The sequence below is a fragment of the Mixophyes fleayi genome, chromosome 10, assembly GCF_038048845.1.
Source record: "Mixophyes fleayi isolate aMixFle1 chromosome 10, aMixFle1.hap1, whole genome shotgun sequence".
Taxonomy (NCBI): domain Eukaryota; kingdom Metazoa; phylum Chordata; class Amphibia; order Anura; family Limnodynastidae; genus Mixophyes; species Mixophyes fleayi.
In genome coordinates, this window is record NC_134411.1 from 24,867,494 (window position 1) to 25,149,795 (window position 282,302).

The 282,302-nt window shown below is 42.2% G+C and overlaps 9 protein-coding genes across 16 annotated transcripts; 6 read left to right on the forward strand and 3 right to left on the reverse strand.

Moving 5' to 3' along the window:
* The first annotated feature begins 1,888 nt into the window (after nucleotides 1-1,888).
* Nucleotides 1,889-20,154, forward strand: LOC142103434 (CUB and zona pellucida-like domain-containing protein 1). The gene is made up of 7 exons (XM_075187490.1): nucleotides 1,889-2,040; nucleotides 3,749-3,801; nucleotides 6,752-6,921; nucleotides 8,792-9,183; nucleotides 9,758-9,854; nucleotides 17,724-17,916; nucleotides 18,958-20,154. Exons 1-7 carry the CDS (start codon nucleotides 1,961-1,963, stop codon nucleotides 19,101-19,103), a joined length of 1,131 nt encoding a protein of 376 aa, XP_075043591.1. The 5' UTR covers nucleotides 1,889-1,960; the 3' UTR covers nucleotides 19,104-20,154.
* A 2,396-nt stretch (nucleotides 20,155-22,550) lies between these two features.
* Nucleotides 22,551-62,737, forward strand: NUP160 (nucleoporin 160). Its single transcript, XM_075188079.1, has 36 exons — nucleotides 22,551-22,727; nucleotides 27,841-27,949; nucleotides 29,756-29,966; nucleotides 30,639-30,861; nucleotides 30,944-31,019; nucleotides 31,915-32,029; nucleotides 32,168-32,326; nucleotides 34,013-34,090; nucleotides 34,212-34,315; nucleotides 34,741-34,825; nucleotides 35,108-35,176; nucleotides 35,572-35,655; nucleotides 36,318-36,488; nucleotides 36,827-36,926; nucleotides 38,180-38,345; nucleotides 38,631-38,749; nucleotides 40,536-40,696; nucleotides 40,777-40,910; nucleotides 41,592-41,662; nucleotides 41,783-41,936; nucleotides 44,307-44,376; nucleotides 44,592-44,690; nucleotides 45,388-45,507; nucleotides 45,938-46,033; nucleotides 46,111-46,205; nucleotides 46,527-46,623; nucleotides 46,714-46,819; nucleotides 48,883-49,043; nucleotides 49,924-49,984; nucleotides 50,062-50,172; nucleotides 50,332-50,455; nucleotides 50,612-50,713; nucleotides 51,571-51,712; nucleotides 51,841-51,966; nucleotides 52,046-52,150; nucleotides 62,517-62,737. Exons 1-36 carry the CDS (start codon nucleotides 22,631-22,633, stop codon nucleotides 62,604-62,606), a joined length of 4,191 nt encoding a protein of 1,396 aa, XP_075044180.1. The 5' UTR covers nucleotides 22,551-22,630; the 3' UTR covers nucleotides 62,607-62,737.
* Nucleotides 62,738-67,369: 4,632 nt separating this feature from the next.
* On the forward strand, nucleotides 67,370-97,017 carry FNBP4 (formin binding protein 4). Of its 2 annotated transcripts, none has more exons than XM_075188081.1 (17): nucleotides 67,370-67,536; nucleotides 86,876-86,962; nucleotides 87,051-87,187; nucleotides 88,043-88,235; nucleotides 88,403-88,550; nucleotides 88,629-88,749; nucleotides 88,965-89,288; nucleotides 89,927-90,119; nucleotides 90,231-90,346; nucleotides 90,839-90,943; nucleotides 91,033-91,166; nucleotides 92,070-92,257; nucleotides 92,441-92,730; nucleotides 93,552-93,672; nucleotides 93,754-94,010; nucleotides 94,486-94,643; nucleotides 95,882-97,017. In XM_075188081.1, exons 1-17 carry the CDS (start codon nucleotides 67,431-67,433, stop codon nucleotides 95,970-95,972), a joined length of 2,769 nt encoding a protein of 922 aa, XP_075044182.1. In that variant the 5' UTR covers nucleotides 67,370-67,430; the 3' UTR covers nucleotides 95,973-97,017. The 2 variants fall into 2 exon arrangements, with proteins under 2 accessions (XP_075044182.1, XP_075044183.1); XM_075188082.1 differs by having other exon boundaries at nucleotides 86,879-86,962.
* On the reverse strand, nucleotides 96,596-136,537 carry AGBL2 (AGBL carboxypeptidase 2). Its single transcript, XM_075188080.1, has 22 exons — nucleotides 136,355-136,537; nucleotides 135,706-135,775; nucleotides 131,236-131,299; nucleotides 129,394-129,519; nucleotides 127,839-128,027; nucleotides 126,195-126,302; nucleotides 124,511-124,661; nucleotides 123,050-123,832; nucleotides 119,625-119,784; nucleotides 117,248-117,374; nucleotides 116,516-116,616; nucleotides 116,182-116,312; nucleotides 113,254-113,320; nucleotides 110,096-110,194; nucleotides 109,156-109,242; nucleotides 106,948-107,014; nucleotides 106,785-106,871; nucleotides 106,466-106,690; nucleotides 105,675-105,723; nucleotides 103,656-103,786; nucleotides 103,345-103,469; nucleotides 96,596-97,336 (listed from the first exon to the last, which is right to left on the reverse strand). The coding sequence occupies exons 2-22, from the start codon at nucleotides 135,739-135,741 to the stop codon at nucleotides 97,322-97,324; spliced, it is 2,928 nt and encodes a 975-aa protein (XP_075044181.1). The 5' UTR covers nucleotides 135,742-135,775; nucleotides 136,355-136,537; the 3' UTR covers nucleotides 96,596-97,321.
* MTCH2 (mitochondrial carrier 2) lies at nucleotides 136,477-166,491 on the forward strand. 2 transcript variants are annotated; one of them, XM_075188083.1, is made up of 13 exons: nucleotides 136,477-136,598; nucleotides 145,744-145,828; nucleotides 152,032-152,138; nucleotides 153,513-153,539; nucleotides 154,129-154,185; nucleotides 157,602-157,659; nucleotides 160,635-160,686; nucleotides 160,812-160,871; nucleotides 161,901-161,994; nucleotides 162,068-162,109; nucleotides 163,681-163,748; nucleotides 163,828-163,903; nucleotides 166,257-166,491. In XM_075188083.1, the coding sequence occupies exons 1-13, from the start codon at nucleotides 136,512-136,514 to the stop codon at nucleotides 166,341-166,343; spliced, it is 900 nt and encodes a 299-aa protein (XP_075044184.1). In that variant the 5' UTR covers nucleotides 136,477-136,511; the 3' UTR covers nucleotides 166,344-166,491. The 2 variants fall into 2 exon arrangements, with proteins under 2 accessions (XP_075044184.1, XP_075044185.1); XM_075188084.1 differs by having other exon boundaries at nucleotides 136,495-136,576.
* Nucleotides 166,492-178,948: 12,457 nt separating this feature from the next.
* Nucleotides 178,949-200,985, forward strand: C1QTNF4 (C1q and TNF related 4). 4 transcript variants are annotated; one of them, XM_075188089.1, is made up of 2 exons: nucleotides 178,949-178,968; nucleotides 197,245-200,985. In XM_075188089.1, the coding sequence occupies exon 2, from the start codon at nucleotides 197,250-197,252 to the stop codon at nucleotides 198,357-198,359; it is 1,110 nt and encodes a 369-aa protein (XP_075044190.1). In that variant the 5' UTR covers nucleotides 178,949-178,968; nucleotides 197,245-197,249; the 3' UTR covers nucleotides 198,360-200,985. The 4 variants fall into 4 exon arrangements, with proteins under 4 accessions (XP_075044190.1, XP_075044188.1, XP_075044189.1 ...); XM_075188087.1 differs by lacking the exon at nucleotides 178,949-178,968 and adding an exon at nucleotides 187,668-187,775; XM_075188088.1 differs by lacking the exon at nucleotides 178,949-178,968 and adding an exon at nucleotides 187,842-187,975.
* A 3,527-nt stretch (nucleotides 200,986-204,512) lies between these two features.
* On the reverse strand, nucleotides 204,513-215,091 carry NDUFS3 (NADH:ubiquinone oxidoreductase core subunit S3). The gene is made up of 7 exons (XM_075188093.1): nucleotides 214,980-215,091; nucleotides 211,944-212,003; nucleotides 210,776-210,873; nucleotides 208,870-209,019; nucleotides 208,183-208,308; nucleotides 206,304-206,423; nucleotides 204,513-204,761 (listed from the first exon to the last, which is right to left on the reverse strand). The coding sequence occupies exons 1-7, from the start codon at nucleotides 215,023-215,025 to the stop codon at nucleotides 204,594-204,596; spliced, it is 768 nt and encodes a 255-aa protein (XP_075044194.1). The 5' UTR covers nucleotides 215,026-215,091; the 3' UTR covers nucleotides 204,513-204,593.
* KBTBD4 (kelch repeat and BTB domain containing 4) lies at nucleotides 215,064-222,889 on the forward strand. 3 transcript variants are annotated; one of them, XM_075188091.1, is made up of 4 exons: nucleotides 215,064-215,134; nucleotides 217,910-218,542; nucleotides 220,625-220,731; nucleotides 221,703-222,889. In XM_075188091.1, exons 2-4 carry the CDS (start codon nucleotides 217,939-217,941, stop codon nucleotides 222,561-222,563), a joined length of 1,572 nt encoding a protein of 523 aa, XP_075044192.1. In that variant the 5' UTR covers nucleotides 215,064-215,134; nucleotides 217,910-217,938; the 3' UTR covers nucleotides 222,564-222,889. The 3 variants fall into 3 exon arrangements, with proteins under 3 accessions (XP_075044192.1, XP_075044191.1, XP_075044193.1); XM_075188090.1 differs by having other exon boundaries at nucleotides 215,118-215,154; XM_075188092.1 differs by lacking the exon at nucleotides 215,064-215,134 and adding an exon at nucleotides 215,171-215,184.
* A 9,573-nt stretch (nucleotides 222,890-232,462) lies between these two features.
* PTPMT1 (protein tyrosine phosphatase mitochondrial 1) lies at nucleotides 232,463-241,660 on the reverse strand. The gene is made up of 4 exons (XM_075188094.1): nucleotides 241,434-241,660; nucleotides 239,932-240,012; nucleotides 235,322-235,513; nucleotides 232,463-233,791 (listed from the first exon to the last, which is right to left on the reverse strand). Exons 1-4 carry the CDS (start codon nucleotides 241,584-241,586, stop codon nucleotides 233,648-233,650), a joined length of 570 nt encoding a protein of 189 aa, XP_075044195.1. The 5' UTR covers nucleotides 241,587-241,660; the 3' UTR covers nucleotides 232,463-233,647.
* Between the last annotated feature and the right edge of the window lie 40,642 nt (nucleotides 241,661-282,302).

Genomic DNA, 282,302 nt, shown 5'->3' on the forward strand with positions numbered 1-282,302 from the left:
TTTGGTGGGCCGCAGACCCGCAGTCCTAGGTCTGGTTCCCTCATCTGCCTCAAAATACAACAGCATCTGCTTTGTACTAAGTAACAACAACTGCTTTGGTAAAGTTTACCTTCAAGGGATAAATGTATGAAAATATTCTATGAAGATGGGATTAGGAAAACACAAGATTAGGAAGACACATGAAAGAACCCTTTGACTCCACATATTATCCTAGCAATTTACATTTTATAGGTGAATATTGGGATACCATGGCCTGCAAAACTGAGCATCTTGGCAATTCCACATAGACAAAAAATAACCACCCCAATTCAGTACACTTGAATCACAAACAGTAATGTTCTATCAGCAACAATCCCTACAGTGACACCTGCAGGCAATAACAATGAACTGCACTTTTTAAATCTTTATCCAGAATTTCGAATGATGCAGCTTCCAATAATCTTTACACCATTATTTTAATGCTCAGAAATATGCTTTGTGATGTTGTCTTCAGTAGGCTTCACTGTAAATAATACTCATCTGTGTTTTCTTTTTATTTTCTGAAGTTACCAACACAGCTCCCTCCTGCACATTCGGAGACTATAGACCAAAATTTATTTCACCCACTCCATTTCAAGGGGCAAGACTGTTGACTAGTGTTGAAAGCGTATTCAAGCTCCATCTCTCAGCACAGGCAGTGTATCAAAGGTAGATCCTTCGAATCATCATTCAAATCTTTAGAGACACTCAGTGGGTGCTGCTTGCATTCAGACTTCTCCTGGATAACGTGGGAGAAATGTTCACTGACGGCAACATTAGGCAGGGTCATGTTACGATTTATAGGGCAAGGTGCTTGTGACCGCCGCAAAATTTTCCTGGTGGGTTTGTGTGTTGGTGATGTGTGCTTAGCCTAGTGGGTGTGACCACACTGTCCAATAGGAAGCTGCAAGGTCAGATAATCTAAAGTATGAGCAGGCCATTTGTCACAAGAGAGATAGCAAAAAGCTTGCAACTTCTTATTGGTCTGCATGGACACACCTCTGCCCAACTTTGCTGCCAACATCTAGTGGCAGGGGGCAATGATATTTTTTAGTCTGTGAGGAAAAGAAGTCATGCATCAAGATGTTTATGGTAAAGGGGGAGATCACGGTACCTCCCTGCCAAACTCCAGGAGGTATATTTACTAAACTGCATTTATGTCAGTCAGGTAGAGCCTGACTGACGTAAATCAAGATAGGGCAGCATGATGGTAGAAAATAATCATAACCAGTATAAAAATTCAGATCTGATGGCCACATCTTATGTCAAAGGCACTAACAGAAGGCCAATTGGATCCTTATACCCTGATAATTTAATCATCATCAGCTATTTATATAGCGCCACTAATTCCGCAGCGCTGTACAGAGAACATACTCACATCGGTCCCTGCCCCATTGGAGCTTACAGTCTAAATTCCCTAACATACACACACACACAGAGAGACTAAGGTCAATTTAATAGCAGCCAATTAACCTACTAGTATGTTTTTGGAGTGTGGGAGGAAACTGGAGCACCCGGAGGAAACCCACGCAAATACGGGGAGGACATATAAACTCCACACAGATAAGGCCATGGTCGGGAATTGAACTCATGACATCAGTGCCGTGAGGCAGAAATGCTAACCACTGAGCCACTGTGCTGCTCAGAATGCAAATTTAATACATCCAGTAGCAAAAATCATTTGTAAATTAACTGTTTCACCAAGTTCTAAAATTTTCCATTGGACATTGTCAAGAACTAGCATCTTTAAACTCTTAAAATACAAATTTGCTTATGTTAGAAAAAAAAGAATTAGGGGACACAGAGATAGGGTATAGATGGGAAATGTAACTATCTTTTATTTTATTTTTTATCATTTTGTAGCATAACTGATTTCAGTGTCAGTGGTCCCTCCGGCATAACCAAATCATTAACCTCCGGATCTAAATCCAACAAAATAAGTATGACAGTAGAATGGACACCAGGAGAAAATGACATAGGAGACCATGTACCTTTCTGTTTCGTAGCAGAAACCTCCAACGGGTCAGTATTATGGTGACAGCTGTCCTTTATATGTGATTATCAATGCTTGGTTTTTTTCCACACTCAGAATTGTGTCTCTGTTTATCACACTCACTGATATAACAGATCATGTGATACAGGCCAACCAATCAGAATTTATTTACCTGTTCCAATCGGTCTTTTGTATGTCTATCAGATTTATATTACTGGCACCCTATACCAGTGTTGGCTAACCTGTGACACTCCAGGGGGTAAATGTATTAATGTCCGGATTCTTCAACTCCGGCGTGTTCAGCGTCTTCGGCGATTAAATTTAAAGCGGCGCTGCATTGTAAAGAGAAGTTTCCCTTTACAATGCAGCGCCGCTTTAAATTTAATCGCCGAAGACGCTGAACACGCCGGAGTTGAAGAATCCGGACATTAATACATTTACCTCCAGGTGTTGTGAAACTAGAAGTCCCAGCATACCCTTCCAGCAATAAGCTACTATATATTGGCAAAGCATGGTGGGACTTGTAGTTTCACAACACCTGAAGTGTCAGAGGTGAGCCAACACTGCCCTATACCCTAGCCCGGTGATTCCCAAACTGTGCACCACAACTCCTTGGGGTGCTTCGGCGATCTCACAGGGGTGCTGCGTCCGGGGCCAGTGGTAAGCAAGGCTTGCTTGGTAAATATTTTGGCTTAGGGGTTCTTTGAAAAAATGATGGAGACCCTAAGGGTGTCTTCGAAATGAGAACGTTTCGAACCCACTACTCTAGCCCATCCACTAGCTACATCTCATTAACACAGGCTTTATACACTTCTTGGGCAAAGTGTATTTGTTTCACATTCCCTCCTTTACTTTCTCTTTGATCATGAAAGATAGCACAAACTTTCACATATTGTTCAGGAAAGTGGTCACTCTCAGGCATAGGCCAATAGTGCCATATTTCAGGTGTCACACGGAGGGGGCAGCTGTTTTGCTTAATGGAAGACAATAATACAAAAACTGGATACAGTAGCACAACGCAGCTCATTCAGTAGAATAGTTTACAGAATAAAACTATAACATTGATGTTTGAAGACTACAAATCTCATTCTACCATAAACAAAGTATCATTGCGGACATATTTATATACAATACAGCCAATCACAGGACAGTGCTTAATGTCATCTGACCATCACATCATCATGTTAGATTACTTAACCCGGTGTTTCCCAAACCCAATCCACAGGAAACCCTAACACAGTGCATGTTTTCCATATCTCCTTGCTGGAGCACAGGTGTATTCATTACTGACTGATACATTGTAACAGATACATAGGTGGTATAATTATGTCACTTGTTACCTGGAAAACATGTACTGTTAGGGGTCCTGAGGACTGGGGTTGGGAAACACTAACGTAACCCATTCCTAGCAAAATCAAATTAATGATACTTAAATGATTGAAGGTTAGTTATAAAGCATAAAACGGCCATGGCGAAGCATAAAATCAGTTTAGATCCTGCTAAAGCGCACAGGTTTATGGGGATGGAGGGCACCGTTTGAGCAGAAGTTTGCACAGGCCAATTACTAAGCACCCATTTGCAAGATAAAAGACATTGTTTAATCAAAATGAAGAACTGGAGAGCGCGCATCCAGTACCCCTATAAATGAACTTGTAGTTTATAAGTTTAGCATTGTCTTTCAAGTCTTACTATGCACAATCTGTTTGTTGTATAACATTGTGTGTGATACTCTCATAGGTACCAGTCAGAAATGCGTTGTGTCATTGTAGTGGTTGGACCCAGCAAATTAGGTATGTTACATCCCATCAACTGTAACCTCATTAGGAATTAAACCATTGTATTAGCATTCTGAAAATGTATTCACATACAAAGTAATCCTTCATTCCAGTGCAAAATTAAGGGCCACCTGGGCCTGTAGTTGCAAGTGATTAAGTGCCGCCGAATATAGGTGGGAAATCTGTTTCGGTCTATGCAGATATTATAAATGGTTAAGCCAGCTCCACATTTAGTTGTTTTGGAAAAGAAAATCAGTTCATTCATATATGATTTTCGCCACAGTAGCAATAAACCAAAGGGGGTAGGAGAGGACCCCTTAGGGGTGTAGACTTATAAACACCGGCTGGATACAAGCGGAACATTAAAGGTTAATCTCCAGTAACAGAACAGCCAATGTGTTTTTATAGCTCTGTAATCCACCGTGCTCCAATTCCCTGGGGAAAGTGGTTGGTAAAAATTGAGAGATATTGTAAAATCATTTTATTGAAGCTAAGCATAAACCATATTTCGCAATTTACTTAAGCTGAAAACTTTTAAATTAGCTAAATGGTGGAAACAGGAAGTCTGAGAAGGAGTCATTTCTATGCCAGAGGTCTAAAATGACTACGCCCATCGCGTTTCACCTTGTAGCTCCATCAGGCTTCCATCAGCAATGTTCACACCTAAACGCGCCAGTTCCTCCCGGCTTGGTAATATTCACTGAGTCCCAACTGTGGTGATCATTACAAGGAGAGCTCGGTAAACATTAGATAGTGATGTAAATATGGGTAAAATGGACAATTCTAGCTGGCAAATAATATAAGTAAATGTATTTAATATATAAACAGTAAAATGTAAACAAAATATACAAATTATCATCAATAAATATGACAAAAAAATGTGAAAACTCTTCGTGGTACTCTAATATGCTAAAATTCATTCAAAATTTATTTCAATACAATGTTTACAAGAAGTTCCTAGATACCTAATAATGGTATAAAGTCAGAGCTAGATACATAAATCAACTCTGATACTCCCATATTTTGGAGTCTGTTGGAATAGAAATGTTCAGCCCAATACCTAGGATTGTAAAATGTTCATAATCCAGGTACTCACACTGTCCACGGCATAGAACTGTAGTCTCTCCCCCATTAGTAGAGTCCGCATTTAATGTGCCCTTGTGGTGATGTGGTCCATACAGGTGTAGCCTACACTCCTTTCCTGCTACGGGTACCCATATAGGTCAAAAAAGTGATCTGTGCTAAGAGTGCTGTCTCCGAGCTGGAGAGAGAGTGAGATAATACATTTGATGTATTCTGTCTCCTATATACTTCCTGGGGACATAGTGAAGGGTATCAACATTGGTATTATCATTCCCTCAATGATACCGCACAATGTTTTATTCCCTTTATTCCCTTGAACATAGGGGCTGCTTCCTCAAGTAAAACAGCCTTATACTCTATGTACTATTCCCAAGGTGGGGCAATAAGTTACTTTGATGTGAGGTGCACTATGTATATGATAAAATTTAGACTCTTTTATTGGTATATATTAAAAAGAAAAAGGTTTATTCCAGTCATATAGACACATGTAATTATTAGCCAGCGAAATAAAACTAAAAGGAAAAGGAAATGTTTGTTAAAATGTCAACTACCATAGAATGTGTAGAATTTATCGTAGGTGGGTCATTCCACATCAAATCAACACAGGGTTTCAAAGTGACCATTTCAGATTGTAATGAAATCTGGTATAATAAATGCTGTCATGGGTGTAAAGAAAACCCCCAAATCTAAGGCTGATATGTGCACTGGTTTTGAAGTTTTAAAATTGCATTTGTAGCTGACCTGATTGAGCAAGAGAGTTAGGCAAGGTCTCATTTTAAACCTCTTTTTATGGGCTTTCATATAACATATAACACAGCATTATGCTTCAATAAAAATTACAAAATGTAACATTTTCAAATTCAAAATTTTGATTTTCTCAAAAAGCCATATTTGTAAATTTTTGAAAAACCACTCAAAAATTGTTCTTACTGTTGTTAATAAATTTCCAAAGTTTTACTTTGGGATCATGATGGGATCATCTGCTACAAGAGCTTTCATTTTGAACTGTTTGTTAAAATAATGACAATGAGAACTATCTAGGCCTGTTGTTTACTTTTATCTTCATAAACAATACCTTTGATGTATATTAGGTACAATGTCACATTATGTTAATACTGAAATATTTAAAACATTTGTAATAATTTCATATCTTTCACATATTATAAGAAAGTTTACTATAGATCATTCCCCATCATGCCTTCAGGACCGCACTTGCCATAAAATGCGCCGATATGCCCTCAGATCCCACGTTTACCAAAATTTCCCCACATGCAACCACCTCCTTACTTGCCACTCACACAACCCCATAAGCCACCCCACTCAGACCTCACCCATGCACTGGCGGATCCAGAGGGGGGCGATAGCAGCAATCTTCATACCATTAAATTGTGGTGGAGAGGTCCGATCATCTGGGGAAAGGGGAGTGGCCAACCAGGACCAACCAATCAGAGTGAAGGAGAGGCGCTGTTATGCAAATTTACCACACACCCCCCCCCCCCTAAAAAAAAAGTCTAGGTCTGCCCATGCTTCTCACACCTCCCCACATACCCCCACTCACTGGCTAACTTACAGCCTAAAAATGGCTTTCCCGCTCTGATGAGCTGCGTGAATTCACTGTGCTGTACAGCGGAGGCCACATGGCACAAAAGCTGGCTGCTCCTGTTCAGACTTATTTCCTGCTTGATGAAATAAATCAGAGAATAAGTCAGTGTAAGAGCACAGCCACCACCACACTAGATCCTCGTGAATTGGTTGGCTGTGTATTGTCTTAGACAAAAATACTGCTGCTTCCACTGTTGGTAGCTGTCAGTTCTTTATACCTGGTCAATGACAGGATACTCAGACAGCATTATTTGTCAATACTGTTTCCTTTCCTGTGCAGCAAACACCAGCTTGACATGCCATGAGAACACCATGACTTTAATCATCGAAAAGTCATCTGAAATTGCTGGAATCAACTTCCGCCTGAATGATCCTGAGTGTCTGGTTACCTCAAATGGTACCCATCATATAGCAAGTGTCGGATACAACTCCTGCGGGACAGAGATGAAGGTAACGTAAAAGACTTACATTATTCAGCATGTCTACAGTATAATGTAAAATATAAAAATGTTTAATGTACCTTGATCCCCTCAATATGCCATACCAATTTCATGTGGCTGTAAGGTTAGGGAACGTCCTGGGAAATATACAAGTGGAGGTGTTTCAAAGGTCATAACCTATGGAAATCTTTCCTCCTGATGGCTGGATATCTACAGCGACTTACAGGCAATCTAAGCTGCACAGATATTTTATTTATGCAGACAATTTATTACTGTCATTTATTTCCTCCTTGATTCATGTCTTCGGAACATCCCTTTAACTACTGTGAAATTGGACAGTGTGTAATGTTCAATCCTGTAATCAGCTGATAGTGTACAACCCGATGATATCACTATATCTTTTTGTTTCTCTAATGCATGACCAATGCAGAGACTGAATAAACATGGACTCTCCTTGTTTAAGATGTAAAAGGGAACTTAAAGCAAAAAGTTATGTGAAGCTTGAAATAATAATTTAAAAAATGACTGTTTTATTAACACCTGAATCCATTTTTTAAGCTTTTCCACCAATGAATAGGGTTTTTGAATAATGCTTTAATTAAGGCATGCCAAATCAATATGTGGTTCCCCAGCTGTTGAAAGTAAAGGCTGGCAGGGCATGCTGGGAGTTGTAGTTTCACAACAGCTAGAGAGCCGCAAATTACTTACCTCTGATTTATTGTATGTCAGTTGTTGTTATAAGAAAGAATTGAAAAGCTTTAACTTACTAAAATGTAACAAATAAAAATTGGGCATTTGTGATAATATAGTATATAAGTTGCTTTATTTCACTCATTCACAATCCACGAGCTGCACAAGGCCGAAAGGCCATTGTTTGCAGCACACAGGAAGGAGGACAGATTTTTAAAAAAATTTCCAACCATTGAGGTTGGAATCACCTCATAGGCAGGTCAAAGGATAGGAAATAAGTCAGGCAGGCAGCAAGGTTGTCAAGGAATTGACAAAGTGGACCTGAGGGTCAATAAATGACAGCAACATGATGGCAGAGAGGAGAAAACTGACGGATAGTGTGGATTTTAAAGGAAGAGAAAGAGGGGGGGTCCTGGGGGTATGACTTGGATGGTAGGGAAAATGTAGACTGCTGTGGGAGTCCCCGATACTAGAGAGCCACAGACAGGCCCGGCGCTCCCATTAGGCAAGGTTAGGCAGTTGCCTAGGGCGTCGGTCTCTGGAGGGCGCCACAGAATGAAAATTACTTTAAAACTGTGCGGAGACCGCTGACCTTTCACGGCCGCCGCACAGCATTCATATAAATCCACGGGGAGGGGGGAAGAGGCTATTGCTCACCACCGCCGCCTCTCTGCTCTGTCTCCTCCCCTCCACTCACTGACTGTCGGGCCGTGACATCATCATCACGGCCCGACAGTGTCAGTGAGTGGAGGGGAGCAGACGAAGCAGAGAGGCGGCGTGTTGGGGCAAGGTAAGGAAAGACGGGGAGGAGGGAGGAGGGCGCCGATTTTCAAAGTGTTCCTGCGGAGGTGGGGGGGGGCGTGGCGCCGATTTTTGCGCGGGGGGGGCGCCGATTTTGACAAAGTGCCTAGGGCGCCATGGACCCTAGCACTGGCCCTGGCCACAGAGATGTTGTGCAGAGGAGGTAAGCCAAGTTTCTGAAATGAGAAGGAGGTTGAGGAGTATCACTCAAATACAATTTTTAGAATTTATAGTGCCAATTAAGTTTTTTCGGAGTCATTTTTTTTTAAAGGTTAATCCCTACAAAGTCAGCCCTAATGTATTGCAGAATGCATAGCATGAAAACAACAGTGATATGTTATATGTAACCGCTTAAAAATAACTCCCTTTATTTTTCATTTTTTTGGCAGGAAACAGAGCATGATATTGTATTTATAAACCAGGTCAGCTCCTTCGTCGCCGCTAATGTCATTACCAGGAAACAGGGAATTGCAATTCCCTTTAATTGCTCCTTCCCAAAAAAGAGCAGGTTATCTGCTTCGTTCCGTGCCCATAAATCAGATTATGTGTTCGCAGAGGCCGGGTTTGGCAATTTCAGCTACAAATTCCAGTTCTATACAGACGATCGGTTTCTAGAGGTAGAAACACAGTATCCTGTGGAAGTCACATTACGGGAATTACTCCACATGGAGATTCAAGTGGCTTCTTCTGTGCCCAACGTCCAGTTATTTGTTGAGTCCTGCAGGGCCACACCACATGATGATCCCAATGATCCGGTGTTCTACGACATCATCGAAAATGGGTAAATGTATTCAATTAGTTTTCTACCAGAGATATATTATCTCTCTCTCTCTCTCTCTCTCTCTCTCTATATATATATATATATATATATATTACTTTTATCTTTTTATTACAAAAAACCACTTGAATTTTGCAGCAGTTCTGAGCTGGCAACGATCAATCCTGATCCCATACTTATAGTGCACCTCCAATGGAAGTTCAAGCTTCAGACTCCAATGTAATAAAGGACATTCTTATCTCCCTTCAATGATGAATAATTTAAGCAATATAAGAGTCTAAACCAAGAAGTATTTTCTGAGAAAAACATAAAAAATGTATTTAATGCAAAGGGTGGTAGTAAAGTGTTAGGATCTTGGACTATGAAGTGACGGTTACACGTTTGCACAATGCGTCTTGTCAGATTATTCTGCCTTCCGCATCTCTAGTTTGCGGCTTCATCTCCCAAGAGCAGAGAGTAGGTGTGAGCCTTGATATGTGCTGGACGGACCATCTAAGCAACACGGTACAAGGTCCAATGCAATTTTCATTATTATATGAATTCTGGGATTGTGTTAGTTACATTATTCATGTTGCAGGTGCACAAATGATGATACTTTTGTGGTTTATCCTGGAACAAGTACACAGTACAGATTCGCAATGGAGACATTTGCATTTATTGGAAGCTATGAAGAAGTGAGTACATTTCAATTTGTGGGATTTAGTTGATACATGTAAATCTCAGGATTCACTGATTATCTACCTGTATATAAGTATTGTTCTGCATGTCTTAAATGCCCTACGACATCATGCAACAACACAGATGCCTTCTTATATGCACAACCTTCATACTTCCCTGATTGATTAAATATCTCATCCCACATAGCCTTGCTGTAATGGATCTTGATCATACTTACACACATCTTGCACCTATACTGAAGTAGTGATAATCACTCAGCCCATCATCCTGTGCCCTGTAATCACTAAGCATTTTTCCAAACACACATATGGGTATTCCCTTACAAACAGTGACACTGTCCACAAACAGACTTCAATGCTTGTATTGTACCAAAGTGTTTGTTACGATTTTGATGCCTTAGTCAGTATTAGCACAGGCTTACCTAGGGCGCGGAGTCTAACGGCCTTCCGGTCTTCACCAAGAACCACCGCAAGGTAGTGTGGGCTTAGCTGCCGAAGAACCGCAGGTCGCGGCCCCCAGATTAGCCTACTGACATAAGGGAGAAAGTTCTAAGTGATGGCAGGCAGACAAGAAAATAGACAATGCGGTGCAAGTACAGGCACTAACCGTTAATTCCAGGCGTAGTAGGTCTGGAACAGTAACCGGTAGATGCACGGAGGCAATGGGTGCGTGGCAGGATCCAGAGAATAGTTGGTAACACAGCCGGGTCGGTACACAGAAGGTATCAGGTATACGGTGCCAGAGGGAGATCCAGAGAATAGTTGGTAACACAGCCGGGTCGGTACACAGAAGGTATCAGGTATACGGTGCCAGAGGAAGATCCAGAGAATAGTTGGTAACACAGCCGAGTCGGTACACAGAAGGTATCAGGTATGCGGTGCCAGAGGGAGATCCAGAGAATAGTTGGTAACACAGCCGAGTCGGTACACAGAAGATAGTCCAGTTGCGTAGTGCCAGGGATAAGCCAAAGAATAGTCAGGTCACAGCCAGGTAGGTACACAGGAGTAGGAGGAATAGAGGGGTTAACAGGGAGCAGGTTCACAGGAGTCAGGACACAGGAACTGTAGCCAGGAACAGGAAACACATTGCTCTGACACAGGCAGCGTGTCAGAGCAGGGGAGATATAGGAGTTTGAATTCCCCGCCCAGGAGTCACATGATCAGCAGCAGAGAGAACCCGGAAGTGCGGCAGCGCTAACAGAAGAAGCGCTGAAGAGATGGACACCGCTGTCAGCTCCCACTGACAGCGCAGCGGAACGGGAACAAGGTAAGTTCCTAACAGTACCCCCCCCTTCAGGGGTGGCCTCCGGACAACCTATAAGGCTTTAGAGGGAACTTGGTATGGAATTTCTTCAACAAACTCGGAGCATGAAGGTCTCGTGCAGGAATCCAAGAACGCTCTTCAGGACCGTAACCTTTCCAGTCAACCAGGAACTGCAAGGAACCTCTGGAAATCCGAGAATCTAGAATCTCCTTCACCTCAAATTCCTGATCTGGTGCAGAAATAGCAGCAGGAGGTCTTCTTGAAGAGAAGAATTTGTTAACAACAAGTGGTTTGAGAAGGGAAATGTGGAAGACATTGGGAATCCTCAAGGTAGGGGGTAATTTTAATCTAAAGGCCACCGGATTAATGACCTCAATGATCTTGAAGGGACCGATAAATCGGGGAGCGAATTTCCTAGAAGGAACCAACAAGCGAAGATTCTTTGTAGACAACCACACTTTGTCACCAGGAGTAAGTAGTGGAAACGGTCTTCTTCTTTTGTCAAATGCTTTTTTACTGATGGCAGAGGTGTGAAGTAATTTGCGTTTGATAAGATCCCACCTAGACGAGAAGTCCGATAGAAGGGAATCCACTGCAGGAACCCCAGAAGCGGTTAACTCTTTGAAGGGTGGAACTTTAGGATGAAATCCCTGAAGAGCAAAAAAGGGAGAAATGGAGGTAGAGTCATGTGAATTATTATTGTGGGCGAATTCTGCCCAAGGTAATAAATCAACCCAATCATCATGTTTAGCTGAAATGAAACATCTGAGGAATTTCTCCAATTCTTGATTCGTCCTTTCCGTGAGACCATTACTTTGCGGATGATATGCAGAAGAGAAATTTAACTTAATTCCACAAAGACGAGAAAAGGCCCTCCAAAATCTTGCCACGAACTGAGTTCCTCGATCAGAAACGATAATATCTGGACAGCCATGTAGGCGGAAAATTTCTTTAATGAAGAGTTGAGCCAGAATAGGAGCAGAAGAGAGACCTTTTAATGCCACAAAATGAGCGGCTCGGGAAAGGCGATCGGTGACCACCCACACTACTGAGAACCCTCTGGAGGAGGGTAAATCTGTGATAAAATCCATGGAGAGATGACTCCAAGGTCGATCCGGAATTGGCAGAGGCTGCAGCAGACCGTATGGAGCTTGACGAGGAACTTTATTCTGAGCGCAAGTGGAACACGCCGTCACAAACTGTCGAACGTCCGAACGGATAGCCGGCCACCAATAACTACGGGAGATAAATTCCAAGGTCTTCTTTATACCGGCATGACCAGAAAAACGGGAGGCATGAGCCCATTTAAGGAGTTTAGTTTGGAGATGTGGAGGAACCAAAGTCTTCCCGTGAGGAATGATCACCCGAGTAGGAGTAGTAGCCAAAATACATTCTGGATCTAGAATAGACCTAACACTCTCTTCTTCGGTATCCATAGAATCAAAGGAACGAGAGAGAGCATCAGCCTTCATGTTCTTGGACCCTGGTCTGAAGGTAATGATCATATTGAATCGTGAAAAAAATAAAGACCATCTGGCCTGACGGGGATTGAGGCAGGATGCAGTTTGTAGATAAAGCAGGTTCTTGTGATCCGTAAAAATAGTAACAGGAAATCTGGCTCCCTCCAAATGATGTCTCCAGGCCTCCAAGGCCAATTTGATAGCAAGTAGTTCTCTGTCTCCAATGCCGTAGTTTTTTTCGGTGGATGAGAATTTACGAGAAAAGAAGCCACAGGGAGAAAACTTTCCAGTAGAATTCTTCTGAGACAAAATAGCTCCTACTCCAGTGGAGGATGCGTCAACTTCGAGAAAAAAGGGGAAGGAAGAATCTGGCTGTTGAAGAATAGGTGCCGATATGAAGGCTTCTTTAAGATACTTCAAGGCCTCTACCGCCTCTGGTGGCCAGGTCTTAGCGTTGGCAGATTTCTTGGTCAGGGAAGTGATGGGTGCAATAACAGACGAAAACCCTTTGATAAAGTGGCGGTAATAATTAGAGAACCCAATAAAACGCTGGATGGCCTTAAGTCCAACCGGTTGGGGCCAATCAGAAATTGCCTTTAATTTCTCAGGGTCCATACGTAATCCGGAGCCAGAAACCACGTGACCAAGAAAAGGAAGATGCGTTTTTTCAAAGACACACTTGTCCACATTACAGTACAGATGATGCGACCGAAGGCGTTGAAGAATCAAGGAGACATGATGGCGATGAGTAATAATATCAGGTGAAAAAATAAGAATATCGTCTAGGTAGATGACAACAAATTGATACAGGAAATCCTGAAAAACTTCGTTAATGAAATTTTGAAAAACCGCAGGAGCGTTACAAAGTCCAAATGGCATGACAAGATACTCAAAATGCCCATCGTGCGTATTGAACGCCGTCTTTCATTAATCCCCTTGTTTAATACGGATAAGGTTGTAGGCCCCTTTCAAATCCAGTTTAGAAAAAATTGAAGCTCCCTTGATCCTATCAAAGAGTTCAGAGATTAATGGTAAGGGGTACCTATTCTTTTTCGTTATGGCGTTGAGGCCACGGTAGTCTATGCAAGGACGCAATCCGCCGTCCTTCTTTTTTACGAAAAAGAACCCTGCTCCTGCTGGTGACGAGGATTTCCGGATAAAACCCCTGTTTAAATTCTCCTTAATATATAGGGACATGGCCTCTGATTCGGGTAGAGATAATGGAAATACCCGTCCTCTAGGTGGTATCTTATCCGGCAACAATTCAATGGAGCAATCCCAAGGTCTATGAGGGGGTAACTTGGAAGCCTCCTTTTCACAAAAGACATCAGAAAACGAATGATATTGAGGAGGAATACCGGAGGGTGTTGGAAGACAGCCCATAGCGGGTCTATGAATCCTGGGAAGACATCGGGAATGACACTCTGAACCCCATGCAAGAACTTCCGGTTTCTGCCAATCTAAAGTGGGGGAGTGAAGTCTGAGCCAAGGTAGGCCTAAGATCAACGGGTTGATAGCCTTTGGAATGACTAAGAAGGAGATTTCCTCAGTGTGTAAGGCTCCAATGCGTAGAGACATGTTGACAGTTCTGTTCTTAATGGATCCTCCAATGATACGACTGCCATCTATAGCTGTAATGGCAATAGGTGGATCTAAGGGTTGCCTAGGCAATGATAACCGCTCTACAATGTCAGCTCGTAAAAAGTTCCCCGCTGCACCGGAGTCAATAAGCGCTGGAAGAGACAATTGTTTATCAGTATATTGCAGAATAACTTGGATAGAAAAACTAGAATCCATAGGAGAGAGAATGTTCATACCTAACTTAGTCTCTCCGTCATCAGTTAGGTCCGATCGTTTCCCGGGCGCTTCCCACATTGACTCAGGACATGACCGGGTTCCCCGCAATAAAGGCATAAACGATTCTTGAACCGCCTCTCTCTTTCCTCCTGGGATAAACGTGCTCTTCCCAACTGCATAGGCTCTTCCTCCGGTGTAATAGGACTTTGGAAGCGAGGAGCCAAACGGAAAGTAGATCGACGGGAACCCTCTCTCTCCTGAGTGCGTTCACGGAAATGTATATCAATCTGGTTACAGAGAGAGATCAAAGCATCCAGGGTAGTGGGTAACTCTCGGGCTGCTAGCTCATCCTTAATACGATCGGACAAGCCTTGCCAAAATGTGGCCACTAAAGCTTCATTGTTCCAACGAAGTTCGGCTGCCATAGTGCGAAATTGAAGGGCATACTGGCCCAGAGTAAGGGTACCCTGGCGCAGACGGAGGAGTCCAGAAGCTGCACTGGAGACTCGTCCGGGTTCATCAAAGATGCGTCTGAAGGTTTCCAAGAAAGTGGCACAATTATGGAGAATGGGGTCATCATGTTCCCAGAGAGGAGAAGCCCAGGCAAGCGCTTGACCAGACAATAAGGAAATAATATAAGCGACTTTAGTTTTCTGTGTGGGAAAGTTTCCGGGCAAAAGTTCGAATTGAATAGCACACTGGTTCAAGAAGCCTCGGCATTCCTTAGGATCCCCATTGAACTTGGGTGGGTTAGGTATGCGGAGTTGAGAGGTGGTGGGAGCAGATACAGCTGAACCGCTTGGAGCGGGGGCAGGCTGTGGGGCCAGAGCAGGTGGAGGATTAGGAGCTGCCACCTGAGCTGCTTGGAGCGTATCCAACCTGTTAGACAGAGTCTGCAGAATCTGTAATAACTGTTCTTGATTTTTCCCCTGTTCCTCAACCTGAGCCGCTAAGTTATCCAGAAGTACTCTCGCAGTGGGATTCCCTGTCGCTTCCATCAGTTAGATAAGGGGTCAGAGCAAACTGTTACGATTTTGATGCCTTAGTCAGTATTAGCACAGGCTTACCTAGGGTGCGGAGTCTAACGGCCTTCCGGTCTTCACCAAGAACCACCGCAAGGTAGTGTGGGCTTAGCTGCCGAAGAACCGCAGGTCGCGGCCCCCAGATTAGCCTACTGACGTAAGGGAGAAAGTTCTAAGTGATGGCAGGCAGACAAGAAAATAGACAATGCGGTGCAAGTACAGGCACTAACCGTTAATTCCAGGCGTAGTAGGTCTGGAACAGTAACCGGTAGATGCACAGAGGCAATGGGTGCGTGGCAGGATCCAGAGAATAGTTGGTAACACAGCCGGGTCGGTACACAGAAGGTATCAGGTATACGGTGCCAGAGGGAGATCCAGAGAATAGTTGGTAACACAGCCGGGTCGGTACACAGAAGGTATCAGGTATACGGTGCCAGAGGGAGATCCAGAGAATAGTTGGTAACACAGCCGAGTCGGTACACAGAAGGTATCAGGTATGCGGTGCCAGAGGGAGATCCAGAGAATAGTTGGTAACACAGCCGAGTCGGTACACAGAAGATAGTCCAGTTGCGTAGTGCCAGGGATAAGCCAAAGAATAGTCAGGTCACAGCCAGGTAGGTACACAGGAGTAGGAGGAATAGAGGGGTTAACAGGGAGCAGGTTCACAGGAGTCAGGACACAGGAACTGTAGCCAGGAACAGGAAACACATTGCTCTGACACAGGCAGCGTGTCAGAGCAGGGGAGATATAAGAGTTTGAATTCCCCGCCCAGGAGTCACATGATCAGCAGCAGAGAGAACCCGGAAGTGCGGCAGCGCTAACAGAAGAAGAGCTGAAGAGATGGACACCGCTGTCAGCTCCCACTGACAGCGCAGCGGAACGGGAACAAGGTAAGTTCCTAACAGTGTTTATATTAACAATGAGATTCTTCTCCCACTGACTTCTGTAACTGCATTTATATATGTAACTGGAGAACAAATCTTTAGCCTTTTTAATGTTAGTAGGTTAAATATGAGTTGTTTGTATGAGGTGATTCTATGTAGTCCCTTTATAAATAAAAGATAATATTATTTTTATCATTGTTTATTTATGAGGTGTCACAAAGGGTCCGCAGAGCTGTACATTGAGGGTACAATAAAACAATGCAAGGCAAAAACAGTGCACAACAAAAAAGGCAAAACTGTAGAGTACACAGTAAATGAATAGCTAAGCCATCAGTGCTTGGCGGCAGGGCCGGATTAAGGGAATGGAGGCCCCTGGGCTAAGGGGGCCTCCATTCCCCCGTGAGGCCCCCAATGTGAGCCGCCCGCCGCTCCCCCTGTGAGGCCCCCCCCCCCCCAAGCACTTACCTGTCAGTGTAGTCCTCCTTCCGTGGCGCGCTGTAAGCTCCTTACTGAGGAGATCTCGCGAGAGTTTGTAAGCAAATTACTGAGCGGCGCTGAGGATGGAGGACTGCACTGACAGTGCTCAGCAGCATTGATCAGGATGGAGGCGCCCCCGCCCCCGGACCGATCAATAATGCTGCTGAGGACTTTGAAGGGCCCCCTGGATGCCCGAGGCCCCTGGGCTATAGCCCAGTTAGCCCTAGGGTTAATCCGGCCCCTCCTTGGCGGGAAGAGCCCTTTTGACTAGAGGTGGGGTAGCAAATGATCACTATGTGGGTATGTAACTAGGAGTGTTGCACAGGGTCAGGGTCACTTGTTGAGGATAGAAGGGAAGACACAGGTGAGTTGGAGGCATTAGGTAGTGAGAGGAGGAGGACACGAGAAAAGAGGACCCTGCTTGTTGGAGCCTACAAACGAGGGGGAGAGATAGACAAGTAGGGCACAGAAGGAATAGGATAGTGTGAAGAGACACATATTATAAAGTCAGTCATTGGGGCCTGGTTATCGAGTGCATATGAATTGATGGATGATATGCGATTGCAAAAGGCGCTTGTTGTCTCTGATATATATGAGCTATAAGGCCAAGGAACCTGTTCTCAAAAAATATACATCAGCTGTTTCGGAGCTATGGATATCTATTTTTCATCTCTGTCATACAAGGAATAAAATGTCAAAGTCTGTTCCTCTCAGGGTAACAGGAAAGAGGAATATGGTTGAATCTGTGCTTTGTATTAATTTAGGATCACACACACTAGGTAGGACAAAAGTGAAAAAAAACATCAAGGTGTATCTATCGCTAACCCAAAAAGACTACTGAGATTTTAAACTGCACAATGCTGTTTCCATTTATATATATATATATATATATATATATATATATATATATGTTAACGATAATAATAATAATAATAATAATAATAATGTTCTTGCACCATCAGGTTTATATAAGTTGCACCGTAATCCTGTGTAAGACGGGGGACTCAAATACTCGTTGCAACCAAGGATGTGTAAGAAAATCATTGGCAGACTCTGATAAGCAGAGACACAGGAGATCATTAGTGTCTGAGACTCAGCAACACTTCATCTCCCAGGGTCCTCTGAGAATGAAGAGACAATCTCCCAGTAATGCAGGTGAGGACATTCCCCAAATATCAATATATGGTCATTTATAAATAAAAATGTTCTATATATCTCCAGTCTCAGGGGTAATATTATGGAAAGATGAAGGGTAGCGCATACGTAGATAGGTGAGGATAAAGTGGATAGTGGAAGGGGGTTTATGAACAGGTGGATTTGTCCAGTCAGTACAAACGTGTTACCTTTATAATTTTGCAGATAGAGGGGACACAGCCAGGCACCCATAATCTCCCTGAATGTTTAAATACTCCACTATAGTGGTCCTGTTTTCATCCGTTTATCTAGTTTCATTGCTTCACTTTTTTTTCCTTTTTATATGCTTATTTTTTCTTATGTACATGTCTAAAGTAGATATTAAGATGTTAATGTGTAATAATAATTAAATTTGCCCCATCTCTACCTGCTCCCCAGACCCTCCTGTTAATCCTACTCATGGCAGACAATCCTTTCACAACAGTGGTAACATTCCAGCATGTTATAAGTGGGTAGGAGGTGATATGATGTCATTTAGTGGCAGCGCCAGATACAAATATATGGACAGAGCAGAAAACCTCTACGCTTATTTATTGTTTATTGATACAGTGCCAATATATTACACAGCACATATTTATCAATCACAACAGTCCCTGCCCCACTGGAGTTTACAGTCTAAATTCCCTAACACACAAGAAGACACACTAGGGTCCATTTTAGTCAGCAGTCAATTAACCTATCATGTATGTCCTTGGTGTGTGAAAGAGAACTCCCACATAAACACGGGGAGAACAGACAAACCCCACACAGATAAAGCCATGGTCGGGAATTAAACTCATGGTCGGGAATAAACCTCAGTGCTGTGAGGCAGAAGTGCTAACCACTGAGCCACCGTGCTGCCATGAAAGCATCTCTGTCATATATCTATTCCCCTGTACTATACACAATTCAGTTTGAGGATGAGGTTCGTACGGGTGATTGAGGTTGAAGTGCCTTAAAATTAGGACCATGATATCCCTGCACTGTATATTCTCATTTCTCTTATCTTTCTTCCAAATATAGAAGAAGCCACCTCTCTAAATATGAATACTCTGGTGATTGCGCTATCAGGAGTGGTCATCGTTGCACTGATCGCAGTAACAGTACAGATGTATATGAAGAAAGCCAGGACCATGGATTATAAGAGGCTCGAAACACAAGACTTCTGATTTTATGGCAACATAAGAACCCTAACTTCAATTTCAATCTAATACAGATAAATAAGGAATCATTAATGTTATTCACAGCCAAACATTTGACTGAGCATCATGGGTATAACGATTGGTCTTACTGTATCTGAAAAACTTTGAGCTAAGTTTTAGTAGCATTTTGTTACCAGCATATAGACATGGATGAACGTATGTGAATCACTTTTAACAATTCAAGTTATCATTATTGAAATGTATCCTGTTTGCTACATCTAAACATCTTAGCAAAGAAGAAACATTCATGATACATTGTATTATTGGCTGCTTATACAAATAATACAAGGTTTTAAGGTAGTGTGGCTCTAAACAAGAGAAGGACAAACTCATTTAGAATTTAGGAGCCTGACAGACAAATCTAGAAGCCAAGAGGATCCCTAATGAAGCCAGGGAAGATATGTATCCATTGGAACTTAAGTGACAACACTCATATTTTTAGGCACATTGGCCATGTGACTCCTGGTATTTGTCTAACACTACTTTAAATTACAGTATAGAGTAACTTTGGGTACGCTGTGCCCAGGGGAGGGCTGGTTAACTTCAACCTAAGGGGGCGAGACTCAGCTCAGCAGCCTATTAGAAATGTTTTAAAGGAAAATAAATCCATGTAGCCCAGTGACCCAGCCCAAGGTACCCCACTATGGGACTGGCCTGAGGGACCCCTCAGCCCAGCCAGCTCCTGACTGTGCCTATATCCATGGGGTAATTTATGTCACATAATATTACAGGTTTTAGGATTGGGATTTGATGGTCATCCTAGTTTTCTCAAGTTTAAAGTAAACCTCCAGGCAAGAAAAAATGAACTCTGGTAATCCAATGCCCAGGAGAATCTCTCCGTGGCATAGGTGTAGGCTGCACATAGGCTACAGTAAATATTATAAACACAGCTGATTGGACAGCTGTCACGGCTTGTCCAATCAGTTGAAGTGACATCTGTTGATTCCGCCTGTGCACATTTACACTTCTCCTTGTTTGTCAGATATTTGACCCATATGGTTTTGCTACGGTAACTGAATAATATTTAAAATATTCACACATTTTAGTCTGGTCAATGAATCACATTTAAACCCAGACTGATCATTTACTTTTCTTTTACTAATTATGTTTAATAAAGTGCAATGAAATGGCATTTTTGAAGTACGTGTTATTTAGTTTGATAGAACTTTACTTGTGAAAAACAAAAAAAATACAAAGTATTCTCTCAAGCTCTAAAACTAACTATGGGACTGTGACTTCTTATCTTTCAAAATTAAATTAAATAAATTATCTAGGACTACAGGATTTGATACACAAGGTCAGACACATGTCTGAAATTAAATACACAGGCACCCAAGGGTGGTACAACAGAATGGATAAATTACAAGCTCAAAAAGAAGAAATGTGCCTGTAATTTATCCTCAGTGACCAAAAGTAACACAACAATATATTTACTTAATACATTTAAAAAAATCAACACAATAAATGGTAAAAAAAACAACAACTCATCATTATGGCGAGAAAAATTATTGGACCTTTAATGCATGATTTCAGCAAAGCCTTGAAAGAAAAATGGAAAATGAATGTCCCATCCAGTCCATTTAAAAATAAATAAATAAGTAAAAATAAATGTAGAATCATGAGAATGATATTCACAAATTGGTGGTTGCTACATCATGATGGAATGTTATAACCCTAAATGTATTACAGCATGAATCAGTTGTAACTCTACCAACACAACTGATATTAATGTTATAACAAATAATATAATAAACAATGACAGAAGGGAAGGGAAGGTTTCTATTAGCAAGGCAAGGAAAGGGTGGTATGAGGGTAGTGGGAAGCTCATTGGGACACCTATCATCTTGTATAACAGTAAACAGTGGGACAAGCTAAGGTTATGACTTATCTTGAACAAGGTATGATTTGTTAACACAACATGACATTCTTAGGTTTAGTATAGAAGAAAAAGTTTTTCAATTATTAACTAAATAAAATGCAAATAAATTACAATAGTGCAAATCGTAGTTGATTCCATAAAATTACAGTATGTTAGGCACTGGGCTGTAATGGGAAGCCTAACGAAACAGCCAGGTAATCTCCCGATTTTATGATGCCATGCACACAATCACAGCCTTTTTGGCATTGCTAAAACCTCCAAAGAGGGACTTCTTGTATTTTCTAATGGTAATTTTTCGTCAAATTTATCAGCACAAATGTCGGATCCTGTGGAACAACATAATTTAAAATAACTTTAGTAAATCTGAATAATTCCTTACCAAAAGGTTCTAATTATGAGCACAGCCACCAAATGTGTAAGTAGCTACCTATTGCATGGTTACATCTTCAACACACACCAGTAGTCCCTGGGTACATTTTGTGTAGTAGGCTTGGATGCCTTAACCAGCGTGCCAAGATCTTGAATTGTATCTTTACTACTGAAGCACTTATTGAACATCTGTGTGTAATATTAAAGATTTTCTATCAATCCTCTTCTCTAATATCTCTGTTCCAAGTTCCTATCTCATGTCTTTGTGAAGTGGGGTAGGGAGCCAAACACATTTTCTACAATTAGTTATAAAGCGTGGAAATTGTGTGGGTGGGGGCACAAATGGCTTCAAACAAGGTCAGTTCTCTTTAGGCTACTTTGACTTGTTTGAAGGAGTTAAAATAGCGGCAAATCTGTAATATTCACAGATATACCTGTACGAGGGAGTTCCCATTTTGTTTGAATCTCAGAAAATGGACGGAAGACCACTGAACTGACCAGATAGCCCATGGGGTAGGCGACCCCTGCCAAAGTCTAAACATGAAATGCTGGAAGACAAGTCCCAAGGTACAAATAGGTGTTGGCCAGATTTTATGTTAACTTAACAGGGATATTTGTGAGGTTAAAGATCTCAACTATTTCCAGCATGTTAAAGTAGTTGATATCAGATGATGGATTGGAGGTAGGCTTGGTAATCATAGTGCCTTTCATACAATAGGACTAATCAAGCCATCTAGTGGGAATATTTATTGGTAGAGTCTGCAATAGATAGAATTTTTTTTATTGAAGAACTTCAGACATGTACATAATAAGAAGCATTTGTAATCAAAGGATTTCCACACATAGATTTAATTTAAAAGCAACTATTGGTGAAATAAAGAGGTTCCTGGCAGAGAAACTACAAGTCTGTCTCGGCCGTTCTTTCATAAGTGATATTGTCCGGAATTGTATACCAGCACTCAGCATGGCCGACTCGGAATCCCACCTTATAATCAAACAACCCAGTGTCCGGGAGTGTACAGTATTCCAGCACTAAACATGGCCGATGGAATCCGACCTCATGGTCAAACACTCCAGTGGTCGGGAGTGTATATTATGCCAGCACTAAACATGGCCGACTCGGAATCAACGTCATGAGGAAACTCCTCAGCGTTCTTTTCACCACTGTCATTTTCAAGTGAAACATTGGGCGGCAAGTTCCTATGTTCCGCCCACCGCCAAGCAGCGCGCCTCCCGGACGGGGAACATGGCGGCCTCTGTAGTTCTGGAACGGAGCTTTACGGAACTAAGCGGAGCCGAGAGGGAAATTAGAAGGAATGTCCGGGATCTCACACTTAGCCCTGGTATGAGCTGTCACCGATGGCCTGGCATTGTCCTGGTCCATCAGGGTTATTGGGAGGCTGAACTTGGCCTGTGTGCACTCAGCACTGCTAACTCCTTACAGCTACAATGTGGCATGCTTAGCCCCCTGTGTAAGGCACAGTGTGGCATGCTTAGCCCCCTGTGTAAGGCACAGTGTGGCATGCTTAGCCCCCTGTGTAAGGCACAGTGTGGCATGCTTAGACCCCTGTGTAAGGCACAGTGTGGCATGCTTAGCCCCCTGTGTAAGGCACAGTGTACTCTGCTAAGCTGGGGGTGCTTAGCAGAGTACACCTAGGGCACCTGTAGCTAAAGTGTGCCCACTGCTAATCCCCCCATACATACACACGTACCCCCTGTAGCCGCAGGGTGCCCTTTTTGGTCTCATCTGTGTGCATGTTGAAATGCAAATAAAATGCATATTGCATTATGAAACATTTCTTTTGTGACAAAATGCATCTGGCAAAAGCATGCAAAAAAGCTATGTTACTGCATATTATTGATAGCATTTGTTTTAAAATGTGCTGCAGAATGTGAGTTTTCAACTGTATTAATGATTAAATGGAACATGGAGCATTATTAAAAACAATTCAATGCATTTGTAATGCAGGATGAACGCATGTAAACTAATGTGAAAATAAAAATCATTGCACCAAATGACATAAAAATGTATTTTGTCAAACGTGCATTGTTTTTGGAATTTTAGTGCCCTTGTTTGTATAGCCATACTCCAGCTGTGGTCCTTGTTGGTAACAGTGATTTTTCTTGCCCTGTGATGGAGATTCTGCATAATCCTATATACTTCAAATGACTGCATTTTGCACCTTGTTTGTGTGCCCATTTTTATAGACAGATACTGCACCCATTTTATTACTAGTTATTTAAATAGCACAATTACATTATGCAGTTCTGTACAGAGAATATGTAATCATTCACATCTGCCCCTGACCCTTTGGACCTATGATGCACTGAAGGGTTAAAGCAGTGTTTCTAACAACTGAATTAGTAGAAAAAAATAATACAAAAGGATAATTAGTACTATTTTTTTTTTTTTATAGCAGTTTGAGTCAATGTAAAATAATCAAATGTATAGTATACACTGTTGTGAGCTGCGCTGTATCATATTGAAAAATTGACCTCAGTGTACACAGTTCTTTTATGCTGTCTAGTAATTTAAATTATATGCGCCTGTTAATAGGAGGTGATCCTGACATATCTCAAAATGCTGTGGCATATTTGGTGACCATAATAAAAATTTCTTGTATATTAAAGTGGTACTTTGAAAATGTGAGCTAAAACAAATATGACGCTAATCTGGTGAATTGTGCTTTATTATTGTTGTGGCTCATTAAGTTAAGGCTACTCCTAGGGTAACTAGCGACCTAAAACCTGTATCTGTATCACTCAAGTCAGTATCCGTATTGCCTCTTAAGAATTTAATTTAAACAATTTAAATACGTTTCTGGAATCCCCACGGCCCTCAAGCTTTCCGTAAGCTGCATACGTCCGCTCATAATCTCTTAGCTGTCTCTGATTTAGAGGCGTCTTCTGTGGAAGAAGTAGTATTTGAAGACTCTTGACTCCTCTCAGATTGTGGACTTAGAGGAATCTTGTAGGGGTCAGGGAGTGGAGGATTTGGTCCTAGCCGTACGTTAGGCCTTGGATTTATTAGACTTGGGCAATACTAAAGTGCCTGAACCCGGGTTATTCAAGCGATAGAAGAAGCAGGTAGTCTGCTTCTCTCCTTCCGCTGAGCTGACTGAACCTGAAACAGAAAAATTGTGATACTGCGCCGGTTTCCTAGCCTCTATCCTTTTACAGGTGGCTGGAGCAAGTGCCTAAGCTGGATACACCAGTCGCACGTTTGGCTCGAAATACCACTCTTCCTGTACCTGGCTCGGGTTCACTTAATGATGACCCCAACCTAAGGTAGAGAGCTTCTTGAAGTCCATTTATGTGGCAGCAGGTACTTCACTTTGGCCCATTTTCTCTTCCGCTTGGGTGGTTAGGGTGATGGAGACCTGGTCGGACTGGCTTGCAGAGGGTCTGCAGATTTCTGAATTGCTTCCTCTGTCACTACATATGAAGGAAGCCTCAGGGTACCCCTATGAGGCAGGTCAGAATGCAGCCTCCATTTCTTCCTATGTGTCGGCATCAGCCATTGCAGCCAGGAGGACTCTGGTTGTCTTCCGGGGATGCTGACGCAGAATAAAAGTCCATTGAATCTCTTCCTTATGCAGGTCCTGTTCTTTTTGGTTTGGAGCTGGATGTCATTATATGCCAAGCTACGTGAGGTAAGAGAATCTTTCTTCCCTGTTAATATTCACAAACCAAAAGGACCTCGTTTTGCATCCTTTCGTCAGCCCTTTCAAGGTGACTCTACCACCCGTGGGCAGTGGACACCTGCTGTTGTTCCGGGACCAATGGGCGGCTTCCTCAAGATCAGTGGATCACGGGGGATCATGCAACCATTTCTTCTCCCCCACATTTCAACACAACAAAGTGAAAAGGTTGGCTACGCTTCTTTCCATGGGTTTTATTTGCCAGGTCCCAGCGGGTTCTGTTCAAACCAATACCTGGTTCCCAAGCTGGATGGCTCCTTTCGCCCGATTCACAACCTGAAGGCCCTAAAATCTATATCTCCAGGTGGACAGGTTTCACATGGAGTCCTTGGGGTCCGTGATCAACGGGTTGGAACCCAATGAGTTCCTTGCCTCCATCGATGTCCACAATGCTTATCTCCATGTGCGTATCTGAAGGGACATCAGTCACTGCTCAGATTTGCAGTGGGGGACTCCCATCTTCATTTCAGGGCATTTCTGTTTGGCCTTTCCACGGCACAATAGGTCTTTACAAAGATCATGGCTGCACGGTTACATTTCTTGGGAGTGTGCATTGTTCCCTATCTGGACAACTTGCTCATAAAGACGGACTGAGATCAGAACCTTTGGCTCCATCTCTCGCTGGCAATACGAGTTGTGGAACAGCACGGCTGGATCCTGAACTTACAAAAGTCCCAGATGGTTCCCTGTCAGCGGATGGTATTCCTCTGCCTTATTTTGGATGCCAGGTCACAGAAGGTTCTTTCTCCGGGCAACAAGGTGCGATCTCTTCAGGCCATGGTGAGGATGGTCTTGGGAGTGAGTCGTCATCCTCCTCTGTATGAAGATGATGGGCAAGATCGTCTCCACCTTCAAAATGCTGCCGTACGGTCTGTTCCATTCTTGGGCATTTCAGTGGACCTCTTGTCCAAATGGTCAGGATCTCATCTCCAATTGTCTTCCAAGACACGCGTCTCTCCGTTGGTGGTTAGTGGATGATCAATTGATACTAGTCACCATGGATGCCAGTCTTCTGGGATGGGGAACGGTAGTTCTTCACCACTGCCTCCAGGGTCTCTGGTCAGCTCAGGATGTGTCTCTCCCAATAAACATCTTGGAGCTCTGAGCTTATACTGCTAGCACTTCAGTCAGACAATATGGTGTATATCCATTGTCAAGGAGTGCCAGAGCTATGAAAAGGGCTGCCTGGATTTTGTCCTGGGCGGAACAGTTAGATTTGGCGATATCGGCAGTTTTTATCCCTGGTGTGGAAAATTGGGAGGCCAACTACCTCAACAGACACAGCATGCTGCCAGGGGAGTGCTGTCTGCATCCGGAGGTGTTTCGATGGTTGGTCAAGAAGTGGGGTCTTTCTGTTGTTTACCTAATGGCGTTTCACCACAATCGCCCGGTTTCCAGGTTCTGCTTCAGGACCAAGGACCCCTTGGCATGTGCAGTGGATGTTATGACCATGCCGTGGGAGTTCCATTTGGGTTACCTGTTCTCTCCCATCTGCGTTTGGGGAATGATTGCGGTGATCCTGATTGCCTCCAATTGGCCCCATCAGTCCCGGTGCGCAGAAGTCCTGTGCATGGCAGTGGGTTCGGGATGTCGTCTTCCTCCTCACTAACGACCTCCTGCTTAAGGGTCCATTTTGACACCAGGACCTTCCTTGGTTCGCTTTAACGGCGTGGCTGAGGCCAGCCTCTGGGGTTCCTGGGTAGTAGATACCATGCTGAGGGCCATGTTGATGCGTAGGTCCGCCATACAGCGGCTTTTTCGTCTCTCCCTTTTCCTAGCTTTCTTGCAGGATGGCTTGGATGTGGGTCTTAGCGCTTTGAAGGTGGAGGTACCAGCCCATTCAATTTCCGGAAGCAGCTAGTGGGATTTCTAGCAGTGCAGACTTTCTTTCAGGGGATTCTGCCCCCTTAAGTGCCACCCTTGACACCTGAACTTTGTTCTTGCGGTCCTTCTGATTTCTTCCTTCGAACCGTTGGAGTCAGCTGAGCTCAGGTTCCTGACTTGGAAGGTGACCTTTCTCCTCACCATTGCTTCTGCAAGGAGAGTTTCAGGCCGGTAGATAACGTCCACCATAAAGCAGGTTTATGTTGGTGTCGCTGCGCATTCCACCCTCTCTCGGGGGGTGGGGGCTCTAAGGCTGCGCACAGCTCTGTCCACACTTTTACCCGTTCTTATAATTTTAATGTTTTTGCGTCTCCTGACGCTAGGTTTTGCCAGGTAGACACAGCGTTTCCTCCCTTAGGGGGCTGATTTAGAATGTCCCCATGGTAGCAGTGTCCCTCAGATTGGATGAAAGAGGAATTTTATACTTAAAATAAATTTGTTTCTCATTCCATCTGGGGGACATTGGGCTTTTCCATTCAACTGAGGAGCTACAGGGGTTGCAGAGGGGAGGAGTTCTGTAGAAAGTAACATTAAGCAAATGTTTAACTATTTAAGTGGCTAACTCACGGGTTTCCTCATACAACCCTGATGTAAGTGTCCCCCAGATGGAATCGGAGAAACTGATTTATTGGAAGTACAAAAATCCTCCTATTATAGCTTGTTTTTTACTGTTGAGAGAGATATATATATAATTATATATATATATATATATATATATATATATATATATATATATATATATATATAATTATATATATATATATATATATAAATTTTAATACAACTCTGCTACTAATATGTATAACTGAGCTTACTGTTGTGCACCTTGTGTAATTTGCCATCTATAATGGCGGCTAAATTCTAATTGTAGGTGTCAAGCCTGTGGTTGGTGGCCCAAAATATAGTGACAGCGCTGGGGGTTATTACTACCAAGAAAGCAGCAGTCTTGTGTCTGCAACAAGGAATCGGTTCTTACGTTGGTGAGTGACACTAATTGGTAACTTTGTTACAATAACTAGATTATTATGCTTTATTTCTTTTCAGTTCTCCATGTTCTTGCTTTATTTTCTTTTAATGCACCCTTAAAAGTGTTGACCTATTGGCAGCCTGAAGGCCAAAATTTATTTGATAGCCTATCTGCTAAATTCAGGGTATAAAGCAGTGGGTGCGATCACCTGCATTAATATTTCTTTATTACGACACCAACATGTTATGTTTTGATCAGCCGAAGTAGTTTGTAATTATTGAATTAAAGCTTGTGTATTCTCACCCAGTGGCTAGCGTAACCAGTCAGTCACTCATTGCCCTGTTGCATAGGCTCCTGCTGTTCTATCATATTTACCCAATTGACACATTTAAATCTGCCTTCTGTTTAGTGGGTGCTTAACCAATTCACACAGATCTATGTTCTGCCATTCAGCGTTTATTGAGCGCTCACTTCTGCCCTCCTGGTTGGAGCAGGACTGTTACTGGTAGATCGGTGTTGAGTTCATTTGCCACTATTATTATTTTTTTATTCACTTTCTGGCAGATCACCCACTGCACATAGTGTTAATCTGGTGCCTGCGCACAGCATCCCATGATATCTTCTATGTCACATGGAGACTCCAGTGACAACATCACCAGGTTCTTACTGTACACGATGAGCTTATAAAACTTAATAGCTCTCTCCACATTGCACCGGCTGTAAACCACATGTTTTACATACTTTAGTACAAGCTTAATTGTCGTTAACATGTAAACTTCAGTGTTCTCCCCAGAATATGTTACCAGCCAGGGGGGCATTAAGAAGTAGCCGAGTGGGGACTGCCTGTTTTTTCATGTAGCACACAAATATCAACTTTAAATTTCAGTGTACAAATAAGCTATCAAGTATTTGTGTGCTACATTAAAAAACAGTCAGTATTTAACTTATGTGCAAAACAGAATACTAATTTGCACCCCTTGCATTGTAACATGGTTTTGTCCAGGAGACTGAAATAAGAAGTTTCTTAAGTTAAGATCCTTAATGAATCAGGCCCAATGTTATTAATTATTCCCAACACTTATATTATTCATAAGGACCTTGGAAGTTATTGCCTGCTTGCTGGACACAATGCTGTGCTTACATGGTGATTATTATAATAGGACCATGGTTTTTCCTATTATAATAAAGACTCCAAGAGCCGGGTGGGAAGTAACAGCAGCTGGATGGAGCACCCAGTAAATAGGTCCTGGGGAGAACACTGAACTTACCTTATTAGGTGCTTCAATATGACCTGAACCCAAGCAGATGTGTCTCAGGATCTCCGTTGGACTCGCTACAAATGCGACTTCATGGAGCAGGTGACGGCGTTCAACATCTTGTTCATGATGAATAGATCTGAAACCAGACAAACCAGCTGAGATTTTGGAGGTTGCTACGCTTTCAGGCAATGTTGCCCATTGTTATTGCTAAGAGCCAGTGCATAAGGAATATTGATGTGTTGTTGCTGGTTCCTAGAGGATTGATAGGCTGCAATCTGATGGATCTTTATTCAGCCAATAAAATGTTCATAGTTGACGTGTACATTTCAAAAATGTTTTTTGTTGTATTCATGGTTTACCTGCAAATGGAGTTACATGACCACAAGTTCTCTTCAACTGTTGTGTACACCAAATGCCTTTATAATAACACAGCTGCTGTGTCTGTAGCAAGAGACATTGCTAAAACTACTTTTGTTTAAGTTTTATTGTATGAAGAATTTCCATCTAGCAATTAAAGTGTTTCTGCCTTTTGTTCTTTCTGTTTCTCTCTCTCTCTCCAGGACTTCATCCGCTGACACATTGGAATTGGTGGAAGAGTCTTTGGACATCAATCTCCTAAATAATGCCATTCGCCTCAAAATCCTCAACTGCTCCCTTTTACCGGGTGGGGTCCATGTGTGTGAGACGCAGAGTAACGTGATCATCCTGATCCTAACAAATCAGACTGTTCACAGACTAATCCTGCCCCATCCTTCACGCTTGTACAGAAGTGTACGTATTCTGTTCTATATGGCACTGGGGGATCAGATTATGTCACCTGTGTATTTCTGGGAGGTCTGTCCCCCACTCCAAAAAGATTTGATGTGGGCTGTTATCCCAAAACTGCATTGTCCAAGTCGCTTGTTCTATAGTATACTTGTCACCACTTGCCTACCTTAGCCATGGGCAAAGAAAGCCTGTAGGTCCCTCACGGCCCTCATTTGGGTACTCTCATCACGAGAGACGTGAATCCGCGGCTCCCTACATTTGTAACCTAGTAAGTTAAATCAAAGGAAACTGAAAGAAACGTAATACACTTAGCCCAATTTGAGTAAACTTTTTTAATGCAAAAATTGGGAGTTTGGCAATTGGCTGGAAAATAAGAAAAGCATGAGCTCATGTAGTTGCCCATTGGTTAGCTGAATGAACACCATTGTATTCATTAAATCCTCTACTTCTCTCAAAAATAAATAGGGTCTGTAAAATAGAATGATGCCCCTCACTTTTTCTGTAGAGTACACCCTTCACTAGGAACCTTGGAAATGTCAATGCTTTCCAGGCTGTAAGATGATGAATATTGGTTCAGCCTACGGAAATGGCTACCTCCGTTGAGTGTACGCGACGGGAACACTATTACATTGACGAATGAATATTGATGTCTTCCCATTGGAATTTTATTTTTAGGAGATCATCACAGACAGCCAGATGCAATCCATCTTTACGGACATTGGGAAGATGAACTACAGAGACCCGTCTAACAGCTACGTCATCCCGTCGTTGCCCGGTCGTGCCCAGAACTCTAGCGCCTCCGCGGCCTGGCTCAGCAGTGAAGGAGAGGCACTCTTTGCTATACCCTCTAGTTCTGGTGGCATCCTGGTTGTCACAATGCCTCCTTATGACGTTGACGGTAATGTAGCTTGGCATACCATGGCGGTGGTGATATCTTGTGGGTTGTAGCTATACATTAATAATATGATTGTTTTCCACAGGGGTGGTGACTATTGTGGAGATGAAGGAAACCCGAGCTATGCAGATGTTAACTGGTTGGATACCCACCGCTATCCGGTTAGTATTAACCGTGTTTCTAACCTGCAAACTTATGGTGCAAAATCAGCTACAACATATCTCTTCTCATTGTTATTTAAAAAAAAAAAAAAAAAAAAGATTGCTCAAAAAATTGAGCAATAGCTTTCAATGTATACTTAAAAACCCCCCACTACATTTCATAGTTTAGTTGTTTTTCTCTTCTGTATCCTATTTGCTTCTTAAATGATGTTGTTCATGTTGAATAGTGACTATAAGGAAAATCCTGATGGCTGTTTTCTATATTCTCCATCAAATTTGATCACTGTGCTGTTCTGGAATCTTACTCCTGTCTCTGGATCTGTGTGCACAATAACACATTCATAAGATTCTTTTTCTGGATTTTACTTAATCCTAAGGAGTTGTGCGTTTGTCTGAATCCATAATGGGCCACCAAACCTAAAATAAAAGTTTGCTTACATACGAGAAACTAATAACTACCACAAATCTATATGTAATGGTTTGGGATTTTTTTGATAGTTCACACAGCAGATTTGATGTTTGTGATCCTACTGAAGTTAGTTAGTTTGCTCATTATTTTCACAATATGTCCACTTCTGGTTTAGGCTTATATGTAATTGTAAAGCACAGGACAAACGTGTTCGCACTTCCAAGAGCTTTACATGAGAGAGAAGAGTGATAATTTAGGTTCTTTCTGCTTAATTTAACATAAAAGCTAAGGTTTGGGTTCCTTTCTGATGTTCAGCTGATATTGCGCATAGTATATTCTATTGGCAGAACATTTAAAGTTTAAATGTTCTGCCAATAGAATATACTAAGCATACTGCTGTTCGTTTAAATTTTAAACGAACAGCAGTGTTGTACATAAAATGTACTGCATTGTCCATGGTTCACTAACTGTTTTTCATATCCGTAGAGGGGACCAGGGCCTGCCCTATCACCCCGTGAGTCTGGCCGTTCACTGCCTTAAACATGACGCTTTCCTGTTCGCATTGTGTCAGGATCACAAACTCCGCATGTGGTCCTACAAGGTAACCGCTCATTGTAGCCAACATCCAATTTATAAATGTAATGCGTCTATTCCTTGGTTTGCTCTGTTGATGAGCTTTGTCGTAGATAAGGTTAAAGTTTCTCACAAGTAACAATGATATTAATCTCCCGAATTCCAGGATCAAATGTGCCTCATGGTATCGGATATGCTGCAGTTTGTGCCCGTAAGTAAGGATCTGCGTCAGACCCCGGGGATTGGCCACAAATTGAGGCTTGCACACTCTGCGTCAATAGGACTTTACCTTGGAGTGTATTTGCACACACCCAGACAAGGACAGGTACAAATGTCTTCCTTTTTATTTATTTTAATATTCATGGCTGCTATTGAACGCTGCCACTGGTTGTTTTGCTTATGCGGTATATCTAGTATATTGTGGCATGATAATAAGAGGGTGGAAATGTATAACAGGGAAATTGATGCCAGTCAGCACTTTAGTCCCTGTTTTGGTTGAATATATGGTGGGTGCCCAGTCTAACATTCATATTGTGCACGTTAATTTGCATGCAATAACAATGGCCAGACTGTAGTCCTGGAAGATGTGCACTATAATTGTGAATCATTTGTGTGACTGTTTAGTGCTCTGAACTGACAGCAGCTGATACCTGCTACTTTATTACAGAGATGTTTAAACGCAGGTCACATACAGGCCTGATGGATGGGTGGCATACATGGCTGCTCTGTGTTCTGATATTTGCTAGTAAAAAAATGTAACTTGTAATGCTGATTTTCAGATGAAACTAGTATACACTAATGTGGGACCCATAAGGTTTTATGGTTTGAGCAAGCTACGGCACTGACGAAAGTATTGTCTCCTTAAGAGCTGAGTGTTTCAAAATAAGAACATTCACTATATAAAATCCTGTATAAATCCTTCAAAATACTTGGCTAGTTGCAGCAGTAGTTTAATTTTATCACCGGAGTTGGGAATAGTGTCTGTCGCCTAGGACACTATTCTGTGAACCCAGTATTTATGAGAATGTAACTTATCGATTTATTAGACACTAGTACCTCGTTAAAATTAATTATGAGGTGGCTCATTTGTTTCACTGGTACCGTGTGAATTGATAGACTGTGTTGTATTTGGTTATTGGCTGGGGCTGCAGATTGGCAGCCTTCCCCGTATATGGGCTTGTTCTTTGTCCCATTGGGATCACTTCAGCGCAGCGTAGTCTGAAAACATTTGCACTTTACTGCAAAGGGGGTATAGTGTTTTCACATGAATCAACAAATTCTATAGAGTAAATGCCTCAGCCCTGGCTGATGATGGAAGTTGTTAGTGATTGGCGTTCATCCCTCTTATACTCGATTGTTGGGACATCCCCATCGCTTGATAAAAGGAGAACTTGTACCTTACTGTAAAATCTATTTCTTCAAAGCATATAAAGGGGGACGCAAAACCTGCAAATGCCTTTTCTGTGTCTGGGTTCCCTAGTATCCCTGGCTAGCTGTGAGCTTAGGGAGGTGATCGTTCATCAACATCATCATCATCACCATTTATTTATATAGCGCCACTGATTCCGCAGCGCTGTACAGAGAACTCATTCACATCAGTCCCTGCCCCATTGGGGCTTAGTCTAAATTTCCTAACACAAAGACAGAGAGAGACTAGGGTAAATTTTTATAGCAGCCAATTAACCTACCAGTATGTTTTTGGGGTGTGGGAGGAAACCCACGCAAACACGGGGAGAACATACAAACTCCACACAGTCATGGTCGGGAATTGAACTCATGACCCCAGTGCTGTAAGGCAGAAGTGCTAACCACTGAGCCACCGAGCTGCCCCAGTTTTTCAGTTTGTAGTGCCCCGCCTGCTACTGGTGGATACACTTACCTCATTGTGTCTGTTACTCTACTGTAGATGTTTTTGAGAAATAGATTGTACGTGCACAATCCTTTCTTCCATGTAAATGGTTTGTTATGCGAATAACTGACTTGATGTCACCGTCCATGTGTCTCCTTGCAGTTCTGTCTCTTCCAGCTGGTTACTGCGGAAAGAAATCGGTACAGTTTGGATCATATCTCCTCCATATTTACAAATCAGGTCAGGAGATACATTTATACAATGTATATTATTTGTCTGTGTCCCGTATGCCTTGCTTATCAAAACAACAAAAAACAAATTACATGGATATAATTTTTTTTCTCTTTCCATTTCTTTTTAGGAGACTTTGGTGGACTTCACATTCACACTGACAACCACCGATATTTGGGCTTTGTGGCTCGATGCGGAAAACCAAACAGTTGCGAAACACATTAATTTTGAACAGTGAGTGGACCTATATGTTCTTCCCTCGCATTCGGGTCATTTTGTATTGCATTCAGTTTAAACCTCTTTTTGTGTGTGGTTTTTGTTTTTTTTCCTTTATTCATTTATCTGTACTCTTTTCAAATTGTTTTACTGTTGAAGATTAAACAAGTATTTAATTGTTTCTTATTGGCTTGTACTTGCCCCCCTGCAACCTTTATTCCATGCATTCAATAATGTTACTGAGTAATTGTGTTAAACCCCTCCCCCCCCCCCCCCCCCCAAATAAAAAGTTTCAAATTATCATTTTCCCTAGCTCCTTTAATATTTATTATTGTATTTACCTTCTGAAATACAAATGATCCATTGTTATACTTGCAAGTACAATATGTGCAGATAAAGCAATGGATAGAATGTATTACCAGCTACTGATCGTTGTATTTCAGTAACCAAGCTGGCCAGTGGAACCAAGTTTTCATCAGTCCTTTGCCAGACGAAGAGCTAAACATTGGAGATGAGCAAGATCCGAGGGTTTGTAACCAATGGTTTATTTACATTGCATTTATTGTCACTATCTGTTTGTGTTGGAGCAATTTGGCAACTAAAATCTATATCTTACACTGATGAGATCTAATAAGGCATGTATGATGGTTTTGCATGGTTTCTATACATTAAAGATGATCCTGTATGAGAAGTGACGTGGCAAATGGCAACAGAGTGTTGTAGAAATTGATTACATAAGTGTCTGGGAATTAGTGGTTGCTCTTTTTGTCCTTGTTTTTTTCCAATGTATTGCTGTGTGTGTCATGGCAGGAAACTTACCTGGAGAGCTTGTTTGCCCCCGGACGGTTCACTGTAGCTGCTCTACATAAAGCCTTACAGGTAAATAGAACACCCTTACCTTTTAAAGGAGTTTTATTATGATAGTTTTATTATCTTTATAAATAAAATGTTCTAAATTCGATTTAAATTAACTTTTTTTTTCTTTATTTAAAAACACCTAAATAGTGATTATATTCTGTCTTCATTACTGTTAGTCTGTAAATGTCGTTTGTTGTGATTGCAGTTGGTTGATGAATCTCCATAGACAACAGAGAAAATGATGGCCTCTGCAGTTAAAAAATTATGTATTTTATGTTGTGTCTAGATTTCTACCAAGTACCCTCTGCTATTTTAATGTGTTTGCCTGGTACACCATATGTGTGTTTCTGTGTTATGTGTTTTATATGATGTTGGCTTTAAGGGTTTCTCGCAATATTGAATTTGTCTTTCAAAAGATTTATCAAAGGGGCACTGGAAAACTGACGGATCTCTCCTGGGAGGAAATGAAGAGAGAGGTCACTGTAACTGTGGAAAATGAGGTGAGATGCCGTACTGTAAGCATGGGGAATCATGTTGGAAATAAAGATTTCCTTTGTTTATACACTAAAAGTAACATAAGCTGGGTGCACATCTATGCAATTATCCTGTATCTCATACGATTCACAACCGTTTGGTCAGATATTGCAAGAGTGTGTACGCTCCCACGATCGTGTCTTATCGTACCAAAACATCTGTTGGGTTTTCTAAACATCCTCAAAATCACGATCAACGATGGCATGAAGTCAGGAAAATATAGAAGCGTGTACGTACTAATGACCAGCAGTGTAGGCAGATCTCCATAGAGATTAGAGTCACAAGCTTTTCAGCCGATGGTTATGAAGAGCACAGACCTGAAGGTAAATCTTGTAGGTGTGTACACATGAGTCGTCATGCTCATCGGTACTTTCAGTCTTTGGTGAAATGAATTGCATCTGAAGGAAGATTACATAGGTGTATACCCAGCTTTCATAGTCACCCTTTCATTCTCACAAAGACAACTTGACTGCCTTTTAAAGTATTAAATAATGATGTATGATGACTTTATTTGAACTCCGTGTTCTATTAGTGTAAATCAGGCTCCTCCCTCTTATTATATTACTGTCGAATACAAGCAGCAGGAGTAAATCATGTGATTAACGGACCCTCTTGCCTTTCTCTGTAGCTGCACAGCCATGTCACGCAGTATGAGATGTCTCAGGAGGAATTCCGCCAGCTACAAGTGGAATACTGGTCTAAATTCTACACCTGCTGCTTGCAGTACCAGGAGGAGCTGTCCCGTCCCTTGGCACTGGTCGTGCACCCTTATACCAGTATGATCTGTCTGCTTAGAAAGGTGAGTATTGTTTTGAACTGAAATGCAACCCCAAGTTGTTCATATTGGGTGTTTTTTCTGAGGATAACCCCCCCCCCCTTCCCCCCCTCTCCCCGAGGGGGGTTTATTCCAATCCTCTCCGTGTGCTTCTTTAGCGACCTGTAAAGGCTTCAGTCAGTACCGCCTGAGGGGCTCTGCACGGCTTCAGCCTGTACCGCCTGAGGGGCTCTATACGGCTTCAGCCTGTACCGCCTGAGGGGCACTACATGGCAAGAATAGTGGAGAATCTGGAATATGTGATTTGATGAACAATTCTAATTAAAGCAATTTTTTTAACTGTTTTTTATTCTCCCATTCAGGGTTTTCTCTCTTTCTTGGCCCCTTGTTCTTTGATGGATCATTTGTATCTTTTACCAGCAGAGCACTTACTTACCGAGGATGAAAGTGTCATCTCAGATGGTGAGATAATTGTCTTCATCATAACAGTGTCTTGATCATATTGACGGTAGACTGACTGTAGATTATATATAGCTGAGACCTATCTATGTATTCCGTTGTTGCCATATATTGTGTAGACCAGAAGTGTTCCATGTAGATCCACAACTAAGAATGGTGAAATTTGGGTGGTTTAATTGGTCCAAATCCTTAGTTAGTGGTCCAACCTACCATGTGTGGCCAAAGTTAATTTGATTGTCAGAATCCGATGATTTTCTTTCTCTGACTTATCAGGGTGTGAAGACTCGGTGCACTAAGGTCTTCTTCCAGGTAAAACGCAAGATCTGGGAATCCTCCCAGTAATGGAACTCCTATTGTTTTTGTGCTAAGAGGTCCCACAGATGTTCTTTTGCCTCTGACAAGTGGCTCGAAAGCTTCATCCCCCCCCCCCCATCCCCTGGGTTTGCTCTTTCACCAGCTGTAGGTGCTACCTGGGTTGTTAAGATGATCTTCAAGTGGGCAGCAATTACTAAAAGGGGCGCGCGGTGCACAGCTGGATGCAGTTGGCGTCCTATATCCTGGATATGTTGTTTTACAACGGGGCGGACTTGGACTCCATCAGATTAGCGTATACCTAAACATCACTATCTGAGAATTTTGATGCCTCCATTGTTTTGCTTTGCACAGCGCTCGCTTTCAGTTTTGAGCAATGTCCTCCAACCTGTCAGCTCCAGGGGTCTCCAGTAAGGTTATAGCTGCCATAGTGGTACATCTGCACCTCCAGGACTGCCAGGGCAATCGGGATTGTCCCCATACCTATAACTGTGGAGGCCTAGTCCAGGGGCTGGCCCTAGTTGTTGGTCCTCCATGGTCCAGACGACTAAAGTCCTGATCGTGGTGCTGAGGTGGTTCACCTGAGACACACCGGATTGTACTATGGCTCAGTCACAAACTCATAATCTGTGTAAGAGTCATATCTGTTTTGTAGCATTTCCAGGATGTTTAAAAATAGTCCATATATGTATTGCTGTAATCATGCTTATTAATTACTTTAATTATCCTTATTCTTTATGAATTACAATAATAAATTCCGATGGAACAGCGCCTGTTCTGGCCAAGTGAAAGAAAACCGCCAAAATACTTTCCTTTCACAAACAGTATTTCTCAGATAAGAGAGCACTTCCTTTATTCGGCTGTAAAATCTTGCCAAAGCGTATTTTTATCTTTATCTTTTAATAGTATTTTATTATAACGTATGTTTTATTGTTGTTGTGCAGATGTGGATCTTGCTAGTGACACAATCTTTCTGATCCATTGCTTACGTGTGATTGGAGATTATATAACTATGGACATGGCGTACTCGATGGAGTCTGCATGCTGCCACCAGGAACCCCCAGAGAGAATTGCCAAACAGATCTTGGAAGAATTGATTGCCAATGACGTGTAAGTGACCTTTTATGTTTATTTACAAAGGATTGACAGGAAGCCTCTGTCAATGAAAGTATTATGGGGAAGAGAAGTCTAACAGTGCTCATTGTCCTGAATGGTGAACTTCGCAATTGGACTTACTAGTACAACTAGGTAAAGTTCTATAACAAGATTATTTATGCATCCATCAATACTCTTTGTATATTAATATATAATGCAAATATTAAAGGAGAATTCGGGTTAGACACCCTTGAATTTAAAGTTAATCCGTTTTTCTTTTTCATCGTATGCTCTTTATAGGGATAATGTCTTGGAGGACATTCACAATAAACTTTACAACATCAGGAACCCCACCCAGGCCATTGGGAATTTGCTGCGAGAGATGGATTATGAGACGACTTCCACGGATATAGATCTTGGTTAGTTTTATCATTTTAAGCATTTTTTAAAAAAACCTGTGAAAGTTGGTGTACAGATTAATGGCTCTAAACATCACCTGCAGTGGTATATAAGAATCGGGTTATGGCTGTTCCTTATTGGTTCAGTCTACAGCGTTCAACCTTCTGTTTAGTGTTTGAGAGCGCTGGATGACCTCATGTTTGGAACATTCTGGGACATGTTCATGTTGCAAAAATCCACAGACTAGTACGGTAACTTATCCGCGGCTTTTCGGCTTGTGAAATTTTGCTTCTGATTGGTTGCCTCTCATTGCAGCATTTTTTTATTTTTTTCTATTTTTTTTAGTTGGTTACCTATGCAAAATGTGTCCAAAAGTGATTCTAGAGTAGGTTGCATTGGGTAGTATGCAGATTTATAATCTGACATGTTATACGTAGCAGAAATGTGCCATATCCCCATAGCAATGAATCCGACATTGGCTCTCATGCATTTAGCTTGTACTGTTGCATTCAGAGCTGTTGTCAGATTGATTGTTGACCTTTCCCTTATACACACAGAATAGGAGGTAATCATCAGGGATTAGCACTGCTAATGAATGCCAGCTTTGTAGACTGCTGCTTTGGTGTCCTCCTTTCTCCCTCAGTATCATTGGGAAACGCAGATGATTGGATCCATATCCCAACATTGGTCTGCCCGTTCCTGTTGAGGTTGTTTTTTGTTTTTTTTTGGCTAGTGGTCCTGTGGCCTTGTTTGCCTAGCCATTGTGGTACTGCTTTCTTGTGGTGTCTGGCATTTTTTTTTGCTGACACAGAATGTTTGATTCTCAGGACTCTGGGGCCCCCTAAGTTCTCGACCGTGATGGTGAACAGCTAAGTCTGCATTAGATGCCAGACCAAGCTGCTGTCGGACCTATTAGGACATGACCCAGCCCTGGTCACAGCCTGTTTTTTTTTTTGTTTTTTTTTTAAGTGTGCATTTGCCTGCGCAGAAGCCATGGCAAGCCAGTAGCATGGCGGCTTCAGTCTACTTCTGCGGATCCGACCCAGGCAAGAAGCTGAAAAGTCTGATCTGTCTGTGGTCATAGTGAAGGAGAAATTAGTGACTCCCACATTGGGAGGTGAACCCCCTTTTTTTTTCTGACTGACAGCTGAGTGTGAGGTCTCTTTCTTTTTAATTCACTTTGCTTTTATGCAAAAAGATCTTGTTTGAACTGAACCTCTGAAAGACCTTTTTTAGATGGTGTGTACCAGGGAACTATTAGTGTGTGTTGCAGAATAGAGTAGCACTGTAGCATCTTGCTCTTGAACACCTTCACCAAAACTCTCCAGGGTAAGTGTCCTGACTTGTGTAGACCATGTCTTCTGCAGGCAAGTGCTGCTGACTACTGCATTAATAGCGCTCCCATGTTATGAGCGTTAGGATATTTTAGTCACCTGTATCCCGTATGATGCTGATAGAGAAATTATGATCTTGTACTTGGATTAAATCTGTTTTTTTTTCAAAGGCTATTTGATGGAATTGGGGAGCTATAATGAGGGGCCTTTTTCTAGTAACTCCTTTCATTGTTGATGGGCTTCAATACATACTAACGTGGCTAGTGGTAAACTGAGGGGTGACTGAGTTGGAGGAGGAGATTTTTAGTAGGTGCCCTCCATCCTCTGTCCTTGATAAAAGTGGATTTTACTTCAAGTATAACTTTTTGTTTTGTTTTCATTGTTCTTATGTACTTATATTTTTCTCTGACAGTTTACATCTATTCCTCATGTAATTTGGAGACTGATGTAAAAATTAATATATTTTAACCAGGTCAACCTCTAAATGTGCAAATGAACCTTTCCAATCTATACGGCAGCGCCACAGCAGCTAGTATAGTATGTCAGGCCGTCTGCAAAATCTCTGCTACGCGGTTCTTGATTTGCCGGGACTTACTCATCCTTCAGCAGCTCCTGCTAAGAGTGGGAGATAGGGTAAGCACAATAAGCTACGTGTAAAGGTTTACAAGGGTTTCTGGTTGGACTGAATTGACCTTGTGTACTTTCTCCCATAGGCCTTTGCAGTAAGTGGACAACTGCTACAGTCACAGCAAGAGCTCATACCCCGCACCTGTCATATGCTTCTGTCCTACTATGTGATTCGCTGGGGGGGACAGTGTTTGGCTTCTGCTGTTCCTCTCGATACATTGTGAGTTTCTGATCTTGATCAATTTGGTGTGCCGCTGTGTTTAAAGTGGGTTTCCGCATTCCGATTACTTTATTGGCTTGTTGACTTTATCTCTCTACCTTCCTATCATGCTGTTTATGTCCGTATTGTATTTTGTTGGCCAGGGCTATGACACACAGCTGCTTCCTGGGTACATATGTATACAATGCAGGCATGTGTCCTAATTCTGGGCAGTAGGAGTAATAAAGTATACCTGTTTATAGAAGTACCAAAATGCACGGTGGCAAGTGAGAAACACTAAGTAATTGGTAGAAGTGGCTAATTGGCAATCATGATATTAAATATTTACTACCCTCTAGGAACATTTAAAGGGCTAATTTGCAAGTTTCCTTTATATAGAAAGCTACTAATAATACCAAATATATAATTACAATATTCTGTGTCTTTAGATACTTAAAGTGTATGACGTTTTCTTGATCTTTCCTGTACAGCTAAGAGCAAACTGTTCTCCTTTTACCTATTTTGGAAGAGTCATTGTGTCTTACAGACGGGGTCAAATGTTCTCTGTATCCCCCATGAACTATTTTCTATGCTGGTTCTGGTTCACAGAGCTGACTAATGGGAAGTAGATGGTTTAGATGTGACGTGCTACCTACAATGTGATGTACTAGTGTCTATTACGCTAACTCTCCTTCTTTACAGAGAATCCAATCTCCAGCATCTATCTGTCTTGGAGTTGTCCAATTCACAATTCGCACCAGTACAGAAATACAGTAAGTATTAATCTCAAACGGGGGCTGTTCCCGTGGCCACCATCCCTATGGTATAATATTGGTTACATTTTAAATGTTTTTTGTTTTTTCTTACTAGTTTTAAATATTTATTTTGTGCAGCTTCTGCACCGCAGACAATTGTGGAGTTATTCTTCCAAGATGTGGTGAGGAAACGCTTGTCGCAGATCTTTGCTCGGTCAGATGATACGCAGACGCATAATCTGAACTGGACCCACCTGATCACAGACATCACTACGTACCTGCTCCAGTACCTGTATCCTTCATAGTGCAGCTGCTTTATATTAACGATATATATGTGAGGCCCTACCTAAATAATGTTGTTTGTTGTCACTTAATATTGCAATATCTTCAAACTTGTTTATCTAGAAACAAAGGTATAATGTGGGAAATTTATCTTTGAGACCTGGGGCTCCCAGACGCGTTGTGATCTTCGGCTCTTCTTCCTATGTCCCCGTGACTTTAGTGGTAAAAGGCTCAATGTAGAGAGCAAATGTTTGGGTAAGGGAGGGCGTCCCTGCGTGTTGTTGGGGTAGAGGAGGGCGTCCCTGTGTCTTGTCATTACCCAATCTGAAGATGCTGAAGCTCAAACAACTTGTCATAACCACAGCTGTATGCGGAAAAGGCGTTGGGACGTATTTCCTGCCCTTTTATGCTTCACACACACAGAGTACGGTCTTTTAGGGGAACTTTTCCAAGTTTTGTATTTTAATTGTTTGTGGTTATAACAAATGGTTTCAACTTGAGTTCCTCAGATCAGAGTGAAATGGTTACAATGGAAGATTCAATTTATTGATGGTAGTGGATGAGGTTTATCGTCCTTCTGGTATTAGATAGAATCTTGTCTGGTGAGGACAAAACCCATTTGGTCTGTGTCAATCGTGTGTTAAAAGAGAATTCAGTCTGTTAACTATCATCTTTAGTATATAGCTTAATATCTGCATTGTAGAGAGAGATTGTCCTGTAACTAATTTGTGGGGCGCTTGTAGGATTCCGGAATCACAATATCGCTAGAGCAGTGATTCTCAAACCCAGTATTTAGGGACCCCTAACAGTGCTGGTTTTCCAGATCACAAGGGACATAATTATACTACCTGTAGATCTTTCAAAATGTGTCCGTAATGAATACACCTGTGCTCCAGCAAAGAGATGTGGTAAACATGCACTTTTAGGGGTCCCTGAGGACTGGGTTAGGGAAACGCTGCTCTAGAGAAAATCAAATCTGGGTGGAATTTCCCTAATGTCTTTAAAATGTTGTACCAGGAGTAGGATTAGATGCTGGGAGGAAGATTTATAACCTGTCACAAAGAAGCTGTCAGAGAATTTGATGTTTTTTGCGATTTAATTGCATCTTTAATTTCTACTTCTGTAATATCTTGGTTAAGTTTCTGAATTGAAGCCTCACTGCAGCTTAAACAGATTTCATAAGGGAAAATAATGAAGTAGGTCCTATGTAACAAGATTAGTGGCAGATTCATCTTTATGTATGGTATATAATGTATAATCCTTGAATGTATCGTATATTATACTCTGATTATAGACCATTTTAATCTTACAGCTGTGAAAGCCTATGTTCAGTCTGTTTGCCAAAAGAGTGTCTGCTTTGTTACTTTTTATCCTAATGCTTTCGATTTAACTGAGTTAAATAATGCATGGTGTTCCCCTCCGAGTTTAATTAGCGGCTTCTGCACCCTTTCTGGTTGGGACTGTTCATGGGATTGCTCTATCTTCAGTGTCTGTGACAGCATATTAATTGCTGCTTTCTGTGACTTTCCATTCACTTTAAAGGTTAATGGATATGTCCTGAGGCTGTCATGCTCCTCAGACAGAAGGTGCTTACAGCCCATCCTGCTACCTTTTGTTTGTGGAGTTAGGCCAGAGTTGTTTTGTTTTCTGTTCTTCCATCTATATGCCCCCCAAGTGGGGGCAAAATGATTTGCCCATCATTATATTTTACACTAACAATTCACATGATGATTTTAAAGTCATTTTTAGTATATTTATGGGATGGTGGTTTACGGCCAACATGTGTCCATTCAATTTGAAAAGAGAATAGTCTGAGCTCTCATCCTCCCTCCTCTATGGTCGTCTTGGCCAGCAGCAAGGGCAATCTTACGTTTTTGTTTTTTTAATCCTTTACTTTGTTGCAGCGCTCTTCAAAAGATTTTACCCCATAATGCTGTAGCGCAGCCGATAAACTGAAACGCTTGTCTCCTTATTCACTGTTGCTGCGGTCACAGAATCCGATAGTTAATTTCTCAAACCTGGAATCGGGTAGTGAAATTGGCAATTTACTAACAATCCAAGTGCTGCATTTTTTACCCACTCCTTGTCCCTAGTGTGCTTTATATCCAGAACACGATTGATACTCAGTTTAAAGCTCCCTGATTAGCTCCCTGTTATTAGCTGCACTCAGGTAATTGTGAGGAATACGATTAAACATTTGCATGGCTTGCATATGATGTGTAAGGGAAGGGGTTGTCAAAAACTGGAGAACACACATTAAATGTTGTGTTTTGACCGTTGGGCGCCAGAAACATTAACACGAATGTCTGGAATGTATCTTGTTAATTGGGAAATATGATTTAAAAAAAAAATCTGCTCCTTAACCTTTGTAAACCACTAGTTGGCCTAGTAATCCTGGCTTCCTCTTTCCGGAGTGTCTGATGAGAAGTTGCCAATATACTCAGCTACAGGTAGGATTAATACATGCTGCTTAATGATCCCTGTTTTTTCTTAGCCTCTCTGCTATATTGGTAAAGGACACCTAAAGGGATTGTCCACTTTTGTATCACTGCTTTTTAATCCGTTCTGTCCACTCTTCCCTCCCCTGACTTGGAGAGCTAGCTGGCTATTATATGGAGAAGAATCATTTTTGTAATCATAGTTGCACTTTCCCTACTTTTCCCAGGAGTATGTACGTCTTCTGCAGCCGTGGTGTCAAGTCAACTTTGGTTCTTGTCATTTCATGCTGGGACAGTGTTATCTGGTCACTGGAGAGGGGCACAAGGTGAGATGTGTTTAATATTTACTTCAAATGTAAAACAATTTAATTTTTTTTACTTTACCCTGACTCTGCACTAGTTACTATATAAACAACTAATTGTAACAAACATGATCATCTCACAAGTTTTCTAGAGTGCAATGGACAGCTAGGATTGAGTTCTAATTCTGGTTCCCTGTGTAACACAGTACAGATACATTACAATGTTAGGCTACCTTTTGGTCTCCAGTTAGCTGCATATGTTGGATCTTAATCTGCAAAATTTCTCAAATTTAATAAATTATTTATACTAAAAGTTTGTTTAAAACAAGTTGGGCAGCACGGTGGCTTAGTGGTTAGCACTTCTGCCTCTCAGCACTGGTGTCATGAGTTCAATTCCCAACCATGGCCTTATCTGTGAGGAGTTTGTATGTTCTCCCCATGTTTGCGTGGGTTTCTTCCAGGTGCTCCGGTTTCCTCCCACACTCCAAAAATATACTGGTAGGTTAATTGACTACTATCAAATTGACCCTAGTCTGTGTGTGTGTGTTAGGGAATTTAGACTGTAAGCTACAGTGGGGCAGGGACTGATGTGGGTTCTCTGTACAGCGCTGCGGAATTAGTGGCGCTATATAAATAAATGATGATGAAGTTGTAATATTATTCTTTATAAACAGTCATGTTGCAGGACTTGTGTATCAATTTTTTTCTACCTTTTCTCTAGGCTCTTGAATGCTTCTGCCATGCGGCCTGTGAGGTGGAGCGAGAAGACTTCCTGGAGAAGCTGATTCGTGTAGAAGACGGGGACCCTCCTTCCTCCGCTCGTCTTCAGTATTACAACAGAGTAAAACGCGTCATGTTATTTTATTGCATGGGCTGGTGAGAACATGAGCCAGCCAGAGTTCTACCATCTTATTGTTTAGCCAGAGGGTGGCGCTGTTCTGTTGCAGCTCATGTGTGGCATCCCTTACTCTGCCTATTTATAAACAACTAGGTGCGTAATGAGGCTGTGTCATACAAGACGTTTCCAGAAATGGAGAATGAGTGCAGTTTACTTACCAACAGATTTCCTTACCTAAATTAAAGGGATCCTTTTCCTCTGTGTTGGGGATACTGCTAAAGTAATGCTCCATGTCTTGCCACATCTTGACTGCCCTCTTATAATTTGTTTTCACCCCAGCATACTAACTATTGGCCATAAATCTGGTAGTTTGTGCATTTGGTTTGGACAGTTCTCTGTGGGCTATTAACCTATTGGCTCCGTTTGACTCCAGGTGTTGCGTCTCCTAGAAGATGTGGGGTTGCCGGAATTGGTCATTCAGTTATCCACCTTGGCGATTACGGAGGCTGCTGACGACTGGAGAAGTCAGGTAAGAGCTGGCCTCTCGTCCTTCTCTCCACTTATTTTGCTGTATAACTGCTGATGTAACAGAAAACCTTTCTTCAGGCGGCTCTGAGGACCCGTATCTTCAAACATCATTTGGACTTGGGACACAACAGCCAAGCATATGATGCACTGACACAGATTCCCGATCACGGCAGGTAAGATGTTATGCCCCCGAAAAGATCTTCATTGATGGCTGCAACAATGATCCCGTATGGTGACTTCTGCACATCACAAGTTTATAGTAAAGTAACAAGGCATATCATGGACACAGATGCTGAGGCTGTTTAACCAATATCACCAGTGACACCTACTGGTTAGAAGAAGGTACTGTAAAAAGGAGCAGATTAGCTCTTTAGGAAGTCTCATTGCAACAGGGTGACAAGTCACACACCCTTGCTGTTATCACTAGTAATTAATTTTCAACATTATCATAGTCCTTTTCTTTTAAGGCGACTGAATGTGCTTTCATCTTGTAGGCAACTGGACTGCTTGCGTCAGCTGGTGGTAATTCTGTGTGAACGCTCTCAGCTTCAAGACCTTGTACATTTTCCCTATGTCAATCTGCACAACGAGGTATCGTACTGACTAGAACACTCAGTGTTGCGCTGTAAGCTGATCCCTGCTTGTAATTAAGATTGTCCGCAATTGTTGCGTTTTCCTCAGGTCGTTGGTATCATTGAATCTCGAGCTCGCGCTGTCGATCTGATGACCCACAATTACTATGAACTCCTGTACGCTTTCCATATCTACCGCCACAACTACCGTAAAGGTATATCCTACTTTTATTTTGAATGTGGTATTCGCACTTGTATCCCCAACAAAGGCCCAATTCTAAAATATTTTAACTATCACGATAACAGTTGTGGCTTTTAGCCAAATTCTTGGCGCTAGTCTTATTTAGAAAATAATGATCACAAGTTCTCGAAAACTGTGTCCAAGATAAAGGGCCTTGTAAAAAAACAATTATAGGGCAAGCCAATAATTAATGTATATAACATCTCACAATGGCTAGCGCTACATGAAAGTACCAGAAGGCCCTTGGACTTGATTTATGGCTGCTTCTGGTTTTTCCGAGCGTGGGAATGACAATACAGGAGTAGCATCCGTGTAACTTTAGCGGCCAAAATGTTTCCGCTTTTGATGCGGTTTTCTTAGGATCAGCATTAAACAACGTTCATGTGGTACCATGTATTGAACTATTAATATATGCAATTGCAGAGATTAAAAAAAAAAAAGTGAAAAACAAAACCACAATACACTTGAATTGGTTGCAGCAAAAACATATTACAGGAGTATTGCAACATTACAATGTTAAATACAATCTGTAATATAAATGTCTAGTGGCGTGTGTTAGTCTGTCTGTGTGTGTAAAAAATAAAACCAAGCTGCAGCGCCACCTGCTGGGCGGAGTTATACACTGACCTACTAAATTCTTAGTGTGTGTGGGGAAAAAAATTCAGAAAGGGCTGAAATTTGGTATACTAAGATGTTTTTAATTTGTTAATTTAATTTGTTAATTGTTAAAAGTGTTTATAAAGATTTAAAAAAATATATATATATATTTCTTGAAGGAGAAGTGACAGTTGGGAGTGGTTGGTGGTTGCTGGGGGTGACAGTGGGGAGTGGTTGGTGGTTGCCGGGGGTGACAGTGGGGAGTGGTTGGTGGTTGCCGGGGGTGACAGTGGGGAGTGGTTGGTGGTTGAGGCCTGGGCTATGGCCCAAATGCATGACAAGAACCTTTTTAACACCTTAAGTAGCTTGATTTGACTAGAATGCATGAGTATCATGCACGGGTTAACTTGTTTGATATATTTGTAGATATAACGTAATCAAAAAGAAACAAGTATATGTGTAATTTAAGTGAGAAATGTAAAGTGTTTTGTGACAGTCATTGTGCCGTGATAAATGTCCACAATCAGCTTCTTAATGAATCTTTTGTGCCAATCATCACTTGTCCCCTGAGATCAGACTGATTATACACGAGGGAACATGTCTGATTTATGTTCTATACAATGCGTTGATATTAATTATAAAAAGACAATTGTTCTTTTAAGAGAAAATTAATATCCAATGGATGACCAAGGTAGATGCATAGTTTAAACTGTCTGGTTTGAACTTCAGTAACTTTGTCAGCCGCAGTAATGTGCGCCTGTGCGCACTTCTGGGTGTTACGGTAAGGAAATTAGTGATGATATAATTTTCTTAACTTCCTGCAAGCCTTCGACACAACTTCATTAATAAAATAATTTCCTCCTTAAGGTTGGAAAAATTAAATTTAAATGTAGACTAATGCATTGCCCGAGATCTACAAAGTAACCCTGGTCTGGTGATAAAAGGGTGGAATAGTATACAGGACCCGGCAGATCATGTGACAGAATGTGATCACATTTTAAATGACCAACAGTATTATAAGCACTTTCTTTACGAATAAATTATGGGGTTTTTCACTCAAATGTTTAACATAAGCTTTAAATTTTCATACTTGAACACAAAATTTCCCCTTCACGCATATCAAAATATGTAACCAATCCACTCGGATGCCCAATAATATCGGGCATTTAATAGCCTTACTTACAGCCTGCGTCCGCAGTTGCTCCAGACTGCTTTAGCTGGTGCTGTCCAGTCATTGGTCCAGCCTATAACTTGTAATCTTTACCCATATAAATTAATCCTTGTGTGAATCCTTTTGGCTGATGTTGGTTTGGCCATGTGCGGATGATTGGCACAATTGATCCCCTTTATGGATAATCTGGTGAGCTCACGACCGCTCTTAGTGGAAGTTCTATGATTGTGAATATTATGTATATGTAACCAATCCCATGATGTTTCCAGCTGCCGCCGTGATGTTTGAATATGGAATTCGCCTTGGCAGAGAAGTTCGAACCGTAAGAGGTCTTGAAAAGCAAGTGAACTCTTACCTGGCGTGTCTGAACTGTTTACGCCTCATCCGCCCCGAGTACGCCTGGATAGTGCAGCCAGCGACAGGAGCTGTGGTACTGCTTTATTTCTTTTGTTCTATGTTCTGTTCTTCGGTACTGTGTACATTGCACTCTTACGGTGTGTAGCAGTGAGCCACAATTTCGTGTTTTTCTGTAAACACACATTTCTTCTAAGTTGTGTGCGGAGTATCTTGACAACGTAATAACACTTTGTTTTGTGTTATGCCTACTTTAGCTTTTACCCAACCGTTTATCCAAGATTCAATATGAAATTTTGTATTGAGGAATTAATGAATAATAGCATTCATTATTATTATTATTACCATTTATTTATATAGTGCCACTAATTCCGCAGCGCTGTACTGAGAACTCACTCACATCAGTCCCTGCCCCATTGGGGCTTAGTCTAAATTCCCTAATATACACACACACACAGACAGAGACACAGACTAGGGTCATTTTTTTAGCAGCCAATTAACCTACCAGTATGTTTTTGGAGTTATCTATATAGCGCCACTTATTCTGCAGTGCTGTACAGAGAAAGCATATAGTGTGGGTTCCCGTTGGTACTAGGGAAAAAAATAGAGGCACTGAAGGACTTTTCCTTTAGATCATTGAAGGGTCTCTTTACATGAGGGGAACCCCCAGAATCCTGTGCGGGTACAGATCTTTCTTTCCTGTTTGTGGGAAGTTAATGCGCACAGTGTAAGGGAATAAGAAATCTTGCAGGCCTCTAGACTGGGCCTACGGACACTATGGAAATGCTGACTTCTTTGAGCAGATATATGGCTAGCAGGTGAATACGATTGTTTTGATTTCTTGGTATACACGACTTAGAGTTGGGAGTTTATCCTTATCGCCTAGTGTCTCCCGATGTAACACTAGAGGATTTAACAGTAAGTTAATCAAATACCTTTTATTTATTCATTTTTAGTACGAGCGCCCAGGATCATCTCCTAAAAGGAACCATGATGGGGAATCTGCATCTGTTCCAAGTAAGTTTATGCTCCAGACTTTTATAGTCTCTGTTCCATGTTAGAACTCTGCTAACTCCCAGCTGTGTGTTTAACAGGAAGTAGTCAGATTGACATTCTGGAGCTGCAGGACTTGGAGAAGGAATATATTCTGGCTCAAACGCGGCTGATCTTGGCCAAGCATGATAAAAATGCTACAGCAGTAGCCGGTAAGAGAATTGGTACACACTGAATTTGTTTGCTGGGACTTGTAGTTCCACTGCAGCTAGAGAGTGTTTTAAAGACCCACTTGCTTAGTTAGGATTGTAAAAATTGTTTGTTTCCATGGTTCAAAATATCATTGTATACGTGATCCCCGTGTCTTGCAGGGAGTGCAGCCGCCGAGGAGATGGTCTCTCTCTTGGTGCAGGCTGGCTTGTTTGATGCAGCCATTTTACTCTGTCAAACCTTCAAACTTTGCCTCATACCTGTGTTTGAGGGTCTGGCTTACAAGTAAGTTTCATCAAAATAACACTTGTTTTCCTGGATGCCGCCTGTTCAGACAGCACGTGACCTGTGTGGTTTTGTGGCTATGCTTGTTTTGGTTCTTTTAAGATGTTGCATGCTGTTCAGTGTTTGTGCCTAATGCAATTCTGTTTTTGCTGCCAGATGCATCAAATTACAGAACGGTGGAGACGTCGCACAGGCCGAGGCTTGGAGATGGCTGGCCGCCAATCAGCTGTCGTCTGTGGTCATCGCCAAGGAGTCATGGTATGGTCGTGGGGTCACGTTTTATAGAGAAATCTAGTCAGCAACCACACTCTTGGGCAGGCAAAGAGACCGTGACTGAATATATTCACACAGTGTATGTGCCGTGTGGGAAAATAACAAAGATATAAAGACTAGATATCGATCACATGAAGGGATTTAAGGCTTACAAACTAGGTTATTGAGTATTAAATTACGGGAGTTTGACATGAAGATGAACAAATGCCCTTCCATTATCTGTTCCAGTACTGGTTAGTTGGTGCTCATAGCATTACGTATGTACTGTATCGCTGTTGATGAGATTATGCCTATTCAGTGGGACCCGGTGACGTTACTGAGATACCGAGATGGCTTAACCAATATCCATGATTATGTCGGTGATGTCACAGGTTCCTGGAGATCCGATAGGCTGCATTTTCTGAGTATTGCTTTTGCCCACATAATGACTGGCTGAGTGGTGTATAGTGCTGCTCTTGTCTAAATCTTACTGAAATCATAATACATGTCGCTTCTTCTGAGTTAAAATGACAAGTTATCCAATAGAACAGGGTTCCCCAGTGGCCATGATACTTGCTTGGCTTGACCAAGTTTTAACATTTCAATAATATTGTATTTATTTTTGCTCAAATCAATGTTATTTGGAAAGCAAATTATAGGGAAAAAAATATAATGTTCTTAACATTTTACTCTTTTAGAACAACTTAGATTAATGTTAAAATAGAAGTTAAGGGTTTTCAGTTATAGTAGTCACTATTGGTTCCCAGTGAATCAAGCTTAGGACCTTGGTCTTCAGAGGTTCAAGTTGTTACAGATCTGATGTATAGAGGCAAGTGAGTTATTGGCTTGGCTTTTATCCCTAGTGCCACAGATGAAGCGTGGAGGCTGATGACTTCCTATCTGGAAACGCATAAGACTCAGAACTGTCTGTATCATCGCTGTATCATTGACAAGCTGCTGTCACACGGAGTCCCTCTGCCCAACTGGTTAATAAACAGTTATAAGGTTTGTGTCCTCACACTGGCTGCTCACAGAGCACGGCTGACGGACGCTGTAAGGGTCCTACAAAGATTAGCAGTTCCACTTGTTTCTATCGGGGATCTGCTTTGTTTAATGCTTGTTCCGCTCTCCAGGCAGTGGACGCAGCAGAATTACTCCGCCTTTATTTGAAGTATGATCTCCTGGAAGAGGCAGCAGAGCTTGTTTTGGAGTATGTAGATGCCATTTTGGGGAAAGGTCACCAGTATTTTGGGATAGAGGTGAGTGTGAATCAGAGCTGTGTTGTCAACGTTCTAATATTGTTGCTATGAACCCAACGATACATTTCTGTTTCTCTAGTTACCGCTCTCTGCTGTATCTCCACTGGTTTGGCTTCCCTATTCTGCTATTGATCATCTACTACAGGCATTGGAAGAAAACAATAACAGTCGGCACAACAGAGATGTAAGTAATAATTACTGTATTCTGTGCAGACGAGGGATTTTTTAAATCAAATCATGGGGTTTGAAGTGTAATTCAGGGAAACTACTATATTGTGATGTTAGGTTGCATGCATGTGGTGAAGTTCCTCTTCTTGGAGGCTCTGAGTATTCGCAGAGCTGCATAAAGTCTGTTTGGGGATTTTTTTTAGAATTTTGCACAGAAATCATGGCAGGTAAGTGGCCAGCCCTAGGAGCCGCCTCCTCCCATCACCCTTCAGTATATTATTGTGTTTTTGTGGGGGGGCTTCTGTAATGTTGGTTGGTAGTGCCTGTCATTCCACAAGAGACAGAAACTTGATTCCTAGGATAATGGATTCAAATACAAGGGTTACAAGTCTTGGGCTTTAGTGGTCAACAGTTACGTCTGCACCAAATGTCATGGCACTTGAGATCTGTTGGTCAGTTCTGTTCAGCCCAGAGATCGACCAAGAGAAGTACTTAAGCAGACTCCTGAGCACCAGCTAGCCAGTTTCAATGCACAGTATATTGCTTCCTGAGTGAACCCGCAGTGAGTGCTAGCACAGCAGGTCTGCAGGAGCCGGCCAGGGTTAGATAATTGACACAATTTTTATCAGATGTCTCCAAGGTGGCCAAAAGGCTCTTCCTCCCCAAGCCTGCTAAATGTGAGTTGCCTATTTTGTCCCTGGAGAGACGGCTAGAAGAGGACGGCTATTCTGTCATCCCTGGAAGAATGAGTCGTGTGCCAAGGAATGAACAGCTCCAGCTGTGCACAATGTTATTCCTCTACTTATGGATTTGGTGGATACCCTGATCTGTGGTGATAGCCCTAAAGGTCCAAGATCCAGAGGACATGGATCAATCATCCCAATTTTTACCTCAAGAAAACACATTAGCCAACTTTTGTCCCTTTAATCACCTGCTTGTCATGGTGGAATGAGAGTAGTCCCAATCAAGTGGCTTCATCCCGCACAACTTTTCTAGCCCATATCTTCACAGGAGGAAACGCATCTTAGGTTAAAGGCCATAGTGGTGGTTGCCCTGGTTTCCCCACTGTCACTATTCCTGGATGCAGAGTTCTTTTAAGGATCTTATGGACAAACATCTTGACGGCCTCATCATGGTTTTTGCTTTTCCACTGGCGTTCATTTTCGACTGGGTGACTAAGTTGATCTACTTTTTATTGTAACTTCCACGAATGCAGAAGCTGAATCCAGGGCTTTATGGCTCAAGGCCTGGGTGACTGACATTATTTCGAAGAAGTCACCTTTGCTTCTTCTCAAAAGCTTTTTCACCCAGAGTAACTATTATGAATATAGCCTTTCTTCTACAAAATAGGTTCAAACAGTAGCTTTTGCATTGTGCTTAGCTTTTTCGTAGCCAGGTATAATGGTCATCCTGGGACCAGCTGGCGAAGTGTCCACTGGTTTCTTGGGTCGGGAGGGGGGAATCCCAAGGAAAGTCAGGCTTCCTGGGCAGATGAGATCAAAACCTTTGAATGTAAGGAAGCACCAGTCCTCGGCTCCATCTGTTAGACATAGCTCCCCTATGTATCCATGTTATCTAGTGGTGAACTGAAGGGTGACTGAGGGGTGCTTAGGGTGGAGGTTCCTAATTCTTAGTGCTCTGCTTCTAGGACTGGGGCCTAGCCCCATCATCTGTGTATGAATGTATATAGATAGATGGAGATAGATAGATATCCCTTGCAAATGCCCTCTTGAAGCATTCACAAAATACCTACAGAGTGTTAGGAACCCCTCCAGCTGGCACAACACAACCCGGAGTCTACTCTGCCAGTCAGGTGTTCACTGGAGCCCCTGATGGTGGGGACAGACTGGGCTGCAGACTGACAGAGGGTCGTGAAGTGTGTACCGGCTGGGGAGAACCCAGGCAAGAAGAGTCAGGTCCACGCAGAGGTCAAAGGCCGGCAGCAGGTAACAGTAATGATGAACAAGCTGAGGTCAGAGGTCACAGGCAAAGTAGCAGAACGGGTAAACAAGCCAAGGATCAGGGTCACAGGAAACACAAGCGAAGTCCAATACGAAGCCAAGGGTCATACACGGGAAGTCAAACGTAGATACAGGATACAGGAACTGGAACAAGCAGGTCAGCAGACTGGAGCACAGAAGCTATAACCGGCAATGAGGCAGCAGACCTCATTGCCTTAAATACCCAGCTGAACCAATCACAGGTTGAACACACTCCTGCAGGTTAATAGAGCAGTCACTAATAGAGCCAATCAGGGCTTGTCCCTGGCCTGCACAGTTGCAGGCTAATGCCTGTAATTGCCTCCTATGATCTGCCCCTATTTAATTAGCCCACAGGCTGTAGAATCGCTGCGCCCGGCTTCCTCCTATTGCCGGGACGCAGCTCTGAAGCGTCTGCTTGTTGCCCCGGCAACGGCCGGGTTATGGCCGGAAATGACGTCCCGGTCGCCATGGCGACGGCCGGGACGCGGGTGAGTGAGTCGCGGCGGCTGGGCACTGCCGCGTCTCGTAACAGTACCCCCCCCTTGAGGAGGGGTCGAGGGACCCCGACATCCTGGTTTCCTAGGGAATTTTTTTAAGAACTCCTTCAGTTTCTTTGGGGCATGGAGTTGTCTCCGCGGAACCCAAGATCGCTCTTCTAATCCGCGATTCCTCCATTGTATAAGGAAATGCACCTGTCCTTGAACATTTTTAGAATCAAGGACCTTTTGAATCACGAATTTTTGTGGCCCACTGGGACCTCTCCCAGGCACACTTGAAGACTGGGCTTGACCAGGATAAAGCACTGGCTTCAATAGAGAACAATGAAAGGTGTTTGGAATTCTTAACGAGCCTGGAATTTTTAACCTAAATGCGACGGAGTTCACCTGCTTGATGATAAGGAACGGCCCGATGAACTTAGGGCCCAATTTCTTGCAAGGTTGTCTGAGCCTGATATTTTTTGTAGACAGCCAGACTTTCTGGCCAACCTTAAGGGAGCAGGGGGTACGGTGTCGGTCCGAATTTTTTTTTGCAATAAGTGAGGCATGTTTTAAAGATGAATGTACTTTCTTCCAGACAACTCTGAGATCCCTGGCAGTGGAACGGATCTCCTGGATACCAACGGACTGGAGTGAATACAAAGAGTTAGATCTGGGGTGGAAACCATAATTGCAAAAGAACGGAGAGGTTTTCGTGGATGAGTGACAGGAGTTGTTACAGGCAAATTCTGCCCAGGGCAACAAGGAGGACCAGTTGTCATGGAACTCTGATATGTAGCATCGCAAGAACTTCTCCAAGGACTGGTTAACCCTTTCAGTCTGCCCATTTGACTGAGGGTGGTATGCAGATGATAAACTGACCTTGATTCCCAGGAGGGTACAGAATGATCTCCAGAACTGCGCTATGAACTGGGAACCCCGATCGGAGACGATGTCTGTAGGGAGTCCATGGAGAAACCTTCTGAGGAGATTAGATAACCGAGGAAGGATACCTTCTGGACCTCGAACTCGCATTTCTCGAGTTTCGCGTAGAGGTGATGTTCCCGTAATTTCTGTAGGATTTGTCTGACATGACCCTGGTGCGCAGACAACGATTTTGAATATATGAGGATGTCATCAAGGTAAACAACAACAAAGTGTCCCAGGAACTCACGTAACACCTCATTAATCAAATCCTGAAATACGGCAGGAGCATTACTCAGGCCAAACGGCATGACCAGGTATTCGTAATGGCCCGAGAGCGTGTTGAACGCCGTCTTCCACTCATCACCTGCTCTAATACGTATGAGATTATAGGCTCCACGAAGATCAATTTTTGTGAAGATAGTGGCTCCTCTTAATTGATCAAAAAGAACGGAGATGAGGGGAAGGGGGTAGGTGTTCTTAACCGTAATAAGGTTCAGCCCTCGATAGTCGATACAGGGTCTGAGTCCACCGTCCTTCTTGGGTACAAAGAAACACCCTGCTCCTACTGGGGACTTGGATGGCCTGATGAAGCCCTTCTCCAAGTTTTCGTCAATATACTCCTGCATGGATTTGGTCTCTGGACCGGAGAGAGGATACAAGCGTCCCTTGGGTAATTTAGAGCCCGGAATGAGCTCAATGGCACAGTCGAAATTGCGGTGCGGTGGTAGTGTGTCAGCAGCCTTTTTGGAGAAAACATCCCAGTAGTCATGATACTGAGAAGGGAGCTGCTCCGGAATAGACTGAATAATACGTAGAGGTAGTGTCAAGCAAGACTGTGTACAATGGGGGCTCCACTGGACAATTTCTCCTTTTGCCCAATCCATGACGGGGTTATGGCAGGATAGCCAAGGGTGGCCCAGAATTAAAGGAACCGATGGACATTCGATAAGACGTAAGACTATGGATTCCGAATGGAGAGCGCCAACGTTCAACTGTAGTGGTGGGGTCTCCCAAGTAATCTTGCCTCCTGGCAACGGACTACCATCTAAGCCACATACCGTAATGGCAGATTGGAGTTTAATCCGCGGAATCCCAGCAGAGCGGGCAAACTCGATGTCAAGGAAGTTGCCAGCAGCTCCACTGTCAATGAAGGCTGATAGTTTCGTAGAACGAGCACTGAACGTGAGCTGTGCAGGGACCAATAGTGCATTTTTCTGGGAGACAATTTGTAGACCTAAGTGAACTCTCCCCTCGTTCCTTAGGCATGCTCGTTTCCCGACTTGTTTGGGCAAGAACGGGAGAAGTGGCCTCTTGCGCCACAATATAAACATAAGCCTTGTGACCGTCTCCTGTCTCTCTCCTCAGAGGAAAGACGGTATGCTCCCAATTGCATTGGTTCCTCACCATCCTGGGAGATAGGAACGAAGGCGGATGGAGGTGATGACGTTTCCTTTTCAGTTTTCCGCTCTTTATATCTCCTGTCAATTTTAATGGAGAGGTGCATCAGATCCTCCAGAGAGCTAGGAGACGGGTATTGCACTAGCGAATCTTTAATCTGTTCAGATAAGCCGACACGGAACTGACTACGTAAGGCAGGGTCGTTCCATCCACTGTCAGGTGACCATCTACGGAATTCCGCGCAGTATTCTTCTGCCGACCGTCTGCCTTGTTTCAAGGACCGTAGGTGAGCTTCCGCGGAGGCCACTCGATCCGGGTCATCGTACAGTAAACCCAATGCCTCAAAGAAGGAGTCTACGGACTGCATGGCCGGACTGGTCTGTGGCAAAGAAAACGCCCAAGACTGGGGGTCACCCTGTAAAAGGGAAATAATAATCCCAACTCGTTGCTGCTCTGAACCGGAGGAGCGGGGTCTCATCCGAAAATAGAGCTTGCAGCTCTCCCTGAAGTTCCGAAACAAGGTTCTATTTCCGGAGAACCGATCCGGTAAATTCATTTTGGGCTCACAGATGGGATCTGGAGGAGATTGTGAAGCTTTTGTGGCTTCTTCTTGAACAGACATACGCTCAGCCAATCCCTGCATCATCTGATACAAAGACTCAACATGGCCTGCTAGGGTTTGTGCCGGAGACGGTGTGGATCCACTTGCATCCATCCTAATCTTGTCTCCGTGAGTGGGCCGGTTATAATGTTAGGAACCCCTCCAGCTGGCACAACACAACCCGGAGTCTACTCTGCCAGTCAGGTGTTCACTGGAGCCCCTGATGGTGGGGACAGACTGGGCTGCAGACTGACAGAGGGTCGTGAAGTGTGTACCGGCTGGGGAGAACCCAGGCAAGAAGAGTCAGGTCCACGCAGAGGTCAAAGGCCGGCAGCAGGTAACAGTAATGATGAACAAGCTGAGGTCAGAGGTCACAGGCAAAGTAGCAGAACGGGTAAACAAGCCAAGGATCAGGGTCACAGGAAACACAAGCGAAGTCTAATACGAAGCCAAGGGTCATACACGGGAAGTCAAACGTAGATACAGGATACAGGAACTGGAACAAGCAGGTCAGCAGACTGGAGCACAGAAGCTATAACCGGCAATGAGGCAGCAGACCTCATTGCCTTAAATACCCAGCTGAACCAATCACAGGTTGAACACACTCCTGCAGGTTAATAGAGCAGTCACTAATAGAGCCAATCAGGGCTTGTCCCTGGCCTGCACAGTTGCAGGCTAATGCCTGTAATTGCCTCCTATGATCTGCCCCTATTTAATTAGCCCACAGGCTGTAGAATCGCTGCGCCCGGCTTCCTCCTATTGCCGGGACGCAGCTCTGAAGCGTCTGCTTGTTGCCCCGGCAACGGCCGGGTTATGGCCGGAAATGACGTCCCGGTCGCCATGGCGACGGCCGGGACGCGGGTGAGTGAGTCGCGGCGGCTGGGCACTGCCGCGGCTCGTAACAGTACCCCCCCCTTGAGGAGGGGTCGAGGGACCCCGACATCCTGGTTTCCTAGGGAATTTTTTGAAGAACTCCTTCAGTTTCTTTGGGGCATGGAGTTGTCTCCGCGGAACCCAAGATCGCTCTTCTAATCCGCGATTCCTCCATTGTATAAGGAAATGCACCTGTCCTTGAACATTTTTAGAATCAAGGACCTTTTGAATCACGAATTTTTGTGGCCCACTGGGACCTCTCCCAGGCACACTTGAAGACTGGGCTTGACCAGGATAAAGCACTGGCTTCAATAGAGAACAATGAAAGGTGTTTGGAATTCTTAACGAGCCTGGAATTTTTAACCTAAATGCGACGGAGTTCACCTGCTTGATGATAAGGAACGGCCCGATGAACTTAGGGCCCAATTTCTTGCAAGGTTGTCTGAGCCTGATATTTTTTGTAGACAGCCAGACTTTCTGGCCAACCTTAAGGGAGCAGGGGGTACGGTGTCGGTCCGAATTTTTTTTTGCAATAAGTGAGGCATGTTTTAAAGATGAATGTACTTTCTTCCAGACAACTCTGAGATCCCTGGCAGTGGAACGGATCTCCTGGATACCAACGGACTGGAGTGAATACAAAGAGTTAGATCTGGGGTGGAAACCATAATTGCAAAAGAACGGAGAGGTTTTCGTGGATGAGTGACAGGAGTTGTTACAGGCAAATTCTGCCCAGGGCAACAAGGAGGACCAGTTGTCATGGAACTCTGATATGTAGCATCGCAAGAACTTCTCCAAGGACTGGTTAACCCTTTCAGTCTGCCCATTTGACTGAGGGTGGTATGCAGATGATAAACTGACCTTGATTCCCAGGAGGGTACAGAATGATCTCCAGAACTGCGCTATGAACTGGGAACCCCGATCGGAGACGATGTCTGTAGGGAGTCCATGGAGAAACCTTCTGAGGAGATTAGATAACCGAGGAAGGATACCTTCTGGACCTCGAACTCGCATTTCTCGAGTTTCGCGTAGAGGTGATGTTCCCGTAATTTCTGTAGGATTTGTCTGACATGACCCTGGTGCGCAGACAACGATTTTGAATATATGAGGATGTCATCAAGGTAAACAACAACAAAGTGTCCCAGGAACTCACGTAACACCTCATTAATCAAATCCTGAAATACGGCAGGAGCATTACTCAGGCCAAACGGCATGACCAGGTATTCGTAATGGCCCGAGAGCGTGTTGAACGCCGTCTTCCACTCATCACCTGCTCTAATACGTATGAGATTATAGGCTCCACGAAGATCAATTTTTGTGAAGATAGTGGCTCCTCTTAATTGATCAAAAAGAACGGAGATGAGGGGAAGGGGGTAGGTGTTCTTAACCGTAATAAGGTTCAGCCCTCGATAGTCGATACAGGGTCTGAGTCCACCGTCCTTCTTGGGTACAAAGAAACACCCTGCTCCTACTGGGGACTTGGATGGCCTGATGAAGCCCTTCTCCAAGTTTTCGTCAATATACTCCTGCATGGATTTGGTCTCTGGACCGGAGAGAGGATACAAGCGTCCCTTGGGTAATTTAGAGCCCGGAATGAGCTCAATGGCACAGTCGAAATTGCGGTGCGGTGGTAGTGTGTCAGCAGCCTTTTTGGAGAAAACATCCCAGTAGTCATGATACTGAGAAGGGAGCTGCTCCGGAATAGACTGAATAATACGTAGAGGTAGTGTCAAGCAAGACTGTGTACAATGGGGGCTCCACTGGACAATTTCTCCTTTTGCCCAATCCATGACGGGGTTATGGCAGGATAGCCAAGGGTGGCCCAGAATTAAAGGAACCGATGGACATTCGATAAGACGTAAGACTATGGATTCCGAATGGAGAGCGCCAACGTTCAACTGTAGTGGTGGGGTCTCCCAAGTAATCTTGCCTCCTGGCAACGGACTACCATCTAAGCCACATACCGTAATGGCAGATTGGAGTTTAATCCGCGGAATCCCAGCAGAGCGGGCAAACTCGATGTCAAGGAAGTTGCCAGCAGCTCCACTGTCAATGAAGGCTGATAGTTTCGTAGAACGAGCACTGAACGTGAGCTGTGCAGGGACCAATAGTGCATTTTTCTGGGAGACAATTTGTAGACCTAAGTGAACTCTCCCCTCGTTCCTTAGGCATGCTCGTTTCCCGACTTGTTTGGGCAAGAACGGGAGAAGTGGCCTCTTGCGCCACAATATAAACATAAGCCTTGTGACCGTCTCCTGTCTCTCTCCTCAGAGGAAAGACGGTATGCTCCCAATTGCATTGGTTCCTCACCATCCTGGGAGATAGGAACGAAGGCGGATGGAGGTGATGACGTTTCCTTTTCAGTTTTCCGCTCTTTATATCTCCTGTCAATTTTAATGGAGAGGTGCATCAGATCCTCCAGAGAGCTAGGAGACGGGTATTGCACTAGCGAATCTTTAATCTGTTCAGATAAGCCGACACGGAACTGACTACGTAAGGCAGGGTCGTTCCATCCACTGTCAGGTGACCATCTACGGAATTCCGCGCAGTATTCTTCTGCCGACCGTCTGCCTTGTTTCAAGGACCGTAGGTGAGCTTCCGCGGAGGCCACTCGATCCGGGTCATCGTACAGTAAACCCAATGCCTCAAAGAAGGAGTCTACGGACTGCATGGCCGGACTGGTCTGTGGCAAAGAAAACGCCCAAGACTGGGGGTCACCCTGTAGAAGGGAAATAATAATCCCAACTCGTTGCTGCTCTGAACCGGAGGAGCGGGGTCTCATCCGAAAATAGAGCTTGCAGCTCTCCCTGAAGTTCCGAAACAAGGTTTTATTTCTGGAGAACCGATCCGGTAAATTCATTTTGGGCTCACAGATGGGATCTGGAGGAGATTGTGAAGCTTTTGTGGCTTCTTCTTGAACAGACATACGCTCAGCCAATCCCTGCATCATCTGATACAAAGACTCAACATGGCCTGCTAGGGTTTGTGCCGGAGACGGTGTGGATCCACTTGCATCCATCCTAATCTTGTCTCCGTGAGTGGGCCGGTTATAATGTTAGGAACCCCTCCAGCTGGCACAACACAACCCGGAGTCTACTCTGCCAGTCAGGTGTTCACTGGAGCCCCTGATGGTGGGGACAGACTGGGCTGCAGACTGACAGAGGGTCGTGAAGTGTGTACCGGCTGGGGAGAACCCAGGCAAGAAGAGTCAGGTCCACGCAGAGGTCAAAGGCCGGCAGCAGGTAACAGTAATGATGAACAAGCTGAGGTCAGAGGTCACAGGCAAAGTAGCAGAACGGGTAAACAAGCCAAGGATCAGGGTCACAGGAAACACAAGCGAAGTCCAATACGAAGCCAAGGGTCATACACGGGAAGTCAAACGTAGATACAGGATACAGGAACTGGAACAAGCAGGTCAGCAGACTGGAGCACAGAAGCTATAACCGGCAATGAGGCAGCAGACCTCATTGCCTTAAATACCCAGCTGAACCAATCACAGGTTGAACACACTCCTGCAGGTTAATAGAGCAGTCACTAATAGAGCCAATCAGGGCTTGTCCCTGGCCTGCACAGTTGCAGGCTAATGCCTGTAATTGCCTCCTATGATCTGCCCCTATTTAATTAGCCCACAGGCTGTAGAATCGCTGCGCCCGGCTTCCTCCTATTGCCGGGACGCAGCTCTGAAGCGTCTGCTGGTTGCCCCGGCAACGGCCGGGTTATGGCCGGAAATGACGTCCCGGTCGCCATGGCGACGGCCGGGACGCGGGTGAGTGAGTCGCGGCGGCTGGGCACTGCCGCGGCTCGTAACACAGAGAGATGTGTTGCCCAGGGCAAAAATAAATAAACAACTGATGTCTGCACAGCATGAAGCCATTAACCAATGTAGTCACAAATAGATCCAGTAGTGTAAGTATATACAAGCCTACACGTTATTTATCTGAAGGTGACATTTACTTTTTAAGTTGAACGTATCTCTTCAAGAAATTGTCGTCTTTGGTGTATGCAAATTGCAGCACAAAGTATTGTAGATAACTCAAATACATGATTAACAGAAAGTATTGGATGTTTTCCTATTTGTGTGTCTGCAAACTGTCATTTAACGCCGCACCTTGTTTTGTCTCTTAATAGCTACTTGAGAAGCTTCAAGCCAAGCTTGACGAGTACTTTAACAAACTTCAGACCTCCACCACACGCCTGCTGTCCCTTCACAGAAGCTAGCCCCAGTGGTGTATTGGAAATACGACTGCCCAAGATGAAGCCATGTTTGTAACTAAATTTGTAACTCCCAACAGAATACCGCAATCAGTTATTTTTTGTAAAATAAAAATAAAATATTTTCTACAAAGCTCTATTGTGTACACAATTTTTTTTTACAGACAATATCTATTATTGTTGCCTATTGAGTTTTATTTTTAGTTTACATTATACCAAGGCTATGAAAGCAATGATGGGCAAAATTCAGACATTTTAGGCATCACACATTGAACATCATGGTCTCTAAATTGGTGAATTAAGTAGCTATACATGTCCATTTAGAAGGGACGAGTCATCTTTGCAATAGACAGTGGATGTATTTAAATATCTAAGAAGGCTATGTTCAGAGGTGCTTTCAAAATCCGTTTCTCTCCTCTGCTTTGGATGCAGTGCTCTTATTACGCTTTGTGCAATCCAGCATTCGGAAGGAACATGCATTAGAAATGCTGCATTTGCATTAGTTCTCTAGATGGGACAATTTTGAGAATCCCAGCACAGTGCAGTTTATATACCACATTCTCCAGTCTGTCATGTCTCGCCTATCATTTACTAGAGGTGGAAAAGAATATCCATAACTTGGGCTGAGAACTGCCATAAAAGAGCATGGAAATTGTAATGTACAAAAAGGCAATGGATGCATTATACATGGGTTATTTTGTGTGGTAATTAAAGATGCCAAGTCCACCCTATTATTTTTAGCAGCCATTCTGTACGGACATGTTCTGCTGGTGCAGTTCACTGATCTAACTGAATCCTCATCTGTTCACCAACACACTTGCCACTGCTAGACATTGACATCATCAGGCAACATCTTTAGGCCAAAGGAAAAGAATTCCATTTGACAGGGCCCCTACTACTGCCTGGGACAACACCATCTCCACTTCCACCTGAGGCCTAACTCCAGCTTCTGACTGGTGGCTTATTCCTGCAGGAGGTCAGATCCACACCGCTGTTGGACATAGTTCCACAAAGCCATCTAGGCCTCTGTTCCCGACTCCCAACACCAGGAATACCAGGCAAGTGACACCTAGCAAAAGTAAAATTGAGCTGACCACAGCCCTAAAAGGTGTAACCATTGAGATCTGCAGCTCACGCTGACCACAATCTAGGATTCCTGTGTATTTTCATCACCTTTGATTTATTGGAGTAGGCCTATGATGTCTTTGTTCTCAGGTATTGCACTGTAAAGTTGTTGGCGTCCCTGTATGTCCCCCTAAACAAGAATCTCTTCCACAACTTTCCCTACATGCCGCTTCCTCTCCCCCATTGCACTCCCAGGTGGAGGGTGGTGAATGGTTCAGACAGCGGCTATGCTGTTTAGTCGCACCTTTACGGTGTGTACTCCTGTAATGACATAATCTATAGACTGCCGGCTCACCTAAAAAAATCTAATGCTGAGGTGCATCCCTTCACCTGGAGCGAGCTCTGTATAAGAGCAACATATAAGTGGACGTCTATAATAAGTCATCTTGGCGCCTTAAGAAGTTGCTCCTGCTCAGTCCATCTAATTGTCAGGAATGGCATTCTCCCTCAATTCCCCGATCAGGCCCCTCCGTTGTGTGGGAGGCCCACAAGGCTGCAATCAGAGGGAAATGTATTAGTATTGTGGCTAGAAATGAAGAAAGATTGTTAATTTGCAGTTAAAATATATGATTATAACATTAGTTAGTATCAAATTCAATCGCTTCTCACTCAACTTCAGGACTCCAATTAACCAAGATCTCGGGTATCTCTTCCGTTTGGGGCCACCTCAATCTGGTCTTGGCCAACGGTGCTCAAACAGACTATTTTTTAGCAAAGAATCTTGCCCAGAATGCCATTTCCCATATTAAAACTCTGAAGAAATTCTGTTTAAGTCTTTGTTCAAAAAAATCTCTTGATTGGAAACATATGTTCTTTGAATAACTCCTTCATTCCTGTTCATATCCTTTTTCATCAGCTCACACGAAAGGGTTATATAATATAACATGACATAATTAAACCACATCAAATATAAATGATATACTAGTGTGGACTTAGGATTTGCTATGTTAGACTACTTTACGTGTTCTCACTTTGTATGTTTCTACTGTTCTATTTTGAATATAGCTTCAAGGCATCCCCATTGTATACTGTTTGTATCTCATGTTGTTGTTGAAAATAGAGTTAAAAAAAAAAAATATATAAATGATATACTAAAATAAGATAAAACAATGTAAATATTTTCATATTAATAAATTGTCTTCATCCAAAATAAAACATCTTTGACACCTCTCAAATGTTTTTTTAGATCCAGTAGTTCTCGGCTCTCTAAAAAAAACTGCTCATGCAGCTCCATTTCCCCATCAAATGGCAGAGCAGCAAGATTAAGTATCTGGTTATTTTCCTTACCGAGTGGGGTCTCTCTGCCAAGCAAACCATCAGCCCTTATGTGGAACAATATGAATATTTCCTGGATTGACCATATTACCTCCATGAAGCTGAATATATTGCTGAGTCTGCTGTACCTCTTCCAAACATTGCCCATCAAGGGGTCCCTGCCACATTCCTCTTTTAGGTCTCTTCTCCATACAAAAATTGGTTACACAATTTAGCTGGTCCATCAACGTATTGCTCTGGTTGTCACAACCCAGAGGCCTTTCTCAATCCAATCCCATCCAGTCATTTGGTTGTCCATAGTTATTTCGTCCTGCTGTAATAAGACCTATAAGCTTTCCCTGTCTCCTTCTCCTATAATTTCCCTTGTGGTGCAACCTGACCTTAACTCTGGGCCTCTAATCCCAATTGGACCTGATGGGTCTAAATGGGGGATATTCCTAAATGACTGAGATTAGGAATGTGTCCCCAGTTCTCTGATTTAAATGACTGGTCTGGTTTCTCAAAGGGAAGATCCCACCAGTATTTCCAGATAAGCCATTTCTATCAATCCGTCAAAGACTGTATTTCCAATAGGCTGCGCTCCACATTAGAAGATATGTCTCTACAGTCCCTCCTATAAGAGCCTTATTTCACTTCTTTATAACACCCTCCTCCCAACCTCTGCCAGCTAGAACTGCCAACATGAAACTAAATGGGAACTATGTTTTCGCGGACTCGGAGGATCAGTCTAACATATAGGAGGGGATTGTATGAGGAGAGAGTGGTCAAAAGTGTTGAATGCAGTAGAGAGATCCAGGAGAGTTAGAAAAGAATAATCACCTTTAGTTTTAGCTGTGATCAGATCATTGACAACCTTGGTCAGCCCAGTCTCTGTGGAGTGATTGAAGAGGATCCATTAGGTAGTTTGCATAAAGGAAACGTATGAGGCGAGTGTAGGCAATTCTTTCAAGAAGTTTGGAGGGGCATGGGAGCAGAGAGATGCAGCAGTAATTTAACCATGATTTGCACCCACATCTGGTTGGCATGTGGCAGGGCTGAAATGGATTGGTAATGTTGTTTTTGGGATAAAATGCATTGTCATGACAAAGAGGGACATTTAAATTAATTGCAATTCATCTGATTACTCTTCATGACATTCTGGAGTATATGCAAATTACCATAATAAAAACAGGGGCAGCAGACTTTGTGCAAAATATTTGTGTCATTCTCAAAACTTTTAGCCATGACTATGTGCCTCATTCTTTAAAGTTATTACAGCAACATTTTTATAGATCTTTCATTAAAACTAATTGGACAATAGTGGTAAAGAATAAGGCTGGGTACACACTACAGGAAATTTCTCTCGATGCGATATCGTTAGCAATTTTACCAACCACTGAAGTCCCGATCAGCATGCCTACACATTATAGACGTTTGACACGATTTTTACAAAATAAGGCCAACAATCTCCTGTGGGAAGTACACATGGCAGCTTTCTCTAGAAGCTAGGGGCACTCAGCAACTCTACGGGCCATTTACAAATTACAAAAACAGCAGACCCACGATGCTTCTCTATGTGCAAGTTTGCCAGTTTTCCACCAAATGCATTTCCAGGTACCCTCTCAAAGTCTTTAACAACACCTGTTAAATTAACGCTCAGTAGATCGGTTTGGAAAATGCTCTGAAAAAATGCAGTGTGGTAAACCATAAAAGAGGCACATCAAAGTCTAACCTATGACCTCTACAGAATTATTCTTTTGAACTTCTTCTCTAGAACCCCCAACTCCTGAAGTAGTGGCGGATGAATCAAGTCCTTTTAAAATAAATAAATAATAAAATGCTGTACCCCCTCCCACATAGTAGGGAACACTGTTGCAAGTCAGCCCTCCCCACGCTTTAGCTAATATCAACATTTTTGGACCACTTTTGTTTCAGTATATAACTAAACACACTACTAGATCCAATCAAAACCTAACAAAGAACTCCCTCCAAACATTCATCTACACCCATGGGCTGAAGTCACCATCTTAATCCATAGCTCCAGTAAACCCAGTTGTAGTTGTGTAATTATAAGCACATAGCGACAAAAAGAGATGTCTGCGCTGAAATTTTACAGTTTAGTTGCAGGCCTGGCCAACCTGTTTCTCTCCAGGTGTTGTGAAACTACAAATCCCAGCAAACCCTGCCAGCTATGGGCTGGCTATTTATTGGCAAAGCATGCTGGGGGTTGTAGTTTCACCTGGAGAACCACGGCTTAGCCAGGCCTGCTAGCTGTTCTTAACAACCCTTTATGTGGCAGCAGCTGTCTTACAGAGACGTGCGGGGCGGGCCTGGGTGACGTCACGTAACGTCTGCCCTTTCGCAACGGTGCTTTCCCCGTGACGTGGGTGGGCGCTCTAGTAGTGACGTGTTACGTCCGCGCCCTGAGGGTGAGCAGTTCCCTGCGCTCTCATGGGGAAGAAGACGCGGGCGGTGTCGGGCCGGAGGCCTATTCTTCAGCTGTCACCGCCGGGGCCGCGAGCAGCCACTCGGGAGGAGGCCGGCTCTGGCTCGGAGGGTGAGGCCTGGTAGTAGCCGGGGTGTGAGTGGAGGGGAGGCCCCGGGGTAGCTGGGGTGTGAGGGGAGGCCCCGGGGTTGCCGGGGTGTGAGAGGAGGGGAGGCCCCGGGGTTGCCGGGGTTTGAGAGGAGGGGAGGCCCCCGGGGTTGCCGGGGTGTGAGAGGAGGGGAGGGGAGAGGAGGGGAGGGGAGGGGAGGCCCCGGGGTAGCCGGGGCCTGTGCGGGCACATAGGGGGTATAGGCTCTATAATGGGGTTAGATGGTGCCGGCCCTGTCAGGGGGTATTAGTGGGAGATGAATCCTGACATGTTATAGGACACTGATCTGGTTCCCAGTACCCACCATACACTAACCACAGCCAGGCCTAAGCGCAGCTTCTATTGTGTATCACCTTGTACACTCTATTCTTATATTTATTCCTCAGGCCTCATACACACATGTACTGTGCATGTTATACCTTCAGTGTCAGTTGTATTTACTGTCAGTGATTGCTGGACAAGTGTTGATGGGCTTTGTTCAGCTCACACCGTACAGTCATACACACTGTCACTATTTCCTTCATACAGTGAGCCCTGTTTGCTCAACCAGTTGTGTTCATCAAGAGGTGGATATAAATCAGACTTAAAGTACAGGACATGTAAGGAGTGCACCAGTGTGTACAAGCCCTTCATTATCTTGGATAGTAAGCTATTTTGGACAAGGTTAGCTGTCCTTTTGGTTTCATATCCTTGTGTGTAATTTATTTATCTCTTGATCCCCTCAAAGTATAGCGCTGTTTAGCATGTTGGTGCTTTAGAATTAATGGGGAAATAATCATCTAAACACCATAATCTTTGTGTTATGGCTAAATTATTTGCAGAGCTCAAACCAAGTATAGATTAGATAAAGGACATTATTAAAAATAAAAACAATCTACTATTCAGCAAGTAGTTACAGGTACACTAGAGAAGGATAATAGTTGGAGCTGTACTGTTTGGATACCAAAGATAATGTGTATAGTGACTGGCAAAATAGTGGATATTTAATGGGATTAGCAGGTAATCAACATCACTAGTTGGAGCAGTCGGTGCAATTAATTTGTTATTGATAAACAATTCTGTAAAAAAAAGAAATCAATAAACACATTAATAGGATGAATTAGCAACTGATTGCTTGGGTTGTTTTAAATGGCAAAATTAATAATCCTCAGTAGTAGATGCAATGATGGTCTATGAGAAGAGATTAATGTGGATATTAGCATTGACCTGTATCCTGAAATCTAATGCATATAGATCACAGACCACAATAAATATCTAACAAAAATAATAACTGGGACCCCCAATGTTAATTTATTTTATTCTCGTCATTTTCCTCTTCACGTTCTTAAAAAAAAAACAAAAACATATCAATCATTTGTGGAATTTGAGTTTCCCTGCAGGAACATTGTTTACTTTTTCTGATCAGAGTTCATATAATATTTAGGAGAGCATGTTCTAAAATAAATTTATATATATATATATATATATATATATATATATATATATCTATATATATATATCATAAAAAGAGGGAAGATGGCGCCAAATACGGTAGTGTTAGCTGGTACAAATCGTCCAGAGAGTCAATATTACTGTATATAGAGATGCAAGTACAGAGTGTTCATCATGTCAGGCTGGTGAAAGCAGTATCAACCGATTTTCATAATCTCTGAACATATGCCGAAATGAAGACAGAAGGAAGCAGAAAACAACGTTTCAGATGTATCCATGACAATCAGTAGCAAGTGATAGGTGGCAACGTACCAAAAAGATATAAATAAACAGCTTATCTGTATCAGAGGTGCTTGGAAGTAGGCTCCAGTCAGCTTTAAGAAGTCAGGAACAGGTGTGTAGATATCTTATGTGGATATATGATAACTGGATCATCGGCCACAGCACAGTCACTGCTCACAAACTCCACTCATTCGGTGTATTGAGAGAGGAAAAAGCCATATAGTGCAGTACTTATGTACAATAATTTATTCAGCATATATCATAAAAAAACACACTCGCAATGTAAAAAAGGTATAAAAGCTTATCTGTAATCCTGTGGACATAGGGTACTGCTACACATTGTAGATCACTGGGATGTATAGGAAGTAGACACCAATGGGCTCCGCACAGAAGTTCTCAATGGGGTAACTTTTCAGGGACCAGGTAGACAGTAGTTACTCCTCCTGATGAAGTCTATATGAAGAAACGCGTTGAGGCTATTCTCAATTAACTACTCCTGGTATGCGTAAGGCTGTACTGTCTACCTGGTCCCTGAAAAGTTATCCCATTGAGAACTTCTGTGCGGAGCCCATTGGTGTCTACTTCCTATACATCCCAGTGATCTACAATGTACAGAGATTATGAAAATCGGTTGATACTGCTTTCACCAGCCTGACATGAACACTCTGTACTTGCATCTCTATATACAGTAATATTGACTCTCTGGACGATTTGTACCAGCTAACACTACCGTATTTGGCGCCATCTTCCCTCTTTTTATGTTAACGTTGTTTATTCCTTGATCGGAGTACCATCCGAAAATTGAGAGGGAGGCTGCCTTCTCTTATGAAGAAAAGTGTATACCAAAACTGGTTATTCATACTATTATTGACTCACCTATTTCGTGTTTGAGCGCCAGTATTTATTACATTTATTTTTTCATATATATATATATATATATATATATCAATCATTTTCCAGTGCAGGTGTTTTGTGTGTAACTTTCCAAAGTGGTGTTTATGTGTGATTTATGGAAGACATTGGTATGTGGGAGCTCTGGCTAGCATGCTATGGGAACCCTGATTGGTATATTGTGGGGGGGGGGGGTCCTATCTGGTATGTTTGGGCATTGGTATACTGGGGGTATAGACTGGTGTGGGCATGAGTGTACTGCAAGAGCTATGGCTGATATGTGGTGGCACTATTATAATGTTGCTGGTTTATTGAGGGAGCTCAGACTAGTTTGAGGCATTGGTATAAAGTGGAGGTGTGGATACTGGTCCTGGTCTAATTTTGGAGAGTATGTAGACTCTGAAATTTGTTTTGGCAGTGATGCCGGTTGTGTCCACGTGTTTGTGGATGATTTTAGAACATTGTTTCCCAAACTCATTTCTCAGGTACCCCTAGCAGTGCATGTTTTCCATATCTCCTTGCTGGAGCACAGGTGTATTCATTACTGACCGACATATTATAAATATACCACCTGTGGATCTGTTACAATGTGTCAATCGGTAATGACAGCACCTGTGCTCCAATAAGGAGATATGGAAAGCATGCACTGTTAGGGGTACCTGGGAAATGAGTTTGGGAAACACTGTTCTAGAATAATACTGGTATTTTTGGACATATCAGTTGATTAAGTGTTTTATAAGAGTAATTGATGCTTGTATTTTTTGTGTTTTGTTTTTTCTCTTCAACGAAAGTTCAAATATTTTATCCATTCTTTTAACCTGTTTGAAAGAAATAATGCATACAAGGGGATACTTTTTATATATACTGTTTACACCAGCCTGACATGTTGAACACTCTGTATTTATATTTCTGTATACAGTAATACTGACTGTCTGGACGCTCTGTACCAGTTAGCACTACTAGATTAGGCGCCATCATCCCTCTTTCTATATTTACAATATATATATATATATATATATATATATATATATATATATATATATATATATATATATAACACAAATAGATACAAATGGCGCTATGACACTGCACCAGTAGATATTAGAGTCCAATGTCTTGAAATGAGTCCTTCTTATATGACACTTCCCCTGTGCGGGCGGCTGCCAATCCTCTGTACCAAGCGGTGTAGCAGGAATAGATCTAAAAATAAAATAAGAGGAGGCGCACAATAGTGTAGTATGGCGAGTTAATTTGGCCAGGTGAGAAAATTCAAAGAAGGAACCAAACCACCAGGAATGGATAAGACAGAGCTTCCCACCATGTGGATATCCACAGTGTCTAGGGTAAATGTGATTAGTTCATACAATGAAGAGATCACACAGAACCAGATAACAATCAGGAAAATGTGTATATATACAGGTCACACCGATGAAGGTGTATGCGTACCAGAAGCCAGAGAATATATGTCTTATCTGTAGAATTTTCCAATGGACTGTGAGGGTACAGTCAATCTTCAGCCAACCTTGATTGTCCAATAGGTTACCTCAATACACGAAAGGACACAGATGTAGTATCCAAAAAGTTCAAGTTTTATTAAAAAAGTAGTAACTTACACATCCAGAAGCAGATGACAAGCCTATCTGATCAGCGATGGTAGTGTAGCAGCAAATACTCAACGCGTTTCGTCTGTAAAACAGACTTCATCAGGAGCAAACACAAGTATAACTGTCCAAAACAGCATCTCTATATATAGTGCCTAGCGCCATTTTGCGCGTGCGCACTCGAAACCGGAAGAGAGGCCTTTGCGCATGTGCAGAACTCATCTGCCAGCGATTTTATTAGGCACAAATGCATAGTAAAAACATTCTAATGTACGAATGCATTGCCCAGGCAGCATACTGCCAGTCAGATACACAACCGCCTTTAGATGCATAAAGTGCAAATAGTAGACATAATATAAAGAATATACATATAAAAATATAAAAAAATATATTGCGCTACTTCGCGCATGCGCACTAAGAACCGGAAGTGGGGCACATGAACATACTCCGTGACCCAACCACCGGCATCCTCATCTGCGCAACTGCAGAGATTCTGTAAATCAAACTACAGCACATACCAATCATATGGATCACAATCAGCAATAAGCCACATAGCAAACACAGTACATACTACAGACAGCGTTAACACGCTATGTAAACAATAAACATAACATAGGACAAACTATAACTAACCTCATACAATACAGTAGTATAGTGAATATAATAAGCTAGGAGCTAATTAGAAGGTACATATTACACATTAATAGTTAAAAAGTTAACACAGTTAATAAAAGTATAAATAAAGTATAAAAAAATTATTATAAAAAAAATTATTATAAAAAAGGAGCCACTTCAAAGCCTTCATTTAGTCCAAATGGTGACAGCGTATTGAGTGTGTATATCCAATACATCTCACGCTGCGCTAGTTTCTTCCCTAGATCGCCACCTCTAGGACCCTGTACCACATGTTCTATGGCGAGAAATTTGAGATGTTTAGGATCTGATTGGTGTACATCGGAAAAATGTTTAGACACCGAATGGCTTAAAACTTTGTTCTTAATATTTCTAAGATGTTCTTGGATACGCAACTTTAATAGTCGTTTTGTTTTTCCAACGTACCTCAAGCCACAGGAACATTCCAAAAGGTACACCACGGATGTAGAAATACAATTCATAAGACTAGAAATTGTATAACTCTTACTACCATCAGAATTACAAAATTGTTTGTTGTTAATGTTCATATAACGACATACGTTACAATGGTTGCATTTTATACTTCCTTTGCAATCCAAAAAAGTGGTAGAAGGACAACTTCTATTAGTTCGAAGTAAGCTCGGTGCCAACATGTCTTTAAGACTGCGGCACTTTCTGAAAATAATGTTGGGTCCGTCTGATAAAATTTTAGTTAAAACCGGATCTCTCTTAAGGATGCCCCAATGTTTCGTGAATGCTGATCTGATCAAGGTCTCATCCTTATTATAATTAGTAATGAAATTCACCACATCCTTATTAGCTCTATGTTCCTTCTTTTTACCATCTATTAGTGATGATCTATCCACATTATCAATTTTGTTAAGAGCTCCGACAAGGAGGGATTTGGGATACCCTCTTTCCAGAAATCTATCATGATAGATTGCTAATTGCTCCCTACATACCACAGGATCACTGCAATTACGCTTAACCCGATTAAATTGGGAAAACGGAATGTTCGTTTTCCATTTCTTTTGGTGGCAACTCCCAAAATGAAGGTAACTGTTAGCATCAACACTTTTGAAATAGTTTTTTGTGGTGACCCAACCATTTTGTTGGATTAGAATAAGATCTAAGAATTCTACTTGACTAAGATCGTACTTAACTGTGAACTTCAAGTTGTACTCATTATTATCAAGAGTACTTACAAATTCTTCTAATGACTGTGGGGTACCCGCCCAGACCATAACTATATCATCAATATATCTGCGGTACAACTTAATATTGTCCTTGTATTTTTCTGAGAGATAAATATAACGCTCCTCCCATTGGCCCATATAGAGGTTGGCAAAGCTAGGGGCAAAAATAGTCCCCATGGCTGTGCCACAGATCTGAATATAAAATTGGTCCAAGAATTTAAAAAAATTATGGGTCAGGATAAATTCCATAAGGACACAAATAAATTCTTTATGAGCTAGGGTGAGGTTCTCGTCAAGGTCCAGAAAGTGTCTGGCAGCTTCAATGCCCTTCCTATGACCAATGGAGGTATAAAGGGCCTGGACATCGATAGTGACCCAAATATAGTCTGTTTTCCATGGAAAGTCCTTGAATAATTTAAGGACACTGGTGGTGTCTTTCAAATATGCTGGTAACTGTACTACATACTTCTGTAGGAATAAATCTGCATATTCTGAAGCCCTAGAGGTAACTGAGTCAATACCGGCCACTATAGGACGGCCAGGTGGATTTTCAAGGCTTTTATGTATTTTGGGCAAGAAATAGAATATTGGCACCACAGGATAATTCATTATCAGGTATTGGTATTCATCCTTTACTATGATATTGTCATGTAGTGCAGTAGTGAGAATGTCCCTTAACTCAGAGACAAATCCCTCTGTAGGGTCTTTACTCAACTTTCTATAAGAAACTGTATCACTTAAAAGGCGTAAAGCTTCCACCACATATTCGTCCCTATTCATTAAAACTACCCCTCCCCCCTTGTCAGCTTGTTTTATTATCAGATTAGGATTGGTCTGTAGATCCTTCAAAGCCTTGACCTCTTGCGGCTTGAGATTATTAACCCCATACTCCTTGGAGTTATTGGGTTTAGAATGACACAAATCTTCAGTGACCAAAGTCTGAAAAATTTCTATAAAGCTACTCTTGGATTCCAAGGGGTAATATTTGGAGGGTGCTTTAAGGCCTGATTTCGAAGAATTATCATAGTTCGTTAGAACTGCCTGTTCTTTTCTCAAAAAATGCCTTTTTAATGTCAATTTTCTAACGAACTTGTTAATATCAATAAACAATTCAAATTTATTACATTTTTTGGAAGGGGCAAAGGATAAACCCTTCCCCAGAACCGAAATTTCCGATTTCGACAAAACATGTGTGGAAAGATTAAAAATGCCATTACTCTTTAGACTTGCCTCATCAGCTACATGTATCGCCTTTTGTAAGGTTTTGTTGCCCCCTCGCTTTCCTCTTCTTCTAAAAATCTGCGTTTTAGAGGAGATGCTAGCCTGATATTTTCTTGTAATGGATGTTTGGGTCTCTCTCTTACAGCTGGATCTGGGGACAAAAAATCATCCACCTCGCTCTCAACCCTATCCAGGACAGAGAAGCGATTCCTATAAGTATTAACGTCCGTCTGTCTCCTATTGGGAGGATTCCTAGGTGTGCGGACTCTCTTTTTAGATGGAACACTTGTCCATGGTTCAGAGATTTTCATATTCTTATTAGGCTCAGTATTATTTCTATAAGACATATTAGGAAACTTCCTCCAGTTTTTTATTTGATCTTTATTATAATCATTTCGGTCTCTGGCATATTTCCTTTCTTTGACCTTAGCTACCTCCATTTCCACTCTATTAAGCTTTTTTCCAAGAACCTGTTCATTGATCGTAAAATCTTTGTGGTCTTTAAAACCACCCAGAATATTTTCTTTAGCCTGTATCTCAGTTTCTAGAATAAGAGCCATTTTCCTTTTTTCCTGTATGATTAAGAGCATCATTTTTTTGGAACATTCATGGAGTATAGTGTCCCATTCTTTAAGAAAATTTGGATCACTAGAGTTAAATGTGGGGGATTTATTCAATCGTAAACCTCTTGGAACCCTATCCACCTGGATATATTGTTCCAAGCTCTTAATATCCCACCATAGCTTAGTCTCCTTAATAAGGACCTTTTCAAGGTCCCAAAATAAATTATCCAGTTCATTATTGGATTCTACTGGAACTATATTGTCATCAAATATTTTACTCGAAAATTCATTCCTCTGTTTACCTCTATTAACAAAAGACCACATTGTAATTTTAAAAAATAACTGGTAGTATCAGCTGCCTAGTATCTATAACACCAATAACACCAATACAACACAAATAGATACAAATGGCGCTATGACACTGCACCAGTAGATATTAGAGTCCAATGTCTTGAAATGAGTCCTTCTTATATGACACTTCCCCTGTGCGGGCGGCTGCCAATCCTCTGTACCAAGCGGTGTAGCAGGAATAGATCTAAAAATAAAATAAGAGGAGGCGCACAATAGTGTAGTATGGCGAGTTAATTTGGCCAGGTGAGAAAATTCAAAGAAGGAACCAAACCACCAGGAATGGATAAGACAGAGCTTCCCACCATGTGGATATCCACAGTGTCTAGGGTAAATGTGATTAGTTCATACAATGAAGAGATCACACAGAACCAGATAACAATCAGGAAAATGTGTATATATACAGGTCACACCGATGAAGGTATATGCGTACCAGAAGCCAGAGAATATATGTCTTATCTGTAGAATTTTCCAATGGACTGTGAGGGTACAGTCAATCTTCAGCCAACCTTGATTGTCCAATAGGTTACCTCAATACACGAAAGGACACAGATGTAGTATCCAAAAAGTTCAAGTTTTATTAAAAAAGTAGTAACTTACACATCCAGAAGCAGATGACAAGCCTATCTGATCAGCGATGGTAGTGTAGCAGCAAATACTCAACGCGTTTCGTCTGTAAAACAGACTTCATCAGGAGCAAACACAAGTATAACTGTCCAAAACAGCATCTCTATATATAGTGCCTAGCGCCATTTTGCGCGTGCGCACTCGAAACCGGAAGAGAGGCCTTTGCGCATGTGCAGAACTCATCTGCCAGCGATTTTATTAGGCACAAATGCATAGTAAAAACATTCTAATGTACGAATGCATTGCCCAGGCAGCATACTGCCAGTCAGATACACAACCGCCTTTAGATGCATAAAGTGCAAATAGTAGACATAATATAAAGAATATACATATAAAAATATAAAAAAATATATTGCGCTACTTCGCGCATGCGCACTAAGAACCGGAAGTGGGGCACATGAACATACTCCGTGACCCAACCACCGGCATCCTCATCTGCGCAACTGCAGAGATTCTGTAAATCAAACTACAGCACATACCAATCATATGGATCACAATCAGCAATAAGCCACATAGCAAACACAGTACATACTACAGACAGCGTTAACACGCTATGTAAACAATAAACATAACATAGGACAAACTATAACTAACCTCATACAATACAGTAGTATAGTGAATATAATAAGCTAGGAGCTAATTAGAAGGTACATATTACACATTAATAGTTAAAAAGTTAACACAGTTAATAAAAGTATAAATAAAGTATAAAAAAATTATTATAAAAAAAATTATTATAAAAAAGGAGCCACTTCAAAGCCTTCATTTAGTCCAAATGGTGACAGCGTATTGAGTGTGTATATCCAATACATCTCACGCTGCGCTAGTTTCTTCCCTAGATCGCCACCTCTAGGACCCTGTACCACATGTTCTATGGCGAGAAATTTGAGATGTTTAGGATCTGATTGGTGTACATCGGAAAAATGTTTAGACACCGAATGGCTTAAAACTTTGTTCTTAATATTTCTAAGATGTTCTTGGATACGCAACTTTAATAGTCGTTTTGTTTTTCCAACGTACCTCAAGCCACAGGAACATTCCAAAAGGTACACCACGGATGTAGAAATACAATTCATAAGACTAGAAATTGTATAACTCTTACTACCATCAGAATTACAAAATTGTTTGTTGTTAATGTTCATATAACGACATACGTTACAATGGTTGCATTTTATACTTCCTTTGCAATCCAAAAAAGTGGTAGAAGGACAACTTCTATTAGTTCGAAGTAAGCTCGGTGCCAACATGTCTTTAAGACTGCGGCACTTTCTGAAAATAATGTTGGGTCCGTCTGATAAAATTTTAGTTAAAACCGGATCTCTCTTAAGGATGCCCCAATGTTTCGTGAATGCTGATCTGATCAAGGTCTCATCCTTATTATAATTAGTAATGAAATTCACCACATCCTTATTAGCTCTATGTTCCTTCTTTTTACCATCTATTTGACAATATAGTTCCAGTAGAATCCAATAATGAACTGGATAATTTATTTTGGGACCTTGAAAAGGTCCTTATTAAGGAGACTAAGCTATGGTGGGATATTAAGAGCTTGGAACAATATATCCAGGTGGATAGGGTTCCAAGAGGTTTACGATTGAATAAATCCCCCACATTTAACTCTAGTGATCCAAATTTTCTTAAAGAATGGGACACTATACTCCATGAATGTTCCAAAAAAATGATGCTCTTAATCATACAGGAAAAAAGGAAAATGGCTCTTATTCTAGAAACTGAGATACAGGCTAAAGAAAATATTCTGGGTGGTTTTAAAGACCACAAAGATTTTACGATCAATGAACAGGTTCTTGGAAAAAAGCTTAATAGAGTGGAAATGGAGGTAGCTAAGGTCAAAGAAAGGAAATATGCCAGAGACCGAAATGATTATAATAAAGATCAAATAAAAAACTGGAGGAAGTTTCCTAATATGTCTTATAGAAATAATACTGAGCCTAATAAGAATATGAAAATCTCTGAACCATGGACAAGTGTTCCATCTAAAAAGAGAGTCCGCACACCTAGGAATCCTCCCAATAGGAGACAGACGGACGTTAATACTTATAGGAATCGCTTCTCTGTCCTGGATAGGGTTGAGAGCGAGGTGGATGATTTTTTGTCCCCAGATCCAGCTGTAAGAGAGAGACCCAAACATCCATTACAAGAAAATATCAGGCTAGCATCTCCTCTAAAACGCAGATTTTTAGAAGAAGAGGAAAGCGAGGGGGCAACAAAACCTTACAAAAGGCGATACATGTAGCTGATGAGGCAAGTCTAAAGAGTAATGGCATTTTTAATCTTTCCACACATGTTTTGTCGAAATCGGAAATTTCGGTTCTGGGGAAGGGTTTATCCTTTGCCCCTTCCAAAAAATGTAATAAATTTGAATTGTTTATTGATATTAACAAGTTCGTTAGAAAATTGACATTAAAAAGGCATTTTTTGAGAAAAGAACAGGCAGTTCTAACGAACTATGATAATTCTTCGAAATCAGGCCTTAAAGCACCCTCCAAATATTACCCCTTGGAATCCAAGAGTAGCTTTATAGAAATTTTTCAGACTTTGGTCACTGAAGATTTGTGTCATTCTAAACCCAATAACTCCAAGGAGTATGGGGTTAATAATCTCAAGCCGCAAGAGGTCAAGGCTTTGAAGGATCTACAGACCAATCCTAATCTGATAATAAAACAAGCTGACAAGGGGGGAGGGGTAGTTTTAATGAATAGGGACGAATATGTGGTGGAAGCTTTACGCCTTTTAAGTGATACAGTTTCTTATAGAAAGTTGAGTAAAGACCCTACAGAGGGATTTGTCTCTGAGTTAAGGGACATTCTCACTACTGCACTACATGACAATATCATAGTAAAGGATGAATACCAATACCTGATAATGAATTATCCTGTGGTGCCAATATTCTATTTCTTGCCCAAAATACATAAAAGCCTTGAAAATCCACCTGGCCGTCCTATAGTGGCCGGTATTGACTCAGTTACCTCTAGGGCTTCAGAATATGTAGATTTATTCCTACAGAAGTATGTAGTACAGTTACCAGCATATTTGAAAGACACCACCAGTGTCCTTAAATTATTCAAGGACTTTCCATGGAAAACAGACTATATTTGGGTCACTATCGATGTCCAGGCCCTTTATACCTCCATTGGTCATAGGAAGGGCATTGAAGCTGCCAGACACTTTCTGGACCTTGACGAGAACCTCACCCTAGCTCATAAAGAATTTATTTGTGTCCTTATGGAATTTATCCTGACCCATAATTTTTTTAAATTCTTGGACCAATTTTATATTCAGATCTGTGGCACAGCCATGGGGACTATTTTTGCCCCTAGCTTTGCCAACCTCTATATGGGCCAATGGGAGGAGCGTTATATTTATCTCTCAGAAAAATACAAGGACAATATTAAGTTGTACCGCAGATATATTGATGATATAGTTATGGTCTGGGCGGGTACCCCACAGTCATTAGAAGAATTTGTAAGTACTCTTGATAATAATGAGTACAACTTGAAGTTCACAGTTAAGTACGATCTTAGTCAAGTAGAATTCTTAGATCTTATTCTAATCCAACAAAATGGTTGGGTCACCACAAAAAACTATTTCAAAAGTGTTGATGCTAACAGTTACCTTCATTTTGGGAGTTGCCACCAAAAGAAATGGAAAACGAACATTCCGTTTTCCCAATTTAATCGGGTTAAGCGTAATTGCAGTGATCCTGTGGTATGTAGGGAGCAATTAGCAATCTATCATGATAGATTTCTGGAAAGAGGGTATCCCAAATCCCTCCTTGTCGGAGCTCTTAACAAAATTGATAATGTGGATAGATCATCACTAATAGATGGTAAAAAGAAGGAACATAGAGCTAATAAGGATGTGGTGAATTTCATTACTAATTATAATAAGGATGAGACCTTGATCAGATCAGCATTCACGAAACATTGGGGCATCCTTAAGAGAGATCCGGTTTTAACTAAAATTTTATCAGACGGACCCAACATTATTTTCAGAAAGTGCCGCAGTCTTAAAGACATGTTGGCACCGAGCTTACTTCGAACTAATAGAAGTTGTCCTTCTACCACTTTTTTGGATTGCAAAGGAAGTATAAAATGCAACCATTGTAACGTATGTCGTTATATGAACATTAACAACAAACAATTTTGTAATTCTGATGGTAGTAAGAGTTATACAATTTCTAGTCTTATGAATTGTATTTCTACATCCGTGGTGTACCTTTTGGAATGTTCCTGTGGCTTGAGGTACGTTGGAAAAACAAAACGACTATTAAAGTTGCGTATCCAAGAACATCTTAGAAATATTAAGAACAAAGTTTTAAGCCATTCGGTGTCTAAACATTTTTCCGATGTACACCAATCAGATCCTAAACATCTCAAATTTCTCGCCATAGAACATGTGGTACAGGGTCCTAGAGGTGGCGATCTAGGGAAGAAACTAGCGCAGCGTGAGATGTATTGGATATACACACTCAATACGCTGTCACCATTTGGACTAAATGAAGGCTTTGAAGTGGCTCCTTTTTTATAATAATTTTTTTTATAATAATTTTTTTATACTTTATTTATACTTTTATTAACTGTGTTAACTTTTTAACTATTAATGTGTAATATGTACCTTCTAATTAGCTCCTAGCTTATTATATTCACTATACTACTGTATTGTATGAGGTTAGTTATAGTTTGTCCTATGTTATGTTTATTGTTTACATAGCGTGTTAACGCTGTCTGTAGTATGTACTGTGTTTGCTATGTGGCTTATTGCTGATTGTGATCCATATGATTGGTATGTGCTGTAGTTTGATTTACAGAATCTCTGCAGTTGCGCAGATGAGGATGCCGGTGGTTGGGTCACGGAGTATGTTCATGTGCCCCACTTCCGGTTCTTAGTGCGCATGCGCGAAGTAGCGCAATATATTTTTTTATATTTTTATATGTATATTCTTTATATTATGTCTACTATTTGCACTTTATGCATCTAAAGGCGGTTGTGTATCTGACTGGCAGTATGCTGCCTGGGCAATGCATTCGTACATTAGAATGTTTTTACTATGCATTTGTGCCTAATAAAATCGCTGGCAGATGAGTTCTGCACATGCGCAAAGGCCTCTCTTCCGGTTTCGAGTGCGCACGCGCAAAATGGCGCTAGGCACTATATATAGAGATGCTGTTTTGGACAGTTATACTTGTGTTTGCTCCTGATGAAGTCTGTTTTACAGACGAAACGCGTTGAGTATTTGCTGCTACACTACCATCGCTGATCAGATAGGCTTGTCATCTGCTTCTGGATGTGTAAGTTACTACTTTTTTAATAAAACTTGAACTTTTTGGATACTACATCTGTGTCCTTTCGTGTATTGAGGTAACCTATTGGACAATCAAGGTTGGCTGAAGATTGACTGTACCCTCACAGTCCATTGGAAAATTCTACAGATAAGACATATATTCTCTGGCTTCTGGTACGCATATACCTTCATCGGTGTGACCTGTATATATACACATTTTCCTGATTGTTATCTGGTTCTGTGTGATCTCTTCATTGTATGAACTAATCACATTTACCCTAGACACTGTGGATATCCACATGGTGGGAAGCTCTGTCTTATCCATTCCTGGTGGTTTGGTTCCTTCTTTGAATTTTCTCACCTGGCCAAATTAACTCGCCATACTACACTATTGTGCGCCTCCTCTTATTTTATTTTTAGATCTATTCCTGCTACACCGCTTGGTACAGAGGATTGGCAGCCGCCCGCACAGGGGAAGTGTCATATAAGAAGGACTCATTTCAAGACATTGGACTCTAATATCTACTGGTGCAGTGTCATAGCGCCATTTGTATCTATTTGTGTTGTATTGGTGTTATTGGTGTTATAGATACTAGGCAGCTGATACTACCAGTTATTTTTTAAAATTACAATGTGGTCTTTTGTTAATAGAGGTAAACAGAGGAATGAATTTTCGAGTAAAATATTTGATGACAATATAGTTCCAGTAGAATCCAATAATGAACTGGATAATTTATTTTGGGACCTTGAAAAGGTCCTTATTAAGGAGACTAAGCTATGGTGGGATATTAAGAGCTTGGAACAATATATCCAGGTGGATAGGGTTCCAAGAGGTTTACGATTGAATAAATCCCCCACATTTAACTCTAGTGATCCAAATTTTCTTAAAGAATGGGACACTATACTCCATGAATGTTCCAAAAAAATGATGCTCTTAATCATACAGGAAAAAAGGAAAATGGCTCTTATTCTAGAAACTGAGATACAGGCTAAAGAAAATATTCTGGGTGGTTTTAAAGACCACAAAGATTTTACGATCAATGAACAGGTTCTTGGAAAAAAGCTTAATAGAGTGGAAATGGAGGTAGCTAAGGTCAAAGAAAGGAAATATGCCAGAGACCGAAATGATTATAATAAAGATCAAATAAAAAACTGGAGGAAGTTTCCTAATATGTCTTATAGAAATAATACTGAGCCTAATAAGAATATGAAAATCTCTGAACCATGGACAAGTGTTCCATCTAAAAAGAGAGTCCGCACACCTAGGAATCCTCCCAATAGGAGACAGACGGACGTTAATACTTATAGGAATCGCTTCTCTGTCCTGGATAGGGTTGAGAGCGAGGTGGATGATTTTTTGTCCCCAGATCCAGCTGTAAGAGAGAGACCCAAACATCCATTACAAGAAAATATCAGGCTAGCATCTCCTCTAAAACGCAGATTTTTAGAAGAAGAGGAAAGCGAGGGGGCAACAAAACCTTACAAAAGGCGATACATGTAGCTGATGAGGCAAGTCTAAAGAGTAATGGCATTTTTAATCTTTCCACACATGTTTTGTCGAAATCGGAAATTTCGGTTCTGGGGAAGGGTTTATCCTTTGCCCCTTCCAAAAAATGTAATAAATTTGAATTGTTTATTGATATTAACAAGTTCGTTAGAAAATTGACATTAAAAAGGCATTTTTTGAGAAAAGAACAGGCAGTTCTAACGAACTATGATAATTCTTCGAAATCAGGCCTTAAAGCACCCTCCAAATATTACCCCTTGGAATCCAAGAGTAGCTTTATAGAAATTTTTCAGACTTTGGTCACTGAAGATTTGTGTCATTCTAAACCCAATAACTCCAAGGAGTATGGGGTTAATAATCTCAAGCCGCAAGAGGTCAAGGCTTTGAAGGATCTACAGACCAATCCTAATCTGATAATAAAACAAGCTGACAAGGGGGGAGGGGTAGTTTTAATGAATAGGGACGAATATGTGGTGGAAGCTTTACGCCTTTTAAGTGATACAGTTTCTTATAGAAAGTTGAGTAAAGACCCTACAGAGGGATTTGTCTCTGAGTTAAGGGACATTCTCACTACTGCACTACATGACAATATCATAGTAAAGGATGAATACCAATACCTGATAATGAATTATCCTGTGGTGCCAATATTCTATTTCTTGCCCAAAATACATAAAAGCCTTGAAAATCCACCTGGCCGTCCTATAGTGGCCGGTATTGACTCAGTTACCTCTAGGGCTTCAGAATATGTAGATTTATTCCTACAGAAGTATGTAGTACAGTTACCAGCATATTTGAAAGACACCACCAGTGTCCTTAAATTATTCAAGGACTTTCCATGGAAAACAGACTATATTTGGGTCACTATCGATGTCCAGGCCCTTTATACCTCCATTGGTCATAGGAAGGGCATTGAAGCTGCCAGACACTTTCTGGACCTTGACGAGAACCTCACCCTAGCTCATAAAGAATTTATTTGTGTCCTTATGGAATTTATCCTGACCCATAATTTTTTTAAATTCTTGGACCAATTTTATATTCAGATCTGTGGCACAGCCATGGGGACTATTTTTGCCCCTAGCTTTGCCAACCTCTATATGGGCCAATGGGAGGAGCGTTATATTTATCTCTCAGAAAAATACAAGGACAATATTAAGTTGTACCGCAGATATATTGATGATATAGTTATGGTCTGGGCGGGTACCCCACAGTCATTAGAAGAATTTGTAAGTACTCTTGATAATAATGAGTACAACTTGAAGTTCACAGTTAAGTACGATCTTAGTCAAGTAGAATTCTTAGATCTTATTCTAATCCAACAAAATGGTTGGGTCACCACAAAAAACTATTTCAAAAGTGTTGATGCTAACAGTTACCTTCATTTTGGGAGTTGCCACCAAAAGAAATGGAAAACGAACATTCCGTTTTCCCAATTTAATCGGGTTAAGCGTAATTGCAGTGATCCTGTGGTATGTAGGGAGCAATTAGCAATCTATCATGATAGATTTCTGGAAAGAGGGTATCCCAAATCCCTCCTTGTCGGAGCTCTTAACAAAATTGATAATGTGGATAGATCATCACTAATAGATGGTAAAAAGAAGGAACATAGAGCTAATAAGGATGTGGTGAATTTCATTACTAATTATAATAAGGATGAGACCTTGATCAGATCAGCATTCACGAAACATTGGGGCATCCTTAAGAGAGATCCGGTTTTAACTAAAATTTTATCAGACGGACCCAACATTATTTTCAGAAAGTGCCGCAGTCTTAAAGACATGTTGGCACCGAGCTTACTTCGAACTAATAGAAGTTGTCCTTCTACCACTTTTTTGGATTGCAAAGGAAGTATAAAATGCAACCATTGTAACGTATGTCGTTATATGAACATTAACAACAAACAATTTTGTAATTCTGATGGTAGTAAGAGTTATACAATTTCTAGTCTTATGAATTGTATTTCTACATCCGTGGTGTACCTTTTGGAATGTTCCTGTGGCTTGAGGTACGTTGGAAAAACAAAACGACTATTAAAGTTGCGTATCCAAGAACATCTTAGAAATATTAAGAACAAAGTTTTAAGCCATTCGGTGTCTAAACATTTTTCCGATGTACACCAATCAGATCCTAAACATCTCAAATTTCTCGCCATAGAACATGTGGTACAGGGTCCTAGAGGTGGCGATCTAGGGAAGAAACTAGCGCAGCGTGAGATGTATTGGATATACACACTCAATACGCTGTCACCATTTGGACTAAATGAAGGCTTTGAAGTGGCTCCTTTTTTATAATAATTTTTTTTATAATAATTTTTTTATACTTTATTTATACTTTTATTAACTGTGTTAACTTTTTAACTATTAATGTGTAATATGTACCTTCTAATTAGCTCCTAGCTTATTATATTCACTATACTACTGTATTGTATGAGGTTAGTTATAGTTTGTCCTATGTTATGTTTATTGTTTACATAGCGTGTTAACGCTGTCTGTAGTATGTACTGTGTTTGCTATGTGGCTTATTGCTGATTGTGATCCATATGATTGGTATGTGCTGTAGTTTGATTTACAGAATCTCTGCAGTTGCGCAGATGAGGATGCCGGTGGTTGGGTCACGGAGTATGTTCATGTGCCCCACTTCCGGTTCTTAGTGCGCATGCGCGAAGTAGCGCAATATATTTTTTTATATTTTTATATGTATATTCTTTATATTATGTCTACTATTTGCACTTTATGCATCTAAAGGCGGTTGTGTATCTGACTGGCAGTATGCTGCCTGGGCAATGCATTCGTACATTAGAATGTTTTTACTATGCATTTGTGCCTAATAAAATCGCTGGCAGATGAGTTCTGCACATGCGCAAAGGCCTCTCTTCCGGTTTCGAGTGCGCACGCGCAAAATGGCGCTAGGCACTATATATAGAGATGCTGTTTTGGACAGTTATACTTGTGTTTGCTCCTGATGAAGTCTGTTTTACAGACGAAACGCGTTGAGTATTTGCTGCTACACTACCATCGCTGATCAGATAGGCTTGTCATCTGCTTCTGGATGTGTAAGTTACTACTTTTTTAATAAAACTTGAACTTTTTGGATACTACATCTGTGTCCTTTCGTGTATTGAGGTAACCTATTGGACAATCAAGGTTGGCTGAAGATTGACTGTACCCTCACAGTCCATTGGAAAATTCTACAGATAAGACATATATTCTCTGGCTTCTGGTACGCATATACCTTCATCGGTGTGACCTGTATATATACACATTTTCCTGATTGTTATCTGGTTCTGTGTGATCTCTTCATTGTATGAACTAATCACATTTACCCTAGACACTGTGGATATCCACATGGTGGGAAGCTCTGTCTTATCCATTCCTGGTGGTTTGGTTCCTTCTTTGAATTTTCTCACCTGGCCAAATTAACTCGCCATACTACACTATTGTGCGCCTCCTCTTATTTTATTTTTAGATATATATATATATATATATATTTATTTTATTTATTTCTCTGGTAAACAGTGGCCAGTAAAGAAATGCTTTTGAGAACAGCCTTGCCATAGAAAAATAGCTTGTGAGTGAGGGTTGTGATGCTCTACATTTTGCGGAACATTTGAACTTGACAGAAATTAAATGAAAGGCACAATATTTATGTAGCCAGTTCTCCTCTAAGACTTTCATGTATTTATTTATCACCCTTTCTTTCCCAGCAGATGACGTAGATTCCAACAAAGTACCGGCTCCTCCTGCAGCAGGGATGGTCACAGACCTGCAGGCTGCGGTGGTGAAGCCTACAGGTAAGTAGTTAGTGTAACGTGCTGCCTGTCCTGTTGGCTGTGAACCTATGTTTCATATAAACTTTTGATGCCCTTTCTCCTTTCACAGGTGGTCTCTGTTTGCTTGGGGCATACACAGACAGTGATGATGAGGATGGCGACTCGCCTGAGAAACCCGCTACCACACCTGCCACAAAAGCAAATGTTTCTGCAGACATTGACAGTACCTTGGCCAATTTCCTTGCGGTGAGTGCAGGGTTTGCTTAAAAGCTAATGACGCTTCTTACTTCACTTGCTTATTTGAAATCTGACTTTCAGGATATCCAGTGGGTTCTGCGTTCATCCGCAACTGCTCAGCTCACTTCTGTGCGCTCCTGCCGACCAAATCTTTTTGTTTGGTTCTCCAGCGACCAAACTTTGTAGCATTGAGAAGATCATTGGCATGGGAGCAGGATGTCTGTGGACCTGCTGGAGATCCTGTAAACTTTGGGGATGGAGGTTTTCTTAATGATAACTCCGGTTCAAGCACAAATAAATATTACTGTTGGTCTTTTGTGTAATGTTAACGCTGCTCTGCTTCAAGCAGTATAGAACTAATATATAGCTGCTAAGGATGTGTACGTAACTATGTATAATCGTTTCGGTCTAAAATACATCTTTCCTTATATTTTTTCGAGCAGCTAGTCTTTGTATGTGCTGTAATAAAGACAAGGTTACAGGGTCCCAGTAACCAAGTAAAGTGTAGGCAGACACGTAGAATGTGCCTTATTGATTCATTCGGAACTAGTGATGTTACTAAGTTTGGAGACATCTCTGGGATACGAAACACTTGTGCCTCATACTTTAGTAATGTTACTGGTTTCTATTGATTGGCTGCATTCTCATGAATGATTGTTCAGACTGCCAATAGGCTACCTCCAACTGCTAGTACCCTAGTAAGGAAATTAAAAATAGTAACAACTGCTATATCTGGGTGGATTTAATTAAATGTACACATCGCTAGGGTACTGGTTTCTTTTCTCATTCTTTGCATGTATAAGCCAGTAATTTAGAGGGATACTTGGCGTCTGGCGTCTTATAGACATGTTGTTATTTTATTAGGAGATCGATGCCATTACCGCACCTCCCCCGCCAGATGATGAAACTACAGCTGCATCTACCGCTCCTCCGCCAACCCCACCGAGACCAGATCCAAAAGATTCTCATGGTGTGGCTTCTCTTACACACAATGGAGCAGGACTAAATGCTGCAGAGGATTTGTGGCATTACGATACGCAGTGTTCTCTGGCTGGAGGTAAAGATGCTCTGGACCAAACCACTTGGGTATCGGCGTTTTTAGAGACTGTTCAGATGGGTTGATCATGGGTGTAATGTTACGTATGTTGTTTGTCTGGTTTTTTTTTTTGTGATGTTTTGGAGTTTTTTTTTTGATGAATGTTTATATTTGTATGTTGTTTTTAGTTGGAGTGGAGATGGGAGATTGGCAGGAAGTATGGGATGAAAATACTGGCTGTCACTACTACTGGAACACTCAGAGCAATGAAGTCACCTGGGAGCTGCCTCAGTGTCTGGCTTCACAAGTTCAGGGTGCTCAAAGATATGCAAACAGGTGAGGCCGTCTCATCAATGTAGTATGTTATATACTCTATTGCAATATTGATTTTAATGAGCGGTTTTTGATTTCTAGCACCGAGTCTTCTGAGTTATCATCTATGGTTACAACAGAGACTGTTCCAGAGGTGAAGGAAGATACCACCGCAGCCAGTCTCGGCAGCTTAGCACTGCTCGCAAAGAGAGAGCCAAAGAAGGTAAGTCTGCCGCTATTCAACTCTGTAACCATTGCCGTGAGATTTTTACCTTGTGTCCTCATGATTGTAGTGACTAGATCTTTTTTTACACGCTATAGAATTCCGGTTTGTGTGGCTTTCTAATCGAAAAGCCTGTGTACAGTTAATGTTGTATTTCAGGACATGCACAAAGTCTGGGTTTATATTATATGCTACAATGACTATTTTGTTGTTAGGATGTGAATGAAGCAATTCAGGCCCTTTCCAACAAGGAAGAGGAAAAAGTGGGCGTGGCTGCATCGCTATTGGCTCCGCTGTTACCAGAGGCGGTGAAAGAGGAGGAGGAACGCTGGCGGAGGAGAGTCATATGTAAGGAGGACTTGGTGGAAGCTGCCTCCGAGGATGAGGAGGACATGGTGGCTGGCTGTACTGATAGTGAGTTGGCTGCAGACGAACAGGCACCAGATGACTTGTGCAGCACTGTCCAGTCGGGCGAGAGTGAAGAGGAGATAGAGGAGCAGGATACACTGGAGCTGGAGAGGGTGCTGGAGAGAAAGAAAGTAAGTTGATGGCTGTTTTTGTTTTGTGTGTGTTAGATTTTTAAAGAAACAAACTATAACTATACCGAATCACCTTTGACCTATGGTAGGAATATGTCGGTGGTATAAATATACGTCGGGTTGTTTATGTGGACCTGTTGCCTATATACTGTAGACTGAATCAATATTCGTGAGAATGGAGCCCATCTATTGGAGAGATGCCGATGGTGTTGGCCAACTTAGTGAGCAGCGGTGTAACTACCAGGATAAGCAGGGTAGCGGCTACTAGGGAACCCAGGAGGGCCTCATGTTACTGCCACCCATGTTGCTACAGGGCTCTGCTGTGTCCATGTCTTAATGAGCTCCCGGCTGTGTAACCACCAACATAGTAAGCCCCAGGATACCCTGGGTGAGCCGGCATTATAGGGTTCCAAATTTAAATTCTGCTCGGATAAGGGGAACTGCGCAGGAGGTATAGTGTAGAACAGTGGAAGAAGTGTTGAGGTAAGTGAAGGGAGGACAAGGTTATGGGTGTACATCCCTAGATATAGTTATGCCCTCGATAGGCTCTCTACATGGTGTATACTGTAATAACGTCCGGATGACGTGTCACATGTTAAGTGAGAATCAGGGTAGCTCATTGGATTTTCTCCCACCAGGCTGAACTGCGAGCACTAGAGGAGGGAGATGTCAGCATGTCCGGGTCCAGCCCACGCTCTGACTTCAGCCAGACAGACGAAGCTCAGAAACCTAAGCCCATTGCCAGCAAGTGGAAGGTGTTTGTTCCCACGGCCAGCCCCGAATCAACGAGCCGGAGCTCCACCAAAACAGGGAGAGACACGCCCGAGACAGGTGAGCAGCTCTTTCTGGGGCGGCGGCTCTGTATCTGGTTATTTCATATTTAAAACACCAAAATGCTGTAAAATGCTGGAATTTATATCCTGTTTTATTGTCTGTCTTCAGAAATGGGAGCTGAAGCTGCCGAGTGTCCGGTTCCTGCAAAGGAGCCAGAGAGTGAAGACCTGCCGGTGAAACTACTGCCAAAACTTACGGTGGATGAGGAAAATGATGATCTGAAGGTAATGCCAGATGCACCAAATAAAAACCTGTGGTTAATGCCAAGTCACAGCCCAACTCCCAACGGGCAGTCAGGGTCCGACAGTCACAACTGTTGTCACAAAGGAATTCTTCCTGTGTTCTTTATTGCATCTGGCTCTGTTTTCATACAAAACACTGATAACTGTTTTACCCTAATAGATCAGTTATCTACAGCTGTTCTTTTATGTATAGCTATGGGTTGGATGTGCAGGCATCATTGAACCAATGTAACAAGAGTCCCATGTTGCATTGCCAGCTGCAGTAGATAACATAGCTCCGCAGTGTGTTATTGAGCTTGATGCAATGTATATAAAGTGTATTTTACTTTTCATGGCACATAACGTTTCAGATTATAATGTTTATTTATCTGTTATCTTATCCAGAGAGATCTGAATGGACATGACCATGATAGGCAGAGTGTATCTTTTGCTTGGTATGATAATGGAGCTATTTCTGATTTGTGTCCCTAACAGTTTCAGATTGGAGAACTGGCCAACAGTCTGATCAGTAAACTGGAATTTTTGGGCATTAACAGACAGTCTGTGTCCAATTTCCACGTGCTGCTATTTCAAACTGAGGTGAGTGTTTCGGCAGCACTACCTTCTATTGTAGTGTCAATGGCTAATGTTCAGTCAAAATAATATCCTTCCTGTCTTCTCGTTGCCAGACCCGTATCTCAGATTGGCGGGAAGGGGCACTCAGTGGGAGCTACCTGAAACGCAAACTGCAAGACGCATCAGAGCAAATAAAACAATATGAAATTAACGCCACTCCTAAAGGCTGGTCCTGCCACTGGGACAGGTACGAATCTTCCCCAATTTTCACCTTTCACATCTCAAACATGACTTGTGACATCACCACCTGACCTCGTGACCTCATCTGTCTGGAGACTTGAACGCAGCTGCAATTTAGGTTCTGGGTGGGCAGATCCTGGAGCACACTGAGCGCTTGGGCCTGCACATTGGAGAAACTAAGTTTTATATATGTGTATACATAGTATCTATGTAAACAGTTTCCTGATTGGACAGAAAAGTTGGTTAGAACTCACTCAAAGTGCTGAGTGCGCTGTTCTGGGAGGGAGAGGGGGGAAGCGCATGCGAGAGCTGTGTGACCATTTCAGGATTCCTGGATACCTTCATTTCCTGCGTAACATCGGTGAAGTTTCCGCAAGCTTCATGGTGCCAAGTGTCAACGAAGAACAAGAAACTGTCTCCTGACGCAGGTCAGACCGAATTATTTCTTTTTTACATTTGTGTTTATTTTTTTTGTTTGTTTCTGTACTCTCTGCATATTGAAGATCTTTGCTCTCTTATCTTTCAGCTCTCAGAAAATATACACAATTACCTAGTTTGTCCCCATGAGTGGATCTATTAGAGGATGTCATATTTGAGCTTTACATTCCCAGATTGGTGCTTTCATCCGTCCCCCAGCTGTATTAAAGTGTTTAATCCACAGTGACTCTACTAAATGCAATTTATATTGGTCTAGCTTCTAGGGCTTGCCCCTCTGTTCACCAACTTGGTTAAAGCTTCTCTGCAAACAGACACCATCCTCTTGTTAGGATGGCGTTTCCTTTGTGACTTGCAGTTCTCTTGTCGGGTTCTCTCCTGTTGGTTGGATACAGCCACAGTAGAGCAGACCTAATGAGGTGATGATGCCCAGAGGGCGGCGACTTAAAATCTTTCTCTGTTTTTTGTGATTCAGGGATCATAGACGTTATTTCTATGTTAACGAAATATCAGGCGAGTCGCAATGGGAGTTCCCTGATGTGGAGGAGGAAGAGGAGGGGTCGGCACCCCAAAATAAACCTGAAGCAGCCTCTAGAATGGCTGAAAAGGAGAAAGTCGAAGGTGTCCCAGCTCCTCCTCCTGAACCACCAACGCCTCTTCCAGGTAAATGTGACTCAGGGATATATTTACTAAACTGCGGGTTTGAAAAAGTGGAGATGTTGCCTATAGCAACCAATCAGTCTAGCTGTCATTTTGTAGAATGTACTAAATAAATGATAAGTAGAATCTGTTTTTTTCCATAACGTTCTCCCTCAAACCCCTCTCTTCCTCTTTTTCATCTCCCAGAATCCATCTCTACTAAAACTTCAGTTGCTGCTCCTGTTCAAGTGACTCAATACTGGGATTTTATGCAGCCTCCTCTGCCGTTAGAAGTACCTCTTCCACCACCCCCTCCCCCTCCAGAGTCCCCCCCTCCTCCACCTCCTCCTTCCCCTCCACCCCCTCCTCCTCCTCCCATAGACGATGGAGAAATACAAGAGGTCGAAATGGAAGAAGATGATAACGAGGAGCCACCTGTGCCAGGAACAGAAGATATGGTTATAAAGACCCTGAACTGTGAACTTCCAGCCCCCAAGGTGAGGACACACTTGGTGTAATAAGTGTATTCCTGTCTATAGCATCTACTTATGGAAGAAGAGATCTGCTTCAAAAGGTTTTAGCGCTAACCTAGGTCAGAGTAAAAGTGTATAGTAGAAGAGGGAGAGCTTCATCGAATCTGTTGACGCAAGTGTTCAGGATATAGAGATGCTGAACCACCACAGGTGCCTTCGGGTGCTCATAGCAAAAGAGGAAGACCCTTTCTAAACTAGAAACGTAGGTGGTAGCACTGAGCTGCCAGGCAGGTATTGCAGTCAGTCATTCAGAGCAGTACCTGAACCTATTGATACAATGGCAGAAAGTGTGCAATTTGACCACCTTTGTATCTTTGGTGAAATTGCTTACAGAACTGGTCTGTCGGCGATGTGGGCCAAGCGATCAGATTGCACCGCATTGCCACCCTCCTGATGACAAAGTCCTAAAAGGCAGGGCACTTCTAGACAAAATTTAGGCTCCTACTTAAACCCCCACCACCTTCTAATAGTGGGGCCGCAGTTTTTTACGTGCCATCAGCATAGAGAACCTTACTCTGCCAAGTCTGTGTTCTTTTTACTGTACATTAGTCAGGCTTACGGCCTGACAGACAGAATTTGCAAAGTACTGTGGTCTTTCAATTTGCCATTCAGTTCCTTCATTGGATGCTCTGACTGCCTCTCTTGCTCCTCTTGGATTTGTCCAGTTCTCAGGAGTCTAGACGAGGAGGTCCTAAAACACCCAGTGTCTGATGCACTTTTATATTGATGTTGTTACTATGTTCTCTGTATTTAAAGTCCTGCAATAGCTTTTGTTCTTATTTCAGAAAGCAGAACCTGCTGCGCCAGTAAAGGTCTTGAAGAGGAAGACTCCAGATGTCTTCGGAGAGCAGTCGGTTACTATAGGAAGTTGTCCGGTTCTCTACACTCAACAGTCCGTACCAGCAGGTCTGTTGTGTATTTTTTGAAGATGTTTAATGTTTACTAAGAACTTCGACATCTAACATCTCCTATTGTCTGCTTTCTCAGCTCCTTCAATTGCGGCAATGAGTGTACCAACTAATTACATAGGGCTTCCACTCCAAGTTACTACTCCTGTCGTGATGAGCAGTTTGGACTATACCATTCCAAACAGCACTTTGGTACCAGCCATGCCACTTGTGTTACCACACGCATCTCTGCCTGTTCCTACAGTCTTAGAGCAACAGGTTCCATCTTCACAAACTCCGCCACCTCCAAGCAAACTACAACTTACAGAGAAACTAAAAAAGGCCAAAAAACTAAAGGTATTGTCCATTGTCTCATTTTGGAGAACACATGAATATTTAACGAAGTCTGTTAAACAGTGGTCCCGTGATCCTGTTTCATGAATGGGTTGCATTTGGGGTCAGCATCTGGGTATTACCTCTTGTTGGGGGTCACATTACTCAAGCCTAGTAGGACAATGCTTACATGTACTGAACTAGTATTTTACAGGTTTACATCTTTCTATATACAGTCTATCGGGTATCCTCACAGACTTTACTAATACAGTGAGATGGATTGTTTTGAGATAACTTACTGTACCTCTACCACAGGTTGAAAACACCACTATGGACAGGATATATTTCAATACTTATAGAACAGTGTTAAAGTTTGACCCCACCACACAATGTTTTGGTAGGAGGGTTCAGAATTGAGTCTTGCTGATACATTTTTAAGATAACGGTGGAACATTTTGTTTTGTTCATTCCTCTGTTTCCTCCGTTCGTTGCTCTGCAGGTGAAGAAGAATAAAGTGAAGATGCCCTCTCTCGTCCAGAAATGGCAGAACATTCAGAAGGAATTGGACGAGGAGGAGAATTCCAGCTCTAGCGATGAGGATCGTAAGGTTGTCAGCCAGAAACGCATTGATGAATGGAGAATGCAACAGTTATCCAGGTACTCGGACAATCCTGTTGTAATGTGCTTTATAGGATCGCTAGGATGGGAAAATTGAGACCACCCTTAAATCTGTTGACGCTGCAGAAGGGGCCTCCCTGCTTAGCTTCTGCTTGGGACAGTAAGGCAGTGGAGAGGTGGTTGGACCAATTGGTGGACATTCTGGAATCTGATAGGCTCCAGGGATAGCAAATTAGATTTTGGTCTATCTGTGAGGTCTTGGAGTGTCTAAGAGAATCTGCCATTGATATGGGGCCCATTGGGGCTAGAGTTTCAACCTTGGCAGATCATACCCTCTGCCTTCAATCTTGGAGCAGTTGTGCAGAGTTCCAAAAGGACCCAGAGTCTCTTCAATCCTCTTGGGAGATCTTGTACAGTCCCATATTGGGTAGTCCTTTTCCAGGCCGTGAAGTCAAGAGTTCCTTTCTCCCTGTTAATGCTTCTAGGCCTAAGGATCCTAGGTTTTACTCTTTTCGTCCCTATGGGAAGAAAAGGGGGTCGGGCCTCAAATGGTCAGTTCCCCGCTCCCCCATCCATCAAGGATACGTACTTGCATATTCCAATCTGTGAGTGAGGGACACCAGTGTCTTCTCACCGTCCCATCGCTATTTGTCCCGAAGGGTAGGGTCAAAAACAAAGATCATGAAAGTGATGGCAGTCCTTCTCAGATCTAGGGGTCAGTCATCACATACCCGGCAAACCCCTCGTCCCTGCTTCAGGCTCAAGAGATGGCCTATGTTTTAGAAGCTTGCGGTTGGGTCATCAATTACAGGAACAAAGTGACCCCTTCTAACTCTGGCTCCAGGGTGTTTGGACTTAACTAGGCAGCGGATTTTCCCAGCAGACAAACCCTTAACCTCTGGATGAATGGACCATTGCCGGTGGTATTCGAGCAGACTGTGTACAGTTGGGGGCAATCAATGCCGTGGTTGGTCCCAGCCAGCCAATGGGTGTAAAGGGGGTGGGGGCTTTTAGCAATAAATTTAAAGTGCCCAAGTTCTTGTCACTAATATTCTAATGTCCCCTTTGAGAAAAAAGGATTTAACTGAGGAAAAATTTATATGCATTTCATTTTGCTACAAAAAATGCCCAAACATATAAAGCTTGTAGACTAAGAAATAAAAATGGTATTTCCATTTACACTAGTGCATTCCTAGATGTGATATTTGGTTTGCAGCAGATAAGGCCTAGTTGTGTACTGCTGGTGGGTCTAATGGCTTATCGTTCTCTTATTTTAGTGGCATGGCAGAGAAAAATGCAAACTTTGAAGCCCTCCCTGATGACTGGAGAGACAGATTGAAAAGGCGGAAAATGACTTCAAGCACGTGACCGTTTAATATTTTGCACACTTGTATATTACATCACAATTGATACTGTTAAACAAAAAAAAAACACTTCCTCTTTCCTCCATGGTGGTGTCCTTGTGCTCACATTAAGGAGACATTGAGGTTTGTCATATACAGAGGTTCAACGCTACGTGCTGGACGCTGTCACTGGTCTGTTCTTCTAACCAATTGACTTCACATCGGATGCACAGTGGCCTTTTCCTTTTGTACGTGTCCCATTATTTTTGTTCTTGGGTTTTTTTTTATTTCCATTTTATTTATTTTATTACTACCTCCCCACATCCCCACCTCAAGGTACATTCCTTCCTTATAAAGTAGACCTAACCACTCCCACTGTCTTATGTGTTAGAGCTGCAACAGGCCACGGAGTAAGTATAGGATGTTTAAAATAAAAAAAAAGGGGGTGAAGACAACAATCTGAGCCTTCTCCAAGATGTAAAATCTGAGCCTTTTGTCCTCCTGCTGCTTGGACTGTGTTCATGTGGATACAGACCTCTTAATTTTACAGGGATACATCCATGAGTTAGCATTTTAAGGGTGAAATAATAAATTATACCCAATTTCTGGCAACAGCGGGTTTTTTTGTTTTGTTTTTGTTTTGGGGGCTTTTTGTGGGCTGAACCAAACGTGCCTCAGGGATGTTACAATTTCCTGGTGAAATGATGGTTTGCATATTGGTTCAGCTCACAAAATGGCTGCCACCACAGTGTGTAATTGACAAATCTGCTTTAGGTCCTTTTAACAACCACTTTCATCCTTTTTCCACCAGTGGGATGTAGTGAGATTCTCTTAATTGAGGCAGTGCGTTGAAAAGCACCAAATTCCACATTCTCTATTTTCTGTCCTACGCCTTCCTTAATGGCTCAAAAAAATATATATTTTTTTTTTTTTATCTAACTTGTGTACTGAACAGTCCTAAGAACAAACTGGTCGTCATTATGAGGAAGTCGATATTTTAAACTCTTCAATTTTTTCCACTGTTCTCTGTAAATGCTGTAAATATCAATAAAATGCATTTTTACTGACTATTCACGCTGTCCTTTAATATGTAAATATGTATGTTTCGTTGTTTTGTTTTTTAACTCTTGGTAAGGTACACATTCATGATTTGACTGTTCCGATCTGGTGGGTGGGCACATGAACTTTTGTAATGAGAGATCATTTTATTCCAGCGGGATGGATAGCGCTCATGAGACATGAAATTGCTATTTACTGTCAAATTATTATTGGGTCTTCTCCTCCAATCTTCATTGCTGCTGACAGTGTGAAGTCTCTTGTAGATTGACATGCGTAGATTTTGAAAGCATGATTAAATAGATGCCACTCTTGTTCTCACATTGTAGGTTGCTAAAACAAAAAGATAATGTTCCTGATTAATTTACACATTGTATTTTGTAGCTTTAAAATTAAATAATAGCAAGGACACTTACAAATGAAAGCGAAGATGGTCTTATACAAAAGTTAATTCCCATGATGGCAATAGTGAGAGTTGGGTCCACCCACTTGTGTATGGGCAGGATGCAGAATGGGTTATAGAGCTTTTAAACCTGTGTATTCTAGTCCCTTACTTTAAGTGAACAGGTGTAGGAAAAGTTTTATTCCTTCACCACAATTCACGCGAGATTACAAGCTCTAGGAGTTGCGTCATATGAGGTGATAAGCGATTGGCAAGTATGGTACTGTGACAGTTGCAGGCTGTCAGTTTCCTGCTGTCAGGGGCATAGAGCGCAGAGCCCTGTCATGTGAGAGGCCATTAAGGGAGATACCAAGTCCCCCACTAAGACGAAGGGGAGGGGCTTGGATCTCCGCGGCCAGAAGGATAGGTCGAAAGGTGGTTCCGATCAGAGTAGTGACGAGCAATATTCTGAAATCGGTTGGAGACCTGGAGTGAGATCTATGCTGGCTGTGTTAGGAGGAGACTGTTGGGAGAGGCTCCCCCAACACTTGGTACTTTCCGGAGCGGGAAGGATTCACGCCAGTACTCTGCAGTGCACAGTGTATCCTGACAGAGACTGGGGACACTCCGTTAAAGTTCTATGTTCGGCTGTGGCTGACTCTTTCCCTCTTTGACTATCTTTCAGCTAAGTCGCCTGAGGGGGTTTATGATTGTATAACTTTCCATATTTTTTTTTATATAGGAAATTGTTATTCTCAGTTTAAACACTTGGGGATAGATTTACTAAACTGCAGGTTTGGAAAAGTGGAGATGTTGCCTATAGCAACCAATCAGGTTGCCTATAGCTAGAATCTAATTGGTTGCTATAGGCAACATCTCCACTTTTTCAAACTCGCAGTTTAGTAAATATACCCCTTAGAGAAATCTAAGTGGGTAGTTGGACATCTTTGGGACACATAAAACAGAGTTTGTATTTTCTGTTTGTAGGCATGAGCCTGGGACATGCAAGTAATACATTATCTTTCTCTCTGTGTGGTGACTGTGTGTTTGTGTAAAGAAAAAAAAAAATTGTCAATGTGTCTGATAAAGGTAAACGCTAAAGTAAAGTTTTATGCTTGCTCTAAATGTGTTGCCAAACTTCCTGTGGGTCAACAGGACCAGGGGGCTGTGTGCGCGCATTGTGAAGTGGGAGTCGATGGAGCACAGGCACAGGGGGTCTCTGCAATGACTGGAGCCAGCATGGGTTTCCTCGCTGGCAAAGTCTATCTATGTTAGCTCAGCTTATTAACAGACAGACTGAGACTGCGACCATGGCGAGGTTCCAACCCCCTGGATGACCGACCGAACTGATTCCATCCGGAACTTGCTCGCCCTGAGAAAATGATTCAGCCCCTTCAGGTTGAGAATTGTCCAACGATCCAGATGATTCTAAGGGGTCTCTCCCATCTACTACGGCAGATAATGTGACGGTTGATTCGCAGTTTACTAAAGGGGACATGTCTCAGACTACTATTGCCCCTCGACCCGCCCAGGTAGAGCCAGCTTGGTCATCTTTCCTAGGAAAGAGATTGGACCGCTTGAAGAGGTTGTTAGACTCTCCAAGTATGGTAACATCTAGGAACAAGAGACAAATTTACATTTCTCACATTTATTTCTCACAGAACGCAGCTTTATTTCTTCGGCAGTTTCAGCTGTGGCTGTTTCTGCTAGGAGAATTCTCTGGCTTAGGGCCTGAGACGCGGTTGTAGAATCTAAAAAGTTTTTGGAAGCCTTGCCTTTTTCGGGTTCAGTCCTTTTTGGACCTGAGTTGGATACCATGATCAGTCAGGCTACAGGGCGCAGGAGTACTGTCAATGCACCTAGAGGGTGAGCGCCTAGGTTTAGTTCTTTCCGACAGTCCTTTCGGAGTTGCCCGTTTCACAGGAGTAGTAGTACTGCCAGTCCAGGTAGGACCCAGGGTTCCCGGGGACAGGCTGTCTGGGGCAGGGGGTCTTACTCTAAGAGGGGCCCAGCCCACAAAAATTCAGACGAACCCTCTGCATGACGGGGTCTCCCCTCTCCTCCGCCAGTGGGGGAAGAGGGTCGCCTACATTTGTTCCTAGATCAGTGGGCGGCGACCTCTCCAGACAATTGGGTCTTGGGAATTATATCCAGGGGATACATCTTGGATCTTCGAGGACCCTCCGTCAGCGTTATTTTCACACTTCTCTTCTGAGAGATCCGGAAAGAAGACAGGAGATGATCAGTTTGGTCGCCTCTCTTCTTTCCTCGGGAGTGATATGTCAGGTGCCGGAGTCTCAAAAGGAAAAGGATATCTACTCCAACCTCTTTTAGGTTCCAAAACCAGACGGATCGTTCCGGACGATTCTCAACCTGAAGGGGCTGAATCATTTTCTCAGGGCGAGCAAGTTCCGGATAGAATCAATTTGGTCGGTCATCCAGGGGTTGGAACCTCAAGAATTTTTAGCATCTATCGTCATCCGACGCTTATCTTCACATTCCGATTTGGGAGAGACATCAGTCTCTTCTGCGTTTTACAATGGGAAGCTCCCACATCAATTCCGGGCCCTGCTTTTCAGACTTTCAACAAGCCAAGAGTATTCAGAAACATTATTGCTGTAATGGCGGCTCACTTGAGAAATTTTGGGGTAAATATTGTGCCGTACTTAGACGACTTGCTTCTCAAGGCGTCGTCTCGGCTAATCCTAGAACTATAACTGAGACTCACCATTTGGATCTTGGAACAACACGGTTGAATTATAAATTATCCCGACTCTCAGTTCCTTCTCAAAGAATGATACTTCTGGGTCTTCTAATGGACACCAGGCTTCAAAGTTTACCTTCCAGAACCAAAGGCTTGCACGTTAAGGCGAGCCGTAAGAAGGCTCCTGCGTCATTTACGTCCTTCCATTATTTTAAGCATGAAGCTTCAGGGACGCATGGTGTCCAAGTTCGAGACTCTTCCATGTGGTCGGTTCCACTCTGAGACAGTGGTCAGGATCTCCTCTTCACCTCGATACTCAACGTATGAGCCCTTCAGCGGAGGCTCGTCTTTCTCTTCTTTGGTGGTTGGATCTGAGCCACCTGACAGTGAGACGATCCTTTGTCCTTGGTCCTGGACTCTGGTAACTACAGATGCCAGCCTTCAGGGTTGGGGAGCTATAGCTCTCAGTCTCCGTCTATAGGGTCTGTGGACAGGCAGGGACCACCTCCAGCAAATCAACATTCTGGAGCTGAAGGCGATGTGGCCCTTTGGGGAGCGCAGCCTCGATTACAGGGCATACCAGTACGTCTTCAATCAGACAATGCGACTGCAGTTGTATATATAGACCGACTGGGAGGAACAAAGAGTGCGGAGACCATGAAGGTGACAAACCAGATCTTCACCTGGGCCGAAGCCTTTGTTACAGCCATATAGGCAGTGTTCATTTCGGGGGTCGAGAATTGGGAGGTGGATTTCCTAGGCAGACATTCATTTCTTCCAGGGGAGTGGTCCCTTCATCCTCAGGTTTTTCAGAAGTTGGTTCAGAGATGGGGTCGGCCGGATCTGGATTTAATGGCATCCAGGGACTCCCAGGCTTTAGCGGTGGATGTTTTGACAATGGACTGGGACTTCCAACTGGGATATCTCTCTCTGCCGATTCCCATGATTCAACGGGTTTGTCTGGGAAGTATTCTGGTAATCCTGGTGGTTCCAAATTGGCCCAGACATGTTTGGTATGCCAACATTCTACAAATGGAGGATGGCCCGGGTTGGACCCTTCCTCATCGTCCCGACCTGCTAAGTCAGGGGCCGTTTTATCATCAAGATTCTCATTGTTTGGCTTTAATGGCGTGGCTGTTGAGGCCGGCATTTGAAGATCAAAGGGTTTCTCACAAAAGGTTGTGCAAACCATGATTCGAGCGCACAAACCTTCCTCAGCTCGTATATATCACAGGGTGTGGCGAGCTTACGTTAGATAGTGTGAACGGCATTTTTCCAGAGCGGACTTTTTCAAATTATCCTGTCTGTTGGCTTTCCTACAGACAGGTTTGGAAGCAGGACTTCGACCTGCTTTTCTGAAAGTTCAAATTTCTTCTCTATCGACATTTTTCAAAGACTGACAATTATTCCGGACGTTCATATTTTTTTCCACGGAGTGTTATGGGTTCAACTGCCTTATGGTACCACCCATGGCTCCCTGGGATTTGAATTTAGTGCTGGTAGTTCTTCAGAAGGCTCCTTTTGAGCTTTTATATTTGATTTGAGACGTTTAAAATGGAAAGCCGTCTTTTTGCTGGCTCTAGCGTCTGCGCGCAGGGTGTCAAAGTTGGGTGCCTTGTCCTGCAGGGCCCCATATCTATTTTTTCATGAAGACAGTGCTGTACTAAGGACGGTTCCTTCATTATTGCCTAAGGTTGTGTTAGGATTCCACAATAATCAAGATATTGTGGTTCCGGCTTTTAAGGGTGGTTAATCTCCATCTGAGTCGTCTTTTCCTGCATCCTTGGATGTCTTAGGACATTGCGAATTTATGTGGATAGAACATCGTCTTCTACGAAAACGAATTCTCTTTGTTTTATGATTCCCAAAAGAAGGGTTGGCCAGCCTCCAAACAAACCATTGCTCGGTGGATCAAGTCCATGATCAAGCTTGAGCTTGAACAGGCCTGTGCCAGCGAGGATCACTGCTCATTCCATTAGTTCTGTGGGGGCATCTTGGGCCGCGCGTCATGGGACTTCTGCGGATCAACTTCGTCGGGCAGCCACCTGCTCCTCTGTGCATACCTTCACGAAGTTCTATCAGGTTAATGTGTTTGCGTCAGCTGACGCAGGGTTCGGCTGCAGTGCTTTGTGGGCCAGGCTATCGGAGCACTCCCTCCCTTAGAGGGTTGCATTGGTATGTCCCCATTGTAGCAGTGTCCCCTAGAGTGGATGAATGAGAAAAGAGGATTTATGTACTTACGTTAAATCTCTTTCTCTGAATCCATCTGGGGGGACACTGCATTCCCTCCCTTTTGCTCTTCTGCTGTATGGACTTAGTTGATTGCTCTTTTCCTTGGGTAAGTACATAAATCTCCTTTTTCTATACATGGAGCGTGATTCAAACTTTGAAGAATGAATGTAGAAATATAAAAGAAAAATAGTTTGCCTATATCAGTGAAGAGAAGATATATTTTGATGAAGAGGACAAGACTGGCTCATTGTGCAGGGAGTGATGCTTTTTACTACTGGAAGCTGTCCTTTGATTATATGTGAATCTGGGAGGATCTAATGGATAAATAGAGGGAAGAAGCAAAGTCTTGGACGCAACTACAACACTTAAGCATAATATAGAAATTGTGGTGAGATCCCTCAGATAATGCAGGAAGGGAACAAACGAGTTGGAAACTTATCTATCAGGAAGATTTGATAACACCCTATTCAGTACTCTCCAAGGCTTCAGGCAGTGATGAAAAGAATCTAGATGATCTCATGGAACATCGGGTCCTGATATATGTGCTATGCTCTGTGTATGGTCAAGGTCTTTCTACCATATTCCTGGAAGAGCCTCTCAGACCCTTCAAAGCTTTCATAAATGTAAATGCCTGAAACATCGGAAGTTCAAAATTTAAGAAACTTGAAGACGGGAGTGAGAGTAGGTGATCAGTGAGGCGGCGGTCACAGGCAGAGTGGAGGGGGGCGGGCGGGTAGGAGTGTAGGTGGAGATGTAGGGAGGGGAAGATTGCTTAAGAGCTTTAAAGGTGAGGGTGCGTTTACAATGCATAGTCAACGCTACCTGTAAGATTTATAATGCTTATAACGAAAAGTGTATATCTGAAAGCATAACGGTTAACTGAACAAAACAGACGTTACATCTAAGGGTCGTGGAACACTGGCTGTTTGAACGCTAGCACTTTTCCAGTTTTTTTTTTAGAGCATGATAATAAGACAGGTGACTATCACACCCAGTAATGACAGCAAATGTCTCTTACTTTACCTTTGACAATGTTACGATTTCTGGAGAACTTTTGATGAAGGATTCTGATTTCTTTACAGTTGGCAATGGCCTTGCAAAATCTGAAATATCACTCTTTGGTTTCTGCAGGAAGCTATCCAGATAGTCTGCAAACATAAGCACATTTCTTCACTCACGTTGGTTGAGGGAAATCCCAGTGCCAAATCATGGATCCATCAGCTACAAAGATGGAGCGCTGGAAGTTTGCGCTGCACAGTTAATCTAGGACCAGTATTCAGACCAGAAAAATATATATACATGACTTATTACAGCAAGAATTGGACAATGCTTACCGGAAGTCACTAGAGCAATGACTGACTCTTGATGAATTCTACTGGTCCTGCGGATCTTAGGAGCCAATTGTAGATCAATGGTTACAGCAGACGTTTCAAAGGGTTTCTGCTTTTCCACAGTTGATGCAAAGCTAAACAGATTATGTGTATACAATAGTCAATAAAAGGTGAAATGTATTTAATTTAATGAAATGTTCCTTTTCTGCAGTAGACACACACACGGGAAACTGAAATGCTATTATATAAAATGCTGTTTGAAGAGCCATTCTCCAATTTATACAATATCTTGTATTAAAATTACTGTCCAGCTGCTCATCAAATGGGATCAGCTGTAAATCCAAAAACCTAACATATACTCTAACATAAGGCTTCCTGTAGAATGTACTAAATAAATGACAGCTAGAATCTGATTGGTTGCTATAGGCAACACCTCCACTTTTTCAAACCCGCAGTTTAGTGAATATACCCCATGGTCATGTCTACAGTATGCAAAACTCTATCTTCCTCTAAATGAAGATCTTGGCAAAATGTAGATAGGACAAGATCAAATGAATTATTGGGACGAGACAGAAGTGGGATGAAGGATAACCTGATAGGCAGAACCTAACAAACAGAAGCCATGGTCTGCTCAGCAGTGACTACTGCCTGGTTTTCATCTGTTTTTTTCAACACTCTGGGAATAAATACATCATTGACCAGTTTCCCCTGCCGTGCATCAACAGACCTCATCTCGCTGAAGAAAATATTATAAATCAAGTACTTTATAGGTTTAATCTCCCCTTGTCTCCTCCATTGTATTCACGGTAATATAGGGCATGAACAGAAAAAAATGGAAGTAGTGTATATGTATATAGCTTCTCCAGCATCTATTTTTAATATACTTATGTAGTATGCATCTGAACTCCATATACTCAATGCCACTGGTCGATATAGAAATTTAGAAGTGGCGGCATGAAATATGTAATGGAATGTGATGGTTTTACAATGGAGGCAGTAGGAGGAGTGGCGGTATGGCGTACCACTGTATACACCCCCACTTCTACCACTGTATACACACCCACCACTGCTCATTGCTGAACACTGCAAACATTCATTTATTTAGTATGTTTAATGGAGAACATATTGTACTATCACATTTTCCAATAGCTGCTCCTGTTCCGTTTACTCTCTAGCGGTTGTATTTTCATTTCATGCAGCTCAGTAAACAGCCCTGTTCATTTATGTATATGCTCACTAATTAATTATCAGTATTGCTGTATTGGATTTTATGGGTTTATATATGAGGTAGAGTCTATGGCACTGAATGATGCATTGTGGCTGAGGACTGTATAACTAGAGAATCAGTGCCATCTTATGGCCAATCTGTGATGAGCTGAGCTGTAAATAACTGGTATAGTTTAGCAGCAAGCGATATTATGGCCTGGATTTAGAGTAAGTGCATCTAGAAGGTGCAATTTTGCACCGTGACAAATCCAGATTGCTCTGCATTGGGACAAACTTAAAATGTTTGTACATGTTTAGAGTTGGGCGCACCCACCCTCTAAGTCGCAGTGTAAAAATAAATCTGGCCAATATGTGTGAGCTACATGAAAAAGCAGCCAGCATCTTCCCTGCATGTGAGAACAATTGTATTTGCATCCTTTGTATGACAAGATGGTTTATACAGGTGTAAATCTGCACACATTAGCTGGACTTTCTCATACTCAATGATGGGCAACCCGATACACTTTGGGGCCTCATGGTGCTACCCTTCAAAAGGTGGGGCCTTAGAGGGCCGCATGTTGCCCATCACTACTCCAAATGATGCCTTGGTGTGCAACTCACTGTGAACTCTACCCCACCTGTAGTTGTATACAAATGTTCATTATTATTGTACCGTACCCATAGGCAAACCTAGTGCCTGGAAACCCACCTCCAAGCTTTTATTTTATGGTCTTGATCTAAGATGTGGTGTGATTATAGCAGACTGTCTTCCTTTTCAAAGGATGACCATCTTATCATACTTAGTAACTAGCTTACCTATATGACTTTGTCCCCGCTGCAGGAGCCCGGGATGTAAACGACTTTTCTAAATAAATAACAGATGGGGAGATAAAAGTCAGCAATGAATGTGCACTTGGGGGAAAGAAAAAAAAATCTATCAAATATGAAAAAAACCTATCATCATTAATAGAGCGGAATTAAGATTAGAATCCCTAGAGTGGCAAGTTTAATTAGAATTAAGGGGAGTGTTGTGAAGAGTTATATATATATATATATATATATATATACACACACATATACACACATATATATATATATATATACATATACACACACATATACACACATATATATATATATATATACATATACACACACATATATATATATATATATATATATATACATATATATATATATATACATACATATATATATATATATACACACACACACACACACACACACACACACACTTATTTATTTCTCTAATATATACATATATTTATTTATTTATCATATATTTATTTATTTATCATTATATATATATATATATATATATATATATATATATATATATATATGATAAATAAATAAATATATGTATATATTAGAGAAATAAATAAATATGTGTGTGTGTGTGTGTGTGTGTGTGTGTGTGTATATATATATATATATATATATATATATATATATATATATATAAATATGTTTTTCCAGATCAAGACAGAAGAAAAGAAGATTTTATTTTAGATTACAAAAAGTGGTTATCTTTCACAGATTACATTCGATATTGCAAATTGTACATTGTAGAGTTTAGGACAGACCTCGTTTGAGGACATGATCAGCTACGTGGCTTCTGTTATTGTAATCGAGCATGGCATGGAAAGGTGGCAGGTGTTGTTTGATAGGTGAGGAATCTTTGGAGAATTGGGGTAAGTTGGCACGCTGAATGACTGTGATAATGAGAGGGAGACGGTTGCCATTGACAGGATCGCGGGCCTTCACTGTAGCATGCCGAGGACAAACGTGGTCGGCTGTTGAGAAGTCTCCTGTTGGACAAGAATTTGTTTCAGCAGTTACATAACACATCTGTTCCCATACGAGACCACACAGGGACATCGTATACATGGGCACCTAACTCACCAATGAAAGTAGTAGGGAGTCTGTTGATCAGCTGGGTCTTCACGGAAACGGACTCTGGTTTGCGTACATAGGATAGGATGGGTTTTTCTATTAATAGAGGAAAACATAAAAATCTTTATACTACAAAGAGGGAGACGGTGGTGATCTATATATTACCTCTTACCTGCTGTTTGCACTGGAGCCTCCTGAACCACTTCAGTCTGTGACAAGGAACATTCATGGGACTTCACCTGTTATAGATAAATCAATAACTTACAACCAATATACAACAAATATAACAATTTCCATTAGCAGCGCATCAAAATAAATACATCTGTCTGCTCTGTATAAAATATAAAACCCTTTGTGATTGTGCTCACAACAGTATGAAGCATACAACATTAGGGACAAATATAAATCACCTGTCAGAGAATGGACATATTCATGTTCATCACTCATTACAGAAAATAGAGACAAGGAAACCGCTAAATGACCAATAAATCTTAAATGCTCTTTGCTTCTGTCGTGTGCAAGCTAATTTTTAGTCATATAAATCTCAAATATTAATTCCTAGAAATAGTGTGACATGGCTCAGAGGAGCTGTTTAAATCAATGTGTTTTGTTTATGTTAAACTACCCAGAGGGGGCTGGTAGATAATGGTAGCACCTTGTATCATTTATGGCAGGTCGAAAACGTGAAAGCCTTTGAAAATATCTCTTTCAAGACAATGAAATCTAACACATGTTTTATCTTAAGCATTGTGGATGTATTTTCCATATTAAATTACACTTAATAAGTTCAACGAATTCACGTTACAGTTTGGTCAAGACACTACATAATTAAACGAGGAGAACATTTGGTAGTTTATGTTAACTCTGATTAAAGTAAATTGTGCTAGATTAATTCTAGGGAGAACCGAAGGCTTCCTAAATAAGAGTGTCAGCTCTTCATAAAAACAACCTTGGTGGTGGCATAGTTAGTACCGCAAAGCTAGTGTGTGGCATAGACAGGGACGGATTTAATCATTTTAGACAGACCAGGTGGTTGTTTTTTGGTTAACCCTGTGTCACACACATGTCACGCAGGCTCAGGTGAGTGTTGTTCGTGACAGCTTCGTTTGGAAAAAACTAGTGAAAATCTCAAATATATAAAACTGGAATTTACCTAACTGTACAAGACTTCCTTGGTTGATTGGCAGCAGTAGATGTTGTTAACCCAAAGATAATGATGGCCACACGGAGAGATACATAGCATAATGACCTGAATGACTCGATGACACCAGCTTATCTTACTGTAGAGAGCAGTGCAGAGAGTAGGGATAAGCAGACCCGGCCGCAAAAGTCTAGTATGTCTCCATAGACGTGGGTACTGGCTAAGGCCTAGACAGGGACCCAGGGTCATTACCACCGTCAGCTTAGAGGGTAGAGTGTGTATCCACACCTTCAGGAGATGCTTTATAAACACATCTAACCCCACACTCAGGGGCGGATCAAGAAAATAATTTTACTGGGGACGATTTAGTCCCTGCCCCCTTTTTGACAGCTAAGGCTGCCTACGGCTGCACACTATGTGCAGGTCCATTCGGTAGAGGCAGGCAGAGAGAGTGTACTGCCCGGCTGCTCCGATTGTGTTTAGAACACAATCAGAGCAGCCGGGCAGGACTCTCTCCCTGCCTGTCTCTGCCGAACGGACCTGCACATAGTGTGCAGCCGCCGGCAGCAAGCCCCTGCTAGGGGGGGAGGGAAGGCGATTGCCCGGATCACCTGCCCCCCTGGATTCGCCACTGCACACACTGAAACATCCCTTCTTGGCCACCCTGGGGTTAATTGTGGAGTAGTTAATTAATTGGTGCAAAATATGCATCTCCCCTAGGTCATAAAAACCCTTGCCCATTACATCATGGCACAGAAGGACCATCACCTGTTCTAATTAGCAGCTCTATTTTGGGTAGATCTACATCAGAAAGCCCCCTTATCATGGTAACTAAATACCTGGTCCTTTGGGTTTTATAGAGGGGACCCAGAGATGAAGTATCGCAGGACTTCTCCCTAGCTATCATGGTGGCTAGATGAACAAGCTTAACTCAGCTGCTCAATGCATCAGAAGCACACACGTGTATTTTTATGTCGTTTTCGTGTACTGATGCCAGTGCATACTAACTAACATTCACAAGTAGGCACGGGCATCAGTATCCCAAAAATGAACACAATTGGACTTATTTAGTGTTAAGAGCAAATCCAGCTTACATGTGCTAATTTGCACCTGGACAAACTATGTTGTGATGAGAGGGGTGACAGTTTTTTGGGGGAAATACTGCCCCATTATCCCTTTGTCTGAGCTGATTCTCTATATGTGCAGCTACATTCACATCTCAACTCACTGTTCACTCACCTTTAATTTTCTTTTCTCCGTGGTCTCTTTACCAGAACTTTTAGACGCTGTGAATTTGGCTGTTTGGTTAGAAGATTCAGCAATGTCCTAAGAGGATAAAGGTAGAAATATATACAGAGTCCCCATCCATGTAAAACCTCCTCAGCCAGTTTACATTGTGAGTGATCTGACTGTAGACTAGCCTTGGACTACTATGTGCATCCAATCTATTCTCTTCAATATGATTGCACACTGGGAGTACATTTTCTCCGGGACAAACCATGTTACAATGCAACGGGTGAAAATTAGTTTTCTATTTTGCACATAAGTTAAATACTGACTGTTTTTTCATGTAGCACACAAATACTTGATAGCTTATTTGTACACTGAAATTTAAAGTTGATATTTGTGTGCTACATGAAAAACAGACAGTATTTAACTTATGTGCAAACTCATTTTCACCCCTTGCATTTTGACATGGTTTTGTCCAGGAGACTAAAGTAAAAAAGAAATTAATGAATCAGGTCCCTAAATGTTTTTCTCTCTGTTAGGTGAGCCACCTAATATTTGTGTCATACATTTATACTGTGCACAATGCATCCGTGAAAAACCACCTTTTATATTGTGTTCTTGTTATATATAAAATAACTAAATGTGTCAAAATATTAACTAATGTTGCTGGTCCTTTGTAAATGCGATACATCTGGCATTATTCTAAAGGGTGGATTGTTACATAAATGTACTATTGTTCATTATAAGTTAGATCTATTGCTTTGAGTTTGTATTGTAGGTTTTGTTTGTTACTAGGCCATTGCATTTGTATATTTTTACTGTTTGACAGATAGGGACAGTTTTAATTTAAAATAACAAACCAAACTTAAAATACCATATGCCTCAATTCCTTACACCCCTTACTATAGGAAGTGGAAATAGTACAGCAGAATTACTGTAGGCTTCTTACCACGTTGTCACGGGACTTTGGCTTGTGCTTAGAGCTGCGTTTCTGGTACATATGGTTCCTCTCCTTACGTGATCGCAGGCATTTTTTCCTCTTATAAAACTAGTGAACAGGAGAGATTAAACAGGGATTCACTCTTAGTTAATGCAGCAGGTTTGTAATATAGCTGGATCCTGTGATCAGCGGTCAATTCCCCTGAAATTAAAACAATTTCCTCACTACATAGATGACATAACTCAGCAAGAGAGCCCTTGTTGGTCTCACATGATGATGTTTGGTTGTCTCTGAGTGTACCTACAACTGTCGTTATAGCCATAAGTGCTTTTTTTGTAAGGAAAAAGGTGCCGGAACTCACATCACGTAAATCAATCACTGTACACACACCCACACACGTCAGTTGTGTAACGAAACATAACGGTCGCCGCCCGCAGTAAGCTCGCAACGCACGACCACACGACCAATCACAAGCTGAGCAGCGCCACAAGCCGAGCAGTGCCATCACAACCAGCGTGGACGATGTACGCATATATCAGACTCGACACACAAGCAGCCCGCATGCACCGTTGTAATGATTGTGCCGCCGACCTGCTACGCTCGACAGGGTGATTGAAGTCCACGTGCACCAAACATCAAATTATCAAAAGTTACTTTTAAAACTTGGAAAATCCGTTGATAAAAGGTGCCGGAACTCAGTTCCGGTGAGTTCTATAACAAAAAAAATCACTGGCCATAGGTGATTTAAGGGATGTCTGAACTCCCTGTAGCTATAAAGATACAGTGAAACTGGAAAGAAATAACGGTACAGCTGCTGCAAGCGTGGCTTAGGCGGTATACACCCACCCCCTTTTTCCAGTGTTTATTTATTAGACCTATATAGTAATTTTATAAACAATTTAAGGACAAGCTGAATATGCATTGTATTCTATATGTTATTGGAGGTTATATGTTTGTGGTTACATTATAACTTTACTATGCATACATAAAGGCATAATCTGTCATTTTTTTTAGGTTTTTACCATAAACTTGCCTTGCATTTGCTTATTTATTTTTGTTTAAACAATACCTGACAAATATATTTTATATTTTCCATTAGTAAATAACACTTACTGGGTCTTTAGTATACAGCAAAGCAATTAGCCACTCATCTATTTCAGTCTTTATCTGAATTTTGATCTAGACAGTGTGTCGCATTGTTGAAAGTATTAGCTAAATAAAAGATTTAGCCATAAATTGTTAAGCAGAAGACTTCTCTAACATTATGCCATTTTATTATATATCTTTAGCAGAAAATGAAGAAAAGATGAAGGGTGGCTCACACGAAAGACATTTTGTTATAGCTGCTGTTCCTCCTAGTAAAACTGGGGTGCCAAATCAAGGTTTAGTCACATTGCTCCTTTAGGCAGAAATAGCCTTATCTGTGGACCAAGTATTCCAATCTTGCAGTAAATATAGGTGATTGTCTTTACATTTTCACACCAGCTAAATTATATGCTTAAACAGGTTTTCCTTTATATGCTAATATAGCTCATACTTGCCAACCTTTGCATAGTTAAATCCGGGAGATCCCAGGCAGGGGGGCGTGGTTGGAGGGCGGGAGTGGGAGGGGCGAGGTCAATTGCATCATTTTGGCCCCGTCCCCGCAACAAAACGTCATTTTGACACAGGGGCGGGGCCAAAATGACGCGATTCACCGCGAATCGCGTCATTATGGCAAGTAAATTCCAGTATGCGGGATACTTGCCTGCTCTCCCGGGAATCCGGGAGACCTACCCGGATTTCGGGAGTCTTCCGGACATTGCGGGAGAGTTGCAAGTCTGATATAGCTCCTGTTAACTTTGTGCTTTTCAGGAGTTCCAGGAGTTCTCCCGGACTCCCTGGAGAGCAATGCAACCTCCCACAACTGCCCACTTCCCTAGTGAAGTGGGTGGGGGAAGGGCTTAAGATGCGATTCAGAGCTGCCAAATCCTGGTCACTCCCCCACTGTTGTAGGCTGAAAATTACGGCGTTGAGAAGCAGGGGCATGGTTTAATGATGCGATTCACGCACCACCACCCCCGTGGATTCAGAGCAGCGTGATCCCCCCCCTCCAGAATCTCCCAGAGGTAAGATCGAAGATGTTGGTAAGTATGTGTTTAACACTATAGACAATGTTGGAGCAAGCATGGGACACTGCATCACCTGGCCCCATAGCAAAGATTGGGTAGGGCCCCAGCGATTTCCTCCCGGGTCCCCTCAGCTATGCAGATGGGGGTCCTCTTCTGAGCATGCTCAGCTGGCATATTCATTTTTAACATTAACTGTGTTTCTTTGTAATATGTGGCTTCTTACAGAGATATTGGGTACAGCTAGTTTTCTGATGTTTTAGAAAAACAGATTTAGTGCCAGTGATATTGGCTGAATGGACAGAATAAATGGAAACTAAATCCCAGTGAATGACTAAAAACATGTGTTCAGCTACAGGTTTCCTGATCAGATGTGTAGACACATGCCCTGTAACATCTGAAACGTAATGTAAAGGGAAGTGTGTAAATAAACATTGCTGACGCTATGTATATGCTGGATCTGACCTTTTACTAAGGTGTTATGTGTCAAGTACACTGTATGTTACACCCTGGCTGGATTAGCATTCTGTGTATGGTTCCTGTATAAATAAACCTAGTTTCAGAGACCAACATTAAATCTCATTCTAAGGGGTACAGTTACTAAACTACAGATTGAAAAAGTGGAGATGTTGCCTATAGCAACCAATCAGATTCTAGTTATCATTTATTTAGTACATTCTACAAAATGACAGCTAGAACCTGATTGGTTGCTACAGGCAACATCTCCTCTTTTTCAAACCTGCAGTCTAGTAAATATACCCCTGAGCATGTCCTCTACTCCACAATGCTGTCCATTATAAAGTGTGCAGAAGGAGATACCTTGTGTCATCCAATCAATAAATTATGTTCAGAGTCCTAACATAAAAGTGTTCCATATGTTTTTGTCTTGCACGATATTTACTAATGATCCTGCAACATGTCTGTTCCCTAACCAGCCCCAGAAAGAAGTGTTCTTCCGGTAATAGCACTAGCTGGCTGTCATGCTTCAGTAAATCATACGGAATTAGCTGTCAGCTTATAGTGTTTGTGTTGCACCCTTCCCAAATATATAGCACTCACCTTATCTGCCATGTTCAGTAAATGTGCGGGGAGTCCGTCAGATTCAGAGCTATTGGATCCGCTGGTGCTGTGACAATAAGAAATGGATGTTACCATAGACTTCTGATGACCGTGCAGTATTACCATGGTCAGCTCATAGTACAAGCTGGTAAAGTCTATAGAGGCTCAGCAGCCTATAAGAAATATTTTAAAGGCCCACTGCCCCAGTCCAAAGTAGCCGACTATGGGACAGGTCTGAGGAGCAGATGCCCCCCTGCCCAGCTAGCCCCTTCTAGAGGCACACTGTGCATAAGTGTAAATGTCACATCAAGGTCCACCCTCCGACCACTTTAGTGCTACCTCTTTTATTAATGTATATAAACTTTTTTATTTTTTTTTCTCCTACAATACTGCACGACTCTAATGAATCCTAGAAGTTATGGGACAGTGGCCAGGCCTTTATTACTTGTGGCAATGTTATGCGTGAGAAGCTTTTTATTGTATTACCTGGAGCGCTACTCCACCAAAGTACAACATAGAGACACAAAGACTGTCTGGAGCAAAATTCAAGTCCTAGGAACACCCAACTCGACTCCATGTGCAAACTCAGACAGACTTGCATAAAATGAGGCGCACCGCTGATGTGTCACTGCGCTCCAAACATTCTGTGCTCCGTAAATTACCTCCACTGAGTATACTGGGGAGTAACAAACTGTGCAAAGCCCTGAGTACTAAGATCAAGGGCTAGATTTACTAAACTGTGGGTTTGAAAAAAAGTGGAGATGTTGCCTATAGCAACCAATCAGATTCTAGCTGTCATTTTGTATAATGTACTAAATAAATGATAACTAGAATCCGATTGGTTGCTATAGGCAACATCTCCGCTTTTTCAAACCCGCAGTTTAGTAAATCTAGCCCCAAGACTGGTGTGTGCACTGGCAATCTCTACTAACAAAATCACAGTAAGATGGTAAACTAATTTACTAGTCCTGTCACAAGTTCTTTAAGAGATGACAGTCATCAACATTTCTTTGTTCTTGTGTAAAATGAAATATTACTGAACACTTCAATGTATTTCATTAGAAAATGTACTTACTTTTTAAATCTATGAAATGTTTTGTTTTGTTACACCCTTAAGGTAGCAGAATTAGTATTAGCTAACGCTTCTGCTGGTTTTGTGCACAGAGAGGGTCTGGTCTAAGGCTGGGTACACACTACAGAAAATTTCTCCCGATGCGATATCGTTAACAATTTTACCAACGACTGAAAGTCCCAATCAGCAGGCCGAGCCCTGTGTACACACTATACATGATTTACCTTAAGATCTGTGCTCTTCATTTGTTATAACCATTGGCTCTAACTCTATGGAAATCTACCTACACTGCTGGTCCTGAGTGCATACACACTGCAGAATTGTAACAATATCGTTCCATCATCGAACAAGATTTTTAGTCCGGTTTAAAAATCAAATGAAACGATACGATGAGCTTTGGAATAATACCCATTCATCAGTGGAACGTTTAATGCGATATCAGGCTGAACAGTCTGTTATCGTGTGATTGGCCCTACAATCGGATGAAACCCTGTAGTGTGTACCCAGCCTAACACTGATGCACCCACACATGGCACAATCTGGTGGTTCAGCACAAATGTCAAAGACTGCAGCAGTGAACAATATGACGACACACATCGAGGGACAAATTACACAGGTCTGGTTGTTCAGATGAGAACAGTTTGGACCACCAAATTGAAAAATATAACCTATATACCAAAAACACATCTATTGTGATCAGATCAAACTAAATGATCATAATTCACTTAATAGATCATTACCCAGAAAATGAAATGGAATTATATTGTACAACATCAGATTGTGCTTTATGAAACAAGATGACTGACAGCTCTGCCTCAGACAAGTGATTCACACTCTCACCAGCCCACATAGCAATCACCGCTCAGACAAGCTGAACAACCACCGCCTGCTACACTGAACATGGCGTTACTGGTTATATCAGCAACTTTACAAGGAAGATCCATAGTTGTTACCACTATCTGGATGACCGGCCTATGCGCACAATCCTGGTAATCGAGTTTGTGTTCTTGTAGTGATCAGACTTTTTGCAATGTACTGGTAACCATTCATTTATTTGTAAGGCTCCAGACCACTAGCTGAGTCTTGCTTTACAAAAACAACTACAAGCAACCTTCACAAATATTCATAGAAGTTATCAGAACATTTGGGTTGAGGGTTTGATCACGGGGGGATGTTGTTTTACTGCACACTAGACTATTAAAAGACACAGCAGGGACTCTTCCTACAGCTCTGATGAAGCGATTAAGAGGCCACTTTGGCCTCCTCATCCTTGATGAGATGGTTTAGTTGACATGTATATGTCGCTGATGGGAAGGGTTCACGATCAACGACTACCAAGCCACTGTCCCCGATCCCTATCTCCAAAGTCGATTCACCTGAACCTTCTCAAGTTTACATTCTTACTCGCTTCAGTTGGTCAATTAAACTCTTTTTTGTCTCTTCTTTTTTTGAGGATCTATTGTTTCCTCCTTAGACAAGGATTTTGACTGATGTGATTTTACTATTGTGTTCTTTCCCCACTCTGTACCCCTTTTCCCTGTCCCTTTTATGTAACTCTCCCTTATCTTGTTTTCTGTATCCCCATGGTTTAATATATGTCAATAAAAATATTAAAGTTAAAATAAGAAGACCAATTTGTTTATGTTGCCAAAATCAGTGTCTATGTAGGTCCAAATCAATAGCCAATCCAGATCAACATTTGATCAGGATTTATCATTCAGGACTGCTGGAAAATCTGCTCAGCCAATGCTAAGGTCAGGTTATTACTCTTAATTTATGACTATGTGATCCAGTCCATGCAGTTCGAGCATAAAGCAGCTCACAAGAGTTTATAATCTGAAGGGTTCCGTTCTCACCTTGATTCAATATCTGATAATGATATGTCACTCAAATTCACGTCTGAATCAATGTTTCGTCCAAGTTGTTTCAGTTTCTCTCTTATTTCTTCCTGCACTAAAGTCTGGATCTCGGACAAGCAAACCTGGAACTTCAAGAGAAAGGATGTTTAGAGGACAGGTAGAGGTCATTAACACCAGTCACGACACAAACAAGGATCTCCACAGCTAGGTATCTCATAGTAGTGGCTCTCCAGCTGTTATTTACAGACTGCATGAAGACCAAGCTCAACAACATCTGAAAATCAAGGGGCATCTTTTGAAAACCCTTGAAAACTCCTTAAAATGTGCTCACCTTGGTGCTGTCGGGATCACAGAAATCTAGCAGCGTGTCGCAGAAGTGGTGGCCCATCGAGGTGAGGTCACTTGCTGTAAAATGAGTGCCCTTTCTCTCCCCTGCAATATTTTTAGATAAACAAAAACATAAATTCAATGTAAACAAGCACATAATAGGACACTTTGGCAGAGGTGTCTCCTGGCATTTTGATCTGTGTGGGGTTACTGTCTAGGCCCACCAATGCAAAACCAAGATGTAAATGAGGTCCAATGGAGTCGGCCATTTTTTGTAGTTGGACCAATATTTATGAAACCCAGTGACATCACAGAAGTACTTTAATAAGAATAATGACAACAATATATGAGACACTGTTTCCCAGCTAGTTAACAGGTTGCATTATCTTCCTGATTTTACATTAGTCTTCATGTTTACTTCCATGAACATCGCTATGTGCTAAACATAGGAATTTACATCCAGAGGGCATAGAGGGGAGGTAGCAAGCCAGACAAGTTGTTAGAATTTAGTGCCTTACTCCCAGCACAGCGCCCTCTATATCCCATGGTAAGCATTGCCACAAATGGCTGTGCAAGAGAAAGTTGCACTGTAACATAGCCGAGGTTTGGTGGACCACAGGCACATCACAACTGTGTGTACCCAGAAAGGAGTCAGTGATGAGGTACACCCACTGCAATAGACATGCTCATCATAAGGAGGCACTGATGATTAGTATTGGGGGAGAGGAATACCCACCTAGTGTAGAACCACCGAACGTGGACTCCATGGTGTAGCTGTTTCTGATGCCGTGCCTCCACATTACAATCCGACCTGTGCCTTCTTTACTTTTCTGTACTTTAAACTTACAGCCCTTGAAAAAGAACTAAACAAAATGTACACAGTAAATATCATGTCTCTTATGTAGGGTTAAACCTTGTATAGCCAGAGATCAGTTGAATTAATATAGACTAGTGGCAGAGGCAATGGCACGTCTTACACGTGTGCTACAGAAAGTTTAAATAAAATCTGCAGTACCACTCTGGCAATTCAGTGCCCTTTTATTCAAATCATATATTTATCTTGTTATAATGTATGTAGTCTTCTGTAGGCTAGAGCAAGATTCTTATCTACCATACTTGCATGTAGACCAATGGTCAAAGTGGCGTTTTACATGGTGGTATGTCATACCAACATCTCCTTCTGCCTTCATTGTAACACTATCAAATTCCATTCCCTTACATTCCAATTTCCATAACTCCAATTCTAAATTTCCATACAACCACTAAATGTCCACTTTGGCCAATGATGATAGTGTACTCTACCAAACTATTGTAATAAATGGTGACGAGGCTTGAAGTTTGGTGGTGATTAACTGTGATGGTGAGGAGGTTTGGAAATTGCTGGTGATAATCTGTGGTAGTAAAGATGTTTGGAAGTTGGTGGAGATGATCTGTGAGGGTGATGAGGTTTGGGAGTTGGTGGAGATGATCTGTGAGGGTGACGAGGTTTGGGAGATGGTGGTGATGATCTGTGATGGTGATGAGGTTAGAAAATTGGTGGTAATATTCTGTGGTAGTAAAGATATTTGGGAGTTCGTGGTGAAGATCTGTGATGGTGACGAGGTTTGGGAGATGGTGGTGATGATCTGTGATGGTGATGAGGTTTGGGAGATGGTGGTGATGATCTGTGATGGTGATGAGGTTAGAAAATTGGTGGTAATATTCTGTGGTAGTAAAGATATTTGGGAGTTGGTGGAGATGATCTGTGAGGGTGATGAGGTTTGGGAGATGGTGGTGATGATCTGTAATGGTGACGAGGTTTGGGAGATGGTGGTGATGATCTGTGATGGTGATGAGGTTAGAAAATTGGTGGTAATATTCTGTGGTAGTAAAGATATTTGGGAGTTGGTGGAGATGATCTGTGAGGGTGATGAGGTTTGGGAGATGGTGGTGATGATCTGTAATGGTGACGAGGTTTGGGAGATGGTGGTGATGATCTGTGATGGTGATGAGGTTAGAAAATTGGTGGTAATATTCTGTGATAGTAAAGATGTTTGGGACTTGGTGGTAAGGATGTGTGAAGGTGATGATGTTTGGGACTTGGTGATGATCTGTGATGGAGATGATGTTTGTGAGATGCTGATGATGATCTGTGATGGTGATGATGTTTGGGAGATGGTGATGATGATCTGTGATGGTGATGATGTTTGGGAGATGGTGATGATGATCTGTGATGGTGAAGTGGTTTGGGAGATGGTGGTGATGATCTGTGATGGTGATGATGTTTGGGAGATGGTGATGATCTGTGATGGTGATGATGTTTGTGAGATGGTGATGATCTGTGATGGTGATAATGTTTGGGAGATGGTGATGATCTGTGATGGTGATAATGTTTGGGAGATGGTGATGATCTGTGATGATGTTTGGGAGATGGTGGTGATGATCTGTGATGGTGATGATGTTTGGGAGATGGTGGTGATGATATGTGATGGTGATGATGTTTGTGAGATGGTGATGATCTGTGATGATGTTTGGGAGATGGTGGTGATGATCTGTGATGGTGATGATGTTTGGGAGAACATGGTGATGATCTGTGATGGTGATGAGGTTTGGGAGATGGTGGTGATGATCTGTGATGGTGATGAGGTTTGGGAGATGGTGATGATCTGTGATGGTGATGAGGTTTTGGAGATGGTGGTGATGATCTGTGATGGTGATGAGGTTTGGGAGATGGTGGTGATGATCTGTGATGGTGATGAGGTTTGGAAGATGGTGGTGATGATCTGTGATAGTGATGAGGTTTGGAAGTAGATGATAATCAGTGATGGATTAGATACACATACCTGTGATGTTGAGGGGGTTTGAGGTGTGGTATTATTTAAGTCTAATAAGGAAATTAATTAATGGTAATGAGGTTTAGAATTTTGTAGTGATAAACGTTTGTGGTGAGGAGGTTTGGGATGTGGACACAAGGATTATCTAGATTTTTATATTTGTATACTAATGAATGTACATGGAAATATAGAAGAAATATTCAACAAACCTAATGCATCGCCACTTGTTTCATACACTTTATACACAGTACCTGGTTAATCATATTTACTACAATCTGCTATAACATAGGGTTGTGGTACCTTGTCGGGGGCATTTTTGCTTAGCATCATAGGGAAGACTCTTTCATGCAGCCTTGACTGTGGTTGACCCTTGTTGTTGCAGCCGTACATGAACACATTGTTTTTACGGCTGTGACCATGAAAGTCACAGTACAGAAGAATCTCTCGTTCCGCAGAAAGCCTGATGGAAAGAAGTCACAGCATAGGTCAACTAAATGTCACCTGTCATCTCTTTGAACAATGTCTAATCCAAAATAACATTAAAAAAAACTACTTAAACATCTTCCTCTGCAAGCATGTTGGATCGGTAGCTATATCCATGCTAAAACGACAAAGGTTCTGGATGCATGATTGGGCAATACGGGCCTAGGGTGAGGTGTAATCCTTCACTCCAGTTCTGCTCTACATTTCATAAAATGTGTAGGTACTAACTAATGGCACCAACAACAACCTGAAGTGGTGGAAAATGTTGATCCTAAACCAACTTCAATTTTGTTCAATTTTAATAATCCACCGTTGTGTTCTGAGGCATAATGGCGCTTATTATAAATTAGTTCTGAGAATATAAATACCTTCTGCATGATTTAAAGTGGATGGTTCTTAGTAGAGATGCTCACTGACCCCGTGAAGTGGTTTTGGTTTTGGATCTCGGCTAGCTTCGTGTTTTGGTTTTGAATTTGGCAAAAACCACCCTCGTGTTTTGGTTTTGTATTTTTTAGAAAAAATCCTAAAATATTCTAAAATCACATAATTTTGCTCTTTTTTTTGTTCCTACATTCTTATCAACCTCAATAACACCAATTTCAAGTCATTTGCAGTCAATTTTGAGCACCTCACAGGTCACATTATTATTTTCATACATTTTCGGACAAAGACTGCAGTGACCTGGCTGGATGGTAAGCGACAGAGCAATGACATAAACACACGGCAGTTCCTAACACATCTAGGACACATTGGCACACAGCAGTGGCAGAAAAGAAAAATGGGGGTCCAGCCTCCCTCTCACCCCCCGTTATGTTGGATTTTAAAAACGAATCCAAAACTTGCGAGATCCGATGACGTAACAATGAGGTTTTGCCTCGTTTTCAATTCCGAGGGCGCGCAACAGTACCGAGCCGGCTCGTGAGCCGACTCGGAACCCCTAAGTTCGGGTGTGTTCGGTTTTCAAGAAACCGAGCCTGCCCATCTCTAGTTCTTAGGCTCCTCCTAGACCACATTTTTCCGGAAACAGTTTAAGCCTATATATACAAATCAATCAATCTTATTATGTGACACAATTTCAAATTGCTTCACACAGTAACCAGAGCTCTTCACACAGTGACAATTAGTAATCATCACTGAAGTAGATCTGTGATAAGTTTCACAAATCTGAGTGCGTACTTCTTACTGAAATCCAGCCAATCAGGTTTCAGCAGAAAGGAGAACCGTTAGCACTGTCAAATAAATCTCAGTGCTAAGAAATGTAACTGCCTCCTAAATATACTGCCTGACGTGGAACGTTAGGGCGGCAGGTGAAGAGCATATGGTGGAATATGGGGCTATGTAGTGGTATGTGGTACCTCCCATCGTTGGTCTCTCCGGCAGCGGGATGGGGGCATGGCCACACCCCGGGGGCGTACCTAGCACTTTTCAATCACTAGAGTGCCCCGTTCTCACCTTCCCTCCCCTCCAAATCTCTTCATTGCCATGCGCACTGCACCCGTTCAACAATGCTCTGCCATGCAGAACAGCAGTGAACAAAACCTCCCGACTTTCCCACTGATCAGGACAAAGCAGAGCCCTCAAATCTGGACTGTCCCACCAAAATTGGGACAGTTGGGAGGTCTGGCTATGAGGTTATATGATAGGAGCATATTAGGGGACATGAAAAAACAGTCAATATTTAACTTATGTGCAAAATTAAATACTAATTTGCACCCCTTGCATTGTAACATGGTTTTGTCCAGGAGACTTAAATAAGAAGTTTCTTAAGTTAAGATCCTTAATGAATCAGGCTGTTACTGTAGAGTGCAAATGTCTAGGAGTGATAACAGCTCAGCCGAGAAGTAGGACACAGAAGCTCACAGAACTGGAGCGCTGAAGTGCAGAGCATGGAAAAAAAATCACCTATTCTCCGTTGCAGCACTCACTACCGAGTTCCAGTCTCTGGAAGCAACGTCAGTACAACTGTGTTAATAGCTTCAAAGGTTGGGTTTCCATGGCCAGGCGGCTGCAGAAGCCTCAGATCACCATGCGCAATGCCAAACTTTGACTGACATGGTCTAATGCATATGGCCTTCGAATCTGAATGAGCAGGAGCGAGGAATCACGCTTCACCGTCTGGCAGACTGACGGACGAATCTGCTTTTGGCAGATGTCAAGAGAACGATCCTTATCCGAATGTGTACTGCCAACATTTAAAGTTTGATGTAGGAGCGATATTGTCTTGGGGCTGGTTATCATGGTATGGCCGAGGCCTCTTAGTTCCAGTGATGGGAAATCTTAATACTACAGCATACAATAACAGTCTAGAGAATTGTGTGCTTCCAACTTTGTTGCAAAAGTTTGGGGAAGGACCTTTTCTTTTTATACATGGCAATGCCCCCTGTGCACAAATTGAGGTCCGTCAAAAAATAGTTTCAGAGTTTGGTGTGGGTAAAGTCCTGAGCTCAACCCCATCGAACAACTTTGGGATGAATTGGAACAACAACTGAGAGCAGGTCTTATCGCCCAACACCAGTGACCAACCTAACCAATGTTCTCGTGGCTGAATGCATGAGAATACCAGCAACCATTTTTCAAAATCTAGTGGAAAGCTTTTGCGGTAGAGTAGAGGCTATTATAGCAGCAAAAGGTGGACCAACTCCATATTAATGCCCATGGTTTTTGAATAAGATGTTTAACAAGCACATAAAGATGTTATATTCGCGTATCAACACGGTGCCTAAGTGGTTAGCACTTCTGCCTCACAGCACTGGGGTCATGAGTTCAATTCCCGACCATAGCCTTATCTGTGAGGAGTTTGTTGTTCTCCCCGTGTTTGTGTGGGTTTCCTCCCACACTCCAAAAAACATACTGGTAGGTGAATTGGCTGCTAACAAATTGACCCTAGTCTGTATGTCTGTCTGTGTGTGTTTTAGGGAATTTAGACTGTAAGCTCCAATGGGGCAGGGACTGATGTGAGTGAGTTCTTACCATTCAGCGGCCAGGAAATAGTACATGTGAAAGGGTTACGCAAGCACGGCATTAAATACAGGGTTGGGTACGAAATGCTGTCCAGGAAATTGTTGAAATTCAGAATGATGACACCATTTCTACATTCTGACTGTCAACATTATTGTGTCAACATTCCGAATGTCAACATTTTAACTGTCAACATTTCAAGTGTATCCCTTAAATACATAGTGGTTTAATAACATACAGATAAGATGTGCCCTATATATGACCACCATTCAGTAGATCCTCACCTTTTTATCATTGCCCGAGTATACCAAATACAGGGGAAGGACTCTTTCAGCATGCTCCTATAGTTCCTATTCAGGTCTCTCCCAGACAGAGAGCAGCGATAGTTTCCGACAATTACGCCGTCAGGGTTAAGCATTGGAATCACTTTAAAAATAAATGTATCCCTCAGCAGCTGAGCATCGGAAGTGTCGCTCAGGAGGTAGTCCAGGAAGCCTTTCATCATCCAAGAGCCATTGGTCTCTCCCGGGTGCACTCTCGCGGTCACCACCACGACCTTCTTATTGACCGCTGATTCAGGGTTTATCGAGGGGGAGGTGATAGTCAGCGAGTAGACAGTGTTACCCGCCAAACTCCTGCACAAGGCCCGGAGCTTGCAGTACTGGGAGCGTGCAGGGTCACAAGTCCACCTCTGAAGGTCCCTGTGCAGGTCAGTGTAGGTGTACGGATAGCAGTGAGCAAAGTAACAGGTGTCATTGTCATGCGGGAACTCAAAGGTCCATGTCAAGCAATACAAAGTGCCACCTTCCTGAGATCGGGAGCTTCGATAATACTTAATGTCTTTCCCTTCCCTTCTCCATCCTTCTCCACTGAGTACAGCATCATGCTCGGAGTACATGAGAGGCTTCATACCCATATTGTAGAGACTGTTGCTTTTCATCAGGTTAGTGATGGTGAAACGGTAAGGAACCAACTTCTTTGTGTTCTTCACCTGGAAGTAGAACCATTGAGTGTGCTTGCTGGTGTAAAGGTCCGTGCGTAAGGTCAACTCATATTCATACATCCCCCTGGGTAGAGAATACAAGAGACGGCTCAGATAACATACACCACATACTTTAACTAACAATTAGCAACAAAACAAGTATAATGACCATAATGACGTTATTAGAAAATCTAAAAGCATAATAAAATTAGCTTCAACACTTCACAAAACATTTTAGCTAATTTTATCAACCAACTTCTATACAATTTCTCAGCAATTTCCAACACAAAGGCACTAAAAACAAACAAAGGACCTCCATACAGGGGGCATAGAGGAGAGGGAGCAAGCCAGACAAGTTGTTATGTTTTTAGTGCCTTACAAAACACAGCGCCCTCTATACCCCAAGGTGAGCAGTGCACCCCAAATGTATGCAGAGAAATGGATTTTACGGTGATTACAAAAAAATTCTCTTTTGTTCAGTTAGATGCAGCTTTTTATAACACAGCCTCCCAGAAATAATAGATGTGTCTGTATGTAATATCCAGACACCACTGACTGTGGGATATATGCAAGGCTTGGGGTAGCAACAGGAGCAAAATAACCTGTGACACATTATAACTGTTCTGACTAATCTCACAATAAGCGCTTGAAGATATGGACATGTTTATCAGTATTCCGTGTGCATATTAATAGTATTATACAGGAGCAGCTCTCACAGCAGTCAATCTGTAATATTTCTCCACACTCTAATAAGGTTACTCACACTTTGACAACTTTTTGGAGATTACCACTTTCAAATCGGGATTCAAACTGCAAGTCGTTGTTATTCTTTCCATTGACCTTCGTGTACGGCATATTACTGAGACAGCGGCGCCCACCAGTCCGAGAGCCAGTGAAGTAGGACCCCTTGTAAGCTGCAACCAGAATATGTCATTAATGATCTGCTCAATATCTGTTACTGTCAGTGTCACTACTACACTACTCAGTATAACACTACACCGTCCAGCCTATACAAACTACACTACTCAGTATAACACTACACCTTCCAGCCTATCCAAACTACACCACTCAGTATAACACTACACCGTCCAGCCTATCCAAACTATACTACTCAGTATAACACTACACCTTCCAGCCTATCCAAACTACACCACTCAGTATAACACTACACCGTCCAGCCTATACAAACTACACTACTCAGTATAACACTACACCGTCCAGCCTATACAAACTACACTACTCAGTATAACACTACACCGTCCAGCCTATCCAGACTACACTACTCAGTATAACACTACACCTTCCAGCCTATCCAAACTACACTACACAGTATAACACTACACCTTCCAGCCTATCCAAACTATACTACTCAGTATAACACTACACCTTCCAGCCTATCCAAACTACACTACACAGTATAACACTACACCTTTCAGTCTATCCAAACTACACTACTCAGTATAACACTACACCTTTTAGTCTATCCAAACTACACTACTCAGTATAACACTACACCTTTCAGTCTATCCAAACTACACTACACAGTATAACACTACACCTTTCAGTCTATCCAAACTACACTACTCAGTATAACACTACACCTTTCAGTCTATCCAAACTACACTACTCAGTATAACACTACACCTTTCAGTCTATCCAAACTACACTACACAGTATAACACTACACCTTCCAGCCTATCCAAACTACACTACTCAGTATAACACTACACCTTCCAGCCTATCCAAACTACACTACACCTTCCAGCCTATCCAAACTACACTACTCAGTATAACACTACACCTTCCAGCCTATCCAAACTACACTACTCAGTATAACACTACACCTTCCAGCCTATCCAAACTATACTACTCAGTATAACACTACACCTTCCAGCCTATCCAAACTATACTACTCAGTATAACACTACACCTTCTAGTCTATCCAAACTACACTACTCAGTATAACACTACACCTTTCAGTCTATCCAAACTACACTACTCAGTATAACACTACACCTTCCAGCCTATCCAAACTATACTACTCAGTATAACACTACACCTTCCAGCCTATCCAAACTACACTACTCAGTATAACACTACACCTTTCAGTCTATCCAAACTACACTACTCAGTATAACACTACACCTTCCAGCCTATCCAAACTACACTACTCAGTTTAACACTACACCGTCCAGCCTATCCAAACTACACTACTCAGTATAACACTACACCGTCCAGCCTATCCAAACTACACTACTCAGTATAACACTACACCTTTCACTCTATCCATACTATCCTAGCACTAATAGTCTCATACAACCTCTAATACTGTGTCAGTGCCATCCAGTCTATCCACACTACAATACTCTGTACAGTATAACTCACACAGCCGGCCCTCACTACTCTACAGTATCCATTGCCATGACCCATATTATGCATGACATTACCTGGGCTGATTTCATATACCACTTTGCCGTCCCCTTCAAATAAACCTTGTGCCACTGGCTCCCTCCCCGTATGACTGTAGAAGACCTCCGGATGTGGTGGTTCCCATTCTATGTGAGGACACAACATAAAGTTACAAGAATAATGAGCACCTTATCATGGAAATAATCCAGTAGATTGTAATATGTCATCAAAGAGGAACAAAGACAACTTCTCCCCTATGATCTATAATGAAGAGTTGGTTAATCAACCATTAATCTCACATTATTATATGGATTAATTAATAGACCAAACTTCTTCAAAAAATTATTAAATGTAAATGTGAGAAAACAATATAATCAAAAAATATTCCATAACATGTTATATGCTTCATTACCTGACCAGGGAAAAACAATCAACATGTACAAAAAAAAAGGGATCAAAGTATATTAGTTATTTATGAAAATCAATTAAAACTCAAGAACAGAACATCCCTCACAGTATGGACTGATGCTGGGTTTGAGTTTTCAATATATTAACTTAATATAAAATATAGTACAGTGCTCCCTCTTTATAACTTCCTAATGCCAAAAAGACGAGAGAGGGTCCTGTACCAGGGGAGTTAGACAACCTCTTCTCCTTAGCTTAAATCATGGAAATCTTCCCAATTTAAGAGAGAGGGGGTGCTACAGGCTGATGAATAAATTGAAGAAAAAGAAAGATTCCTTTATTACACACAACACTGTGGAGCACTGTTTGCATTAGTTTATGTTTTTTATATTTCACTTTTCATTGATCTATCAATTTTAATCTGACTAATAAAAGTTATATTTTATTTCATTTCTGAATGAGGATATATAATAATGACTGGAGTGCTTATGCCGATTCTCTTTCCTTGACCCAGGTCAAGGAATCTTTCTTTTTTCTTCAACATCCTAATGCCAGCAGATATAATCATTGTAGAAAAGTACATTAGAAATGTATTATATCTATACTATGACACTATTAACCCTTCTCACCATAACACCAGTGTGGCTTAAAGCTGCCATTATGAAGTGAGAGCACCGTAACTCCCCATAGGCAAATATTAAATAGCACCGTACTAATCACATCTAATCAGGAGTTGTAGAAGTGCTATGTACTTTTTAGTACATAGCACTTCTGCCTCACAGCACTGCGGTCATGAGTTAATTTCCTGACCATGGCCTTATCTATGTGGAGTTTGTATGTTCTCCCTGTGTTTGCGTGGGTTTCCTCCAGGTGCTCCAGTTTCCTCCCACAATCCAAAAACATACTAGTTGGTTAATTGGCTGCTATCAAATTGACCCTAGTCTCTCTCGCTGTCTCTGTATGTTAGGGAATTTAGACTGTAAGCTCCAATGGGGCAGGGACTGATGTGTGCAAGTTCTCTGTACAGCACTGCGGAATTAGTGGCGCTATATAATGAGCTACTGATAATGATGATAGCCGATGCTATATAACAAGCCTGGCCAACCTGTGGCTCTCCAGGTGTTGTGAAACTACAAGTCTCAGCATGCTTTGCCAGCACACAGTCAGTTGCGGGCTGGCAAAGCATGCTGGGCCTGGTAGTTTCACAACACCTGGAGAGCCGCAGGTTGGCCAGGCTTGTTATATACCTTCTACGTAAGACATCTCCTCATAGTTACCAATGTGGTTGATCTCTTCAGTAATAACTTCACACTCTGTAGGCCAACGAGGGGGCTGTGGGAGGATGTTCTGCATGGAGATGGAAAACAAATCTCTGGGCTCACTGAGGCGTGGGACGGTCTGTCCCTTTTGGTTATCAAACACGATCTGCCGGCTTTTAAACATGGAGCTCTCCTGCAACAGTGAATCTAACGGAGAGGAAGAAAGAGATTTTATTTTACTACAACTCACCTGACAAATGTATGAGTGGTGCTTAGCTATAGCAGTGTGCTGGGGGAATTTGTCTGTGTTTTTTCCTTTTAGGATAACCCCACCCTTTCATGCACCTGTTATTGCCTATAAACTGATTTGAGCAACTTCCAGTTCTTTATTTGTCTGAGAGGCATGTTGGTGTCAGTAGCTGAGGGGGAGTACTGACATTGGATTGCTATTTGGAGGTCTCTGGGGTACCTCTTTGGTAAGTTAGCTCTCAATTTAAAAACACATATGTATGGCTCAGATATATAGGACTCTCATTGTTTAGAGTAGGACCACCCTATTAGCAAAAGCACCTTGGAGTGGTGGGTGGCTTCAACATACATTTGCAAATGTGTGCAACCGAGACTTTTGCATTTTTATCTACAGTAGAAATAGCAGATCTGTTGCTGGCTATAGCAGTGTGCTGGGGGAATTTGTCTGTGTTTTTTCCTTTTAGGAAAACCCCACCCTTTCATGCACCTGTTATAGCCTATAAATTGATTTGAGCTACTACCAGTTCTTTATATGTAGCATAATGTAAGCAATCTAAAAATACGCCATGAAGGAGATGTCCAGTTTTGACACCATCCCCTCCCCCCCATTCGCAACTTTAGAGAGGGAGGGTGTTGTCCAAAATAGGCATTCCCTTTAAACATTAAAAGCTTATTTAATAAAATGACCCAAAGAGCACACATGTACTGTAACTCATAGTAACCATTCAGATAAAGTGTAATATTATTGAAAGTAAATATAGCTATGGGTCAAAACAATGCAGTAAATTAACCTTAATATTCATTACAAATGTATTTATGGTCCCAACCTAAATACATTCTAATCTAATCATAGACAAACCGAGGGGGGTTTCCTAGTGTCTGGAAACCCCCCCCTCCAAGCCCGGAGCACTGTATAATTGAGGTGGCTAGACCCTGCCCCCGCTTCACACTGCTCTGCTTGAACAGGGAGAGCTGCGTGCACCTAACAGTAGTGAATGCAGCATTGCTCATGTATATTATGGGGATAGGAAGAGTTGGAGAGGCCAAGCACTGTCTAATATTATAGCCACGCCCCCATGCATGCTGGTCACGCCCACTGGTGGCGTGGTGTGAAAACCCCCCTCCACAAATCCTGCATTTGCCCCTGGTAATCACTGCTAAGACTATAAGATGGGTGTTGTGTAAATATAGCTGCCATTACTATTAGGAATATTTTTGGCATCACAGAGTATTCTAAAACTGCAACTTCCAGAGAATAGTGTGCCCCCTGCTGGTGTGCTTATAGAAATACAACAGAACCACACAGCTTGAGTTTAGGACATACAAATGAGCTTCTTCTGGTCTTCCGGAGAGGACGTCTGGTCTGAATTGCTCTCTGAAGTAACATGTCCTTTCCTCCTGTTCCGTCGGGCTGCTCTCAATAAAATGTCTTCTTCTCTTGCGTTATTTTCTGCAGAAATATACACGTATATCTTTATCATTGTTTCTTATATATTTTCTGTTTTATTTCACGCTCTCTGCCAACATATTGTTTTAAGGGAGCCTCACAGCACTGGGGTCACGAGTTCGATTCCCAACCATGGCCTTATCTGTGTGGAGTTTGTATGTTCTCCCCGTGTTTGCGTGGGTTTCCTCTGGGTGCTCCGGTTTCCTCCCACACTCCAAAAACATACTGGTAGGTTAGTTGGCTGCTATCAAAATTGACCCCAGCCGCTCTCTCTCTCTCCATCTCTCTGTCTGTCTGTTAGGGAATTTAGACTGTAAGCTCCAATGGGACAGGGACTGATGTGAATGAGTTCTCTGTACAGCGCTGTGGAATCAGTGGCGCTATATAAATAAATGGAGATGATGATGATGAAAGGAGTCATTCTCAACCTTTTTAGAGTTGTGACACACTGGGCGAGACAAATGTCATGCAATTAATTTTATTGTGACAAACCAAACATGTGGCACTGCGTCAGTGGTTAGCAATGCTTTCTCACAGCGAGTCATGGGTTCTATTCCAACCAGGACAATCTCTGGGCCTGATTCACCAAGGCACTCAGTATTATACGCATTGTGGGCGCAACCCGCACTCAGTATTATAGGCACGTATTTAAGCTTTGCTTACTCACTAATGCATCAAGGCTCAGATCTCTAGGTATGTGCACTGATCATCATCATTATCACCATTTATTTATATAGCGCCACTAATTCCGCAGCGCTGTACAGAGAACTCATTCAAATCAGTCCCTGCCCCATTGGGGCTTACAGTCTAAATTCCCTAACACACACACACACACACACACACACACACACACACTATAGGGTCAATTTGTTAGCAGCCAATTAACCTACCAGTATGTTTTGGAGTGTGGGAGGAAACCCACGCAAACACGGGGAGAACATACAAACTCCTCACAGATAATGCCATGGTCGGGAATTGAACTCATGACCCCAGTGCTGTGAGGCAGAAGTGCTAACCACTTAGCCACCATGAATTCGGTTGCAGGTCTGCTGTGCTCTACAACATAAGACGCTGCAAGATACGTCCAATACCTATGTGCATTATTAAGTTGCACAGAAAAAAATAATAATATTGAATTAATGTCACATGGTAATAAAGTCATTCATGATAAAACAGTCAAAAAAAGTGTTTTGTTTTTGTTTTTTTCATTAAATACATTTATTAGAATGTTATTAATGTCTACAAAACATAAAATACAGTGGACCACACAAACCGCTATAAGGGGCATTTCTGAAAATAATTCCTCAGGTAAGTATAAGTAAATATGGTGTAACCCATAGCAACCAATCAGAATCTAGCTGCAATTTTTCCACTACAGCAAACATTTCACTGATTGTTCTGGTTCACAGCTCCCTTGTTCATAGTCACCTATAAAGCAGTTTCCATAAATACCCCAAAATGGTCCTATATACTCCTAGACTGGAATTCAATTGACCGCGTTACTCGTAAGAATAATGCGGCCCGCGCACTATTACCGTTACCACGGTAATAGTGCGCAATATTACCATTGGTACGCTGATTTCAGCGCTGATTTTTGCTCTCAGAGCCGCAAGCAGGAATCTGCGTTAAAATTACCATACTAACGGTAATAGCGCGAGGGCTGCTTTATTCTCACGAGTAACGCTGTCAATTGAATCCCCCCCTCGTTTGTGCTCTTACCTTTAAAATATCCGTAATATCTCAGGTGACGATTCATGAAGCTTTCATATGGGTCTGTTAGGAACTGGAAAAGATACAAATGTGGAGATGATATGGCCTTGTCAATTGTTATATTGCTTTGTATTTTCATTTATACAAACTATGCTCATGGCTGTAAGGAGGTCTAGCCTTTTCCCATTCAAATTCTGTGCTTCAAACATGTCCGGAACAAAGTAAGAGAACTGGGAGTGAACTTGCTGTATATATCAATGAAGTTGGGAAAATTATATTGACATTTATTGCACAATAGGTGGAGTATGAGACCTGCTGCATATATTAAAATACTTGGGGTGAGGGGCCCATGTCATGAACACCGTCCAAGGCCCAATGTATTTTTAATGATTGTAACAACCTACTTATCCACTTCCTTTCCTGTTGCAGAGTTTCCATTTTCGTTTATTAGCTCCTATGGGAAGTAACCTATATACCACTAATTTCAATGTATATTTATATTTGGTATATAGGTTACTTCCCATAGGAGCTAATAAACGAAAATTTGTTTGTATTATAGTATCCCAAATTTTACACCTCTGTAAAATATGTTCTCACTTTTGTAAGTGCTGAATAACAAAGAGAATAATTTGCAATTTCCAACTAGCACACACTCAAACAGATTATAGTAGACAATGACCTGTATGACAACAAAGCATGTCTCGACATGAATACCAAATGTTTGACTTTTGAATGAACTAAATGGCGGTCATTCAACTGCCCATGTATGTAGCTTCATTGCTGTGAATCATTGTCTTTTCTCATCTCTGTTTGCACTAAGCATACATTTTGTTTCTTTGAAATTGCATCATGCAAACTAGGCATAACTTTGCTGGTAAACCATAAAGCAGCAATCCCATAATTGCCCAATCTCACGGAATGTCCGGGAAACTCACAAATTCTGGGTAGGTCTCCTGGACTCCCGGGAGAGCAGGCAGTTTTCCCGCAACCTGCCCGTTGGGAGCGCCTAAATATGGCAAATTGCTCCATTCTGGCCCAGCCCCTGCAACAAAATGATGATTTTGTCGTGGGGTACAGAAACAAAATTACGCAATTCGACACCACCTCCCCCCCCCCCTCCCCCCTCCGGGAGATCCCAGTGGGCAACAATGGACGGTTGACAACTATGACCAATCCCATGAAAAAATGAGGTGTGTAGCATGAATCACTGTGGTAGGCTATAAGAAGAATCTTAGTATAAACTAATTTTCCTTGGTTTGTTTCTTCAGGCTGCTATTAATGATTTATAATTATGTGCGCTCATGAGAGATTTTAAAAAGGAAATAATTATTTGTACATGGACAGCTTAGAAAAAAACTATAAAATGCCTGTTTAAAAGGTACTAACTTGCTATTTAAAGAAAATAAATATATATTTTAATGTGGGATTGTTGCTTTAACTTAAAGTGGATGCTATATATCCAAAGCAAAACTTTATGCCAAACAACAACAACAACATCCTATTAATTTCATGTCATAACAACTTGTCTTGGCTTCTATATGAAATAAAGCTATTTTTATATACAGCATCCTCATAAGCAGTGTTGCAAGCCTTATAGAATATAGTCATCCTGTTCATACAGATCAATAAAGATACTTTACAGTCAATGAGGAAATGATGACCTTTCACATTAACTGGTATTTTGGTTAATATTTAAATATTGCAAACATTCTAAAACATCAGAGAGGTGCATTTTGTTCTAGGGTACGTTTTAGTTTGCATTTTAGGTGTTGATCATTCACTAAAATACTAAAATCGAACACAAAGTTCAGTTTAAAATATAAAACAACTTTTTTTGAATAGCAGATAGAATACAAACAAATGTAAAAAAAAACCCTTTCATTAAAAATACAACTAAAAATATAGGAAGTTGCATTAAAAACACAAGTAACAAGTATTAAATATGTTATGTATGCATGTGAAAGAGGATTTAGAATTTATATAACAAACCAGGTTATTACTGGTAGGAGATAGATAGATAGATAGTATTGAAGCATGAAGAGGATAGGAAGAATTGTGTATTGGAAGGCACTCAGCGATCTTCTTGTTAAAAATAAAAAACTTATACTTTATTAATATACTTAAAATATACCTCCTAATTGAATAGCGAAATATTTAAGTGACTAAAGTGAATTAAAATAGCAAATTGAATTGCTATGCCCTGCTACTTATTATCAATATATATATAAAGATAATCAGTATATAATAGTCACTCCTATTCTAATTATATTTGACTACCTAAGATACCATTGCAACTGAAAATGTATGCTGTGTGTACTATAGTTATCTTGATTGGAACCAATGGTCATATGATTATAATTGACACAATTTATAAGGTAATGAGCTTATATGTTGACTCAGACCTCTGATGATTATTTGACTGTAAGGAGCATTTTATTATATAAGTATATCCCATATACAATCACATCAATAAACACTCATGTTTATATAAGCTCACACCAAGTTGAGTATTAATATATATTATTATTAAGTAGTATTTCTGGGGCTAAAAGGAACTCTAACTAGTATTGATTAGGTTGTATAATCTAGTAATCCTTTATCCCTGTAATTTACTACTAAACTGCTAACAGACAGGCGCTTGATATGTCTGTAGTTCTCCTACTAATATTGATAGTGCCGTTTGTGCGGTCCTGCATACACACACTTAGTATACTGCTACCAATCAGGCACCTGATATGTCTGTTAGTTCACCTACTAAGTAGCGGTAGTGCCGTTTGGCAATCATACACACACACACATTTAAATTATTAAATAACCCATACAAGGGTGGGTAATAGTTAGGTTAATGCAGGTAGCAAGGAGTGAATGTTTGCAGCAGCAGGGTAAACGCCAACGCGCGTTTCGCTACAAGCTTTTTCAAGGCAACCTTTTTCAAGGTGCCTGATTGGTAGCAGTATACTAAGTGTGTGTATGCAGGACTGCACAAACGGCACTATCAATATTAGTAGGAGAACTACAGACATATCAAGCGCCTGTCTGTTAGCAGTTTAGTAGTAAATTACAGGGATAAAGGATTACTAGATTATACAACCTAATCAATACTAGTTAGAGTTCCTTTTAGCCCCAGAAATACTACTTAATAATAATATATATTAATACTCAACTTGGTGTGAGCTTATATAAACATGAGTGTTTATTGATGTGATTGTATATGGGATATACTTGAGTCAACATATAAGCTCATTACCTTATAAATTGTGTCAATTATAATCATATGACCATTGGTTCCAATCAAGATAACTATAGTACACACAGCATACATTTTCAGTTGCAATGGTATCTTAGGTAGTCAAATATAATTAGAATAGGAGTGACTATTATATACTGATTATCTTTATATATATTGATAATAAGTAGCAGGGCATAGCAATTCAATTTGCTATTTTAATTCACTTTAGTCACTTAAATATTTCGCTATTCAATTAGGAGGTATATTTTAAGTATATTAATAAAGTATAAGTTTTTTATTTTTAACAAGAAGATAGCTGAGTGCCTTCCAATACACAATTCTTCCTATCCTCTTCATGCTTCAATAATAGCTATCTGTGTAATAGTGCACCACCCAGTAAATTATTCCAACATTTATAATTATATTTTGATACTGGAATAGCGATACCTAGTGCAGTGGTACCCTCCTTTTAGTAAATAGATAGATAGATAGATAGATAGATAGATAGATAAGATAAATAGATAGATAGATAGATAAGATAAATAGAGAGATAGATAGAGAGATAGATATATAGATAGAGAGAGAGAGAGAGAGAGATAGATAGATAGATAGATAGATAGATAGATAGATGATAGAGAGAGAGAGCTAGATAGATAGATAGATAATAGAGAGAGAGAGAGATAGATAGATAGATAAATAGATAGATGATAGAGAGAGAGAGCTAGATAGATAGATAGATGATAGATGATAGAGAGAGATAGATAGATAGATAGATAGATAGATAGATAGATAGATAGATAGATAAAGAGATAGATAGATAGATAGATAGATAGATAGATAGATAGATAGATAGATAGATAGAGCTAGATAGATAGATAGATAGATAGATAGAGAGAGAGAGCTAGATAGATAGATAGATAGATAGATAGATAGATAGAGCTAGATAGATAGATAGATAGATAGATAGATAGATAGATAGATGATAGAGAGAGAGAGCTAGATAGATAGATAGATAGATAGATAGATAGATAGATAGATAGATAGATAGAGAGAGAGAGATAGATAGATAAATAGATAGATGATAGAGAGAGAGAGCTAGATAGATAGATAGATGATAGAGATAGATGATAGAGAGAGATAGATAGATAGATAGATAGATAGATAGATAAAGAGATAGATAGATAGATAGATAGATAGATAGATAGATAGATAGATAGATAAGATAGATAGATCAATAGATAAATAGATACCTCTGGTTTCAGGTCTGATTGGAGTGCAGGGCACATGATGGTATGGTATCTGTGTGCAATTTGAAGAAATCTGGGAACACAAATCATCATTTATTAATATAGCGCCAACAATTCTGTGGCACTGTACAGAGAATATCTGTCATTCACATCAGTCCTTGCCCCATTGGAGCTTACAGTCTAAGTTCTCTACCACGCACACAGGCACACAAAGACTATGGGTTATTTTGTCTGTGGCCAATTAACCTGACACACCAATAAAATAATATTAAGCATAATGTAATAATAAAAGTGCCTTGTGGTATATCAGTGTTGGCTAACCTGTGACACTCCAGGTGTTGTGAAACTACAAATCCCAGCATGGTTTGCCAATATATAGCAGCTTATTGCTGGAAGGGTATGCTGGGACTTGTAGTTTCACAACACCTGAAGTGTCACAGGTTAGCAAACACTGTGGAATAGTATAGAATTTAAAGAAGATCTGCACTTAACATACACCTACAAATAACATACACCTACAAATAACATACACCTACATATAACATACACCTACATATATTATCAACTTTTAAATACTAGCTAAAGTAATAATAATAATTAGTAATAATAACAGTGATTACTATCAGCATGTAGATAAGGCTGATGTACATACCTGCAGGCGCCCCTGTCTCACCTGGATCTCAGGCTCCGCCCCCCCACAAACTCTCCCCGTTGCCTGGAGACACGGGTCACGTGCCCACCTCTGCACTTCCGGCCCCGTGACGGTTTCTCCTTGAGTCCGCGACCCGGCTCACGTGACCCTCTCAAAGATGGCGGACACGGCCAGTCAGTTGATGTTGGGCTCCGGCCTGACCGTCGTGTCCCACCCGTTAATGTACGTGAAGATGCTGGTGCAGGTCAGTTTCCCACCCCCGGGGCGGGGCTGGTCGGTGTCACTGAGCCGGAGGGGCAGAGCTGTCAGGTGGGAGGGTGGTGGGCAGTGTGATCACACACATGTCCGGTGCTGTCACCTGTCCCTGGTGTGTGAGGTGGTGTCTGTGGAAGCTGTAGTCCCTGGTTCTGGGCGCTGTACAACGCATAGTACCACTGGTAGTGGCATAGTACCACTTCTGGTCTGTATTCTGTCATACAGAGTGAGATCAGATACTGATAATGACATAGTACAACTTCTAGTCTATATTCTGTCATACAGAGTGAGATCAGATACTGATAATGACATAGTACAACTTCTAGTCTGTATTCTGTCATACAGAGTGAGAACAGATACTGATCACTGCATAGTATCACTTCTAGTCTGTATTCTGTCATACAGGGTGAGATCAGATACTGATAAAGGCATAGTACCACTTCTGGTCTGTATACTGTTATACATACAGGATGAGATCAGATACTGATAAAGGCATAGTACCACTTCTGGTCTGTATACTGTTATACATACAGGATGAGATCAGATACTGATAATGACATAGTACAACTTCTGGTCTGCATTCTGTTATACATACAGGGTGAGATCAGATACTGATAAAGGCATAGTACAACTTCTGTACTGTATTCTGTTATATATACATGGTGAGAACAGCTACTGATTACTGCATAGTATCACTTCTCATCTGTATTCTGGGTACAGTTATACATACAGGGTGAGGGCAGCTACTGATTGTTGCACAGTACCACTCCTAATCTGTATTCTGAATAGAGTTATACTGTTGTGAACAGATACTGATTACTGCATAGTACCACTCCTATTCTGGATACAATTCTACACACATGGTGAGGACAGATACTGATAATGGCATAGTACCACTCCAGGGGCTAAATTTATCAAGCTGTGGTTTTGAAAAAATGGAGATGTTGTCTATAGCAACCAATCAGATTCTAGCTGTCATTTTGTAGCATGCACTACATTCTACAAAATGACAGCTAGAGGTGACACAATGCACGTAGACCGTGTCATAGTTTTGAAAGAAATCTCCGCTCATTTTCCCTCGCTTCCCATATTGGTGCGCAGAAAATGAGCTGTGATTTTTTTACTGTAATAGCTGGCATTGTGCGCATCTGAGCATTGAGGTGATGATCAGCGGCACCTCACCCCAAATTTAATCTGCCTCTATGTTAAGAATTAGTAAAATGAAGGCCTTAGGATCCTATATAGGAGAACTACACAATCAGTTTTAACGATTCAGTTTGTACTTTGGCATCCATCAAAGAGGTTATTTAGGAAGAACAAGACGCCCACTCTGCAGTGCAAATGTATCGTTGGACCTACCATTATTTCTACCGCAGTGTACAGGTGTGCCAGGCAAGATGGGCGCAATTGCGGAGAAGCAGTAAAATTTACATCACAATGAATGTTTTCTCTGTCTTTACAGAGTAGGAGCACTGATGCACCTCTAATTGTGGAGCAGTGAGCAAATGAGATTAGAGTTTACAGAGCAAGATTATTCAAATAAAAAGTTTGGGGAGGGCGCATTGAATGGGAGTCTATTACCGTGCAGAGGGTCGCACTACACAAATCTCCATCCTGGTTCGCACAGGGCTGGTACTTCTATGGGAGTAGGAGAGCTACCAGACCCACAAATGATGAGGCTTTTCCTGACCACCGTTAAGGTTAGGGTAATGAAAAAGACCTAGAGCAGCAACCTCAATGGTTCTAGTATAAAGGACAGTAAGTGGCTGGTTGCTGAAGAAGAGTCCAGGTCATCAGTCGGCAAAAGTGTGCAGATGGGTTGTTTATATTATTCTATATTTTTTATGTAGGTTTTTGTTTGTTTCATTTGCGTTATATCAGATCAAGAAAGGAATTATATTTAGTTACATTTTAATAAAGTGGTGAATGGGTGTTTACAAAAGTTGTGTGTGTTACTTTGATATGTTAGGCAGGGATCCACAGTCCACAAGATTCCCATTGCTTTTCAGTAGGGCAGCATGGTGGCTTAGTGGTTAGCCCTTCTGCCTCACAGCACTGCGGTCATGAGTTCAATTCTCAACCATGGACTTATCTGTGTGGAGTTTGTATGTTCTCCCCGTGTTTACGTGGGTTTCCTCTGGGGGCTTCAGGTTCCGCCCACACTCCAAAAACATACTGGTAGGTTAATTGGCTGCTGACAAAATTAACACTAGTGTGTGTATGTTAAAGAAAGTAGATTATAAGCTCCAATGGGACAGGGACTGATGTGAATGAGTTCTCTGCACATCGCTGTGGAATTAGTGGCGCTATATAAATAAATGATGATGCAGTGCTGGTAATCTCTAGATATTGGAGGAGGACACAGTGTTTATCACTATTCTTTTTCTATTTTTGTTGATTAGTTTATTACAGTATTTCAAATAATGTGAGCTGCACCTTTAATGTGCACTAATTCTAAAATGAAATGAATGTTTATCCAATGTGAAACGAAATTTAAGAATATATTTGTTACTCTCAGGCTGTAAGGGCTTTATAGAACCTCGCTGTCCAACAAGCTATGGTCATATCATTATAGCATTAAACGGTCATGTTGGCCGCACATGCCGATTTGCTCTACTGGAGTGTGGCCCACTCCTTTCATAAAATATCGATCAGGTTACTAAACTAGTAAAGACTGACTAACCAAGTTTATACACATATATATATATATATATATATATATATATATATATATATATATATATATATATATATGTATATATATGTGTGTATATATAGACACAGGCTTTCTGTAAACACTGACACTTTAATGCTGCATTAACATTTTAGTCCGCATAGGAACCCGTTTCTCATGCGTTAACGTGTGCTTCCAGTGCAATAAATTGCATTAGTAAAAACAATCTACATTAAAACATATGAAACGTGATTAGCACAACTAATATGCTACAATCTACATTTGCATGACTGTTTACAGACATCAAACGTGTGAACAAGAGGCACTTTTTATTTGATCTTACTGTCTTCTATAGCAATGTCTTTACTTAAAGATATTGCATAAAGAAAAGATGTTTTCTGCTGAAGGCATAAAAAACGATTTAGAAAGCCTGTATATTTCTCTTGCGTTGAGCTGGGCTCCATTCATATGAATACATAACAGTAACGTGTCTACACTTCAAGAAACAGTGGGATTAGCACTGAATGGAGGTATTTATAAAAACTGTTACATGAGTAGCAGCAGAAAAGGGAGCGTTATCCACTGTCATCTTTTCTAGCAGTTTATAAAATAAAAGCAGTTGTCTGGTTTCTACAGGTAACCCCACCATTTCTACTCCGCTCCCTGTACAATAGATTTTTCTAAATGTCAATTGATCTGCTGTTTTTAAAAATATATGAAATGCGGGTGCGATCTACAGGTGTGAATGACAGCTGGGTGATTTTCCTAGCAGCATTCTTAGTAAAGATTGACTTTTTGTTAGCAGAGCTATTGTAATCTTTGTACTGATTAGCAGAAGCATGGTTATGCACTTTAGGGCGTCCAAGCGTTCTTGTGTTTATAACCTGATAACCAGCCTCTCTGTTTGTTGTGATGCAGCATTGGCTGGATATTCATTACATTACCTAAATTAAGTTTTGGGGCTAGATTTACTAAACTGTGGGTTTGAAAAAGTGGAGATGTTGCCTATAGCAACCAATCAGATTCTAGCAGTCATTTATTTAGTACATTCTGCAAAATGACAGCTAGACTCTGATTGGTTGCTATAGGCAACTTCTCCCCTTTTTCAAACCTGCAGTTTATTAAATATACCTCTTAGTCTCCTTTTCTCATTCAGTTATCTTCCCTGCGATCACAGCTCAGCTTTTATTGTCAATTAAGATGGCAATTTTTCCTTTTTCCCTTTTGATATCTTGTCTTTATGATGTATGTTCTTTGTTTTATTCATAATATTTTCTCAATACTTTTAGTATACAGATATATTATATCCTAACAATAGCAAAACAGAAATTAGCCGTAAGGTGCCGCCGGGCACGGCCTCGATGTCTGACTGTGCACGTTGCTGCCCAATACAATACAGAGTCTCTGCTCGTTTTCTCCTTGCACTCGAGGGCAAAATGTGGACTGTTCGGGAGACACATCGCAATAATATTCCAGTTTTAATTTTGATGTTTTATTTGACCGAGTTGATATGGAGGTATCCTGTATTCTTGAATCATCGGCCAACCTAAGGGTATATTTACTAAACTGCCGGTTTGAAAAAGCAGAGATGTTGCCTATAGCAACCAATCAGATTCTAGTTATCATTTATTTAGTACGTTCTACAAAATAACAGCTAGAAGCTGATTGGTTGCTATAGGCAACATCTCCACTTTTTCAAACTCACAGTATTATTAAATAAACCCACTAGTGTTATGCATCTTATGTCTGTATTGGACGTATCTTCTTACTTTATTTGCTAAACAGAAATTGCAATAATTTCTTGCATATAGCTTAATGGCTGTTTCATTATATGTAACTCATTTAACAGTTGCATTGATCAGGGAAACAAAATGTAGCCATTTATTCAGCGTTCTACAGAGCAGTATATGGCTTTGTAGTTGTGTATGTGCTGTTGACTGTAGGCAGTGGATGAGGAGCGTAGAAGCTGGGTGTGTCATTTACAGATAGGGCAGACAAATCTATGTTGGTGGAGGAGTAGATGCCAATACATGTATGTAGCTGGTAAATCCGGCCTGTCACAGCAATAATTCTATAGGGCTGGGATCAAAAGCCATGCCAGGAGAGTGTTTATGGGTTTATCACTGTCTACAAGCTAATGATTATACAAGAGCTGGATAGGCTGTTGCAGAGTTAAAGTCCAAAAATAGATGGTTAAAGGTGAAGCCTCCTGCAGTCTTTGACACAGGCCCGACATAACACATTGTGACAAGTGAAAGGATGTGTTATGTGACCATAAAAAAAACTACTCTGCATTAACTCAACCATGCAGTATTCCGTTGTGAAATATCTGTTAATGAGTCATATTCACACAAGGCTAATGTGCTTTTTTTTAATTAATATTTAATAAGAATACCCCAGTCCTCTTAACCATGTTTACATGCATTATGTAGAGTCCTTTCCCTTCTATCACCTCTACCCCTTCGCCATCACTGATGAAGTTGGATTGAGAATTCGCCAGAACAGTTGCATTTCAAAGTCCAGCGAGATAACCGTAGGCGTTTGGACTTTGAGTGACGGCGGTGTGGAGCTGTGCAATGGTGCCTCAAGTACTTGGACTGATAAAGGCTCTACTCATAGTCCCTAATTGGAAACATGGCCCTCAGCCTGATTGTCACCAGAGAAGACTCAGGGGAGGGACCTCTGAAATTCAGATGACTTTTTTTAAAACTATTAATCAAACTGGAATTGGCCTGTAAGATAAATGCTGTAATGTCTGTGTCTTTTAAGTGGCACTTTGGATGAGATCATGTTCTAAGCAACCAAAAAGGAGCCAAGTAACGCCCTGATATGTTTATATTAGCAAAGATATTATAAGTTCAGAAATGCAAGGTACAACAATCACTGCCCATTTATTCAGTCACAATCGCCAATTACTTTATTGTTTCTGTACTATTAGTCTTGGTAAAGCTGGTGTCACAGATAATCCAGCATTATTTACAATATAAATGTTTGTGCTGTGTTGTTCATTTTTATTTCCCTTCGGTTTCTTTGGTCTCTGGCATGTTTGTTTCTCAAAGAGCCCTGGGAGGTAGATTAGGCTGGGTACACACTACAGAATTGTCCACCCCATGCGTTATTAACGATATTACCAATGACTTAAAGTGCCGATCAGCGTGCCGATTCATGTGTACACACTTACACAACTTGCCTTCAGATCTGTGATCTTCATCTGTCATAACCATCTGCTGAAAAGATTGTGACTCTGTAAACTCTATGAAGATCTGCCTACACTGCTGATTGTGAGTGCTTACATACTGCAAAATTTGCCTGACATTGATGGCAATCATTTATAGAGATTTTTAGTCCTTTTATAAAATCAAGTAAAACGATATGATGAGCTTTGCAACGATAAAACGTGATCTTGGAGCGTACACACTAATGTGATATCGGACCCAACACTCGATGATTCGCATGATAACCTATAGTGTGTACCCAGCCTTAGACTGATGTAGACACAAAGCAGTGGTTTGCCAACACCTGGTAGTTTTATTTATTCTGTTAATCATCTACATAACACAGCTGATGTTTGCAAAAAAGATTAATATATTTCCTGATCCTTTAATCCAGGCTTACCTAGACATGTAGCAAAGTACAAATAAAAGTGTTGCCTCATTTCATGCAACAAGCAATTGTTAGTTTGTATATTTAACCTTACAAGACAATAATCCTTATAAATCTTATAATTAATTAAGTGCACCCATAGAAAAGGATTCTAAAGTTGAAATGTAACTCTATTCACCCCAGCTACCCTCGTTTCGGTAAGACTCTAATCTCACGCCTGTGCAGAAATCCAGCTCTGATTGAGCGCTGTACACTGCTTGTCTCCCCGCACCTATCCCTTACATGGTAACAAATTTGATGGGTCTGTTTCCATGCATGACACCTGGCTCCAGTACACTGTAATGTGCTCTTTGTGATCACTTTAAAATATGACCCTTAACATTGTATTAGAGAAGCAGGAGACCTGCATGGAAATGACAGTTGCGTTTTTAAAAAACTATTTCACTATGGCCATTGCTGCCTCTGTCCCCAATTAGGTTAACTGATTTCAGTAATGGTTATTTGGCAAAGTATACTTTACAATTACAGTACAATTACAGCTTCATGCACATTATGCTGATGTTTACTCTGTAGTTCTGTACTATACCTATAGATCTCTGATTGTGGTATCATTAAAATAAGTAATGTCACTTTTCTTATAAGACAATGGAGCATATTCAATTGTCCGCGGTTTCCGCTGCGGAAAAACTATTACCGGTATTACGGTAATAGTAAGCCGGATTTCAGCTCGCAGCTCCCTGAGCCGCGAGCTGAAATCCAGCGAAAAAAGTACCGTAATACCGGTATTTACGCGCACTATTACCGTAATGATGGTAATAGTGCGCGTGGCACATAAATTTTGGCTGTAACGCCAACAATTGAATATGCCCCAGTGTGTCCATTATGGTATCAAAATCTTACTACTACTGTTTATTTATACCTGGTTGGCTAAACAGACAACATACATTATTTTGATAAAAATGTTGCATTTGTCTTTTGTTTTTGGACAAATTCTAAATATTGAATCTTTACACTTTTCTGTCATGGTGGAAACTTAACTTCTAATGAAATAAAAAAAAAAAGATTAAAATAATAGTAAAGATAGAATGTAGAGGCACCAGGTTATACAGTGGTACATGGTACACTTTTCTTTATCTGTACTAGGTTTTTATATCCACAGCGGTGACTCTCTGAAATCTTTCCAATTCTCTCTGTCGTTCTTCTTCTTCATCCATCTTTTCTTCCTTCTCCTGTCCGTTTTTATCCATTTGTCCGTGGTGACATCCGTGCTGGTCAGGTTCTGTGTCCAGATCGCGGTCACATTTGGATGGATTTGTGGACAAGTGTCATGGGGACCAAGGCACATTTCCTTTTTGCTGTAGAAGAAATGTTTCTTCTTGGGTCTAACCTTTGTCAGACACTCTGCAAACTGTCTGTCGCACTCACAAGCCATCCTGCCACACACGGTGGGCGACTTGCACTCCGTGTGTGACTGGCCGCACTGAAAATGGTAAAACTGCCACTTAATCTTGCTGTGGCACTGCAGATCGAGCCTCGAATAGCGGTAGCAGCAGTCGTGCTGGAAACAGCATCTGTCCACGTCGTCAACGGCGGTGCCCGAGCCTCCGGTGCCACAATAACAGCCATACAGGTTGATGCCCAACAATGGCACCTTAAGCCGGTTTCTATAACACCACAGGGTCACTACTAAATCCAGCACACCACGTTTTTGGCGCACAAGGGCATCAGTACAATTGCAGATCTGGTACCGGGAATAACATGTATAGACCAAGATGAACAGCACAAGCTTTTTCATTTCCAATTGCTGGCATAAGACAGGATCTTTCTGTAGAAACATAAATAAACGTTCTATTTCTGGCTATATAGAGTGTCTACAAAGTTAACAGGCTCCATATTGCATTGGTTTTCATACTATTTTAGTGTGGGGCTTACAGTACCATTTGTTAACCTCATGTCTTGAGTTAAAGTATTGATATTATTGTACTATAGTCAGATACTAAGTTCCCCTGTGCTGTTAGTAATGTAACACACTCTACCTGTTTGCGTGCAAGGTTCAAGCTTTCCTCCGATTCTTCTGCTGTTCTCTGCTTCCAGCTACTGTAATTTTGTCCTTATAAAATGCAGCGACTAATTATGTGATGGAAAGTAGCATAAAACATCCGGTGGCTTCAACCCATCTGCAACTGAACGCGTTTTGCAGACTTGTAACCCATCTCTATCCAGTATTTTACCCCTTTCTTTCACAATAGACTTTAAATGCAAGTTAAAGTTGTTAATTAGAAGTTTCTTCCTAGGAAAGGGTTACCATAACAGTCTTTGTGGTGTGTGGCAGAGAGCGACTAAATATAACAATTTGCTTTTCGTACCCATCAATTAAATTTATCTTGGCCGGGGTCCCTGTACAGACTTTAATCTAGAATTGCCATGTATAACGATTTGTAAGCATAACTAGCGCGTTTTGTTAAGATGACCCATTTTTGGGGGCACTTATGTTATTAAGCAGTTCCTAGCGTTCAGGAGAACCGTGTGTCTCTTCATGTGCAGTTGATTTTGAACAACTTGCACGCTACTTGATTTGGTGTAGTGAAGCAGAGGCGGTTCTGTGTATCTCCCAGTAGCTGAAACTGCTCTTCATGTATCCTGGTGGTGTTATGTACAGTCAGGGTCTACCTATAACTAACTGATGGCTATTCATGTAACCTGCCCCTTATGGTTGCATGGTCCATCTCTAATGCAGTTTGCACATCTGATTGAAGTGTTATGATAAAATATGTACATAAACTAAACACATTGTTCAGCCTTGGAAGTTGTATTATTGCGTTATTGCATTTATGAACTATACTGCTCTTGGTTTCAGGTGGGACACGAGCCGCTTCCGCCTACTTTAGGAAGAAACCTTTTTGGACGTCAGGTGTACCAGCTCCCTGGCCTTTTTGCATATGGTAGGTGCCCTTAACCAACGTGTTTGTTTTGCTCTTTTTAAATTTAAATCTGTGCAGAATCCCAAGTCTATATATTGTATCCGGAAAGTATCATGTGAAAAGATTTCCTGTAATATAATTAAATGAGACAAGATGCCAGGTGTACGAGGCTGGACTTGCGGACCATGATAAGTGTCCTATAAATCAGTCTCCTCTTTAGATGGTCACTGATTGAAATTGGTCCATAGAGGTGATGGTCATTCAAATACAAATAAATATGCAGTTGTATGTGGGGAGCTTGGAGGTGGCACTTAACAAGTTAATTTAATACTTGCTGACAGACTCCTCCCCTCTGCAACCCCCTCTAGCCTCAGTGTTTGTCGAGTGCCCAAGGAGTTGGGCTTACTGTGGCTACATCTTGCTGATTTTATTTTATTTTCATTCTATTTTCATTTATTTTGCAAACTGTCTATGCTGCACTGCAGCACATACACTGGTTGGGATACTATGCAGAACTGACAGGGGGCTCCTATGCAGAAAACAGCTGCAGCCGACGGAGTTCAGTGAGAGCAGGACGGCTCTTGCTGCCAGCGCTTCATGACTGGTGCTGCCAGCGCTCTCAGGGGCCACTGTCACACCGGAGCCCCTTCCTTGCATAGAGGCCATCAGGTCATTACAGTTAGGGGTACCGGCGCTGCCATTATGGGCAGAGAGCACCGGAACTTGGTAAATGGCGTCCGCCATTTGGATGCATTGTACCAAGTCTCTTCAGAGCATAGGGGGGACTTGAGTATACACTTTTGGTGCCATCTTTGTTACCAAAGAGGTGTAATGGCTGTTGTGCACTTAAACATATTGAAGTAGCATCAAAGGCAGCAGGTACCACTACAGAGCCTTTATGACGAAGGTAGATAAATGCGCTCCCCCATCATGGTAGGCTACATGGACTCTTCCTGAAGCAGGAAGATACACAGGAGATACAGACTTGCTGAGAGGCTCCTTTCTCTGAGACACGATGTGCTAGACCTCTGGAGGGCTAAGTACCTATTTTTTTTCTGTTATTATTATTATTATTATTATTATTATTATAGATATTAACAAACAAAAAAAAGTGAAAAAGTATCGCCTGATGTCCGGCGCTGCCATTAGGCAGAGAGCGTTGCACTGCAAATGCAGGCGGCCATTCCTGATTCAGATTATATCACTCCCCCGCAAATGCGGAGGAGGACTGGGGATCACGTTTTGGCCCACAAAGGAGACATAGGAGTACGGGGCTGACACGGGCTTACTATAGACGCACCACAGAAACAGCCGTATTTTGGCAGATATCACTATAGGTAAGAGAGAAAGCACAGTGAAGCAGCCGGATTAGGTGTTTCTCCGCCACCTGCTACAATACAATGGTGTATTCCTGAAGCGGGAACTGCAGACAGGAAGACGGTTACAAGGCTCCTCTCTCTGTCACTGATGGTCCCTGGCCACTAGGAGGGCTAAGTACTTTCATGGATTTTTTTGCATGTATGTATGTATGTATATCAATGGGTATGTATATATGTCTCTGTGTGTGTGTAAAATATATATACACTAATTATATATAAGTACAGTTCACTATTCTATTCAGCACCTATTTGTGTACATGTGTATAAGTATATGAGATGCTCTGTTTATTAAGTGACAAATGGTATTCCACAGTTAATATACATTTTGCTGTGTACAGTATCCTGCCTAGAGTTAACTTGGATAAGAAGTATACTCTGAAACAGGTATTAAATATTATATCCATGCAAATTGAGATACTGTTTGTGCTGAAAGCAAAGGAACAATATGTATCCTCTATATTTACTCATTTGGCACCTGTTCTGGCTGTGTTGCTTTCCTAAGGTGTGAAAAACACGAGGAACTGGTTTGCTGCAGCAGTTACCCGGTCACAGGAACAATGGCTGCAAAAGAAGCGCCCTGGTAAAAGGATTTACTGGTTATACTGTAAATAATAGTCTCTCTTGTGGACCGAAAGACCTGAGGCTGACTGCGGGGCTTACCCGTGTTAAGTAGGACCAAGAATGTACAGTCAGTAGCGACATGTGTTCAGCTACTTCCCAGGCCGATGAAGATGTAAACTAGTACTGAAGCCTTTTTCCGTTACTGTACTCCCTTCCAAGGGGGAAAAGTACCGGCCCCAAAGTAGATACGGGCCTTTGACCGGCTTGGTCACATAGCATCGGAGGTCCTCCCAGGAGAACCCAATCGCACGGAGGTTAGTGGAGACCTTAAACCATTTGACCTGGTTCTTGGTCTCGCCTACATGGGCGGCGCCATGAACGTAAGTGTCAGGGGTCCACTTGGGCCTGCCCTCGAAACCTGTCCACGCAAGGACTCTTCTAAATCAAAAGATGTATGGAGGATTCTGCTCACAGAATTTGACCTTTATCCTCCGCCGCGTTGAAGTATTGTACCGTGGGTGTCTGGAGTTTAAGACAGACATCTAACCGACATCCCAGCCTAATTCAATGCAGGATCATTAGGGCTTTGGAAACTTAAGCAGACCAGCGGGCAGTGCAGTTACAAGGCACTGCTCCCTATGGCATGCCATTGTCGGAGGTTCAGGCATACAGGTATGCGGAAACGTGGTACGTTCATTACTTGTCCTTAGACGGGGGTAGGACCTTCTGATTGAGGTCCTCCTGTGCCGAAACAGAGTTTGTAGAAATTCCCCAAACCCTATTCAGGTTGGGTCTTATTAGGGCCGGTAGCTGACATACATTATATGTTAGCCCACAGGAGATGAGTGCTCTCCTCCTGTGGTATATTTAAAAAGAAACTCTGGCTCCAAGAGTGACTCTTTTTTGCTGGCCCCTCCGGGGCGGCGAGTCTGACAAAGGTCAGTAGTCCAGAAACAGACCCCTTTCGGCCAGGGCTTATTCATTGGGGGGGCTGATCCTTTCTTCTCATAAGAGGCACCCAGACTCCTATCTTCCAGAGGCTGTCTAGAGCCTTGGCCTGGATCTTTAGTCTAGTACCACACTATTACATGGGATCCCACAAACAGATCAGCAAGGCTTATTTTGCTGGGATCCTATAATATAGGGCAGAGGAGTTATACTTCATCCTCCTTCGGCTTCCCCAGTCAGCTAGGTCGTTGAGTCCCATACTTGCTCTACGAGCCCTCATTCTGTATCTTTTCTTGACCTTTGGGTTAAGATCTACTGTGGTCTTCATTCTTTTCAGTTGACATCTGATTTGCCCTTTTTTTTGGGCTCAGTCTAGGAACGGGACTTGTACAACAGGGAGATGTGTGCCAGCAGTGGATTACACTCCTATATCTAAATGGGTGCCTGAGACGGGACCATCTCGCAACAGACAAGACCTTGGCATTGTGCACATGATACACAGTGATGCGGAGACCAGCCTATGGGACTGGAGAGCAGTGGTCTTTTTAATACAGAGGGGATCGGTATCCGACTTCAGATACCTGATCGTAGAGAATGTTCTACAGATATAAGTTGGACCATAGGGACATGTTACTGCCCCAGCAGGGGCTCGGTCACTTCCTTAAGGGTTCCAGTCCTCCTTCAGTCTGACAATATCATGGTTGTGATATGTGTCAATTGACTGGGTGGGACCAGGACTGCCAGAAGGCATTAAATTGCAGCCTTGGCTCATTGGGTAGATTTCTGTCGCAGCAGTCCCGGCGAGAAAGAAATCTCTCCGCACAGCTTCAGACGCTGTGCCAGCAGTGGAGTCCCTGATTATACACCACAATGTGTCCTGCCAGGGTCACCAGAATCCGGATTCTATTCAGCACCAGGGCTCCTACTGTTGATGTAGCTGTCTGAACCATGCAGGGGAAGTTCCAAATGGGACACCTGTTTCTCCCACTGTGCAGGGTCCCAGAGTCTCCGGGAGGTCTATGAAGGAGGCCCTTCTTAGGATTCTGCTGACTTCAAATTGAACATCGGGCTGCAGTATTCTCCTTGCTGGGTCCAGGGAGAAGGGGATAGTCTGCATCGCTTAGACCTCCTCCCCTTGTTCAAGACCGTTATGGTTGGCTTCTGATGGTTCAGGGGATTTTCATCCACAATAGTGGCCAGGAAACTTGTGGCTACCACAGTATCACAGGGTGCTCAGTACTTCGTAGGGAGGTGAGCAACACAACTTCTTTTTTCCTGTTTCTCACTTTCCGCAGATTATTGCAGGGGGATTTGCTGGTTCAGTTCCTTACTGTTCTGGAGTCAGCTTTTCCTCCTGGACTTGCTCTGTTTATTGCAGAGACCTGGCAATGTGCAAGAGGTGTGGGCCTTTCCCTAAGGGGATCTGCACACAACTCTAAGGTTCCTTCCCCGGCACCAAGGGGTAGCCTAAGACATTAGGTATTCATTCCGTTCCACCTTCATCAAAACCTTGTGTTCAGCTAAAGTGTGGTTGCCACTTGGTAGAGGAGTTCCTTGACCAAGGACCTTGGTGCAGGGTATAAGGCTAGAGGTCCCTTGGGGCTATGCCATATTCTCCATTTTATGTGATGTAAGGGCTGTTTCATACAGTTCCTTCACTCAAAACCAAATAAAGGGTAGAACAATTGGGCTTCATCTTTCATTAGCGCACCCATGGAAGCTGTTCATTTTTTTTATTCAGTCTCTTCACTCAGCCTATGATTATTTTTATTGTTTAAATTGAATCTGGAGGTTCTGGTGCCGGTCTTCGGGATCTGACTGCTTCTTTGGACCTTATCTCAGGGGGTTTTCTTTAACATATAGGGTTCATGCCTCCTCCTCATGTGGTGTGGCCATCCAACATTAGAAGGACTGGTTTCTGCTCGTATGGTTCCATACAGAGATTGGGAAAGGCTGGCTGCTAAGCAGACCATCGCTAGGAGCATTCTGTCCTCCGTCCAACAGGTCTCTCTATCGAGTCGACCTGTGTCAAATTGTCTTGGCGCCAATTCCACCCATTTGTAAGGGTGATCTGGGCTTCACTTAATGGTGTTTTAGCGGATCAACTTGGCTGAGGAGTTATATAGTCCTTTGGCTGTCATTTCACATACGTAACCTAGTTACTGTTGGCCCTATGGCCGCTGGTTTTTGGCCGCAGTGTTACGTGCCGGGCTTTAAGAGCGGTCTCTCCCTTCAAATGGCTGCTTTAGAACATCCCCATGGTATCCGTGTCCCCCAGATAGGATGAAAGAGAAAAAAGGATTTTTATACTTACGGTAAATCCGTTCCTCTGATTCCATCTGGGGGACACTGCATTCCCTCCCTTCTGCTATTTGGTCTACGGTGGTGGTTTCCCCTTACCTTGGGGCTTTTTATATTACACTGAGGCTAGAGGGGGTTGCAGAGGGGAGGAGTCTGTCAGCAAGTATTAATTTAACTCGTTAAGTGCCAACTCCAAGCTCCCCACATACAACCCCAAGGTAGCAGTGTCCCCCAGATGGAATCAGAGAAACGTATTTACCGTAAGTATACAAATCCTCTTATTCCCCAATTTATTTTACACATTTGTATTTGTCTTTCTGCTGTTTGTGAAAATTAAAACTGCTGTTCGCTGCAAGTTAAACACAAGTATGAACAGCGGTTTCAATTTTCACACTTTCTTTTAAATGCAACTTGTTTCATTTAAATACATCAACATATTGCGTCAGAAAGACATTGTGAGCACATTGAGAATCTGTTGAGAGGCATTTATATATTTTATTGCACATGATTTTGGCTTTAGCAAGATGACCACTTCCTGTTTTGACAAATGCATGTTTAAAAAAAAAACAACAAAATGGGTTGAACACCCTTTTAAATGCTTATAGAAGTACAGTTCCTCTATAACGCGTGTTACAATGCCAGTAAATATGGATAAACACATTCCAAACACCAGTTTGTATGTTCCTTTATGATTGAAAAAACAACTTTTACACTTCTCTGTTCCCTGGATTAATAAGGGATTACTGTGTTGCAGAGCATTGCAACATATTTGCAGTTAGTAAAAACTATAAGCACATCGCACTTTTTCTCGGTGAATAGGAAATGGTTTTAGAGGGCTATTGTCTTTTCAAGCTCACTTTATGCATAACAGATAATGTCCAGCATACAAGGGGATATTTAGAAACAACTTGACTATGTCCTTTCCTGCACCCCCAGAAGGCAGCAGATATATCACACAGGGGTAGAGATCAGTCTTGCGTTCATGGTGCCTTGTGCATGCCAATGAGATTTGTACATTTTTTTTTGTATTTGCAGCAAAACACATAATTAGTATTGATGGCAAGATGGGACTTTTCAAGGGCTTGACTCCTCGACTGTGTGCTGGAGCCGTAGGCACTGTGGTGCATGGCAAAGTCTTACAGGTAATAACTATTTACAGTCTTTGAGAGAAAAATTGAACAGTACCTAAAATAAGCAGGACGTGCTGTTTTTTGGCATTGCGAGCATACGTTTTATTGGGGGATATTTATGATTGTTTTACAGATAACTCCATAAAGGTGGTGTTGCCCATAGCAACCAATCGTTTGCTTTCATTTTCTAAACTGTACTAGAATTATGACCATCTGGTTGGTTGCTTTGGTCAGCACCACTGTTTCTTCTAAGGTAGCCGTAGAACCTTTTTCAGAAATCTCCCATACATTTATTGATTTCTAATGTTTTTTTGTTGTTTGTTTTTTTTGAAGGACCGGTAAATGAAAAACAAAATATTTGTTTAAATTCCCCTTTTTTAAAACTTGGTTTCTCTACGTACTGTTCGCCCCATCTTTGGTTTGTCCGTTGTCTATAGACAAGAGCAGTTTTCTCCCCAGAAAATGTTTTCAGCCGGGTAACATTAAGAAGCAGCCGGGTGGGGGTAGTTGTAATACTTTGCAATAATATTGAAAATTATTGGAGGTTAATGCCCACACCTGCCAGGACTGGTCTGACACACTGCTGGCTGTAGTACTCACATAGTGTCTGTTATAACAGGAGAAATAATGGTGTATTCTATTCTAGTAGGACTCCTTGGGCTCCAAGAGCACCCACGAAATAGGTTCTTGGGAGAACACTGAAGAGGGGAAGGGATTAGATATTGTTAGGAATAGGAAAAAAAAATATATGAGCAATTACTTTACATTTTGGTTTACTGCTCCTTTAACGGGCCTCTTATGGGTTTTCTCAGTAATTATTTTTTTTTTCTGTTCGTTAAACATTTATTTGTGGTTGAGAATATTCTGGGTGTACTAAATGCTTTCCCCACGTACTGCAGCACGGTTTGACGACTTGAAAATTTGCACCCTTTATCTGGATTTGTAATTTGTTTAACTTGTGCTAAATACATTATATGAAGCAAGAAGAGTTCATAAAAACTGCGACACACCCAAATGCAGGTAAAAATAGGAAAATTGTGTTGAAATCGGAAAAAATGTGTCCCAATGTCAGACTATTGTGAAAAACACTAGTAAATTCATGTCAGGTTGGTAGGCAAGGTTGTGACAGGGTTTGCAGTGTCTCCTGACATGGATAATCTGGAGTCAAATAATGGCAAAACCGTGTCAAAGGTCACTGCACAGCAGCAGTTTCCGAAAAGGAACGAAAGATCGTTTAAGACTTAAGAAGGTTTTCTGGCTAATTTGTGAAGTCACCCGGTACAGTTCCTGTTAGTGTTTCTATATGTTGTATATGGTGGATACTTTCACGGTTGTGCTTTGGTCTTAACAACTCCTTCTTACACTTTTTTTTTTTTTTCTTCCCAGTGTTACCAGAACCAGAACCAGTTAGAGGTAAGTAGCTGTTGGCTCTAACCATGGACTGTGACACATTCACATTTCATGTTTGCTTGTCTGGCATGGAGAATGGATGAGGTTATGATGCACTTGGGTGGCTGCTGTCTAATACTTTTGTAGACTTGTCGTTGGCTGAAATTGTTGCGTACAAGATTAACGATTAAATAAATCAAAGCACTTTTTTCTAAAGCATCTGTTTTCCGTGCACGGTCTTCGTGTCTTTCCTTGATGTCCGCTAGTTGTATTGCACATTTGACTGCAAGTTTAGACCTGTATCAATAAGGGATCATTGTTACGCTGCTCGGAAAGTGTATCGGAGGTCAGTCAACTCTGGAGACCTCTCGGGGTCCTCCGGTACCAATATGAGCTGTGGGGAGAGCAGAGTATGTGGCTTTGTGGGGTGAGGTGTTGGCACAATGCAAAGGTAGTTTGAAAGCTTTCGATAAAGACTAATCTGGAAAATTAGCAATTTAAAATGCCTGCAATACACTTCAGATAAGTCTCTTTCATGGTCATTGTAAGTCTGGCTGTGGGGTCCTGTGTGTGCTAAATTCATATCTTTGTTTTTTATTTTGTTCCCGTGCAGGAGTTGGGAAGTGATCAGAAAGAAAACAGCAGCTCCCTTGACCACGTTATCAAAGAGGTAAAGACCTAAATACAGGCTCTGTATGTAAATGTCACCTCTGTGTGGGTATGTGATGGGACGCACGCCTTCTGTGTGGGTATGTGATGGGACGCACGCCTTCCCTTCTGTGTGGGTATGTGATGGGGCGCACGCCTTCTGTGTGGGTGTGTGATGGGACGCACGCCTTCTGTGTGGGTGTGTGATGGGACGCACGCCTTCTGTGTGGGTGTGTGATGGGACGCACGCCTTCTGTGTGGGTGTGTGATGGGACGCACGCCTTCTGTGTGGGTGTGTGATGGGACGCACGCCTTCTGTGTGGGTGTGTGATGGGACGCACGCCTTCTGTGTGGGTGTGTGATGGGACGCACGCCTTCTGTGTGGGTGTGTGATGGGACGCACGCCTTCTGTGTGGGTGTGTGATGGGACGCACGCCTTCTGTGTGGGTGTGTGATGGGACGCACGCCTTCTGTGTGGGTTTGTGATGGGACGCACGCCTTCTGTGTGGGTTTGTGATGGGACGCACGCCTTCTGTGTGGGTGTGTGATGGGACGCACGCCTTCTGTGTGGGTTTGTGATGGGACGCACGCCTTCTGTGTGGGTGTGTGATGGGACGCACGCCTTCTGTGTGGGTGTGTGATGGGACGCACGCCTTCTGTGTGGGTGTGTGATGGGACGCACGCCTTCTGTGTGGGTGTGTGATGGGACGCACGCCTTCTGTGTGGGTGTGTGATGGGGCGCACGCCTTCTGTGTGGGTTTGTGATGGGACGCACGCCTTCTGTGTGGGTGTGTGATGGGACGCACGCCTTCTGTGTGGGTGTGTGATGGGGCGCACGCCTTCTGTGTGGGTGTGTGATGGGACGCACGCCTTCTGTGTGGGTGTGTGATGGGACGCACGCCTTCTGTGTGGGTGTGTGATGGGACGAACGCCTTCTGTGTGGGTGTGTGATGGGACGCACGCCTTCTGTGTGGGTGTGTGATGGGACGCACGCCTTCTGTGTGGGTGTGTGATGGGACGCACGCCTTCTGTGTGGGTGTGTGATGGGACGCACGCCTTCTGTGTGGGTGTGTGATGGGACGCACGCCTTCTGTGTGGGTGTGTGATGGGACGCACGCCTTCTGTGTGGGTGTGTGATGGGACGCACGCCTTCTGTGTGGGTGTGTGATGGGACGCACGCCTTCTGTGTGGGTGTGTGATGGGACGCACGCCTTCTGTGTGGGTGTGTGATGGGACGCACGCCTTCCCTTCTGTGTGGGTGTGTGATGGGACGCACGCCTTCTGTGTGGGTGTGTGATGGGACGCACGCCTTCCCTTCTGTGTGGGTGTGTGATGGGACGCACGCCTTCCCTTCTGTGTGGGTGTGTGATGGGACGCACGCCTTCCCTTCTGTGTGGGTGTGTGATGGGGCGCACGCCTTCTGTGTGGGTGTGTGATGGGGCGCACGCCTTCTGTGTGGGTGTGTGATGGGACGCACGCCTTCTGTGTGGGTGTGTGATGGGACGCACGCCTTCTGTGTGGGTGTGTGATGGGACGCACGCCTTCTGTGTGGGTGTGTGATGGGACGCACGCCTTCTGTGTGGGTGTGTGATGGGACGCACGCCTTCTGTGTGGGTGTGTGATGGGACGCACGCCTTCTGTGTGGGTGTGTGATGGGACGCACGCCTTCTGTGTGGGTGTGTGATGGGACGCACGCCTTCTGTGTGGGTGTGTGATGGGACGCACGCCTTCTGTGTGGGTGTGTGATGGGACGCACGCCTTCTGTGTGGGTGTGTGATGGGACGCACGCCTTCTGTGTGGGTGTGTGATGGGACGCACGCCTTCTGTGTGGGTGTGTGATGGGACGCACGCCTTCTGTGTGGGTGTGTGATGGGACGCACGCCTTCTGTGTGGGTGTGTGATGGGACGCACGCCTTCTGTGTGGGTGTGTGATGGGACGCACGCCTTCTGTGTGGGTGTGTGATGGGACGCACGCCTTCTGTGTGGGTGTGTGATGGGACGCACGCCTTCTGTGTGGGTGTGTGATGGGACGCACGCCTTCTGTGTGGGTGTGTGATGGGACGCACGCCTTCTGTGTGGGTGTGTGATGGGACGCACGCCTTCTGTGTGGGTGTGTGATGGGACGCACGCCTTCCCTTCTGTGTGGGTGTGTGATGGGACGCACGCCTTCTGTGTGGGTGTGTGATGGGACGCACGCCTTCTGTGTGGGTGTGTGATGGGACGCACGCCTTCTGTGTGGGTGTGTGATGGGACGCACGCCTTCCCTTCTGTGTGGGTGTGTGATGGGACGCACGCCTTCTGTGTGGGTGTGTGATTGGACGCACGCCTTCTGTGTGGGTGTGTGATGGGGCGCACGCCTTCTGTGTGGGTGTGTGATGGGGCGCACGCCTTCTGTGTGGGTGTGTGATGGGACGCACGCCTTCTGTGTGGGTGTGTGATGGGACGCACGCCTTCCCTTCTGTGTGGGTGTGTGATGGGACGCACGCCTTCCCTTCTGTGTGGGTGTGTGATGGGACGCACGCCTTCCCTTCTGTGTGGGTGAGTGATGGGACGCACGCCTTCCCTTCTGTGTGGGTGTGTGATGGGACGCACGCCTTCCCTTCTGTGTGGGTGTGTGATGGGACGCACGCCTTCTGTGTGGGTGTGTGATGGGACGCACGCCTTCTGTGTGGGTGTGTGATGGGGCGCACGCCTTCTGTGTGGGTGTGTGATGGGGCGCACGCCTTCCCTTCTGTGTGGGTGTGTGATGGGGCGCACGCCTTCCCTTCTGTGTGGGTGTGTGATGGGACGCACGCCTTCCCTTCTGTGTGGGTGTGTGATGGGACGCACGCCTTCCCTTCTGTGTGGGTGTGTGATGGGACGCACGCCTTCCCTTCTGTGTGGGTGTGTGATGGGACGCACGCCTTCCCTTCTGTGTGGGTGTGTGATGGGACGCACGCCTTCCCTTCTGTGTGGGTGTGTGATGGGACGCACGCCTTCCCTTCTGTGTGGGTGTGTGATGGGACGCACGCCTTCCCTTCTGTGTGGGTGTGTGATGGGACGCACGCCTTCCCTTCTGTGTGGGTGTGTGATGGGACGCACGCCTTCCCTTCTGTGTGGGTGTGTGATGGGACGCACGCCTTCCCTTCTGTGTGGGTGTGTGATGGGACGCACGCCTTCCCTTCTGTGTGGGTGTGTGATGGGACGCACGCCTTCCCTTCTGTGTGGGTGTGTGATGGGACGCACGCCTTCCCTTCTGTGTGGGTGTGTGATGGGACGCACGCCTTCCCTTCTGTGTGGGTGTGTGATGGGACGCACGCCTTCCCTTCTGTGTGGGTGTGTGATGGGACGCACGCCTTCTGTTCTCTGTGGGTGTGTGATGGGACGCACGCCTTCTGTTCTCTGAGGGTGTGTGATGGGACGCACGCCTTCTGTTCTCTGAATGTTTCTCTCTTTCAGACCACTCAGGAGATGGTTGCTCGTTCTGCTGCTACCCTCATTACACATCCCTTCCATGGTATGTCCGGTTCTGTCGTATGGACTAGCCACATTGTTTACAATGTACTCCTGAAATAAGGGGATCATTCCTAGTTCTCTCTAGGGCTGCTTTATTGTAAATAAGATTGTAAAATTGGCAACATTTAGGACAGCTGCAGTTAGTGGCTAGAAAGTGAAACACTGATATAATCATGTAAGAGGGAGCTGAGCCCCCACTTGCAGCCAGTAAGACCTGTACGTGCCTGGTCATTGAGCCTATCAATACGGAATTGTGCAAGGGGGATTCAGGACCATTCTTCCACAAGAAAGTCACCTGCTTGATGGTGGTGGGAAATACATGTTCATTATTCCAGAATATCTCATAAATTCTTAGTTGGGTTCCTATTTGGTGACTGAGAAGGCCAAGATATATGGATAACATCATTGTCATGCATATCAAGCGATTGGGTAACCACATACTCTATGGGGGTTTGGTCGTACTGGAAGACAACCCTCCCATCGGGAGAGAAATGCTGTTACACGGTATAAAGCTGATCGCTCAGTACCGTTACGTAGCAATTAGCATTGACTTCGACTTGGAATAAATGCACCCAAACCACACCAGGAAAATGTGCTCCACATGATCCCCACAACCCGTCGCTGTTGTAAGCAAATCCTCCGGGTGTAGAGTTCGTTAGGTCTAAAACACACACGCACTCATCTGTTTGTCGAGAACATGGCGAAGGATCTTTCCTCTGACTAGATCACCTTCCTCCAGTGTTCGGCATTCCATTGCCTGTGCTCTTTGCAATTATTCGCCTGATTTGCCTTGTGCACAGATATCACAATCCTGGAGTATAGGCTTCCTCCCACTGATTCCTTTTGCTGATGATGATTTCTCCTCAGATGCTAATGTCATCTTAGATACCATTGCTCGTGAATCTTTAGCAAGTTGAGCTGTCTTGATCACTGAAACTATAGGCAACCAAAGTAGTCTACTATCTTTATACATGACCATGCCTATATGTTTGCTTAATTTAAACATGCTTGTTTGGAAGCCCCTGCTTTCAGTATGATTGGTGCCCCTAATTTACCAAGATTTGTTTGTCCACAACCTATGCCACTAAGAAAGCACATTTATCTTTGTTCCTGAACCCAGATAAAGAAATAGTGCACTATGGTTTTTAAATATTAGATGAAACAGACCACAGTAGACTACACTGACTAGATACGATTCCATTGTAGAGCATGATAAGGTTACCCGTTGCCTACACAGTGGGGGCAGTCGTATTGTGGACCAGGCCAGTGTTCACTAGGGTCTAGTGACCTCAGAGTCGTGAGGCACAATGTGATGTCCCTAAGTCCTAGTGAGCTCATTACTGTTTGTAGCAGTATCCAGTGTGTGTAGGTGACGGACACCACTTTAAGTGGACTTGTAACAGTAGTTTTAAATGAAATATTTGCCAGTGGTTGGTCTATTGTGGCCATTTCCTTTGATGCCAGTATTTCGAAGTTTCCAGATAAGAGATCCCGTAATTCTGCAGACAATTGTAAACACACATGGAAGAGGTCCCTGTCCCAAGGAGCTTACATTCTAAATTAATAGGAAATAAACAGGTGTTTAAAGTTTCACCTGCATTCCCCACCTGATCTTTTGCTCATCAGCTTCTGCTTTAAAGCCAGCAACGAGTTAATCCAGAGCAGTGGCATAGTCTTAAATATAGACTGAGGAGACGAGAATAGGTTTCTGCAGGTGTTCCTAGACTTGAGTGTACCGGATATCCAGGACAGACACCTAGAATGAAAATAGGATACAGCGAGCTTCCTTTCTATGTCACAAGACGGAATGTTTTTTTTTATATGCTCCATTTACCAGTAACATCTGTTCTCTATAAGTTTTACTTATTTACTTTGACGCAAAGCTGGTGGTCATTAACTTCAACTCTAGGGGGTATATTTACTAAACTGCGTGTTTGAAAAGTGGAGATGTTGCCTATAGCAACCAATCAGATTCTAGTTATTTAGTACATTCTACAAAATGACAGAATCTGGTTGCTATAGGCAACATCTCCACTTTTTTTTTTTTTTAAAACCGGAGTTTAGTAAATATACTCCTAGGACTCTGGGTTTCATTTACAAAGTGGAGAATGTATGAAAACCTGTCTATTTGTGTGTTATGTACACTTTTTGTGTCATCTGTAGACACACACATGGGTTGAAGCAGCAAGGCGGTGTGGATTAGAAAGTGGAGAATGTTTTTGCTCATTGCGATGGGAGGGGGTGACGCACATGGACAGGGTCAAGGAGTTTTTGGGAGAATGCTGATTAGCCACATTAAAGGAGATGCATATTATTTACAAGTGTTCCCATTCTAGCTTGGGTCCGTGGAGACTTCTGGTTTTATACAATCTGCAAAGTGGTGGAAATCCAAACTTGGCCACTAGTTTTACTGGGATGCATTCTGCTCAATCTAAGCTCATATCGTACCAGAAATGCTTTAATATGTGCACATAAACCAATGTAAATATCGGACCAAATGTTAAAGCTGTGACAGTTCAAGGAAAAGTAGCCTCAGTGACTGTTTAAGGTGAAAAAAGAACGCTCGTAATGAAGGTGTTGGTCTAAATGTGGTGTTACAGCACTATGAGGTGACCTTTCTGTCCAGACCACAAGCTACAAAATGTATTTGAAAATATCTACGCAGATGAAGATCAAAAAGCATTTCAATGTAAACAAAAAATATGCAAATCTCATCACATTTTTTTTTTCTCTTATCTTTATGTTCGAGAATGAGAAAATTAAATCTACGAACTAAAAGATGATAAATTCCAGCAATAGCACTGGAAATAGCCTTATGTAGATTTACACAGTGAGCCAGGTGTATATTCCCTATTGATGACTAAGTAATATAACTATCGATACAGGGGTTAGGGAACGCTGGAAGCCTGTATGGTGCTAATGTCTGCGTCCAAATTTCAGGATTGTTCTTAATATTTTTATTGTCTTTATTTGCAGTAATCACACTACGGTGCATGGTCCAGTTTATTGGGAGAGAGACCAAATATAAGTATGTGACCACCCCCCAAATTCTCTATTATTCTCATACCAAGAATTATAGTGTGGTTAGTGTCAAGCAGACAGTAAAGTTTTCCTTTAATCACCTACATGAATTTTTTATTTTTATATTTTCAGCGGTGTGTTCGGGTCGATAGTGACGATATACAAAGAGGAAGGAGTTCTGGGATTTTTTGCGTGAGTTATGATCTAAGCTCTAGATCGGATTTAATTAATATTCTTCTCTTCTTTGTTATTCGTTTGAGTGTTCCCCAGTATGCCTTATTGGGTATTTAAAGATGGCGGCGTGTCGGAATACCATCTTCTTCCAGTGTGCAGTGCCAGGCTCTCGGTGACAGACACCACTTGATTTGTTCCCATCTATCATTTCTTACATAGCGTTCACTTTTAATGCTATGTCTAATGACTTCAGCTCTTCACTGCATTAATAGAGCCCTTATATTAGTGACCTGTTGCCAGTTGGGGTGTCTGTTAGAATTAGGTCACTACTACAAGTGATCTTTTCCTGCTGAGATATGGGAGGGGCATGAATCAGTTCCCTCTACAGGTCTGCACCCCCAAAATAAAAAAAATGTTCCCTTCCGGACCCACACCCAAAAGGACGTCATGAATTCCCCTTAATGTTATGAAATTATGCATGAGCGTCAGACATGGAAAACTGCATGAATGACCCACACCTGATGAGTGCATGTGGTACCAAACCTGTAATATGTCACCAAAATTGTGGCCCACTTACTCCAGCCCTAAGGCTTTGTGCACGTGAATGCTTTGCATTGTGGGGGAGTATAGTATGCCTCTGGTCTCCCTGTGCTCAGGAGAACCATAACTGTTGTATATTGTGTTTCTGTTATACTAATTGTATAGAAATAACTTTATATAGCATTATGTCAGGGTATTTTTATTTCTATTTAACCTTTCCTTAATATAAAGCCAATAAAATGTGAAGATCTTTATTCCAATACAGGAGAAACTACAGAATTCACTTAAACTAAAAATAAAAAATGGTGTTTTCCTGAAATTACAGTAACATACTAATAACACAAATCTATGGAACCAAACCGGTCTGTTATCTGGTTTGTACTCCGTAGGACACACTATGCTGTCACTGATTGCGAAGGTAGAGGGGGAGCGCTGCAATTGACATGCAGGCTGTAGTGAAGCCTTCTCACATTTAATATTTACACTACTCTCCTTTTTTTTGTTTAGTGGTTTAATTCCAAGACTGCTCGGAGACATCATTTCTCTGTGGATATGTAACACGGTGGCTTATTTCATCAACACTTATGCTCTGGAAAATGGGGTATGTCTGTGCGTTCATACATTACTCTCATTCTTCTCTGACCGCTCCATTCTAATCCTTTGTCTCTCTGTAGGCAGTGAGCGAGATGAAAAGCTACTCTCAAGCAGTAACTGGGGTGAGTATCTTTCTACTGTGCCCCTCTATGTCTGCTTTGTGTGTATCCGCTCTCTTCCCTTATATATCTGGGGACTTTCTCTGCTTCTTCTCTGCAGCTGTATAACCTAAAGGAATGTAAAACGAAATAAAGCAAATAATTTACACATTAACTCTTTGTGGCCACAAGCAGCACAAGTTATGGGAGCGCTTAGATAAACGGACACCTTCCGACGGAGGGGGGAAGGGAGTTTACACCTCATCAAGTGCCCAATCTGCTGCATGCACTCTATACCTCATGGTTCCAGTGTCCCCCAATGGATGTAGGAGGAAAGCTGTAATTGGAAGCTGTTCCATGATGTCAAGATTCAGTTATATGGCCAGTTTATTTAAAGGGGTATTCACCGATGGTCCTTCCCAACACAGCTTACGCTGTAAGGCTCCTTCAGACCTGTCCGCTTCCAGTGTCTTTTTTCGTTCGTCAATAAACTCATAAAAAGTTGGAAACAAATATGAGGTGGTGGTGTAGTCCAGTGTTGGCTAACCTGTGACACTCCAGGTGTTGTGAAACTACAAGTCCCAGCATGCTTTGCCAATATATAGCAGCTTATTGCTGGAAGGGTATGCTGGGACTTGTAGTTTCACAACACCTGGAGTGTCACAGGTTAGCCAACACTAGTGTAGTCTAAGATTTTAGAATGCAGCATGCTCTATTTCTCATGACCGAACAAACGCATGCTTACAGTGGTTTTTATTGTTAAAAGCTTATTAAAGATGCTTAGAAAACACATGGGAAAAGGTTGAGAAGCGCAGGACAAAAATCTTTTACAAGACATTTCTTAGTTTTCACAATGAATTTGTATGAACAAGCACCAGTACCCATAATATACTATGTAGAGGAAGTAACAATGGTAGGTACAGCTAGAAGGTTGGTATAAAATAGCGGTTATGGAGGAGACTGGTGGGCTATTCTGAAGAAATGAGTCTTCAGGCAATTTAAAGGTTTTGTGGATTGAGCAGTGTGTGGTGAGGTAGAGAGTTCCCTAGATGGTGTGCAGCCTGGGAGAAGTCTTACAGCTGTGCATGGGGTGAAGCTATGAGACGGGAAGACACTAGGGGCTAGATTTACTAAGCTGCGGGTTTGAAAAAGTGGGGATGTTGCCTATAGCAACCAATCAGATTCTAGCTTTCATTTATTTAGTACTTTCTACAAAATGACAGCTAGAATCTGATTGGTTGCTATAGGCAACATCCCCACTTTTTCAAACCCGCAGCTTGGTAAATATAGCCCCAGAAGGTCACACTAGGACCCGGTTGGCATCTGGAAGACCATTTATGGGCGAGATCAGTAATATGCAGTATATTAGATAGAATTTATGAAGGAACCTTTTCGTAGGACTCCACATGTTGATTTTTGTTCAGACAACTTTGGGAAGACTGTGTAGGTATTGACTGCAGAGAAGCAGTTGAGGCATAATAAGCTCTTATATTGACTTTATCATATTATTACTTTTTCGTGTATATAGTTTATTTCCTGACCTGAGTGTAGTTCCATTGTGCTTCCTAATTTGTGTCTCCTCCTTGTGTCCTCAGTTCCTGGCCAGTATGCTGACGTACCCCTTTGTCCTAGTCTCTAACCTCATGGCTGTGAATAACTGCGGGTGAGTATGTTATACGGGCACTGTCAGTCCACTGCTTGTTCTCTCATTGCCATCTAATAAATATGGTTTTATGTCCTAGGCTGGCTGGGGGTAGCCTTCCCTACGCCCCTGCATATACGTCCTGGACAGACTGCTGGAGGCAGCTCAGCTTAGAGGTATTTATCATGAACCACCCGGGCTTGCAGTATGGATTAGAGATCTATATTTTATCTGTCATTCTCTCCCCTTATTTGAGATTTGATATGAGGTGGATATGCCAGCTCAAAATAGTCATTTATGTTGAATCTTAAAAGAAATATCACATTTTTTAAAACCTGTAATATAGGGGGATGGATACATGTACAGTGTAATGTGTTTTTAGGTGTGTTACATTAGGGTGTCTGCAGGTGCTTAGGAGCGCTCTCTGCACGCTAAAATGAAAGTCCATGTATCCCCAATAACCCCTGTTTGTAGACTTTGTATAGCACAGTGGTTCCTGCTCCCAGCATGCTGCAGGGCAGATGGGAGGTATAAAGCATTATTGCAGCTATAGTTGTGCTCACTGCTGCAACCTAGTGTTTGTCAGCGGTACCACTATGCTGGTGCTACACAATGGCTTTATATTGTAAGGGATTACAATGCAGAAATAACAGCTGTCCCAAGGAAATAAATAACCTCTCGCTGCAAGTGCATTCATTGTATTACAAGTGTAAGCACATTTCCTTTCATGTGAGGGTGCTACAAGGAAACGCTTAGCCTGTTCTTTCTGTACGGCAGCAATTTTTATTGTATTCAGTACAAATTGTGCTTAGTGCAGGAAGAATGATTTCTGCTTATAAGAGTTTAGATATTAGAGAGTATGGAAAAACAAGCCCTAACTCTAAAAAAAAAAAAAAAAAAATAGAGCTTTTAATATAATTTACTGGCGCCAAGCAAAAAGGTGGTATCTGCCATAGCAACCAATCCAAATCGCAAAAGTTTTTTTTTTAATGCAATTTAGAAAACCAGTCATTACATGGTATGGGTGACATGAATCGTGTCATTTCGGAAAGGTAATACCCGGATGTGGGAGACTTGCCAGCTCTCCCGGGAGTCCGTGAGACCGACCCGAATTTCGTGAGTCTCCCGGACATTCCGGGAGAGTTGGCAGGGTATGCTCAACGGCACATTAAGATGCAGCTCTCTGATGTCAGAAGTAATAGCAGATCATATTCAGCCGATGTCTGTCCAGTGACAGGTTATTCAGCACTGACTGACCTCTTAGTGAAGAGACAGAAACTGTTGTCTGGCAGAGGTGATGGAGCTGCCTGGGGTCACTTCTTCATATAGGCTGTGTATCTCTTAGTATCTCAGCATGTACTGAGTGAGGAGCCACTGTGATCCTGTAACTGCGGACACACAATACAGCGAGGGGATACAGGGTCTTATTAAATGAATATTAACTGCCCAGCTATTATACATTCTATGCTGTGCTATTTGTTATTAAGTAAGCCTTTTATAAACAAGTTTTACAATGCTTACAATAGGGACGGACACCCTACTGCAGCACGACTGAAAAACTGTTTTATCTCTGATTTCCATGTGACTCCATTTTTGAACTGCAAAGGTGCTGGAAATGCATTTTGTTGTTCCTGCCCTGAGCAGGACTTCTTTCAGTTCAATGGATAGAGTCCTCTTGCTTAGCACACGCAGAGTGCCTTAAGAGCACACATTTTCATGTTTTATTTCATACATTGAATTGTAGTCCATTCATTAAATTCAATGAAGTCTTATTTAATACAGTAGTGCCTTGGCACTTCCCACTATCGTAATTAAGCTACCACAGACCTCATTTCTCTGTGGCTGAATACAGATGTCCTTTCTGGTGGCTAGTTTCTAGTGTATTTTTCTCTCCCAGTGAATCTTTGAGCCGTTATTGGCCGATAGCAATCCGTTAACTTTTCTACAGTGAACTCATATTGATTGTCAACTAGGGTTCTTTGCAGGACAGGTAACTGAGGTATGTTTGCCACTAATAGCAAAGGCTGATTGTGGCTCCAGGACTGGCTGGGAAAAGTGAATGTACTAACCACTAAGACAGAATGTGTCTGTATTGAGCACTGGGAAAGGGGGACCTGTACTGTGCGCTGTCCACCATGAAAGAGGGGCCTGTACTGTGCGCTGTCCACCATGAAAGAGGGGCCTGTACTGTGCGCTGTCCACCATGAAAGAGGGGCCTGTACTGTGCGCTGTCCACCATGAAAGAGGGGCCTGTACTGTGCGCTGTCCACCATAAAAAAGGGGCCTGTATTTTGCCCTGTCCACCGGGAAAGAAGGGTCTGTATTGTGCACTGTCCACTGGGAACGAGGGGCCTGTATTGTGCACTGTCCACTGGGAACGAGGGGCCTGTATTGTGCACTGTCCACTGGGAAAGAGGGGCCTGTATTGTGCTCTGGATACAGGAGAAATGGGCCCTGCATTTAATGAGGTGTAACGTGACTCTTTATATGAAATGAATTGTTATACTTAATTGTTCTTTTTGTTTTTAGGGAAATACAACTCGGGGAAACAGCCTGTTTTTCCGCAAGGTGCCTGCAGGAAAGAGCTACGTTTATGCACAGAAGAGATTTTATTGAAGTGAAGAGCATCAGGGTCCCTGCCTGCACCTGTCGCTGTTCGATTTCCATGGGGGATTGGGGAGAGTATTTGTTTAATTTGTACACATTTTGTTTACAATTATGTATGATTTTTCATTTTAATAATCATTCATTATTGAGAACTCGAGACTGTGTACAACTTTGTTTTTACATGTCAAATAACACCATCAGTTTCACCATGTCCTCTATTATCTGAAATGTTTTGGCATCTTAAAAAGATGACTTCTACAAGCTAATCCCGTTTGTACAGCATTTTGTAACCGGTACATGGAAAATTGTGTTTTTTGAGAGCTTGACAGACCTTCATATGTTTTAAACTTTTAAGTGCCATAAATGGAAACTTCTTTCCGTAGATCACAAATCCAAATGTAGCACTAAACCTCAAGTAAAGGCTTCTAAAACATTCACAAATATATATATCTGGACAGAACTTAGACTGTCATTTTCATTTCTATTTTTGGAGCAGTGAGGACCAGCTGTATAATACAAGGAGCGGCTGGCTGCAGTGTCTGTCAATGGGTTCACTTACAGGTCTATGTTACAAAAAACCTCCCCTCATAATTCCAACTTTGCATGAAACTTCTTTCGATCTGATTAATCTTTTACCTTATGTATATTTGTGAATGTTGTATTTAAGGTTTAATGAATCATTAAGCAACATGGTTCTCAGCAGGCTCTTATAACGGGTTGGGTACGATTAAACTCTTGTGACTATGCCGACATAGACAAAACCTACAAAAATAATCCGAAAAGCTGCAAAACCGAATGGAAAATAAAAAAAATTTAAAGCGGCAATGTCGGGTTAAGTGTTTAAACACTTAACCTTAGGTGTGCCGACATTGCCGCTTTAAATCTAGTGACGGACGTCACGATGACATCAGCCTGCACTGCCGAACACATCTTCAAGCGGAAACACTTGCTGTCGTCATGCTGATCCAATCGGAGATCTCCAGCGTCGTCTTGAAGGTAAGTCTGCTTATTTTCCATTCGGTTTTGCAGCTTTTCTGATTTTTTTTGTAGGGCTTGTCCGTGTCGGCTTAGTGGTAATCATTTTTATGATTACCACCGCTTATAACAGATTTCCTCGGGCTTCACTTAGACACGACCTAGATTTGCTGCAAGAACCCAGGAGATTTTGTTAGTGCTTCAATCATTTTTATTTTATATTTTTAATATAGTTTTTGAATTTTTTTGGGTGTTAGGAGGGATACAGAGAAGAAAAAAACAAGGTGGAGTAGATTGAAGGAGGGGGAAACCCATTTCAATACAACAGTCTAAGACCATAAATAATTTTGATTTAGCCACCTGTGTACAAGCATGGATGTCCTTTAAAACTTGAAATATTAGGGGTCTTGAGGCCTGGATTTGGGAACCACTGCTGTAAGATCACGAACATGGTTAGGGTACTACACAAATGGCTCTGTCTGACTGGTTGACTTAGAAAACTTGGCTTAGCTTTTTTACACTGGACAAATTGATACTGCCACAAAGTTGATTGTTGGTGGATAATTGTATTTTCATATAGAGTGATGGCGATGATGGGTGAATTGGTGTGACCCACAACTCGTAGAGTATACAGATTTGTGAATCCATTCTCACGTGTCTAATAAATAACACTGACTGGAGCGTCTGGTAAACTACAGTACACAGAATATAAAGAAGGCAATCGTCAACAAATGGCAGTAGAATCATGACACCCCTTGGTCTCTCATTCTTCCTGAGTTGTAGCAGTGATAACCAGACTACTGTACATGTGTGTCGGCTGTTTTTCCTACATAGCGGTCTCAATATTATTGCCTGCCTGATTTACATTTTTATTTATTTTATTTTACACCCTCATTACAGCCCCACTGACTGCCCCATAACACAGTTGTTTCTGTACTTGTCATTAGAATCATCCTAGTTCTAGAAATTCCCAGGAAATTCTGTGATATCAGCCTTTGTGTTAGAATGCTACAGATTCTTTTCAATCCTTGCACTTCACAAGGAATACTCATGTGAGCTGTTCAGTCATTCATGCAGCAAGAAAAACAAAGATATCGGTGAGTTCACAACTACATCTCAGTGCTAATGAACATACTAATAACATCCCAGAAACTGTCACCAATACATGGGCAGATGTAATACTAATCAATCCATTAAAACTTCACCCTATCAAAATCTGACAGTTCTCAATCTGCATCTAATATGAAACAACAAATTTCCAATTTGATTTGACAAGACATTGGTCTAAGCAAATACATCCCAATATTATTATTTGCCCAGTTTACTGGGGCTGTACTTTAATTACTCGAGTTATATAAACACACATGAACTAATTCATTAAGGAAAGTAAAGCCAAAAAAAAGAGTAACTTTGCACCTGGGCAAAACAATGTTGCGCTGGCGGGGAGGTAAATGTAAAAAGTGGGGACAGATTTTGTAGTTTGGGGTAGGGCATGTCCTAGATCTTTAACTTTAACCTTAAACTTTCATTGCACAAATAAAGTTATCAAGTATTTGTGTGCTACATGAAAGTATTTTCCTTCTGTGCAAAATAGTAAACTAATTTGCACCCCTTGCATTGTAACATGGTTTGTCCAGGAGCAAACTTTTTTTTTTTTTTCCCTTTTGTGTTGCCTTGCTCACCTTAATGACTCATGTCCTTAGACCATTCTCTTATAATCCCACCATTACGAGTAAGAAACATTGATACGGAGTAGGATTTTGTATTTAAGAAGAGGTGGATACTTGTACAAGCCTTTGCATTTGTTTTATCCATGTCTGTTCCAGTATGTCCAAGTATTTAAGGTTTTCTCAGTTTGTTAAATACCATCTTAACTTCTAGGTTACTAACATACACACAAAAACTTACATAAATTAAAAATACAAAGTTTTCTTTTGGAGAAAAGCCTGTATTATTGACTCACTCCCTAATGACTCAGTCCTTGCTGCGATAGATGTTCAATCCTTCTATCTATTAAGCTACAAAAAAGTCTTGCTGATTTCTCCTCCTGCAACTAGATCCCTTATGACTTAGCCCACATCTGGAAATATGTTTGACCTTGGTTTATTTTTATTTGAGAACTGGGACAATCAAAAACTGAATGTATCTACTATGGGCTGCTGTGACTCCATATTATGTTCTTGTACATGAAAAAATACTTTTTTGTCCCCTTTTTGTTGTATTGATGACCGCTTCCAAATTAGCAAAGATACTAAGGACATTTGTTAATTTTGCTGAGGATTTAAAATCAACCTGACGAGCCACCTCAATTCTTATTCGAGTGTGATCAGCCTAGGATGACCTTTTTTTATGTTGCAGCTATTTTTAGAATAAAGGATGGACTTGGCTTTATCACTTAAAAAAACAGGAATACATTATAACACACAATCATTTCACCCTAAGCATATTTTCAACAGTACCCCAGATTTTAAACAATAATTCTGATTAAGCATCTGCTTTAACTCAACTAGGATCTATGATTTTGAAATTCAAAGAGAACTATGTCCACTGTTAAATAGAGCTCTTACATTAGATAAACAACAAATCTTGTATACAAACCATACGTCTGGTGGATAGATTGCATGTTTAGTACGTGGTTCACTAACGGCTGGATTATTGCACATAGAGTCAACAAATACTGGAATGTGCTATGCCTTTCGCTACCAGATTTTTTTAAAATTTTTTATTCAAAAGCCCACCCTATCTCAAAGATTTATTGGTGAAAATATACCCCACTCTTTGCTATGCTTGGGCAAAACAGACTTTGGTGGTTGGCGATGTAGCTTCAATAGGGGATGTTTTGTCCATACTGGAAATTGGCTTGTGCCCTCTATCTTTATTTTTGTACATCATTTAAATAATTTTCTTTTGGAGGGGTGGGGGGGGCACTCTCTTAATATTTATAAAAACTAAATTAACGTCTAGGGCAGAATGTTAGTATAGAGGCGCAAAGGTTCACCAATATATTTAAGAACATTACACTTTTAGTATTTATTATAATTGTCTTTAGATAATTTCACATTAACTTAATATTTTGCTGTGATCTAAATAAGAAATTTTATTTATTGGAGTTTTCCCCAAAAACAAATATTTCCTGTTGGGTTTGAAAACAGGTTTGTTTACATTGACACAATCCTTAAATGTGAAATTACACTTTATGGGTAAAACAGTAATAGAGAGGAAAGTAAAATGATTGCAATATCCCGAAGACAATATAAAATACAAACCTAAAAATGATCTTTATTATAATAAGCGGTTTGACAATTTCACTCATAATGTGACTAAATAATTGCAAGATTTCAATGTTAAAAAAAGACAATGTACACAGGACAAAGTAACTAGAGAAAGAAAGGCTATGTGTGTTCTTAATGGTAACTCAAAATATTAATCAAAAGAGGAGATAATGGGGGTTCAGTAGTGGTGCAGAATATTGCAGATTATGAAAATTTAATTTGAAATCAATTTAATAAGAATATTATCAATTCTTCAACATTGGATGATAATCTGATACCATCCATTAAACAAAATATAAGTGGAGTATTCAAGCTGTGACAAAAAGATGGATAAACGCAGATGCACTAGTTTTTTTTTTAACCAATGCTTATCCAATATATTATATTGTCTCTAAAATATATTTAAAAAAAAAATCACACAGACCACCAAGTGGCATATGTTGGATAAACAAATAGAAATATAACTTAAATATTTGGATGGACTTCACAAAACACCTACACTCTTATCAGGACCTGATTTGTGTTCATGCAACATCCATGAGTTAAAGCCGTTCTGTAAGGAGGAATGGGCAGAAATTCCTCCAAGGTGATGTGCAGGTATCAACAATTACCGTGAACCTTTGACTGAAGTCATTGCTGCTCAACGCCAGTTACTGAAAGCACAGGTTTACATACTTTTTCCAACAAAGAAGTTAAATGTTGGATCTTTTTGATAAATGAATGACAAAGGTGTTATTTGATTAATTAGATTTTATTTGATTTATTTATTCAGAAAATTTGAAAGGGTTCACAAACATTCTAAGACATTAAAATGCCATACTTGATGCCATCAATATCGATTTGCCAAGAAAAGAAAGAAACTTTATCATTGAATTAAATTTGTCACTAAATACACTCACAATTCAGAAACTGTCAACAATCATTAAAGTATTTGAATGTTTTATACACAGATAAAAAATTGTGTTTCTTTCACCCCACAACCACACTTTACTTATAAAAGAGGAAAAGTTCTGGTCAACATGCTGATACATGTAAAGAAATCTAATAAAATTTCTTTGATAGACCCTTCTCTTTTTGGTACATTATCTCCTAATTGAACTAGCTTTAAATGAGGAGGATGCACTTATTATCCTAATATTTGGAAAACAAAAATCTAATCATCCACAAAATATAAAATATACTTTTAAGAGCCATATGAATTGCAACACTATGTCAAAAATATACACCCTCTTAGGCTCATGTAATAAAATGTATATAAGTTTGACCAGATAGAATTGTTTTAATAATTCTTAAATTTTAATTGGTCAATAAAGTTGCAGGTAATAGTGCAAGAAACAAGAAGCCAGAGCTTCAAATGTCAAATACATAAAAATGATAATTTATCAAGTACAAAAAGACAATAACAACCAGGACTAGATGGAACGTTTAGCGAAAAATAAGGCGTCAATGAGAGAAAACATTTAAAATAGTCTATGGCTCCACATTTGTTAGAGGAAGGACATGATTATTGATGATGGAAGCCAATTAAGAGCTATTATTTTTATTAACATGTTAGGATTGATTAGAGCAGGTGACTTACAATAGAAATTAGAATGCTGGGAAACAACTTTCATACAACTGAATTCTTTACAACCTAAAGGGATTAATTAACATATAAATTTCAAAACTTGATTATAAAAATTTAATAAACATTTTTACATTTTATTTTTCATTCACTTTTTTCTCTGCTATAAAAATTGGTTTAATATGTCATTCAGCAGTAGAATAGTACTAGTCCCTTTTTATGACCCTGCCACTTTAAGAAACTATATAGGTTTTATCATAAGATGCTCCGAGAAAGGACATGGGAAACGCGTTGGAGTTTGAACAGGAGAAACGGCATCATCTACAATAGGACAGCTAATGATTTTAGTTGTTTAATTTATACTTCATTGTTCTGCTTTATATCCATACAGGCTTTGGAGTCTAATACCCAGGAAAACCTATGACTGGTTACATTTAAATCTAACACTGTCTTGTTTTCATTGCATATACTGTTTAATATAGCAGCACAATGTGGCACTGTGTTCAGTAATTTCCTGTGGGCTAGCAGCGAAGCAGCTGCTTTAATTGGATAACTCCCCCTCTGTTCAATCATGGAACCTTGTGAACTATTCACCTAATCAAACACATCATAGATTCTAGATAAAGCGAACACTGGATATATACTTAAGGATAATGATCGGTCTCTTTCATTCATTCTTTTGAATTGCATTTCACTTTTTGAATACAGCCATGCAGTCTCGTCAGATAGAAGTAACCTAAATTTGAAATAATAATATATTTTTCATTTTAATTCCAAGTCTATAATAATTTTAAAAGCTGGATAAAGTGAATACTGCAAATTCACTGCAGTATATATAATATAGTATACAATCACAATATAATTAGACTTTTAGCCAGTGATTAGTGCTTGAGTGCAATACACGGGTCTCCAGATAATTCAGATGTTGAACATACTTTAGCTTTGATTGGCAGCCTCTGTAAAGCAAAGTAACAGAATAAAAAAAATCAAACACCTAGCCCCCATTCAGGACACTTCCCCACTCCTTGAAATCTCTCTCTGCAGTGAGCAGCTAAACTGTTTAACACTTATGCTTTATTGGCTGAACACACAAATACACAGAAATTGTATTGCTGAGGTTTCCTCCATAGTCAGCCTCTCAGAAAGACAGGTGTCTCCCGAGCATCTGACTTGCAGAATACAGTTCTAACAGGACAGACCCCTTGTCAGTCTCCAACTAGTTCTGCTCTCAGCTTTCCTGCCCCCTGTAGGGCACACCACAGTACTGCCACTGAGCTGTCTCCTTAGCTACTCACTGAGCTGTCTCCTTGGCTCCTCATTGTGCTGTCTCCTTAGCTCCTCCCTGAGCTGTCTCCTTAGCTCCTCCCTGAGCTGTCTCCTTAGCTCCTGCTTGAGCTGTCTCCTTAGCTCCTCACTGAGCTGTCTCCTTAGCTTCTCGCTGAGCTGTCTCCTTAGCTCCTCACTAAGTTGTCTCCTTAGATCCTCACTAAGCTGTCTCCTTAGCTCCTCACTGAGCTGTCTCCTTAGCTACTCACTGAGCTGTTTCCTTAGATACCAACTGAGCTGTCTCCTTAGCTCTTCACTGAGCTATCTTCTTAGACACGCACTGAGCTGTCTCCATGGCTCCTCACTGTGCTGTCTCTTTAGCTCCTCACTGAGCTGTCTCCTTAGCTCCTCCCTGAGCTGTCTCCTTAGGTCCTGCTTGAGCTGTCTCCTTAGCTTCTCACTGAGCTGTCTCCTTAGCTCCTCACTGAGCTGTCTCCTTAGCTCCTGCTTGAGCTGTCTCCTTAGCTCCTGCTTGAGCTGTCTCCTTAGCTCCTCACTGAGCTGTCTCCTTAGCTCCTTACTGAGCTGTCTCCTTCGCTCCTCACTGAGCTGTCTCCTTAGCTCCTTACTGAGCTGTCTCCTTAGCTCCTCACTGAGCTGTCTCCTTAGCTCCTCACTGAGCTGTCTCCTTAGCTCCTCACTGAGCTGTCTCCTTAGCTCCTTACCGAGCAGTCTCCTTAGCTCCTCACCGAGCTGTCTCCTTACATCCTGCCTGAGCTGTCTCCTTAGCTCCTCACTGAGTTGTCTCCTTAGCTCCTCACTGAGCCGTCTCCTTGGCTCCTCACTGAGCTGTTTTCTTAGCTCCTCACTGAGCTGTCTCCTTAGCTCCTCACTGAGCTGTCTCCTTAGCTCCTTACTGAGCTGTCTCTTTAGCTCCTCACCGAACTGTCTCCTTAGCTCCTGCCTGAGCTGTCTCCTTAGCTCATCACTGAGTTGTCTCCTTAGCTCCTCGCTGAGCTGTCTCCTTAGCTCCTCACTGAGCTGTCTCCTTAGCTCCTCGCTGAGCTGTCTCCTTAGCTCCTCATTGAGCTGTCTCCTTAGCTCCTCGCTGAGCTGTCTCCTTAGCTCCTCATTGAGCTGTCTCCTTAGCTCCTCATTGAGCTGTCTCCTTAGCTCCTCATTGAGCTGTCTCCTTAGCTCCTGGCTGAGCTGTCTCCTTAGCTCCTGGCTGAGCTGTCTCCTTAGCTTCTCACTGAGCTGTATCCTTAGCTCCTGCCTGAGCTGTCTCCTTGGCTCCTCAATGAGCTGTCTCCTTAGCTCCTCAATGAGCTGTCTCCTTAGCACCTCACTGAACTGTCTCCTTAGCTCCTCATTGAGCTGTCTCCTTAGCTCCTGGCTGAGCTGTCTCCTTAGCACCTCACTGAGCTGTCTCCTTAGCTCCTCATTGAGCTGTCTCCTTAGCTCCTGGCTGAGCTGTCTCCTTAGCTCCTGGCTGAGTTGTCTCCTTAGCTCCTGGCTGAGCTGTCTCCTTAGCTTCTCACTGAGCTGTCTCCTTAGCTCCTGCCTGAGCTGTCTCCTTAGCTCCTGCCTGAGCTGTCTCCTTAGCTCATGTCTGAGCTGTCTCCTTAGCTCCTCGCTGAGCTGTTTCCTTAGCTCCTGCCTGAGCTGTTTCCTTAGCTCCTGCCTGAGCTGTTTCCTTAGCTCCTGCCTGAGCTGTCTTCTTAGCTCCTCACTGAGCTGTCTCCTTGGCTCTTCACTGAGCTGTCTCCTTGGCTCTTCACTGAGCTGTCTCCTTGGATCCTCACTGAGGTGTCTCCGTAGCTCCTCACTGAGCTGTCTCCGTAGCTCCTCACTGAGCTGTCTCCGTAGCTCCTGTCTGAGCTGTCTCCGTAGCTCCTGTCTGAGCTGTCTCCGTAGCTCCTGTCTGAGCTGTCTCCTTAGCTCCTGTCTGAGCTGTCTCCTTAGCTCCTGTCTGAGCTGTCTCCTTAGCTCCTTACTGAGCTGTCTCCTTAGCTCCTCACTGAGCTGTCTCCTTAGCTCCTCATTGAGCTGTCTCCTTAGCTCCTCATTGAGCTGTCTCCTTAGCTCCTCACCGAGCTGTCTCCGTAGCTCCTCACCAGCGTCGGACTGGCCCACCGGGATACCGGAAAAATCACTGGTAGGCCCCGCTGCCCTACAGCCACACCTCCTTCTAGAAGTGGGCGAAGCCCATCCAGCTCACCTGGGGGTCGATGTCCTCTTCGGCGTCCCAGCTGTCCTCCTCGCCGTCCCCGCTGTCCTCCTCTGCGTTCCTGCTGCTTCAGATGACTGGCTGTCAGTGACAGCCAGTCATCTTTCACATAAGATCGCAGTTGCGATCATGTGACCTGCCCCCTCCTCCTGTCAGCTGACTGTCTGCTCCCTGAAGGACTAAGGACCAGAGAGGCTGCAGCAATGGGTTAGTAGATTTTTTTTTTTTACAGGACTTGCAGCATGAGACAGAATTCTCATATATATATATATATATATATATATATATATATATATATATATATATATATAAAAAATATAAATGTCTAGTGATGTGTGTTAGTCTGTCTGTGTGTGGAAAAAATAAAACCAAGCTGCAGCGCCACCTGCTGGGCGGAGTTATACACTGACCTACTAAATTCTTAGTGTGTGTGGAAAAAAAAAATCAGAAAGGGCTGAAATTTGGTATACTAAGATGTTTTTAATTTGTTAATTTAATTTGTTAATTGTTAAAAGTGTTTATAAAGATTTAAAAAAATATATATATATTTCTTGAAGGAGAAGTGACAGTTGGGAGTGGTTGGTGGTTGCCGGGGGTGACAGTGGGGAGTGGTTGGTGGTTGAGGCCTGGGCTATGGCCCAAATGCATGACAAGAATCTTTTTAACACCTTAAGTAGCTTGATTTGACTAGAATGCATGAGTATCATGCACGGGTTAACTTGTGTATATATATATATATATATATATATATATATATATATATATATATATATGTATATATCTATATATATATATCTATATATATATCTTTCATCTGTGCTCTAGTTACTGGGAGAGCAGAGGCTGACTGCAGAGAGTATATATATATATATATATATATATATATATATATATATATATATATATGTGTGTGTGTGTGAATTGAGAGCTCTATTCCATTGCATATGTGAATTGAAGGGCACTATTGTGGGCATAATATGAATTGGGGACACTATTGCGTGGTATATGTGAATTTCGGGTACTACTGTGGCATAACATTGGGGGCACTACTGTATGGAGTAACATTGTTTGGGGCACTACTGTGTGGTGTAACATTGTTTGGGGGCACTACTGTGTGGCATAATATTGTTTGGGAGCACTACTGTGTGGCATAACATTGGGGGCACTATTGTGTGGAGTAACATTGTTTGGGGGCACTACTGTGTGACATAATATTGTTCTGGGGCACTACTATGTGGCATAGGGGGGCTGCCTATCTATACTAAACTATAGTGAGGGGGGGCTGCCTATGCTAAACTATTATTATTGGGGACTGCCTATGTTAAACTATAGGGAGGGGGTGATGGGACCTTTAGTTTAATGCTGGGGCTGTTTGGAGGGAGGGTAATAGGTTTATTTATTAAATGGGAATACTATTACCGTATTTTCCGCACTATAAGGCGCACCTAAGAGCCTTAAATTTTCTCAAAAAACGGCCGTGCGCCTAATAATCCGGTGCGCCCTATGTGTGCACTGAGTTCCAAAATCTTTTAAAATGTTGTTGTGCGACTTTGGTAAGCGCTCCGCTTTATTGACTGTCGGACCATTTCCGGCTGACACAGGGACGTAATACGTACACTACGTGCGCTGGTTTGTCTAAGGGCCCCCGAAAATGGCACCAGTGAAGAGACATGCCTACGAGGCACAATTCAAACTACAGGCCATCAGTTACACGGTTGTAAATGGGAATAGAGCAGCTGCGAAAGAATTCAACATAAATGAATCTATGGTTCGGAAGTGGAGGAAGCAAAAAAATGAACTGGGCCAAGTTAAGAAGACGAAACAGAGTTTCCGCGGGAACAAAGCGAGGTGGCCACAGTTAGAAGACCAACTTGAGCAATGGATTATTGAACAATGAACAGCCGGGAGAAGCATCTCTACAGTCACCATTCGACTGAAGGCAACAATGATAGCACAAGACATGAAGATCGTACACTTTCAAGGAGGTCCGTCTTGGTGCTTTCGTTTTATGAAAAGGCGTCATCTCTCCATTTGCGCAAGGACTACCGTGGCGCAGCAACTGCCAGCGGATTACAAAGAAAAGCTGGCCATCTTCCGCACCTACTGCAGTAGCAAGATTACCAACAGAAAGATCCAGCCCAACCACATCACCAACATGGACGAGGTCCCCCTCACTTTTGACATCCCCGTGAACCATACTGTGGAGAAAAAGGGGACCAGCACAGTATTGATATGCACCACGGGGCATGAGAAGTCGGCTTTCACTGTTGGTCTTGGTTGCCACGGTAATGGAGAGCAACTACCACCTATGGTCATTTTTAAGAGGAAGACGCTGCCAAAAGAAAAGTTTCCAGCCGGAGTCATCGTTAAGGCCAATCAAAAGGGCTGGATGGACGAGGAGAAAATGAGAGAGTGGCTGAGAGAGGTGTATGTAAAGAGACCGGATTGTTTTTTCAACACATCACCGTCCCTGTTGATCTGCGACTACATGCGCGCCCATCTCACCGCTACTGTGAAAAACCAAGTGAAGCAAACGAATTCGGAGCTTGCCATCATTCCGGGAGGTTTAACAAAAGAACTCCAACCTCTGGACATTGGTGTAAACAGGGGGTTCAAAGTGAAGTTGCGAGCGGCGTGGGAGCGATGGATGACAGACGGTGAACATACCTTTACTAAGACTGGGAGGCAGCGCCGGGCGAGTTACGCCACCATATGTGAATGGATTGTGGATGCCTGGGCTAAGGTATCTGCCTTAATTGTTGTCCGAGCTTTCGCGAAAGCCGGCATCATTGCTGAACAGACACCTGACAACGAGACTGACTCCGACAATGATGAGAGGGAAGTCGGCATGTTTGATGGCGAAATTGCCCAGCTGTTCAATTCAGACACAGAAGATGAGGAGTTTGATGGATTTGTGGGAGAAGATTGATTTAAAAATAATGTGAGTGTATTGTTAATAAAGTTCAACTCACTCACTGTATTGCCTCCGTTACCTTTTTTTTTTGTAGAGTGTAGAATTTTGTATGTTTTAGCATGCGCCTTATAATACGGTGCGCCTTATAGTGCGGAAAATACGGTAGTTTGATGTTGGGGTCGGTTGGAGGGAAATAGATCTATTTATCAAATGTGAGCACTATTACTTTAATGTTGAGGCTGGAGAGAGGCCTAATTATTAAATGTGGGTGCTGTTGATTTAATTACAGGGAAGGTTGTTGTTTCTAAATGTACCCATTATTTTATTCAAATGGGGCCCTCAACATTCCAGGATCCAGACAACCAGCAACTAAAGAAACCAGCAGCCACAGGTGATAAAAGTGACAACAACAGGTAGGACAGTTTGTCAAATGTTCTGAATCTAGCGCAGGCTTGGCTAACCTGTGGTACTCCAGGTGTTGTGAAACTACAAGTCCCAGCATACCCTTCCAGCAATAAGCTGCTATATATTGGCAAAGCATGCTGGGGCTTGTAGTTTCACAACACCTGGAGTGCCACAGGTTAGCCAAGCCTGATTTTTGGTGACTGTTCTGCCCAATCTAAGGGGCAGGTCAAGACTGTATATTCTTTATACACATACTGCATTCTTTATATACTACAGTAAGGTGCTAGCTGTCCTTAGTGGACTGACCACTCCCCCTCTAGTGTCTGGTCCCGCCTCTGTGATGGCTGACCACACCCCCTCTGGTGGGCCCCTAGTGTTGCAGTTCCCCGGTGGGCCCTTCATGCCCCAGTCCGACACTGCTCCTCACTGAGCTGTCTCCTTAGCTCCTGTCTGAGCTGTCTCCTTAGATACTCACTTCATTTTTAATCCTAACCCCTCTTCCACAACTAGACTGGAGTACTCCTTAAGGTGTTTGTGTCCCCGGAATAAATGTTATTTTTCCTTCTCCAATTATGTGCAACCATTATGACCAGAAAACATCAACAAACTTGTGAATGCATGTTATATCATTCTGTTAACTACGTATTTGTCTGCTGAATGTGTCCTCGGTAGACTTCAGATATATATCTAACTATAATTATTTGTACAGCGCTATATATGATGTGTTGGTGTAATATAGGTAAAGGACAATAATTACTGATCAGAAGAACTGGAATGATGAAGCAAACTTATAATAATATCAACCTTATCATATTATAGATTATTATTATCATTATTATAGAACTACCACCCCATCCTCTACACCAACAATATTAAGAATACAGATAGAACACATCATTTTATATATATAAAATCTTCCCATACACCTATTTTCTTTATGCACCTATTGCTAACTGAATGAATGTGCCTGTTTTAGGTTCCAGCAGTGAAGCAATCTTACAGTATTGTTTTTCTTGATCGCTGTGTACCTGTCAAATAAAAAAAAAAACTGTTCTGCTTTATTAGGATTGAGGTTTTCTGTTGCCACAGTAACTTGCAATTTCCATTGCTCAGTTGTTATGAAGCTGCTGTGTGTGTATAATTGTCTTGTGGGGAGTCCGCCTGCGCTCTGGGATCTGGTTGGTCTCTAACCAGCATCCTGTGTTTATCTCTTCTTGTGTCAAATTGTTAGGTCACCAGCTTTGCCTGTAAGTACCCCTACTCCTCCAGGGAACGCAACATTTACAAAGGATTATTTAAAGGTACAACAAGCTGACATGCAAATCCCTCAATCATATAAACTGTAAACATAAACAGTCCATGTTACATAGGCATAAAGTTTTATACAGCCCTAAAATGTACGTTGCTTTACTCATTTGCTAGCAGGACATTGGCCAAATAAAAATCTGTACTTTGGCCATCTCAAGCTGTTAATAAGCATAGCCTTGTTTCATCAGAGCAAGAGTAAATAATTTATAGTTTAGTGGTCCTTTAATAAAGGTTGACTTCCTTTCTTAATTGCTGTAAAAGTAATGTCTACAATGGACCTTTATTTTCATAGTTACACCCTGCGTTCAGTGGCGGTAACTGGCTAATCTCAGTGATGTTGTTGGTACACGTTGCTTTTGGAAGCAACCACGTCCTGTAGAAAACATTGTGAATAGGACGTTCCCCTGCCAGCAGATGATTCACTGGATTTTTTATTGAGATTAAATTGCAGCTGTGATGTCAGGTGCGCGATGAGCTTGGCAGGACATAGTCCTGAGCACAGTTTAAAGGGAAAAGATGATTTCTCCAGGAAATGAACAAACATAATTCAGAGAAACTGGGGCAACAGAATCAAACTATGAAACAAAACATCTAGTAAATAAAAAGAGTGTTAGCCTTGGTACACACTATACAAAACTTCTCCCGAGGCATTATCCTTAACGATTTTACCAACAATTAAAAAAAAATAAAAAAATGTCCCAATCGGCAGCCGATTCATGTGTACACACTAAACACATTTTACAAGATTTACCTTCAGATCTGTGCTCTTCATCTGCCATAACCATCTGCCGAAAAGATCGTGACTTTGAACACTCCATAGAGATCTATGGACACTGCTGGTCCTGAGTGTATACACACTGCAGAATTGGAACGATATCGTTCCATCGTTGAACAAGATTTTTAGTCCAGTTTATATATTATGATCAATATAGATATATACAATAGACATTGTATTTATTATATATATTTATACATAGATTCAACTTCACCCTGTACTTCAATGTTCAATACTATAAGGGAAGATGAAAGGGAGATGTAGGTCCCTGGAGAGAAGTGCAAGCTATGCCCTCCATGGTGCTGGCCACGCCCACACACAGCTGGCCACACCCACACATCACTGGCCACACCTCCGGTAAAATGGCACTTCTCACAATAGACCCTGTGTAATTTTCAGCCCCAGGCCCATGTGGCCCTTAATCTGGCCCTACCTGTGTTGATGAATACTGGTCTAGGTGCACTCTGCTCTATAAGACAACACACTGCAAGTCACGTCCAATACAAATGTGCAATATAACGTCACACAGAAAAAAAAACAATGTCACTTGTTATACTTACTTATGACAAAACATTAATATTTTTTATAAAATACATTTTTTTTCTCTCCATTAAATACATTTATAAGGATGTTATTAATGTCTACTGTAAATCCATTTTTACAGTTGCATCTAATTGCGAACACATTTTTGTAGCATGTGTATGTGACCATCATGACTAGTTATCTGCACTTACACCCGATCTGTAGCTGGTGCAAGTGATATGACAGAAGAACACTGACCTTTGTGATGCCCAAAGCTTGAATCTGACAATGCTGCATGCGCTCAAGCTTGGCTCGCTCTTATTGTACATTGACTACATGCATATGCCCATTTCCCTCCCTGATCAGCCCTGAAATTGTAGTCCGTAGCAGGGTCTTTTGCGCTCAAAGATGTTGCTGCACTCTATGGCATATGGTTTGTTTCTGGGTATGTGCAGAACAATTTTATGCAAAATACAGCACATATTGACATCTACGTTCTTAATGAATCGGGCCCTTTGTGTCTATCTTATAGGGTAATATTTGAAATTCCTCACACAGTAAGTTGTTTTCAGGATTGTATCTTAATTATAACTTTATTGTACCTAACTTAAATATGTGTCTCTCACACCAACTGCCCCAAGTGTGAGGAGGCCCCAAGTGTGAGGAGGCCCCAAGTGTGAGGAGGCCCCAAAGGTCTCTCTTTAACCACTACCACAAACTGCCCTCAGCCACGACTTGTCTATTGGAGAGATGAGCCACACCAAGATCATCATCACTCCATATATCACTTGTCACCTTCCCCCTCCTATAGTCCTTGACATGTACAAACCCCACCACAGAGCACAATGATTTGACACCATTGTTTCAAAGCTCTAAATGTACCTATGTAGAAATATAAGATAATCAGATACCAAAGGCTTTTGCAGTCAGAGAAATAGATGACTCCAGTTGTTGCTGGACTCTCTCCACTGATGGACAAACAGAGGTTTACTGAGTTTGCTGGGACTTGCAGTTCAGAAACATGGCCCATTGCTTATACAAAGTTACTGATTGAAGATTGAGCAAAATGTCTCACACTTTGCTTAAACAAAGAAATGGCTCAGTGGGCTAGTAGCCAGGTTCCTTAGTTACAGTGATAGAGGAGGCTCTGGTTTGAATCCCCTGTCTGGCTTCATTTTAGTATATTGAATGTTGCAGTATAAGTTAGCTCAGTTGACTAGTAGTGAGGTGCCCATGGACAGTCATAGTAGAGGCTCTGCTTTGAATTCTGAGTGGCTTCCTTTTTTAGCACATTTCATGTTGCTACAGGCTTGATGAAGTTATTGAGAAAAGTCTCTCCCTATCCTTAAGAATTGTTCTAGCTTGGTGGCCCAGTAGACCGGAGCTCTGTTTATGGTTTATATCAGGGTTTCACAAACCCAGTCCTCAGGGCTCCCCAACAGTGCAGGTTTTCTGGATCACATCTGACATAATTAGGACCACCTGTGGATCTGTTACAATGTGTCAGTCAGTAATGAATACACCTGTGCTCCAGCAAGGAGATATGAAAAACCTGCACTGTTGGGGAGCCCTGAGGACTGGGTTTGGGAAACCCTGGTTTATATGGATTCCCTTGTTTGAATCCCCAGCCAGGTAGCCAGATTGCTGAGTGTGATGTTGGAGGTACTGGTTTGAATCCCCAGACAGGTAACATTTACAGCTCCATTCATTTTGCTTCAGACCAATTGATGGCATTGATAAAAGTCTCACTGCTCATTACATCATGTACTGTCTCAGTTATTAGCTCAGTTGACTATTAGCCAGATTACTGACTGTGATGGTGGAGGTCCCAGTTCAAATCCCTAGACAGGCTTGATGATCTTCCTATGACATCAAACTGCTCAGAGGTCTTGTTATTGGGTTCTCTCCTGGTAGTGATGAGGTGTTAATTTGTTTTTCTAGCTTTCTTTAATGAACTTGGCTGTTGTGTCTAAAAGTGCAACAGCCAAAGTATGAAAAGACAATTTTTTCTTACATTATTAACTTGCCACTAAACTTCTTTTTTCTCAATATTGATAGGAACACTGTTGTCAGTTGAGCCCTTTACTGCTTGTCCACTAACTTATGTCCTCAATGTGAATAAAGACAGATCATCCTTCAGGTAAGTAGGAAGACTCTTCTCAATGTCCTGGATCAGCCAGGTGCACCACCCAATGTACAAAGGGGGATTTGAACCAGGAACTCAGCCAGGGAATGACAGAACAGCACCTGGCGTCTAGTCATCTGAGCCAACATATGGTGTAAGTAAGTGGGGGAGACTTTTCTAAATGTCTTCAGCAAGCCAGGTGTAAAATCCAAGGTACAAAAGCTACAGTTGTTTGTGGATTTGAACTGAGACCTCAATAATTTCTACAAGCAGAGAACCGGGTTACTAGTCCTCTGAGCCAGCTAAAGCTTATGTAAATGAGCTTTCTCAGTGTCATAATTCATTCTGGTGCATCAGGCAAGGTACTTATAAAGAAGCCTGTCCTGGGGTTCAAACCAGAGGCTCCACCATTAGTTGTGAACAGAGAAGCTGGACACTAGTCTACAGAGCCAGCTTGTTTATTAAGTATGGAGTGGGAAGATTATGCTCAATGTCCTCAACCACCCTGGAGCAAAATCCAAGGTACTAACAGAATGCTGTCTGGGGGAACATAAACCAGGACTTCAACATATCTGTTAATAGAGCACATGGGTACGAGTCCAGTGAACCAACACAGTAGCTTTAGGAGGTAAAACTTTTATAAATGTCGCCAAGCATGTGCAATATCCTAAGTACTAAAATGATACCTGCCTGCAGATTCAAACCTGGGACTAGCCTGGTACAACATTCATGGTAGTAAGAGAGAACACACCTAGGGATTCAGGTAACACGCTCCACCATCACAGCCAAATGAGTACCTTGCTTATAGACATCTCATCATAGCCAGGTGAGTATAGAGAACAAGGGTGTCCCAATTATACGGGACCAGTCGGTACACCAAGAGACAAATTCAACATTTTGAACTCTTTGTCATGTTCCTGAAACAATTAATGAACATTTTTTGCTGTGGCAGGGTGCATTATCCTGCTGAAAGAGGACACTGCCATCAGGTAATACCGTTGCCATGAAGGGGTGTACTTGGTCTGCAACAATGTTTAGGTAGGTGGTACGTGTCACAGTAATATCCACCTGAATGCTAGTTCCCGAGGTTGCCCAGCAGAAGATTGCCCAGAGAATCACACTGCCTCCGCCTGCTTGCCTTCTTCCCATAATGCATCCTGGTGACATCTCTTCCCCAGGTAAACGATGCACACGCACCCGGCCGTCCACATGATTTAAAAGAAAACCTGATTCATCAGACCAGGTCACCTTCTTCTATTGCTCCATGGTCCAGTTCTGGCGCTTACGTGCCAGTTGTAGGCACTTTCAGCAGTAGACAAGGGGCAGCAAGCTGTGATGCACTGGGTGTTCTGACACCTGTTGCTGTACCAACTTCCACCCAGTCCCAGATGGGGGTCAGCAGCACTCAACAGAACAGGTAGGCACAATTTATTTTTTAACAGGGGATATGTGAAAATATAATATACATGTGTGAATGGCCCGTGTGTATTAGCCTAGGGATCAGTTCCTTTTCTTACAACAAAATTACCGACTTTTTCAATGGAGATTATACCCTGGTACCACTGACAGGTAACTGTGTTTGACTATTTGTATTTTGAAGTCTGCTCAGATGTATGAATACTTGAAGAAAGAATAGTTACATATAACAAATCTTATAAATTCCCTTTTGGCCATTTGATGTGTTGAAAGGTATGAACATGACCTACAGCTGATAATCACATTCTCACACATTAACTGCACAGATTGTTTCAATAAAAATCATATTTTGCTTTCTGTATTGTGTGGTAATCTCATGACTGCCCTCTGTAGTGTGTAGTGGTAACAAGGTTGCCCTCTCAATTGTGACGGTGACAAGGTTGCCCTCTGTATTGTGTGGCAGTGAAAAGAGTGCTCTGTATTGTGTGGCGGTCACAAGGATGCTGTGCATTCTATGGTGGTTACAAGGGTGCTGTGTATTGTGTGGCGGTCACAAGGGTGCTGTGTATTGTGTGGCGGTCACAAGGATGCTGTGCATTCTATGGTGGTTACAAGGGTGCTGTGTATTGTGAGGCGGTCACAAGGATGCTGTGCATTCTATGGTGGTTACAAGGGTGCTGTGTATTGTGTGGCGGTCACAAGGGTGCTGTGTGGTCTTCTGCTGTTGTAGCACATCCACTTCAAGGTTGGATGTGCTGTGACTTCAGAGATGCTCTTCTGCACTCCTCATATGGTTAATTGAGTTACTGTCGCCTTCCTGTCAGCTTGAACCAGACTGGCCATTCTGTTCTGACGTCTCTCATTAACAAGGCGTTTCCACCCACAGAACTGCCGCTCTGGTTTTGAGCTCCATTCTCTGTAAACTATAGGGACTATTGTGTGCAGAAATCCCAAGAGATCAGCATTTTCTGAGGTACTGAAACAACCCGTATGGCACCAACAATCATTCCACAGTAAAAGTCACTTAGACGTCACTTAGATCACATTTCTTCTCCATTCTGGTGTTTGGTCTGAACTACGATTGTCATTTTTGACCATGTCTGCTGGGGAGGGCTGGTAAATTTTATCCCGAGGGGCAAGGCTGGACTCAGCAGCCGATTAGGAACATTTTAAAGGAAAAATAATGCCCAGTGACCCAGCCTAAGGTGGCCCACTATCGGACCGGCCCGGGGAGCAGAGGCCCCCCTTATTCTTTAGCAGCCGTTAGACCCCAGGTGAGGTCTAAACCCAGTGAATGGCATTGACACAATGGTGTCCATTGATAAAATGAATCAATGAACATCTGTAATAAGATATACAGCAGAGTTTATCCCTGTATTTTTGTGTCAGTAACCATAATGCAAAACCTAATTGTTCCAAAACTACAGCATATGATTTAAAAACATCACATCCTGAAGAACATCTGGGGGTAAATGTATTAAGTTCTGATTTCTGCAAGTCGCCGGAAATAGGCGACTTTGCAGGGGAAATTTAAAGCTGCGATGGCTTTTAAAGGCATGTTTGCCTTTACAATCTGTTGCCGCTTTAAATTTCCCCTGCAAAGTTGCCTATCATCATCATTTATTTATATAGCACCACTAATTCCGCAGAGCTGTACAGAGAACTCACTCACATCAGTCCCTGCCCCATTGGAGCTTACAGTCTAAATTCCCTAATATAGACACACACTCACACACAGAGAGGGAAAGACTAGGGTCACTATTGAAAGCAGCCAGTTAACCTACCAGTGTGGCAGGAAACCGGAGCACCCGGAGGAAACTCACGCAAACACAGGGAGAACATTCAAACTCCACACAGATAAGACCATGGTCGGGAATCGAACTCATGACCCCACTGCTGTGAGGCAGAAGTGCTAACCACTAAGCCACCGTGCTGTCCCTATTTCTGGCGACTTGCAGAAATCAGAACTTAATACATTACTTAATACGCCCAGATGTCTGTTGGGACAGAAGGTAAATGCAATAGAACACATTTATTAAAGGATCGACCCCATGGGTGAGGGGAGGGGTGCTCGGAGCGCTAGCTAGGGGGGAGGAGCACATTAATACATTATCAGTGGGTGTTAGTGTAGCTTTAAGCATTATTTTAGTGGCAGTCACTTTCTGCTGGTGAAGTAAAATATATCATTTTATTATGTATACTTTCTGTAATTATTATGAATAGTGCAAAAATGTAATTACAACACCCTATTTTAATATGCAATGCTATGAATGAGCACCTATATATTTTGTGCATTCCTATGTTAAAAACAACTAAATTAATGAATGAAGCAGACATGGGTCTGCTGTGTGAATATATTTTAAATTATATGTGTAGTTTACATGCATTCCCTCACTCATAGACTTATTCATATTACTTCCCGCTCTACTACAGTTATCTAAAGCAACATCTTTATTGATTATTTCTTATAAAAAAAAAAACATTCTGAGAAGTCTGCAAACTCAGGCTCATTACTACCTGTCCATGATTTTGTGCTCTGTGCAGACGGACCCCCCTTCACTGCACCCTCTCCCCTCCAGCGCCCCCCTTCACAGCCCTGCACCAAATCCTTCCCTGTGACACCAACTAGAGAGAAGACAGAAGACAAGTGACAGCCAGGAGCAGAACAGGTAGGTGCAGGAGGGAGGGTGCTGGGGGGTACCAGGGATGCAGGAGGGCAGGGGGATTAGCATCAAGGCAGTAGCAGAATAAGATAAGAGGAGGGAGCAGGGATGGCTGTGAGGATGCTGTGTGACTGTATGATTAGTTTCTGCACCTGTCCAGGGAGGAGACCTGTATGAATAGCATCCAACCTTCATCATTGCACCAGGTAATCATCCTCTATACCTAAACCGCAATCTTGCATTTAAAGCTCCGCAGCTTGCTCTGCCTGTCCATCTCCTGTGGCATCACCCATCCTCACTGCACCCTCTAATCTGCCTGGCTCTCTCCTTGATGGAAAGACTCTGGAGAGATGTGGCATTGATTGGCGTCACAATCTATTCACCCCCCCTGTCCGGCTGCTATTCCACATGTCGTCTTTCATTGCAGGCTGACAGCGCAGGCGAGTTACCCCCGGGACACAGAAAACCCGGATGATTTTCCTTTCTACAGAATAATATCATTTTCATAATGAGAAAAGCTGTGTGTGCGCGTATGTGTGGAGATTATACAGAACATTGCAGGATTATTATAGGGAGGTGTAAAAACAAAATGCTTGACACCACAGGGCATGTTTATAGAAGAATTGTATATTGCCAGCGTGTGTGTGTGTGTGTGTGTGTGTGTATCTATACACACACACGGAATTTAGAAGTGGCTGTATGGAAATTGTAAGTGAATGGAATTTGTTAGGTTTACAATGAAAATACTAGGAGTGGCGGTATATCTATATATATATATATCTACACAGACACGCACACAGTAAGACTTTATATATATATATATATATATATATATATATATAGTATAAAGTCTTACTGTGTGCGTGTCTGTGTGTATATATATATATATATATATATATATATATATATATATAGTATAGACACGCACACAGTAAGACTTTATACTATATATATATATATATATATATATATATATATATATATATGACACGCACACAGTAAGACTTTATACTATATATATAATATATATATATATAATATCTGTATGCTGTGCATATATGGGTAAGCAGTGACTGTATATCGTGCATCTGTGTATGCAATGTAACAATTTTTTGATTCATATGTGTGTATAGCAATTGCAATGTGCATATTTGTGTTTCCATCATGTGACAGTACAGTACGTGTTTCTTATCACTCATCCATTTTGGTTTTTTTATTTTTTTTATTTTGTGCATTTGCTATTAATTGGCATCGTAATCAAGCTGAATGTTGGGATCTCAGGTTATTGAGTGCTTCGGGCCCCTTCATTTCCTAACTACAGCCTTGTATATAATACATAACTTAGTTGGTAATCTCTCGCTTGAAATGCGGGGAGAGGTGCAGGAAGAGGGTTTGAGACTTTAAAACGACGAGAAAGCAAAAAAAATCTGAAGAATTTCTGGTTAATTCATGACATGAAGGCATCACTAACAAGCCTTCCCTTGTTAAGTTCGGCCATTAGTTGGCGCTGTGCAGGGTTACAGGAAATAGCTAGGAATTTAGGAAGGTAATGTAGCATCGTGTGATCCTCCATCTAACATGACCTCTTCCAGCCACTACAAAATGCTGGACTCTTAAACTTCCCACTTAATTTACAATTGCAGTTGCATGGGCTGAATTAATTAATACGGTGGGATTTCTTTTTTTTGGGGGGGGGGGGGGGGGGAGGGAAAAAATACCCTTCTTCACATCACAATTGTAAAGTGCTACGGAACACGTTGGCGCTATATAAATAAATGATGATGATGATCACAACAATTTGTTAATTCAGCACGGTAACACTGAAATAGTACATTAAGTGCGAAGTTTGAAAGCAAGACATTTTGCACTGAGCAGAAGGGACCATACTGTAGAGTGGGTTGTGGTAAGGAAATTAGATTGTAAGCTCCTCTGGAGCAGAGACTGTTCTGTCTGAAGTATTGTACAGAGGTGTGGAACATGTTTTATTTCTACTTGTATATATGAGATATAATGCACACTGTTCTTTTGTTATTAGCACTCAGATAACCGTGATATAATAAGACTGTGGGGTATATTTGCTAAACTGTGGGTTTGAAAAAGTGGAGATGTTGCCTGTAGCAACCAATCAGATTCTAGCTATCATTTTGTAGAATGCACTAAATAAATGAAAGGTAGAATCTGATTGGTTGCTATAGGCAACATCTTACATTTTTTACAACATACATTTTTTTTACACAACAAGTTAAATAGCAGATAGTATAATCACAGACATAATTTGACATCTAAAAAAATTAAGCAGCAGTATCCATGTAATGATTTTTCAGTGAATTTAGTTCGCTGAGCAGAGGTTTTACTGCCAGATGCCAAAATTTAATTTATCATTTAGACCTTAATCTTCAGTGTTCATCTGAATCCTAAATTATGCATTCCTAATCTATACATCTAGGTTATATTTTATTTATTACCTGTGCACACACTCACTTTGGAGTGTGGGAGGAAACCTACGCAAACACGAGGAGAACATACAAACTCCATACAGTCATTGAATTGAACCCATGACCCCAGTGCTGTGAGGCAGCATCGCTAACCACTATTTCCCAGTACAATAATTGCTATCTTGCTCGTGCACAGGACAGAGCAGCCATGGATAAGTACTACATCATCATTAACCTGTACGAGGAAAGAACATACTGTAGGCGCAAGTTTGCAGAGTGCAGTAACCATGGTAACCAATCATATCCCTGTTTTGTTTTTTGCCTAGAGCAGAGGTGTGTTCCCCCCCCCTGGGGCTGAGACCTAAGTGGGGTCTCGGAATTTATTTTTGTGGTCCCTCGATTATCAAATTTGCAATACTTTATATCGTGAATAGTCTTTTTTGGAGTCCCAGGACAATAACCACTCTCCCGGTTTAGGCGGGACAGTCCTAATATGAGGGGAATGTCCCGTCGTCCAGAGAATCAGGACTTTTGTCCCATTTCCAGGACAGTTGGGAGATATGTCCAGCTCATGAGTGTCCCTTCAATAAATCGCAGCATTGAAGGGGTGTTTTTAGGGGAGGGCTAGACAGACTACAGTTGGGAGGTGTGCTTAGCGCCCCTCCTGAAAAATAGATTGAGCAGCTGTGATCTAGAATGTACAAGACCAATCAGAGCTAGCTGCTGATTGGTTGCTATGGGTTACTGCAGCCTTGTTAATAAATAAGTCCTTTTGTGTGTCACTTCTCCTGTCACAACGATATGTCTTCATTAGTGCAAGTAGGACAACAGAGATGTTGGCTGTGCTTACTCAACCTAAAAAGAAATGTTAAGACGTGGATTTCCTGCTGCAATTAATCAAAATGACTGCAGATCTCAGTGGGGAAGAACACATGACTGCTGTGTGGAGCTTGTGATCTGATATAGGATCCATGCATGAGCTGCTGATTCTCACACACTAGAGAGGGCTAGGGACAGCCTGGTGGGAGTTAGGCATTGCTTCAGAGCTAAGCTACCTGTAGCGCTCCAACTGCTGTGGAACTACAAGCGCCATCATGCCCTGCCAGACAAAGTTATTCAAACACGTCATGTGTCCGTTTATAATTGGCTGCAATCACATAGTATAACAGAGCGCTCTTTTGTGGGGATTTAGAAAAAAAGATGGGCTCCATATATCTGGTTTGTTCTCTAAGGCTGGGTACACACTACAGGGTTTTTAGCCAATTATTGGGTCAATTATACGATAAACGACCGTTCGGGCCAATATCGCATTAGGGTGTATACTTAAATGATGAACGATGGTCATTCCAAAGTTCCAATCGTCGTTTCATTTGATTGTTCAGCAGAACTATAAATCTCATTCCAATCCTGCAGTGTGTACACACTGACAATCTGGATCTCCATAGAGTTTACAGAATGATGATCTTTTCAGTCGATGGTTATGACAGATCTGAGGGCACAGATCTGAGGGTAAGGCTAGGTACACACTAGAGAATTTTCTGACCAATCTCTTATCTACAACGATCAGGGAAGGACTGGCAAATTCTAGCTCGGTGGGAAAGACCCGACTCTTCAGCTTATTAGGAACATTTTAAAGGAAAAAAAATGCAGATAGCTCAGTGACCCAGCCCAAGGGAGCCCACTATGGGTGCGGCTCAGGGGACCAATGACCCCGTGCCCCCCAGCCCAGCCTCCCCCTGAAGATTGTACCTACGACTGAAGGTCCGTCCGGTCGGGAGATTCATGCATACACACTACACACAATTTACCTTCAGATCTGTGCTCTTCATCTGGTCCTCTAGTCATTTAGAGACTGACAGCACAATATTCATTCATTCATTCCTGTCACACTGATTAACCGCCTTGTTATAGCTATCCACATGTCACAACAAATTTCGTTAGCTACTGTAACTCTGAAATGAAATATTCAGTCTCAGAACAAGCAAACAAATTATTCCATCTACAGCACTCTCTACATTTAGTCACCAGGACATGTTCATTGCCGGCATCGGCTAACAAGATCCTGACTCTGTAAACTCTATGGAGATCGTGATCATGAGTGCATACACACTACATGATTGGCAGGTGATTGGAACAAGATTATTGACCAACCAAATGAAACGACAATCAGCACTTTGGAACGATTGTCGCTCATTGTGTGATTATACACACTAACGCGATATGTGGCCGAGCGGTCGTTTATTGGGTGATTGGCCCGATGATCATCTGAAAAACCTCCAGTACGTACTTAGCTTTAATCTTTTAAAACTTGTATAGTGTGTACACATGAATCGGCATGTCATTGGCACAATCGTTGTAGATAACACATTGGTCTGAAAATTCTGTAGTGTGTACCCAGCCTAATTAGACGGTTAGTATCTGGCAAGATAAATCATGATAGGAACGAACTTTATTTTATATGTCACTTTTCTACACTCCAGTCCTTCCAATATATTGTTGTTTTTTCTCGCATATTGATTCACTCTCTGGAATAAATTAAGTCTATATCGTGTAAAAGACATCTAACAAAAAATAATGGTTTCCACCACTTCAGAGGACAGGCAATAATGTAGTTGTTTTTTGCATCTAGTTGATAACTTTGGGTCGCCCCCTCTAAATGTGTAGCTTTTTTTGAAGTTCATTAGAGTATCTCGTCCCAAAACAAAAAACGTAAGTTTTGCAATTGGGTGCAGAACTGTGGCTAGCTTACATTCAGCAATAAAACACCCCAATCTGCCCCCTCTTGGCATCAGGGGTAGCCTCACTAAAGCAGAAGAACTTGAATTTAAAGACTGAAATGAACTTTTGTGGCATGTAACAGACTACAACTGCTAAGGAAAGGAGTATCCGAATAAATATATACTCCTACTTATTTCATTGGTTTAATTCCCTTTTAAGTAGATTCTTGCTTTTCTGAGATGTTATATGGGCAGGAGATCAAACACTTATAGCATTTAGAATGTTCTTCAAAGAGCTCAAAGAGTAAGAAGATTATCCTTCCAACGTATATTAAGAAAAATCTTAGCTATATGCGCCTGTAAAATACTATTTAGAACATTGAATATACAAACATAAAAAGAAAAAAAATACAGAATAAGGAGTACATTTTAGATATTATTATATAATTACACATAGATGTCTAGTCCGCATTAGGTTACATTTTATTGTATTTTTTTACTTGTTTTAGTTTGAACTTGAATTTACCATCAATATTAAAAACACTATATAACGTAGCCATTTAAGCTCAAACAAGTTCAAATCTTTTCACCTTGCTTGAATTGATCTCAATATTTTTTTATGTCTAAAGTTCAAGAATTTTTTGTCAATTAACAAACTTCACAACCGGTTCGCTGAACCACTTTGAAACCATTTCGAGCATCTTTGCTAACCAGCTTCTACCATAAACATGATACACGTTGGTGCTGTCCCAGGACTGATTGACATTTAGAACACACTATATGTTTCTTCCACTTCCTTTTATGAATGGGAACTTTCACAGTCTGCAAGTAATGACATACTGCCAAGTGGTAACACGGAGGAACCATTGAAATGTGTGACTTAATCTCTTAATAAGTCTGAGGGGCACAGAGAGAATATTCTGCTCTGAATGTCAGGAGAAAGGATGTGTAAGACTATACGGGCTCTGCAATGACTGGAGGGCTGTTTTCTGTACAATCCTAACATATTTTCCTGGCTCCTCTCCTTTGACTGTAAGAAAGAAACTCCAATCCAGTTCGCCTGTTGCCCTCGAGACATTCTACAACCCCCCTCTGGGCTCACTCAGATTTCTGCCACGGCCTGGGACTCACATGGGACGTGATGCCTTTTGATCATAAATCTTCAAATACTGTAACTAAACACATTCATAATCACAATGCAAATGAACGTGTTTAGGAAGAATACTGTGCATTACACTGCTTGGGTCTGGAGTGAGGAGAGGAATAGTCTCCTAATGTCAACTATTGTCTACATAGGCAAGTTGTAGACAATAGTTGACATTAGGAGGGCTTTATTAGCTGCTGTGGAACTACAAGTCCCAGCAGTGATCATGGGAAGTACATAGAAACAATATTGTGGTTAGATTTTGTATATATCCATAATACATGGCTTTATTTGGTTTCCTTCACCTTCACTTCATGGACTTTCTTTTACTATCTTGTTTCCTGGACCACCGGCCTTCCAACTGATTTAGGTGGGACAGGTAGATTCTAAAGGTCTGTTCCGCCCAGTCCAGACATTCCGAACTGAGCGGAACTGTTCGGAGTTATGTCCCTGCATGTACCGGTCACTGGTACATGACAATGCAAGGGTGTATTGAAGGTTGAGGGTTGCCGGGGGTCACATGGTCAAACTGTACCCTGTTTGTAATTTAAGGGGCAGCCTCAGGGTTCAAAGATCTGTTTCTGGAAATGTCTATTATTTTCAGTATTGGGCAGCACAGTGGCTCAGTGGTTAGCACTTCTGCCATACAGCACTGGGGTCATAAGTTCAATTCCCGACCATGGCCTTATCTGTGAGGAGTTTGTATGTTCTCCACATGTTTGCGTGGGTTTCCTCCGGGTGCTCCGGTTTCCTCCCACACTCCAAAAACCTACTGGTAGGTTAATTGTCTGCTAACAAATTGACCCTAGTCTGTGTGTGTGTGTGTTAGGAAATTTAGACTGTAAGCCCCAATGGGGCAGGGACTGATGTGAGTGAGTTCTCTGTACAGCGCTGCGGAACTAGTGGCGCTATATAAATAAATGATGATGATGATGATGAATATTGATAACCTGCGCAGTAGAATTTCTGTTATTTTGTATATAAGATACAGTTCTCACTATCTATTTATATTTTATTCTCTCGGGTCAATAAATTAATATTAAAAGGCGTAGTCCACTTTTAGGCACCTCCCTTAATATAGTTCCCATGACTGTAGAAGTTCGCCCGGCCGGAGGTCTCGATCCGTCCAGAGACATTAACAGAATCGACTGCTGACCTCAGGTTACAGTGAGTGAGGGGTGTGTTGTCCTTTTGCTCACCGCAGGGGTCTGATTATACTAAGGTGGGTTGTTCTAAAGTGGCCAAACCCTGTAATGAAGTGGAATATTTAAAAAGCCAAAAAAACACATTATAATTACATTTATAGAGTATGACTGTGGTGCACTGAGATCAGCTCGGACTGCGCTGAGGGCAACATGCTGAGATGTCCCTGAACCAGCTGGAAACTGTCCTTGTAAATGACATTCCACTGTTGGCATCTCTGTATTCCTACTGCTGATTGTGGTCAGGGTCACTTAGTTTTCTGCCTTTAGTACAGAAATATAATGCCAAAATGTTACATACTAAGTACTAACATAGAAATACTCTCCAGATTCAGGGCTAGAAAGACAATATATAAAAATGTAACAACTGGGTCCACAACGTTCCTGGACGCCAAGGAGCTGGCTGGTTTGAATGTGAGTGAGTTCTCTGTACAGCGCTGCAGAATTAGTGGCGCTATATAAATCACTGATGATGATTATAGAATTTGACAGTACACTTAACCTATGGGTCCATGTACTCTGCCTCTTTCTCTGTGTGTTTTTTTTTTTTTTTTACGTGGGGGTGTTTTTATATATTCCTCACTTTTTAATCATAACAATACCCATTGTTTGTCTAATGCATCAATAATAACAACAAAGATATGGTGATTAAATGTATTTATATAGCGTTAATATATTATGCAGCGCTGTACAGACAATATTTGTAATTCATAATCAGTCCCTGCCCCATTGGAGCTTACAGTCTAAACACACACACGAGCACACACAAGTATGCAATGGAGTGTGGAAACCGGAGCAGACATGAGAAACCCACGAAAAGGCGGAGAGAACATACAAACTCCACACAGATAAGAACATGGTTGGGACTCAAAATCATGATACCAGTCGTGTAAGGCAGCAATGCTAACCACTGAGCCACTGTGCTTCCAATAGATTTAAAATACCAAAAACACAAACACACAAAAAAGGGCAGATTAGATGGATCTGTCCATTCTTTTCTGCCATCAAATGCTGTTAAAGCTCTGTATGCTCATCGACATATGGTAGTAGTATTAGTGATACTTGTGCGCAAAGGTGTCAGAGGACAATTCATAGTAAGTGACGGTCAATAACTAGAAGGTACAACTACGCAAACCAAAAAGATGTCAGTTCCAAAGCAAGGATCATTAGCAGACAGACAGCAAGGCACAAAATAAGAATCCACAAGGGTAAAGGAGATCCAAAGGCAAATGGTCAGGACAGGCAGCAATAATTCAGGCAGTTAGGAAACAAGCAGGATTAAATACAGAAAATAAGATTTTTATACTTACGTCAAATCCCTTTTCTCTTAGTCCATTCAGGGACATCGGATATCTTGGGGTTTAATGCAGATCCAGGTACTTTAAACCTTTAAAAAGCTGTCCATAGCTCCTCCCCCTCTCTAACCGCCCCTGCAAGGATCTGAGAAGTGGTCAGGACAGGATGCAAACATTATCTGCTGAGAAAATGTATGTGTGTGTATGTGTATATATATATATATATATATATATATATATATATATATATATATATATAGTGGATTTAGGTGGTTTGTATTTGGTGTGTATTTATGAATCGTGCTATAAAGTTTTGCACATTTGTGAGTCTGCTCCCAAAATTGATATTATTTATATTATTTTGTCAGGATGTGTTATTTGCTCTTTGTGAGAAGCAATTGGGTAATTGGGTCTTATTGCATGTATTGTGTATTGCTCTACACCATATAGGTATCTTTATAGTTATACTGTGTCCAGCAATACATAAATAGTTCCTGCTTGTATTTGCATTGATAAATGCCTGGTTGAAGCTCAAATTGAAAGCCACTGGTCAATGATAACAAAATAACAAGATATCACACATGTGCTAATATGCAATTGAAATGTTGTGATTTTCTCAATCATGGTTTGTTGTCTTAGAAGAATGAAACATTTCTGTTCATTTTTGTCTTCTTTTATCCAGCCAGAATGTTTGTCCCCAGTATTCCGGCTCTTCTTGGATTGATGGCCCATCTCCTCCTCCTCTATCCGGTGGCTCTGGGGTCAGACTTTCGTTCTGCTTTCTCTGTTGCCCGTACGAGCAGTATGGAGGGAGGCCCTGAAATGGTCATCACGTTTGACAAGGTTTATGTAAATATTGGAGCAGATTTTGACCCCAAAATTGGGATTTTCCGGTGTCGTATCCCTGGCGCTTACTACTTCTCCTTCACCATTGGAAAGTTCCCCAAGAAAAACCTGTCAGTGATGTTGATGAAGAACAAGAATGAGGTCCAGGTGATTGTCTATGACGAACATCACCACAAAGAGAGAAAGGTGGCTAGCCAGAGTGCAATGCTGCAACTCGATTATGGAGACACCGTTTGGCTTCGGCTCCACGGCGACCCAAAATATGCCCTCTACAGCAATGTCGGACCTTACACAACGTTTAACGGCTATTTAATCTACCCAGATACATCCTACTATTTCCAGAGTGGCAGTGACTCCTACTCGCAAAAAAACTCACAAAACGTGATGACATCTAAAGAGGAGTCCTCTGAGCAGAATGAAGTCTACAAAAAGAATACAATGGCCTCTGACCAACCAACGGTAGACACAGATCCTAGGTCGGCTTTCTCGGTTGCTCGAACCCAAAGTCTTGTTGGCACAGAGGACAGGAAAACGCAGCATCAACCGATCACCTTTGACAATGAGTTTGTGAACATTGGAAAAGATTTCAATCTGTCTTCTGGAGAATTTCGGTGCCGCGTGGCCGGAGCTTATTATTTCTCTTTCACCATAGGGAAAATGCCTTCTAAAACCATGTCGGTCAAACTAATGAAGAACCAGAATGAAGTCCAAGCCATGATTTATGATGACAGCCACTCAAAAAAACGAGAGATGCAGAGCCAAAGTTTGATGTTGTCACTGCAACCTGGAGACACGGTGTGGCTCTATAGCTACAGGCATGAAGGCTACGGAGCCTATAGTAATCATGGAAAATACATTACATTCACTGGCTTCCTGGTGTACCCAGAAGCAGCTCCCAAGCAACATATATTGGTAACAAACCAAAAACCGGAAATAATTACAGAGATTTGATGGATGCGGAGACAATACCAAATTTTGACTTGGAGACAAGGCTGGATTTAATAATAGGTGATCTAGGCACATGCCTCTCGGTGCCCTAAAGGCAGAGTCACCATGTGTATGTTCGCTCCACTCACATTACCTCTCACAACACTTGTCTTTGTAGCAATGCTCATTCTGTCATAGTCTGCACCCACTGAAACTAATGGCACTTAGTTTGTCTTCAACTGTTACTGCTGGATTGAGTACAGATGTAGCCAGACTTATCCAAAAGTAATTTCTCTGAAACCATTGGCTGAGCTACATGACTAGGCAGTAAGATGACGAAATCCCTTTTGGGATAACGACGGCTGCATCTCTACCTATGTGTAGGCCCACATAAAATGTAAACTCGGCCTTGTCTGTATATTTCCATCCCTGGGTGATCTATGTTTGCACTCTTCATTTGTGTGTCTGTGAGCATGTTATAAAACAGTGTACCTGTTAATTACTCTGCATGAATGGGGCAATGTACCCTCTTAGTTTCCATAATTCATCCAGACCACATAAGAAAGACATGCAATAGAAGGAGGAACCTCTTGATATATGGTAGAACAGTGTAAGATACACAGACAAGCAATGTCTACACAATATACATGAAATGTAACACAAGGGGTCGAAAAAAAGAATAAAATAGTTTTCTATTACCCATGTCTTTGTTACTTTTAAAATGTCGTTAACAGTGTATTGCAGTGTTTATTAAAATATGTGTGATTTCATTTGCATGTATCCTCTAGGGGGTTTATTTATGACTCTAGCAGTTAATTAAACCTGCTAATGAACGCTGATATCACTGATCAGCAGAATCCAATAGACAGTGTAACGAATGCTGTCACTGATTTCAGTTTACATCTCGTTTGTCGGTGTTGTGACAATGGGAGTTTGACACAGCCTAACACCGCTCAAACTTTTTCTCTCTGCATATGTGAATTTATTACAGCTGCCAATCATAAGTAAATTTAGTCATTGTTGCAGTAAAAATCTGATATCACTGGCAATTGTTATACTGCACCATACATTGTTGTGCACAGCTTACAATCTCTATATCCCCTGCTCTTCCTTAAAATGCAATGTATTTTTGGAGGAAATTTGTTAAAACAACACATGCCAGTAAAACAAATTGTCAGTTAAAAAAAAATATATATATTGGTAGCCCTGATATTTCTTAGTATTATTTACTTATATCGAGCCAATCATATTACGGTCTCTGACCCATTGGCGCTTATAGTCTGAATTCCCTAACATACACACACTAGCGTACATTTTTGACAATTAACCTACCCGTATGTCTTTGTACTGTGGAAACTGCACAAACACAAGGTGAACATACAAACTCCACACGCATAGAGTTCTAGCCCATGATCTCCGGCACTATGAGACACCAATTCTATCCACTGTACCACCATCTTTTTGAACTACCGTATTGCTTGTTTGGTGGAGGTTATATAGAACTTAAAAAAAAAAAAAAAAAAAAGTGTCAAGTGACCACAAATGAAATGAAAACCAAAATAATATATATGTTTACATTCAAGTCACATATGGAATTTAAAGTAATGTTTTGCATAGTATTGGTTTAGACTTAATATAAGTCACCAGTAGGCAAGCTGTCTCTTTCCAGTTGTACAACTATACAAATGCTTGATTTCAGGGGGAAAAAAAAAATTGGCGGCAATTGTGGGAATATAAACTCATTTTTCCTTGCACCCCGAGCAAAAATGATCGGAGATTCCAGCCATCACTTGGGCGCGAAGCGTCTCTGTGGGCATTCCGGAGACACCTCCCGCCGAATCGAATCTCTTACTTTTTCTGTCAAAATCTTTTACTCTGAATAACAAGTTTGGTTGAGTCATAAAATGTTGCTTATCCACCTAGTGGAAGGCGTTATGTACATCTGGTAACAGGGGCAAACACAGGATTTGTAGAGGGGGGTTTCCACACCACGCCACCAGTGGGAGTGACCAGCATGCGTGGGGGCGTGGCTATAATTTTAGACAGTGCTTGGCTGCTCTCCAACTCTTCCTATCCCCATAATATACATGGGCAATGCTGCGTGCACTACTGTTAGGTGCACGTAGCTCTCCCTGTTCAAGCAGAGCCATGTGAAGCAGGGGCAGGGGCAGGGTCCAGCCACCTCAATTATACAGTGCCCCAGGCTTGGAGGGGGGTTTACAGGCACTAGGAACCTCCCCCTCGGTTTGCCTATGGGTAATTAATAATAGTGATCACTCATCTAGTGAATAGTACTCATACATAAGTGCCACTGAGGAGTATGTGCTCTGGCCACACCGTAACTACACTCACGTGCAAGAGGGAAACCACTTTCCTTCGCTGCTGTTGTCATTATATTACCATTCATTCTGCATTCTTTTTTCTAATCTGTGTATGCCCCCTGCATTATCATACATGTTGATGTATTCAATTTATGATTCCACACTTTTAATCCATACATCTATTTTCTCTTAATCACCATGCACTTGTTTTACTCCTTCTGAAGTATCAACCCAATTACAAATCTTTGTACCATATGTAATAAGACCTACCCCCCCTAGTAGGCCACAAGCAATGTAACTTATGAATTCATTAAACAAAACAGGACTCAGGGCGGATCTCTAAGGTCCTTCGGTCAAATCTTTATTCATTCCACTATCTTGGATTCAAAGCCAAATATTTTCAATGTCTGAATTAATTGATTGTGGCATTTCACAGCAGCTGTCTCGCTAAAATCCAAATAAACTATATTCAGCGACCCACGCTGATCTATCATTTTAGTCATGGAGTCAAAAAAACCTCCTCTTGTCTTGGATCTTGTAATTTGTTTAATTTTAGTCGACAACTTTATTTATTAAAGGATCCCATTAGCCTTTTCATCGCTGAGCCTATTCCTACTCTGACAATTTTTGGGCTAGTCTCATTCCAACATTAGTATCAGTAGATTGTTTATTATGCAGTGGCCACAAAAATTATACTTTGTTTTTTCAGACTTTTAGTTATCAGGAAATACCACTAATATGCTTCTACCGCCTGACACGGCAAAGAAAATCTATCCAAGGTGACAAAAAAAAACGTTTTATTTTAATTGAAATGATAAGAAAGTGAACTAAAAGCAAATGTGCGATTTAATTTTTCAAGCAACACCACCAAAGACTGTAGGGTTCTCGTTTTGGCATCAATTCACCTTTTCCAAAACAGCAAAAAGCAGGATTCTACGCATAGTTTTTCTTTTTCATAATAAAATCTGCATTTGAGAATGATCAAGCATTTTCTTGCTGTCTTGAATGAAACGATTCAAATGTGTAGGAATAATGGACCTGATTCATTAAGGAAGGTTAAGCAAACGCAAGTAAGGCAAAACCAAGTTGCATCGGAGGGGGAGGTAAATTTAAAATGTGAAGGCAGATTTATATTTGGGGTAGAGCATGTCCTAGATTAACTTTAAATTTCAGTGTACAAATAAGCTATCAAGTAGGTGCGTGCTACATGAAAAAACAGCCAGTATTTTCCTTATCTGCCAAAAAATAAACTAATTTGCACCCCTTGCACTGCAACATGGTTTAGTCCAGAAAACTTGAGTAAGAAAACGTACTCAATTTTTTGCTTAACTTTCTTTAATGAATCAGGCCCTATACGCACAGCCAATTTTTACAAACAGACAACCTACCGCATCAAATGAACATACCCTTGAAGTATTGAAGCCAGGATGTGGGAGATCTGGGCATTATACCCCAGCCCCCCCACCATCTCTGGAATTCTTTATGCTTTCTGAAGTGTAGGGTGTTATTGTCTGGCAATCAGACAATGAAAGAGGATCTAAAAATCTACGTTTTGGGGAGGGCATTAACATTTGGCTGTTAAAGAGCGGTAGCCACCCTGCTTAAACCCGATTAGGCTGAGAAGCCAAGTGCTGCTTATTCCCCAGTGTGCTACGCTCTGGTTTCAGTCACTGCTGATAGCCAGCTTAGCTAGGGGGTCCAGAAGACCGTCCAGAGTCTGTTGGGAGTGGCGACCAGCGAAGGATCATCTACAGACCATCGATGAAGGGGTTAAACCACAATGCCTTTGCTAACTTCAACACTAATAAATATTCTCCGTTCAGGAGATCTTTTGTGTGAACCTGGAAATCTGTAGACAACGTGGAGTTGCCGCTAACAGGGGCTCAGACACAAAGATGGGGAAGCCCCTCAGCCACAGAGGATGTCATAGTTATTCCCCCAGTGATTATCCTTTGAGATCCGAGGAAACGTGTTATTTACAGACATTGTGGAGCCACCTCCGGCTGAGATAGAGACGGGTCGTGCCTGAGCCACAATCAAGCCCCAGTCGTTAAAACCTCCAATTTGATAGACAGAAGGAGAAACTGTCACCCTGAAGAAAGGGGGGTAGGGACCAAATACTGGATAAATGGCTGTGTCCAGAGACTACAGTGAGATTCGGTGATCTTGAATAACTGGAGGTCAGGACCGGCGTTGAAAGGGTTATGTGTCCCACTGGACCGACAGAAGAATCAGAGGCGATAGCGAGAAACTGCAAAGATGGCATTCTTCTTTATTCATCAGGATTCCATGCGGGTCCTATGGATACGTGTCCCCGTCAAAAATGGGCAACAGTGAAGCAGGAGAGGAGCCTCAGCAGCATGAGAGCAAATCTGGAGGATATGCACCCGGTAGCTACTAATACATCATCATTTATATATATATATATATATATATATATATATATAGCACCACTAATTCCGCAGCGCTGTACAGAGAACTCACTCACATCAGTCCCTGCCCCATTAGAGCTTATAGTCTAAATTCCCTAATATAGACACACACTCACACAGACTATTTTTAATGTTGCACACGCTTCAGCACTCGGCGGTCCTGTTCTATGAGCTTGCGTGGCCTACCGCTACAATAACAGCGCTTACAGTTGACTGGGGCGGCTCTAGCAGCGCAGATTAAACAAACTGACTTGTTGGAAAGGTGACATCTTATGCCAAGGCCATATTAAAAGTCGCTCTTCAGTACAACCCATTCTTTTGCTACTATTTGACTATGGAGATTGCATGGCTATACATTTGATTTCATGCACCTGTTAGCAATGCGGGTGACTGGTCAAACACGCGAATCATAACGGGTGTCCACATACTTTTGGTCTTGCAGTGTACATGTGGAGTTCTTCCTGAAATACTTGGCGAGCACAGATTTATGTGTCTTTAATCCTGGAAAGTTGCAGTTCTATCCCACTTCCAAAAAACATCATCTGAGCTGCAGCAGCTTTAATATGTCATCAATTATTTATATAGCGCCACTAATTCCACAGCGCAGTAAAGAACACACTCACATCAGTCCCTGCCCCCATTGGAGCTTACAGTCTAAATTCCCTAACATACACACACACACACACACACACACACACACACACAGACAAAGAGAGACAAAGGTCAATTTAATAGCAGCCAATTAACCTACTAGTATGTTTTTGGAGTGTGGGAGGAAACCAGAGCACCCGGAAGAAATCCAAGCAAAGGGAGAACATACAAACCCACACAGACAGGGCCATGGTCGGGAATGGAACTCATGTCCCCAGTGCTTTGAGGCAGAAGTGCTAACCACTAAGCCACCGTGCTATGTGGATGTCCAACAACACATATGAGCAGGATTCCACAAGAAAATTAATTTATTTTCTATGTTTAGGATTTGGCATGACTTAACGACAGACTGTGTCCAATGTTGTGCAGCACATAATGCGTGTGCAGGTCTCTGAATTCTCAAGGCAACACTGCCTGGCAACATTGGTGGTCTAGCCGAGCAGCCACACTTAATCATGAGATTGGATGGATGGGTGATATCATGTGTCCCGATACTGATAAATATTCCTACTTGGAACAAATATCTATGTGAATATAAATATATAGCGCCCCTCTTTACAACGCCAGCTTAAAACACGTGCCAAGACTGGTGTTCGTTCCATTATATGTCACCCAATACATTTCCATACATGTTTATGCAGAGCACACCTAATGGTAAGCTACTGTATTTTTCTTAAAGAGAGGCATTAATATTAATCACCATTGTTCAGTTTCAGATCCTTAAGACTTCCCATTAATTATTCTCAGACACATTTGCTGGTACAACCAGACAGTGACGTTTAGGTGTTTATTTTATGTACATAAATAGATTTTACAGGGTGAAAACAAGATCACACACACAGCTTATGTTGCCTCTATTTTGCTTCTCCCTTGGTTTCTCCTGCCTCCAGTTTGGGGCTCTCTTGTTCCTCCCGGTGAGCTGGGAAGACCTCCCACGGGCTGCTCAAATCAAATTTTCGGAATTCCTGCGACAACTGCACTGGCTCCGCCACCACACGTTTAACCTCATCATCGTAGCGCACCTGGGAGACAACCAGACACATAAGTTATCTCCGAGTCACAACTGCATCTGACGCACTCTGTATTTTTCCTATACAGAAGCGACATTTAGAATTAAGTGATTGCAGACATGCAAGTCCAGTGAAGTTGGTGAAATCACACAGTGGGAGGCCAACCTGACATCTAACCTCTCCGCATATTGCGTTCTACTTTGTGGATGTCAAACTCACAGCGTCCCTGGTGTAGAAGAAAGGGGTCACAGCGTTTTGACTCCCATTACACAGGTAATACTTTTCAAAAATATGCTCTGTGCAGGTTTCACCCCCCAGCCCCCATCAGATGAGCATGGGTTAATTAAAAACAATTCCTTCTCTTTCTTTCCCAGAGATTCTGTCCATGATACCCTCTGTTCTCTTCCAGCACCCAGTCCCTCTACCAGGGATCCAACCCAGGACACGCTCTACACCTGCACATCTAAGTAAAGACTAGTTTTTCTGGCACATGACGGTTGGATGTAGCGCACAGACCACTGCTGAGCTCTATCCAAAGCAATGAAAATAAACGTTATGCCAAAATTATGTAAAAGGATTTGGGGGAAGAATACAAAAATAAGATATAAAGATAAAGCATTTCATAACAGGTGCAAGAGAGCATGTCCAAACCCCCAAAATAAAGTTGTCTGAAGGTGCTCTCTGTGATACCTCAGATAAAGGGGTATATTTACTAAACCGCAGGTTTGAAAAAGTGGAGGTGTTTCCTATAGCAACCAATCAGATTCTAGCTGTCATTTTGTAGAAAGTACTAAATAAATAGCCAGCATCTGATTGGTTGCTATAGGCAACATCTCCACTTTTCAAATCCGCAGTTTAGTAAATATACCCCAAAATCTCACCTACATCCTCCTATCCTATATCCTTGCTATATTTACACACACCATTACATGGTCTCTGCTCATTAAACTACAGTAGTTTTGTACAATGTGGACATTGATTTCTAATGTAGCTGTTAATCTCAGGGGGTATAATCTACTGCAAGTAATCACTATGTTTACAATTGTCAAACGGACCATAAGATTACAATCTATAAAAATATGGGCAAATAATGTAGGATCTTATTCCCATATTTACATGGTAGTTGCCATAACACAGGAGTGAGCAATAGAATATGTTTGAAGTGGCCTGTGGTGCCACAAGGGGGCAGCACATGATCTTTGTGGAGAAGCGACAGATCACAGCGGAGTAGAGCGTTCACCCAGCCCAAACAGTATATCTAGTAATTAGGTACAGAATAACAAGCTACGTAGACTGTGCTCATGATCTATCAGGGACGAAGGTGGCCCGTACTCCATACCACTGCCATATTGCTTGCTCACTTAAGGTAAAATAGATTTCAAAATAACAGTGCCCCCTGTAGAAAGATTATGAAAAAGACTTTGGGGAAAAAACTCCAAAAACTATAGAATTCTCTATTCCCATTAACTAGCTCTAACCACAATCGTTTCATAGTAAGAATGTAGTAAGAATTTAGTAAGAATGTTCAGTTTAATATTCCTTAAGGCGACTGACCTCCACGTATCCAGAGAGAGGGAAGTCCTTCCGGAACGGATGCCCCTCAAACCCGTAATCTGTTAGAATTCTTCTCAGATCTGGATGATTAGCGAAAAACACCCCGTACATGTCCCAGACCTAACAAGCAAATCGTCAATCAATCATTAATACAATAAATCAAGTATCTACTTTAATACATATACTGGGACCATCTCTAGAAGGCTCACACGTCTCGCTTTCAAGAGAACTAGACCTGATTTTGAGATGTTGTTAAGCAGCACAAACTGCACTTAGTGATGTTTCAATCCTTGCATGTCAGAACAGAGGTTTACTCAGCAAGCTCTATTAGCATAAAGTATACTAAGAATGTGAAAGGATTATTATCATATAACTTCCAACTCCATTCTTCCCACTTAGAGAGATCAATATAGAAGCGCTCAACCCACAAGAGTTTATAAAGTAAAAAATATCACTCATCAAAAGACTGAAACCCTCTCTGAAACATTTTACTGATCCCAGGTGATTCAAAAGGCTCCTGACATACTACTGGTACCCGGGGGCTGCGAGAACCCACTTCCAGTAATACCAGGAGAGTGTAAAATGCCCGTTCAGTGTATATAGGGCGCAAATCTATGTCCTGATGCCCCAGCACAACAGGACACAGATCTACCATAGGGAAAACAGAAGGGGTCAGGGGTAGAACACTCTATTGTTTCACAGTGAATGTCCATATAACACAGTGGTCAGGGAACAGGGGTAAATTACCCCAAATGGGGTAAACATGAAATTTCTGGGGGTAATGTTGCCGATTCACATGCTGTCAGTTGGATTGTAGACCCCTTTAAATGTGAAATTGCTGTTGTACCAGAAGAGCCTCAAGGGTTGGCAGAGGCACTTCTTGAGCTTTGATGCAATAATGAACACGTATTGCATTTGAAAACAAAGCAGATCTGTCATATTTTTGGATGTCAACAGCTGCAAAGGCATTTAACATTGTACATGAGGAGGCAGTCAAAAAGTTGCTGCCTTTTGCAACAACCTACCTTTGCGAACAAGGATTTTCCACTCTAACGAACATAAAAACAAAGCAGAGAAATTGAATGGACACTGAAGACTGTATCCAAATTGCTCTGACATCAAAATGCCCCAATATTGATGCTCTCGTATCAAAAATGAAGCAACATCATTTCTCCAAAACCTGAAGTTTTGAAGTTGAAGCTTTCAAAGAAATTTTGAATAGATTCAATACAATTTTGAATTCCAATAATTAATATATGATTTCCTTCCTTTCAAATCAAGGGGGTAACGTCAGAGTATCTAAATATATTTGGGGGTAAAAGGTAAAAAAGTTCCCTGACCCCTGATATAACAGGACACTGCATTTTAATACTCTCTATTCACACCTAGTATAATACACAGAACTACATACATGCTTGAGATCTCAACTTATAGTTACAGTGGTGTAAAGTGTACCTGTCACTTACACACAGAGGCGGTCAAGCTGTAGGCTGAACCAATATTGAACCATCAATTCACTAGGAGTCAACCACGCCTCTGTAAGGTCACCTAGTGAATTGATTGGCTGCTGTATCCATAAGATTGGTACAGACTGCAGAATGGCTCTCCCCACTCCATGTTTACTACTGTTGCACTTTAAAAGTGGGAAAGCTTTATTTAGAGCACAATAACTAAAATATATTACCTGTCTATACCCAGTGTTGATTAAAAAGTTTAGCAGTGCTCCTCACAGTGAGTGTAGGAGGAAACACTCAATGATTACATCTGTGTGTAAGAAATACTTACTGAACAGCTGCACTATAATGAACAAACTTGTTCAAAGGTTACGAGACCGAATCATACAAGCCTCAAACAGCTACAATGATAAACGGACGCTCACCTCTCTCTCATACCAGTCTGCAGCTTTGTGGACGGACACAAGCGAGTCAACCGGAGTAAGTTCATCTGAGTAAGTCTTCACGCGGATCCTGGAGTTATAGCGCAAAGACAGCAGGTTGTAAATGATCTGGGGGAAAGAAAAAAGCAGTAAAAAAGAGCTGAAACATTATACTAAAAGTCATACAATGCCCTTGATCTTTACAACATGAGCCATGATTTGCAGAAGCACGATATAAAGGATTCGGAATAGGGCGGAATGCATTCTGAAATATATGCCTTTCCTGTACAAATAACAGATAGAGTCATAACATAACAGAGTCTTAAAGGTGCTCTACCCATATTTTATTTTCTATTTGTATACCTAAAATCTAGATATTAAGTGATTAAAGTATAAAAGTATTCTTGTACGACTTTATCTAATTCCTATGATGCGTGCTAGTAAGTTTGCTTGGAGAGGTCATTATTAAGCATATATGTTGTCTTTTCCTCCCCATAATTCCTTTATCATCTCCCAGAGCTCTCCTGTCAATCATACTGAGCAGTGATAATCTTCTCACCCATATAATAGTTTAAGGGTGTGGTCTAGAACCAAGGGAAAGGAATAACATCATAGGGGTGGGTGGAAAAGTCTGGGCAGCATCAGAAACATGACAGTGAGCATACATAGAGGTGGAACACACACACTTACTTCAAAGCGATTTTCCCTTGTCGGGACGTCAACAGCTGTCAGGTCAGCCAAGGATTTAAACTGAGCATTTGTATGATCACGGAGAAATGTCATGACCGGTATAATGCCGTCTGGATGGATCATAATGTCCAATTCCCCATAGCATGTTACCTATGAAATACATCATGTATCAGATATTGATTACGAAATAAAAGGCAGCAGGAAGAACGTGCTTTACATAAATTAACTCGGGTCCTAGTTTAGTATTGTGAGATGGATCTGTGGAAGGATAAAGAGGCAGAATATATAAGCAGCATGTCAAATGCTTAGATTGCTAACAAAAGGAAAAAAAAATAAAGTGTAAGTAAAGCTATTTGAAATTAATATACATATGATCAAAAGATTGTGTATAACAAAGCTGAAGAATATGCATGAAGTAATTGAAGTGTTTATACTTAACTACATATGTCCATTATATTTTATTTCCTTCCTCTGTATCAGGTTGTCATTTTAATAAAGAGCTATTCTATATGAGCCAGCAGAGTGTGACTGACAGCCTTGCAGACTTGCAAGGTACCATTACACTGTGTGGATTAATACAGGGTCAGTAATGTCACAGCAGCGCAATTTCCTGCAGACTCATTTTGTTAATCTGCAGAAGATCCTATATAGCTCAAGGAATGATTAAAAAAAGTTGCTACACCATTTTTTTTGTTTTTCAGTCGTCACTGCCAATTGGCATAACTGTAGTGCTTCCATTCTGGAGAATCTCACCTTGGCTGGCACTGCTGGTAAAGGCCACTTGCAATGTGTCGATAAAGTTATTGGATGAGTCATGGTAGAAATCCAATCAGTTTTATCGACACTGCACTGTGCAATGTACTTATGGCCACTTATCTAGATTGTCAGTACTGGAAAAGTGACAGATGCCAGCACTGGCAGTGGTGAGCTCCTCGAGAACTTAGGAACACCCCGTGATTTTGCAAATTTGGAGGCAGGAAGTTCACCTGTAAAATAAAATCTTAATGCAAGTAAATCAACAGCATATGACATCAGCTGTAAAGAGCTCACAATCTAATGTATTACTTCTTATAGGATTGAAGCAGGAGGATGCAGTATGTATGCGGTGGTGTGAGCGACCTCTAGTGGTGAGAGGCGTCACAGCAGCGGGGTGAAGACAATGGATGAATTGAAATCTACGGCAGACTGGTATGTAGAGATAACATCACTTAGTACAGAACTAAAACAAGAGGGGTCCCATTTAGGGGATATTCCTGTACAAATTCCATATATGGCTCTCTTTCCTATGCAGTAATGTCTTTTCAAGTTAAGTCTTACAAATATTTATCAACTGATTTTAGCTATTTAAATAAAATATGTTTAATAGGCATAATAACTCGGACCAATCATCCAGTGACAGAGTATACACTTCTATTGTACTGAAAGGATTCACCATTAATTATTTTTATTAATGCTACTCTATTGTACATTTATGAACATTTATTTATGCTATAGATTTCTGTGGATCTGGAAATATTGGAAAAGGCTGATGGAAAAGTGATAAATACAATGACACATTGGGCTAGATTTACTAAGCTGCGGGTTTGAAAAAGTGGGGATGTTGCCTATAGCAACCAATCAGATTCTAGCTGTCATTTTGTAGAAGTTACTAAATAAATGACAGCTAGAATCTGACTGGTTGCTATAGGCAACATCCCCACTTTTTCAAACCCGCAGCTTAGTAAATCTAGCCAATTGGGTTTACTTAAATTATAACAACAGGAATGACAGAAAATCTAATTTTGAATGTACGTGCGGCAAAAGTATGAATAGTACTGTATAATAATACTACTCTATGCATATAGAGGTAACATAATACAAAAAATAGGTGCTATATGCAGATAGGACATTTATATCCTTGATTTACCTGAACCTGCTGAACATATTTGGGCAGAATCTCCGCAACATACTCCCCAAACGCAGAGAGATTTTTCTCCAACGCGATATCTCTTGGACGAACAGTCGCTGAAACCAACAACAAAACCCACAGGAATCAGAAGTAACTCATTCCCTATATTACAGAATAATTAAACATCACATTAATATTTATCGTCACCAAGAACCAACATACGAGACAGGAAATGTGGGTGTATAAAATGCAGTTACACCTACAGCTTGTGATGTCTCATTCTTCAAGACAGAGGACCTTATTGTAATCAATCTCTTGCTCACCTAGGATCTGCCTCAATTTCAAAGTGAATGGGAAAGACCAACTTGTAACCAATCAGGTTGTCAAAATCTTTATATCAGCATAGTGTATTTCAAGAGAGAGGAGTGATATTGTTTGTATAGTGAGAACTGGGCTGCATGTTATAGAGGCAGTATCATGTCGCGAGAATGGAAGCGAGCAGGAAGCCACAGACTGAGATGAGAAGGATCAGGGTCCTCCAACAGCACGGAGTAGTGATGTGAGCCTCTTGTTACACTACTGCAGGAGCACTGTGGTCGAACTTGCCTCTACATGAAAACAAATACTCAACCCGTCTTCATTTTTACTTATTAATATTATAACCATTCACTAAAATGAAATTTCCGACACTCGTCTTGTGTGACGATAGGACTACCAATGTATGGTAGGTAAGCATGTAAAGGTTTATCCATTTCACTTTTTACACAATTATATTCTTACTAACCAATGGTAAAAATTCCTGACAGTTTAGAAATCAATAACCCCTACCTGTCCTCTAGGCACTACAAGGATACTAGGGGGAGGGGGGGGATTTAAATCAGTAGTGAAGACCCCCATGGAGTATTTCAGGATGCAAAAAATCAGCGATGTTTTGGGTACCATAACAGCTGGGAGTGTATTACGGGGGAAATCAATTCAGCACAAGGTCCCTTAGGAGCCTGGCACACATCATGCCAGGCTCCTACGGGACCTCATGCTGACCTGAATCCCCCCCCTAAAAATCCAGAGATGGGACTCGTGTTCTAAATAAAGCATTTTATACTAAAACAGATGTAATCCTGAGGATGGTTCTTATGTGACTTCAGTGCTGCTTATTTCTGCAGATTGAGAAGTAAATGTAACTTACGTTGTGTGTCTGCGGTGGTGCCCTCACACCGTACTTGCGGTGGCACACGGAGAACACAGGCTGCAAGAAAAAGGGTATCTGTTAGTGCCACACACCCACAACAAATACCACTTCATTTCATACCGATACAATATATACACCAAGAAGTGATGTAATAACGTATGTCAATAGTTCAGGTATCTTGTTTTTTATCAGAGCAGTTATAACATAAATCAAGACCGAAATGCGGGCAGATTTGGTATTTGATGTATTATCACTGTAAATCTGTTTATCAATTTATAATACAATTCTAGGCCACTCACACGTGATGCCATGTATGTGAACAGTCAATGAAGGAGGTATGAACATATGTCTATGATCTACTGTATGTACTACGCTGCATTACTCACAATGTATATAGAATAGGATGCTACACTTAGAATGTAGCAACCCTTAAAATGTTTGTAAGCTCACGTTTTAAACATGTCTCTAATTGTTATTGTTCCTGTAAAGTAATTGGAATGAGTTGTACAAACTACATTAAATTATATCTGTAGTATGGACTTTGTTTCACTGTAGCGAGTTACATCTCTGGGTGTAAGGATGGGAATTTTATAAAAGTCAGATGTTAAAACTTTATCAGTCCAGACAAATGGCTTTCTTCCCCCCATATCTTGGGGCAGCACAGTGGCTCAGTGGTTAGCACCTCTGCCTTACAGCACTGGGGTCATGAGTTCAATTCCCAACCATGACCTTATCTGCGAGGAGTTTGTATGTTCTCCCAGTGTTTGCGTGGGTTTCCTCCAGGTGCTCCGGTTTCCTCCCACACTCCAAAAAACATACTAGTAGGTTAATTGGCTGCTACCAAAATTGACCCTAGTTTGTGTGTGTGTGTTAGGAAATTTAGACTGTAAGCCCCAAAGGGGCAGGGACTGATGTGAGTGAGCTCTCTGTACAGCACTGCGGAAGTAGTGGCGCTATATAAACAATTGGTGATGATGATGATACCTTCAAACTTTCCTCCAGTGAAAGGTAAGCTACCCATCAGCTTGATTATAAACCTATTTGAGTTTGTTTTATGAAAACTGGTGGATAGGCCATGGTGAAGAACATGTGCTGTCACTCAAAACTTTGCTTTCATATTCTAAGCGCTAATAGAAAAATGACAGCTAGAGTACAATAAGTTGTTGAGCATTATTTATATCGCTACCTGTACACAAAGCTTTCATAAATATTCCTGTGTGTTTAGCTTGTCATAGACATTTTTAAGCATTGTATCTAATTGGTGTTAATTATTCTTGAAGAATTATGCTGCAACTATAATTCTCTGTTTATTATGATGCACAATGTTTTGAAACAGACCCAGATGCAATATATATTATATATAGGGATTACGTTTCTTGTTTGTAACTGCCAAAATATAAAACAACACTGCGCAGGGATTTTATGGTGTTAAAACCAAAATCATCTGAACTTTGTTTCCTCTGAAAACCATGAAGGAGCCTGCACGTACCTCTCCTCTCTTCTAGCAGCCTGTCCCTTGACATCCTACCCTCTCCCTCCCTAGGATGATGAGAAATTATGTTAATCCCTTACGTGATTGTTTCAAGATTTGTTTAAAATAAAAGCAAGATAAACACCAAATTGTATGGCTTTTTCAGGTATACAAATTTAATTAACACAGACGAACACTGCATAAGGGAGGGAGGGGGGGGGGGGGGTCAAGAAACAAATCTTCCCCCTCCTGTACATCAATATGTCTGTTTGTTCCATCTTACCACTAGTGTTTGACTTGCATTTAGAGGACTGTATTGTAAATGCTAACGCATTTGTTTTGTTTCTTTTTACTTGTGTTTGGGAGGTCAGTGTAGATCACATCACTGACTCCTATGTGTTTGACATTGAATGGATCTGAAAACATATGGGAAACCGCATGCTCCTGAATTTGAGTAGCATTGCAAGTAGATAGAGTGACAGATGTAAACCTGGACACATAATCATACACTTCAGTCGCCATTACATGAACACACTCTTACTGTACTCAGCCTACCACTCACACTCCACTCATTTCGCCTTTCCAGTCATAAGTATAAGAAATCTGCATATGTATGGGTTTGGGACCTTTTCTTATTTGTATATTTATTTTAGGACTGAATCTTGAGTTTAAAAATAATTTGCCTTAAAATAATTTACTGTTTACCAGCTTCAAGCTGTAAACAACGCTATTGATGGACAATACTGATATTATAGAACTATACAGGGCAGCACGGTGGCGTAGTGGTTAGCACTTCTGCCTCACAGCACTGGCGTCATGAGTTCAATTCCAGACCATGGTCTTATCTGTGTGAAGTTTGTATGTTCTCCCTGTGTTTGCGTGGGTTTCCTCCGGGTGTTCCGGTTTCCTCCCACACTCGAAAAACATACTGGTAGGTTAATTTGGCTGCTATCAAAATTGACCCTAGTGTGTGTGTGTGTGTGTGTGTGTGTGTGTTATGGAATTTAGACTGTAAGCTCCAATCGGGCAGGGACTGATGTGAGTAAGTTCTCAGTTCTCTGTACAGAGCTGCGGAATTAGTGGCGCTATAAAAATAAATGATGATGATGATGATGATACAGGTCCCCTGACAAGGTGGGGTAAACTAAGACATGTAGGGAGGAGGCTGGTTACTATATAAAATGTCAGGAGTGGGATCTAGCTGGGGAACCTGTGTTCCAGCAATTGGAGTGGTACCTGTAGTCATATAACAAAGGTAGAAGCTGCCTATACCTGTATTATCACCTCCTCCAGACTCTGACTGGCAGTGCATGCTGGCACTTGTAGTTCTACTAATGACAGCCAGAGAGCCAAAGGTTGTCTACTCTTTGTTGTCAGTGCATGCTGGTACTTGTAGTTCCACTGACAGCCAGAGAGCCAAAGGTTGCCCACTCTTTGCTGTCAGTGCATGCTGGTACTTGTAGTTCCAATAATGACAGCCAGAGAGTCAAAGGCTGTGTACATTTTGCTGTGAGCTCATGCTGGTACTTGTAGTACCACAGCTTCCTATCCTGTATCCTCACCTCTGCGGAGCAGGCCCCGCGCTGCCCGTACTCCAGCCAGCATCATCCCCAGACGGACAGACAAGGGCAAGCAGGCGGCGGTGACGTCACGAGCTGTCTCAGGTCCGACAGCCTAAGAGCTCCGGGTAACTTCCGGTGAGTCAGAGCGAGGGAAGGTGAGTTCCGGCACTAGAGGGTAAGAGGGGAGCGGACAGAACCGGGGGTGGTAAATGTGGGGTGATGGGGGTATGACACGGAGCCCCCCACTAAAGACCTGTCAGAGGGTGTGTCTGCTGTATGGGTGCTCAGGAGGGTGACACAATAATACCCACAATGTATTACATATAACCAGCATGCAGTGTGTGTGTCATCTATCTACCTGTGTATGTGCCCAGATTGTACTGGCTCCATAGGTCACATAACGTCACCAGGCTGCACATCCTATTCACATTGTGGTAATAGTCTGCTTCTGCTTTACCAACTTATTTTCCAGCTTCACTAACCTGGGCTGCATTAGGTGTTTGATGGTAAAATGTTTACTGCATTAAATTTAGCCTGGATTATTGCAATTGGACAGTAAGTGGGGAAAGGAAGCAGACAGTAAAAACAGGTTGGCAGTTATGTCACACAAGTAATGTGTGTGTATATATTGTTATATATATATATATATATTTCATAGACGTTTTGTTACATAATTCAGTACTATATACCCAGTGGTGGAAGTGGGGATGTATACAGTGGTATGCCACACCGCCACTTCTTATACTGCCTCCATAGCAAGACTATCAAATTCCATTCACATATATTCCCGTGAATTTTTCATACTGCCACTTTTAAATTTCCACTTTGACCACTGAATATACCTGTTATTAAAAACGTCATTGCTTTCAATAGATTTTACACTTAGTATACTGTGTCACAACACACTGTATTATATTTCAGAAATGCACACAACACAGAAACAAGTTATCAGTCCTCAAAGTTTTATAGTTGGCACCTAACCTTTTGGGACAGTTTAAACAGATCACCATGTACTATACACATTTCGTTTCCGTCCTAAAAAAATCAATGTGTCTGGACTCTACAATTTTGTCCGTATGTGGGAAGTATCATATCGGCACACTGTATATTAGTATAAAAAATGTATTGCCCTAAAAGTTATTTTGGGTTGGCTGCCTCTTTCAACATGCAAAATTGAAATATGCATTTTAAAATTATAAGTAAGAGGCATCTATTGATGTACGTGAAAGTGAAAACTGGATATTTTATATTGATATACATGAATTCTTCAGTCTTTTGGGGTTAGTCTATAAGCTGATGGTGTTTCTAGTTGGAATACATAACCACTAAAGCTGGGTACACACTACACAGTTTTGATCCAATAATCGGATCAATCAGCCGACATACGACTGCTCGTTCAAAAGTCGGGTCAGTGTGTGCAGTGACACGATGGTCGAAAGTCTGCCCAAATGGACGATTGTCGCCTCATTTGGTTGGTCGTACCGTTTAATATTTTCGTTTCAATCTCGTTTCCGTTGTGTAGTGTGTATAAACTTCCGACCGATCCACAACAGTGAATACGAAATTACAGTCATTGCTCACGACAACATGGCTGTAAAAAGTCGCTAAAGGGACGTCCGCTCTTCCCTTTATCGTCCTAAACAAGGCTAGTGTGTATGCAGTCCATGGACCGAGCGATCGGACCATCGATCGCATGTGAAATCGATCAGCATAAAAAGTTGGTGGAAAATTCTGTGGTGTGTACCCAGCTTAAGTTAGTAACAATGCAGCCCTGTGACAGTGGGGGATACTGTGCTGTGTATACTGAGAGTAAAGAAACAAAGCAAGTGCTTTCTTTCTTTGCATACTGGTGATTTTCTCATACTGGTGATTTGTGCAGCTTTTTTGTAGCTGCAGCTAGCTGGAAATTTGCAGGAGATTAAAAACAGAAGCAATTTTCTCAGTACCTAAAATTCTCGGCATGAAAGAAGCTGATTTATAATATGACAGATTAGAGTCGCTCAGTGTAACACGCTCACAGTGGTGATATTGTACAATGTTTTTAACTGTGCATCATTTCCACCCAGTGTTTTACTCTGTTGAAATGCCGTTTGCAATGTTATATTCCATATAGGTATTGGACGTATCTTGCACTGTCTTGTCTAGTAGAGTACAGCAGACTTTCACCTGTATTCAACTGCGCACGGATCTTGGGATCCGTGCCTTGATGAATTCAGGAGGACACAGAGCTGATTTACGTGCGTTTTAATCCAAGCGCACGTTCCGCTCAGTATGTGAGCCATGATGAATCAGGCCTTGGTGAGTCTCTGTCTTTGGTGTTTTTTCCAGTATGTGAATTGTTCATGCTGGTTGTTATAGGCGAACATTTGATGCAATGTAAGAAAGATGTACTTTTTACATATCGATGGTAGTCGGCATATCGTTGCTGACTACCCCGACAATACTTACCGTGACATGTTCAGACCGAAGGACTCCATCCCCGACCAGGCTTCAGGACGACTGCTGTGTAAACCGAATGGAAGTCATCACGATCAGTGAAGAAGCCGGCGGCAGCTCATGACGTCACCGATAACCTCATGACGTCACCGATAACCGCAACGCTGTCATCAGTGCTGTGTAGGGGGTCATGTAACTATGCAGGCATGGACAATGTACTTTACAAAGCCTTGTACATTGTCCATGTCAGAATACTTACAGTACCCCCTTCACAGCACCGATGACAGCGTCGCGGTTATCAGTGACGTCATGAGCTGTCGACGGCTTCTTTGCTGATCGCGATGACTTCCACTCGGTTTACACAGCAGTCATCCTGGAGCCTCGTCGGAGAAGGAGCCCTTAGGTCTGAACACGTTGCGGTAAGTATTGTCAGAATAATGACTATCATTATTTCCTACCCAACCCTTACATATGTGGTTCTCTATATCTCGCAGGCACCTGAAACGTAAGCCGATTATTAAACATGGACCCTTCAGAAGAGGCCGCTGCTCAGAGCCTAGCGAGCTCCACAGAGGACAATTATTTTGTGACGTACACATTCACAGACCGCTCCCATAGCAGCCGCGTGGCTCAGAGCATTATGAAGCTGTGCATGGAAGAAGAGCTGTTTGCTGACGTCACTATTTTAGTGGAAGGGAAAGAGTTCCAGCTGCACAGGCTGGTTCTCTCTGCCCAAAGCTGCTTTTTCCGCTCCATGTTTGCCTCCAATCTGAAGGAGGGGCGTAACCGCGTCATCCAGCTGCAGGACGTGAGTGAGAGCGTCTTTCAGCTGCTGGTAGATTACATTTACCATGGGACAGTGAAGCTGAGGCTGGAGGAGCTGCAGGAGACCTACGAGGTGGCTGACATGTACCAGCTGACGTCTCTGTTTGAAGAATGCTCTCGCTTCCTGGTGAGGACGGTGCAGGTGAAAAACTGTCTGCAGATCATGTGGCTGGCGGACCAGCACAGCGATACGTCTCTCTACACTGCGGCCAAACACTGTGCCAAAACCCACCTGTCACAGCTGTGCGATACAGAGGAGTTCCTGAACCTGCCTTTGCGGTTGCTGACGGACATCATTGCAGGTCAGTTGCAAGAGCTGACATTAAACATTGTAAAGTGGAAAAATATGCCCTAAGGGTCTCGGAGTTAGGAGGAAATCCAGCTAAAGGATGCAAGGGGTGCAAATGTAATTTACCGTATTTCCCCATGTATAAGACGCATCTTTTTCCCCAAAATTTTGGGTCTAAAAACTGGGTGCGTCTTATACAGGGGTAGTAGCGCTTACCATGTCAGATGCATCAGAATGGACAGAAGAAAGGAGACTTTTCTGGACAGAGGAAGCATTTGACAGGGTAAAGCAGAATTGACAATAGCGTTAGAACTCCGTCTCTCCTCTCTGTATATGCTGCACAATGACTCTGTGAAAAAATTGAGGATAATGTTTATCCTTAATTTTTTCACATGGTTTATATAGGTGCATCTTATACAGTGGAGCGTCATATACATGGGGAAATACGGTATATATTTTTTGCAAACAGCTAAAATTCTGCCTGCGTTTCCATGTCACAAATACTGGGCTTTACGTATATACTGCAATTTAGACTTTGGCCTGACATGCCAACCTCCCAATCTCTGATTCTGTCTGCACATCTTAAATTTGCAACTCAGTTATTTAGTATTTTGTTGCCGTCTGACATTTTGCCCAGGTTCCAAACATCAGAGTAATGTAACCCGACCTAACAAACATGCTCTAACATAGACTTAGAGAACCTTCACATACAAAATGAAGTTATTGATATCCTAACCCCGTCCCAAATGATTTCTTTCCTGTTGTGCCATCCTACTGTGCAGGACGTCAAGAACGTCTGCTGGCAAAACACGGGGCAATTTTTGGTTGGAGACAACCTGTCCCCTTCCAAATATAGATCCAGAGTAAGGGTCTTGAGTAGATGGACTGTAATATTGGAGAACACTTCCAGTGTGCTCATGCAATGATCAATTGAAAACCACAATTAACACTATTTTAACTCTATGCTTCAAAGTGTAACCTTTGAGGTTTTAGTGTCCTTTAATAATTTTTATCTATTGCATTCACTCTTCTCCTTCAGGAGTAAGGGGACACAGACGATGTTTCACCCCTTGGCAACAGGGCACTTGGAAAAACTGACACCTCTTCTCCCCTATAGCCCTCCTGCTTCCCCGATCCTCCCATTTTTTTTCATGTATCAGTAATTTTAATGTGGGAGAGGCTTAGCTAATCGGAGCATTAAAACACTAGACAACCTGTTGGCCAATTAGAGCATTATAACATTCACATGGCTGGGCTATCCTGTAGCCAATGAGAGCATTAGAAAATCTACAGTTCTTGATCAAACAGTATCCAATCAGAGCACTAGAACACTGACAGAGCTCAATTAACCTGTAGCCAATCAGAGCATTGCAGTGTTCACAGAGCTAGGCCAAACTGTAATCAAATAAAATATTAGAAAGTGTGCAAGACTGGACAAACCTGTAACCAGAGTACTACAACATTTTCTGTCCTAGACTGGCCTGAGCATTAAAGGTATATTATTTGTTGGGTGCAAACAGATATAACTGAACTTGCATTGTGTGCATATTGTTGCTATTTAGATTGATATACTTCTCCTTAGTATGATTTTAATAGTGTGCAGTATCTGTGTTTATCCCACAGATGTCTCTGTCGCAATTGAAGTCTATAAAAAGACTGCCCACCAGCTAAATCAGAACATTACAACTTTCACAGGGATAAACCAACCCTATACCTAACCAGAAAATTATAATGTTCACATTGCCAGCCCAACCTACATCCAATACGATCAGAAGGACTTTTACTGGTCTGAATCAACCAATCAACCAACCAGAGTATTAGAAGGTTCATCATGTTAGACCAACCCATAGTTAGTCAGAACATTAGAATGTTCATAGGAGTATTCCATCACATGGCCAGTCAGGTAATTAGAATGTTCACATGGTTAGACCCACCTGCAGCCAATCGGATCATTAGAATGTTCAGCACTCAAAAGTTAACAGCTCTAACTTCAACACAAAAGCAAAACAAATGTATGTGTAGAAAATGTAAGAAAAATGCATACATCAAACTTTATAGATAGTACTAGTTCCTCTTTGCTGTCCTTTCCTGTTAGATGGAGTGCCTTGTTCACAGAAACCCACCATCGCTATCAAAAACTGGATCCATTTCAATAAGGAAGAGCGGGAGGAATATTCTGAAATACTGCTTTCTAGCCTGAAGGTAAAATATTGGGGTATTTCTACCTGTGCAATGTCTTTAGCTTCATAACAAATATAGCAATTAACATAATCTGTCATAAAGGAAACTTGCTTGATCCTTGTGTAAAGTTTAATACAATTTTCACCGTATTTTGTCTGAAAAAATACACGGACAACATAAAAGCTGCTGTACATGTAACTTCAAAGGGTTCTGTAACCCATAGCATCCAATCAGAATATTTTTTTCAGTTTCTAATCTGTATTAGAAAAGGACATAATCTGCTCCAGTTGCCCCAGTTTTCATACATGCCACCCTTGTTTTTTATTTTGATGTGATGCTTCTCTTATAATTAACCCTGCATGAAGTTGCCAATCTTCAGGGCAATTCATAAATATTAATGGGAGTGTACTGGCAGGACCCTGTTCTCTGCTTCTGAGAAACTTTCTTTGTAATTATCAAACTGTAGGAAGTGTTAGTGCATAAACCTGTAGCTCACAAAACCGGTTTCAATTTGGTTCTGAATTATGGCAGATTATAAAGCCTAAAATACAGCACCAAATTTAGGAGGTTGGAGCTTCCATCCCTGGTCCCCCTTGGTCCCAGAGCTTCCCACATCACTTGCTGTCTGCAGCTAATAATCCTCCAGGCATTACAGCCTGGAGAATTTTTAAATATAAACCACTTGAACGAGCCACGCCTTTTATGCTTATTGAATGATTGGCTGCAGGCAGCAGCAGTGTGTAATTATCTCTTAAACCAAGGAAGTTCTGGGCATAGGACCTGCATGGTTTTACTAGTTGGGGAGTTGGGATCCAACGTTGATAATATATTTTTGCACTGGGTTGTCTTTAGAATGGAGGGTTTCACATTACTCGGCATCAAAAGTAAATAGAATGTTGACAGTGAACGTTTTAAGTTTATGGAATCGTCTCCTTTTCTGTAACCTAATGGACGTGGCTGTGTAAATATTAAATGTCATTTTGTTTTTTAAGGAAATTGGAGAAAACGTGCACATCTATCTGATTGGGAAGGAGGAATCTCGCACACACTCCATTGCCGTCTCTCTGCATTGTGCACAAGATGACTCTATAAGTGTAAGTGGGCAGAATAGTTTGTGCCACCAGATCACAGCGGCCTGCAAGCATGGCGCTGACCTGTATGTGGTGGGGGGCTCCATCCCTCGGCGTATGTGGAAATGTAACATGGAGACCATGGACTGGGAGCGGTGCGCACCCCTCCCTCGCGACCGCCTGCAGCACACGCTGGTGTCTGTCCCAAGCAAGGATGCTATATACTCCCTTGGTGGTAAGACGCTACAAGACACTCTCTCTAATGTGGTCATTTACTATCGAGTACAAGACAATGTCTGGACAGAAACTAGCCAACTGGAGGTCTCTATCTCGGGAGCCGCAGGCGTAAACCTTAATGGTCTTATCTACCTGATGGGAGGCGAGGAGAACGACTTGGACTTCTTCACAAAACCCTCCCGTATCATTCAGTGTTTTGACACCAACGCCGAGAAGTGCCACGTGAAACCCTACCTGCTGCCCTTCGCCGGGCGCATGCACGCAGCCGTTCACAAGGACTTGATCTTCATTATAGCAGAGGGATACTCGCTGGTCTGTTACAACCCGCTACTGGACAGCTTCACGCGGCTCTGTCTCCCCGAGGTCTGGAGTTGCCGGCCATCTTTCTGGAAAATCGCCAGCTGTAACGGCTGCATTTATATATTCCGAGATCACTACAAGAAAGGGGACGCCAACACCTTCAAATTAAACCCGGCCACCTCTGTGGTGACGGTGACCAGCGGTATTCGGTTCTTGCTTACCAACCTGCAGTTCCTGTTGGCATGAGGCTTCTTCTGCTATTTAAGAGCTGCCAAATATGGAATCCCTTGCTTTGGCACGCCCCTAATCTTACTAGCGGGCCTCCCACCGCCTTCTGGCCGCAGAAAGAAAATGGTTAATCTGCTCCGTAGTAAAATTGACGGAACCATCATTACACAACGGGCTTGGTGTACCATACTCGCCCAGCGTAGCGTCCTCGACAGCAGTGTGTTGTTATTTATTACATGCTGCTAAATCTATGCTTAGTTTGCCGCTTAGGCTTTTAAGATGAAAGGCCAGAAAAGTAAACGTGGCTTGTTTGACCTGGAAGCATAAATACAAAACAATCCTGCCTAGATTGTCGATCTTGATCTTTTCTCTGTCTCAGCTTAAAAAATCCTCAGCATCGATTCTCTTTAGTAGTCGTATGAGCCCAGTGATATGGCCGTCTAACGTCACAGATAAATACAGCACTACAATACACTACTAAAAAGAAGTATAAGAAAACAATAAAAATACACTGGGTATAAAAAAAAAAAAAAAAGTAGTATAAGATTGATAAAGTGTTTATAAATGACATTATTGTCTCAAAAATAAATCGGTCTTAAATAGCTTTTGCAAATGCCTCGCCACATACAGTTCTTTTTTATGTTCAAAGAGAACGGTGCAACCTTATATTTACAATATATCCTCAAAATAAGGATTTATGGAGCAGCTATATTGCCCGTGCATCAGTTGAGGTACGGTCTGCGCCCCTCTTCTGTGCGGAATACATCCACGCACTTTAAGGCTTATTTAAGAACACGGTACCTATATCTATTATGAAGGATAACAATCAATCAGATATTTGCTGTCATTAGCCTAGTTTCCATTGATTGATTAAAGCTACTATCTGACACTAACAGAACAATATCAAAACCATGCATTGTTTTCTTTTAATGAAAACAGTTGCAAGAGTAATTTATCTGTCCTATGTCACAGCAGATTACAGTGTGTGTGTTTATATATCTCCAGGTTAACTGCTTTGATCAAACAAATAAACCCTCAGTTAGGTTTTGTACACGCGGACATTAAATAGCTAGTTAAAGCGTAGACGTAACCTTGTACTTCATCCTCACTTTTAATAAAGCGACTCGTTCATTAATGCTTCTCCAAACTTCCCTGTAGTATAGTGTTACCATCTCCTTAATGCGCTCCATGTGTTTTTTTACCTGTCAATAACACTGTCAAACACTGCGGACAACTTTGAAATCAACATAAAACAGAAGCGAACATTTGTCAAAGTGCGTGTACAGGTGGATTAGATCACTTTATTCTTGGACTATGCGCGTCAAAGTGCGTTTAATTTGCTTAGAGATTTAGCCACATGCCTACAAGGGCTAATCATTGTCATTAAGAGGTAAAGTAAAGCTGAACAGAATACAGTAAAGGGTGAAACTTACTGTCTCGCCCATATAACCTTTTCTCTCTTTCACACTGAATATTGCCAGGGCTTTGAGAAAATCTGTCCAACTTCATTAATCTACAGAAGGGCTGTTCGGACACTAAACTGCTGTCCGATAGAAGCGTGAATGTAGATTGTGTCAAGTTTTCAAATAATCTGTGTTTATATGACAATTGTTTTGCCTACTTTGTTTTCAATGAAGGTATCATGTCTGTTCCCACTAAAAAAAAAAGAAAACATTTCACTGGTTTAATGTTGTTAACTTTTTAGCCTGTCAATTCACTAGGAACTAGATGTCCTGGAGGCATGAGGCACAAATTGCCTTATGCCTCGGTCGTGTAACCAGTTCTTAGTGAATTAATAGGCTGCGTGCTCAGATCTTTGTCTATGTCTTTCACTGTATTATTTATGTTTCCTTTAAGCACTGTGCTTCAGTTTCGTGTTTATAGTTTTGCTCAATGGACTCAATTTCCTTTGATGCTTTAAGCAAGTTTGCAACCACATAGTTATAATATAGGGCTGTAAAAATAAACTGTGGCCCAGGCCATAGATTTGGGTGTAAGTCATTATGGGATGGCATCTAGGACTAGCAACCATCCCAGAGGCAAACGCAGGATTTGTAGAGAGGGGTTTCCACGCTACGCCGCCAGTGGGCGTGACCAGCATGCATGGGGGTGTGGCTATAATTTTAGACAGTGCTTGGCTGCCTTCCAACTCTTCCTATCCCCATCATATACACGGGTCAAGCCACCTCAAGCATACAGTGCCCCATGCTGGGAGGGGGTTTCCAGACACAAGGAAACCCCCCCCCCCTCGGTTTGCCTATGCATCCGTGTTTGAGCCATATCCAACTTACACTGCCATGCGCATTGTAATATCGGTCAACTTACCCGAAATCTCTGCAAACGTGGCCCTAAAATGCACTCTAATATGACTAACTTTCTACAAGTACAACTGATTTGGGGGTTTAAGTGAGGTGGTATGATTTGTCACTCAGGATAGCTGGTTTTGCTGCTGTACGAGGCTTGGGCAATAACAATATCTCGTCAATAACTATATTAAGACGTTTATCACAATAATATATATACTCTCCTTTACTTTCCTTTATACAAATGAAAATTAATTCCATTGATAGAGAACAGCATCCTTGTTATTTCAATAGTTACAATAATTAGGGATTTGTACTAAAATGGCCCTCCAAGTATGGGGCCACAGGGCAAATGCCCTCACTGTTCCGCCCTCATGTGTCTCCTTGTGCATCCTATAGGTCTTTGTCTGTATTTTTAATTTTCTTGCAATTTTAGGCAGGGTTCTGCCATACCCATGTTCAAAGGGCTCAAATTTCTGGCAAGTGACAATCTATAATATGCAATTTGTTTTTACTGTGGAAACACAGAAACAGCTACGGTCTGGTAGTCTCTAGCATTTTGTTGTATTTTTATGCCTTTGTGGGGCAGACGTTGCCTCTACAGTCAGTTTCTGGTTAAGGTCTTCATACAGATTGATTGACTGGAAAATGTCTTTATTCAAAACTACGTTCATGGAAAATATAGGTTCAGCAGCTGTCCTCTTATGTGTTCGAAATTCTGCATTCATCCCGCCCACCCTCTGCTGGGGACAGGTACAAGTTATACAAAAGAGCAAAGAGCATGTTTAGAGATACTTTCTAAAAGCTGTCCAATCAATTGTTATACACTGACCTGGAGAGATTCTGTCATTAGCCTTGGCCTTTCTTTTAGTAAACTCTACAATGTGTTTCTTATACCTTGTAAACACTTATGTATATTTTATGTACAATTACTGATATATTGTAAGGGCCAGACAAAATGCTGTAGCGTAAATACATACTGGAGTATATTAACCATGCATTAGGTGCTGTCACGTCACTTTCCTACCACACTGGAAATGGAGCTGCGGAAATAGACCCATCATCATCAACATTTATTTATATAGCGCCAACATATTCCGTAGTGCTTTACAATTGGGGACAAACATAGTAAACTAATAAACAAACTGGGTACAACAGACAAAGAGGTGAGAAGGCCCTGCTCGTAAGCTTACAATCTATTGGCCCATCTCTGACAATGAGTAGACCAGTCCTTTCTGGTGAGTCAAGATGACTATGTCCACGTCAAGTGGTGGGATCGCCAGGGTCAGCATCCACAGACAAGCTTGCAAAGTCTATATTACCATGCCAAGGATCAATATTGGGAATTGTACACCAGACAAAATTGGGATTGCAAGACAACTAGGCACAAGCTCCAGGGCTGTTGAGACAGAGAACGATGCCTCTTATTTCAACATGATACCACAACTGGATTAACCTCCTACTATGTTTGGTCTCTAGTGCCATAAAGCATGTTAGACTGGGTACACACTACAGAAAATTTCTCCCAACTAGTGAAAGTCCCGATTAGCATGACGATTGTGTACACACTATACACGTTTTACAAGATTTACCTTCAGATCTGTGCTCTTCATCTGTCATAACCATGGGCTGCAAAAATAGTGACTCTAAACTCTATGGAGATCTGGTGGTGAGTGCTTACACTCTGCAGAATTGGAACAACCTTGTTCCATCGTTGAATGAGATTTTTAGTTTGTTTGGAGAATCATATCAAACGATACCATGTGCTTTTGAAACTATAATCGTTCATCATTGGAGTGTAAACAGTAATGCGATATTGTGCCCGAACAATTGTTTATCTTGTGATTGGGCTGATAATCGGTTGAAGAACCTGTAGTGCGTATCCAGACAGATGCCCCCAGTACCAGCTTAATTCAGATTCCTGACCCAATTTTCCAAAACGGCTCTAATGAAAGCCAGCGTAGACCAGAATAAGTAACTTATGTTGATAAAATGTCTGAAGGTAGAAAGTCTTCACAACTACATTCTAAAAACACCAACACACCAAAATAACACCTAACCCCCCTCCCCCCTAAAGGAAGAGAAAGTGGTGTTGTGGGAAATACTGATAGGGGACAAGGCTGTTATTCATTGTTGGGACAGACATATTGGTAATGTTGTCAATCTGTTGGATATGCAACTCTCACCATATGAACTGCATTTATGATCAAAGGGACTGATCTACCTGCAGAATGTTTTGATTTGTTTAAAACAATGCTCAATGTAAATAACTTTTTAAGAGACATTGCTGTACATCCATACCTCTGGGTTAGCTTCAAAACCTGCAGATGTTACCTCTATTATTGAGCCCAAGTCTCATGATTAGATTGTTTTCTGACAATTAATATATTCGTTCTAGTCTACTATACACAGATTCAACTATAGACTCGAGAGAAATTGTCATCCGATTCCTATGGATGATTCCTTTGTCTCCCAACACTGGTGTTTTTGTAATCGGTGAGCACTATATTAATATTTGTACAGTTATATAAAATGTTTCCTCTAAGTGTGCCCATTTAGAGCAATGGAATGTGTCGTTTTTTTACAATAAAACCGATGGAGCAGCACCAACTGCTTTCTAATTCTTTCTTTATGAGGTCATTGAGAAACATTAAGTTATCTTTCAGTGCATGTGGAATAAACCTCAGTCGTAGAACAAGGAAGGCTGTTTGGTAAAATCGGATAATGCTACCTACTATATAAATGCCTAGTGGCGTGTGTGAAAAAAACAAAAAAACAAGCTGCAGCGCCACCTGCTGGGCAGCGTTATACACTGACCTATATATTTCTTGAAGGAGAAGTGACAGTTGGGAATGGTTGGTGGTTGCCGGGGATGACAGTGGGGAGTTTTTAACACCTTAAGTAGCTTGATGAAGGATGAGGTGATGGAGAAAAATGATGAGGTGGTGACATGTGGACAAAACCACGTTAAAAAAGGGCGCTTGTGTCGGGAAGTAACGCTCTTCCCCTGAGGAGGCCTGGGCTAGGCCCAAATGCATGACAAGAACCTTTTTAACACCTTAAGTAGCTTGATTTGACTAGAATGCATGAGTATCATGCACGGGTTAACTTGTGTGTGTGTGTGTGTATATATATAATATATATATAATATATATATATATATATATATATATTAGACTTTGCAAAAAAAAGCAAAAGTCAGAATCTCTTTCAAAAACAGTTTAAATAAGAGCTAGTTAAAAAATCTGCTCCCAGTTTGTGATTGGTTAGAACATAATTTAACTAGAGAAGAAAGATTAGCTCTAAAAGATTTAGGCTGGGTACACACTACAGAAAATTTTCTCCCGATGTGATATAGTTAACGATTTTACCAACGAGTGAAAAAAAAAAAAAATTTACCGTCCGATTTGTGCTCTTCATCTGTCATAACCATCGGCTGAAAAGATCCTGACTCTGCACACTCCATAGAGATCTATGGACACTGCCGGTCCTGAGTGCAGACACACTGCAGAACTGTAACGACATCGTTCCATCGCTGAACGAGATTTTTAGTCTGGTTGAAAGATCAAATCAAACGATAGGATGAGCTTTGGAACGATAGTCATTCATCGTTGGGAGTGTACACACTAATGCGTTATTAGGCCGAACGGTCGGTTACCGTGTGATTGGCCCAATAATTGCCTGAAAAACCTGTAGTGTGTACCCAGCCTAATGAGAAATAACTATCACTTAAAAGGAGGTTGACAAAGGGGATTGTTTAATAATCTTAAACACAGATGATTACAAAAAGGAGGAACACAAACATCTCTCTGTTACCCAAAGATGCTTAGTTTTATACAAAAATCCTACGATTTGCTCTGCGGAGATTTGTAGATTAAGGTCCTGCTGCCAATTTGTTAACTATTTCAGAAGCTAAGGTTTTCATTCTGTGATGCCTATTTTTCATTACCTTCCAAAAATCCACAAGAGAAAAGGCCATCGCTTGGCACAGAAATGGTAGCAGATATCGTTTCTCTAACTAAGGTTTCATTATTCCCTGGTTATTTATTTGACACAAAACATTTTTTACAGAAACTTTAGAATGGAATGAGGAACACACCTGGGTCAAATATAATGTCCAATCACGTTATTCTTTTCTACCCATGATGTGGGAATATGAAAGATTCTTACTACTTGAACCATCTCAGTAGATATTCTGAAGAATTAAAGTTCTTGTGAGAGTTCTCACTGGTTTGTAATTTCTATTTCCTACCACATGACTTTTTATGGGTTATTAGGAGAACTGTGTAGAAGACAACGTGAAGGTAGGCCGTATGTGAGTTACAATGTGTCCCAGAAGGGGAATTTCAATAAAATGAAGAAAATAAATGTATACGTGTGATGATAACATCAGTACTTTTTTTCTGTAAGAAATGAGGTGGTTTCCTAAGAGAATCTGCTTTATTAGCATGTAATATATTCAAGATGGTCATGTTTTGACTCCCTCATATATCAGACCCTGTGTAATTACCAGATAAGAAAATTGTTTTCTCTGCAAAATCTTACTGTGTTCTGCATATATCTAATATGTTAGTTGTTTTCTCTTTTTATTGTTTCAAGCTATAAATATTATTATTATTATTATTATTATCGTTTATTTGTTAGGCGCCACAAGGTTTCCGCAGCGCCGAACATGGTACAAACAGTAGACTATACAGGGTAAAACAGTACAGGACAATAAACACAAAGTACCAGTACTTCAGAAACTCCAAGCAGGCAGATACAGTAGAGACGGAGCAGAAGAACAGGTATGGAGACAGGAGGGAAGAGGGCCCTGCTCATTCGAGCTTACATCATACTTTAGAAGGGGAGAGAGTGCTCAGTAACTGGTGTGAATACTCTCCCAGGTGCGTACCTGCTTTCTAAATAAACGTGACTCTGCTCATTCTCATTCATAGAAGCCTTCGGATCTTGATTTTCTTCCACAATTACTTGATGTTACAAAAGAGGCACCGCAAAACTAGAATTAGGCTGCACAGTTCACATGAAAACCTCCTCCTACGCTGTTGCTGGCTTTGATGCCGAAACGCGTGAAGAGGATTTCCACTACACATTTTAATATTATTGTTAATATCCTTTATTTATAAGACGCCACAAGGTTTCCGCAGCGCTGTACAAGTGCAAACAGTAGACCATACAAGGTGAAACAGTACAGAACAATAAACAAATATTACCAGGGGGTTAATGTATCAAGCTGAGAGTTTTCCGGCGGGTTTGAAAATCCAATCAGATTCTAACTGTCATTTATTTAGTACATTCTATAGAATGACAGCTAGAATCTGATTGGTTGCTATAGGCAACATCTCCACTTTTCAAACTTGCCGGAAAACTCTCAGCTTGATACATTTATCCCCAGGACTCTAAATGCTCCAAGCATAGCTAGGACAGAGAAGATGGAGTAGAAGAATAGGTATAGAGACAGGAGGAAAGAGGGCCCTGCTCTTACATCCTAAAGGGAGGGCAGACAGACAGATGGGGAGTCAGTGGAGGGCATCAAGTGCAAGTAGAGCTAGTAAGGGACGGGAAGAGAGAGGTGAGATCAGGCGTGGAGAGATGGTTAGGTAGGCTTTGAAGAACAGATGAGTTTTAAGTGCCAGTTTGAAGGTGTACGGATTAGGGGACAGTCGGATAGAAGGTGGGAGGTCATTTTCAGTGGAAGGGGGTCAGTCCAGGAGAAATCTTGAATTCTGGAGTAGGCGGAGGTGAAGCGACAGACATTGGCTGGAGGAGAGGAGTGTGAATGGAGAGGAGGTTGGTGATATAAGGGGCAGTGGAGTGGGAGAGAGACTTGTAGGTGAGGGTGAGGAGTTTGAAAAGGATTCTGTAGGGGAAAGGGAGCCAGTGTCAGGCCAGGCAGAGAGGGGAGGCAAAAGAAGAGCGGCGTAAAAGGGAAAAAAAGTCACGTTGAGTGTAGAACAAAGTGGGACGCGGTGACAGCGGGGGAGACCAATGAGGAGAAGGTTACAGTAATCAAGTCAGGAAATGATGAGTACATGGATTATAGTTTTAGTAGTGTCCCGAGATAGGAAATGCTGGATGCGGACGATGTTGCGTAGTTGGAAGCAACAGGATTGCATGCTGATTCATGTGTACACACTATACATGTTTTATAAGATTTACCTTCATATCTGTACTCTTCATTTGTCATAACCATCGGCTGAAAAGATTGTGACTCTGTACATTCTATGTGATCTGCCTACACTGCTGGTGGCGAGTGCTTACAGCACACACTGCAGAATTTGCCCAACATCGTTCCATCGTTTATAGAGATTTTTAGTAAATCTAGCCCTAGGATGGATGTTACTTGGTTGCTCTCTAGCTGAATAAGACTATGACGGATTTATCATAGTGCAGTTTAAATTAGATGAAGTTTTCACACACAAAACACAGTATTTATTAATACGCAGTTAGCATTAAATCACATATAATGTGTGGTGGTTTTAAAAGATGCAAACGGCTGGTTTGTAAACCGGAGACTATTCAAAGACCCTTCAGTCCAGATTTAACGTTTTGTTTAACCAATATGTATCTTTAAGATATGCCTTATAAGAGGTATATCTTTGTGCATATAGGCCAGGCCTGTCCAACCTGCGGCCCTCCAGGTGTTGTGAAACATCAAGCCCTAGCATGCTTTGCTAGTAGACAACCTGTTGATAGCTGGAAGGGCATGCTGGGACTTGTAGTTTCACAACATCTGGAGGGCCGCAGGTTGGACAGGCCTGACATAGGCCATACTTGCTAACTTTATGGTGCTGGCACTCGGGAGATCCTGGGGAGGGGATGGGTAAGTTGCATCATTTTGGTTCCACCCCCGTTATGAAAACATCATTTTGTCTCAGGGGGTGGGGCCAAAATGATGCGAATTGCCCCACAAATCGCGCCGCTTTTGGTACTCGATGGGTAGGAAGCAGGAGACTTATTTGCTCTCCCAGACTCCCTGGGAGAGTGAGCAAGTATGATATAGCCTGGTGCAAGTTTATGTATTGATGATACCTGTCACATCTGTGCTCTGGTTGCCTCTGTATGCTACATATACTTAAAGTTGTACATAAGATTTGTGTTTAAACATATTTTTGCAGCTACTTTGTGTCAGTATTTTATGGATTAACTGTAAATCAGGCAGCTTTCATAGGTATACTCAAAACACCTGCAGTATGACCAATCTCATCAACGAGAACCATGTCTAAAAAAAATGGCATCCTTTTTGCGTTTTTCTGTGCAGTTTTCAAAACTGCCACATAATACATTGTAACGCTGTATGGACCCCAGGTCACAAAACGTGCATTGTGGTTTGTGATCTGTCACTTTAACGTTATACAATGTTTCATTCCCTGCATATCCACTGCTCAATGTCTCGCTCAGGTGAGGTGATGACAGCTCCATTTAATGTCCTGCAGCAGGAAAAAACTGGTTGCAAATGATTAGTATCCGGGTTCAGTTGGACTGGGGGAAGCAGAAAAAAAATCTGGTTGTGGGTTTGCTGCATCCCTACTACATGTATTTTGCCTCTGTTATGTTACTAGTCCCTAGTGAACAGACTGCATTTGCCATCAATGTTTTTACTTTTAAAGTCAATTCTAATAAATATCAAGTTTTATTGTAACAACATTGGACTTATGTTGACCTTTAACTGCACAATAGAATTTATGTTACACAAGTTACTTTTGGAGGCATGCGGGTGACGGGCATATGATTGGACAGGAGGCGCGCAGGTGACGGGCACATGATTGGACAGGAGGTGTGCAGGTGACGGAGCATATAATTGGACAGGAGGAGTGCAGGTGACGGAGCATATAATTGGACAGGAGGCGCGCAGGTGACGGGGCACATGATTGGACAGGAGGCGTGCAGGTGACGGGGCACATGATTGGACAGGAGGCGTGCAGGTGACATCAAGTGAGGCAGCATTCAATACCTCCCTGCTCCTCCCCTTACTTAAAACTGCTTTATTCCTTCAATACTCCGATGCTTACTCATGTATACGACTGTGCCCCTCAATGTGACTAGTTGCCCTATAAATATAAAGAATACAGCGGTTTTGCTTAAGGGGAACAGAAAAAGCAAAGAGTTATCTCATAGTTGTTAGCATTAGCAATGTTTCAGAATCCCATTTTGACCATATAATGCAGCCACATTTTGTTGAAAAAATAAAGTATATATGTTGCAAATTTATACATACAGTGGGCCTGATTCATTGAGGAAAGCAAGGCAAAAAATGAGTTTTCTCCTGGACAAAACCATGTTACAATACAAGGGGTGCAAATTAGTTTATTCTTTTGCACATAAGTCAAATACTGTCTGTTTCATGTAGCACACAAATACATGGGAGCTTTATTTTTACACTGAAATTTAAAGTTGATCTAGGACATGTCCTACCCCAACTATAAACCTGTCCCCACATTTTAAATTTAGCTCCCCCCTCCAATGCAACATGGTTTTGCCAAGGTGCAAATGTACTTTTTTTTTTCTTTCCTTTCCTTAATGAATCAGGCTCAATAGCTCTACAAATAAAAGAGATTCACTAACTCAGATCCAATTATTATTTATAAAATGTCCTCTACAATAAGGACACAAACACCACGCACACCAGGATAGACAACACCGTCATTCCTCGAGTAGGTGGAGGTAGAATTATTAAACAGCAGTAGAAGACAATCGTGAGGCCTGAGCTGTTAACATGGTACAAAAAGGCATCAGATGGGGGATACTGCTTGTTAGACGTTCAACTACGAACAAGACAACACAGAATTCCGCTGCTTTTCACCCCCCATTTCCTGGGGCTTCCGAGTTAGTAACCGACAGGTAGAACTGCTCCAGGATTTGTTGCTGACTGTTGCGGATCAAGATGTGTGGCCGGATGTCGGTTATGAAACTGGTGGCAACATCAGGCTTCCATTTATGTCTCTATGAAAAATAAAAACAAACAGACCATTAAACCATGTCGTCTATCAGGAACTAAGCAAATATACAAGTAATAGTTCCTTCAAAGGAGAACTTCAAGAAGAAAAACACCTACAGTTAATACGGTAATTTGTAGCTGGATTTCAGCTCGCGGCTCAGGGAGCTGCGGGCTAAAAACAAGCGAGTAAATTACCGTATTAACTGTTTTTTCCGCGCACGATTTTCGGCATTTACGCCTACAATTGAATACGCCCCTTAATATGGTAAGTAAATATATTATTGAGCATGAAAGGTGAACCAAGTGTATAACAGATTTTCTCTAAAGAGCCTAGTTTAGCACTAGCTGTCAATTTGGGGCAATGATTGTAACCTCTCGAAAAATTGAGTTAGATAAAATGTAATCTAGCCTGGAAAGCTGTATTTTGGAAAAGCCAGAAGAGGGAGACCTAGACCGAGTAGCTGTAGTAGGAAGTAGAGATGCTCACTGACCCCAGTGAAGTGGTTTTGGATCTGGATTAGCTTCGTGTTTTGGTTTTGGGAAAACCACCCTTGTGTGTTTTTTGTTTTTTTTAGAAAAACCTAAAATATGCTAAAATCACATATTTTTGCTTCTACATTATTAACCTCAATAACACAAATTTCAAGTCATTTGCAGTCAATTTTGACCACCTCACAGGTCACATTATTATTTTCATACACTTTCGGACAAATACTGCAGCGACCTGGCTGGATGCTAAGCAACAGAGCAATGACACAAACACACGGCAGTTCCTAGCACATCTAGGACACATTGGCACACAGCAGTGGCAGAAAAGAAAAATGGCGATCCGCCCTCCCTCCAACACCTCACTATTTTGGAGTTGAAAAAGGAATCCAAAACTTGCGAGACCCGACTACGTCACGATGACGTTTTGCCTCGTTTTCGATTTTGAGGGCTTGTGACAGTACCGAGAGCCGGCATCCCCTAAGTTCGGGTGTGTTCGGTTTCCGAGGAACCGAGCCTCTCTAGTAGGAAGGGCTAGCACCCCATTAACAACTGTAAGGCTGCTAACTTCATTCCCACCCCCCTTCCTCCAGGAATTCACTGCTCTTGTGCCCCAATCATTTTATCATTTCCTGTCTAAGCCCCCTAGAATGTACATACCACATACAGGCCTGGACTGTGAGAATGCACAAATCATAAACACAGCATTTTATGACATAGTAATTACAGATCATTGTCGGCTTTTATTTACAGGATCGTACACACCCTAAAGGAATTGTTACTAAATACAGTGCATCATCTGTAATCTGTAATGAGCACACTGGCTTTTATATTGACAAGGCAGAGCGGATTATTTACATAGCCCTTGGACACAACTCAACAGTGCTCTGCTCTGAGCACTGGGGAAAAAAATTAACCACCAATAAGGTTTATGTTGTATCCAAGGTCAACAAAATGGTATAAAGAAATATAAAATAATATATTTAGTAACAGTTGCGGAAAAACATGTCCAAGCCTATAACCTATACAATATTTTTAATGAAACTCACCTCAATTAAATAAGCAGCTACCATGGTAGCACTACGGGAACGGCCAGCTTTGCAGTGGATGTAAACACTGTTGCCCATTTGCTGGTGCTTGTGAACAAACTCCACCCCCTTCTGTAAGTGCTGCAGAGTTGGGACCCCGGTGAAGTCGACGGTGCTGAGTCTCAGCTGTTCCACACCCAAAGCTTCCCACTGCTGCAGAGAGAGGAGCGAGAATCCATGAATTAGGACGCAAGTTTCATCCATAGGAGTGAAAAACACTTAGGGGTATATGTATCAAGCTGCGAGTTTCCAGCTGGTTTGAAAAGTGGAGATGTTGCCTATAGCAACCAATCAGATTCTAGTTATTTTGTTGAATGTACTAAATAAATGAAAACTAGAATCTAAATGATTGCTATAGGCAACTTTCAACTTTTCAAACACACCGGAAACTCACAGCTTGATACATTTCATCATCATCAACATTTATTTATATAGTGCCAACATATTCCGTAGCGCTTTACAATTGGGGACAAACACAGTAAACTAATAAAACAAACTACTTGATACATTTTTTAGCGTTCTCTGAAAACCCACCTCTTCAGACAAGCTAAGGCTCAGGCTTTTAACCCTAAACGCCTTTTTAACACATTCAAATCTCTTCTCAATATTCCCACCCCAACCCCTCCGACTACCATCAGTGCCCAGGATCTTGCTCCTATTTCAAAGACAAAATAGATAAGATCAGACTTGAAATGGTATTATCTCCCTCGACTAGCAATCAGCTCAATTTCATTGTAGCACCCTCGGACAGTCTCTCTTCATTTAATCCTACAAATGTGTTTCTACTCTCTTCTCATCTTCCTACTCTACCTCCTGTCCTCTTGATCCCATACCCTCACAATTTGGTAGGTCCCTGTCTCCTGTGCTCATTCCACCTCTAACTAAAATATCTGTAATCTCTCTCTCTCTCTACTGGTATTTTCCCATCACTATTGAAGCATGCAGTGATTACTCCTATTTTGAAAAAAACTAAATTCTGACCCAAACTATCAAATTACCGTCCCATTTCTCAGCTCCCGTGCCCCTCCAAGCTTCTCGAGAGAATAGCCTACACTCGCCTCACACACTTTCTTACAGCAAACAACCTACTGGATCCTCTTCAGTCAGGCTTTCGCTCTCAACACTTCACAGAGACCGCGCAGACCAAGGTTGTCAATGATTTGATCACAGCAAAAACTGAAGGATATTACTCTCTTCTAATTCTCCTGGATCTCTCTGCTGCATTTGACACTGTTGACCACTCTCTCCTCATACAAACACTACAATCCCTAGGTCTTCAAGACATTGTCCTATTCTGGTTCTCATCCTACCTATCTAATCGCTCTTTCAGTGTTAATTTCTCTGGATCCACCTCTGCTCCGCTTCCTTTATCTGTTGGAGTACCGCAAGGCTCAGTCCTAGGTCCTCTGCTATTCTCTATCTACACTACTTCTCTTGGAAAACTTATAAGCTCCTTTGGATTTCAGTATCATCTCTATGCGGATGATACACAAATCTATCTATCCTCTCCTGATCTCTCACAATCTGTGTTGTCTCACGTTACTGACTGTCTTTCTGCCATTTCATCTTGGATGTCCTCTCGCCAACTCAAACTCAATTTTTTAAAAACTAAATTAATAATATTCCCACCCAAAAACAGAATTTTTTTGCCTGACATTTCTATTTCTGTGATAACATGACCATAAATCCCACCCCGCAAGCTCGCTGCCTAGGTGTAATTCTTGATTCACAACTGTCGTTTATTCCCCACATCGACTCTATATCTAAATCATGTTACATACATCTAAAGAACATTTCCTGAATACGCACATATCTCACACAAGACACTGCAAAAAACTCATCATCTCCCGCATCGACTATTGCAATTCCCTCCTTACTGGTCTTCCCAAAATCAGACTTGAACCGCTAAAATCTATTTTGCATGCAGGGGCTAGATTGATTTTCCTTGCAAACCGTTCTTTCTCTGCTGAGTCACTCTGTCAGTCTCTACAGTGGTTGCCTGTTTTTCAACTAATCCAATATAAAATTCTTCTACTAACATACAAGGCCGTCAACAAAATTGCACCGACATACATCTCCTCACATGTCTCAAATTATCTCCCAACTCGACACCTCCGCTCGGCACAAGATCTGCGTCTCTCTTCCACTCTCATCACATCCTCCCATTCCCGGTTACAGAACTTTTTTCGGGCTGCACCCACTTTGTGGAATTCCCTCTCTCACACAGTATGACTTTCCTCTGGTCTTCAAACCTTCAAGCATTCTCTGAAAACCCACCTCTTCAAACAAGCTTATGATATTCCTCAACCAGAATCTTAATCTCCCTAGGTTACCCTATTACCATCCTCTACACTGCTAACATAAGACAACAACCATTTGACCAACATAGTTGTGTGACTGATCACACAGCCTACTCAATAATTTTACCTTTGCATTCTAGCTGGTACAGTGTGCAATATGATGTAGCACATGCCCTTGTGTTTCTAACTCCCATTGTCCTATAGATTGTAAGCTTGTGAGCAGGGCCCTCTTACCTCTCTGTCTGTATGTATTACCCAGTATTGTTTTATTACTATGTTTGTTCCCAAATGTAAATCGCTACGGAATCTGCTGACGCTATTTAAATGTTGATGATGATGATGATTTACCCCTTATGCTCTATCGCTTAAAGGAAATGTCTACTTTTTCAAAGATATGGCATCCCTTGAACAGCATGCTCTAGTCATCTTGTGCCTAGATCTGATTTTAGCACCATACAAGCCTGCAAAATGGTATCTGAAAAATGTATGAACGTCAATTAAATAAAAGTTATCTAGTAGTTGAGATCTAATAGAAGGAACAGATTGAACAGAATAGGGGATGTAATGAAGGTGGGGGAGGGATGGTCTCAGACGGACTAAAAAGGACCCTAGTCTGTGTGTGCATTTGGGAATTTAGACTGTAAGCTCCATTGGGGCAGAGACTGATGTGAGTGACAAGTAATGTCTGTACAGCGCTGCATAATATGTAGGTGCTATAAAAATAAATATAATTGCCATATCTTTGTTATTTTCGATGCATTAGACAAACAATGGTTATTGTTATGATTAAGATGGAAAATATAAAAAAAACATCCCCACAATAAACAAATAAAAAACCCTCCAAAACAAACATACACAAAGAAACAAGCAGTCTACATGGACCTATAGTTTAACTTGTGCTGTCAAATTGTATGTTTCCCAACCAGCCTGCTCTTTGCCCTCAATCTAGAGAATATGACTATTAAGGAAGGAGTGGGACCTTGAACCTGTGACAGCTGGACACATTGCCAGCCTGTTCCTGCTGAGAGGTAACAGAGTTTTCAGATACTAAGTGGTTACTCACATATCTCAGGCAGTTGTCATACTACGTCAGTAGGTGGTCTCGGTGCATAAAATATAAATAAATAGCCCCCTCCCCCAATACAAAAACCTATGTGGTAGTGGGAGAAAAGAGAGCTGGGGCAGCACGGTGGCTAAATGGTTAGCACTTTGGCCTCACAGTGCTGGGGTCATGAGTTCAATTTCCGACCATGGCCTTATCGGTGTGGAGTTTGTATGTTCTCCCCGTGTTTGCATGGGTTTCCTCCGGGTGCTCCGGTTTCCTCCCATACTCCCAAAACATACTAGTAGGTTAATTGGCTGCTATCAAAATTGACCCTAGTCTCTCTCTGTCCATCTGTGTGTATGTTAGGGAATCTAGACTGTAAGCTCCAATGGGGCAGGGACTGATGTGAATGAGTTCTCTGTACAGCGCTGTGGAATCAGTGGCGCTATTATTATTATTATTATTATTAATATTTATTTATAAGGCGCCACAAGGCATCCGCAGAGCCGTACAGAGACAAACAAAATCACAATACAATGGGAGACAGCACAGTACAGTAAACACAGCAACTCAGTACGCTCAATGCACAGCTAGAGAGGGCGGGGAAGGGGGAGGGAGGAGCCGCAAACGACGGGGCCCAAGAAGGAGGGCGCGGAAGACAGGGAGACCCCCAGGGGGGAGGAGGGAGCGAGAGTGGACGTGGGGTGGAGGACCCTCGAGGAGGAGGGCTAAGTAGCTGGAGAGCAGAGTTAGAAGTGGTGGAAACAGGATATATAAATAAATGGTGATGATACTGTGACAGTACTCGTCTTGTCAGATGACCACACCATTACTGAAATCACTTTATCATCAGATATTTATATACTATATACCATAAGGAATACCAGTGGTGGTCAACTGTGTTCTCTATTACAAGACTGGAACTGTCACAAAAATAGCTCTCTTTACATTTCCCAGCATCCTCTGCTCTTCCCCCAGCATGCTCCTTGCTATCTTTTCAGCTACCCCCCTGATCTTTCTGTTATCCCCCCATAAATCTTTTACCTTTCTCAGCTCTTTTTCTCCCACAATACTCTCCTTTTATTCTCCAAGGATTCTCAATGTTTAAATTAAAATGTATTGGCTGTGTCTTAAAATCTTTACATCCACTAGCAAAATGTAGATATAGCATGACAAGAAAACACTTTGATGGCCCAATTAATTATATAAGTAGAGTGACTTCTCACCTGAGAATTATGGCACAAATGTCTGGTCTCATATTCTTCATTCATAGTGATGACCCCTCGAACACTCTCTTCTTTAATTAACTGCAGGAGACACAACAATGGCGAATAAATGAAATTCATATAGGGCAATATGCTGGTGGCACGGTACTGATGTGAATGATTACATACTCTCTGTACAGCGCTGCGTAATATGACAGGTACTATATAAATAAATAATAAAAAAGTTCACTATAGAGCGTTGAAAGACTATGGCAACATACAAAATGTACTAACTGACTAAGAAAGTTGAGGGATAGTTAATGAAGAGTTAACTTACTACTTGCATCGGGTTCCGTATTTATTTTTTATTTTATTTTTCTATTCCATCCTCAGGCAAAACAATACTGATAGTTTGGTCATTTCAAAGACAGGAAACTTCTTCTTTTGACCATATGTTTATCACGTCAACAATTTAAACATTGCTTGTAGGTTTGTTTGTTTTTAATCTGTTTAATTATACGGTCCCTGATTCAGGAATAAAATGTTGGGGGTGATTTTATTTTTAAGTCTATTCAGTGCTGCAGGTAGAGTTATCTGGCCAGAGGGTTGACAAAATTTCCTTAACCCTCTCATGACCACATGTTTTTAGCCACATATGATAAGGCCAATTTTCTATAGGAGTCGCTTTTTGCCACGAATAAGGCAATCAAGCACCATAAAAATTCAAGCAAATCAATAAAAAAAATTGTCACAGTGGTTATAGAAGTCCTCTCTACGAGCATATCCTTCCACCAGGTAAGAATGCTCTAGCCCTGAACTTCCCAGTTAATTTACTATTGCAGTTACCAGGTCCGAAGTAATTATTTGATGTTTATTAAGAAAAAAAAAACAAAACAAAACTCCCTTGACATTAATTAATGAACTCTGCACAGACAACTGCAATATGAGAACAGCATTTTGTATTAGATTGATGGGTCTGGGTACCTCATAATATTTAATCACTCACTTCTTTATAATACCAAGGACCAGTGATAGACAACGTGTGCTTGGACAGCTGCTATAGAACTTCAAGCTCCAAGCACTGGGTGGCAGGAATGAGTTGTTCAACAGCAATTGGGTAGCTACACAGATTGCCTAAGCATGCCACAGACAACCCTGTGACATCATAGATTTAAATGAAGTACAGAACCTCCAATATTACCCCTTCCACGTGATGCAAAATGATCTGATCCTGAACCCCACTTAATTCAGCACAGCTAATTTTGCATTTCTTAAAAGCAGCAGAGATTAATTGCAATATTGTTTTATACATGAGCTACAGTGGTGATGTCACCTACAGGCCCATGTTACAGCTCTATGCCTAATATCACAGCAATGCACCTTTATGGCATTGTCAAACAAAATACATTATTAATGGATAGAATAGTATTCTACTCGTACTGCTAGTACCCGAAGTAAAAAGAAGGATACAGCATTGAGGTTAAGAACTGTCAAGGAGAAGCTCACTACGCATGCGCGTTTACCGTGTCACTCATTCCTCGGAAGGGCAACGCTCCAAGTATAACCGTCTCATCGATCCTATCATACCACTTCCGGCGGGAGACTTTCTCCATTACTACGTTATATAGTAAGGTCGGGTAAAATAGAACACGGGTAGCTACCGATTGTAGGGTCATGATTCCTGGCCAGCATATTACGCGGTACCCTTAGCAACTGCGACCACCATTTTTGATACTGGCATTTCTGTCCTTCTATTGTTCCTGTAGCTACGTGTAGGCGGAAGAGGAGCGGCGCCATGTTATGTGAGGGCATGTGTCTGTTTTGGGTGAAATGTTTCTAGCTTTGTTTGAACCAGGCACCTTTCTTTATTATAGTTTAGGATTTCAGTGTTTAGTTTTTGGAAAATACATTGTTTATTTTTTCCTATGTTGTTTTTTTTTTGTTTTGTTTTTTTTAAACATGAAAACAATTCCATCTATACTTGTAGAATTTACTGTAGTGGACATGCCTGGACAATATTTTTAAATATTGAAAACTATGTGTTCAACAAACACTCTGCAACATTTGTATTGCCTTCAGAACAGATAATTCGGAGTCATTTTACTGAAGTGGAAGCATTAGCTCCAAATGGTGGATGGAGGTGACAGAAATGACACTATGCACAGGTGAGACTAGGGGGTATATTTACTAAACTGCAGGTTCGAAAAAGTAAAGGTGTTGCCTATAGCAACCAATCAGATTCTAGCTGTCATTTTGTAGACTGTACTAAATAAATGATAACTAGAATCTGATTGGTTGCCATAGGCAACATCTCTACTTTTTCAAACCCGCAGTTTAGTAAATCTAGCCCATAGGGATCAGGTGTAGACTTTCAGAGAATGTTCTCACGCTGTGTTATGAATGGAATGCAACAAAAGCACTCTGAAATATTGCAGGCATGAGGATCATTATCAGCATTTATTTATATAGCGCCATTTTTGCAGCACATTGTACAAAGAATATATGTCATTCACAGCTGGGCCCTACCCCATTGGAGCTTACAGTCTAAATACACAAAGATACTTGTTAATTTTGTCTGAAGTCAATTAACCCACCAGTATGTTTTTGGGGTGTAGGAGAAAATCCATGCAAACACAGGGAGATCATTTAAACTCTACACAGACAATGCCATACTTGCCAACTCTCCCGGAAAGTCCGGGAGACTCCCGAAATTCGGGTCAGTTTCCAACACTCCCGGGAGAGCTGGCATTTCTCCTGCATTTTGCAATTCCCTTGCTAAAATGAAACGATTCAAGGCGCCCCACCCTCTAGTCACGCCCCTCTCCCGGACGTTGCCTACTGAAAGTAGGCAGGTATGGATAATGCCCTGGTCAGGAATTGAACTCATGATCCTAGTGCTGTGAGGCAGAAGTGCTAACCACTAAGCATAGAACATAATTATTTGAGGCAAAGTATAACAGCCTAGGCAAGACAATCATGTTAATAACATTTATTCTCCCACTCCACAAAAATGGGATAATGCCATTTATTTAAGATAGCTGCTATCCTTTTCAAGACATGATTCAGGTTATTCTTATTTGCTGCTAAACATACTCCTAGGTATTTAATATAGTTATCTTGGCAGTGAAACCTAAAATTAGATCTGCTGCGGGAGAGATCCAAAGCGTCCAAGGTTACATTAAGGCTTCGGTTTTAGTATAGTTTAATTTAAAAGTTAGAAAAATCTCTCAAACTCAGTAAGGAGTGTAGGTAGATAAAAATGTGTAATTAAAAAACAGGATATCAGTCAATTGTGGCAGTTTATATTCAACTCTCTCACTGTAATGCCTTTGATATTTAAATTTATTCATATAATATGGCGATAGAAAGTTTGTGAACCCTTTAGAATTTTCTGAATTTATGCAAAAATGTGACCTTAAATATGTTCAGATCTTCATTTAAGTCATAAAAATACAGATAACCCAATAAATTTAATAACACACCAGTTTAATTTTTCATTACTTTACTGATCAAAATGATCAAACATTAAATTTCTTTGTCGGAAAATGCATGTGAACCTATGCATTCAGTCACTGCTGTGACCCCCCCTTTCTTTAGCAGTAATTACTTCAGTCAAATGTTTACTTTAGTTGTTGATTAATCACACACATCTGCTTGGAGGAATTATGGCCCATTGCTCCTTGCAGAACTGCTTCAACTCATGGTTGTTGGTGGCCTTTCTTGCATGAACAGGTTAGTGTCACGGGCACTAGGAGTCTTTACCCAGGGATCACCAGATGGTAGGCTTACCAGAGCAATGTAGATGGTAATAGGGTACTCTGGTAGCTGGGTGATCACGGAACATGAAATGATGGCCGATGAGATGCTCAGGGAAGTCTATGACTAGCAACACTGGTAATAATGAGATAATAATACACAAGGAACTGTATGGACAAGGACACGTGAAGATAGTCAGTGGTCTGCGATAGCAAGTTGTACCACTGAATATATATGTGAGGAGGTGCACAGGGGAAGACTGCAACACAGGATATACACAGGCACCTATACACGATCCACAGTAATATGCACAATATAGATATACATATAGATATAAATGACTGAGCAGGTCTGCAATCTAGAAAGTCTCTTGAAGTAGTCCAGCACAATTATAACACAGTCAATGATGGCAATAGACTCAGCGGATAGCAGACTCCAGAGAGAACCAAACACAGTCCAGCAAGATATGCAATACACAGCACAGTCAATGAGAAGTATGCATACCGTGGTTCAGCAGTAGCAGTCAGATGGGATAGCAGCGGTCCCTGAGCGGCGGGAGACCGCCTGGATAGGAAGTCCCTGGATAGGTGAGGCCGCTGTCTAGCAGGTGCAGCGCACAGGTGAGTAGACCAACAGGGACACGAATTCACAGGAGTCAGCAACACGTGAAACTGGACTCATAGGAGACCCAGGAGAATGGAGATGATCCAGCAGAGGGTAGTAGATGAAATACAAATCAAATGCTGACAGGAGGGTAGAGACCAGTGGAACACGTGAAGGCGTGGAGAGTGGATCAGCAGGAGATGGAGGATAGCGCTGACCACAGCAGCAGGACTCAGCGGCACACGGAGGTAACCAGTAGCAACCACAGGAACCAACAGCGATGGGAAACAGGAGTGCAACGCAGGGCAGGAGCTGTTGATCACGAAGTGTAGCAGATGGTAATGAAAGCGGCAGGCTCGAGGAAGTCACAGCAAAGATGAGGTGAGACTGTAGTGCACGGAGGCAGCGGATAGTAATCAGCTGGCAGTCACGATGTTGAACACAGGCGAGTTGAAAGCAGGAGACTGTAGTGCACGGGGCAGCGGATAGTATTCAGCTGGCAGTCACGATGATGAACACAGGCGAGCTGCAAGCAGGAGACTGTAGTGCACGGAGGCAGCGGATAGTAATCAGCTGGCAGTCACGATGTTGAACACAGGCGAGTTGCCAGCAGGAGACTGTAGTGCACGGAGGCAGCGGATAGGAATCAGCAAACAGACTTGATGAGAAGCAGGTGAGTAAGGTAAAAGCTGGAGTGCACGGAGGCAGCGGATAGCAATGAACAAACAGTAATGATGATACAGTTGATGGTAGAAGTGGTATGGAACCACAGTAGTAGAAGTGGTTTGGAAACCACAGAGGTAGAAGTGGTTTGGAAACCACAGGAATCAGCAGCGCTGAACAAACGAGGAAACACCTTCAGAGACTCATGGGGAATGAGACTCCAAGATCAGGCAACGTGGTGGTGACCACAGGTGCTTAATATAGGGAGGTTGCCTGATCTGCCAATTAAGTTAAAGGGACATACACTGAAGGGTAGGAAAGGGCTGCACATGCGCAGACCCTCAGGATGGAGGACGGCCACGGTTCCTAAATGTCCGGGAAGAGGCACTCACGGTCCGGTGAGTGACAGTACCCCCCCTTTTAAAGGTGGGAACAGAACGCCTGGAACCGGGCTTGTCCGGATTTTTGGAGTAAAACTTCTTCAAAAGGGCAGGAGCATTAAGATCTTCAGCTTTGATCCAAGAGCGCTCCTCAGGACCAAAGCCCTTCCAATGAACGAGGAAGTGGAGGACTCCTCGCGAAATTTTTGCATCTAGTACCTCGGTAATCTCAAAATCCTCCTCCTGATGAACTTGAACTGGCTGCGGAGCTGAGGGAGGAGTTGAAAAACGGTTGATAATAAGAGGTTTGAGCAAAGATACATGGAAGGCATTAGAAATCCGAAGACTCTTAGGAAGAAGGAGTTTCACACATACTGGATTGATAACTTGAATGATCCTATATGGACCAATAAAACGAGGGGCGAATTTCATGGATGGAACCTTCAAACGAATATTTTTAGTAGATAACCAGACACGATCTCCAATTTTTAGTGGTGGAATAGCCCGCCTCTTCTTATCTGCGAAAGACTTATATTTATTAGATGTCTTCTTTAAACAGGTTTTGACCTGAGACCAGATATTTTTGAAGGTTTGACAAGCAGTCTCCACCGCAGGAACTTGGGTGGGCGGGAGGGCAGGAAATTCCGGAAAAGACGGATGGTGACCGTGAACCACCAGCACTTGACTTTTTGAAGATGACTCCTGAGATCCATCTTCAACGTCCGATGACGTCACGAACGCCCGATGAGGAGGACGGCGTTCAGACTGAACCTTATCACACAGATTCGTAGATGAAGGATCCTGTGGAGGAGGCCCTGGTGGAATAGACGAATGCTGTCTTTTGAATGAAACCACTTGAGAGAGGCAACGATGATGACATTCAGCTCCCCAAGATATAACTTGAGAAGTGCGCCAGTCAATCTGGGGAGAATGACACTGAAGCCATGGAAGGCCTAGGACAATCGGACTTGTCGTAACAGGAAGAATTAAAAACGAAATCTCTTCATGGTGTAACCCACCAATCTGAAACCTTACTGGAGACGTACTCTGGGTGATGAGACCATTGATGAGACGTGATCCATCCATAGCAGTCACAGTAATCGGTGTTTTCAAAGTAATCACTGGTAGGGACCATTGATTTACTAATGATTTGGAAATAAAATTCCCTGCTGCTCCGGAATCAATCAATGCCTGTGACTCAAAGGCTTTGGTAGCAGAGGAAATCGTAACATCAAAAGTGCAGGCTTTTAATTTCGTAGAAGATGGCGAGGACTCCAGGAACCCTAACCTTATCTCCCCAGTATTGGTTAGAGCCCGGCATTTCCTGGGACAAGAATTGAGCATATGCGTAGAATCGGCACAATAGATACAAAGTCTATTCTTTATTCTTCGGTCCCTCTCCTCTAAAGTTAATTTGGAGCGACCTATCTCCATGGGTATCCCCGGAGATGAAGCTGGGTGAAATTGAGGATTTGAGAGAAGAGGTGTTTTAACCGAAGTTGTTTTCTCAGGTTCTCTTTCACGAAACCTCAGGTCTACCCGATGGCAAAGAGAGATCAAATCTTCTAAAGAGGAGGGTAGTTCTTGTGAAGTCAGTGCGTTTTTAATTTTATCGGAAAGCCCCTGCCAGAAGGCGGCAACTAGTGCTTCAGTGTTCCACTGAAGTTCAGAGGCTAAGATCCTAAATCGAATGACGTACTGAGCCACAGTGCGAGATCCTTGGCGAAGACGGAGAATGCTGGATGCAGCGGAAATGACACGACCTGGTTCATCGAATACACTTCGGAACGTGGAAATAAACTCGGCACTATCCTGTAACAATGGATCGTTTCTTTCCCACAGAGGGGAAGCCCATGCGAGAGCTTGTCCAGAAAACAATGAAATAAGATAGGCCACTCTGGAACGATGGGTAGAAAAATTTTGAGGTTGGAGCTCAAAATGAACTGAGCATTGAGTAAGAAAACCCCTACAAGTTTTGGGGTCTCCATCGTATTTTGACGGAGTAGGCAGGTGAAGCGTGGAAGCTGTAAACACCTGGGATGGCACTGGGGAAACGGAGGAAGGCACAGGAGCATCAACAGTAGTTGTGGCATCTTGTACAGACGGTCTTTGGGAGGCTAAGGCCTGGTAACACCGCAGTAAATGCCGTTGGCGAACTTCCTGTTGCTCAATACGAGTAACCAGATGCCGCAGCATCTCTTTGGCTGTAGGTTCCGCATCTGGGTCTGTCATGGCCTGATCTTACTGTCACGGGCACTAGGAGTCTTTACCCAGGGATCACCAGATGGTAGGCTTACCAGAGAAATGTAGATGGTAATAGGGTACTCTGGTAGCTGGGTGATCACGGAACATGAAATGATGGCCGATGAGATGCTCAGGGAAGTCTATGACTAGCAACACTGGTAATAATGAGATAATAATACACAAGGAACTGTATGGACAAGGACACGTGAAGATAGTCAGTGGTCTGCGATAGCAAGTTGTACCACTGAATATATATGTGAGGAGGTGCACAGGGGAAGACTGCAACACAGGATATACACAGGCACCTATACACGATCCACAGTAATATGCACAATATAGATATACATATAGATATAAATGACTGAGCAGGTCTGCAATCTAGAAAGTCTCTTGAAGTAGTCCAGCACAATTATAACACAGTCAATGATGGCAATAGACTCAGCGGATAGCAGACTCCAGAGAGAACCAAACACAGTCCAGCAAGATATGCAATACACAGCACAGTCAATGAGAAGTATGCATACCGTGGTTCAGCAGTAGCAGTCAGATGGGATAGCAGCGGTCCCTGAGCGGCGGGAGACCGCCTGGATAGGAAGTCCCTGGATAGGTGAGGCCGCTGTCTAGCAGGTGCAGCGCACAGGTGAGTAGACCAACAGGGACACGAATTCACAGGAGTCAGCAACACGTGAAACTGGACTCATAGGAGACCCAGGAGAATGGAGATGATCCAGCAGAGGGTAGTAGATGAAATACAAATCAAATGCTGACAGGAGGGTAGAGACCAGTGGAACACGTGAAGGCGTGGAGAGTGGATCAGCAGGAGATGGAGGATAGCGCTGACCACAGCAGCAGGACTCAGCGGCACACGGAGGTAACCAGTAGCAACCACAGGAACCAACAGCGATGGGAAACAGGAGTGCAACGCAGGGCAGGAGCTGTTGATCACGAAGTGTAGCAGATGGTAATGAAAGCGGCAGGCTCGAGGAAGTCACAGCAAAGATGAGGTGAGACTGTAGTGCACGGAGGCAGCGGATAGTAATCAGCTGGCAGTCACGATGTTGAACACAGGCGAGTTGAAAGCAGGAGACTGTAGTGCACGGGGCAGCGGATAGTATTCAGCTGGCAGTCACGATGATGAACACAGGCGAGCTGCAAGCAGGAGACTGTAGTGCACGGAGGCAGCGGATAGTAATCAGCTGGCAGTCACGATGTTGAACACAGGCGAGTTGCCAGCAGGAGACTGTAGTGCACGGAGGCAGCGGATAGGAATCAGCAAACAGACTTGATGAGAAGCAGGTGAGTAAGGTAAAAGCTGGAGTGCACGGAGGCAGCGGATAGCAATGAACAAACAGTAATGATGATACAGTTGATGGTAGAAGTGGTATGGAACCACAGTAGTAGAAGTGGTTTGGAAACCACAGAGGTAGAAGTGGTTTGGAAACCACAGGAATCAGCAGCGCTGAACAAACGAGGAAACACCTTCAGAGACTCATGGGGAATGAGACTCCAAGATCAGGCAACGTGGTGGTGACCACAGGTGCTTAATATAGGGAGGTTGCCTGATCTGCCAATTAAGTTAAAGGGACATACACTGAAGGGTAGGAAAGGGCTGCGCATGCGCAGACCCTCAGGATGGAGGACGGCCACGGTTCCTAAATGTCCGGGAAGAGGCACTCACGGTCCGGTGAGTGACAGTTAGGATACAACACACACTAGGTCAAGCAGGAATTATCACCAGCATTGGTATGCTGTCAGGAAGAGGTTTATAAAGGCAGCAGCACCAATTAGAACTGCAGGATGATTAACTGCATGAGTGGGGTAGGTGATTGCATACCTGAGACTGCCAGACAGAGCTGAATGAAGCTTGTAACTATTTTCCTAGCAACATTTAATTCGGAAACAGGATACAGATCCATCGATGTGTTCAAGTTTTGGACCTGTTTAGGTATAACAGCAATATTTGCTTCTGTTGTTTGTCTCTAAAGTGGATTGTCAGGTGAAATAGCTTTGACTGGCTCAATAAAGTGTGGTGCAAGTTCTTTAAAAAAGGATTTAGAATAGAGAACAGAAAATCCAACTGGGCATTGACCTATTGGTGGCATCTAAGAGCTTGTACAAGGTCCTTCAAAAATAAATGAGGCTTGTACTTTCTTGTCATGGATTCCGGTATACTACAGCTATTCAATTTGGAAAATATAGTTCTGAGAAATTCGGTGTCGAGTTGTGCGAGACAAAAGGTTCTCAAATATTCTGAGGTTATAAGGTCGATTTTCTACCTTGTGCAACTTACATTTCCAGACTTCTCCAAAATAAATGACAAATTCATTTTTATGTTTCCCGATTTAAAGAATTATATCATGTGTGTCCCTTTTAACCTATAACTCTTGTACTGTGCATCTGGTGAGTGTTCATCTCCATTTATACTGTGCGGACTGCACTCCTCAAACCAGGGGCAAACGCAGGATTTGTAGAGAGGGGTTTCCATGCCACACCACCAGTGGGCGTGGCCAGCATGCTTCAGGGCGTGACTATAATTTTAGACAGTGCTTGGCTGCTCTCCAACTCTTCCTATCCCCATCATATACACAGGCAATGCTGTGTGCACTACTTTTAGGGGCACAGAGCCCTCCCTTTTAGAGCAGAGCTGTGTGAAGCGAGACATACCTCCCAACTGCCCCTACAATCAGGACAAAGTCCTGACTGAGTGTGACAGAACAGTTGGCACACTGTCCTGCTCTCTCCTACCTGTTCTTGGTGCTTTCAATACTTGTTGGGGAGAGATGGCTGTGAACAGTGCAGACAGAAACGATCTGCACACAAGCTGCAAAGTGGCTAGTCCCAGGGCAGGGACCAGCCACCTCAAGCATACAATATCCCAGGCTGGCATGGGGGGTTTCCAGGCACTAGAAATCCCCCGTTGTTTTCCCTATGCAAAACTCTGCGTTCCTTTATAGCCACAGTCTGATGTATGATGCAAAATAATGGGCTGCTTGCTGGTTTCATGGCTGATCTGTACCACAAATGTGTTCCTGTGAAGTTTCCATTTTCCGTATCTGCTGCAATGATGTTACTCACCCAATATGGTGAACAGGAAATTACTGTCAATCACTGTATACTGTTAAACAAACTTCAGCTTCCAGGTATTAGAATACCTGCTCTAAAGTAGTTTCACTACTATTTATCAGGACTATCTCCATAAGTGTCTATCTCTGGCTCCAACTTTCGATTTCTGGATGTTACTGTAGGGTCCCTCAAGACTCTTTTGTGGTTTCCTTATTCATAAACAACTTACCCTCAGACTGTCAGTCAGCCTCTCTCTCTCTCTCTCTTTATATATATATATATATATATATATATATATATATATATATACACAAGTTAACCCGTGCATGATACTCATGCATTCTAGTCAAATCAAGCTACTTAAGGTGTTAAAAAGGTTCTTGTCATGCATTTGGGCCATAGCCCAGGCCTCCTCAGGGGAAGAGCGTTACTTCCCGACGCAAGCGCCGTTTTTTTAACGTGGTTTTGTCCACATGTCACCACCTCATCATTCTTCTCCATCACCTCATCCTTCATCTTTATCGCCACATCTATCCAGATGTCTATCCAGACACAGGGATCTCTCTCAGCGGTCCTGAGTATCACACTCCTCTCACTCTGTCACCCCCGGCAACCACCAACCACTCCCCACTGTCACCCCCGGCAACCACCAACCACTCCCAACTGTCACCCCCGGCAACCACCAACCACTCCCAACTGTCACTTCTCCTTCAAGAAATATATATATATTTTTTTTAAATCATTATAAACACTTAACAATTAACAAATTAAATTAACAAATTAAAAACATCTTAGTATACCAAATTTCAGCCCTTTCTGAAATTTTTTTTCCACACACACTAAGAATTTAGTAGGTCAGTGTATAACTCCGCCCAGCAGGTGGCGCTGCAGCTTGGTTTTATTTTTTCCACACACACACACAGACAGACTAACACACGTCACTAAGCATTTATATTATAGATATATATATATACTAGACATTTATATTATAGATATGTAGATGAGACTAACAGGGCACTTTAGTCTGCTATCTCCCAGGTGGAAAGTGGATAACTCAAGAGAAACTGTTTTTGAATGCTGAAAAGTATTTGAGTCACAGACTAAATTTACAAAGTGTATTACACCTGATCTACCGATTAGAATAAATTCCAACAGTAATCTGACATGAGTTCCCAAATACAAAGATTTTAGTTTATGGTTTTATCCTAACTTTTCTTTTGGTTTGCGTATAAACAGCCTGGCGTCCAAAATGTATTCCAAACTGGGCTTTCTCTATAAAAACAAATCCTGTTTAACTCCCATGGCCAAAAAGTGCATTGTATAATTGATGCTAATGCCTGTTATAGACTATGTGGCTGTACTTTATGATGCAATACCCTAAATTAATCTTAACAAGCTTTAATACTTTACTACTCAATATGTCATTTGGTTTTGCTGTGTAACCACAAATCCCTTCAATGTAACTTGTTGTCAGACGAGGGTGGGCTTTCCCTAAAGTACAGGCTTAGGGCCTGATTCATTAAGGAAAGTAAGTAAAAATAAAAAAAGGAGTAAGTTTTCTGCTGGACAAAACCATGTTACAATGCAAGGGTTGCAAATTAGTTTATTATTTTGCACATAAGTTAAATACTGGCTGTTTTTTCATGTAGGACACAAATACATGATAGCTTTATTTTTACACTGACATTTAAAGTTGATCTAGGACATGTCCAATTATAAATCTGTCCTCACATTTTAAATTTATATCCACCTCCAACGCAACATGGTTTTGCCCAGGTGAAAAGTTACTTACTTTTTTTTTCTTTACTTTCCTTAATGAATCAGGCCCTTAGAGTACACTTTGCCTGTTTGTCCTTCAAAAGCTTTCTGAATAAATTATCCAAATATCTCAAAAGGCTTTTTACCCCTGGAAATGACAGCACTTATCATCTGCAACCTACTTCCAGAAGCCCACTCATGGATCCTAAATCAAATAAGGAATCTAGATGCTCTGCCGTCTCCTACAGAGTTCCCGATAGTTTAATACTTTTTTTTTTGTAACCAGGTCATAATTGTGTTTGATGTTTCCTGGATATACTTGACAACGAGAGGTGGCACTCCATGTTATACTTCCTGATAAAATAATTTTTTAATCAATAACATAGGTGACTGTGCAGAATTTCTTTATTGATGTGGACATTGATGAACACCAAGCTTGGCCTTCCCTTTATACTTTTTGACTCTGATAAATGAGAACTGAGGTGTTTTATTTTACAGAGCGCTTCCAAAGACCTTTGATTTTAAGAACAGCAAGGGTTCCTCCTACTAGAACCCAGCCTCTCCCAGCTCACTGTATTCTCTAGCTATGATAATATGAAGAATTTTGAAAGTGAGTGGTACTGAACCAGGGAGTCAAAGGCACTGCTTTTATACCAAGGAGACTAGAATTTTTTATGAAACAATGAGCAGAGCAAGTATACAAAGCAGAGCCCAATACCAGAGCCGTAACTTAGAATTCTAGTGCCCTGGGCGAGAAAGACAAATGCCGCCCCCCTATCCCTCAATTTTAACCAAATTAACCTAAAATATTCCTAAATTGCGCCCCCCTTCAGCGTTGCGCCCTGGGCGGTCGCCCCTGTCGCACAGCCCTAGTTACGGCCCTGCCCAATACTATATACTAAAACTATAGTACTGATCAGTATACATAGGCAAACCGAGGGGGGGGGGGTGGGTTCTAGTGCCTGGTAACCCCCCTCCTAGCCTGGGGTACTGTATGCTTGAGGTGGCTGGACCTGCCACAGGACCAGCCAATTTGCAGAATGTGTGCAGATCGTTTCTGTTTGCACTGTTCACAGCCATCTCTCCCCACCAGAGCCGTAACTTAAAATTCTAGCGCCTGGGGTGAGAATGTCAAATGCATGGAAACCCCTCTCTACAAATCCTGCGTTTGCTCCTGGTATAGAAGGCGGAGACAATTCTGGTGACTAGCAGACAGAGCTCAATCAAGCTGCAAGTCTCAAAGCATTCTTAGCTTGCAATCCTGTGTTTTTATACTAAGAGGACTAGATTTTTTACCAGATGTGGAAACCAGAGGAGAGACCATTCTGGTGGCTAGTATACAAAACATAACCCAATCTATTTAACAGAATGCAAAGTAGAGGCAATTCCGCTCACCAGCATACAAACTACTCATTATGGTGGCAAGTATACAAAGAAGAGCCCTTTCTCGTGGAAGCATACAATGTAAAAACAATTCCAAACCCAAAAAGTATAGAAAACCAAGCTCGTCCTTGTGGAAAATATACCATGCAACGCCCATCCACGTGACCATGAACCATTCAAGAAAACAAAAATACTAAACAAAGCTTACTTTGGTAACTGGCATACAATACAGAGCCAATTCTGATGATAAGTTTACAATAATTTTTCTCTGTTCCCTTGGCAGGAGGAATTCGTACTCCTCACTCCCGAACTCTCTAGCAGCCCTCCATGAATTTTCGGCAATGGTTGGTCAAAGGGCAGATGCCAATTTGTAACCTGACCTGTTGTACTGACCAAAAAGTATGTTGATTTCTATTTGTTTGTGTGTATATGTGTGTGTGTTGTCTTTGATCTCTGTCCATTAATATATCATTTTAATCTAATCAGAAATATGTTATAGTAAAAAGAAGTACAGTCTTTAGTTTTATAATAAGCCTAAGAGCTGTACTTTTTAAAAATAAAAATACAATTTTTTACTAAAGTAATGTAATAATTTATTAAGTGCTAACGATATCATGTTTATTTTATATAGTCTAAAATTTTACTTTATTTTCCATAAAAAAACAGTTTGCTTAATATATTAAGTGATATTCCTTAATATATTATATTAATTTCATCAAAATAGTGATTACTGAAACAAACACAAAAAAAATCAGTCCTTTAGGTCAGGTTCCCACTGATGTTGCGTTAGATTTTTTTTTTTTCAATGCTGGTGAAAATGCGACTGAAAACGCAATGCAACTAGAATTTGGAGCTCTCTCATAGCTTCCACAATGACTTTACCCCCAGTAAAATTATGTAAATAGAACATGAAGCATCGCCAAAACCGTTGCTACTGCAACGGTAGTAGCAGCGGTAGTGGATTTGGTTAAGCTACAAACAATTAGGGATATGTCTACTAAACTGTGGATTTGAAAAAGTGGAGATGTTGCCTATAGCAACCAATCAGATTCTAGCTATCATCTTGTAGAATGTGCTAAATAAATGATAACTAGAATCTGATTGGTTGCTATAGGCAACATCTCCACTTTTTCAAACCCACAGTTTAGTAAATCTAGCCCCTAGTGTCTCCCCTTTTACATGTGTTTTCACTCACATTTTCGCTAGTGTTAAAACACACTAATGCTAATCTGGTGGTGTATACAATACAGACCCTATTCTGGTGGCAAGTATACATTATACACCCCATTCTGGAAATCAGAAGTCATTGAGTCACCCTAATTTATAAAGATCACTGAATACGTTGGGCCTGAGTCATTAAGGAGAGCAAAGCATAAAACAGGAGTAACTTTGCACCTGGGCAAAACCATGTTGCATTGGAGGGGGAGGTAACTTTAAAATGTGGGGAGATATTTATATTTGGGGTAGGACATCACCTAGATCAACTTTAAATTTCAGTGTAAAAATAAAGCTATCAGGTATTTGTGTGCTACATGAAAAAACAGCCAGTATTTAACTTATATGCAACATAAGAAACTAATTTGCACCCCCTTGCTTTGTAACATGGTTTGTCCCGGAGAACATTTATAACTTTTTTTTGCCTTACTTTCCTTAATGACTCAGGCCCTTTATATTTTCTAGTAAGCATTGCATTATTTCATATGTATTTACATCTAGTGCCCACCCATGTGGGTCCATAGAATTGGTCCTTAGTATCTGTGACGTTGGGGTCAGATAAAAACATGTCCGTGGCTTTGCACCATGAATAACTTTTTCCAGTAGATTGAGATATGGATTTTCAGCTGCCTCACTGGTCAGATTGGTTCAGTGGCGGATCCAGGGGGGGGCGATCGGGGCATTCTGCCCTTCGTGCCCTATGGAAGAGACTGCCCTGGTTAGAAGGAGAATAAGCGCCCTCTTTTTTCTATTTTGTATTTCCATTACAATATTGAATACTGCTACTTCTAAATTTCCACTTTTCCTATTTTGATTACTTTTTTATTCCAGCTCTTTACATCTTAAACACAAAAGGACACAAATATTATATCATGGAGGTCATGACAAGGTAGATGTTGTACTGATGAGTCATTCAATGCCTGGGGCTGTGGAATTAGATTTTTTTGCTACCAATTCCTAGAGGGTGCTGTATATTTATACAGATGTTGTGAAACTGCCTTTATTGTCCTCATATTCCTTGCAGGGATGCAGAAGGCAGGAGAGAAATGAGAATCCACCTGAATTCTCCATACAGCTTTCAATGAATTCCACCACTAGAGCGTACGCCTGGGTGATTGTTCACACTCTCTGGATAACATGAACAACAGCAGTTTATAGACTGACTCACTCTCACAATGAGGCTTGAAAATATACATACCCCAAAAAACATAAAACTGAAGTAAATAAAGTAGCTCAGACTGTTGGGTATGAACAACAGAGTATGTAACAGCCATCATTTGTGTACTGTTTTATACCGCACCTTTGCTTAGAATATTATATTGTCCTCCAAATATCTAGAATATTACACACCCCACGGTAGTCCCCCCAGAGTGATCCCTTTTCCACCAGGGATGCTACAACCTATTACCACCAGGGGTTGAGTCAAGTTCTGTGAGAACTTTGGATTTTGTATCTATGGGGGACAGGGCCGGATTAAAGGAATGGAGGTCCCTGGGCTAAGGGGGCCTCCACTCCCCCGTGAGGCCCCCCCCTGAGAGTTGCCTCCCCCCCAAGGGAGCCGCTCTCCACCCCAAGTGCTTACCTGTTTCTGTTGTCCTGTCACTGTAGTCCTTCCGCGGCGCTTTGTAAGCTCCTTACTGAGGAGATTTAGTGAGAGTGAGACTCAGGAGATCTCCTCAGTAAGGAGATTACTGAGTGCAGCGGAAGGACTACAGTGACAGTGCTCAGCAGCATTGATCAGGCTGGGGGCGCCCCCACCCACACACTGATCAATAATGCCGCTGAGCACTGTCATGGACCCCCTGGATGACCGAGGCCCCTGGGCTGTAGCCCAGTTAGACCTCTGGTTAATCATGCCCTGTTGGGAGAACACACAGGAAGATGTATGGATGCGATACAAAGAGAAGTTTTCCCACCGGAATACAGTGAGGTGTTTGACACTGTAGGCAAAATGCTGAGAGTACAGTTGAGTACACAAAACGTGGGAGTTTGGTAACATACAACGGAGTACACAAAGTACTGGGCAGCAGGTGGCGCATACTAAGGTACTAAGGTACCCTAAGGAGTTGGCACTGGTTGGACAACATGTAGTGTGTGATGAGGTACACGGAGGTGTTGGCACTGTTTGAATAGTACATAGCGTGTGATGAGGTGCACGGAGGTATTGGCACTGTTAATGCAGTAAACAAATGGATACAACAGTATATTGCAGTGACCCTGCAGAACAGAAATAAACAGCAAGTGTAGCGGAGTACACACACAATGGTGACAATGACTAGCAGGCGGGATTGGCACAACCAGATACACTGGCGCGGAGTCTAAGACTCCACCAGATTTCACCAGAGATCCCTGTAAGAGGATATGGACTGCGCTCAATGAAGAACCAGGTCGCGGCCTAGTGCAGTTGGTTCCCTGCGTGAAAGCAGCAGAGTACTTAGCTGGTATGAGGACTCTGCCGAAGGCACCGCAGATGGAAATGCTGCTGTCTGGAAGACTGGACACAGGAGTTGATGAAACAGAAGTAGTAGCTGTACTTCCTAGTATAGTCCTGGAGCGGGAGTATCGATGTTGGACACAATTGATACTCATGCACTGCGAAGTGCACTGAGTAGATTCTTATAGTGGCTGGTTGATTGGTGATTCCCTGCATGTGTCATCAGTACTGGATGTTAGTGGTAACACCTGAGAGGTTTTATGTCATCTCTAGCCTGAGGCTGAACCCAGCTGGGTTCTGTTAAGGATTCTAATTGAGAAGGCCACCAATAGGTGGACTGCTGAGGAGGTCCACTAATTGGAGGCAGGCCTGTGAGGTCTAAGACTACTGGTACTCACAGGTGCTCTGCATACAGCAGCAGATGTTAGCTACCTGTGCTCTCATTTTAAAATAGAAACCGTGTTGTAGTCGCTTCTCTTTCATAGAGCCGTAGCTCCAGGAGTAGCAGTCAGTGGGATTATTTTCTAAAGAAGAGAACGAGCACCTATTGCAGTGCCTGCCCAATCCCTGGTGGTAATGTGCACCAGTACTATGATGGTATCATTGTCTCTCCTTCACTAGGGAGGGTTAAGCACCCAAAATTGGTCCAGCTATAAAACTATGCCAAAAACATCTACAGCTAAATATCAAACACAGAAGCTTCTATCTTGGCTTGATCTCGCAAACCCACAGCCCCAATAAAATCCACCGAACATCTATAGCACATTACTCGTCACCAGTCAGATCTCACACAAAGCCTTTGTTTTCTTTTCTAGTGTGGTTTTGGCTGTGCACTTTCCTATTGTGGTGGTGTCCATTGTAAGCTAACCCTTTGCTAGCTCCCACTTACCTCAAGTCTGCTCCGCTTGTCTCCCTATATGTCACCTGCTACTTTGCATCAGGATTCCATCGTTGTCTCCACCATGTCTCTGTCACTCACCGGACCGTGAGTGCCTCTTCCCGGACATTTAGGAACCGTGGCCGTCCTCCATCCTGAGGGTCTGCGCATGCGCAGCCCTTTCCTATACTTCAGTGTATGTCCCTTTAACTCAATTGGCAGATCAGGCAACACTCCCTATATTAAGCACCTGTGGTCAACACCACGTTGCCTGATCTTGGAGTCTCATTCCCTATGAGTCTCTGAAGGTGTTCCTGTATTCCTCGTGTATTCAGCGCTGCTGATTCCTGTGGTTTCCAAACCACTTCTACCTCTGTGGTTTCCAAACCACTTCTACTACTGTGGTTCCCATACCACTTCTACCATCATCTGTATCATCGTGACTGTTTGCTGATTCCTATCCGCTGCCTCCGTGCACTACAGTCTTCCAAACCACTTCAACGCTATTACTTATCATTGTGACTGTTTGCTGATTCCTATCCGCTGCCTCCGTGCACTACAGTCCTCTAATCCACATCACGCTATTATATTTCACTGTGACTGTTTGCTGGTTCCTACCCGCTGCCTCCATGCACTCCAACCTTTACTTTACATCCACTCACCTGTTCCTCATCAAGTCCGTGAGCTGATTCCTATCCGCTGCCTCCGTGCACTACAGCCTCCAGCCTACAACTCGCCTGTGTTCATTATCGTGACTGTTAGCTGATGTCTATCCGCTGCTTCCGTGCACTACAGCCTCCAGCCTACAACTCGCCTGTGTTCATCATCGTGACTGTTAGCTGATGTCTATCCGCTGCTTCCGTGCACTACAGCCTCCAGCCTACAACTCGCCTGTGTTCATCATCGTGACAAGTTAGCTGATTCCTATCCGCTGCCCCTGTGCACTGCAGTCTCTTCTCAGCTCTCCTGTGTTTCCTCGAGACTGCTGCTCTCATTGCCATTCGCTACTCTCCGTGATCAACAGCTCCTGGTCTACTCTGCTCTCCCGTGTTCCATCGCTACTGACACCTATTGGTTGCTACTGGTTACCTCCGTGCACCGCAGAGTCCTGCTGCTGCTGACCGCGCTATCACCCATCTACTGCTGACCCGCTCTCCACGCTTTCACGTGTCCCGCTGGTCTACTCTCCTGTCAGCATTGGATTTATATTTCATCAACTACTCCTCTGCTGGATCATCTTCACTCTCCTGGGCCCTCCTTGAGTCCAGTTCCACGTGTTACTGATTCCTGTGGATTCGTGTCCCTGTTGGTCTACTTATCTGTGCGCTGCACCTACTAGACCGCTGCCTCATCTATCCTGGGACTTTTCATCCAGCCGGCCTCCTGCCGCTCAGGTATCGCTGCACTCCTATCTGACTGCCTGCTTCTGAACCACGGTATGCATACTTCTCATTGACTGTGCTGGTGTATTGCATATCTTGCTGGACTGTGTTGGTTCTCCTCTGGAGTCTGCTATCCGCTGAGTCTATTGCCATCATTGACTGTGTTAACTTGTGCTGGACTACTTCAAGAGACTTTCTATATTTGCAGACCTGTTCAGTCATTTATATATATTGTGCATGTTACTGTGGATCGTGTATAAGGTGCCTGTGTATATCCTGTGTTGCAGTCTCTCCCCGTGCACCTCCTCACATATATATTCAGTGGTACAACTTGCTGGTAGCAGACCACTGATCCCTGTTTCCAGTATCACCTGTTCTAGTATCCTCTCACATAGCAGTGGTACAACTTGCTGGTAGCAGACCACTGATCCCTGTTTCCAGTATCACCTGTTCTAGTATCCTCTCACATAGCAGTGGTACAACTTGCTATCGCAGACCACTGACTCCCCGGATACCTCCACTTGGATTCCATTCCTTCACTCAGACAGCGGTACCACTTGCTATCCGCAGACCGCTGACTCTCATCACCTCCTCGTTTCTGTTGGACATTCCTCCTCACTATAGCAGTGGTACAACTTGCTATCGCAGACCACTGACTACCTTCACGTGTCCTTGTCCTACAGTTCCTCGTGTACTATTACCTCCATATTACCAGTGCTGCTAGTCATAGACTTTCCTGAGCATCTCATCATCTGCTGTTTCCTGTTCCGTGATCACCCAGCTACCAGAGTACCCTATTACCATCTACATTGCTCGGGTAAGCCTACCACCTGGTGATCCCTGGGTAAAGACTCCTAGTGCCCGTGACAGTAAGATCAGGCCATGACAGACCCAGATACGGAACCTACCGCCAAAGAGATGCTGCAGCATCTGGTCAGCCGTGTGGAGCAACAGGATGCCCGCCAACAGCTGTTACTTCAGTGTTATCAATCGTTAACCTCCCAAGGAACATCTGGACAGACTGTGACAGCTACTACTGAGGCTCCTGTGCTTTCCTCCGTTTCCCCAGTGCCATCCCAGGTGTCTACAGCTTCTACGCTTCACCTGCCTACTCCGTCAAAGTACGATGGGGACCCCAAAACTTGTAGGGGTTTCCTTAACCAATGTTCAGTCCATTTTGAGCTCCAACCTCAAAATTTTTCTACCCATCGTTCCAGAGTGGCCTATCTTATCTCTTTGTTTTCTGGACAAGCCCTGGCTTGGGCCTCCCCTCTGTGGGAGAGAAACGACCCAATATTGCAAGATAGTGCCAAATTCATTTCTACATTCCGAAGTGTGTTCGATGAACCAGGTCGTGTGACCTCCGCTGCTTCCAGCATCCTCCGTCTGCGACAAGGATCTCATACAGTAGGACAGTACGTCATTCAATTTAGGATCTTAGCCTCTGAACTTCAGTGGAACACTGAAGCCCTAGTTGCCGCCTTCTGGCAGGGGCTCTCCGATAAAATTAAAGATGCACTGACTACCCAGGAGCTTCCTTCGTCACTTGAAGATCTGATCTCTCTTTGCCATCGTGTTGATATGAGATTTCGTGAAAGAGAGGCTGAGAAAACAACTTCTGCTAAAGCACCTCTTCGTTCTAACCCTCAATTTCGTCCAGTTTCACCCTCTGTGATTCCCATGGAGATAGGACGTTCCAAATTATCTTCAGAGGAGAGGAAACGAAGAGTAAAGAATAGACTCTGTATCTATTGTGCTGATTCCACTCATATGCTCAGCTCTTGCCCTAAGAGATCGGGAAATGCCAGGCCCTAACTAGTTCTGGAGAGGTGAAGTTAGGGTCCCTGGAGTCCTCTCCATCTTCCATGAAATCTAAAGTCTGCGTCTTTGATGTTACTATTTCCTGTGCTACCAAAACCTTTGAATCACAGGCATTGATTGATTCCGGAGCAGCAGGAAATTTTATTTCCAAATCACTAGTAAATCAATGGTCCCTACCAGTGATTACCTTAAAAACACCCATTACTGTGACGGCTATAGATGGATCACGTCTCATCAACGGTCTCATCACTCAGAGTACGTCTCCAGTAACCCTTCTGATTGGTGCCCTGCATCATGAAGAAATATCGTTTTTAATCCTCCCTGTTACGACTAGTCCAATTGTCTTAGGCCTTCCATGGCTTCAGTGTCACTCTCCCCAGATTGACTGGCGCACCCCTCAAGTCACGTCTTGGGGGTCTGAATGTCACCATCGTTGCCTTTCCCAAGTCATTCCTCTCAAAGTACAGCAATCTTCCATCTCATCTACCTCACCGGGACTCCCTCCTCAATACGCTTCATTTACTGATGTTTTTGATAAAGCTCAGTCTGAACGTCTTCCTCCTCATCGTTCTTGGGATTGTCCGATCGATCTTCTACCTGGCAAGACTCCTCCCAGGGGCCGGGTCTATCCACTCTCGTTACCTGAAACTCAAGCTACATCTGAGTATATACAGGAGAACCTCCAGCGTGGGTTTATTCGACCTTCCACCTCTCCCGCTGGAGCTGGGTTCTTCTTCGTTAAAAAGAAGGATGGATCTTTACGCCCTTGCATAGATTTTCGTGGACTCAATGCCATTACTATCAAGAATCGGTATCCCATTCCGCTGATCACTGAGCTATTCGATCGCATCAAGGGAGCCCGTATCTTTACTAAGTTGGATCTTCGTGGTGCCTACAATTTAATCAGAATCCGTTCCGGTGACGAATGGAAGACAGCGTTTAACACCAGAGACGGGCATTACGAATATCTGGTAATGCCTTTCGGGCTGTGTAATGCCCCCGCTGTTTTTCAAGGTTTCATCAATGAGATCTTCCGGGACTTATTATATGTATGTGTCGTCGTCTACCTGGACGACATATTGATCTTTTCACAGGACCTGCCTTCTCACCACCAACATGTGGCAGAAGTCCTTTCCAGGCTACGGAAAAATTCATTGTTTTGTAAATTAGAAAAATGTTCATTCGAATTACCCCAGATTCCATTCTTGGGGTATATAGTTTCCGGAGTTGGCCTGAAGATGGATCCAGACAAGGTGAATGCTGTACTACATTGGCCCCAGCCAACTACTCTTCGTGCTATCCAGCGTTTTTTAGGTTTTGCCAATTACTATAGACGCTTCATTCAAGACTTTTCTTCCATTGCATCTCCTATTGTGGCCCTGACTAGGAAGGGGGCTAATCCTAAGCAATGGTCACCTGAGGCTCTTCAAGCCTTTCAAACACTAAAAGAGTCCTTCTCTTCGGCTCCAATCCTTCGACAGCCTGATGTGACACTCCCCTTCTTCCTGGAAGTAGATGCCTCTAATGTGGGCTTAGGAGCTATTCTCTCTCAACGCTCGGAACAGCAAAAATTCCATCCTTGTGCCTTCTATTCTCGGGGCCTCCTGCCCGCAGAGAAGAATTATACTATCGGGGACAAGGAGTTACTAGCTATCAAAGCTGCATTAGAGGAATGGAGATACTTATTGGAGGGAGCTCGCCATCCGGTGACAATCTTCACGGATCATAAGAACTTGTCATATCTCCAGTCTGCCCAATGCTTGAACCCTCGTCAAGCAAGATGGTCTCTTTTCTTTTCCCGTTTTGAATTAATAATAACCTTCAAACCAGCTGCCAAGAACAAAAAAGCTGACGCTTTATCTAGAGCTTTTGTGACGTCCTCTGATATAGAAGAGGTTTCCAACCATACCATTCTAGACCCCAAATGTATCTCACTGGCTGCTTCATCCACCAAAACGCTACCATTTGGGAAGACCCTCATGCCTCCTACTCTAAGGAGGAAAATCCTTTCGTGGTTCCATGCCTCTCGTTTTTCTGGACACGCCGGTGAACACAAGACCTTTGAAATTCTCTCTCGAAGTTACTGGTGGCCCTCAATGAGGAGAGACGTCAAAGAGTTCATTGCTTCCTGTGAGCTATGTTCCCAGTTCAAATCCTCCCGCAGAACTCCAGCAGGGTTGCTGCGACCACTACCCATTCCGTCCAAACCGTGGACCCATATTAGTATGGATTTCGTTACTGACTTACCACCTAGTAAGAATCATAACACTATTTGGGTGGTGGTGGACAGATTTTCGAAGATGGCTCATTTCATTCCTCTATCTGGTTTGCCTTCCTCGTCTACTCTGGCTGAACATTTCATTAAAGAGATCTTCCGTATCCATGGATGTCCTTCTGAGATTGTGTCGGATAGAGGAGTACAATTCGTTTCCAGATTCTGGCGAGCCCTTTGTAAAACCTTGGGCATACGATTAGCACTCTCATCTTCTTACCATCCGCAATCTAACGGACAAACTGAACGTGTCAATCAAGATCTTGAGACTTTTATAAGGATGTTCTCTTCAGCCAATCAAGACAACTGGGTAGATTTGCTTCCTTGGGCTGAATTCGCCCATAACAACATGTACCATGAGTCATCATCCAAAACTCCATTTTTTGTGGTCTACGGTCACCATCCGTCTTTTCCGGAATTTCCTGCCCTCCCGCCCACCCAAGTTCCTGCGGTGGAGACTGCTTGTCAGACCTTTAAAAATATCTGGTCTCAGGTCAAAACCTGTTTAAAGAAGACATCTATCAAATATAAATCTTTCGCAGATAAGAAGAGGCGGGCTATTCCACCACTAAAAATTGGAGATCGTGTCTGGTTATCTACTAAAAACATTCGTTTGAAGGTTCCATCTATGAAATTCGCCCCTCGTTTTATTGGTCCATATAGGATCATTCAAGTAATCAATCCAGTATGTGTGAAACTTCTTCTTCCTAAGAATCTTCGGATTTCTAATGCCTTCCATGTGTCTTTACTCAAACCTCTTATTATCAACCGTTTCTCAAATCCTCCCTCAGCTCCGCAGCCAGTTCAAGTTCATCAGGAGGAGGATTTTGAGATTACTGAGGTACTAGACGCAAAAATTTCGCGAGGAGTCCTCCGTTTCCTCGTTCATTGGAAGGGCTTTGGTCCTGAGGAGCGCTCTTGGATCAAAGCTGAAGATCTTAATGCTCCTGCTCTTTTGAAGAAGTTCTACTCCAAAAATCCGGACAAGCCCGGTTCCAGGCGTTCTGTGCCCACCTTTAAAAGGGGGGGTACTGTCACTCACCGGACCGTGAGTGCCTCTTCCCGGACATTTAGGAACCGTGGCCGTCCTCCATCCTGAGGGTCTGCGCATGCGCAGCCCTTTCCTATACTTCAGTGTATGTCCCTTTAACTCAATTGGCAGATCAGGCAACACTCCCTATATTAAGCACCTGTGGTCAACACCACGTTGCCTGATCTTGGAGTCTCATTCCCTATGAGTCTCTGAAGGTGTTCCTGTATTCCTCGTGTATTCAGCGCTGCTGATTCCTGTGGTTTCCAAACCACTTCTACCTCTGTGGTTTCCAAACCACTTCTACTACTGTGGTTCCCATACCACTTCTACCATCATCTGTATCATCGTGACTGTTTGCTGATTCCTATCCGCTGCCTCCGTGCACTACAGTCTTCCAAACCACTTCAACGCTATTACTTATCATTGTGACTGTTTGCTGATTCCTATCCGCTGCCTCCGTGCACTACAGTCCTCTAATCCACATCACGCTATTATATTTCACTGTGACTGTTTGCTGGTTCCTACCCGCTGCCTCCGTGCACTCCAACCTTTACTTTACATCCACTCACCTGTTCCTCATCAAGTCCGTGAGCTGATTCCTATCCGCTGCCTCCGTGCACTACAGCCTCCAGCCTACAACTCGCCTGTGTTCATTATCGTGACTGTTAGCTGATGTCTATCCGCTGCTTCCGTGCACTACAGCCTCCAGCCTACAACTCGCCTGTGTTCATCATCGTGACTGTTAGCTGATGTCTATCCGCTGCTTCCGTGCACTACAGCCTCCAGCCTACAACTCGCCTGTGTTCATCATCGTGACAAGTTAGCTGATTCCTATCCGCTGCCCCTGTGCACTGCAGTCTCTTCTCAGCTCTCCTGTGTTTCCTCGAGACTGCTGCTCTCATTGCCATTCGCTACTCTCCGTGATCAACAGCTCCTGGTCTACTCTGCTCTCCCGTGTTCCATCGCTACTGACACCTATTGGTTGCTACTGGTTACCTCCGTGCACCGCAGAGTCCTGCTGCTGCTGACCGCGCTATCACCCATCTACTGCTGACCCGCTCTCCACGCTTTCACGTGTCCCGCTGGTCTACTCTCCTGTCAGCATTGGATTTATATTTCATCAACTACTCCTCTGCTGGATCATCTTCACTCTCCTGGGCCCTCCTTGAGTCCAGTTCCACGTGTTACTGATTCCTGTGGATTCGTGTCCCTGTTGGTCTACTTATCTGTGCGCTGCACCTACTAGACCGCTGCCTCATCTATCCTGGGACTTTTCATCCAGCCAGCCTCCTGCCGCTCAGGTATCGCTGCACTCCTATCTGACTGCCTGCTTCTGAACCACGGTATGCATACTTCTCATTGACTGTGCTGGTGTATTGCATATCTTGCTGGACTGTGTTGGTTCTCCTCTGGAGTCTGCTATCCGCTGAGTCTATTGCCATCATTGACTGTGTTAACTTGTGCTGGACTACTTCAAGAGACTTTCTATATTTGCAGAACTGTTCAGTCATTTATATATATTGTGCATGTTACTGTGGATCGTGTATAAGGTGCCTGTGTATATCCTGTGTTGCAGTCTCTCCCCGTGCACCTCCTCACATATATATTCAGTGGTACAACTTGCTGGTAGCAGACCACTGATCCCTGTTTCCAGTATCACCTGTTCTAGTATCCTCTCACATAGCAGTGGTACAACTTGCTATCGCAGACCACTGACTCCCCGGATACCTCCACTTGGATTCCATTCCTTCACTCAGACAGCGGTACCACTTGCTATCCGCAGACCGCTGACTCTCATCACCTCCTCGTTTCTGTTGGACATTCCTCCTCACTATAGCAGTGGTACAACTTGCTATCGCAGACCACTGACTACCTTCACGTGTCCTTGTCCTACAGTTCCTCGTGTACTATTACCTCCATATTACCAGTGCTGCTAGTCATAGACTTTCCTGAGCATCTCATCATCTGCTGTTTCCTGTTCCGTGATCACCCAGCTACCAGAGTACCCTATTACCATCTACATTGCTCGGGTAAGCCTACCACCTGGTGATCCCTGGGTAAAGACTCCTAGTGCCCGTGACAGTCTCTTCAGCTCAATGCTCTCTTACCTCATCTTCATCTGTAATCCTGCATCTCCACCCTTCCTCATGTCTATCCTCACATTCTACCAGCCTGTGCCCATTTATATGAGTCTAATTCCATCACAGACACCAGACTGTGCCCAGTTCCTTTCATCACCATGTGGCCATCTTATTATATCAGCATATGCCTAATTCTAACGGTGCCATCAAATCCCACAACACTATACCAGCTTATGCCACATGCACCCCCCCATTCTCCCCTTCGTATTACAGGGATCTGGCCTGATATTTGATAAGGCACTTTCAAATACTGTATGTCATAAAATCATTGTGTGACGGTTCAGAGTCTGAAGCTGTGCTCCAGTGGTCTTGAGAGCCCTTAGGACATGGGGATGTAGTGAGGTTCAATAAGCAGACAACAGAGAGGAAAACAGAGAGGAAAACCTAGGAGCAACATGGAATTGTCACCCTGGGTACATCTGGACATTATACCAAGAAAATTGGATCAACTGTCTTCTTGTATTTGTCCCGCTGGGTATTGTGGCAGATATCTCAGATACCCTCTAAGACAGCACCGTGTTCTGTTGATTTTTAGCGTAACTGCTGAGGGTCTGGATTGGGGTCACAGTGGGGGTGAGATTCAGCACCGATCCACAGAATGCCAGTACCAGACAGGATTCAACATGTCAGCTGCAGTTTCATCGGCCTTTAATGTTGATTGGTTTACTGACAATGGGTAGAACCTGGAAAAGGGGACCAAAGCAGTGCTCAGGTACACAAAGTCAGAATAGCAGGCATAGCAAACAAAGGAGCCCTGTGCTGCTACTGTCCTGAAGTGTGAAAGTAATTACTGTACATAACCATGACGTGATAATATCACATGACAACTGGGGTCATGTGATATTATCCACAACATGTATCAGGCCATACATGGTATTTGTACAGCTTTACAGACCACACTGCACATAATGTATTGCGTGACAAGCTGTGATACCTAGTTACAAGCTCCTAAGCTAGTGTTATTGAAAGACACCTAAAGTCTCTATGATTACTTTCCTCCCCTCTGTTTTAAATAAGAAATCTCTACCCGCCTATCCCCACTGTTGAAGTAACCCTTTAGCTATAGGGAACTCTCAGCGTTTAGTATGCAGCTCTTATTATAACACTGCAGAACTCCGTGACAGGTACTTCAGCTTCTAGACTCTCTCTCCACTGCTAGCCTTCTGGTTTAGAAGCCAAAAGAGGAACAGACAGTTCAACCAGGTCAATCAATGCACTTGCCAACATAGAGTTCTGTGTTGCTATGGGGTATCAATTAAGCCATGTATAAGAGGCGGAACAATGGTCCTTATTTTTTTCTTTTAAATACATTTTATTAAGGGTTTTCAATATACAGTTTTTGGATGAAAGACAAACAGAAGGGATAGGGGGAAAGAGAGGTTTACAATAACATGGAGAATAAACCATTTTCCTAATAGTCACAAACAGAAGACATTTATGAATACACTAGATACAAAACAGAGTTTTAATTTAATTTAACAACTATCAGCAAAATAGGACAAGACAAACCTAAAAAACGTCCAGATTTGATAAGGAGACCGCCTTAAGGGAATGAAGGGGAAGGATAACTTCTATTGTCTTAAGATCATATTATGGCTGATGATTAATAACAATTATAAGCAATTGAACATTTTGTTGCATTTAAAATATATCCAAAGGGACACTGTGTGCTTGGGCGTTTTAGAGGGGTACAGTGCAAGTGAATCGGAAAGCAAGTTTGGAGCACAATTTCAGTTAGTGCCTGGATAAGTTTGTGTCTATCATACCAAAAGCTCAAACTCTCAGGACATTGCCACCAAATGGGGGACACATTGCCCTCAGGCCCGGAATTCTCTCCAGCAATCCTTAGAAGATCTGGGATAAATCGTGTGCAATTGGAAAGTTGCCAAGTACCATCTATAAAACAGTTTATAAGTATTCTCTTTAATATTTGCATAGTTGGCTATTGGCTATGCTATCCTTTATTTTAGTCCATTCCTCTACCTCGAAGGTCCCCGCAATGTCCTCCTCCCAGCTTAGATCTGTAACAGGTTGGCTATAAGAAACTAACAGAAAGTAGATATCAAGCTTTAGATTTAAGTCTACATAGCAATTCCAGCATAGTTGGCTGCGTCGTCTCTCTTATCGCTGGAATCTAGGTGGTGTCTGGCCTGGAGGAAATGGGAAAAATACGATCTTGAGGGCCTGAGAATTCCGGAAAGAAATCAAGAGGCGCTATCTCAGGGAACAGTGGTCTTTTACCCATTAGGTATACAAAACTTAGGTCCCCCTGCCCCAGGCATTAGACTGGTAGTGTATGTTACCATGCTGGAATTTATTCCTTAATATATGAAGAGTCACATGATGCCTAATTGGGTGATGTTGTGTGATTTATAATATGGGGCCCTCTACAATGAGTTAAGGTTATAATTGTTCTTTCATACCTCATCTCTATGGTGTACAAATGTAACAGACAGGGCCCCCCTCCTTCATTTGCCACCCCTCACCCCATTCTCTACAGTCAACCCCATTTCCGGTTCCATCTAAGCCCTGCAGTAGTTTACTTACCTCTTTGCCTCTTCTTAACGTCTCCTTTCGGTTCCTGTCTATTGACAGCGCTGTGACGTTATTAATTACATGACGTGAGCGATACTCTCTGCCTTGTCGCGGCTCTCTCTCCTGGAGCCAGGCACCTAGGTGGCTGCAAATGAAGCAAATGGAGGCAGCTGTGGGGCCCCGACATCTTGTGAGTGGAGGCAGACATGCTACCTACAAGAGGGCCCACTGTGCATCCTTAATTACATACAGAGGTCTTTCCCACACCAACTTTCACATCTCAGGAGCAGCTGCTGCCTAGAAATTGTGCCCACTGCCTCCCTTAGTTCACTGCAGGGGCCCCCTCCTCTAATAAATTTGTTTGGGCCCAGGGCTGGTGGGGCCCCACTCTGCTGTTGGGCCCCATACTGCTGTACTACCTGTACCCCCCTCATGGCGGCCCTGTATACACACAAACACTGCAATTACACGCTTTTGGGGGAGATTCAATAGCCGCTGAAGTGGCGCTCATTGCTAACAATTACAGTAGAAATCTCCGCTCACCCCATAGAGGTGCGAGGAAAAATTAGCAGAAATTTCTGTCAAAATCTCAGCGACAAAGTATCTCCGGAATATCCATGAGAAACTTTGCGGCTAATTGAAATCCCCTCCCCCCCCTTCCCCAATTGTCACAATTCATCTCTAGGTCTGTAGGTGACAAGCATGAAAGAATATAATAGCATTGAAAATGCTTTTGTCTATGAATTCCTACATATTATAAAAAAAAAATTCCATTGACTGACATTAGCAATAGGCAGCCACTACCTCTGTTATACTTTCATAAAAGAAATAAAAAAACGAGATGCTGGATTCTCAGATCAATAAAGATTTAAAAGGCACTTAAGGTTGCCTAGAGAGGATACTCCTGATCACATTCAGTAAACTCCAGCGGAAGAAGAGCCATGGCTGTTTTTTTTTTTTTTATAAAGTACTTTGAAAGCTAAATCGCTTTTCTATATTAAGCAGCCATTTTAGAGTTCTGCTCTTGGGTTTCCATGGAAACAAGCATATTTGTACATCTGAAGCTCTATTCACAGGTTCAATACTAAGATTCAAAGAAAGCAACAATCACTAAGACATTATTATGTGCAGATATAGAAATATATTTAGCTACAAAATACAGCAGATTCAGAGGGAAAAGAATACAGCTTTGAGGTGCAATGCAAGAAAAACAGAGATATCTGTTTGATAAAGAATGATTACATTGCATATGTAGTGTATACAAGATATAAATTCAGTGGTGGTGAGGGCACATTTTCCATTTCATATCCAACATAGAGGTATATTCAGATTCTAGATGAGCATTCAGCGACGGTTGCGTTTGGATTTAAAGAAATATTCAGCTTATTACAAGCCCCACCTTGTAAGGTTACACTTTTTAATAAAATACAATATTATATATTGAGATTCCTATCAATTAGCAAACGGGTGATTATCCAATTAATGTGATAACATGGTTACATAAGAAGGTACAGATTAACCGATTCATATGACAATATAGTTACATAACAGGCTGCGATCCCATTAATAGGGTGATGATTGTCCAATATCCAAATCAGACAGTTATATGTCATCATCATTTATATAGCGCAACTAATTCCGCAGCGCTGTACAGAGAACTCATTCACATCAATCCCTGCCTCTTTGGAGCTTACAGTCTAAATTCCCTAATATAGACACACACTCACACACACAGACATAGACAGACAGAGGGAGAGTCTAGGGTCAATTTTAATAAAAGCCAATTAACCTACTAGTATGTTTTTGGAGTGTGGGAGGAAACCGGAGTACCCGGAGGAAACCCACGCAAACACAGGGAGAACATACAAACTCCACACACCAAACTCCATGGTCGGGAATCGAACTCATGACCCCAGTGCTGTGAGGCAGAAGTGCTAACCACTAGGCCACACAGTAATAGGTGTTTAATGACAAGTTGTAATAATGCAAATTAATACAATAATGGTTATCCAATTAACCAGTTCATATAGTTATGTTAGGTGTTCAAGAACAGGTTCTAGCCATATCGTCAAGTTGGATAATGCCTGGATATCCAATTTATATATCTTTGCTAGATGTCCAATAGCAAGTTATAATTCCATATGCAAATGTAACCAAACATTTGGGGCGCGGCCGGGATTTACTCGCCACCGGCTGCTTAGGCTCCAGGATGAATGGGTGGGTATATTGGACACAAGTTGTGATCACATGCCTGAAGGGAGCTTTCTGATTGGCGCTCTATGTAAAGGATTACATGTTCTAGTTCAGTGATGGATAACTCTGTCTTCTTGGAGGGCAATATTTGTAACCCTCCAACAATTCAAATGGCCGCATTGAGAAATGGAAGGAGAGCACACTGCACTTCCTCATCCTCTCATGATGCGGAAGTACCTGGTCTGCCAAAGGCTGGGTACACACTACAGGAAATTCCTCCCCAAGCGATATCGTTAAAGATTTTACCAACGACTGGACAAAAAAAAGGTTACGATCAGGATGCCGATTCATGTGTACACACTAAACACGTTTTACACCATTTACCTTCAGATCTGTGCTCTTCAAATCTCATAACCATCAGCTGAAAACATTGTGACTCTGCATGCTCATCAACATTTATTTTTAGCGCTTTACAATTGTGGACAAACACAGTAATAAACAAACTGGGTAAAACAGACAAAGAAACGAGAAGGCCCTGCTCACTCCATAGAGATCTATGGACACTGCCGGTCCTGAGTGCAGACACACTGTAGAATTGGAATGACGTTGTTCCATCGTTGAACGAGATTTTTAGTCCGGTTTAAAAATCAAATGATACAATGTGCTTTGGAACGATAAACGTTGATTGTTGGAGCATACACACTAATGCTATATCGGGCCGAACAGTCGTTTATCGTATGATTGGCCCGATAATCGACTGAAAAACCTGTAGTGTGAACCCAGCCTTATTCTCTGCTAAAGCATAGAATAAGACTTAAGCTGGGTACACACTAGAGAATTTTCCACCAACTTTTTATGCCGATCGATTTTACATGCGATCGATGGTCCGATCGCTCGGTCCATGGACTGCATACACACTAGCCTTGTTTTAGAAAATAAAGGGAAGAGCAGACGTCCCTTTAGCGACTTTTTACAGCCATGTTGTCGTGAGCAATGATTGCAATTTCGTACACATAGGTCGGAAGTTTATACACACTACACAACGGAAACGAGATTGGAACGAAAATATTTAACGGTACGACCAACCAAATGAGGCGACAATCGTCCATTTGGGCAGACTTTCGACCATCGTGTCACTACACACACTGACCCGACTTGTGAACGAGCGGTCATATGTCGGCTGGTTGAGCCGATTATTGGAAAAAAAACCTGTAGTGTGCACTCAGCTTTAGGAGTAGCTGGTTGGGGGACAGCAAGTGACGGCTCGGTACACTACTGGCGGCCCACCGCTGTTAATAGCATCCTCTGTGTTTTGCTATTGTTTCCTTTGTGTACTGACTTTAGCATGGATCTTGAACTCTGCTTATCCTGTTATCTGAACACTGTTGTCCACTGCCGTCTGTTACCTGATATCTGTGACTGTGTGAGCTCTGACTTAGTGTCTGTTACCTGATTATGAAGACCTGACACCAGCTCACACACTAAGTGCATGTTTTACTTGTCTGCAGATTCCTGCAGCATTGCCCGAAGAGTCAATCTCCCTGTTCTGTAATTCCACTCCTTCACCACCTTCCTTTGCCAGCAATTTGATCCTGAGTTGTAAACGCTTAAAACTCTCTGCTAAATCCCTGGGGGAGACAATACCAGTGACCGTACGAGCTGTATGCGAAAACAGGATGTCATAGGTGAAGCGCACCTAGCCTGGGTTTTAATGTTCACAGTAGGGATCAAGTTGCTGGACATTATATGAATTGAACACACATATATACCCACATATATAGGAAATAAAACAGTCAGTACATCTAATATCCTATATATGCCTCACATACTCTATGTTTTAAGCAAACGAAGCAAATAAAATATCAGTAGATCTAAATAAAATATGTATATTTGTAATAAATCAGTGCTGATTACACTATCAAATTAAATTACTATATAAATATGTATCAAGAACACAATTTGATAAATAAGTAAATTACATAAGATTTAATGAATAGTAGAAGTAAATAAAGTGCGGATAAACAATAAATAATACAGCAAAAGTTATGTAACTAAACAAATTCTATCATTAGAATGTTAGGAACCCCTCCAGCCGGCACAACACAACCCGGAGTCTACTCTGCCAATCAGGTGTTCACTGGAGCCCCTGGTGGTGGGGACAGACTGGGCTGCAGACTGGCAGAGGGTCGTGAAGTGTGCACCGGCTGGGGAGAACCCAGGCAAGCGGAGTGAGATCCACGCAGAGGTCAAGGGCCAGCAGCAGGTTGCAATTCCAGCTAACAAGCCGGGGTCAAGGGTCACAGGCAGACAGGAGAAATGGTAAACAGGCCAGAGGTCAGGGTCACAGGATACACAAGCGAAGTCCAAATCCAAGCCAATGGTCATACACGGGAGATCAGCAGAAGTTCAATATATAGGAACAGGAACAAAGCAGGTCAGCAGACTGAGAAGCAGAAGCTATAACCGGCAATGAGGCAGCAGACCTCATTGCCTTAAATACACAGTTGGCCCAAACAAAACTTACATGCACCCCTGCAGACTAATGAGAAACATAGCACCAGACCAATCAGGGCTAGTCCCTGATAGGTGCACACAGATGCAGGCTAATGCCTGTAACTAGTCCCCTTTAATTAGCCCACAGGCTGTGTCCTCTTTTGTGCATGCGCCCGGCTTCCAACACCACCGGGACGCACCGCTATATGACAGGCGTCCGGCCGTTGCCTTGGCAACGGCCGGGTAAGAAGGGGAAGTGACGTCCTGGTCGTCATGGTGACGGCCGGGACGCTGGGGCAGACAGGAAGCGAGCCGCGGCGGCTGTGAGTACCGCCGCGGCTCGTGACATAGAATAGTGTTATTAGTCGTGTACTAATGCATAATACGAATCTACTAAAGTGACCTTATCATTGGTGCCCTCTGCCACTCTCCCCTCGTATACCACGGTCACTGCTGCTCTCTACTATGACGGCTTATCCTTCTTCCACACTCTTTATCCTGGTAATCGTCATAGTGGATTAGTTTTACTGTTTCCTGGCTGTACCTAGAGCATCATTCCCACCTGAACCTTCTCTCTTCTTCCCCTCCTTCAAAGTTCACTCCATTCACCTCCTCATCACCATCATCTGGTTCCTCCTCCCAATTCCTAGACAACTTTGCTGCTTGGCTTTCCCACTTCCTCTCTGCTGACCTCCCCACTCTTATTCTTGTTGATTTCAACATCCCCAATGACACCCCTTTCAGTGCTGCTGCAGAAAGGAGTACACTTCAAAGGGGGAGAAGGAGAGCAAGAGTTCAGCCAGGAGACAGTGCTCCAGCTCTAAGCGGCAATGGAGAAAATCACCTACTACTACATCAACCTCTTCCATTCTAAGCAAAACTACTTCAAATTCCTCACCTCTTCCCTGTCCAACTACCCTTGTTGTCTTTTCGCCACTGTCATTTCACTTTTCGGTCTTCTCTCTCCACTTGTCCCCGCCTCACTCACTGCTAAAAATGTTGTCACTTACTTTAAAGACAAAATTGACACTAACCTGCAGCAATCTATCCTGAGTGCTGTGACTTCCTCTCCCGTCACTCCTCATCTGATGCCCCACTCTGTAAATCATCATCCTCTTCTATTTATATAGCGCCACTAATTCCGCAGCGCTGTACAGAGAACTCACATCGGTCCCTGCCCCAATAGAGCTTACAGTCTAAAGTCCCTGACACACACATACACAGAGAGACTAGGGTCAATTTGAGAGCAGCCAATTAACCTTCTGGAATGTTTCTGGATTGTGGGAGGAAAGCGGAGCGCCTGGAGGAAACCCACGCAAACACGAGGAGAACACAGAAACTCCTCACAGATAAGGCCATGGTTGGGAATCAAACTCATGACCCCAGTGCTGTAAGGCAATCCCTTCACTAGCTGCCCGTTGCTTCATGAACTTGGTTCAAACTCACCGTCACCTATAGTGCTGTCACTAACACTTCCACTCCATACATTTCTGACCTCATCACGAAATACGTCCAGACCACTCCGGCCCCTCCTCTGACCTTCAGCTCTCTTTCCCTCTCATAACCTGCTCCACCACTGTTCATGCGCATTTACCACTTTCTATGGAATTGACCGTAGACAGCAGCCGTTCCTTGCCTATAGCAGTCCTGCTACTAATTGGTGTAATTATTCTGCACAAAGAGGTCACTACACCATGACCCTCAATGTTTTCCATCTGTGGAGGAATGCCCATCATTCTCTTCCACTGTAGACTGGGAGTCTGAGCTGTTTCTAACCTGTCGGAAATCTTTCCAGCCTGCAAGATCCTCTACTATAAGGGGGTGGATTGTCATAACTATGAGGGAAGCCAGTATCCATTCTAACCAGTTCAGGAGCCACTTGATGTTGGTTGCAGCTACTAATAAGATGGCAGAGAAAGGCATACCTTTACAAGCAATTGTGTATGCTGCTCACTGTTCATCGGATTGGACTTTTGTGAAACTTAATTGGAAAACATCTGATTTATAAAAGATTGAGTCTCTCAGAGCAACCTCCAGGTGTGGGGTAATCTGCCCTTCAGCTGTTGCTGGTGGCAAGCCTCCTGATGACAAATATTTGCAGGAACCTATGACTTGGAAACTTGATTTGTTCTAAGAAAATATGATTTCTACCTATCAGAGCTCTCACTCTACACTTATTGGTAGGTCTGTTGTACCCTCTAGAGAAATGTCTGGCTAACATTATTAGTGTATTTTCTGTTATCCCTGCTAGGTGCAGCAAGGGACCAGAAGAAGCCTAAGACCAGCGTGCCTAAGGAGACAAAATTAAGCTCCATTTCCAAGTACTGAATGAGCAACAAAGGTGGAGAGATAGCTGCGAGTTCCACAGTTTTATATTCTTCAAAGTTCCGATGTTATAATTTTCAGAAATAGTATTTTTTTGTCTTACACATCTCTGTTGCCATTGATCTTTTTTCAATTTGACTGTTGTGTCAGTATGTACCTTACATCTCCATACATTATATTACAGTAAACATCCTGCAGTGGTTAAAAAACACTTTGTGGCATTTGTGTTCTTCCCTCCTGCCTAATTTTTCCTACCTTGTTTTTTTCCCCCTTTTCTAGGAGTGGATTGCCATCAGTAAGCTTCCCAAAAATTTGTCTGGGCTGCTCGGACACGTGATCGTGCATGTGACCTTGGGCTACTTAACCCATCAGTTGTTACTAGGTACCAACCAATTTCCCTAAAACAAATCAAGTTTATAGTTCATAGATTCCTGCAAACTCTCAATTTGAAACACTGGCTTCAGAATTAAGATTTTTTTTTCTCAGTCTAGAGAATGTGGCTTTCATTAATATTTGTGTGACAAAAATAGATGACCTTTGCCGTGTTTAATTTTCAAAGGAGAGTTTTAGGGTTTATATTACCATGGTTGGGAATCAAACTCATGACCCCAGTGCTGTAAGGCAATCCCTTCACTAGCTGCCCGTTGCTTCATGAACTTGGTTCATGAACCTTTTCTAGGAGTGGATTGCCATCAGTAAGCTTCCCAAAAATTTGTCTGGGCTGCTCGGACACGTGATCGTGCATGTGACCTTGGGCTACTTAACCCATCAGTTGTTACTAGGTACCAACCAATTTCCCTAAAACAAATCAAGTTTATAGTTCATAGATTCCTGCAAACTCTCAATTTGAAACACTGGCTTCAGAATTAAGATTTTTTTTTCTCAGTCTAGAGAATGTGGCTTTCATTAATATTTGTGTGACAAAAATAGATGACCTTTGCCGTGTTTAATTTTCAAAGGAGAGTTTTAGGGTTTATATTACCTCACCTAACCCTTACTGTAATGGTTGCTTTGTATATAATTAATTAATAAAAAATAGTTTTGTTACTTCGGCACATTTTGTAGCCCTTAATCTGTCCTTAGGGTACCTTTTTAATGTACAGGTGTTGCTGCTAATTAGGTGGTTTGTGTCTCTGCTTAGCTGATAGCACTGTGCTTTAGAGCAAGAGTATAAAAAAACAAATATCTTCAAAAATATTCAATGGTTTATAATTATTACCATTTATTTATATAGCACCACTAATTCGGAAGCGCTGTACAGAGAACTCACATCAGTCCCTGCCCCATTGGGGCTTACAGTCTAAATTCCCTAACACACACACAGACAGAGACGGACAGACAGAGAAGGACTAGGGTCATTTTTCTTGTTAGCAGCCAATTAACCTACTAGTATGTTTTTTGGAGTGTGGGAGGAAACCGGAGCACCCAGAGGAAACCCACGCAAACACGGGGAGAACATACAAACTCCACACAGATAAGGCAATGGTCGGGAATTGAACTCATGACCCCAGTGCTGTAAGGTAGAAGTGCTAACCACTGAGCCACCTATGATTTACACCAGTAATGCTCATCCTTTTTTGGCTGGGTGCCCAAGTTTCAGAATGCCATTGTTCTAGGACCCCACCTTAAGGGTTTCCTACTGTTATTGAACGACAATTATCTTACAAACTAAGTGTAACCCCTGGCTGGACCCAGCGCTCACCTGTCCAGAGGGGTTGGGTCCCAGGCGTGTAGTAACAGGCAAGGCGGGAGCTACAGATTGGGGGCAGTCCCAGGGCCGGATTTACCGCTAGGCAACCTAGGCAACTGCCTAGGGCCCAGCGGTACCCAGGGGGCCCTGCCAGAGCCGACGGTGAGCGGGGTAGGCAAGGCAGAGGGACGCTCCCCTCCGCCTGCCACCCCCCTCTGGCCGCCGGCATAATACACAAGAACCGGCAGAAAATAGATTTAAGAAAAAAAAAAAAAGTCAGCTGACCGCTCGTCGGGTCCCGGCAGCCTCTCCTCCTCTCAGTGTCTCAGTGATAGAGAGAGAGGAGGAGAGACTGCCGGGACCCGATGAGCGATCACGTGACTTTTTTTTTTTTTTTTAATCTGTTTGGACTAACTGAGGAGGAGCAGCGCGCCTGAGAAGAAAGGCAATAGAAAGGTAAGTAAAACAACGGAGGGACAGAGGTGGTGATGGTGATTGGCACAGAGGTGGTGATGGTGAAGGGGCACAGAGGTGGTGATGGTGAAGGGGCACAGAGGTGGTATTGTGAAGGGGCACAGAAGCACAGAAGTGGTGATGGTGATGGGCACAGAGGTGGTGATGGTGAAGGGGCACAGAGGTGGTGATGGTGATGGGCACAGAGGTGGTGATGGTGAAGGGGCACAGAGGTGGTGATGGTGAAGGGGCACAGAGGTGGTGATGGTGAAGGGGCACAGAGGTGGTATTGTGAAGGGGCACAGAAGTGGTGATGGTGAAGGGGCACAGAGATGGTGATGGGCACAGAGGTGGTGATGGTGAAGGGGCACAGAGGTGGTGATGGTGATGGGCACAGAGGTGGTGATGGTGAAGGGGCACAGAGGTGGTGATGGTGAAGGGGCACAGAGGTGGTATTGTGAAGGGGCACAGTGTGATGATAGAGGGACAAAAGTGACAAGAGCACATACTTGGATTTATGCGTATTATTTTTGCAAACAACTAAAGTATTTCTGCCCTGACTTCAATATTTATTAAGTTGTTTTGACCCAACTACTTAAAAAAACGGGACTGCTCTGTAATTATTTAGGGGTGCCTTTTTCTGCAGCAGGGTGGCCTTGCTCTTTTCACATGTTAGGTACGCCCCAAAAGATGCAAGCCACGCCCCCACCTCCTTTGGCGGCGTGCCGCCTCTGCGCAGCGACACATGCTTTCACATCTACTTAACTATAGGGGTATATGGTAGGCTGCAAAAATATAGTGCTATGGATTGTTTCAGGGAGAAGGCCCAAAAACAGTATCCTGCCTAGGGCCCTATGAGGTCTAAATCCGGCTCTGGGCAGTCCAATCAGTAGCTGGGATGTGTAGTCTTCAGGCGCTAAATACTACACATCCCAGCATGTCAAAGGAATAGAGAGACTGGAAGCGACTCCAGAGCCCGCCACTAGTGAGGAGTTTGGCACCAGAGAGAAGGAAACATGGGAGTGGGGCCAGACAGAATGTCGGCGAGGTCATTTCCGGGACTGCCGCCTGACTGTGATGCTGATGTGGAAGGTGAAACAGTATCGCTTAATCCATTAAGCCTGTCAGCGAGCACAGAACCTACTGAATACTGCAGAGGGAGAAACTGCAGAGACAGACACAAACAGAGATGGCAACAGCAATATAGAGTGACTGAATTTAATGAGGATGACTGTCGTACAATTAGAAAGAGCTGCCAGTCTACCAGGGAGAGCTGCCAGTTTATTAGAGAGCTGCCAACACCACAGAGAGAGTCCAGAGGAAGTCCAGAATCGTTTCAGTTGTCTGCAAGGTGTCATGATTTTTTCCAGGTGCCTGCAATTGCTACTACTTCCACTCTTTGGCCTAGTGAGTGGACCCATTCTGGCCTTCGATCCCTATTTTAAGAGCTCACCAGGGCTCCAGAACTGGTCAGCGTCAGTGTGCGAGTTTCCAGCTAAATACAGCACCACACCATACATAGGCCTGAACATCAGTATAGCTAGAAGTCTGGCCTTGAACTGTATAAGGTTGCTGTTTCTACTTCTCCCCTCATCTTCTACTCAGTTATGGGCAACCTGATACACTTCAAGGGCGCATAGGCGGCCCCCTATTCTCCAAAAGGGCTGCACATTATTCTTAATCTCACTAATAAATTAAAACAATACATTTAATCAAAGACAGAGACACTATCTGTAATAACAGATCAGCAGGCATTTTAAACAAGCATTACAAGCTATAACAAGCAAATCTGAGAATAAAGCAGAAAGGAGCTGTGAGCAATAGGGGAAGGCTTGGAGGGCCACACGCAGCCAATCTCTGTTCTACACACATTTGTGTGTAGAGGAACGTTATCATTCAAAGCCCTACACCACCAAGGTACTTGAAGCAGCTTCTGATTCCCTACACTTTCACTCACTCACTTCAATCCACGGATGAAGGACTACTAACATTTCCTAGAATCTCCCATAATTCATTTGGGGCTCAAGCTTTTAGCTTTCCAGCTCCTAATCTTTGGAACTCACTGCCTCGTATAGTCCACCAGACCCCCGCTCTAGAAATCTTCAAAAACAGACAAAGGACTTACTTGTTTACCAAAACATTTATTTAATGCCCCTTAATTTTCTACATATCCAAATACTTATCCCTCTCTTCTGTACTGTTAGTCCTTTATATGTTTATTTTGTATTATGTGTTTTTAATCTGCAACTGTTAAGCGCTTTGAGTCCTGTTGGGAGAAATGCACTATATACATAAAATGATTAATATTATTTTCATTACTTTACTTTAGAGGGACTTAGTGTAACTCATTGTCTTTGTATTACGATTTCCATAGTGGTATTCAGTACTACACGCTGCTGCCTCATCTTTTTTGGGTTCCTACCCAGATTTCAATCCCTTTGATCCCAATGTTTTTACGTTTCATGTTGTCTTCCTACATGAAATAAGCCAGTTCAGGGTGTTTGCCTATAGGTCTAAATGCGAATACTGCCCAAGTTCAAGTGGTTACATGAGTAACCACTAAGAGTGCGACCTTTAATATGATCGTGTTACCAGTCACATGGTGATAAACTGAACTCTGGTTAGCATTGTTAACGTGAACTGCTGCCATTGTCATTAAGGTTCATGCTGGTTCTTTCACTGCATCATTACTGTGTATTCCGCAATTGAGTTAATGTTATGCTAATCTTCTGCATGCAATTTGTACTATTGCTTTTTTTATATGCAACTTGTATTTGAGGAAAAGTTCCTTTTCCTTTATTCGTTATCCACTGATTTCCTGGTTTCCAGTTGTCTGGCCTCTTAATAACCATGTCAGGTGGCTTTTCCCTTTTTGATCTGTGTTTCCCTGGTAGACCTTGCCAAAATCTGCAACCTTAAGGAGAGAACATGACTCGGCTGGAGGCGTTGCATTTGAGAAGAGGTGAAATGTATCTATGAAATTATTCCTCCTCCCCTCTTTCCGGGCATGGGGAGGTATCTGGCAAGCCAAGGGGCTAAATGGGGTTCCAAAAAAACAGATTATGGGACCTGACCCATAGTTTTGGCATCTCGGTTTTACACAACTAGGAATTATACCTGGATGATGCAAGTCTAATACAAACCGGTTTTTTAAAGCCTGAGGTACATGTTTTCTCTGTCACAGGTTGGCCTCAATTATAAACAGTTTTCTACTCAGACAAAAGACCAGGGCAAAGAAAGCCTGTGTACAACAAAAGTGTAGATCTTGAAGCTACACTACTACTTAAGAAAATATTTTACTACTGTGCCCTTATCCTCCCCTATTTTCCTAGGGCCCCTTAATACCCTTCAGAGAGATTGCAATGTGTGATTAGCCCTCTTGTTCACACCTGCTCTGCCACCTTTTAAAAATGGTTATCCGAACTGATTTGGGCAGTACAGTGGCTCAATGGTTAGCACTTCTACCTCACAGCACTGGGGTCATGAGTTCACTTCCCGACCATGGCCTTACCTGTGTAGAATTTGTATGTTCTCCCTGTGTTTGTGTGGGTTTCCTCCCACACTCCAAAAAAACATACTAGTAGGTTAATTGGCTGCTATCAAAATTGACCCTGGTCCCTCTCTCTGGGGGGTATTCAATTGTTAGCGAGATGCGTTTAAATTTCGCGCTCGAAAAAA

Coding starts and splice junctions, on each gene's coding strand:
- NUP160 (XM_075188079.1), top strand. CDS start 22,631: ATGGCGGCCTCTGTAGTTCTGGAACGGAGCTTTACGGAACTAAGCGGA. Junction 36,489..36,826: donor TGATCTGTCTGCTTAGAAAG/GTGAGTATTGTT, acceptor TCTCCCATTCAG/GGTTTTCTCTCTTTCTTGGC. Junction 36,927..38,179: donor TGAAAGTGTCATCTCAGATG/GTGAGATAATTG, acceptor GTTGTTGTGCAG/ATGTGGATCTTGCTAGTGAC.
- LOC142103434 (XM_075187490.1), top strand. CDS start 1,961: ATGACAGTAGAATGGACACCAGGAGAAAATGACATAGGAGACCATGTA. Junction 6,922..8,791: donor CCTGCGGGACAGAGATGAAG/GTAACGTAAAAG, acceptor TTTTTTTGGCAG/GAAACAGAGCATGATATTGT. Junction 17,917..18,957: donor ACAATCTCCCAGTAATGCAG/GTGAGGACATTC, acceptor TTCCAAATATAG/AAGAAGCCACCTCTCTAAAT.
- MTCH2 (XM_075188083.1), top strand. CDS start 136,512: ATGGCGGACACGGCCAGTCAGTTGATGTTGGGCTCCGGCCTGACCGTC. Junction 154,186..157,601: donor TTGACCACGTTATCAAAGAG/GTAAAGACCTAA, acceptor TCTCTCTTTCAG/ACCACTCAGGAGATGGTTGC. Junction 160,687..160,811: donor GGGAGAGAGACCAAATATAA/GTATGTGACCAC, acceptor TTATATTTTCAG/CGGTGTGTTCGGGTCGATAG.
- NDUFS3 (XM_075188093.1), bottom strand. CDS start 215,025: ATGATGCTGGCTGGAGTACGGGCAGCGCGGGGCCTGCTCCGCAGAG. Junction 210,874..211,943: donor CACCACCGCAGACACACAAC/GTAAGTTACATT, acceptor TGTTGGTTTCAG/CGACTGTTCGTCCAAGAGAT. Junction 204,762..206,303: donor CTCTCTCTGGATACGTGGAG/GTCAGTCGCCTT, acceptor GTTGTCTCCCAG/GTGCGCTACGATGATGAGGT.
- AGBL2 (XM_075188080.1), bottom strand. CDS start 135,741: ATGTGCCCTGCACTCCAATCAGACCTGAAACCAGAG. Junction 124,662..126,194: donor GGTATATGAAATCAGCCCAG/GTAATGTCATGC, acceptor TTCTGGTTGCAG/CTTACAAGGGGTCCTACTTC. Junction 105,724..106,465: donor TGATCATGTCCTCAAACGAG/GTCTGTCCTAAA, acceptor TTATTTATTTAG/AAAAGTCGTTTACATCCCGG.
- C1QTNF4 (XM_075188085.1), top strand. CDS start 188,101: ATGGAAAGACTCTGGAGAGATGTGGCATTGATTGGCGTCACAATCTAT. Junction 188,214..197,248: donor CAGGCTGACAGCGCAGGCGA/GTTACCCCCGGG, acceptor TTATCCAGCCAG/AATGTTTGTCCCCAGTATTC.
- KBTBD4 (XM_075188091.1), top strand. CDS start 217,939: ATGGACCCTTCAGAAGAGGCCGCTGCTCAGAGCCTAGCGAGCTCCACA. Junction 218,543..220,624: donor GCTGACGGACATCATTGCAG/GTCAGTTGCAAG, acceptor CTTTCCTGTTAG/ATGGAGTGCCTTGTTCACAG. Junction 220,732..221,702: donor TACTGCTTTCTAGCCTGAAG/GTAAAATATTGG, acceptor TTGTTTTTTAAG/GAAATTGGAGAAAACGTGCA.
- PTPMT1 (XM_075188094.1), bottom strand. CDS start 241,586: ATGACCCTACAATCGGTAGCTACCCGTGTTCTATTTTACCCGACCTTA. Junction 240,013..241,433: donor TCCGAGGAATGAGTGACACG/GTAAACGCGCAT, acceptor TGTCTCCTGCAG/TTAATTAAAGAAGAGAGTGT. Junction 233,792..235,321: donor TAGCTGCTTATTTAATTGAG/GTGAGTTTCATT, acceptor TATTTTTCATAG/AGACATAAATGGAAGCCTGA.
- FNBP4 (XM_075188081.1), top strand. CDS start 67,431: ATGGGGAAGAAGACGCGGGCGGTGTCGGGCCGGAGGCCTATTCTTCAG. Junction 88,236..88,402: donor GCAGTGTTCTCTGGCTGGAG/GTAAAGATGCTC, acceptor TGTTGTTTTTAG/TTGGAGTGGAGATGGGAGAT. Junction 94,644..95,881: donor AGAATGCAACAGTTATCCAG/GTACTCGGACAA, acceptor CTCTTATTTTAG/TGGCATGGCAGAGAAAAATG.